General features: G+C 38.4%; 1 long non-coding RNA gene across 1 annotated transcript; it reads left to right on the plus strand.

Moving 5' to 3' along the window:
• Positions 1-7765: 7765 nt before the first annotated feature.
• LOC125964640 (uncharacterized) lies at positions 7766-237434 on the plus strand. Its single transcript, XR_007477839.1, has 3 exons — positions 7766-7928; positions 212783-212845; positions 237282-237434. It is a non-coding gene; the product is annotated as an uncharacterized LOC125964640 (long non-coding RNA).
• Positions 237435-288358: the final 50924 nt, after the last annotated feature.

A 288358-nucleotide genomic window follows, 5' to 3' on the forward strand; every position in this document is an offset into this window, starting at 1 on the left:
ATTAAAAAATAACAAAAGAAATCATGGGTAATTGTAAAACAATCTTTGATTGGGGAAGCCCTCTGAAAAATTATATTTTATTATCTAAAACCAAGACTTCTAATATGACAAAAACACCTACCATAGCACAGGCAGAAAGAAACATTTACAATACACATTTTGTACAAAACTGATTTCCTTAAAACAGAAAAAAGATAAATCAGTAAAAAGCAATCAAAGAGCCCAGAGATAAACCCACACACATATGGTCACCTTATCTTTGATAAAGGAGGCAAGAATATATAGTGGAGAAAAGACAGCCTCTTCAATAAGTGGTGCTGGGAAAACTGGACAGCTACATGTAAAAGAATGAAATTAGAACACTGCCTAAAACCATACACAAAAATAAACTTAAAATGGATTAAAGACCTAAATGTAAGGCCAGACACTATTAAACTCTTAGAGGAAAACATAGGCAGAACACTCCATGACATAAATCACAGCAAGATCCTTTTTGACCCACCTCCTAGAGAAATGGAAATAAAAACAAAAATAAACAAATGGAACCTAAGGAAACTTAAAACCTTTTGGACAGCAAAGGAAACCATAAACAAGATGAAAAGACAACCCTCAGAATGGGAGAAAATATTTGCAAACGAAGCAACTGACAAAGGATTAATCTCCAAAATTTATAAGCAGGTCATGCAGCTCAATAACAAAAAAACAAAGAACCCAATCCAAAAATGGGCAGAAGACCTAAACAGACATTTCTCCAAAGAAGATATACAGATTGCCAACAAACAAATGAAAGAATGCTCAAGATCGTTAATCATTAGAGAAATGCAAATCAAAACTACAATGAGATATCATCTCACACCGGTTAGAATGGCCAACATCAAAAAATCTACCAACAATAAGTGCTGGAGAGAGTGTAGAGAAAAGGGAACCCTCTTGCACTGTTGGTGAGAAGGTAAATTGATACAGCCACTATGGAGAACAGTATGGAGGTTCCTTAAAAAATTAAAAATAGAACTACTGTACAACCCAGCAATCCCACTACTGGGCATATACCCTGAGAAAACCATAATTCAAAAAAATTCATGTACCACAATGTTCATTGCAGCTCTATTTACAATACCCAGGACTTGGAAGCAAACTAAGTGTCCATCAACAGATGAATGGATAAAGAAGATGTGGCACATATATACAATGGAATATTACTCAGCCATAAAAAGAAACGAAATTGAGTTATTTATAGTGAGGTGGATGGACCTAGAGTCTGTCATACAGAGTGCAGTAAGTCAGAAAGAGAGAAACAAATACCGTATGCTAACACATATATATGGAATCTAAGGAAAAAAAATGGTCATGAAGAACCTAGGGGCAATATGGGAATAAAGACACAGACCTACTAGAGAATGGACTTGAGGATATGGGGAGGGGGAAGGGTAAGCTAGGACAAAGTGAGAGAGTGGCATGGACATATATACACTACCAAATGTAAAATAGGTAGCTAGTGGGAAGCAGCCGCATAGCACAGGGAGACCAGCTCCGTGCTTTGTGACCACCTAGAGGGGTGGGATAGGGCGGGTGGGAGGGAGGGAGACGCAGAGGGAAGAGATATGAGTATATATGTATATGTCTAACTGATTCATTTTGTTTAAAGCAGAAACTAACACACCATTGTAAAGCAATTATACTCCAATAAAGATGTTAAAAAAAGAAGCAATCGAAGACAAAATTAGGAACGTGAATAAACAATTCATCGAAAAATATAGTTAATGAACATAGTATATGTTCGTTAACTAAAATATACTAAAGTTATCAGCCTAACTTTAAAGAATGGAAAATTAAGGTAACTGAGAGATCAATAATCACTGATCAGATTAGCAGTGACAAAATGTATTGGTGATTTCTTCATAGGAGAAAAAGGGATTCTCTTTCTTTTTCTTTTTTTTTAGTGAAATGTAGTTGATTTACAATGCTGTGCTAATCTCTGCTGTACAGCAAAGTGACTCAGTTATACACATATATACATTCTTTCTTTTTTTAGTATTCTTTTCCACTCTGATTTATCCCAGGAGATTGGATATAGTTCCTTGTGCTATATATAGAGTAGGACCTTGCTGTCTCTCCAGGACTCTCATAAGTTGGTGGTGGAAATATAAATTGGTGTAAAGCTTCTGTGATACTCTTGGGAAATATCTATGGAAGTTTTAAATATACACATCATTTGATGCAGTAATTTCACTTCTAAGGATTTACTCAAACTATGCTACAGAACTGTTCATTAAATATCAATACATATAGTTGTGTGTATGTACGTGTATATGTGTATATCATGTTGGTTGTAGTAGAGATGGCAGTAGCAGTGTTCTGGAAACTGCCTCAGTACTCATCAAAGGGGGATTAAATAGATGAATTGTGATATAAACATATAGTGGAAAGCTGCACTACCATTAAAAGGGATGAAGTAAGTCTTTGTATCAGTATGTAAAAATGTCCACTATTTATCAGTGATTTAAAAGAGTGAGTGCAGAATAATTTATATGCTATGACTCAATTTACATAAAGAAGTGTACACATACAAATATTCAAATATTATGTATGCGTATAATGTGTGAAAAACATCTGATTGTGAGCATTTGCCAGTGACTACTCCTGGGGAATGGAAGTGTGTATCAGTGGCAGGCAGGTAGGGTAGGGAGATGAGGGAAATGTTTCCTTGGAAGTTTGTAGAATTCTGTGTGGTTTACTTTTCCTTCAGAGAGGTATTACTCTCATTGTAAAAAAGCAAAGTAATTCTCTGCTAATAAAGTAAACAAATAATGACAACTTGCTGTTGTAATTCACATTTGATGTCACATTTAGCTCATTCCTACATATTTTTGCACTATTTAAACTCATTTTCAATATATTTAAAAACATGTTAGGATAATTTTTAGACCCTCTCCCCACTCTCTTTAATCTCTAAAAATTTGTCTCTTCTACCCTTTTCAAAGAAATTTAAAAATCAGTGTCAAATTTCCCCCCAAATTCTGTTGATACATTGACTCAAAGAACAATAAACTTTGGAAGGACTTATCTTTAAAATATTAATTTCTTCTCTATCTACATATATCTTCTTTCAGGACTGTTGGTAAGCTTTTTTATATCTTACACATTTCTTGAAACTTATATGTAAGTATTTTATATGGTTTTCGGATTTGTAAATATTACCTTTTTTTCTGCTTGGCTTTTCATAATCGAGAGGGCTTTATTTTTTTGTCATTATTTATTTTGAATCTGACCACTGTGTTGAGCTTTCTTAATAGTTCTTATAGTTTTCAGTTGCCTCATTTGGATTTTTTATGCAGACAATAAAGCCATCTACAAATAATGATTTTTTTTTTACTTCTTTTACCAGTAGGTGTATCTCTCATTTCCCTTTCTTATCATGTTATGTTGTCTAAAACAGTGGTTCTTGCAATTCTTCCTTGCAAACTCCACAGAGACGATTAATTTTTACAGAATGCTTTTGTTGGCTTTGGGAGAATTTTTATATCCTTAGTTCACCCATGGTTGCAATTGATGAATGAACATTCTGATGTGAATATTAGTAGACATTTTTCTTTACATAGAGTAATGTGAAAGATGAAAGTTTAACGATAAAGACATATGCTGAATCTTCACTTAGCTATCAACAGAATGAGGGGCTTACTTGCCGAATCAATTAAGTTTCCTAATTCTGGAAGAATATCCCTCAATTTTTTGTGTTTTACAGAACATAATATAATAACTGCTTTCACAATATACCTTTATTATTATTATTTACCTCTTTATTGCAGTATAATTGCTTTACAATGGTGTGTTAGTTTCTGCTTTATAACAAAGTGAATCAGTTATACATATACATATGTTCCCATATCTCTTCCCTCTTGCGTCTCCCTCCCTCCCACCCTCCCTATCCCACCCCTCTAGGTGGTCACAAAGCACCGAGCTAATGTCCCTGTGCTATGCGGCAGCTTCCCACTAGCTATCTACCTTACGTTTGGTAGTGTATATATGTCCATGCCTCTCTCTCGCTTTGTCCTAGCTTACCCTTCCCCCTCCCCATATCCTCAAGTCCATTCTCTAGTAGGTCTGTGTCTTTATTCCTTTCTTATCCCTAGGCTCTTCATGACATTTTTTTTTCTTAAATTCCATATATATGTGTTAGCATACGGTATTTGTCTTCCTCTTTCTGACTTATTTCACTGTGTATGACAGAATCTAGGTCTATCCACCTCATGACAAATAGCTCAATTTCGTTTCTTTTTATGGCTGAGTAATATTCCACTGTATATATGTGCCACATCTTCTTTATCCATTCATCCGATGATGGACACTGAGGTTGTTTCCATCTCCAGGCTATTGTAAATAGAGCTGCAATGAACATTTTGGTACATGACACTTCTTGAATTATGGTTTTCTCAGGGTATATGCCCAGTAGTGGAATTGCTGGGTCATATGGTAGTTCTATTTGTAGTTTTTTAAGGAACCTTCATACTGTTCTCCACAGTGGCTGTATCAATTTACATTCCCACCAACAGTGCAAGAGGGTTCCCTTTTCTCCACACCCTCTCCAGCATTTATTGTTTCTAGATTTTTTGATGATGGCCATTCTGACTGGTATGAGATGATATCTCATTGTAGTTTTGATTTGCATTTCTCTAATGATTAATGATGTTGAGCATTCTTTCATGTGTTTGTTGGCAGTCTGTATATCTTCTTTGGAGAAATGTCTATTTAGGTCTTCTGCCCATTTTTGGATTGGGTTCTTTGTTTTTTTGATATTGAGCTGCATGACTGCTTATAAATTTTGGAGATTAATCCTTTGTCAGTTGCTTCGTTTGCAAATATTTTCTCCCATTCTGAGGGTTGTCTTTTGGTCTTGTTTATGGTTTCCTTTGCTGTGCAAAAGCTTTGAAGTTTCCTTAGGTCCCATTTGTTTATTTTTGTTTTTATTTCCATTACTCTAGGAGGTGGGTCAAAACGGATCTTTGTGTGATTTATGTCATAGAGTGTTCTGCCTATGTTTTCCTCTAAGAGTTTGATAGTTTCTGGACTTACATTTAGGTCTTTAATCCATTTTGAGCTTATTTTTGTGTATGGTGTTAGGGAGTGATCTAATCTCATACTTTTACATGCAGCTGTCCAGTTTTCCCAGCACCACTTATTGAAGAGGCTGTCCTTTCTCCACTGTACATTTCTGCCTCCTTTATCAAAGATAAGGTAACATATGTGCATGGGTTTTTCTCTGGGCTTTCTATCCTGTTCCATTGATCTATCTTTCTGTTTTTGTGCCAGTACCATACTGTCTTGATTACTGTAGCTTTGTAGTATAGTCTGAAGTCAGGGAGCCTCATTCCTCCAGCTCCGTTTTTCGTTCTCAAGATTGCTTTGGCTATTCGGGGTCTTTTGTGTTTCCATACAAATTGTGAAATTTTTTGTTCTACTTCTGTGAAAAATACCAGTGGTAGTTTGATAGGGATTGCATTGTATCAGTAGATTGCTTTGGGTAGTAGAGTCATTTTCACAGTGTTGATTCTTCCAATCCCAGAACATGGTATATCTCTCCATCTATTTGTATCATCTTTAATTTCATTCATCAGTGTCTTACAATTTTCTGCATACAGGTCTTTTGTCTCCTTAGGTAGTTTTATTCCTAGATATTTTATTCTTTTTGTTGCAGTGGTAAATGGGAGTGTTTTCTTGATTTCACTTTCAGATTTTTCATCATTAATGTATAGGAATGAAAGAGATTTCTGTGCATTAATTTTGTATCCTGCTACTTTACCAAATTCAATGATTAGCTCTAGTAGTTTTCTGGTAGCATCTTTAGGATTCTCTATGTATGGTATCATGTCATCTGCAAACAGTGACAGCTTTACTTCTTCTTTTCTGATTTGGATTCCTTTTATTTCCTTTTCTTCTCTGACTGCTGTGGCTAAAACTTCCAAAACTATGTTGAATAAGAGTGGTGAGAGTGGGCAACCTTGTCTTTTTCCTGATCTTAGTGGAAATGCTATCAGTTTTTCACCATTGAGGATGATGTTGGCCGTGGGTTTGTCATATATGGCCTTTATTATGTTGAGGAAAGTTCCCTCTATGCCTACTTTCTGCAGGGTTTTTATCATAAATCGGTGTTGAATTTTGTCAAAAGCTTTTTCTGCATCTATTGAGATGATCATATGGTTTTTCTCCTTCAATTTGTTAATATGGTTTATCACATTGATTGTTTTGTTATATTGAAGAATCCTTGCATTCCTGGAATAAACCCCACTTGATCATGGTGTATCATCCTTTTAATGTGCTGTTGGATTCTGTTTGCTAGTATTTTGTTGAGGATTTTTGCATCTATGTTCATCAGTGATATTGGCCTGTAGTTTTCTTTCTTTGTGACGTCCTTGTCTGGTTTTGGTATCAGAGTGATGGTGGCCTCTTTGAATGAGTTTGGGAGTGTTCCTCCCTCTGCTATATTTTGGAAGAGTTTTAGAAGGTAGGTGTTAGCTCTTCTCTAAATGTTTGATAGAATTCACCTGTAAAGCCATCTGGTCCTGGGCTTTTGTTTGTTGGAAGATTTTTAATCACAGTTTCAATTTCAGTGCTTGTGATTGGTCTGTTCATATTTTCTATTTCTTCCTGATTCAGTCTTGGCAGTTGTGCATTTCTAAGAATTTGTGCATTTCTTCCAGGTTGTCCATTTTATTGGCACAGAGTTGCTTGTAGTAATCTCTCATGATCTTTTGTATTTCTGCAGTGTCAATTGTTACTTTTTCATTTCTAATTCTATTGATTTGAGTCTTCTCCCTTTTTTCTTGATGAGTCTGGCTAATGGTTTATCAATTTTGTTTATCCTCTCAAAGAACCAGGTTTTAGTTTTATTGATCTTTGCTATCATTTCCTTCATTTCTTTTTCATTTATTTCTGATCTGATCTTTATGATTTCTTTCCTTCTGCTAACTTTGGGGTTTCCTTGTTCTTCTTTCTCTCATTGCTTTAGGTGCAAGGTTAGGTTGTTTATTCGAGATGTTTCCTTTTTCTTAAGGTAAGATTGTATTGCTATAAACTTCCCCCTTAGAACTGTTTTTGCTGCATCCCATAGATTTTGGTTCATCATGTCTACATTGTCATTTGTTTCTAGGTATTTTTTGATTTCCTCTTTGATTTCTTCAGTGATCACTTCATTACTAAGTAGTGTATTGTTTAGCCTCCATGTGTTTGTATTTTTTACAGATATTTTCCTGTAATTGATATCTAGTCTCATAGCGTTGTGGTCGGAAAAGTTACTTGAAACGATTTCAATTTTCTTAAATTTACCAAGGCTTGACTTGTGACCCAAGATATGATCTATCCTGGAGAATGTTCCATGAGCACTTGAGAAAAATGTGTATTCTGTTGTTTTTGGATGGAATGTCCTATAAATATCAATTAAGTCCATCTTGTTTAATGTATCATTTAAAGCTTGTGTTTCCTTATTTATTTTCATTTTGGATGATCTGTCCATTGGTGAAAGTGGGGTGTTAAAGTCCCCTACTATGAATGTGTTATTGTCGATTTACCATTTTTTGGCTGTTAGTATTTGCCTTATGTATTGAGGTGCTCTTATGTTGGGTGCATAAATATTTGCAATTGTTATATCTTCTTCTTGGATCGATTCCTTGATCAGTAATGTAGTGTACTTTTTTGTCTCTTCTAATGGTCTTTATTTTAAGGTCTATTTTGTCTGATATGAGAATTGCTACTCCAGCTTTCTTTTGTTTCCATTTGCATGAAATATCTTTTTCCATCTCCTTACTTTCAGTGTGTATGTGTCTCTAGGTCTGAAGTGGGTCTCTTGTAGACAGCAAATATATGGGTCTTGTTTTTGTATCCATTCAGCCAATCTGTGTCTTTTGGTGGGAGCATTTAGTCCATTTCCATTTAAGGTAATTATCAATATGTATGTTCCTATTCCCATTTTCTAAATTGTTTTGGGTTCATTATTGTAGGTCTTTTCCTTCTCTTGTATTTCTTGCCTAGAGAAGTTCCTTTAGCATTTGTAAAGCTGGTTTGGTGGTGCTGAACTCTCTCAGCTTTTGCTTGTCTGTAAAGGTTTTAAATTCTCCATCAAATCTGAATGAGATCCTTGCTGGGTAGAGTAGTCTTGGTTGCAGGTTTTTCTCCTTCATCACTTTAAATATGTCCTGCCAGTCCCTTCTGGCTTGCGGAGTTTCTGCTGAAAGATCAGCTGTTAACCTTATGGGGATTCCCTTGTGTGTTATTTGTTGTTTTTCCCTTGCTGCTTTTAATATGTTTTCTTTGTATTTAATTTTTGACAGTTTGATTAATATGTGTCTTGGTGTATTTCTCCTTGGATTTATCCTGGATGGGACTCTCTGTGCTTCCTGGACTTGATTAACTATTTCTTTTCCCATATTAGGGAAGTTTTCAACTATAATCTCTTCAAATATATTCTCAGTCCCTTTCTTTTTCTCTTCTTCTTCTGGAACCCCTATAATTCGAAGGTTGGTGCATTTAATGTTGTCCCAGAGGTCTCTGAGACTGTCCTCAGTTCTTTTCATTCTTTTTTCTTTATTCTGCTCTGCAGTAGTTATTTCCACTATTTTATTTTCCAGGTCACTTATCTGGTCTTCTGCCTCAGTTATTCTGCTATTGATCCCATCTAGAGTATTTTTCATTTCATTTATTGTGTTGTTCATCGTTGTTTGTTTCATCTTTAGTTCTTCTAGGTCCTTGTTAAATGTTTCTTGTATTTTGTGCATTCTATTTCCAAGATTCTGGATCATCTTTACTATCATTATTCTGACTTCTTTTTCAGGTAGACTGCCTATTTCCTCTTCATTTGTTAGGTCTGGTGGGTTTTTATTTTGCTCCTTCATCTGCTGTGTGTTTTTCTGTCTTCTCATTTTGCTTATCTTACTGTGTTTGGGGTCTCCTTTTTGCAGGCTGCAGGTTCGTAGTTCCCGTTGTGTTTGGTGTCTGTCCCCAGTGGCTAAGGTTGGTTCAGTGGGTTGTGTAGGCTTCCTGGTGGAGGGGACTAGTGCCTGTGTTCTGGTGGATGAGGCTGGATCTTGTCTTTGTGGTGGGCAGGTCCACGTCTGGTGGTGTGTTTTGGGGTGTCTGTGGACTTATTATGATTTTAGGCAGCCTCTCTGCTAATGGGTGGGGTTGTGTTCCTGTCTTGCTAGTTTTTTGGCATAGGATGTCCAGCACTGTAGCTTGCTGGTCGTTGAGTGAAGCTGGGTGCTGGTGTTGAGATGGAGATCTCTGAGAGGTTTTCGCCGTTTGATATTATGTGGAGCTGGGAGGTGTCTTGTTGACCAGTGTCCTGAAGTTGGCTCTCCCACCTCAGAGGCACAGCACTGACTCCTGGCTGCAGCACCAAGAGCCTTTCATCCACACGGCTCCTCAATTTGGGATGATTCGTCTATTCATGTATTCCACAGATGCAGGGTACATCAAGTTGATTGTGGAGCTTTAATCCGCTGCTTCTGAGGCTGCTGGGAGATTTCCCTTTCCCTTCTTTTTTCTCACAGCTCCCACGGGCTCAGCTTTGGATTTGGCCCCGCCTCTGCGTGTAGGTCGGCAGAGGGCGTCTGTTTTTCCGCTCAGACAGGACGGGGTTAAAGGAGCCGCTCATTCGGAGTCTCCGGCTCACTCAGGCCGCGGGGGAGGGAGGGGCACGGAGTGCGGGGCGGGCCTGCGGCGGCGCGCCGTGCGTTCTCTCGCGGGAGTTGTCCCTGGATCCCGGGAACCCGGCAGTGGCGGGCTGCACAGGCTCCCGGGAGGGGAGGTGTGGATAGCGACCTGTGCTCGCACACAGGCTTCTTGGCGGCGGCAGCAGCAGCCTTAGCGTCTCCTGCCTGTCTCTGGGGTCCGCGCTTTTAGCCGCGCCTCGCGGCCGTCTCTGGAGCTCCTTTAAGCAGCGCTCTTAATCCCCTCTCCTCGCGCACCAGGAAACAAAGAGGTAAGAAAATGTCTCTTGCCTCTTCGGCAGGTCCAGATCTTTCCCGGACTCCCGGCCCGCCGTGGTGCACTAACCCCTTCAGGCTGTGTTCACGCCGCCAACCCCAGTCCTCTCCCTGCGCTCCGACTAAAGCCCGAGCCTCAGCTCGCAGCCCCGCCTGCCCCGGCGGGTGAGTAGACAAGCCTCTCGGGCTGGTGAGTGCCGGTCAGCACCAAGCCTCTGTGCGGGGAAATGTCCCCGCTTTGCCCTCCGCGCCCCTGTTGCTGTGCTCTCCTCCGCGGCTCCGAAGCTCCCTCCCTCCGCCACCCGCAGTCTCCGCCCGCGAAGGGGCTTCCTAGTGTGTGGAAACTTTTCCTCCTTCACAGCTCCCTCCCACTGGTGCAGGTCCCGTCCCTATTCTTTTGCCTCTGTTTTTTCTTTTTTTCTTTTGCCCTACCCAGGTACGTGGGGGGTTTCTTGCCTTTTGGGAGGTCTGAGGTCTTCTGCCAGCGTTCAGTAGGTGTTCTGTAGGAGTTGTTGTACGTGTAGATGTATTTCTGGTGTATCTGTGGGGAGGAAGGTGATCTTCGCATCTTACTCTTCTGCCATCTTCCCGGAAGCCTCCACAATATACCTTTAACGTTAATTTGCATTATTATTTTCTCCATCTTTCTTTTCATCCATTATTTTTTTTAAAGTCTAAGTCAGGAGTCAGCAAACTATGGCAAATAGTCAAAATCTGACCCAGTGTCTTTTTAAAATAAAGTTTTATTGGAGCAGAGCCACACCCACGTATACCAAATATGTTTGTTACTGTCTGTGGTGGGTTTCACCCTACAGTGGCAGGTACAACAGAAACCATATGGCCCACAGAGCCTAAAATAGTTACTCTTTGGTCCGTTTCAGAAAAAGGTTGCTAACCCCTGAGCTAGACAGTCATCAAAACAACAAATCAAATCCCAGATTTTGGCATTTACCAATCTCGGGGCAAATACTGTAAATACTCTCATCATAATCAATTTCAAGCTACCAAAGGTGGAGTTGGGAACAGATATGCTGTGTATATATATATATATATATATATATAGCACACCATTATATAGTACTATTTTCACCATGCTGATACACTAGCTGCAAAAGCCTTGGAAACATAGATAATATTAACATGTAGCAAAATATTTAGGAAGTAATACATTTTGAGTATTTATTATCTTTGATTTTAATATACTATAATTGTAATTTTACATATTTAATTTTTAGTAGTGGCTGTATTTAATAACTGCCTCACAAAATTCCTAAAATGTTAACAATTGACTTCTCTCAGGAGCCAGTATGTACCAGTTACAGCACACCACTGTCTTGAAAAGCTTTTCAAAACACATATTGAAAAGCACCACCCCCCAGAGATTCTGCTTCAGTGAAATTGATGTGGGGTCTGAGAAGCTGCATTTCTAACAAGTTCCCAGGTGATGGTGATGCTACTGTTACGGGAACCAAACTTTGAGACCAACAGCAGTATTAGCTTAAGCAATAACAAGACCCACTTTTGTTTGAGATGGGTAATCCAAACCATGTTAGACTAGTGTCGTATTTTTATACTAGGAATTTTTTAAAATTGTTATTACCATTGTTAATCCAAAATTGATGTTGAGTTTTATCAGTTGCCTATTGCTTATCTTTTGAGATCATTAGTTTTCCTCTTATCTATTTATTTGACATTTCTATTAATATATTTCTCATTAAGAAACTATCCCTTCATTGCTGTTGTTGTCTATAATCACAGTAAGTTATTTTTTTACTTCATTATTGCTCTCAATTTGCTTATCTTATTGATTTAGGATTTCCTTTCTACATTCATAATGGAGATTGTTTCTGCTGTATTTTTGTTCTTTCTCCTAAGATTCTATTTTCTAGATAATACTAGCTTTTCAAAATTAATTTTAAAACTTCCCATCTGTTTCAGTGAGCTGAGGTAGAGTTTCTTCAGTATGGAAATTACCCCTTTCTGGAAAATGTGAAACGTCTCATTGGAAGACACATCTGGTTTGGAAATATTTTAGAGGTAATTCTTCGGAATATTTTCATTTTCTTCCATGCACTTGATCTGTTCACACTATATTTATTTGGACTAAGTTTGAGTAAATCCACTTTCCCATATAATTGACCATTTCATCATGATTTTCAATAGTTGTAAACATCTGAGTCTGCTTTTATTTTCTTCCTTCTCACTTTGTAAATTTATCTTTTCTCCTTTCTCCTTGATTAGTTTTGCTATTTTATGGACTTTGTATTTTGTTACTTAAAAAAAAAATCTGATCTACCTATTCTACTATTTTTCTATTTACTACTTTGTTTCTACTTTTACATTTCCTTTTTCTTAGGTTTTTTTTGGTATTTTTTAACCTCCTGGATTGATATCTTAATTTAACTTGGTTATTTTGCTTTTAAAAAATTGAAAAACATAGCTCTGAGTTGACTGTTGAACACAGTTTGGCTAATTTTGTTTGTTTTGATAAATAATATTTTCAGTTTTATTCTTTTTTATTATCTGAAATTTTAATTTTACTTTCCTCTAATAGTATTTAGTAATCTTTTATAATGTCCCAGTTGTTGGAAGTGTGCATGGGAAGAGGGGGGTGGAGTGGGAGAGGGGGATGGAAGAGGGTGATAATGGGGTTTGGGGTTGGTTAACATGTTGGTGTTCACCGTTTAGATTTGTTAGGTTTAGAAGATGTTGTAGTATTTATTCCTTTGATATATATTGATGCTTTCTTTGTGACCTAATAACTTTAATTTTTGAAACTGAATACTTAAAAATATATGATCTAGGCTTGTAATATGCTATATTTCATATACTTAAATCTTGTTAATTATATTATCCAACTTCTCTCCAGCTACATTGTTTGCTTTTATTTGATCAATCAAAAGATTTAAAAATTGCCATAAAATACTTCACAACAATTTATTGTCAATTTCTTCTGCTTAAAAAAAATTTTTTTTTGGAGTATAGTTGATTTACAGTGTTGTGTTATTTTCAGGTGTACAGCAAAGTGAATCAGTTATACAAATAAATATATATATTCTTTTCCCATATAAGTCATTACAGAGTATTGAGTAGAGTTCCCTGTGCTATACAGTAGGTCCTTATTAGTTATCTATTTTATATATAGTAGTGTATATATGTCAATCCCAGTCTCCCAATTTATCCCTCCCCTCCCCTTTCCCCCCTGGTAACTATAAGTTTGTTTTCTACATCTGTGAGTCTGTTTCTTTTTTGTAAGTAAGTCCATTTGTGCCATTTTTTTACATTCCACATATAAGTGATATATGATATTTGTCCTTCTTTGTCTGACTTACTTCACTCAGTATGACAATCTCTAGGTCCATTCGTGTTGCTGCAAATGGCATTTTTTCATTATTTTTTATGGCTGAGTAATATTCCATTGTGTGTGTGTGTGTGTGTGTGTGTGTGTGTGTATACACACCACATCTTCTAGATACATTCCTGTGTCAATGGACATTTAGATTGCTTCCATGTCTTGGCTATGGTAAATAGTGCTGCAGTGAACATTGGGGTGCATGTATCTTTTCAAATTATGGTTTTCTCTGGATATATGCTCAGGAGTGAGATTGTTGTATCATATGGTAGTTCTATATTTAGTTTTTTAAGGGACCTCCATATTGTTTTCCATAATAGTTGTAGCAATTTACATTCCCACCAACAGTGAAAGAGGGTTCCCTTTTCTCCTCACCCTCTCCAGCATTTATTGTTTGTAGACTTTTTGATGATGACCATTCTGACTGGTGTGAGGTGATACCTCATTGTGGTTTTGATTTGCGTTTTTCTAATAATTAGTGACATTGAGCATCTTTTCATGTGCATTTTGGCCATCTGTATGTCTGTAGAGAAATGTCTATTTAGATCTTCTGCCTATTTTTTGATTGGGTTGTTTGTTTTTTTGATATAGAGCTGCATGAGCTGTTTGTATGTTTTGGAGTTTAATCCTTGTCAGTTGCTTCATTTGCAAATATTTTCTGCCATTCTGCAGGTTGTCTTTTCATTTTGTTTATGGTTTCCTTTGCTGTGCAAAAGCTTTGAAGTTTAATTAGGTTCCATTTGTTTATTTTTATTATTGTCAATTTCTTCTTATATTTATATTTATAATAGTTTTATATAATATAAAACCAATTTGGTATAATATGCATTGAGAGGGAAGATGTGTGTTTTTCTTTTTCATTGCTTTATTCCAACTGAAAATCAAAACAAAACAAAAACAAAAAAACTATGAAAAGCGTCACTGAGAGAAACAGTGGAATCCCCTAAAAGAGTTTTACTGTCTATACTTATTTTCCTTTGAATTTAATCATACTATCATTCTTGAGAAAAGTAAGACCATGCAGATGAACGTGGTTCCCATCCTTTTGTTAAAGGACTTGTTCCCACTATCAGTTTGATGGCCAACATTTCCAGTGCCCTGTTCACACAGCTTTTTACTATGTGGCCTCAGACATGAAGGTAACAGTTATAAGTTCAGGGTAAGGAGAAACCTTAAGAGCCAGGAAGCTTGAATTGCAACTGTTCAGCTAGGTAGACCACATGAAAATGCAGTAGTAATACTCTCAGGGGTTTGGTGGACATTTGGGACTGCTTTGTATAAGATCCTGTGATATGACCATCTCCCCACTTTTACCCCATTCACAATTGGTTCCTAAGAGGCAGAGATGGTTCAGGAAGTAAGAAAATGAATTAAAAAGATGAAAACTCCTCTTTGTTTAATTTTATGGCATCATCTGATATCAACGTGGGTTTAATTGTTGCTGATTCATCATGCTGAGTTACCTCAAAAAGTGACTGTTAATGACCATCGGCTTTTGAAAAGTTATACTGTTTTGCAAACAACACATTGTTGTTGCTTTAATGGCTTTTCCCCCAACCAAAAACATAATAAATGTGCTATAACGTTGCGATAACATTATGTTTATATGAAGAGAAAATCCAATGACTAGATCCTGACAGTTTCTAGTCAAAGACTATCCTAAGGAAAATATAGATTGTGTGCCATGCTCAGATGAATCTAAAACATTTTGCTTTCCATACACACGCTGATGTGACCATCAGCTCAGAACAGCTCTCAAGCACTGCTTTGTTTAATTTTTAGTTTTGCTACCTAGTTGTTAAATATAGTCATTATCATAAGTTAAATTGTATTAACTTACAATTTAACAAATCATACCAAAAACAAGGTAATAAATACCAAAAGTTATCACTTCCTAATTATTTTATTACATTTTAAAATTACCTATGGCAAAGGTAATAAATACCAAAACTTATCACTTCCTAAATACCAAAAGTTATCACTTCCTAATTATTTTAATACATTTTAAAATCACCTATGCTCTTAAGTTTTTTTATACCTATTATAGCCATAAAGTGAAACATTATACTCTACATAATTACTGTTATAGCTGGAAAGCACAGAATAATTGAGGAAATCTTCCTCTGGTATTCAAAATCTATTATTCAGTTTAGTAAGGGAGTTTGTAATTGACAATCATGGAAAGTTTTCATATGTTTCTTCATTGTTTCACTTTTGTCTCACTTGTTAATATAAACACAATAGAAATATCAGCCAACATTCATGTTGGTTCTACACTTATTTGTCAGTTGCAACCATAGGTTAGGTACATATTCAGGAGTTAGGCAAAATTCAGTGAAAACATTCTTTGAGAATCAATTAGCTCTGTGGAAATTACAATAAAGAGTGGTCTGTAATTTTTATGTGTAAATTATTTGCTACACAGTCTTTATATCAGTAAAATTTGTAGTAAATTTATTTATGTATATATTTGTTTCTGTAGAGCCAATTTTTAGACATTTATCAGTACACCACTGCATATATAGGGATGAAGAGGTAGTATCCTCTAAGACTGTTATGTGTGTGCATTGTTTGCATGTGTTTTGAAGCTCTTATATTTAGATTTCACTTTGCCCTAAAAGCGATCTTTGCTATAACATTTCTTTTATTTTTAAGCAGTTGAATTAAACATAATCATAACCCCTAAAAGTTCAAAAAATTGAAAAAAGTGGGAGAAAGAAAAATTAATATAATATACTTCATTATATTTTGTATACAACTTCTAAATTGTTATTACTTACATAAACTTCCTCTCATTCTTCAAGAACATATTCTTCTGAGAAATTGGAATGAAATTTATCACATCTTTTTCCACTGAAATTAGTGTTTTCAATTAGTAGTTTTCCATTTAGAGACAGTTTTCACGAGGAGATTAAGGCCGATAGCAAGAGGTGGGTGTATATTAAAACAACAAATTCATTTCTTGTCCTTCTTTCTGACAAGGTATTACTATATAGGGCTAAGCTTTGGCCACCCTATTTCTCTGGTTGAGGAGTAAGTGTTAAGCTTCCTGGGGTTGTTGTGATGTCTGGGGGCTGCCCTTGAACCTGGTCTTGATGAATTAAAAGTGCTAGTGTCTTCAAATAGTAGTGAAAATGATGTGTTACTAGCAGTATGGACAGGTTGAAATTTCTGTTCCTGTGCGGGAATATCCCTTCCCAACTCCTGGGAAATTCCAGGAGATTCATTCCTCACACTGTGGACAAATATTTAATGAGGATCTACTCTGAGCACAGCACTGTGCTAGGAACCACCAGGGCACATCTTTGGCCTCTGGGAGGTTAACTGGCTCCATTTAGGATTCAAATAATCTTACCTGGCTCAACAGTGGAGTAAGGCAGGTTAGATAAAAAATCAAGGTAAGGTTAGAAAGTCAATCGATAAAAAAGCTTTTGCTATTTGAGATGATTCAAAGGCTGGTTGGAATTTTTTTATGGGAGGGAGGAGATTTCAATATAATTATTAGGCATGTGCTGGGTACTGGAGGACTAAACAGTTGTAAGGCACATGTCCTGACCTCAAAGAGCTTTACAGGACATAGAGGAGATAGAAAGGTGAACAGTTACTAGCAAAACCTTATTCTTGATTTCTTGTCATAAAAGACAATATGTTATTATTAATTTTTTTGGTGGGGGGTAAAATTCACACAACATAAAATTCACCATTTTTGGACTTCCCCTGTGGCAAGTGGTTAAGACTCCGCCTGCCAATGCAGGGAACACGGGTTCGAGCCCTGGTCCAGGAAGATCCCACATGCTGCAGAGCAACAAAGCCCATGCGTCACAACTACCGACCCTGCGCTCTAGAGCCCACGAGCCACAACTAATGAGCCCACGTGCTACAACTACTGAAGCCCATGCGCCTAGAGCCTGTGCTCCACAACAGGCCACCGCAATGAGAAGCCTGCGCACCGCAACGAAGAGTAGCCCCTGCTCGCTTCAACTAGAGAAAGCAACGAAGACCCAACACAGACAAAAATAAATTAATTAATTACTTTTTAAAAATTCACCATTTTAACTATTTTAAAGTTTAGAATTCAGTGGCATTTAGTACATTTATGATATTATACAGCTATCACCACTACCTCATTCCAGAACGCCATCACCCCAAAAGGAAACCATGTACCATTTAATCAGTCACTCCCCATTCCCTTTCCCCTGGTCCCTGGAAACCACTAGTCTGTTTTTTATCTTTATAGATTTAAGGCTGATTGGATTATCATTCTACACAAAGAATTATATTAGGAGCAGAAGAGTTCTAATCCGTAGAATACTTTTAACAACTGGTGAAATTGGGCATGACTGTTTCCCTTCTTGAAGTTCAGGTGTTTTATCAAATATAAATAATACCTATTTCTATGAAGGCATGATCCTTAAAGATCGCTTTAAGCTCTAAGCTTTTTGATTATGTAACTTCATGCTCTTTGTGAAAACCATGAATTAATGCTATGCGATACACTAAAGCTTTATTTGTTTGTAACTTTAGTAATTAAACTCCAGCAGGCCATCACAGGCCTGCATTTAAGCAAATAGACCATAGTGTCTGCGTACACTGCAAAATATAGAGAAAAGAAAGCAAAGCTCCAAAGTGACCAGAATATTTTTGGAAGTACCATTTCTGTGTGTTGTGAAGATTTGCATTAGTGATACCGTAAAATGAGGAGAGAAAGAAGTGTGTCATTTTTTCCCATGTATTTTCCACCTCTTTGGACTGATAACTGTAGGAATTCTGAACTGCTGATCTGTGGTTTGATCTATTCCTTAATTACGGAAAAGCAATTCCTGTTAATATAACCAAAGAGAAATATCTGGAAACACAGACAGTCCGTGGTGTGCCAAAGAATTTCAAATACATATGGGGACGCCTAAACAACGAAGAAACTATCAACCCAGAGGCAAAAATCTACTTGTCTCATCTGTCATTTTGGTCTGAGGCAGGACGCAGACTTCCTGGCAGTTTGAGTGCAGTTGTAACACACGCTGCCCCAGCCGTCGCTCCCTAAGTGTTAGGCTCTCCATGTTTTCCCACTTTGCTTACTTTCATAATAGTTTGGCTCCCAGAAAACGGCAGAAGGGAACACTCCTGCACTGATGGTCTCTCACAAAGACGCATCTAGAACAGGAGCCCCTTAGAGTACATTTTGGGCTGGAGAGTGACCCATAGCTGACCCTCTCAAATGATAAACGTTTTAAAGCTTTCTGAAGTGTGTGAAACGTGAGCCAAATGGGGAAGACCTGATCATGAAGGCTTTCTGGTGACTGATTTAAAGGAGAATATTCTGTAAATGGAAGAGGAAATGTGTGGCTCCCGTGGACTCCAGCTCCCTGAAAGCCCCCTGTTCTTTCTCCTGTGGCCCCTTCTTTTCTTCACTCCATGCTTCCCTCCCTCCTTCAATTTCTCTTCTTTCCTCCTGTCTTTATGCTGATGGTGAGAAAGGGTCACTTACACCCCAATAGAATAGCCAACTCTGGTCCTGAAGGAGAAGCCACTCCCACCGCCTGAGCCCTGACCTATCAACATCGCTGATGATGAAGTTGTCAGCTCCTGGACTTTTTGGCTGCATCTTCTGAGATGCTTGTGACCCTAAGTGGTTTCAAATTATTAGACGCTTTCCATGAAAATAAACCAGCATGAAGCCCTCGGGTCGTTAGTTCTGCACGAACTGAGTATTGCAAAGAACATAACTCTCCTTCTTTGAAAGGAAAATTCATGAAAAGAAAGTTGTTGTAAGGTTCTGGGTGTTCATTAAAGACGTAGAAAGTCAAAGAGACCCTCAATTTCAACTAAGCTGAGTAATTTAAGAAAATGTGCCTATAGCATAAAGCTCCACGTACGGATTGTCCTTATTCACTAACAGCTGTGTAGGATTTGCTATTTCTTCCATGTTTTATGTGATGAGAGTGGAGGCTGGCTCTTAGCTTCCAACACTGATTGCTATTCAGCAACTGGGATCCTGGACCTGCTCCAATCATGTGGAATCTATTTTGGACCCATCATGTCACACTTGAACTCTGAAATATGCCTGTCAGTGAAAGGTTCTGTTTATCTTTCTCTTTGCTCAGGGCTCGCACAGAAAATGGAGTTCAGTCTTCCCAGCATCGGACTTTTTGTTTGACTCTAAAATCTCTTTGAATCCCCAGCAGCTGTAAGAGGAGCAACAATTTGCAGAACTTGCTGATCGGGCACCTCCTCTTCTCTGGGCCTTGTGGTCTCGGCCTTCTGCTCGGGACCTGCCCCTCTCTCCACGTTACTCTCTCCCTTCTTTGCACATCTCCCATATGGGCAATGAGGACGGAGAGTTAACACTGGCTTTCTTCCGCTTCGTGCGCAGTGAGCAGCCTGGTCCTTTCATGGGATGCACAGCTGTGGCTGCCTTTCCCAGGGAGGGAATCCACCACCACCGAGCATGGCCGCCTGGCCTGCAAGGGAGGCCTGAGAGAACAGCAGGGGTGACCCTTCGTAGCCAGAGAAGTGTGCTTCGTGTACAGAGGGGGAGACAAAGCAAAGAGGGAGGGGACAGGCCTCGAGCGGAAAGAAGTAACCAAGTCTGGGAGGAGCAAACACAGAGTCCAGACAGGTCTATGTGGCCAAGACCTTTGGGGCCGAGCGCAGAGTTCCACATCTCTTCTAGAAAGATGAAAATACAAGGGACGCTCTCTGTAGTTTTGTCAAGTTCCAGACAGTGGCGTGGTTCTCCTTCTGAATCTTTATCACAACCAAAGTGAGGACAGGATCCTGGGATTACAGTTTCTGGTAATTTTGTTTTGTACTCCGAAGCACCGCCCCGTTTTTTTTTTTTTTTGCGGTACGCGGGCCTCTGACTGTTGTGGCCTCTCCCGTTGCGGAGCACAGGCTCCGGACGCGCAGGCTCAGCGGCCACGGCTCACGAGCCCAGCCACTCCGCGGCATGTGGGATCTTCCCGGACCGGGGCACGAATCGGCAGGCGGACTCTCAACCACTGTGCCACCAGGGAAGCCCGCACCGCCCATTTCGATAAAGCTTTTTCATATTCTCCTTCCCCTCCGAGTTCGTTCCCCCTCCCCCCACCCCCGTAGAGTGCCACAGATGTAGCTCAGACTTTCTGGCTGTTCCATTTTGAGATTGAAGTCTGATACAGTCTTCTCGCTGAGAGGAGAATCTTTTCTTCTTGGGAGGGGAAGGATGAGGAAGAAGAGGAGAAAAGGAGGAAAATGTTCTTTAGAGTCCGGAAAACTGAGTAACTAATTTTAGGAGGAAGGCATTGCTTTGCTCTAGAAGGCCTCAGAGAATCAATCCTCCGACTCTGATGCCTTTGCAAGGAGCCCCCTTATGCGATGTGGCATGACTGACAAGAAGTTTGTTTGAAACGAATGAGAGGCTCTCATTAGGCAGGGACTCCTCGCCATCTGGGTTGGAATTTTGATAATGGGGTCAGGCTCTCTCTTGGTCTGTGCGTTGAAGAGCTGAGCATAATTTGTTCGTGATTGTGGCTAAAACGCAAACATTTTTTAGTCACATTCACAGGAATGTGAGCCTAACCGCAGTCTGGGGGCGCCACAGTGAGAAAACGCTTTCCAGCTGCCCTACTGTACTTGGCGACCCAGTGGAGAGGCAAGCGCTCTCACAGAGCTGCCAGTCTCACTCCCAGCTGGACGAGTGCCATTGGAAACAGAAGTGCAACTTTATCACTTGACTTCAAGAAGAGGTTTCTCAGCGGCAGATGGAGACAATATACAAGGCAGACCCCTCAGAGGAAGCTCCCCTTTCATGGTGGGAGGGTGCTCCCCGCCAACCAGGCTTCAGTGGGTGCAGGGTAGGTGAAAAAGAGGGAAAAGAGGGGCAGGCCAATATTTTTTTCCTGGTAGAAAACCGGTTAGTTTCTGCCTGAACTATAGTACAACAGATGTGAACTTGAGTCGTTATCCTTACCCATGAAAAAGATTAAATCCCAGTAACTGCCCCACGAGCCAGCACCAACAAAACCGTTACTCACCGTGACAGCAATCACTCCTGGAACATTCCCCCAAGGGCTTAGCACCAACCTCCTTCTGTTGGAATTTAACAGTACCAAAGCCTCTTCAAAATCAGACGTTTGCTTTGAACTTTTGACATTGATTTTAGTTCTTAGGTTGAGAAAGGGATAGCATCTTTAGTTGAGCATTTTGGAAGACTAGCACTCAGCTCGCAGGAGAATCTGGGGGCTCCGAACCCCAGGTAATCTCAACAGAAGCAAAGCTAGGAGACAATTAAAAGTGTTTTATTAATGACACATTTTCTTTAAAACAAAAGAAAAGAAGGCTACAAGGACTAGTAGACTCTGTAGGAGAACTCATCACCGTCCTGGACAGGCTTTCAAGCCTCACCGAAGTCAACAAAGCATTTATTTACTCTCGAAACTGAACAGATAGACACCACTTTTCACAGACTATGGCTGGAACCTATTGTTAGTTATGTCATGTGGAGTCCTTCCTGATTTTATAGTTTTAAATATGTAGGAAACTCTATGATTAAAAAATTAACATAGAAGCATTGAGACTGCCAGTATCTTCTGTCTTCAAGTATAAGGGAGTCTGGAAAGCCCTGGTCGAGTACAATTAGAGATTAAGGATGTAGGAGAGAGACATGCTATGTTGGTTGAGTTGACCTTGGTTACATCAGAACTCTGAATACTTTAAAAATTAATACTTTAAAGACAGCCTCAGTTGTTTCCTTACTATTTTTAAAGATTGGTCTACAAGGATCTTCATCATAATACTGTGTATAACAGTGAAAGTTATGAAATGTTCTAAAGGTCCCAAATTAGTGGACTGTTAATTACATTTTGATGTATACATGCAATGGAATAAAATAGACATATCAGAAATAATCAACAGGTGTACACATCCAAAGAATATGGAAAATGTGTTCCCTACATTGATACCTTTAAAAAATGGGCTACAAAATAGTATTTACCTGAGTTTGGGGCTGTTGGTACTTTTTATTTTCTTTCTGATAATCTTTGATCATCTGTTTTCTCTTTTCATGTTCTTAAGATCATCTGCATTATCTAATACCCCCATGGTGATCATATATTGCTTCTGTGATAAGATAAAAACAATATATACTGCTTCAGTTTTTTAAAACTCTACTTTGTATTGAGGCATAGTTGATATATAGCATATTAGTTTCAGGTGTACAACATAATGATTTGACACACATAGATATTGTGAAAATGATCATGGCAGTAAGTCTAGCTAACATCCATCACCACACATAGTTACAAGTTGTTTTCTTGTGATGAGAATTTTTGGATCTATACTCTTAGCATACATTGCTTTTAAGTTAAAAAAATTGAGCACCATATATATATATATATATATATATATATATATGAATTATTTTATTTTTGTCTTATTCCTAAAGGATTTGAGCAGGCTAAGACTATGTAATCCTGTAACTTTTTTTAAAAGATGGAGACAAAGTTATTAGGATAAAAAATTAATGGCAAAGAATAACAGTAATATATAATATACAACAGTAATATAAATGCATGCCATAAAGTCTTGAAATTATTAAGGGTGGGCCTAGATCTTACTCTGAACTTCTGGAGAACTCTACAAAAATATCATAGAAAGGTTTCATTGTGAATTGGAAGTATGCCAATTAATCAGGGCAAGCATGTTGCTACAGGCATTGAAGCCTCAGGGGTTTTTGTTTGTTTTTTGTTTTAATTCATTTAGCATAGCTGCAGAGTTCAAGGAGTAAGCAACAGGCTTATAACATCTTTCTAGTAAATTTTTGGTGACATTCTTGGAGCTCTTTGATAGACAGGGCCACCTGTTGAACAACTCCAGAAGACACTGCTCACGTCATTGTCTATGGCAGGTGCCCCCCAGAGTTGTACCATGTCACGCTTGGTGGCCCTGTAGACAGAGTTTGCCAATCAGACTGAGGTCATAAAATTAGGAAAAATAATTCTAGAGGGGCTCAACATTATTCAACTCTCCTGTGCTCTGACATATCCAGAGATAAAATGAGGGATCACATATCTGTCAGGAAATTCTTTCTGAATACTATTTCTCAAGACTGAACTTTTGGCGCATGTTGGGCAGTAGGAGGGTTTCTGCTTCACCAAGCAACTCAGTGGGAGATGGGCTTACAGAGCAATTCCTGGGCTCAATATGTCCCCCCCTTGCGTGTTGAGGATCTAAAGACTTAATATTCTGTTGACTCTGGATTTGATGCCTTTAAATAAAATTTGTTTTATAGAAAATAAGAAGATAACATTTTTTCAGGAAACTTGAGTTTGACACTTTCCTCTATCCATCTCACATTACAAAATTCCTAAGAAAAAGTAAAATGTAGACAGTATATTCCCTGGTACGGGCATTTGGTAATGCCATTTTTTTTTTTTTTTTCCCGTACGCGGGCCTCTCACCGTTGTGGCCTCTCCCGTTGCGGAGCACAGGCTCCGGACGCGCAGGCTCAGGGGCCATGGCTCACGGGCCCAGCCACTCCGCGGCATGTGGGATCTTCCTGGACCGGGGCACGAACCCGTGTCCCCTGCATCGGCAGGCGGACTCTCAACCACTGCGCCACCAGGGAAGCCCAATAATGCCATTTTTAACTTGTGAAAGTTCAAAGACAAAAACCTCAGGAGTCGTGAGCAACAGAGAGAGTACTGATTAGAATATACAGTTTCTGGAGTCAGATAAGGGTGTGAAATCTTTATTCCATTACCTTACTGTATAGCTGGCCAAATCATTTACCTCTCTTGGTCTCGGTTACCACATGTGCAAAATGGGAATAATGACGCCCAGTTCAGAGGGCTGATGTGTAAGGAAAATATGATCTACCTAAAGCACATACAAAGTGCCTGGCAAATTGAGAGTGTTGAATAAATTGTGGCTTTTTGTTTTCATGTAAAATCAGGTGATATGTAGGAAAAATGAACAAGAGAAGAACATACATGAAGTATAGGAAAAATGGAGAAAAAGCAAAAAGCGTGGCCTTCAGGGACACTGGGAAAGGATGTCATTGAGCAAAATGGACCACTTTGCACCCAATGTCACTTGCCTCCCTGGCCACGTTCCCTTATCGGTCCATGACTTTGATAGTTATTGACATGTGTGTTGTGAAAAGTCATGACACTCGCTAGAGTCTTGAAAGATCATGAAAAAAGGGCTGGACAGATGATTGTCACAGCCTGAGCTCAACCAGAGCAACGCTGACTCTGCACATCGTCAACGCTCCATTTTCTCTGTTGCTTTAGGCCTTTTCCTTTTCTGGACATTCCTGGTTGCAGGATAAATTAAATCTACTCTGTTAAAAATAAGGCCCTTCTAAGGTCAGCTACTTGTGCATAGGCAGCCACCCCATAGTGAAATGTATCTTGAGAGACCCACGATCAAAGCCCTAAAAATTATTTTTAAAACAAGAAGCTATTAGGCCAGTTTGGGTTTCAGGTTAGGCTGAACTTTCCCAGCCTCTAAGGATGGCATGATTTCCCATTGTTCCTCGGGGGTCTTATCTGAAATAGAATTGGAGGGAAAGGCAAAATGATTGACAAGGGCAGGTGATGGGGGCTCAGGTGTCCCGCCAAGGGGCTCACTCAGGATTCCAAATTAAACTCAGCTACAGCCTCACAGCTGGCTTGCCCTGCCCCATGCAGACACTGAGTCAATTCTGTGCTAAGTACGTACAGTGTACAGATTAGCAAATACAAAGGTTGAGGGTCTCAGTGCAACTTCTGTCTTTTAGAAACAAGCAGGCATAGTTGCAATAGTGAAGAAATTGGCTGGGAGCTGATGTGAAGCTTAAAAGCATTTTCTAAGCTTTGTATCTATTTCCATATGGTTATTACCAGGTTCCTTGGATTTTATTGTATAATTCTATTCAAGTAATATTTATTATCCCTCTCCTCTACTTCAAAGCCTTAATTAACATGCTCTGGACTGAAAAAGACACTGATATTCATTAAGTACTGACTTTGTTTTTCTACATACTTTTAAATCATCACTCTGAATTTCTACAGTAAATATCACTATATTCATTTCGCATAACTAAGGTTTCTAAGACGTTACATAATTCACCAAAGCCGGCGCAGTGAATGGAAGAACTGTAATTTGAATCAAAGATTCACGTACAGATGAGTAAGATGCAACCCCTGCCTTCAGAAAGCCCAAACATCTAGGAGAGTGATATATCAATAGATGATTGCAATTCAAGATAGACCAGGATTAATGTCATAATGAGTGCCTCGCTTAGAGCTTTGCACATAGTAAGCGTTCTATAAATGTATATGGTATTAATGAATAGAAAAAATATGCTTGAGAAATTGGCTGATGAATGTAAAAACACCCTTGAGTATGAACTCTGGAATAGTGCTCCTCTGTCAAGAGACACATATTCACCCAAGGAGTAAGACAGTCTGTAAAAGGAATGGCATGAACTTGAATAAATTTATTTATTCATTTTTTTCCGGGGGTGGGGGGTTGAGATTTTTATTTTATTTTTTTTAAAAACTTTATTGAAATGTAGTTGATTTACAATGTTGCGTTAAGTTCTTCTGAACAGCACAGTGACTCAGAGATATATATATATATATATTCTTTTTCATATTCTTTTCCATTATGGTTTGTCGCAGAATATTGAATACAGTTTCCTGTGCTATACAGTAGGACCTTGTTGTTTATGCATCCTATACATAATAGTTTGCATCTGCTAATCCCGAACTCCCAATCTTCCCTCCCCCACCCTCCTTCCCCCTTGGCAGCCACAAGTCTGTTCTCTGTGTCTGTGAGTCTGTTTTTGTTTTGTAGATATGTTGATTTGTATCATATTTTAGATTCCACATGTAAGTGATATCATATGGTATTTGTCTCTCTTTTTTTCCCCATATAACAGCCATTTACTGGTGGGGGAGGGGCACTCATATTTGCTGAGTGATGACCTTGTTGGCACACACCGAGAAGCCCCTTTACATGAATGGCCTCATTTACTTTCACAGTGACTGTTAGCACCTCCATTTTATAGATGAGGAAATTGAGACTCAGAGAAGTGAAGCAATTGGCCACCTATCACAGCCCTAGTACAAGGTGGAGCCAGAATTTGATTTTACTTCTCTTTAATTTCAAGTGACCTCCATGTCTGAGTTCAGAACTTGTGCAGGCACACACAGTTTACTCCAAGTCACTTGATTAAGTGGAACAAAACGCAAGCACCTAAGTGCCCATCTGTCCTGATCCAGACATGTGATCTTACTATCTAACCCAGGTTCAATGTCATCTATTTCTTTTGTGACTTCTTATTTTCCTGCAGAACTAATCACCATGCTGAAAATAATATAAACTGAATAAATGTTTGCTTCCTGGGGTTTGAGTGAAATTAAAGTCATAGAACGTAAGTATCATTTTAATAACAGGCCATGAAAGTACATCAGCTTTTGTAATAAAGTGGGGAATCATCGCTCCCCCCACTGATAATCCAAGGTCAGATTATCTCCCACAGCCTCCTGTCCTCCTTCCAAAAGATCAACCAGGTATCCTTTGGCTCTGCTTCGTCCTTCAGATCCTTGTGTGGCCCAGCCCTCCGCCCTGCACTGGACACACACATATCTTTCAGTGCTGCCCTCTCCTTCCAGCCCATGCTTACCAACCCTCCTTTAATCTCCTGGCTTCCAGCACCCTGCACACGCAGCACTCCACACATTCCACTGGGTCAAGACTCAGCTCCCAGGACTCTTTCAACATTGGAAGGCTGGACAGTTGTTGGTAAGCAGAGTATATAGGGCACAACTGTGGCCAGCTGTTTAACTAAAGCTAATTCACGCTATTTCTCAGTTTGTCTGTCTCTTTCTGACTTACTTCGCTTAGTATGATAATCTCTAGGTCCACCCATGTTGCTGTGAATGGCATTATTTCATTCCTTTTGAAGGCTGAGTAATATTCCACTGTATATATGTACCACATCTTCTTTATCCATTCATCTGTAGAGGGACATTTAGGTTGTTTCCAGGGACTTGAGTAAATTTAATCTGCTATCTTCATAAGAACTGTTTTTTCCCCAGTAAATTTATTTATCTATTTATTTATTTATTTTTGGCTGTGTTGGGTCTTCATTGCTACATGCAGGCTTTCTCTAGTTGTGGTGAGTGGGGAGTACTCTTCATTGCGGTGGGCGGGCTTCTCATTGTGGTGGCTTGTCTTTGTTGCGGAGCACAGGCTCTAGGTGTGTGGGCTTCAGTAGTTGTGGCACAGGGGCTCAGCACTTGTGACACGTGGCTCAGTAGTTGTAGCTCGCAGGCTCTAGAGCTCAGGCTCAGTAGTTGTGGTGCATGGGCTTAGTTGCTCTGTGGCATGTGGGATCTTCCCAGACCAGGGCTCAAACCCATGTCGCCCTGCATTGGCAGGCGGATTCTTAAACACTGCACCACCAGGGAAGTCCAGGATAACTCTTTAAGTAACAATTTAGAGAGATTGTCTCTCAGTATTTCCAGTTACCCCCTGATCTTATATACCTCTCCCATGAAGGGGAATTGTGCTATAAAAGATGAGGTCGTTATTAACACATTTTTTAATGCCTTCCCTTGCTTACCTATCCCAGGCATAGTTGACCTCTCATGTCCAGTATATTTTGAGTTACTTGGGGTCCTAAGCTGAGCCAGAGCTGAAGTTCAGTTTAGTTTCTGATGAAAGGAATTGAGTGGCACTCTTCCCCTCTCCAACTACCCTGCCCAGGCATCTATTACATCCACATATTTACATGAAACTCAAAGATGAGAATACAAATAAAATATACAAAACATCTTCTTCAGCAAGGATAAGACTGGGAAGCTGAAAGCATTTAAGAAACAGCAGAAGGTGCTTGAGAGAAAGAAGACTCACTCAGAAACCCAGCCAGAGGGCTGGAGGAGAATGAGGGGCCATCCTGCTCACTGGAATTTGAGCATGCAACCCAGCTGGACCCAGTCCGGAGGTGACATTCCTGCTGAGGTAGGGGTAGGATGTAGACAGCTCTATGTGTGCTCTAAAGGAGTTTACTCAAAGTGTGAAACACCTAAAGAAACACCCAAGTACACCAAGTACAGGTCTCTTAGTAGTCAAGTAAATGTATGGGAGCCCTTTCCCAATTTATAGCATAAATGGTAGCCATAAGTGATAGGGACATTGTTGCCTGGAGACATGGGTGGGGTCTGTGCCTTAGGAACAGAGGGTGAGGGCAGAATGTTTGCTCAGCTAGCCGGTGAGTGGCAGCAGTGAGGACAATTGGACACACAAGTCCTGCTCTTACCAGCCATGATGTGGGAAGAATCTGGAGTCAGCAGCTGAAGGAAAGGTGGCCAAGGCTCCCAAGGGTGAAGCGACTTCCAGGGATGTCCACAAAGCCCTGTGGACTTAGCAAGATTTCCTCAGTGAGCTGGGATGTTTTCACTGTCTGGAAACATGTTTAACTTTCTATCTGCATCAGCATGGGTAATTCTCAAAAACAAAATGTTGAGTGAAAAAAGCAGATTGCCAAAGGATAAGTACAATGTGCCACCACTTTCATATATGTTTAGAATACATGAAACACTGGGATATATTTTTATGCATGCATATACATATATATGTGGTAAACATTTTTCAAAGCGTGGATAAAGAGGGTTACCGATTGCTTTGGGATGCGGGATGCTAGTTACCTCTGAGAAGATTGTCTCTGAGAGAGGAGAACCTGGCCGGGAGAGGTACTGTGCTTCAACTTTATCCATTACATTTTCCCCCTGAAACGTTCTGAAGCGAATCTGGCCCAATTTTAATTTGTTATATTTAGGCAATGAGTACTATTTCCCTGTTCTTTCTAATGTATTTTAGAAGTTTTGTAGTTAAATATTCTTCAAATAGAAAAAAAAATCAGGCTTAATTGTTAGTTTTAAAACATTTGTGTACACAGACTGATGAGGTCTGGGGCCTTTGGGCTACACTTACAACTTTGTTATCTCTAAGGAAAAGGGTTAAACTTTCGGAGGGATCTACTTTCCTTGAGGATTAGACACATGAAATGTTTCAGCTTTATAATTTGGCTGCATTTGAGTTAGCCATACACAAAAAGTTATCTTTAATTGTTGTGAAAGTAGGAATGTGATTTTTTTCATTATCCATGCATAGCTTACAAGTAACTAAGGACACTATGTTCGACTTCTAAAATCTTTACCTTTGGGTTAAGACCAAGCTTAAAAGTGTTCAGACTCCAAAAATGATAAAACGTAGGAAAGTTCTGATTGAAAGAGAAACTAGCTTATGAGGGAAGTCTGTGTGTAATTTAAAGTACTGTCTGCTCAACCGTGAATGCTATTATCTATTACTCCATTTCAGACTATGCTATTTGCCTCTACATGTGTGTGTTGTCTCTTTGACACAAGGTTTTGGTTTCCATTGCTTTTATTTCAAATAAGTAGGACAGAAAATAAAATCCTAAATAAGTGCCTTCTTAACTTCAAAGAAAATCCAAAGGCTTAAATTTTCTATTTTCAGTGTCCTAGTATCCTTCTTCCCTTCCTTCCCATTGACCATCGTAGGGGGTGGAAAGCAAGTACACTAGCTAAATTTTGTTAAGGCATGGGCCAGAAAATCCTGAGATGAGCAAGAATAGGTAACATTTCTTTTATTCTAACAAATAGGACAGGAAGCCAAATGGAAAGTGATTACAGAGATTTTGGGGGGAAAGTTATAGTTTATCTTCCTGTGTGCGGGTGTGTGTGTATTTTTCTTGGCAGGGGGCAGCTCTTATAACCAGACATTTGGTCTGTGCTGGTAGGACTGTGGAAGCTATTCCAGTGGTATTGGGGAAAGACAGCAATTGCCTCAGATCCCCCCTGCCCCTCCCCTTCTGCACACTCTCTTGACATCCCTCATTCTCCACCAAGACCTCATTCTTGCTTTCCCATTCCCCTTTTCAAATGATGACCCCATGGAAACTTCTTCCATCTTACCTATCTCACACACACAGACGCACACCTTGAGTCATTGCATCCTATGTGGTGTTACTAATAATAATTTCATGAATATTCTTCTTTTCTTTAAGAAGACTGCAACTTCCTTGAGGGCAGGGACCTCATGATGTTTTTCATTTTGTTTTTTTAGTTCACATAGCAGTACCAGTAAATCAGACACAAAGAAAAAAGTCTAGGTACACCTGGAAAGACTGTACCTCATTTATAGAGAGGAGGTGGAGACATTGAGGGTGGGATGCTTTGTCTGGGGACATGTGGTGAGGGCACTGGAGTGAGTCCAGCCCCTAAAACCTGTTGAGACCGGAGCCCAGCCGTGGTCTCAAGAATGCTGGGTTAGGAATCTAAAAGTCTCCCTCCCCAGGACTCACCTTTCTATAAGTTAGCTTGCTATGAAGGGAGACCATAAACTTTGATATCAGACAAATCTGACTACCTTCAATTAGGGAAGTTAACTAACCTTACAACACTTCAATATACTCATCTCTAAAACTACCACGTAAAGTCTTGGTGAAGATCAGTTTACTTGGAGTAGTTCTATGTATACAGCCTAGCAATAGCTGATGCTCAATAAACTTCGGTTCCATTCTTCTCTCTGCTGGGCCTTGGCAGTTGGTATCAGCTTCATATACTCCAAGCTTTAGAACATAAATATTTTCTGAACTAAACCAAATGACAAAACATGCCAACTGCAAGTTGCCTCCCCTCTCTTGAGCTTCAGTGATCTAGTTCTTCACTCACGTTATCAACTCCATTTAGATATCAGTGGTAACTCAACTTGAACCCCACATTTTCATGTTATTTAGACCTTATGACTTGAGCTGGTGCCTGTCCTTTTTGACCGTCAGCCAGATTAGTAATCCATCCTCAAAGACACACATTCCCAGATTTCTTCCCTTTCCCACTGATCCAATGCTAGGATGCCCAAGGGCTAAGCCTGCCTAGGACCTCCTGGCATGACTGGAGGTGAGATAAGATTAGAATCCAGCTCCCCTAACACTTAATCAATTGCTCCTTCTATGCTGTCTGTCCACACTGGATACCTCAAAAATAGATGTTTATTGATCTGTTGAGATATAGAGAGATGGGCCAGACCAAAGCAGATGACACTGTGGCTGATGGTGAGTGGGGGGAGGACTCTAAGTGTGTTGAGAAGATGATGAGGGTGTTGGCATCTTGAGTAGGAAATAAAGAACTGAACTGGGATATATTGAATAGACTCCGGTCTATTGACAGTTTGGAGGTGGTGAGTAATATAGCATGTTTAAAAAGGTAGTATTCAGGTGTAGTTTCTTTCTAAACAAGGAGTGTTCAAATTATTTAGACTGTAAGTGGATCTACCGTACGATCTCCTACCAGCATTAAACATTCCTTCATTATTCATTTAACAAACACAGATTGTGCACCAAATCAGTTTCAATTTATTCACCTCCTCCAATTTCCTTGGCCTCACCCATCTCCTAGGCCCTTGGCCACTTGGTCGTGCAGAGCTCTTGCTGCCAGTGGTATCGCCATGGCTGTAGATGCAGTTACTCTTCTCTGGGAAACACCCACTTTCTCAGTCTCCCTCAGTGGTGCTGAGCTCTGGCACTACCCCTGTTATGCCATTTGTGATGGAAGCCACGTAAATCTGGAACCCAGGCTTGACCTGACCAGACCCATGCTGATTCTTCTTCCTCCTACCACTCCACAACTCAAATGAAGCCCCAAAACAGGGCACAGGAGCAATCCAGCTTCTCCAGGGGCTTCCCAGAAGAGTAGGGGTGGCAGTATAAGAGCATGGGTAGTTAATTCCCTGTTGGAGAACTTTGATAAATGAGAGAAAAGAGGCAGGATGTAAATTCCTTCTCCTTCCTCCCTCTAGTCCACCATTCCAAGGCATGGTGATTGTGTTTAGCCCATCTGGAAACATCTTTCATGGCTAAGCCACTGGCTGTGCATCTTGTGAAGCTGCAGCCGGTTTGGTAGTGGAGAGCCCAGACTGTGATCTTATGTTTGTTTCTCCTTTTTCCTTACTTCACTTTCTTTTTCCTTCAGTCTCACTGTCCTAGGCTGGGTTCTCCCAATAAAGAATTGGCACGTAAGGTTTGCCTTGAGCATCTCTCTGTGGAACCCATCTCAGTCAAGACAAGCAGCCAACAAGAACCCAGCACCACGCTAGGTATGGTACATAAATGGTGAACAAGGCGGACGTAGCTTTCAGTAGAGTGGCATAGGCAGGGAAGACACTACTAAACAAACATAAAGACAAAAAAGTACAACTTGTAATCAGTGCTATAAAAGAAAGAAATTGACTCCTAGGAGGTAATAGTGGTGGTGGGGGAACAAAGACGAAATGAGTTTAAAGATGGAGTTTTAGGAAGATCTCTCCAAGGAGGATATATTTAAATGGAGACATGAAGACTTAGAAGGAGCCAGACGTGGTAAGAGCACACAGAAGAGAATTCGCAGCTGCCAGAGGAGATAGTACGTGGCAGGGCCCTAAAGCAAGAAGGAGCTTTGTGTGTTAGGGACAGTCAAGAAAGATCAGGATGTTATGGGTTGGTACCCGAGATAGTTCCAGATTTTGTTTATTATGAATAAAGCTCCTCTGAATAGACAAAAAAATAGATAAGGATGGTTGGAGCATCATGATCAAGGTGAGGAGTAAATAACTGACTCGAGGCTTGGGAGAACACAGAAGCTAGATGCTGGGCACTTTGAAGGCTGGTGAATAAGGTTGGATTGTATTCTAAGTGCCACCAATAAAAACCTTTAAGCAGAGATACTATGGTAGAATCCAGAAGAATCTTAATTCCAATTCAGGATTCTCCTTAATTTATTTGAACAGAATATTTTACTTGTAACTCTAATTATAAAAGAACAAAAAAGGATGATAGGAATAAATATACAGAAGTAAATTTCATAACCTATACTATGAGTTAGCACAAGCAGACATCTACTTGTATGTCAAATATAAGCAGAAATATAGAGTGTGACTTGGCTTGGAACCACCACTCTCTCCCCTCTAGGCAACTGTAATCTTTCATAATACTTTTCTTTTGTCCAGCTGGTCCAGCAGTGTTTATTGCTCTGATTCATTTTCCACTTTGCTCCGTCTTCATCCATGTTGGTTTGATTACTTCCTTGTACCCAAGAAAGTTCTCAGTATTTGTGGTTGCAATTTCTTAAAGTACACGGCCTCTTTTCCCTCATTTAGAATTTCTCATTAACTTTAGTTCTATTGCTATGGCTATCATTAGTGCAATCTGCTAATTCACAAATCCACGGAAGCACAGAAATACATTTTGCTAATGTGCACTGCAGAATGCCCTCTACAGAATGCCTCCTATATAATGTCACTTACAAAATGCCTGCTCCAGCTGCCGGGGGAGGGCTTTTATAGACCAACCTGGCTTCGGGTGATAGCAACATATCTTCTAGGCAAAGGAAGCTCTCCTCTGTAGCTCTAAAGGCTTTTCTCTGTGGTTGTTACATATTTTCAGCTGTCACATCTTCCCAAATTGCCTCTCAGAAGTTAGATTTTCAGCCCCCTCACGCCTACCTGTGTTTTCTTAACGAAGAGCTGGCAGGACTTTTTTAAAGAATAGTTTCACAAAGCAGCAACTCACAAAAGTTAAAACTAAATAGTGACATCACCACAGCCCAAGTCATAACCAGGTAGGATTGGCAGTCACCAATGTGATATTTTTTTTTGCGGGGGGGGGGGGGCGGTGTGGGCAACAGAATTGTTGAATTATCACATGTATTCTTTTCTGGCCAGAAATTACACCATGGAGATTCATCCCTTTCCCTTGGTTAAAAAGTCTTGTCGACTCAGGGGATAAGTTAGCAACACTTTAGCGTGGATTTGTTCACCACGTTGACTTCTGGAAGACAGTTGCTTCAGATGGAATGGGACAAGGGAGAGAGTTTGACAGAGGGGATGGATGTAATCTTGGAAAGACAGTGCTACCAGGGAGGGCCAGAAACAGAGACGCGGTGAAGGCTGGGCGCCGCGGGGAAGTGGCTACGTCGACGGTGCTGAAGCAAAGATGGTTGAGCGCCAACTCCTAACTTGACACTCTTGCCTCAGGCGGCACTGTTAGCACTTCAGGTCCCGTTAAAGGGCCCTCCTTTTCAAGCAGATGGTGGCTTCACTGACAACAAAGAAGACAACACTGGTGGAGAAAAGATGATCAGACCAAGCTTCAGAGAGGCAAAACACCAAGGGAAGAGTCATTAATGTTTCTTGGAGAATGAACCACTGAAATTAAACAAACAAACAAAACTTTAAATGGAAATGATAAGATGGAAATAATTTACCGAAGAGAGTCCATCTCATCAAGTACATCACACACCGCCCCAGCTCTTTTCAGACTTTCTGTCTCCCTGCTGATTGATGAAGAAATAGAGTTAAAATAGATCTAATTCGAAACAAAAAGTTTTATAGGCTAGAATGGATTTTTATATTGGGCACATTTTGTGCTCAGCTGAGATAATTTAAGTGAAGGTTTGAGAAGATCTCTCTGAGGAGGGGATATAGAAGTTGAGCAATAAAACTTTGAGTAATCAAAATAATATTCTGACCCTTATTAGGAAATTTTTATTTCACAAGGAAGAACATGCAATGTCTTTGGCTTAGCTAATTTGTAGACATAATCTAATTTTTAAATTGCCTATTTAAGAAAACCTAAATCTATAGAAATGAAATAAATGGATTCAGTGAAAATTATTTGTCGCTTACCTATAGCATTTAACTTGACAAACACACACAGAAAGGGATGTGTGTACTAAAAGTTGCACACATTTGCATGTATATGTGTGGACCTTATTAAAGTATAAACCTTCTGATTCACACATACACCCCCCCTCAGGATTCTTTGTCATTTGTGCCACATGTTGGGCTGTTTTGACTCCTCCTGATTTTTGACCCTCTCTTTTACCTTAACCTTGTTTTTATACTGGGAAGTCCTCACCTCTCAATTCATCTCCATCTGGCTTCCATTGGATCTGTGGTTTGTGGGCACTACCTAGCCCTTTATATTGTTTGTCAAACATGTCTACACCTTCCTGATCATGGCTGCTCACACTGTCTCCAAAATCTGGTTCCAAGAATTATCCTGAGGTGAGCACATGAAACTTCTTACCATCAGACTGGTTTAACAGGAATCTAAGATTTAGTAATGTATCTGGCTTTAGCAGACCAGCTTTAGTAAACTTGGTTCCTTCATTTGTGTAATCCAATTATAGAGCTTCTGTCACATACCATATATTGATAACCTGATCAGATTTGCTGTGCTAATTGTAATGTATACGAAGATGAAAGTATAGTGTTTAATCCTCAAGGACCTTGTAGGAAAGAGAGGCATAGAAATAAATAACTTCAATACAATCTAATAAGTATTGGGATAGTGCTTGACCACAAGGTAAGAGGAAGCACAAAGAAAAGGGAATAATCAACTCTACTTTTAGATAAGGGATCATCCATTCCAGTTTGCTTAGGAAAGTCCTGGTTTATGACTCCTGTCCTGACATCCATTAGAGTTTAGTGTTATTCTCTCCCTCTTTCAGTCTCCAACGTGTCCCAGTTTACACACAAAAAGTATATGGTGACCCTACTTACAGTGGAATGGTCAAACAAACTTTATAAGAAGATGTAGGAAATGAGATCAAAATTATGGGAAGGACTTTGCCAATTTGACGAGGCAGAATTGGAAATTACTGGCAAAGAAAATAGGTGAAGTAACCTGAACGATGCATGGATCTGCACAGTGACATGTAGTCATATGACTGTGCTGCATGGGAGAGGGGCGGGATGCTATGGGCTGAGGAAGAAACGAGGGGCCAGCAGTGGGGAGCCTTCACTGACACGCCAAGGAGTTTAAACTTTTTCTTAAAAACAATAGAGTCACATTACAGTTTTTAACCAAAAGGTTGACCTGGTTAATTAGCGTTTTAGTAACGTCACCTAGAAATAATGTGCAGAAAAGATGAGTAGCGAATAAAACTTTAGGCAGACAGAATAATTAGGAAACTGCTGTAATAATCCATACAAGAGGTGCTGAGGGCATAAACTGAGGAAGAAGCAGTAAATAGAGAATAGATTTTTTTTTAATTTATTTTTATTTATTTATTTTTGGCTGCTTTGGGTCTTAAAGCTGTTCCTAAAGGAGCTGATAGATGTTAAAGGTTTATCTGATTCGGAGGATAAGAGAAAAAGAAAACTCTAGATCATACTCGGTGGGCAGTTGGATATATATATATATAGATAGATCAGGAGCTCAGGAAAGTAGTAGGGGCTACAAGTGGGTAAAAACAGAAGGTCTGAAATGCAGCAAGAAAGAGTCCAAAGGCAGAACCTGTTCTTCTAACTTTATTAGGACAATATGAGAATATGGGATAGCAAAATGGAAACAGCTTTGGGAAAAAAAAAGTTGCAAGAGACTCATATGACAAATGAGTTTTAGTTAAATAATTATGATGAATGTTGGCACCATAGCTTGATTTACCAGCATAATTTTTAGTATTTATTGACTATCTTATTCTTTTTGAATGTGTTATCGCTGAGATTCTATTATATAATAGGGATTCCTTCAGACAGAATAAAAGTGTTCTCCCCGCAAAGATCCGTTTTGGAATGATTAATATGTATAATTAGAGCTACTGGTAAAGGTCCCAGTCATCGTATATGAGTCAGCAGTAAGCTATATTTATGATAGAGTATATTCATATTCCTTGTACTTGGGCAAAGGTAAAATGCCCTAGTCAAAGAGCATCTTGAAGTTGCCACAAGCATGTAAAAGAAAAGTTGAAGGGCTTCTTTCCATTGGCAAAGGTAGATCTCTAGAAATAAAGTTTTAAATCGTATTAAATCTTCCAGAAACTTTACATGGATCTTTTAGAGTAACGCCTCTAAATTTGGCCCATTTTTAAGTAAGACTGAAAATGTCCAAATGTCCAAGAGAAATGATTAATATTATTTCTTATATTCATTCTCTATATTATAATTGCACATTTTTCTGTCACTTGCAGTGGTCTGTAAGTAAATTCTAAATAGATATGTTTATGTAATGAAAGGTATCTGAATTATAGTACATAAACATTTCCTCCCAAGTATAAAGTCATACTTAAGGCTGAGGGTTTTCTAAATATGTTGGAATTACCGTAATTTCAAGTTGTCACACTCAAATAGGTAAAATGTTTTGTAGTTTCTGAGGATAATTTTTGAAGCACTATTTAAGATTAAAGACGTTTTAAGCTATCAAGGCAAAATTCTCTACCACATCAGTAATTTACACCTTATTAAGTTTCACTATTTTGGACTAAATGTATTAGAAATGTGTGCTAATTCAGACAATATTTATAAATAAATTGATACATAATGAATGAAACTGAAAGGCAACTGATTTACTCTTTAATTGTCAAGGTTGTATTCACCAAGAAGACAGAACTGGTTTAAAAGCAGTAAAATTAATAGTCTCTTTTTTTAAAGAAAATCAAAGGATTAAGTAATAACAGAACATTCCGAGTGCTTTCAGCTTTTGTTCTCAGAAAATAATTTTAAGAACAGCTCTATTTTTCATATATTATATAAAATCAATGTGGCTTATAATATTTTGTGTTTTATTTCGTGCTACCCATTTATATCTTAGTGTAATATAAATGCAACAAGCAAAAATATTTTCAAAAAGCATTTTAAAATTTAGTAATTTAATTAAGCAAAATCAGTTCCCTCCTTCCTACTCTCTTCATAATTAATTAAATCTTACTGTATTATGTAGTCTTTGACCAATTGCTTTTGTTTGTCTGGGGCAGTGGGGATGCTACTGTGTGCCTCCCAGGTCTCCCCCAGAACTAACATACTCATTACCCCAGTTTCTGGGAGCGATGGCTGCTGAGGCTGGCAGCTAGGTCCCTATCTGGCAATTGCCTTTGGCTGAAAAAAAGCTGCCTTACTCAAGGTTACACCCCTTTTCTTAGGGACGTTCCAAAGACGGGTCACAGAAGGGCACCAAGGATTATTTCCCTTGCCTAAATCTGGGACTTCTCTGAATGACCATTGTAGTTCCAAAGCTCTCTGTGGGATCAACTGATAACTCTATTGCAGCTTCATCACAGTTTCAGTCCTGCTTTCCTTATCCTCCTGGGGTAATCCTTCCAAGAATATTCCCTGATAAATCACCTGGATGAAAATCTCAGCATCTCAGAGTCCATCTCCTGGGGAAACCAACGATTAGGGTCAGTAATAGTATGAGGAAGTGGGTCCTAAAGTGGGATTTTGGAACAGGATTCCATCACTGGTGGTAGGTAGATGCTATGGCCTGAATTATGTCTCCTCCTTCCCACCAAAAAAAAAAAATTAAAAAAATTATGTTTTGTAGCTATAACTCTAATGTGACTTTATTTGGAGGTAGGGCTTTTTTAGGAGATAATTAAGGTTAATAAAGTCATAAGAATGGGGTTCTAATCCAATAGCGCTGGTGGACCTATCAGGAAAGGAAGAGAGAGATAGCTCTCTGTCTTTACCATGCAAGAACACAAGAAAGCAGTCATCTGCAAGCCAGGAAGAAAACTCTCTCAGAAGAACCTTACCATGTCATATCTCTGATCTCAAATTTCCAGCCTCCAAAACTGTAAGAAAAGAAATTTCTTTATTGTTGTTTAAGCCACTAAGTCAATGGTGTTTTGCTATGGCAGCCCAAGTGGAGTAAGACAGTGGGTTATTCATAACCTCAGTAGGTAATAGCTGAACAGTTGTTAAAACTTTTACCAAGGTGGATACAGATGGGATACTGGTAAAAGGAAATGCATTGGTCAGTGCAATATTTCAAGTATTTGAATAGTTTTGGGGAAATAGTAATCATAAGGAGTATGGAATCAGATGTTTTTTTCCTAGGGCCATTGATACATTGGAGAAAACAGTACAATTTAAGGGTAATCATCAATTTCAGGTAAGGTATGAAAGTTAGAGCCCTCATTGACAAGTATAGTATATGAAGAGATATTATACTTCTTTTAGAAGGAGAAAAAGGGGAGAATCAGGAATGGATATTTATTAAGAGGACATAAGAGATCCAGAGGCAGTTGAATTCTCAACACCAGCAAGTCTGTTATTCCAAGGTAAGGTCTCTGATTAGCAGAGGAACATCCCGAGATTTGAGAGGGGAATTCAGATCAGTGAATCTAAAAATCTTGAATTCCTAGATTTCCCTGAACCCTCTGTAAGAGGGGTCCATTCTTCCTATAATGGCTACCTTTCTCCTTTTGTTTGAAGATGATGCAGAGGTCTCCATCTCATAAGACCATATAAACTCCTCTCAGAACCTAGCTTCACTTTCCCACTAGTCACAAAAACAAAAAGTGTGTCTGTGTCACAACCTAACCCAAGCACAGAAGTGCTGATCCTGATAAAGGAAACAAGACCACACTACAAAAAAACTGCCAGGTCAAGTCAAAATGTAGCCGAGATAGTAATGGGATCCTCAGGGTGCCGGGATCAAGAGTCGGGGACATTAAGTTGGCCAATGGAGAGTTTGTCAACATGAGAGCAATTTTCAGTGATCCAGTTTTTAATGTCCTGCCAAAGACACTGCTGTTGACTTAGAGAAAGGAAGGTTCACACTAAATGAAGTAGGGATACCAGAACTCCCGCAGCAGGCAGCAGACAGTGGCGTCAAGAGGCTGACAGAAGTGGCCATGCTAAGTCAAGTACTGCAAAAGACCAGCAAATATTCCACCTGACTCTGTTCCATGGGACATCCCGGGGTGTGCACCACTTAACAAAAGATGAGGAACATGCTGGTGGGGAGGCACTCGCATCATCTGAAACTCTGAAGAAAAGCGTTGGTCATTGGAGATGCTGCTCCAGAACTGGGCTCCTGGATGGCAATGTGGATGATAGAATCCCCAAAGGATAGATGGCCAGGTGGCTTTGCAGAATAGGTGCAGATATAATGACAACATGGTCAGTGTGGCAGTGTAGGGTGCCTGGGCTGCATAAAACGGTGAAGATGTTGCATAGAACCCAGGGGCAAGATAGGTGGGCAGTCGCCAAGGATATCGCTCAATCTATGCAAACAACATATCAGAAGGTAGTGGACAACCATCCCCCTAAAGTAATGATCCCCCCTGCCCAGTTGCCTAAATTGAGCTGGTTTTCAAACTCAGAACCCACATATTGAAAAAGATGCCAGGTTCCCAGGAAGAAAGATGCTACACCTCCACAACAGGTGTGTGAAGTAAAGCTTCCCCAGTTTTCTCCCCCAAAAAGTTGAAGCTGTATGCTTGGATAATCATACACTGGGAAAAATGGAATACCCAGACCATTTCAAGTATTGTGGACACAAGGGCTAAGGTGAAAATGCCATTCCACTCCAGCTAATGTAGGAAGTAAAAAATATTTCATCCTGGTGGAATTGTAGAGATTAGTGTTTTTCATAAGCACCAAAAATATGCAAAACTGGTGTCCCTGGTATAGCCCCAATTCATCAGTCTTGTCACTGAAAAATTCATATGTATCCTGGAGGATGACACTGGTAGCCCCAATGTCTGGGCCTTTGTCAGATGTGGTGTCTTTGCAAACACAGAATAATGCAGCCTTAGGATATGGTCTGCAGCAGCTGAGCTGATGAATGCATATGTTTTCAACCCTATCAGGAAAGAGGATGAGGGACAGTTTGCCTTCACATGGAATAGACAAAAGTATGCAAATGCTGTCTTGCCCCAGGGCTGTGTTAATCCCCCCATCTTCTATCATAATTAGTCCAAAGGGACATGGACTGTCTGGACATTCTGCAGAGCATCACACTGGCCCACTATATCAAAGGCATGATATTAATTGAACCAGAGGAGGAAAAAGCAGCAAATGTATGAGATGTTTTTGTCCCAGGGGCTGAGAGACAGAATTTTTGAAGGGGCCAGCTATATAAGTAAAATTTTAAACATCAATAGGGCATGTAGGAGTGTCTCCCTGAAAGTAAAAGGGGAATTACAGCCTCTTGCACCTCTGACCACTAAGAAGAAAGCATAATGCCTGGTAGACTTCTTTGTATTCAGGAAGCAGTGTGTTCTACTTTGGGAAAACTTTTCTAACCCATTTAGCAAATCACATGGAAGGCTGCCAGCTTTGAGTGGGACCTAACAGGAAAGCTCTGTGGCAGGTCCAGGTTGCAATGCAGATGACCCTCTTGCTTGAGCCACAGGAGATTGGCAGATTCTGTGGTACTGTGTAGAGTATATGGTATAATAATAGAGATATCGTGGCGGAAAAGATGCTTTATGAAGTTAATGGCAAGCCTCAGTAGGAGAACCACAGTGCAAACCCATATGTTTCTGGAACAAAGATGTACCATCTGCACCAGAAAAGTATAGGCTATTCAAAAAATAGCTCTTGGCATGCCCCGACCCTGGTAACAAGATGATAGGCCATGAAGTGACTTGGTAAACAGAACTTCCCATCATTGTTTGGGTTCTGGCAGATGCACCGAGTCATAAGTTGAAACAAACACAGCAGCAATGTCCTGTAAGGTTGGGATCGGATCTGGGTCATCAGGTACCCCAGTGCTTGTACAGTTGACTCACGAATAGAGTAGCTGCGGTGGCAGGGCTGGAAGCTATACGTGGCCTCAGCATTACAGGCTTCTGCTCACCAAAGCTGGTTTAGTCACTGCTGATGCTGAGTATCCAACGTACCAGTGGCCCCCAGTGTGGCAACACCCGTGAGGAGATCAACTAGCCACTTCATGGCAAGTTGATTCCATCATATTCTTTCCACCTTAGAAGGAGCAGCTATTTACCTTGACTGGAATCAATGCATTGTAAGTGTGGGTATGGTTTTCCTGTTCCCAGGGCACTAGATCCATCAACACAGAACCATGAATGATATCACATTGGACCAAGGGACTTACTTTACAGCAGAGGAGGAACCACTGTGACCATGGATCTACTAATCCTAAAACTTCACTACCCAGAAGCTTCTGGCCTGATGGACCAGAGGAATAGCATTTTCAAAGACCTGCTGAGGTACCAGCTTGGAGAGGATACAGCAAGGAGAGCACTCCATCCTCCAAGATACAATATACATTCTAAATCAATGACCATTCTTTGGCATTATGACCCCAGTAGGTAGAATACCCAGGCCCAAGAAACAAAAGTGATATTAAGATTGACCCTAATTTAGTCCCATTGATTCACTTGGAGAATTTATGCTTTCTGTCTTTACAGCTCTGGGCATTGTGTGTCTAGAGGTCCTGAACCCCAGGGAGGGAGTATTTCCACCGGAGGCCACAGCAAGAGTATCATTAAATTTTGAGTTAGGACAGCCACCATTTTCCTTTGTGCTCCTTGGATGTGGGCTGTCCCCTAGGTGGGGTGTGTTCTGAGGTGAGGTAGCCCTCTTCCACTGAGGGCGCTGCTGAGGGAGAGACTCAACTCTGAGACTTTAGCAGCCGCAACTCTTGGCATCTGTGTGAATGAGTGGCTCCATCCTGAAGAGGGGATTGGGTGACAACCACAGTCACCACTACAGTCCGTTACGTGCACAACTTGGATGCTTATCAGTTGTGTGGAAATTTCATCCCAACTGGGAATGACTCCCTCAGAATTCTGGTTGGTTTCTTTTCCTGAGGATAATTGCAGACAATTAGTGAACAAATTACACTTCTCACATTGTAGCTGGTCCTAAGCTATGACCGATACTCATCATCTCATTCTTTGTTGCAACCATACTATGGTTCAGCAACTTCTCTGCCATGTCCTGCTCCTTCACCTACTTACAGGCGGCGTTTCTGAGAGCAAGCTCTAGTGTGCACGCGCATATCGATCCAATGAGCGTCTACTTCCCAGGAGTCTGAGCTTCAACACCTCCGTTTCCCCTTGCCTCGGAAGGACGTTGAAGACCCTGTGATAAATACACCAATTAGAGATAAATTTACAAAACGTACATTGACCTGAATAAATGTACTATGATTTCATTTCTTTCATTCCCTTTCAACTTTTAAGCCAGATCTCTTTGTCTAAAACTTACTTGGAAAACTGGCAAAGAGAATTCTGCCTGTAAATTTTAATATTGAACAGAATACATGTGCAAAAAAAAGCAGTTGCTGAATGTGTTAGTTTCCTACGGCTGCTATCACATAGCACCACAAATTGAAGGGCTTTAAACAACAGAGAATTTTTGTCTCACCTTTTGGAGGCTAGCAGTCCGAAATCAAGGTGTTGGCAGGGTTGGTTCCTGCCGAGGGCTGAGAGGGAGAATCTGTTCCAGGCCTCTCTCCTAGTTTCCGGTGTTTCTCTGGCCACCTGTAGCATCCCTTGGCTTCTAGTGCATCACTGCAATCTCTTGTCTTTGTCTTCGCATTGGGTTCTCCCTGTGTGAGTGTCTCTACTTCCAAATACTACTTTTTAGTAGGGACACCCATCTTGTTGGTTTAGGTTCCCCATTCTACTCCAGTATAACCTCATCTTAATTTAAGTAATTACATCTTCAACAGCCCTGTTTCCACATAAGGTCTCATTCTGAGGTAGTGGGGGTTAGGACATCAACATACAAATTTGAGGTGGATGTAATTCAAATTATATCTGAACTTTGCGGGGAGGGTTGTATTTCTTAGGGAGGTTAAGTGAAAGGTAATACAAAGTCTAGAAGCAGTAGGCTTGCTGGGATTCTTTTTTAATGGGAAACTTAAGTCACTATCCTCAAGAACAATGACTTTTTTTCCACTTGCTGGTTGGGGCATTTCCCCCGGTAGTTGCATGAGATGAAGCAGCAGAAGACACTGGACTCTCTTTGTGCCCTGACATGTACTTATCCTTTTGCTCCATCTGAAAACTTTAGGGCATCAAAAGAAAGGAAAAGAATAAAGTGTCCTCTCTGCATGAGTCCGTGGTAACTGGTTACAGCTCATCTCCTGGAGAAACAGAATTTAATCTAGCAATTAGAATTATGGGCACAAGTTCTGGAAGATGAAAATCCTCGTCATCCTATTTGGTTCACTGACTCTGAAAGGCCCGCATGCCATGTCCCATTGCCAAATTGCACATCTGCATTTTGGCTGGTACGTGCCTTTGGTGTTGGCATTGGCCCTATGACCACAGAAGTTTCTGTTGCAGCTATTTTAGTGTCTTGGCTCCTTTTTATTCCCCAAGGTCTTCTGGTGGAGCAAAAGGACACCCACAGTGGAAGCCAAGAGAGTCATCTTAATGAATGGCATATTATAGACCTTGTGATTGTGATTTGCATCTTTTCATAGCATGGCTGGCTAAATCCCTGTTACTGAAAGATCAAGTTAAATCAGGCATAGAAGTGATGTGGAATCTTTTCTTTCAGGAAACCTTTCACAGAAGCACTCTTGGCCTAACCAATGCCCCCTTTTGTATGAGCTCTTAAAGGAATGCGAAATGTCGTATGTAAACGTGGACCATATACCATGTCCCCGATTCTCAAAGCGAGTGAGTCAGTGACTTCGGCAGTAAAGGAGCTGTCCCATGCCCTTACCTGTACCATCTCGTGTGTTAGGTCCGCGTGCACAGGACCCTGCCTATAAGACCCAGGTCAGGGTTTCCAGTTGTGGGCTCCCCTCTGACAACCATCTCATTAAAAGCAAGATTTGGGAACCTGGTGGAACTTGGCTGCCACCGCAAAAAACATATTTCAGTCCCAAAGTGTCAGAGTGATGGGAGCGGTGGGAGGGTGGGAGTGGGACATGAACCAAACACTAAAGCAAATAAAAACATCTTTTAAAATGTCGCCTGCTTGCTGCCAAATGTGGGCTCAGAGGGAGTGCCACCGGGAGCGAGTTCCACATGGCAAGGCCTTCCGTGGAGAAGCCCGGCTGGCAGGCCAGGAGGATTCAGTAATTAACACTGTCAAAGACTCGTGAGGCCCCGTTTCAGCAGCTCGATTCGGAAGCGTTTGCCCATGTACAGTCACCCTTCAGCGGCACAGCTGCGGCGTGGAGTCCGTCTGCGGCTGGTGCACGTGTGGCCTCAGACTCTTTGTCATGCAGTGTAGGAAAACCTGGGGGTTTCTTGGGGGGGCTCTAACCTTGCGGGAATTAAGACTAAGAGTCTCTGATTTTTTTTTTTTTTCCGGTACGCGGGCCTCTCACTGCTGTGGCCCCTCCCGTTGCGGACCACAGGCTCCGGACGCGCAGGCTCAGCGGCCATGGCTCACGGGCCCAGCCGCTCCGCGGCATGTGGGATCTTCCCGGACCGGGGCACGAACCCGTGTCCCCTGCATCGGCAGGCGGACTCTCAACCACTGCGCCACCAGGGAAGCCCTGATTTTTTTTTTATAATCCATTAAATGAGGAACTCTAAGAATGTTGAGTAACCAGTTCCTAGAAATTAGAGCATCCAGACGGCTAGATAACAAGATGAGAGCTAGAGACCCAGGGATGGTCACCTGGGGCCTGGACGTTTGGGATTGGCTACTGGGGGCTGGAAAGGGGGCTGTGGAGACATTGGGCAGGATGGGTGGAATTACAAGCTGTTAAGTAAAGGCTCTGAAACAGGGTGAGGTAAGGAAGAAAGATAGCCATCTCTCGAGAGGACGAGAACATTAGTGGGTAGGTAGCTGTGCTGTAGTGGAAGAAACAGACTGTGTGTGGGGTTGGTATATTCAATTCACAAAACTGCCCCTCTCTCTAGTGTTGCCGCCACTGGGCAAGTTACTTAACCTTTCTAAACTCCTTTCTTTACGTGAAATGAGGATTATGACATTTCATATGAAATGTCTTTATTATGAATATATGTGTAGACATGTATTATTGAGTAAATAAGCTATGAATAAATGTATATATATGTATATGCATTCATCTGTATATCTGTCATTTGTTGGTCAATTACTAAGCAATCAACAAACATTTGATGACTACTTTCTCTGAGCGGGCAAGCCTTCAGCTATGGTATTAGACGTGCCGAGTAAGGTCTCTGATCTCTTGGAGCTTATATTGTAGTGAGTGAAGAAAGGCAACAGAGGACAGGACACATAAATGAATAAGACATTTTCAGGTTGTGAGAAGGCCTATGATAAAAATTTAAAAAGGTGGTATGGTGATGAGCTGAGAAGGCTACTTCAGGTAGAATGGTTCCAGGATATTTACATACTGTTTCTCGTTCATTTTTTCGGACACTCCTTCTCTGGGAGGCACTACTGTCCCATTTAGCCACAGAGAAACTGAAGTCCCGTAGGTTAGCTCTGATGGGACAGGCTTCCAGATGTGGGTCTTTGGTCAGAACTGGTGAGCTACACTGAGCAATCATGCTTCTCAGTCAGGGGATGTCAGAGATCAGTGGATGTTTCTAGCCCACATTGATATATATTCCCTCCACTTTTCTTCTTTAGGCGAGATATTGTTTGCTAGAGCCCGCATGTATAACCATCTGTGAATCGCGTCACGCGGTAGTGAACTCTACTCGCTTACACTTTTGGCATTTACGTTATCTGCCATTGCTGAGATCTGGGGAGGACACAGATGTTATAGACATCTGCCCTCAGCTCCATCTGTAGACATTTCTAGCATTTTAGGTGGGATGTCTATTCCACAAGAAACCAAGACTCATATAAAAAAGTTACGACTGTTGAGTGGAGCTGTTTCAAAGAGACGTCTTTGATTTGGGAGAGAAGATGGCATATTCAGATTTGATTTCATGTTTCTTGTTAATGCCTTTAATTACTTGTCTTTGTGTACATGGTTTAAATAAAGGGTAGAAATTAAACTTGTATCGTGGAAAAATATTGAATTGGGAAGAAGGAAATTAAGTCCTAGAAATCTTTGTCAAAACATTCTTGTTTAGAGCTAGATTTGGGGGAGCATCTCGATGTCTTCTTATATGACGCCCAGATTTAAAATTATGTGAAACGTATGTCTCCCCTGGGCCCTCTGGAATGACACAGCTAATAACGGGTTAATATGGTGCTAGAGAGAAACCTAAGATCCTAGGTGAAGAGCCAGGATTCATGCTGGCTCCGCACAGCAGTTCTTTCAAGTTGACCATCCTGCCTGTTGCATGAAGAATCATGTCCATTTGCCAAGCACAGTGTCAGGCTCAGGCTCAGGCTCATCCACAATGAATGCTTGCTGTTGAGCCTGGCCAAGAAAATGAATGAAGGAAAGGATAATGGAACAGATTCCCCTCCAACACAGGTTCTGTCTCCCTCTCTCATGCTTTCACCTTCTCTTAGTACTTGCCAATGAAATGCCTCTGCTCCAGGCATTTTCATTCTTTTTCCTCCCCTGCAATATTCTTGCTAACTTTAAACATCTGCTCTTTCCTCATGTTATTTTCCCTAGCTGGAACTCCAAGCTCACTCCCCCGTGCCATGATTGTTAATTTCTGTAAGGCCTCCCCAAAGCCCCACCTCTCAGAAGGCTTCCAGTCTTAGTAAATAGTCTTGTCTAATATTTAAGCAAGGTTAGCCTGGCACCACTAAGTCCCACGCATTGTATTTCCTCCATATATTGTTTCATTTCACCTTCTACACACTCTGTGATGCACGGTATGGTTCCCATTTTACACTGGAGGAACCTGAAGGGCAGAGCATCTAATGGCTTCTCCAAGGGTACCCTGCTGGTGAGTGGTGAGTGACGGATAAACCTGCATCCCCTGACACAGGCTTGCTAGCCAGCAGCCTGATGTTGGCTCATCATTGACTCCATTCACCTTTCTTTCCTTAGTGGTAAATAGTCAAAAGGGTGACAGCAAGTTGAAAGACAAAAATTATGAAAGGTCCTTCTGAATCAGCCCCTGCTGAACCAAGTTGTGGAATACTAGGGAGTGGTAACTAAAGTTTGTGAAGTAGTGTCTTGGTAAAACTTTAATAGTGAGCTTTGTCACTTACACACTACTGTTCTAAGATCTGCTCTGTCGAGCAGTTAATTAATTCTCTTGGAGCAATTACCCAGCCACCAGAAATGGTCTGCTGTGGGCCTCTAGGCATAGTCTGTGCTAAATAAGTAGCAGGAGAAGCTTGAAGTGGCAGGCCTGTAACCACTTCTTCCCGAGGTCAGCACTTCATGCCCTTGCGCGTTCTGGGTCCAACAGCACGGCATCCCACACAGGTGGGTGTTCTGTAAGTGCTTTTTAATGATGGTGGTGGTGATGATGTATGAAGGTCTGTTTATACTTGCAGAGAGGGTCGTGTATTTTAACAAGAAGGACTTTTGATTGGCATTTCAAAGAGGCTGGTGTTGTTGGAAAATGTCAGCACCCTGCACAGGAGGGCACTTGATAAGTGTTAAGGGATTGGGTCCGCTAAGGGGATTAGGATAATTGTTTTGGAGTGAATGGGCTGGCTCAGTGGAGGTGACCTGAAGTCATTTTAATGGGCCTAGTGGAGCCCATGGTGACAACTCATGCCAGTGGATTAAGATGCTCTGAAGGAAATTCCCAATCATTGCTGAGCACTGGTTCCATTGGGATACTGGCTGCCCTGTTGTATTGCTATGCCTGGTAGGCTGACTCAATTTCTGGGCTCGAACAAAGAAATTCTGATCAAAGGAACTGCCACCCCACCATGTGGCACAGGGCCCCTTTGCCTCTGAAGATGAAAGGTGCCTATTTTCGTGGCATTTGTCATTTTGGGAGAGCCTTTTAATTCGCGCCAGTTCAAGATCAATCAGGGATGAAGTCAAACACTGTCAGAATAGAAAGTCCTGTGGATGAAAGTCAAGGAGGAAAACCTCTTTCTCCTGAGTAAGCACCAGGCTGGGTGGCTGACAGTTCATATTGCATCAGGTTTGCCAGCTTGAGGAATAAAAGATAAGCTCTGGAATGAATACAGATGTAGATTCAAAGATGGAAAAGCATAGTAGTTTATATTATATACTAGTGGTTCATGTCTGTGTGCAACATTTTCTCACATGATCGAAATGCATGATGAGTGAAACCCTTAAATTTCACACGTTGGTTGGCCTAGCCCCAAATGACTAAATCAGGTGATTCCATTGGCTGAAGTTTGTGATGTACCATTGCCCTTCACGTTTAGATCCTTTTTTTTAGCCAATTTGCATTTCTTTGTGTATGAGACCGTCCACTGACCGCAAACATCACTGCCATCCTAAAAGAACACAAAGAGGGTGTTCTAGAAACAAAAACTAGTTTTTGCCACAAGTTTCTTGTGTCATGAATATTAAAGATAATTAATTCCTGAATGATAGTTTCAGCCTTCGCAGTGTTGTCAGGTAGCCCGGGAACTTTAAGAAATGATGGTTTCAGTGGTAACAGTTTATGTGAATCAGATGCTCTTCAAGGAAGTAGCCAGACTGGAAAAAAACAGAGGTTCAGGGAGACCTAGCAGCCTGGGCGCCAGTGGCCAAGGAATGTACAAGTCTTGCAGCAATGTGAGATTTGCACCTGCAGCAAACAAACTTTGGGTTTCTCCAGAATGCAAATTGAGGAACTGTATACACGAATGGCTCTCAGCCTAGAAATTCCATGCCTTCCCACATTGGTTTTTTAAACAGAATCTTAACACCCGCATTACATATCTGGCCTGGGCTGCCTATAATCATTTTAGTTCCTCTGGTGAGTGGACAGTAACTGTTGCAGAGGTTGGAATCTTTCCTGTTTGACTTTAATGTTGAAGGGTGCTTTATTTAAAGAAGGGTCCAAGATAGCTCTTCTTTAAATTAAAAAAAAATCTGCAGTAAAATTGACCATTTCTCTTTGCAGCAGTGGCTTGCGGTGGACACGTTTATCGCTGAAACCTCTCACTCTGGATTCTTAAAGGGCCAAGGAGAGTCATGGAGATTTTGATGAAATAGGCCACAACCTTGAAATACTCCTTCTCTCGAACAGTGTCAGAATCACTGTGGGTGGTTGTTAAAAATCAGGATTCCTGGAATTCAATGCAGGTCTCCTGAATCAAAACCCCTAATGCTGGTTCAGGCATCTTCTCGTACACACAAGTTTCGTAAGCACTTTTGTAGACCTCTGCCAGATGCCACCAGATTTTTTTCAGGGACGCATGCTATATCTATTCCAGAGTCTTGAGTGAATATTTCCCGTACTTTTACAGAAATTCACCTAATTTTTGGCTGCCTACTTTTTGTCTGACTCTAAAGAGGTGGATGACTGTCTAAATGATTTACCTGAAACAGAAATATGGGTTTTGATCCCCTTTTCTGATCCTCACTGCCTCTTCCCCACCCTCCGCTCCTTTCTTCTCTTAAAACTTTCCTGGCCTCAGTTACAAACATATGTGACATCCTGAGGAAGATAGAGGGGAATATGCCAGACAACAATGAAATGTCAAGGTGAGCCAATCTCATTTTGGGTATTCATGTCAAAAGTCTGAGAGGGAGAAGTTAGTTCACAGGTGGGTCCTCCAGGGGGAAGATGGCACACAGCAAGGCTCTTGGCGAGAGCACAGGAGAGAAGGAAGGCTGAATGCTCAAGAATGAAACAAAGTCATAACTCGTGAGGGAGGGTAAATGGTGGAGAATGGAAGATATCTAAGTATGCAAATTCTACCCAAAATACAACCCGATGTAACTATGCCGGAGGATGTTGTATGAGGAAGACAAGAGTTTAAAGAAATGTTTTAACTTCGGATCGAGCCAAAAAAAGGATTATTCACTTGCTTGTATCCAGAAACATGGCATCACATAAAGTTTTAGCCAATACACTCTCATTCTGACTACCTCCAAATCCTAAAGGTAAAATCCTAAAAGTAACAGGAAACACATCTGGGTAATTGTCTCATTCTCACAAAGATCTTTAACAGGGCACATGTCAAAACGAAGTTCACTTTTCATAGTTCAGGTAAACACGAGTATGTGTAACTACGAGGAATCAAGTGTTTTACTCTGAACTTGCCTTCAGTCGTGACCAGGCATAATATCACTTGGGAGCACCATAAAGCCCCTTCCTGTCCTCTCTTATTCCCCTCCCAGCCTCTATTGCTTCTGTTAATTTTATCAGAAGAACTGTTCCTTTAGATTAGACATTTTGCTTAAAAGCCCCACATCACAGAGCATGAAGAAACATTTCACAGCAAGCTACTTAATGAAAGTGGGTAGCTTTCAACCAGAAAATGCTATGGTCAGGAGACTTTGGATTAGAGAGACAGGGATGGAGAGATGTGAGTTATGAGCGATTGGTTGGGGAAGGCAGACCTGACATGAATGTCATGCAGTAGGGGCAGGGGGCCAGCATCAGGCAATACAGGAAACTTAAAGGCAGCACTGAGGGGAGGGACAAAATACCAAAGACAACATTTTCTTGCTTCATGATCATCCCCTGGGCTAGACCTGATTATGGGTTTAGTGCAGAAGCTGAGGCAGGGAGAAGTAGGGTATGTTTTAGTATAAGGCACTGACATAACCTGTAACAGGAGTCACAACATGTGTCACCTGGCTGTATAGCCTTTAGCCAACTATTATGTTCTCTGCATCAAACCAACACTGATGGATGATTTTAGAGAAAGGATAAACCAATTCCTTTGATTTGTCTATCACTAAAGGAAAAGATAATTGACCTCATTCTCCTAACCTTGAAGGAGAGAACAAAATTCATGCACTTTTTTCCTCTGGCAGGATTAGTTCTAATGATTCATGTCCACGACATGTGAATTTCCTGGAGAAAAGTATCATGAAAGTTGAAGTTACAAGTTTTTAAACCCTGATCATAAAAATTTTTCCTAAGTGAAAAAGAGGGTGTATGATGGTTTCTTGCCTTTTTCTTCTCACTTATCCTGTTCCTTGAGTTTTTGATTCTTGGCTGTGCACCAACGACATTAGGGATGTGGGAGCAAAGTGATTGTAAAATATTTAGCTCTACTGAGGGGCAGATTTGGCTCCAGAGATCCTGCCAGTTGGGTGGGTACCTGCCTTCTCCCCCATTGATCCATCCCGAAGGGTTTCACCTATGCATGGAAACGTGTTCAAGGATTGATTCTAAAGTAATGGGACCAATGTTCACAAGCTCATGTGAAAATCAGCCTCATTATTATAGAACTGGGCTTGAGTTTTGTCAGTGCAGTTGGGTGTGAGAATAGGGAGTCACGGGGCCTTTGGCAAACAGGAGAGAGCCCGTCATGTCCTCCATGTGGATTAGAATAGGTATTAAAAACCAAAAACCTTGTGCAGGGCAACAAATCCAAAAAAAGACAGTAACAACAATAAAACCCCAAACATAAAACTACCGATCAGATTCCGTTTCTTGGGCTCCAGTTGATGACCCCTGCTTTAAAATTACGTTTCATATTTATACATGCCATTCTGAACTCAAACTGCAAGCCTGTTTGGGATTATGGCATATTAACTTTCTTGCTATATTCTATAATTAAACTAGTAATTGAAAGGCAAATAATTAAGCACTATACATGTCTCTGACTTTTAAAATAGAGTTTAGATAAAACCCAAATATTGGAATTTATCTAAGTATATATACTATTTTGTTGATTTGATTTATATGTGGTTACAATGTTTCTCAGCATAATATTCTGAGATGACGTTAGCAAAGGGAAAGGACTTTCAGAAATATCCTGAGCAGAAAAGGACTGAAAAGCTTTTGGAAGGCAGAGTCTGTGTAATGTTGTCACTGTTACTGTTATTATTGTTATTATTTCCTAATGTAGCAACATACCCAGAACGTAGTAAGGGTTCAGTTCATGGTTGTTGAATGTTAAAAAAGAAATCAAAGTTACTCTATTGTACTCTACCTTCCTCAGCATCGTTTATTTCAAATGAAGTCCTGGGTAGAAATATCAGTGTAAGCAATAACCAATCTGCTAGGATAACAGTTTGACAAAAATCTGTCTTAAATTAGGAGATAAAGGAAGAAAAACTCTATTCCCGAAGTCCCAGAGATAGAAAATGTCTTGGTGATTTTGTAATTTGTTCATGTCTCACTGAAATAAATGCATCTTGGAACTGAAACATCTACTGAGAGGACGGATGTGCAGTACATCTGAACCAGTTAAACCTTAATCGTGTAAATGAAACCTTTAAATTGTGTGAACCACTAGCAGCCTTGCAAATCTTTACATGTGCAAAGAACTGAATGAAGACATATGGTCACCATCAACTTGGTGATTTAATTCTGAGATGACACACGTATTAATCTAACTGAAAAGGGATGCTACTATATAGCTGGTTGTAATTAGCCAACCACAAATTTCTATAACCACTTCAGTCTCAATCAAAAGCCAAAATGGCATTTCATGATTACACACCATCCCACCCAGGTTTGCATTTCTTGATGAATTCCCAAGGTTAGGATATGAGCCATACTGTAAAACCAACCCTCAATTACACCTTTTTAGAGGGGAAGATTAGTGGCAGGTGGTGCCTGCTATAAAAGCCTCATTAAAACACCTTCTGGTGGAGTTTCACAAAAGGAAGCCACCAGATGGAGACCCATCTCCACATGGTAGTCTTACCTCAAATGAGAGTTTCACCTGACACTTTGGGGACAGACAATTTTTTTCTCACCTAACAAGCCACTGAGGTTGAAAAGACGATCTATTAGGATTAATCGTACTTGATTACTAATCCATTGTAATGCCATATGTTGAAAGCGTTGTTCACCGTGAAGCCTGGAGCCAGGTAGGGCCCCTCTGGTAACGTACACCCTCCCATTTTCCTGCAGCTAATCTAATTTCACCTCCTCCCAGACCTCAGATGCCAGAAACGATCCTTAACTCTTCCCGCACTGTCTCTGATACCTTTTTGAATGGTAGCAAATCTGATCTCAAAGGTAATGACGCCGAAACCTGCTGACTAATTGCAAAATGATTTTCCTGGTGTTGCTTGCCTGGTGGGATGAACGGATAAAAGGTATTTGTTCCATTGTGCGCTCATTCAAAGACTCAGTCCCGGCTGCCTTATCAGCACAGCTCGGTGTTACTCATCTCCCCCTTTTCCTAAGTGTGTTTGCCGAGCCTGTGATTTGCTGGATTGGAACAATTGGCCAGCTGGGCAGAGAAAGTGAAGTTGATGTTTCATGGGGTAGATTCTGCCACCTTATGCAGTCCTTGAAATGGCAAGATTTTTTTTTTTCCTGTGGTTGGCCTTTGGGATGGATCCAAACCACTAAGTGCCAAACAGTATAACTCCCATGTTATGTGTGTGTGTGCACGTGTGTGTGTGCATGTGTATAGCTCTCTTGCATGTTTTGTGTTAAGTTACTTATGAAGCACCACCCACTAAGTTGCTTTCTAAAAGAAAGATGGCCTTTCTTGCTCAAGGCCCCATGGCTGCAAGTTGCACGCATGAGGGTAATCACACACATACGGCCACATGAGCCCCACACATTTTGCTCTAGTCCTGGGGCCCTAATAGGAAGAGTGAAATGGAGTAACTTCCAAGTGTCTGTGATATTTTGCAGTCACTTGGTTCCAGCTCCAGACAGATTTCCAGAGGGGACAGAGTAAATAATCCATCTGCAATGTGTACTAAAGAATATCACGGAGAAAAGAATAGTTTTCCGAAAGTAATGCCATATGCATTTGGCAAAAGGGGCCCGGCCTCCCGGGGCATCCTAAGTGCAGTGCTTCACACCTTCCTAATAAACTGCTCCCACAAATGCAATAGTCTTTAGAGAGTTACCATCATTGTAGGATCTGATCAGTATTTCAAAAATACAATCCTTTTATTGTATAATCACTAGGTGTGTGTTTGGGGATGGGGAATGCTCCTTAAAATACAGATTCTTAGACCTCAACACACAGACTTACAGAATCGGAATCTCTGAAGGTAAAAACTAAGCAGCATTTTGGAAAACAAGTTTTCCTGGGTGATTCTGAGGCACATTAAAATTTAAGGTCTAAGAAAAGACACAGGATCTCATTCCTACTCTGAAACAAGGTCCCACAGACCACTACTCTCTTGTTTCCTCGTATTGAAGGCAGTGTGACACCAGGTCAAGGGAGGTGATGGAACCGCAAGGTGTTCTCTGGAGGGGATGGGTGTTCTCCCACTTGCTCTCTGGATCACATTTGTGACTAGGCAAGGGAACTGTGAGTGTTTTTTGTTATCCAAATGGTATATCTAATATGTCCCATACTGTACATGTTTACGAAACACTTAAAAAATTTTAAATTTCTAATGATGCATATAAATCACTCTAGCTTTGTTCTCATAGTTTATGTTGTCACCGGACACCACAGATAAAAAGAGAGCCCCAGCATTCTGCAGCTGGAAGACTTTATCATTCATGAGAACTGCTAGATTTGACCCTGGGCCTAAATCTGCCCATCAAGGGCAGTGGGGATCCTCTCTATCTATGTGCAGGGCAGAGGCAACTGCAGGCTGGTGAGCGCTGCAGGGAAGATCAGGAAGCAATGGTTGGCCGGGGCAGCAATCTCTCTGCGTTGGGGTCGCCATACACCGTGGGACACTGTGGGACCTGCAGGGGATGGAGGATTGTTCTCAGGTTTCTGGCTGTCCAGAGCAGCCAGAGACACCACAGTGGACTCCTTCTCATGTATTTGTGGGACAGGGCCTAGGAGAGGGGTCTGAGGCCCTGTGTTGACGGAAGAGAGCAACGGTCTGAACACTGGTTCTTGGATACCATTCCTCCCTGGAAGCTCATGAGGCCTGGAGATTTACGTTAATCTTAAAAATGTGAAACGAACTTTGACCTTGTTTCTTTCTGGTGTGTGTGTGTGTGTGTGTGTGTGTGTGTGTGTGTGTGTGTGTGTGTATTTTTGATGGCATATACTCTCTTCCTAGCTTTTTTCTCCCTTGTTGGCCTGCCATTAGGACAGAAAATGAACTCTGCCATGCTGGCCTGCAAGAAACGTGATGCCCAGTGACCCTCAGGAAGTAGTGGTTGTATGAAGGGGGTGCCCGGTATTGAGTTTGTGACGTAACAAGTATAAATGATCCTGAGTTTCCTTTTCCTTTATTTTTCATTTGCATTGTTTCTTTGATTATAATATCAATTGCTACAGAATACTGTACTGCCCACAAACATCAGAGCACAGTTCAAAGCTTTTAGCATAACATTGAGTATTCTGCTTTGATAAGAAAAGGGTTAAGGTAAATTCTTACAAGGCAGCATTGATGTTTGTCTTTATCTAATACTTGTGTAATACTGACTCGACTCTAAATTCTCCTTGCCTTGCCGTATTTCCCTCAAACACTCTTCTTTCCCTTGGTTGTTAATTCTTTGTTTTGTTTCTATTCCCTCCCAGATTCTCCTGGTTATATCTGGGTGGTGCTGGGTATTCATCTGTTTAGCTGATGGTTTCTGTTTGTGTCTGAATCTTGGTCATAGCCATCCTCAGGAACTATTTATTTTTCCTCCTGACATTGTTCTCCTTGTTTTTTCAGTATTTTCCACTATTTCTTTAAAGTCAGGATTTCTGTGTTTTCTAAGAATACAAAGTACCGAAGTTTGATTCCCTTGGAGCTGTTTGCTGTGCACATTCCTGTGGGTTATAGGGAAAAGTGAACTCGTGCATTTCTCGGCCCTCAGCTTTTTGTGCCCTAATATGTGGAAAGAACTCTTGGTTCAAGAGAGAAAAGAGATGGTCATGATATCTAAACAGCAAGCCCCATGTTCTTCCACACAGCTTAGTCAATGTGGTTATCAAAATACAATAAAATTCTTTTCTTCTGTAAAGCATTTACTCATAGGGCTTTTATCTTCTCTGGTTACCTCAGATTTCCCCCAAAGAAGAAATCTAAGCCCCAGTTAGGGCGAGTGAGGGGCGGGAGGAGTGGCGTTAGGGTGCCCCAAATCCCCAGTGGCTGCTCTCACTAAACAGACCACAAGATTCTCTCAACCAACTTAATTTCTTCCCGTTTAACTAATACAAGGCTGCGAGTGACCTTGGCAGGCCAGTGGGCGGGAGCTGGGAAACACGCCCCCAAATGAGCGAGGATGTATATCTGTTTACTACACAGCATGCTGGCCTCCAGCTAATGACATTAATCCCCCTACTGCACTTCATTAGGTGACAGACAGGGAGCCACACTTTGAGGGAATCAACTGCTTCTCCCAATCCATCCGCCAGCTGTGGGGAGAAGCCGCTCCAGGATCAGTGCTGCTCCCTTCATTTGCTTTTCTCCCTCTATTATCCCTGACATGTTCACTGAACTACAGACTGCATATGTTTAAAAATAATTAAAGGCGCTCCAAACAAATAGGCAATGTTTCCACGATCCCTGCAACGCACGTTCTGGGTGTTTTGACAGATTTTTCTGCTCGTTGGATTCATCAAGCAGTCTGGCTCTTTGCTGTCACTCCTGACAGTCTGGCAGATAAACCCCTAGGGCAGGCTCGTTGGCCTGAGCTCCTTCCCCAGCTCTGACCTTGAGGCACAGAGAGCTTCAGGCTGAGCGTCCAGAGACCATCGGGAGAGAGACGCACGTCTGCGCTTCCAGGTCATCATGGTTTCTATATGGAACCATGGAATGAAAGACTAAAGAAGGGCGAAATAAATGTGAGGTTTTATTTTGAATGGCTCTGCTGAATTATACTGAGAAAAGAGCCTCAAAGTTGATTACATGAGAAAACAGGAAGGGTACCCTGAAGGGTAAAGACCCTCCTCACCCCAGCTACCTATCAAATCTGGACTTTGCACAACCCTTCCTGCACATCCCCCATTTTTAACTTTTTGAAATTAAAATGCCTCTATTAAAAGATGAAGTGGAGAAAGAGAAGATACAGTTTAGAAAGTTATGTAAGATACAGCATGATAACTGAAATATGTATAAAGAAAGTTCATCAAAGAGAAGATAAAGAGTAGGGAGGTAAGAAGGAGACTTGGCAATATGAGGGCACAGGAAGCATGCTAAAAATAAGAGAAGCCTAATTATGTTTCTTAACTGAGATAAGGACCTTCCTCACACAGAGGATACATTGTGACATAATCAATGATGTCCTCAACAATATTCATCAGGAAAACAGATTGATAGGTAACTGGGGGTTTCTTAATCTCTCAACATACGCTTCTAGAATCTTGCAAAAGCGTAACTCTTCTAGAGGAAATCTGTGGAGTAAGGCGCTTGTGGATGTATGTGTCCGAAATGTCAGTGAGGGGTAATCAATACAGTTTGGTCCCAGACACAGCTCTAATGGTCTGGCTTAATCTAGGAATAGCTTTGAGAGAAAACCCAGGAACAGATACTCTCTAAATCCTTTAGGCAGTACACTTAACAGTGATTTGAATCAATATCAGCAGCAATTAATGCGCAGTAACATGAATTTACCCATTGGCTGCTCTGACAGTCAGTGGTACGCAAGGTCATCCTAATATCATGTGACTCTTAAAGAACCAACAAGAACCTGCAGGAAAGTGCACGCTTCTCCTCAAGGAAGAATTTTATAATGTACTGCAGAGGAGGTGATCAAGTATTAAATTCTCTACCAGAATCTGGCTAACCACAGCCTGTGGGTCAGATCCTGCTGCCTGCTTTTATGTGGCCTGTGAACTATGGTTTTGACACTTCTTTAAATGGTTGAAAAAAAAAAGAACAATATTTTGTAAGATGTAATGATGATTTGAAATTCGATTTCAGTATCTATAAATAAGGTTTTATTGGAACCCAGCCATGTCCACTCATTTACATGTGGTGCACGGCGGCTTTCCTTACTACAATGGTGAAATTGCAACAGACCCTGCATGACCCACAAAGTCTAAAATATTTGTTACTTGGCTCTTTATAGGAAAAGTTTGCCAAACCCTGTCCTATACTATAAACAATAGAGTATGACCACAGTATCATTGACATTTTTTTTTTTTGTCCAAAATAAAACGGGATGACTAGATATATGTAACAAGGACAGAAATAAATTGAAAGACATTCTCAGCCTACCTGTACTGTCACCACCTTCTTAGGAGGAAACATCCTCTGTTTTGTGGGGAAATTACCAGGCTTGGGATTCCGTTGTACTGATCAGGAAAAGCTATGGAATTATATGGAGCCAAGAGAGGCAAAATTGATTTACATCTTGTGGGCATGGAGTTAACGCTTCTGGAAGAAGGAAATGGGAAGGGAAGGGAACTGGAAAGTTGGAGAGAGACAAAGAGTGGGATAGAGCACTATGTTAGTTTCCTAGAGTTTCTAAAAAACTGGGTGCCTTAGCACAGCAGAATTTTATTGTCTAATTGGTCTGAAGACCAGAAGTCCCAAGTCAAGGTGTCCATAATGTGAGCTCCTTCTAAAGGCAAAAGGGAAGGCTCTGTTCCAGATCTCTCTCTTTGGTCTCTCCCTTTGTCTGTCTTCTCCCTGTGCCTCTTACATTGTCTTCCTTCTGTGTGTCTGTGTCCAAATTTCTCCTTTTGTATGGGCACCAGTCATATAGGATTACAGCTCACTTCATGACCTTATTTTAAGTTGGTTACCTCTGGAAAGTCCCTGTTTCCAAATAAGGTCACATTCCTAGGTACTGAGGGTTACAGTTCTGAAATATCTTTTCTGGGGGGTCGGGGGTTGGGAAGGGAGCCACCATTGAACTCATAAGAAGCAGAGACAAAAAAAATCAAAGCAGGCTGGGGTTTTGGAAGAGAGAGCTGAGATTTTTCTAGGCACGACAAAGAGAACCTTAGTGAGACACCTTGTTGAAGATAGTTTGGGGTTGTGTTTCTCTGTGCCGTGCAAAGAATTGTCTCTTTGTATTTATATTGTATTCCCCCATACACACTCCTTTTCTTTATTTCACCTTTCCTTTCCTTTCTTTTTCTTCTCCCTTTTATTTTTTAGGAGGGAATATATGCTTTTGGTATAAAATTCAGGAAACTCCAAAAGTAACTTCCAGAAGATGTCTCTCTCCCACCGATATTCCTAAGCCACTTGCTTACCCTCCGTGGGCAACTCCTTGTTACTAGTTTCTTATGTTTCTTTCCAGAGAGATTCTGTGCACATACAGGTATATAGTGCATATTTCCTTGTGTTGTAACACAATGAGTATCACTTAAACACACTGTTTTATCTTGCGGTTTTCCCTTAAACCTGTCTGGACTCATTCCATATCTGTTCATATGGAGCTGCCTTATTCATTTAAATAATTGCACTGTAGGAATACTACTCAGTCATAAAAAAGATGAAATCTTGCTATTTGTGATAGCATAGATGGATCTTGAGAGAATTAAGCTAAGTTAAATCAGTCAGACAAAAGCACATACCATGTGATTTTACTCATATGTGGACTATAAAAAACTAATAACCAAAAACAAAATAAATGATCAAAACCAAAATGACCAAAACACATAGCCTGTAGGCTATTTCCATTCTTTTCCTATTAAAAACAATGCTACAATGACTATTTACTGTATATTTAATTACTAATTACTCATGATTACTCATGAAATTCTATGTATGTACAGCATAACTCCTGTATCCAAAAGCATATGGATTTTAAGTTTTGATAAGTGTTGCAAATGTTTTCCGTAAAGTTTGCACTAAATTACATCGCCACCTGCAACACATAATAGTGTCTGATTCCTCATACCTCCTTCAACACAGTATGTTATCAAACATTTTAATTTTCACCAATCTAAGAGATGAAGAAATATCTTCTTATAGCTTTAATTTGCATTTTTAAGTTATGAATATGTTTGTTTATTTTTCATATGGTTTAAGAACGATTTGCATTTTCTGTGAGGTATCTTCTTATGCCTTTTGGTTTTCTTTTGAGTTGGTCTTTTTCTTATTTATTTGAAGTAGTTTTTATATTTTGAAAAAAATTAGCCTTTTGCTGCAGTAGGATTTGGAAATGTTTCCCCCTGGTCGCTCTCTGGTTTTTTGTCTTTTTTTGGTAGTATATTTTTTATGTCAAGAAATGTTTTAATTTTATGTAGTCAGACGTTATTCTTTCCCGACTTAGTGATTTGGTGTATTTTGAAAGTACTTCCCTTCTCTGAGATTAACAATGATATATATTTAAGGTTTTTCCAAGTTTTTTTGTGTTTTCATTTTCACATATATTATTATTTTATAATCTGCACAGATACTTGGGGTGTAAAGTTAAATCGCTTGTTAATACCTTTTAAAACATAGTGAGCTGGGCATGATACCACACAAAGATTCACTGAGGTAGTACTCCTTAAGTGTGAACTTTTTCACATGGAAATATGTTCATAGTGGGATATATAAAAGGTGTGAATATATCAGTCTATGTATTAAGGCATGCAAAAAATATAATTTTATTTTTCAGAAAACTAATTTCCATTTTGAGCCTCATTCCACAGTCTACCTTGGGTAAAGTTAGTCACTTAGGGTAAATACAGTCAAGCAGAATCTTCTTTTCCCATTCCTTTCTCTCTATTCAATCTAGGCTGCCCAGGTTCCATGTGGCTTCATGACATGTCTTGTAGCCATAATGGTGGTATTAGGCTCACTTGCTAGTCTGTGGCCATCCTCATTCTGTGAGGTGAAGCACAATTCTATATGATTATCAAGCATGGTTATACCAAGGTAATGGCATCTTCTGTTCCTTCCCGGTCACAGAGCTATAAGAATCAAATTCTCTACTGTGCTATTTCGTTATCACAGCTGTATTTCCCTTCCAGGTCAATGACTTCTGGTGTCCCATCCACCCATTACCAGACACCTGCAAAGGCATTTGTCTCTTTCCCATCCCATTTAGAGCCCTGGGACTTACTAGGGCAGTTTTAGGCCTAGGTGCACCTTGCAGCCATCTCTGCCCCTCTGTTGTCCCCTGGTAGGTTGGGGACCTAGTTTTAATGCTTGTCATCTTACAGAACAATCATCAGGAAACTGGGACACCGATCTCCTATATTCTCAGATATACTAACAATTTGGTGTTTCTAATACTCTTCCCTGGAAGTAATTCTCTGGGCGATAGGGAGGAGTTATGGCTTTTCTTTTCATTGTTCTCCTCTATAACACTGCTTACTCTAATAGTCCCAAATTTTTAATCTACATTGGGAGTGTGGGGTGAAAAACACAAAACACAGCTAGTTTGGCAAGCATTTTCCGAAAAATTTCAGTGTCAAACCTAGACAGAAGCTTTTTGAGACATAGAAGTCAAAAATTTGGTGTCTATTTTCTTTGGTCTCATTGCTACAAATTACTTTGGGGGCTACAAGAACCATATGTTTATCTTTCTGGCTTAGGGGAAGGATCTTTCATGGAGGACAAAAGATAATTTGGTTAACATCTCCCCATGTAAAGGTAAAAAGTCAAATAATAAAACATTTATATACTGTATGTCATTTTTAGAAAGAATGGGTAACACAAAATATAAAACAACAAAATTTTTTAAAGTAATGTGATTATCCAAGGTGAAGAGATTATAGACGAATTTGATTTATTTTTAAAATGTATATATTGTATAAAGTAATGCAATTTCTTATTCATTTTATAAAAATGAAAAAGCATATCAATATATAATCATTTTAGAAAACTTTGAAAATACACAAGAGCACAACACAGAAAATAAAATTATGCAAAACTTCAGACCTAAGATATCGTCTCTGTCAATATTTTGAGTGTAAGTTTTTATTTTTATGTGGAGCAACGCATGTATGTTTTATACGATCGGAATTAATTTTTAGCTCCCTTTTTATAATATTTTAAGCACTAACAAGCAATTTATGAACATTTTCTTACATCATTAAATATTATAACACAAATTTTTGCAGTAGTCTATGAAATAGATATACCAGAAAAATTTTAAACAGTCTTTTGTGGTAGACTTAGATTTTTCCAGTTTTTAAGTATTGCACCAATAACTCTATGATGAAAATATTTATAAATAAATCTTTAAGTCCTTGATTATTTAATTGCTGTGTTAAAGTGTGTGTACATTAAAACAGTCTGGAAAAATATCTAATCAATTATAGCCATATATCCACCTTGACCATTAAAAAAGTCCCCATAAATCACCTATACAATGTCTAGTTTCATCATATGTGTGACATTAAGAGAGCCTAATTAAAAGTTACTCCTATATATCTGAATATGGTGGTATGCTGCATAAAATTATTAGCTACAGTGTGGTTAAATGCAAGGATTTCTACCAAAGAACTTGTTTTATTTTAGAAAAGTTGATATGTAATATTGCATTCTCACAATAGCCTAGTTCATAAAAATAAAAAATAAAACAAAAAAAAGATACCAGAGTATACATGAGTATGGTGATCTTAAACATGGTTACCAACTCTTGAATTCTCCTCTCATTAAGAAGTATGGTCTATTTTTTCCACCTTTCTCCCCAGTAGACTTGTGACTGCTTCCTCTCACAGAGGATGGTGGAAATGATGCCAAGCAACTTCCGAGGTGATAATATACAAAGGCTACCTGGCTGCAGCTTTCAGCTTGTTTGCTGGAACTCTGGGCTGCTGTGGAGGAAGTGTTCCCTGAGCCACCTTGCTGGAGAGGGTACCCATAGGCACTGGAACCTATATTCCCAGCTGAGCTCAGCCTTGCAGCCACAGTCACCAGTGTGCCAGACAGGAGGGTAAAGAAGCCATCTTGGCAGTGAATCCTCCAGTCCCAGTTGTGACAGTTCTCAGTTGTCTGAGTTGCCCCAAGTTGAGGCCTTAGACGCTGTGGAGCAAACGAACCATCCCTGCAGTGCCCTGAATTCCTGATATGCAGAATGGATTACTAAAAAGTTTTTTTTGTTTGTTTGTTTTTTAATTTATTTATTTTATCTATTCATTTTTGTCTACATTGAGTCTTTGGTGCTGCACGCGGGCTTTCTCTAGTTGCGGTGAGTGGAGGCTACTCTTCATTGCGGTGCATGGGCTTCTCATTGTGGTGGCTTCTTGTTGCAGCACGGGCTCTAGGCACATGGGCTTCAGTAGTTGTGGCAACATGGGCTTAGTTGTTCCACGGCATGTGGGATCTTCCCGGACCAGGGCTTGAACCCATGTCCCCTGCGTTGGCAGGCGGATTCTTAACCACTGCACCACCAGGGAAGCCCTAAAACATTTTTTTTTATGTCACTAAGATTTGGGGTGATCTTTTATGCAGACTTAGAAAATAGCAAGAATGAGAATGTGTATTTTTTTGCATTGTTTTTGGTAATTTTAATTTATTTACTTTATATTGGAGTATAGTTGATTTACAATGTTTTGTTAGTTTCAGGTGTACAGCAAAGTGATTTAGTTATATACATTCCTATATCTATTCTTTTTCAGATTCTTTTCCCACATGAGTATTGAGTATAGTTCCCTTTGCCATACAGTAGATCCTTGTTGATTATCTATTTTACATATAGTAGTGTGAATATGCCAATCCCAACCTCTCAGTTCATCCCTCCCCCCCACCACCTTTCCCCCTTGGCAACTACAGGCCCACCCTTTAAGCCTGTGAATCTGCGTCTGTTCTGTAAACAAGTTCAGCTGCATCATTTTTTCAGATACCACATATAAGTGATATAGTTTGATATTTGTCTTTCTCTGTCTGACCTACTTCACTTAGTATGACAATCTCTAGGTCCATCCATGTTGCTGAAAATGGCATTATTTCATTCTTTTTTATGGCTGAGTAATATTCCATTGTATACCTGTACCACATCTTCTTTATCCATTCATCTGTTGATGGACATTTAGGTTGCTTCCATGTCTTGGCTATCTTTACATAGACAGATTACACGTTCAACTCATTGAAAATGGCTTCAAGTAACTTAGGTACAAGTTACAAAGATGTGAAGAAAGAATATACCTATGGTTTATCCCACTGGAAATTATCTGATCCAACAAGAGATGGTTAGCGTGAAATCAAACTTCGATGCTAGTGTTATGGATGCCATGCAGAGGAGTAAATAGCCAAGTGTGTAATCCAAGTCTCTACAGTCTAGTTCAAATTGATTCCCATTTGTGGACTCAAAGGGCAGGGAAATGTCAATAGAACCTGGAAAGAATCTCCATTATTCCTAATAGATTTCTCCAGAAGAAAGCAAAAAGCACAACAGTCATCAACAGTAAAAGTGCTTTCCTGAAGTCACCTGCTCTTTGTGTAGACTGTCACCTAGAAAAGCTCAGACTTGCAACTATAAGGCAAGAAAGGGACATAATGTTTTAGATTTAATACCTCTGTAATTTGGGTGAGTAAAATGTGAAGTAGCTAAGGCCAGGGTCTCAACCCAGTAAAGAACTGAAATGATCACTCTCTACGTGGTGTAAATTATTCAGTCCAAAAATGATGATAAGGAAGGGGAATTGGGAAGGTGGGTACTATGATAAAGTTTGTATTGAATGCCCTATGTATCAATTTTCCCCTGGGCTTACACATTATTTTCTATACCACACTAGAGTCTGTCTATATATAACATCGTTGAGAAAGGCTTCATTTTTGTTTTTGTTATTATAGTAGTTGCACGTAGTAACTTACGAGAAAGCAATTGGCTCAATGCTCAGTGGCCCAAATATTGTCTTGTCCAATTGGTAACCAGTCCTGTCATTGAGATCCCTGTAGATTGAGTGAAGAGGAGCCCTATAACAACAACATCATGACGAAAAATGAAAAGTACCACTGTTCTAGACAAACCTGGACATTCCTTTTCAAAGATGACTGACTGCAGTGAAAGGCATTTAGAATAAATGAAAATTAAGTTTATAAGGTAAGACATGACTTAAAGTTAAGGCATAATTACATTCAACTTGTAAAGGAGCCAGATCAGGACTAGAAAGAACATTATCTGTCATACTCGTTGGGAAGTTCAACAACAGCCCCTCCATCTGTAGCCTGTGTCCATTGACAACTGTATGATTTGAAGGAAGATGCGCAGGAGAGGAAAAATGCCCATAACCCTCCTTTGCCTTTAATACCGTAAAAGCGTATTTACTGTGTTTGCCCTTTTTTAAAAAAATTAGATACAAACCACAAGAACAGGCATGGATGGAGGAGTGGAGAAAGCAAAGCCTTTGTAATCTAATAATAATACCAACCTCACAGGGGAGTTATGAAAATAAATGAGGTTAATTACAGCGAGAGACTCTCACGTTGACTGGCACGTAGAGTCACGTCACTTCCTCCCAAGTGCTTAATATTCCCGTGCGTTCCAGACACATTCATATGTTTTTATTCAGTAAATACTTACTGAATATTTCTAATGTGCCACACCCTCCTCCAAAGATTGATATACTTTAATAAACAAAATAGATAAATATTCTTGCCCTCGGGGAGCTTACCATCTAGATTTTAATGAAGGTCTAAAATTTGAAAATAATTTGGACCAAAGTTACATACGTATCTCGGGAGAAAAAGAGAGCTAATCACATTTCCCTTTAACTGTCCATATCAGCTTTTTCTGGAAAGTATGAAGGTTAAACACACCCAGGACATTTATCACTAGAACTGTTTTTCCTATCTTAATAAAACTTCTTGGGTGGAAAATTCCTTCTGCACAAGCTTATTTTGGATGTTTTCAACAGATAGTTTGGATAAGTACAATTGTATATGCATCTGTTCAAGGCAATTGAGGTAATAAAATTTATTATTATTTTATTAGTGAGTGTCAGTCAAATGTAAGAAAAAATAAGGACATATGCCTACTTAATATTGGGTCACTATTATCTAAACACATATAGAATAGGCATGGTACTAGATTCTATGAACACAGAGAATGCTTCCTGTTGTGGTAGGAAAGATATATGTACAGAAAACACATATGCTGAAACATGCCATCACAGAGATGAGCACAGGAACCCAGAAGGTTAAGCATTCATTTGTCCCTGGGACAGTGTGATAGAGGGTATGGAGGCAGGGAGAACTGGAAGATTTTGGAGAATAAATGATGTTTTTCTATAGGTCTTGATTCATAAGAGAAGGTTGTTAGCTTAGCAGAGGGTGGACTTCTGAGAAATTTGCAAGCTGAAGCAGCAGCATGAGCAAAGCACAAAAGTATTCATTCAAACCTCGTGATGTCCCTGTGAGGCTGATTTAATTATCTCCAAGGTATAAAAGAGAAAACAGACTCTGAGAGAGAGTTCTCTACTTATATTGCTAAGAGAGGAAGCACCAGCATTTTAATCCACTTTGGATGACTCCAAAGTACATTTTTTTCTCTGCTATATTAAGCTGTGTCCCTGTTCACAGAATGAGGACAAAGGTAAACACATATATGTTAGGTATGTAAAACTGCTATTGCACTGCTCAAAATTTGAAACGTTTTTATCAGGTACTAATTCATCATTCGACCTGACAAGATAGTAGACTTCCTTAAAACCTCAATGGCAGATTGAACAATCACTGGGTACTTGGTGTTATATAAATGGTTCTGCGTGAAATTCCAGTGGTTGCAGCCTCAGATACCTACAGAATAGAAGGTGGGGAGGGGCAGGACCCAGAATGGACATGCGCACTGCTGCCCTGTGTAAAGGGGCCGCCACTACCCAGCAGATGCTGACTGTTGCCATGCACAATGGTGCCATGCACCCCCCAGGGTGGTCAGACCTGACTTTTTTTAAGAGAAGCCAGAAATATAGACTTTGACATCTTTCCATTTTAAACTTTTGGAAAGTAATTCTTTTAGTTTTTATTTTTTGGAACACTCTAGCCACCAAACAAAATGTTTCTGGGAGCTGTAACTATGGGGTGTCTGCAGAGACTGTCCAGCTCTTTCAATTGCATTAGCAGGTAGTGGAGTGTAGTATTAAGGGAGCAGGCCTTAAAGGGAGCTTGGGGGTTCAGCGTAGGTGTTCAGTGAACATCTGTTGACTTGCCTAGCATTTTATGGGTCTTCTAAGATGTCTGGCAACTTTCTGCTGTTGTTTTGTGTTGGATTAAGTCATCTATCTTGGCGCTTAAAAAAGGGTCCTATGCTTCCTGACTGGTCTCTTGGGGCCCCTTTTGTCTCCCAGTCTTTGTGGTAGATCCTTGGTCCTGCACCTTTGGCATGAACTCAGGTGACCAATAAGATTTTTCTGATAAAGTTCTGCGGTGATCCTTGACAAGTAGCAGAGGCATGGAAACCATTCAGTAGTGGCTACAGCAGCCGCCTGGCCTGTCTCCTGGAGAGGATTTGGATGCATCTGCTCTTGGGATACAGGCTGTCTCCTGCTGACTTCAATGCTGACTGCAGAAGAACCATAAATTACAGCCATTATATAAACATGCAGTGAATCTTAAGTTTGTAACCAAACACACCTACAAATGTGACTTGAAGTAGGTAGACCCGAAAGTTACATTATTTATGCTATGAATTTTCAACTAAGCAAAAGAGAGTGGTCAAGAATCATCAGAGGTTATGTACTACATGTAACACGCTACTGATGCAAGTTTTATAACCTAAAGAACTCATGAGGGTAATGGTTCCAAGACGTCTTTCTGAATGATTGGGGCTTTCCTTGTTATGGATGAAACCAGCTCCAATTAGATTTGGTTACATAAAACAAACAGACACACAGCTATTACATAGTAATTTCAGTGTGCCAGGCACATGGGCTGCTTTACATATTTAATTTTCATAATAATGAAGTAGTGTCTTAGTCCGTTGGGGCCACTGTAACAATATACCACAGCTTATAAATTTACCACAGCAGAAATTTATTTCTCACAGTTCTAGAGGATAGAAAGTCCAAGATCAAGGTGGCAGCATGGTCAGGTTCTGAAGGCCCTCTTCCTGATTCATAGCCAGCAACTTCTTGCTGTGTCCTTGGTGAAGGAGTGAGGGAGCTCTGTGGGATCTCTCTTATAAGGGCACTAATCCCATTCATGAGGGCTCCATTCTCACGACCTAATCACCTCCCAAAGGCCTCACCTCCTAACACCATCACATTAGGCGTGAGGTTTCCAACATGTGAATTCTTGGGGGGGGGGGGACACAAACACACCACAGCAAGTAGGTACTATTAATATCCCTGCTTGAAGCAGAGGGACTGAGGCAGAGAGAGGTTAAAAGATTCGCTCAAGGTTGCGTAGTTAGGAAATGCTAGAAGGAGAATTTGAATTTAAGTTGTCTGGTTTCCAGAGCCATTCTGTGCTCTGTGTATACCGTAGTATGTTATTTATAACATTCTTTGATGAAACCAACCTCTCATATGTACATGACAATGGGTGACAGTTTTGAATACTGGACGTTCAAAATAGATGAAATACTTAGGAGTGAATAAAGACATCCTCACACCAGTGACTTAGAAGCTTTGGTGCTCCTTTAGTTTATGGGAGATGGCAAAAAATTAGTGATTGCTGGGTCCAGGCTGCTCTGATTTGAAACCATCTCTGTGGCAAACAAGTTACTTAACTCTTGTGCAAAATGACGGATAAAAGTGCCTATTTCAATTTGTAAGTGTTGACCTAGAGAGTACCTGTATAGTTCGTAGAGCAGAACCAACACATAGTAAATGCTCAATAAATATTAGCTATTACCCATTCAACCACTTAGTTATTCATAAAATAGTGTAAATTGCTCTGTTAAATATTGCAAGGTCCACAGTATGTCTGGCATTGAACTTGGACAGTGGAGAATGCAAATATGAGGAAAGCAGTGGGTATATACTCTAGCAGAAGAGACAGATGCATAGGTAAAAACTATTTTACTCTGTGATAAGTGCCATGGTAGAGGTATGTCCAAAGAAATAGGAGAATAGTGTGGAAAGAGCGATCTGTTCTATCTAGAAAGTTGGGGAGGGTTTCACAAGGGAGTGACATAAGAGTTAATCCTTGAGGGCTGCATAATTGTTCTCCAGAAATAACAGTCTGATCCACACCTTGGAAGTGTGGAAATGCTCCATGTCTCAGAGGAAGTGCTGAGTGGTCAGTCTGGACCAAGCAGTGGTCTTACCTCTGTATGTGCAAAAGACAACCGCCCAGCCCACCTAAGTATCTTTGGTGGTTCCTGGCTGTATTTAATACACTTTATTTTTCAGAAAAAATTTAGGTTTACAAAAAACTTGAGAAGATATTACAGGGAGTTCCCAGACACTCCCTCTCCCCTGAATATGATCTGTTTTAAAAACACTCCACAGGCAATTTCAATACAACATTCTCAGCTAAAATCTAGAATGTACTTGCTGGGAAGTAAGATATTCTGCTTCATGTTTTAGAAAAAGAGGCTGGTGGAAGTGTGGAGTGTGGCTTATAAGTTGGAAGAGGGCAAGGCCATAAAAATGAAGTGAGAGAATGTTGAAAAAGCTCAGGCAGGAGATGATTAGGGTGAGAGCTGGAGCTGGAGGGGCCACGTTTGGCCTCTAAGAGAGAATGGTGATGTCTCAGGGGGAGAGACCCATGGGGCTGCTGAGAGAGGGGAGGAACTATATGCCGCGCTTGATAGCATGGAGAGGGAGAAAGGCGGAGGTAATGCTTTAGTCCTCGTGAAACTGGGAAGCTGAAGCCTCTCTCTGTCTCTCTCCCTCCCCCCGCACTTCCCCTCCGTCTCGTGGTGTTCCTGCCTCCTCTTCATTTCTGCCTTAGTCTCCTCTCCTCTCTGTCCAGTTCCCTCATTAACTCACGTTCCTTATACCGAATGGTTGTCCCAACCCTAATTCTGTAAGACCTGTCCGCTCTGATGATCCTTTCCAAGAGTTGCTGTCACATTTCCAAAGGGGAGCTAACCAAATAGTTCACTGCATCCTTTCACACTAGGCTGGCCCCAGCCAGCCTACCGATTGGCTCTCCTTGCATGAGATCACCTCCCCTAGTCCACTCACGTCCAGCTGACTGGGGGAAGGGAAGTAGTCAGATGGTGCAGACCATGGGTGTTCGGACAGAAGGACCATGGGAGGGCAGGTACTGTAAATATGTCTAGTAAAAACGGAGAGCATAAAGTGATTGATTAGATGGGAGGATAAAGGACTACAAGGCAAAATTTGTTATGTGCCATGAGAGAGATATTAATGATCACCATGGAGATTCCAAGAGCAGAGGGGTCAAATCTGGGTCGATTGACCTTCTTTAAAAGTGTTTCAATGAGCAGCACATTAGGAGGAGGGCTGCATTTGTTTTCTATCGCTGCTCTAATGAATTGCCACAAGCTTAGTAGCTTAAAACAACAGACATATATTTTCTAACACTTTTGAATGTCAGAAGTCCCACAAGAGCCTTGCAAGCTAAAATCAAGGTGTCAACAGGGCTGCATTTTTTTTTTTCTGGAGTCTCTAGGGGAGAATTCGTTTCCTTGCCCTTTCCAGCTTCTACAGTTCGTCTCTTTTCTTGACTTGTGGACCTTTCACTATCTTCAAAGCAGCACTCACGGGTGGTTTTCTTACCACATGGCATCAGGCATCACCCTGACCTTCTCTTCTGCCTCTTTCTTCCACATCTTAAGGCACCTGTGTTACATTGAGTTGGCCTGGATAATCTAACGTTATCTCCTTATTTTAAGGCCAGTTGGTTAGCACCCTTAATTACATCTGCAGCCTTAACTTCCCTTTGTCATATAACGCATTCACAGGTTCTGGGGTTTAGGATGTGGATATCATGGGGGTCATGGGGGGACTATTCTCCCTACTACCAAGGAATTTGAGATGGTCATGAGAAAAGTAGAGACACAAGAGGGTGAGGGCTCTTCAGGGAAGGGTGAGTGGTCTGATTTGGGTGCAGCTTAGAACATATGAAGATAAGTATTAGGTGACAGAGATAGAACAGTAGCCTGCGGTCACATTGATGTCAGTCTTCTTCCTTTTAGCCATTCCCTTAGCTGTGTAGTTGTATCTCATTGTGGTTTTAATTTGCATTTAAATGCAAATTTGATGACTAATGATGTTGAACAATTTTTCACGTGCTTACTGGCCATATGTAGATACATTTTTTGGTAAAGTGTTGGGGTCACATTTTGGAGAGCTAGATATTTTGGAAGGTTTTGAACCTTATGTTACAGGGGATGGAATTTTCTTTGTAAATAGTAGTGATGGGGACTCACTGAGGGTTATAAAGAAAGGGAATAAGATAATAGTTATAAATATAAACTAATATAAAATATTATTTATAATAAACAATATAAATTATTATTTATATTAATAAATAATATAAAAATATATCATATATATATCATATACTATATAATTATATATTATATAATATCAGATGATATAAAAAGTGTTTTAAAGGTTTTGAAGATGATGGCCCCTGAGCTGTAGTTTTATCTTTGGAGGTAGTTGTTGGGTCATGCACAGTGCCAGGGCACCTTAGTGGGGAGGTGATGTGAAGGACATGACCTCACCCAGGGCCCTGGGAGTTGGGTGGAAGATTGCAGTGGCACCTAAGTGAGGCTATCAAAATTAGGAAAGAGGAGTCAAGCCAGAAAGCTGTGCTGAAGTGATATTAGAACGAGAGGGGCCAGAGTGACCCCCTAGAAGCCGGAACGAGGAGACAAGTGTCTCTCTGAAAACGAAAGAAGCAAAGAAGCAGCAAGCAAAGTGAGGGGAGGTGATCTGGATAATTCTGGGGGCAGGGTGTGAATGCCTGTGGCAGCTCATTTATATGCCCCCAGTGTGTGTTTTCCTGGGGCCTAAAAAAGGCCAGAATGAGGGGGCCATGATGGAGGTTGGCTGACATCCTGCAGGGAGGGTTTCTTAGTTCATGGCCAGATTGAGCAACTGCGTGGATTCTCTCCATTGTGTAGATTCCATTGTACTGATGCTTTTGAATAAAGCGGTAACCATCTATCTCTCAAGGAAGAGTTTTTGCCCCTCCTTCACTACCATGGGGTTCCCAAACTCTTGTCACTAGCGCCTTGTATTTGTAGGGAGGAGTGTAATTACTTAGTCTCAGCTTCCTTCCTGGAGGGCGCTGTCACATTTTTCTGCAGAGAAGCCGTCACACAGCTAAGGTTCAGGGGCTTGCCCAGGGTCACACTGTGCGACAAGGTAAGAGTAGGGTTAGCATTTACTGTGTGTGCCCACTCTCAGTTTGGTTCACTCTGCTGGTAATTGTAGCAGCCCATGGAAACACAATCAAGAAAATAGGATGCCAGACAGTAGCCAGAGAATTCAGAGGTGGCTACTAATCTCTTCTCAGTATGTCTCTTAGAAGTAGCATCATGTAGCAGAGAGAGGTGGGCCTCATTGTCTTCTGGACCAAAGATTAAATCTCATAAACCACTTTAGGCATATAATCTCCCCCACTTCCATTTCCTGATTTTTTAAATTTGTGGAGTATGTGTGCAAAGGGTTCCCCAGTGCTGTCCCTGTGGTGGGGGAATGGCCACTCTTGCACCCCACTGGTGTGTGTGAAAACCGGTACAACTTTCCTTGAGGGCAACCCGGCAGTACTGTTTAAATTCCTTTAAAATGAAATCTGACCCCAGAATTGCACTTTAGGAACAGACTATAAGTCATTAAGATGGGCATAAAGTTTTATGTATGAATGCGTGCATACAAGCATCATCCTTAATAGCAGAATTGAGACACAACCTAAATGGTCAACAACAGTTGAATGGTTAAATAAGATTTGGTTGAAACACAGAGTGGAACTCTATGCATCTGTTAAAAATGACGATGCAAAACAGGAGTTGGCACACTACAGCCCCCGGGCCAACTTAGCCCACTGCCTGTATTTGTAAATAAAGTTTGGTGGGAGCACAGTCACGCCTGTTCATTTACCTATCATCAATGGCTGCATTTTGAGTCACAGCGGCAGTTGAGTAGTGCCAGAGACCATAAGACTATCTTTTGTGTCTCTTACTGTCCTTTTAATATTATTCAGGTTCTTTCCCTGCCCCTGGACTACCATCACATTTTTGATCACTATTAGGACAAAATCTTACAGTAACTTTAGGTTGCAATGCAAGTATTTACTCAAAACCAAGACGATCCCATCTAATATATTAATCAATACTTCAATCTTAATCCCAAGAATTCTCCATCCCTCATTCAGCTAGACAGTTAGGAACAACTATAGTTGGGCTGCCTACAGCCAATATTGAGAGGTCCAGCCTTTCTTCCCTCTTTCCTCACTTTGACTCCCACCCTTTCTTCTCTATCTTGCTCACCTTGAGAAGGTGGAAAGAAAGGTACAGAGGACAGGGAGAATGAAAAATAAGGACAGAGACCGTCTTACATGGCTGGTGCTTTTATAAGATGGCCTCACCATCTCTGGGAGGGGCAGACTCACTCTCTGTTGGGTACTTATGTGTTTTGTTTCTTTCCAGAGCTCAAATTTGATTGTATATCCATGATGTAAGCCAGCCTATTTTCCTCCAGCTTCTGCACTCCTGGCTTTTCCCCTGGTCCTCCATGTAAATGGTCCCTATCAGGGTCCCAGGCCTTTTCTAGGTTGTCCTCTTGGGCAGGATTTTAAATGTTTCAAGTTTGGCTGAATCCCCAGAGTGTCCCACAGTAAATATCCATGCACGTTTCAGCTTGACACACTCTGGGTACACAGCTGACCCCCATGCGGCAATACTTCTTCTTGCTTCACTAGCTGAACAGCTGGATGACTCATCTCTGCCTTTTAGATTTTCCTGGTGGATGTCGGACATCGGTACAGTTCTTTCACCAAACTCTTGCATAAGCATAGCAAGGCCGGACAGTTCCTTGAAAACCTTTCTCACATACGTAAGGTGAGAGGTAGCTCCTCATTCCCTTTGAGAAAGACAGTGAGATGGTGGCACCAATACAGTCCTCCTGGAAAAATCTCCAACTGCCATTCTTTGTGGGTGAGTCATGCAGATAAGGCTCCTCCATGGCAGTTCTCTCTCATTGGCAGTTTAATGGGTGATTTTTGTTTCCTCTTACCTGTATTTTTTAATGGACATACATTACATAAATGATAATAAAAATACTTGAACGTTTGTGTTTCAGTTTTTAAATATCCTGTTCTTTGAATCTTTGACCCTCTTTTATTGTCAGTGTTCACGTCTGTACAATGGGCTAGAAAGCATAGCATTATTACTAGGGAGGTAATAGTTATTGGTGTATTTTAGACAAGACCTATTGAACGGAGGAAGTTTCATTCCAAAACACGGGGTCTTTATTTACTACATTTCTTATAGCACAGAATTATTTTTTACTTCTGGTGAATAGAAGAATCAGCTTTCACTGGGGAAACCGTATATCCTAACTTTCTGCTTGCTTCAAACTCAAGCTCATTACCAGAACAACACCTTTAGCCGAGAAGAGCTGACACAAGAAACTGGACACAGTCTGTGCTCCACGTGCTCTGAGGAGAGAGCAGTAAGTAAGGTGCTCTGCACAGCTCAATCATTTGCACCCCAGGAAAGCGATACTTCCAAGGGCAGGCAATATGTCTGCAGCATCCTTCTGGAGGAAGGAGGGCCAGCAGCTCATCTTTATGGCTTGAGGCTTGAAAGCTGCTTAACTGGGCGGAACGCCACCTCCTTGCCATCAAAGCTGTCCACCTGGCAGTGAATCTCAATGAGACAGCTGACTGGCTCAGCAGACAAGTTGCCTTGCCAAGGGGATGAGAACTTAACCAGAAGGTCTTTCAGGAAATCTGTTTAGGATGTGGGGGATGAAGAGGAAGAGAAGGAGTGATTCATCCCCTGAATGAGGCGAATGAGAAGGAGTAGCTGTTCCTCCGTCACACAAACCATTTTCTAGCTTTTCTGTGCCCTTAGCTCATGGAGCCCTAAATTCTGTGAGTCTTGTTTTAGATTTCGACATTAACGTCACAGAGGAATCAGCAGCCCTTTGTGAATAGCACGTGGAAGTTGATTCAATCCAAAGAATAAAACTAAGAGAAGACTTTACATTTTTTTTTCCTTTGAGGAGGACCAAAACAAATAAGAATATTGCAGAGAGGGCATGAGGCTGTTAGTTTTTCAAATGTATAGTTAAAAAATGTCTCGATGGTTACTTTTCACCAACGGCTTAGAACCATAAGCCTCATAATTACAGTAGCTCTTATCTTACACAGCACTTGCTATGTGCCAGGGCTGTACTCAGCACTTCACACAAATGTTCTCATCTCATGCCCTTCAGAACCTCTGGGTGAGGCTTGTTAGCTTCACTTTGCAGGTAAGAGAAACAAGATTCAGAGAAGTGTTGTAAATTACCACGGATATACAGTGAGTAAGAGACAGAACAAAGATTCAGTCCTTAGTTTCTCCCCCTCCAAAGCCCAGATTTTTGTCCATCCGGCTGATTATACAAACTTCGTTATAAAAGATAGTGTTTTTATCACATAAGGGAACAACCAGGGCTGCAGAGAGAGGGTTGTGTGAACACATGTGTGGGATATCCCACCAAGCCACTCCCATGTATCCTCTGCTTGTCCCTCTGGACCTCAATGTCTGTACCTGTCACAGAATCTCTGCTGCACCCAACATTCAGGAGAACCTAGGTGCCTCCTGGGAGGCTCTTGCTGGTGAATTAAGGCAACAGGGCATCATTCTTGCCCTTTCCCTGTGGTGGGGGGAGAGAGAGAAGGCGGGAATCAATGAAACCTGAGCATAAGCTTCAGAGAGCCCAGTTTTCTACCTCTGGCTTTGGATTATGACAAGACTGTTCCTCCTGTGTCCTTGGCAACGATGAAAAAATGTTCATTTTAGGTCGAACTGTATATATATATATATATATATATATATATATAGTGCTGCTTAGCTTGTCTTTTAAAATGAAGCTGTTGATTCTTTCGGATTTAGGTAATGTCGAATTAAAGAAAAATAGTAAAATAAGATGAAATAGTATGGAGTTTTTGTATGGTGTCTCCAAAAACAAAGCCTGCTCAGACTAAATGGCTTTTTGGAAGCAGTATTTGAAGCGGCTTAACAGATCAAAGCACAGGCTGAGCTGACTCTCAGCCTCACTATTTCCGGCTGTGGCATGTTGGTGGAGCAAGTTACAAAGTCGGAGAAGCCTTGATTTCCTCATACGTAAATAGGGGGCGGTAGAACTTCCTTCAGAGTTCTGCTGTGAAAAATGCAAAACATATTGTATCTACAGTGCTTAACGTAATACCTTGCCCATGGCCACTACTCAAAAACCTCATCAGCTATGGTCTGGTCTTAATTGATCTCGAGCACTGCTCTATACTTGAGAATTGAAAAAAATATACCTTCCATATAGAATGCTACTTCTCTCTCATTCTTCCGGTTTCAGCTTAAAAGTCAGATTCAGAAAGAACTGAGTTTATTCACTTCATCGGGGAGGGCTGAATGGGAAAGAATTGGTCCTTTCCCTCCCAAGGCTGGGCTCAGCATCCCTTCCAGGTGCCACTGCAGCTCTTGGTTCTGACTGCGGTTGTAGGAGTTACCCCACTGTCCTGAAAAGGCCTGTTTACTCATCTGTAAACCTTCATTCCCCTGAGGGCTCGAGCTTATCCCTGTATCCCCGGCACCTACAAGTGTTTGAAACATAGGGTCTATATAACACATAGCTAGTGGGAGAATGAATTAGTAATTGATGAGGTGACATAGGGGAAAATGTTATTAGGAATGTGGTACACTCCCTGGGTATTATTGTAAAATGCAGTAATGCCTGTGACATACAACTGTTCCTACCAACTCTTTCTTTTTAATACTACTAACAAAGAAAAAGCTACTTAACCCTTTGCTAAATAAAAGGCTAAGGGATGTCACCTCATACCAGAGCTTCACTAAGTGACAAGTTTCATCTAAAAATAATTTTTTCGTACCGAACAAAGTGCATGCTAGTTTTCAGAGAGAAAACTAGGTGTGTAATCACCATGAATCCCACATGTAGGAGTCATTTCTGGTGACGTCCATGAGGCTCACAGGAATTTCTACGCTGATTGCATCTGGGAAGAGCTGCAGGAATCGAAGTGGGGAAGACTTGTTCCAAGATGATGACAGTGAATACACTTCAATTCTCAGGATGCCAGAAAATGGGGGACAACTTTATTGTGGATTCCTTTGCAGTTTGCAGCATCCATCTGCAGCCTTCGGTGTAGGGCCTTACACAGCCTCCCCTAGGTTCTGAAAGGAGGGGAGGGCAGCAAAATGAGCCAAGGCTTTGTGTCTGCTCATTACAGGCGCAACAGTTATGCAAACTAAGAACCCAACATTTTACTAAACGGATGCCAAAAATCTTGTCCCACACGAAAACAAATGTTTGAATCTGCAGAGAGCCTATGTAGAATAAAATCAATATGCTGTTTTTGGAATACGTGTCTTTTGATGAAACTGGTGCTTAAAAAGGCCTTGGACATTTCTTTTGAATGAGCCTTATCTAATAGCAAATTGGATATGCATTTTCTCTCTATTAGAGACGGAATTCTTGAAAATGTCCTTTTTCTCCCCTCAAAAATTCTGTTGGGAAGGGACATGAAGGGAGCAGGAAGGAGCAGTTTTGTCCTGGGCACTTTCCTTACAAGGGAGATGGTTACTTAGCGTGCCTGTTTCAGAGATGAGAAAACGGAAGTTCTGAGTAGTTAAAGAATTCCCCTAAAAGGTGAAACAGGTATTTGTACTCAGGACTGTATGACACCCAAGTCTGTGTTCCATGTACCATATTAAGTCACTTCTCAGGAAAGGTGAGTGCAGTACGGTTAGGTCACTCTGCTATCTAATTTCCTCATTCTGTTTACATGAGGTTCTTAAAAAACTATTTCATTGTGGAGTGAGGGAGTGCATAGTGGTCAAATATTTGCTTGGTCTCAAGGTTAAGATATTTCTCACAGCTTTGTTCCAGGAAGTAATAAATGAACGAAAAGGCAGCCTTCCAGAGTCTAGGTTAGTTTCACACTTTCTAGCCCCAGAGAAGTTAAAGAAGAAGGGGTGGTTCTCAGTTGTTGTATCTGAAATCATGAGAAGATTCCTGTGAGGCCACAGACACTTTTGACATTGATCTTTTGATTTTTGTTTTCAGCACGGGGTGGCAATTCCATTTATCCCTATTTTCTCTTCTTCATGATTAATCACCTAACTCCCTGTTCTCCTTAAGCTTACCTTTCAGCATTTTTTTGCAGCATCTCGGAAAAGGGAAGTTCTTTTATTTTTTTGCTTCCTCTAATAATCATTTGCCTGGCACAGATGATGTCAGAACACAGAATTATACAACGGAAGCTTAATATTACAATCCCAGTAATTTGTTCCCATTTATTATTCTGTCAAATACTACCTACCAAATTAGGACACAAATAATACAGCCATGAAGACACATCTGGAAAGCAAATTCCTTCTAAGAACATTTCATCCCATTGGAGTGGGGATCTGGAGAATAGTCACGTACACCAGAAGGAAAGAGCAGGTGTTGGGTGGTGAAGAGAGGGTGAAAGAAGCCAAATTTAATTTGGATGAGGAAGTCCCACTGGGCCAGTGAAAGCTGGGCACTGGGAGGTCCAGGCAGGTGAAGGTCAGGGATGTCTAAGTAATGTTGTAGGTAATGCATGCCTAATACATTTATATTTAAATTTTAAGTCGTTACTTTATTGGGCATTAGTTTCTGTTTTGCGGTAATGTAGGGATCCAACTTAATTTCTTTTAGAAGGAGAGTCAGTATTCTTAAAGCCATTGATTAAATACTGAGTCCCCACCAAAATAAAAAGCCACTTTATCATGTAATAAAATGGACACTTAAGTCAGCTGGCTGACTCTTCCCTCTTGTTGATTTATCTGCTTATGCATGGGCCAGAATCTTCCTCTTTTAATCACATTAGCTTGCTTCATTTATATATTAAAATAGGAATTACTGACTGTACTCTATGCTGCCACCATTGTGTACGTCCTGGGAAACAACATAGACGGAAAACCTTCCCTCTGGAATCTTATATCTAAAAAGTTTGAGCGTCTGGTAGGGAAAGGTCCTCTCTGTCATTATTCTTATTTTTCATAAATTTCTTGGCAATCATCACACATTTATTTTCCAAATGAACCTCTAAATAATTTTTTCTAGTTCTAAGAAACATAAATGAATGAACTTTCCATTAGAATTCATTAAATTTACGTATTAATATGAAAGAAAATGACTTTATTATAAGTTGTATGTTTGGATCCTGGGACATAATAGGTCCTTCAATTTATTCATTTTCTATCCAGTCACATTATAAAATATCTTGTTAATGTTATTAGCTTCTTTGTTCAGTCTTTTGAGTTACCAGGTATGAAATGCATGTAATAGTTTTGTCTCTTTCTTTCCACTGTTAATACCACTTATTTTATTAGTTTATCTTAGAATCCCCCAAACAACGTTGTTTAAATTGTGATCACTGGTTTCCTTTTTACTGTGATGTATGTTATTGGTGTTAAATGAACAGTCTTTGCAGTTCTAGTCTCTTTTTTTAACCTAGTATTTTTATTTCTAAATTTAAAATGGCAGCTATTTTAAGAGGTGTTTCTTATCTTAATTAATGTGATTATGTTTTTCACTTATTCTGTAAATGTGATGAATTATGTTCCCATATTTTTTAATGTTGAACTATCCCTGCATTCCTGCCACATACTCTCCTTGGTCATGGAATGCTATTCTTGTAATATGCACCTGGATTTAATTTGATGATTTTTACATATAAATTAGTTTCTATATTGCATCCATATTCATGAGTAACATTTTTATAGTTTTTTTTTTTTTAATTCTGTCTTCATCAGGTCTGGGAAATAAGGTTACGCTAGCTTTGTAAATTGAATTGGGAAGCTTTCCATCTTTTGCTATGGTCAGAAATTTTTTGAATAACATAAGGATTATCTGTTCACTGAAAGTTAGATAGAATTCAGCTGTAAAACCATCTGGGCCTGGCACATATTTTAGTGAATAGATAATTTTCAAAGAGGGTTTGTGGTGCAGTGGGAAGAGGACTGTCTTTGTAACCAGAGATGTACATTTGAAGCCCTGGCCAAGCCATTGCTGACTGTGTGACTTGGATGAATGACTTGTTTTCTTTTCTGTTAGGTAGTCTGTTTATCTATTTATCTTGGAGGGAAGTGTATTTCCTAGGGACATTTATTAAATGTGAAAGTTTAAGTAAGGAGCCAAGTAGTATCTGACCAGTAAGTGCTCAATAAATAGCTATTTCTCATTCCTGTAAGTCAGTCTCATTGTAGTCATTCCTCTCTGGCTGTATGCATTCTCATAATCTGCCTCAGCGATAAATATATTGATCTGTGAAGAGCTGAGTTAAATCACTAAATGCTCTGCAGTGTCCCTGTGAACTTGGATTGACCGAGTAGTTGCCCTGCTGAGCTGTTGGGTGTGCTCGAGGGACCACTGTATTGGTGCTCCTCTCTGCATGTTACCCTTTCTGCTTTTGCTCAGAGCTCAGAATAGTCTGATGTGGAGGCATCTTCCAGTTTCCAAGTTTTCAATTCTTTTTTTTTTTTTTTCAGTTATCCAAGGATGTTTTCAATAGCATAAACTCACTTTGGGATTTCTTTTCTGTAAGAACAGGTCATCTGACAGCCCTTTGGGCCAGTCACAAAGCCAAATGTATTGTTCAAAAACAATTATTTAGTACTTTGGTAATTTAATCCAGGAGCAGATGATAGCCCCATTCATTCGTAGCTAATATTTAATCCTGAAATATTTCAGCGCAAGAGGTTTTTTGTGACACGAATCCTCGGTGTCTACATGAGCAGTTTCTCAATGAATTCAAAGGGAAAGGAGACTGATCTTTTTTAAAGTTCCAGTAGGGAAGAGAAATCTACCCAGGCTGTGTCTGTATGATGTTAAGATAAGTACTTCAACAATTAAAATGAAAAAAACTATATATACTAGATCCCATTTGGGTAGATGAAAAATACACAGAAATATACACACTAATAGAGGAGTTACAGTTTTTCTGAATACATAAAAGACTGTTTACTTTTATAAAGAAGAACTTAGGATTCCTGGAGAAAGTGAGTAAAGAGGGATTTGCATTTCATGTTATACCACTCTGACCGAATTTTATCAAGAATTTTTAAAAGTTAATTTATCTTATGCAATATATATCTTACGATATGGCAGTACTGGCCCTTTCACCTTGCAAAATTGACTATTATTTATTTGAATTATGGAATCAAAGGCTTAAATCTAGTTGCAGTCCACATTTGTTTGAACTCCCTCATTTGGGTACCAAGTCTCTCTTCGTTCTGTTTGTCCTTCATCTTGCATTAGGGCCTCCAAGGAAAATTTACTGCAAGTCTGGCCCAGAAAACATTTCTGGAACTTAAGCTTTGTTTAAGGGTGTTTTTGAAAGGGAAATTTGCCATCATCAAGTACAGTTTCTTGAGCCCACACAGAGTGTGTGGCATGGGTCCAATAGTTCCTTTCTGGTTCCTTTGAGATTTGTTTATTACTTTGAAAATCAGAATTTCCATAAAACAGCCTAAGACTTCCTTGCCTCATAGCTCAATAGAATGGCTGAGCAAAGAGATTTAACTTCATTTGGAGGGTTGGTTTTGCCACATGTATTAATAACGATAAAAGCAGCAACACAGAGCAAAACAACTGTGACCGAACGAGCACACAGCACAGGAAACCAGGCTTCTTTTTATTTCTGATGCAACCTTTAGGGTCAACATAATGTGGCTGGGTTTTGCTGGGCTGACTCAGACCTGTTCAGGGGTGCAGAGCTGACATTGAAATAATCATCCTTGAGGGGGTGGATTAAGAATGACTTATAAAGCATGACATTGTTGACAGCTAAAGCAAATTGTCTTCCAGTGCAAGAGCAGGAACCTCTGCTACCGGGACAGGCTTTGAGTCGGCAGTGCCCTTCCTGCGTGCTGCTGCTCCTGGTGTCTGGATTCTCAGGGTTGTTCACTTTTTGTCACAGGGACCACACTCGCTCTTTATTGTTGGGCATCCAGTGTTAATTTGCACACCTTCCCAAGAAAGTTTTCAATTTCCAGAGAGATTTTTATTTGGCCTACAAATGCTTATCACTTTTCCCTCCCCTCCTCTCTCCTCTGTCCCCCTCTCCTCTCCCTACCTCCCTTCTCCCCTCTTCCCCCCATCGTTACACACACACACACACACACTGGTTCTCAAATACTGACTTAGATCAGTGTAAGCTTGTGGCCAGGTTTTCACTATCCCATACTGAATTGAGAAAATAAGAACAGTGTCACACAGACCTGTGGCTCTCATCCGTGTTGCTTATCAACTATGTGCAGCCTGGCAGATATTGTCAGCACACCTGACCTGGAGTAAATGTACACTTCCTGGCCTCCTTGTGTTTGGATAGGGCCGTGTGACTAGTTCCGGCCAATGACTTGCGAGAGAAGTGATGTGTGTTACTTCTGGAGCGTTCATCGCTGATCCAAGGACATCCAGAGCTCTCTTTTTCCCTCTGGCACAGCAGTAGCCACCATCTGGGATGGCTGCTTCGTCCGTCACTCTTGATCTCTGAGGAATGACCATTCCCGCCTACCCATGAAAAACATGTAGCCTGCTGTTTTAAACAACTGAAACTGCCGGGAGAAGGGAGATTTGTTACTATAACATACGTTAGCCTATCCTGAGGCAACAGCTAATGCGCGTGGGTATACGTGCCAGCTGTACTTTCTTAGAAATGACTTTAACTTATTCTGGTATTTTTTTCTACTTTTAAAAATATTTAAATGTCTTTTAATATTCTTGTTTGAAATTAAAAGTTGGTACCCCTATGGCAGTCCCCTTTCTTTGTTGTATTTTAATTTTACCTGTCTATGAAATCCAGAAGTCCGAGAACCAGTGCTTTAAGCCATCTGCAATGACCCAGTAAAATAGTACAGAGACCTTCCAGAGTTTTCTAAAGTAGTCCATTAGATTCAAATGATTCTAAAGTAGTTCATTAGATCCAAATTCTTCTGTAGCAGATATAATTTGTGGCTGTGCCTGACATCTAACCTTCTCCCTATCCCACTGTCTATGGATATATGGATATGGCTTTCTTATGCCCTATTCCTTCGAGGTTTCCTACGTTTTACTTCTCACCACCTGCAAGCACCCATTCAGTGGTTTCTGCCCATCGTGCTAAAATGCACCAGCCCAGGGACAGCATGATTTTCAAATCATGGAGGTCATGTTGGAGATACAAAGTTTCTTTAGGAATACAAGATATGGGGGCGAGGGCAGGGCGAGGGGTAACTGCCTCTGTTTTCTCACAGGGGCTTTAGTCTGATAAGAACAGGGAAATTTTTGTCTGCCTTGTTGACTGGTAACTTCAGGGCTGAGAGGAATATATGGCACATAGTAGGAGCTCAGTAAATATTTGCTGAATAAACCAATGAAATCTATGTACTTCATGTGCTAATGATATGACACGTAATTTAAAAAGTACAAATTCCCCTTGTTGCTTTGCAATTGTTGAGTAATGGTAGGTTTAGGCTTTAGAGGCCTTCGAGCCTATTACCAAGTGTCCAATTATTACAGCTCTGTAGGGACAGGTTAATTTCCTACTGAAAGCACAGGTTTGCCTTTTATCTCAGTCACCCAGTCCTACAGGATTGTCTCCTCTGGTGTCTGAAGGATTTTTCAAAACCGCAGGTATGTGTGTGGTTTTTAAAGCGTTAAAGCCCAAAGCCACATATATTTTTTAAAAGTATTAGTGTTTTCCTTTCTATTGTTAAAAGCTGAAGCTATTCATGTATTTACCCCAGGGACAGTCATGCATGACAGAGGTATGTGCAGTGAAAATTCTCTCCTTGTCCCTTATGCTGTCACTCATACTATCTGGGCTCAAACACAGTTCTTTGTTCATACAATCAAGGAGGGCTTACAGTGTCTGAAGACACCAAGGATTCAGATATGCCAGGGTTGATAGTTGCTGTGTACACACACCTTGCACTGGTTTCTCTGGAACTATTAGAACTTGCAAAGTCTGGTATCCACAACCTCTATGTAGCCGATACTTGGTTTGAAAAGAATTATTTGGAAATTTTATCTCCATCTGCATGGAAGTTCTGCCCAAGACTTGTAAAAGAATGATAGTATTTGGTTAGTAGAATTTTAAGTGATTCTTAACTTCATCTCATTTTTGCTTTATTTGTCTCTAGGCAGCCTTTCAAAAATATCTATTCAGTGTACTTCTCAGCCCTCTGGCAAGAGCTGGAAATACAGAGAGTAAAAAGACACATAAGGTTCTTGTGGTTCTTATAGCCCTTCTCAAATTGGCAATAAGAATGCACAGAGTTTTATACTGCAGATGAGAAAGTAACTCATTTTTAAAGGTATTAAATAGACGTATCAGCCCCTTATATAGAATTCAGCCGAGTTGTGAGATGCAGACCATATCTCCAGTGCTCACTTGCCGGGTCTCCCTGTGCCATTAAATAACTAAGTGTAACAAGGCAGTTGTGTGTTTTTTTTTTTTTTTCCGAAATGAATTATGCTCCCATGTGTAAAAGCATGAAGACCGTGCCTCTGACTCGTGGAACATGCATCCTCACAGCTGTGGTCACACATCCTTGCAGGGAGCACCGCCGATGAGGGTTTCCCGTATGCTTGTTTTCAGGTGACTCTAAGAAACCTGAGGGTATTTAGATTGATGAATGATGTGCTTGACTCCAGGCTTCTGCCTGCCCGGCTCCAGAGTTTATCTGCTTTTCTGTTTGTTTTCTGTGCTCCTATTAGATTGTTGTTACTTACATTTTGATGTTTGTAGTTTGGGGAAATCTGTATCTTTGTTATTTATGTTATCAATAATGTGACCTGGGCCTTCCTCAGCAATGTTCCAACTGTTCCCATGTCCTCCATCACTAATTATGCAGATGAACAGATTGTGGAAACTCTTTCCTTATGGCTGCATTCTGGAGGAGTTGTTTTTTTAAATTGCCGGTGTCTTGAATTATAATTAGGTACTGGCCCATATTTAGAGCATTACTCCTCTCTCTCTCCCTCTCTTCCCATCACTTTCCTCTTTCCCTTCCCCATATCCTCGCCTTTTTCAGTTATTCAGAGCTGAAACTTGATCAACAGAGAAATAACAGGAGAAGGCTCAAGTCCTGAGCTTCAGAAGCGAGCTTGCCTAATAGTAGATGGCAGGGCAGCGCGTTACATACCAGGAGGTTCTGTTTCTTGCAAAAAGTCATTAGAATGTGGAGCAGCCTGCCAGACAAAGTCGTGGAAGCTGGAGAGCTTAACAAGTTCAAGGGCAAGGAAGGGATTCATTTACAGCTTTGCAACACAGCGGGCCAATCCACTAAGAAAGGAAATTTAACAGTGGTCACAGAAAACAGAGGAAGAAATATGGGGACCCGTGGGGACCTCCCGTCTACCTCTGTTAGCCAAATCCTTACATGGTTCATCTACCTGCCCCTTGGGCAAATGATACTGATTTTATTATCTGAAGTTTATTAAGCATTCAAGGCATGTTTCTTACTATAACGAAGGTAGGAAACATGACCTTCCCTGGGAACAGCTTGCCTTAAAGAACTGTGAGGGCTTCTGCTAGAATAAAGCATAGAAGGTATAGACTAATCATGATTTTGTTTTTAAAACAGACACACACGGTTTTTTGAGTGATGGTAGGTGTAAGGAGGCGTAAGTGCAGAGATTACAATGAATGAGAAAATATATTGTCTCAGATACTTTAAAAGAAAAGCTGCCTTAGTGTTTTATAGCCCAGTTTCACTCTCTTATTTACGGCTCCAAAAGAGATCTGTGATTTCCCTTCCACTAATCTTGTTTAGAAACTTAAACAAAAGAATGTTACACTAGAGAGAAATGTAGATAAGCAGGCGTCCTCATATAATTATTGAGATGAAATATTTATGTAATATTACGCTTGTAGGATTCTTCCATCGTATTGGTGTATCTGTATATTTTAAAGAGGGGTCAGGAGAATTTTGTGGAAGACTTGGTATTAATTTGCCAGAACTTGGAAGTTAACTAGATGCTAAGAAGCAGTCAGTATAAAATTATTTGGAAAGAAATTTATGCCAAACTAGCCTTTCTCCCTTGTATTATTGGAAGAGGTAAAATACTTGGTATACCTAAATGGGGAATGATGCTTTTTATATTATTATCACACAAACATAGGATTCAACCCAAGTCTGGAAGAAATTAGGCCTCTGCGAATGTTAGTAAGAATGGAAATTATGTTTAGCCATAAGTAACTGATATTCATTGTTATTAAATAAACTGTAGAATCATAAAAAAATGGAGCCAGAGCTTATTGATTCCAATCTGCCTGTCTTAAGACATCAGTAGACCTAAGCAAGTCTTAGAAGATGCTCAACTAATCTTTAAAGACTTCCAGAAAAGAAGATTCTGTGTCAAGCTCTTCCAGGGATTCATACCTCCAATACCATAATCCCCATATGTGGCTGTGATGTTTACATCGCCAAAACAGGGGACCGCCATTAATTTTTTTTCTTTTTAAAAATAAACACTTATTTTAAAATAGTTTTAGATTTACATAAACGTTGTGAGAATAGTACAGGAAGTTTCCAAATACTCTGTACCCAGTTGCCCCATTATTAACAATTCACAGTATGGTACATTTTAATTAGTGAACCAATACTGATACATTATTTTAAACTAAAGTCCACACTTCATTCATATTTCCTTAGTTTTTACCTAATGTCCTGTTTCTGCTGCAGGACCCCCTCCGGGGTATTACATTGCATTTAGTTGTCATGTTACCTTAGGCTCCTCTTGTTTATGACAGTTTCTCAGGCTTTCTTTGATGACTTTGAGTTGACAGTTTTGAGGCGTACTCGTCAGGCATTTTGTAGAATGTTCCTCAGCTGGGATGTGTCTGATGTTTTCCTTATGATTAGAATCGGGTAATGGGTTTTGGGAGAAGACCACTGAGGTAGTGCTGTTCTCATCACATCATACCCAGGGTACATACTGTCAATATGACTTATCGTTGTTGATGTTGACCTTCGTCACCTGACTAAGGTAGCATTCATTAGGTTTCTTCACTGTGACATTACTCGTCCCCACCCCCCATCCCTTAAAATGTTCTTTTTGGAAGGAAGTCACTAAACACAGCCAGCCCATCTTTCAGGAGGGGAGAATGATGCTGTACCTCCCTGAGATGGAGTATATGCAAAAGTTTTTTGGAATGCTGTTTTTAAACACGATTCTTCTAGAAATTTCTTAATTCTCTAATGTTGAATTTTGTCACCTAAAGTCACTGAACTAGTCTCATATCTTATTTCTTGAAAAAATGATTTATAATTTAAAAATTATTCCTAATTGGGTATTGCATTTAAATTTTTGAAATACAGTGATTGAAAAAGATTCTATAGGAAGAAAAAAGTAATCCCTAAGTACAAACAACTAAATCAATTTAGCCATTTAAATTTTGTTGTTTTTAGTACTGGATTAAATCATTTTTTCTTAATTATGATTGTCTTAGGTCATTTCCAAGGTATCTACTTTTATCAATTCCAATGTATACTCAACTACTGCTTAGAATGTAGATCTTAATAGCCATTTTAACACACCATGGCTACTTACTTTCTCTGATTCTCCTACTATAATATGGCCTTTGACTTCTGTAGCTCTATACTTCTACCACTGTTTTCTATTATTCCCTGTTCTCAAGTAGATTCAAAGCATAAATTAAAGAGAATGTACCTATTAACTTATAATCTACACTGGGTCATTTTGGGTGCCAGGACTGTTTCATCACCTGGGTTTAGAGTTGCTAGATTAAGAATGGCAAAGAGTTTTTATTTCATGTACCTACTTTGACTAATTATGAGAAGATACCTAAAGACCTATATTCCAAGGAACTGGCTCATAGGAGACTGATAAGCTATGGGCATAAGAGAGAGAAAATGTGGAAAGCCACCTCTAGATGAGATCCTTATACCGTAAGATAATATAACTCACCTAATAAACCACAGGTTAGCCAATTTTTTAAAAGACTTCTTGGTGGCTGACTTGATTCCTTTGTACAATGAACTTATCTTCTTGTCTCATGGGAAAAAAATATAGTAACCATTTTCCATTGTATAGGTTACCAGCATAGAGGTCTATGAAAGAAACTTGACCCAATTATCCTTACATTTGGGAAGAGAGTAACTGAAGAAGTCAGAAAGACTTTTCTATAAGAATGAAGTTCTAATTTCGTGTTAAATTTTTCCATCCAAATGAAAACGTGAAATTGGAATATGTAAATAGGGATCTGATGTTCAGAACAAGGAGCCAACCTTCAGAGTGGGAGAAAACACAGGTCAGAAAGTCTGTTTCCTCTGTCATTCCTCAGTCACTGGTCCCACCCAACCCTGGCTAACAGTATTAATGGAAACTCTTGACATTTTAAAATTATTTATCATAAAGACTAAATAATTCTCAAGTAAGTATGGAGTTGTTTTGAAACTAAAACTCAATGGACTAGTCCAGCTTAGTTATAAAAACAACATACATGCCAACATCATGCATTTGATGTGTCTAGTAAGACACCACAATATCCACTTAACTTAGATCACAGTATCTGAAATGTCTACAGATGGTGAATTACTCCTCTGGAGAGAGTTCGTGTACAGCATTATTTTTTAAAGGAGGGGGTAATATATAAAATAAATTCACTGTAATATGTTATACTGTTTTTCTTCTAAAAGAAAAAAATCTGAGTTAGCTTAAGAATGCTATAGATGTGAAGTAGAAATGGGAAGGATAAAGCAGAAAACTAAATATTGGGAAAGAGTTGTTTAAAAAAAAAAACTCTCTGGCCTCTTAGCAACAACAACAAATGTTAGTACTTCCCACATTCTTCCAAGGGCTGGAGATAAACAGCCTAATAGAATGTTTTATACGAGACTTAAAAATATTTAGTGTTCTAAGATGATTTTTCGGAAGAATGAAGAAATCTATTTTAAAATTTGCAGATAATAGAAACTGAAAAGGGTTGCCAGCGCTATGGAGTACAGAATTAAGATACAAAACAAAATCACCTTATCGCATTAGACACATAATCCAAACCAATGGGAAGAAATTTGATAACTACTAGTGTGAGCATATTTTACTGGGAAAAAAATAGGACAATGTAATACATGTTTTCATCAAAAGGCGTGTACATTAATTGGGCATCAAGTACACTCGTGGTAATGAAAAGTCAATTCAAACATCCGTCTACGATAGAATGCATAAATAAATCATGATGTATTCATAGGGAATACTATTCAGAAAATGCTAAATGGAAGTACATTAATCTATCACAATATGGATGACTCTCAAAAATGTAATGCTGAGTGAGAAAAAGCTACTCACAAAATAGCACATACTGCATGATTCTGTATCGGTGAAGTTCTGAGCCAGGCAAAATCTCCATTTAAGAAGTCACAGGAGAGTGGTTACCCTTGGGAGGAACAGAGGTGGGTAAGGGCCTGGAAAGTTGCATGAGAATTTTCACTGAGGCGGGAATGATTCTTCCTCTGGATGCCAGTCATATAAGGGTGTTCATTTCGTAAAAATTTACTGAGTTGTAAATTTATGACATATACTTTTCTGTATGAATATTCTTTTTTAATGAAGTTTTTGAAAAAGACATGTTATAGGTAGATAATTAGGAAAGCAAATGTAGCTCATATGTAAACAATCAAAGGGTTAGAGGAGTTAGAACTGCATTTATAATTCAGCTCTGTTAGGACTTTTTGTCCATTCTGCCAGCTAGTCTCCTTTTTTTTTTTTTAATTAGTTTTTTTTTTTAACATCTTTATTGGAGTATAATTGCCTTACAATGGTGTGTTAGTTTCTGCTGTATAACAAAGTGAATCAGCTATACATATACATATAGCCCCATATCTCCTCCCTCTTGCGTCTCCCTCCCACCCTCCCTATCCCACCCGTCTAGGTGGACACAAAGCACCGAGCTGATCTTCCTGTGCTATGCGGCTGCTTCCCACTAGCTAGCTATTTTACGTTTGGTAGTGTATATATGTCCATGCCACTCTCTCACTTTGTCCCACCTTACCCTTCCCCCTCCCTGTATCCTCAAGTCCGTTCTCTAGTATGTCTGCATCTTTATTCCCGTCTTACCCTATGTTCTTCTTGCTTTTTTTTTTAGATTCCATATATATGTGTTAGCATACTGTATTTGTTTTTCTCTTTCTGACTTACTTCACTCTGTATGACAGTCTCTAGGTCCATCTACCTCACTACTACAAATAACTCAGTTTCGGTCCTTTTTATGGCTGAGTAATATTCCATTGTATATATATGCCACATCTTCTTTATCCATTCATCTGTTGATGGACACTTAGGTTGCTTTCATGTCCTGGCTATTGTAAATAGTGCTGCAATGAACATTTTGGTACATGGCTCTTTTTGAATTATGGTTTTCTCAGGGTATATGCCCAGTAGTGGGATTGCTGGGTCATATGGTAGTTCTATTTTTAGTGTTTTAAGGAACCTCCATACTGTTTTCCATAGTGGCTGTATCAATTTGCATTCCCACCAACAGTGCAAGAGGGTTCCCTTTTCTCCACACCCTCTCCAGCATTTATTGTTTCTAGATTTTTTGATGATGGCCATTCTGACTGGTGTGAGATGATATCTCATTGTAGTTTTGATTTGCATTTCTCTAATGATTAATGATGTTGAGCATTCTTTCATGTGTTTGTTAACAATCTGTATGTCTTCTTTGGAGAAATGTCTATTTAGGTCTTCTGCCCATTTTTGGATTGGGTTGTTTGATTTTTTGATATTGAGCTGTATGAGCTGCTTCTATATTTTGGAGATCAATCCTTTGTCAGTTGCTTCATTTGCAAATATTTTCTCCCATTCTGAGGGTTGTCTTTTCATCTTGTTTATGGTTTCCTTTGCTGTGCAAAAGGTTTTAAGTTTCATTAGGTCCTATTTGTTTATTTTTGTTATTATTTCCATTTCTCTAGAAGGTGGGTCAAAAAGCATCTTGGTGTGATTTATGTCATAGAGTGTTCTGCCTATGTTTTCCTCTAAGAGTTTTATAGTGTCTCAGCCAGTCTCCTTTAATGTCAGTAGAATGTTCTGTTTTTAGCTTTAGAGTTTTTGAAGTAGAGGTTGATATATTTCTGTATCTGCACTGCTATCTTTTAAAGTATTTTATCTCCTTTGCTTCTAATGATTTGTCCCCGAAATCTGGAAACTTCACAGAGAAACATGAGGCTTGAGGATCTTGATCTAGAAAGAAACAAGACCACCCTGGGGACTTCCCTGGCGGTCCAGTGGTTAAGACTCCACGCTTCCAATGCAGGGATGCAGGGGGCATGGGTTTGATCCCTGGTCGGGGAACTAAGATCCCATATGTTGCGTGGCTCAGCCAAAAAATTTTAAAATAAATAAATAAAAAGACCACCCTGATGGCTAAATGTTTCCTTAAGTTGATGTGGGTGCATCTTGTCATGGACATGAGGAATGAAATAGCACTTTGCTATTTTAGCTGTCATACGAACAGTGGGTTTATACATGTCAAAAGTTTTTGTTCTCTGTCTGAGACCTGCTTGGCCATACATTGTGTTCACTGAGGAATTGGGAATTAATTATCAAGAAGTGCTTGGACATAGAGGAAGAAGAAGAAATACCCTTGTACAGTTGGGGTTGATGTCAGATGACAGAAATACAAATCTCAGTACCAAGGGGTGCAGGGAACTCTGGGATGACTCTGTTGGCTCTGCATCTCAGAAGACCAATCCTGAGGCTAGAGCAGAATATGTTCAGATAGATGATAGGTTCATGGTTTGGGCTGATTTTTGTATCCCCTTCAGTCTTAGGAGATACAATGACAAATGTGTAGACCCTGTTGGGAGGAGACTCTGATCAAGTTGAGTTTTATACCCTTTGAAGGAATTAGTAGAGTTTTTAACTGAGAAAACGTGAGTGTGTGGGGGTTAGGGTGGCATGTGAAACTGAATGGCAGTCCTGTGTAGTGGTAACTAGCGTGAGCTTTTGTTCCCTAGCTCTGTTTCTTACTAGCTGAGTGTCTTGGAACAAGTTAATTTTACCGCTTGGAACTTTCTCTTCTCCATCTGTTAGAGAGATAGATAGTAATACCTATCTTAGAGTGTTGTTTGAGATTTAAGTAAGATGATGTGTGCAAGGTATTAAAAAAATAACTGGAACAAGCCGAATGCATAGTACATTTTAGCCATTTTTATTACTCGTTTAGGACAACTCTGGGCAGGCAACTAAGACACTCATATTAGGGCAGCAAGAAAAATTTCAGACCACCAATTAGGGAGGATGAGACCTCTAAAACAGTGCTCAGCTTTGAATTGAATTGGCCCAAGACAGGGCTGAGCTTAAGTGAACATTCCCAGCATCTGCCTCTTGGTGGGACTAGGTCAGAAAGGGTCTGAGTATAAAGATACATAATTTGTCTCCACAGTCTTTCATTGTTGCCTACATATCCGAGATATGTATGTGTTAAGTTTTCCAAAGAAATTATTCTGGCTGAATTTTAGCTGATTTGATCATTTTTTCCTAATAGTTAAATAACACAGATATGCAAAATTTCTATCCAAAATCTTATTGAAGATGTTTCATTTCCTTCTACTTCAGCCCATAAAAAGCACTCCAAATTCTTTTATGAGTTATTTCCCTCTCTGAAAACTTTCAACAACATTTTGTATTTCCAAAGGGTGCATTATCCCCAACCCATTCACTTATATTCTGGAAATAACATACATTCTTTTGCCTTCCTTCACCCTCATTTCCTTATCCTGCAAATTCTCATCCCTATATTTATTTAGAAAATGAATGTTCTTCCTAGTTCTCTAACCTGTAGGTTAGCAACTTGGGTATTGAAAGCTTGTGACCAGATCTGCCTTCATGGATTTGCATTATCATCTTCAAGATCTGAGAAATGATCTTTTCTTCAATGTGAGAGCCAAGTAGAGTAATCGCACAAGGATTATTTTCCTCTCTGAGAAAACGTGAATTATCTTTGTCCTTGATGATTCTCTCCAAGGTCAGTCAGCTTTGCTCTTTGCAGTCTCTCTTATCAGAACTAGTAGCTATTGGCTGCGAGTCATCAATTCAACCTTATATAAGAGCAGTCTTGTAGGAGGTGCATTAGATTTCCTTTCCGTGTGGGCTCAAGAATTTATGTTCCTTGGCATAGAAAGGGGAAGGAATCTGATTCATTGTTTCCCCAAAGATTAAGCCATTGTTGAGAACCTTGGGATGGGCCAACTTGTTTCTGCTGTGTACAGACAGAAGTTTACCCCCCAGGTTATTTACCAGGAGTTATAAAATCCAAATCTTTGGAATCTTTCCCCTAGTAAATCATCACTCATATATTTGCGTGCTATTTTGCATACATTTGTATAATGACCTACATTATTTCTACAAAACCATGCAAAATTTCTAACTCCACGGAAGTGAAACAATTAATGAGGCAATTGTGTTCAGTTTTACCATTCTGTTGGAGCCAAAGAAAACACGGTGCAACCAGGAGACCTAGGCAACACAGTACCAATTATCCTGGGTTGGTTTTCTTTTTTACTCCTTCTACAGACACCTATTACAGGCTTGGATCAAAAAGTTCTTCAGATGAACAGTAGGAGCACTAGTTATGTCTGTTTCTGTGTCTACATGTATGCCTTCTGTTATCTTATTTATGCAGCACCTCTGTTGTCCTCAGCTCTTAATTTCATTAAGACTATATTCTTTATTCTATATTAACTATATTCTTTCTAATAGTTCTCTACATAATAAGGAAATAGTTCTCTACATAATAAGGAAATAAAGTCCAAGTTTTACTACCAAGTTTTACTACTTCTTAGATATGTGACACTGGCAAATAATTTAAATTTCTGAGCTTCAGTTTCCTTAACTATAAGTTGGGGATAATGCCTCATGGTGTTCTTATGGAGATTAAATGTATGAGAGAAAGTGTCTGACAAGGAGTAGGTGCTCAAAAATTGCTCTTCTTCCTGTTGTACCTCTCATTGCACCTCATTCTGCCTTGTGGATTAAAAACATCTACTTTTTATCTAAGTCATACCTCTATGATTTCAAACCATCTGGCTAAAGAGTGAAAATGAATGCAATCATCCAGGTGTTTGGCCAGTATGATGACAGATATCAAACACTGAGAACCATCTGGGTGATTGGCATATTTTTTTTCACTTTTATCCAGATGTATGTGGATATAGTCTTGGTCAAAGGAAAAAAAATCACAGGGGCTTTTCCTAAATCTTAAATTAATACCTTTTTTTCCAAGAATGCTATGATTTGGATATCTTTTGTTTCCTTTAGAGATATATCATGTTCAAGTCACTTTTGACAATAATGACAAATGCATTATTTAATTTTATCACCTGGAATCTAGGAATTTAAAAAAATGGGAGGAGGTGACTCTATAGATTTCAAACCACCATGTTTCTACTCACAGGAATTAAGGACAAGAAAAGCTAAGTAATGTTTCTAGGATATAGAGTTAGATAGTAACAGAGAAGGGAAAAAATAAATCTCTTGGCCTTAAGCTGGAGACTCCACCTATTTCCTGTCTTCTTTCATCCAAGTCATGTAATTTTATCCATACGCACACAGAACTATATATACCCAACTTGTAAATATACGCAAACACACATAAATAGCACCACTTTTCTTCCTGACAGTCATGTTACTCTGACATTATCTTTTCCTAAATAATTTTTCAAACTTTTGCTAGTAAGTCAGAGAGACCAAGCCAGGCTCCAATGCATTCAATCACACACGCATCCAGTAACCAAGATCCAACATCTGCCATCCAGGGCATTGCTTAAATAGATGTCATATTGAAGTCTGGTGTCCTGTGAGCAGCTGATGCAATTTTCCTCAGTCACAGGAATGAAACTTGGATAACATTTCTGGCTCTGAGAAATCCCCAAGTCACAAAGAAATGATTCCATTGACCTAGCAGCTTTGCACTCCCAATACAACATGTTCTCGAGCAGCTTCCCAAGGGAGAAAATAATGTGAGAGTTTTTAAGAGTGCCGAAAGCTTCCCCTCTAATCATCCTGTGTAGATTCCACTAGCATTCCAAGTTATCCCAGACAATCCCAAGAAAACTTTAGGGACTCAGTGAGGTTTTCTTAAACATTTTTTCTGCCTGAAGACACTAACAATAAGCAGCTTCAAATAATAACATTGCTATTTGGATGTGAACACAACTTTTCAACTGCCATTTCTGTCACAAAACAACTGTACAGCTCAAAGAAGCCCTCTCTGAAAAATACCCAATAGGGTACTGCTTTTTTCCCCCCCTCTGTCTTTTTTTTTAAAGGCGGGAAGTCAGAGTACTGGCGTGTTTAGGGCTCATTACTTTAAAATCTTCTGTTTAATTCATGCCTAAAAGCAGAAGTGGGGGGCTGGCCTTTGGGGAAGGAAGAAAATTCCTGATGAGTGGATTTGTCAGTAATATGACCAGCTGCAAAAGAGTCTGGAATATAGAGATCATCAATGGCCAAAGATTACAGGGGGTGACTGCGTTCTAGCTATTGGTGAGATCCTCAGCCACCAAGACAGGACTAGCAACCTGACTAGCGGCCTTAGCGTAGTTGAAAGCACCTAAACTTGCAGTGAAACTAATGGTGTGCTGAAGCTTGCCTGTAGCAGCTTACAGGGGCCAATTGTTAAATTTTGTGAACCCATTGATGTTACCTTAGTAGCTTAAAATTGACTACGGTGGGAGTATTTACACCATGGAAATTGGCACATGCTACTAATTACGCTTTTGTTTCTCAGAGAACTTGTTAAACATTTACCTACACATCATAGAGACAGACAAACCTGACTTAAATTCCTGCCTCTGCCACTTATGACATAGGAATTTGAAGAAGCAAAATCCTCTGACTTTGGTGTCCTGATATGTAAATTAGGAATGGTAATCACATTTCATTATACTGTTGTGAGAATTAAATTAGGCATTGTGCTTAGCCAGATTTAGTGTTCATCAGATGTATTATTTATTCATTAAATATTAATAGAGTATATATTTTATGCTAGGAACTATGACTAGTGCTAGAGAATCAAGGATAAATAGATGGATTGGCAAAGACCTTGAGTGGATGCAGAACACAGATTAAATATTAACTACAATATACTTTGCAAAGTACTGTACTATGAGGTACAAATGATCAAGGCTGGGGCAGAGATGAAGGAGCCATCATTGTAAATATTCCTTTAAAAGAGGTACTAATGCTTCATGACAGGTGAGGAATATTTGTCCAGCCATTTCTAGACATGCTAAATCATGGATATTTTTATATTTGAAAAGGTAGAGCATCAGAATTCCTGAGAATAGGTGGAAAGCAGGGCAACACTCTAGAGTTGATGAAATATCTATTTGTAGGTTATAATTCCAGGAGCATGGTTCTCTACCTCAAAATGCAGTCTTCACTGACTGTCATTCTATCATTACAGTTGAGTCCTTTGGGTGTTGAATTTGTGGTCCCCTGGAATTGCCCTCTAAAAGGCAATGGTTTCTCTGAGACTCACAACTTGCTACATTATTGTATCAATCTGTAACTATCAGAAAAGGGAACAGAAGCTAACAGTCCTTCAGGATTACATTGCTCTTATTTTATCACAACAACACTGCCATGGAAAAGGTACTTTTCTCTTCACTCTGCTGAAGAAGAAGCTGATGTTCAGAGTCTAAATTATGAGCTCAATATGGAACTGACATCCAAACTCGGGTCTGCTGAGTCATGAACATTAACTTGATCTTAACATTTAATCATTATGACAACCTTATGAGGTCCTATTATGAACCTCATTGTATGAATGAGAAAATTGGAGAGTAGAGAAGCTTAGTGTTTTGCCAACTATTAAGTGACATAGTCTCAATCCATGTTCTTTTTGATCAAAAGCATACTTCATATTTTAGTTACTACTTTAGCAGGGATCCATTTACAACCTAATGAGCACAGGAATGGTCCTGCTATAGTATGGATTCCTCAACAGAGAGGGATTAGGGTGAGAGATGAGGAGAGAGGAAAGGGGCATGGGACACTGAAAGACATCAAAGTCAGCTTAGTCTGTCCCAGTATTTGCTAAAGAATGATGGTCATAGTGAAGCACTTATCATTTCAATATGAGAGAATCATGTAAATGTTAGTTAAGAGTACAGATTGGCTTTGAGCATGCGTTGGTATGATCCACATGTTTCATGATAAATATTATTTTTGCGCAGTTTCTGTGCAAAGCATTGTAGCATTATTTGAAAACTTATAAATCATTTGAGGAAAAGGAAAATTTTAAAAATATAAAGGAGAACAGGTAAAGATGCACTGTAAAATATGGTAAAATTTCAATAATTGCACTACCTGTGAGGCAGCATAATGTTATTCGAAAGCGGTCTTTGATTAGTTGTAATTGGATATAGAAAACTCTACATATGTAGAAAAAAAGTTTAAAAAAAGAATTAAAATTGATATGCTAAGAAAGGAGAGAAACAGAATCACATAAGATACTCAAAACTACAAAAGGCAACAAAAGTGTGGAAGACAAAAGTAAGAAAAAAGGCAACAAATAGAAAATAGCGACAAATATGGTAGATATCAATCCTCAATAATCACTTTAAACATCAGTACCTAAATACACTAATTAGAAGACAGAGACTGCCTGAATGGGTCAGAAAACAAAGATACAATTATATGTTGTCTATAAGAAACTCATTTTAAGTAAAAGACACAGATAGATTAGCCATAAAGGGATAAAGAGAGATATGCCATGTAGACACTAATCAAAAGAAAGCAACAGTCACTATATTAACTTCAGACAGAGCAGATTTTAGTGCAAGGTAGTTGTTAGGGATAAAGAGAAACATTACAATAAACATTGGGGTGCATGTATTTTTTCGAATTATGGTTTTCTTTGGATATATGCCCAGGAGTGTGATTGCTGGATCATATGGTAGCTCTATTTTAGTTTTTTAAGGGATGTCCATACAGTTCTCCATAGTGGCTACACCACCAACAGTACAGGAGGGTTCCCTTTTCTCTACACCCTCTCCAGCATTTATTGTTTATAGATTTTGTTTCATGATGGCCATTCTGACTAGTGTGAGGTGATAGCTCATTGCAGTTTTGATTTGCATTTCTCTAATAATTAGTGATGTTGAGCATCATTTCATGTGCATTTTAGCCATCTTCATGTCTTCTTTGGGGAAATGTCTGTTTAGATCTTCTGCCCATTTTTTGATTGGGCTATTTGTTTTTTTGATATTGAGCTGCATCAGCTCTTTGTGTATTTTGGAGATTAATCCCTTGTCGCTTGCTTCATTGGCAAAAATTGTCTCCCATTGTGAGGGTTGTCTTTATGTTTTGTTTATGGTTTCCTTAGCTGTGCAAAAGCTTTTAAGTTTCATTAGGTCCCGTTTGTTTATTTTTGTTTTTATTCTCATTTCTCTAGGAGGTGGGTCAAAAAGGATCTTGCTGTGATTTATGTCAAAGAGTGTTCTGCCTATGTTTTCCTCTAAGAGTTTTATAGGGTCTGGCCTTACATTTAGGTCTTTAATCCATTTTGAGTTTCTTTTTGTGTATGGTGTCATGGAGTGTTGTAATTTCATTCTTTTACAGGTGGCTGTCCAATTTTCCCAGCACTACTTATTGAAGAGACTCTCTTTCTCCAATGTATATTCTTGCCTCCTTTGTCATAGATTAGGTGACAATAGGTGCTTAGGTTTATCTCTGCACTTTCTATCCTATTCCACTGATCTATATATTTTTTGTGTGCCAGTACCATACTGTTTTGATGACTGTAGCTTTGTAGTATAATCTGAAGTCAGGAAGCCTGATTCCTCCAGCTCCGTTTTTCTTTCTCAAGGCTGCTTTGGCTATTTGTGGTCTTTTGTGTTTCCAAACAAATTGTAAAATTTTTGTTCTAATTCTGGGAAAAATGCTGTTGGTAATTTGAAGGGATTGCTTTGGGTAGTATAGTCATTTTGGCAACATTGAGTCTTCCAATCCAAGAACATTGTATATCTCTCTATCTGTTTGTGTCATCTTTGATTTCTTTCATCAGTGTCTTATACTTTTCTTAGTACAGGTCTTTTACCTCCTTAGGTAAAAGAGGTAATGTGTCATCTTTGATATCTTTCATCAGTGTCTTATACTTTTCTTAGTACAGGTCTTTTACCTCCTTAGGTAGGTTTATTCCTAGGTATTTTATTCTTTTTGATGCAAGGGTAAATGGGACTGTTTCCTTAATTTCTCTTTCTGATCTTTGTTGTCAGTGTATAGGAATGCAAGAGATTTCTGTGTATTAATTTTGTATCCTGCAACCTTACCAAATTCATTGATGAGCTGTAGTAGTTTTCTGATGGCATCTTTAGGATTTTCTATGTATAGTATTATGTCATCTGCAAACAGTGACAGTTTTACTTCTTCTTTTCCAACTTGTATTCCAACTTGTATTCCTTTCATTTCTTTTTCTTCTCTGATTGCCATGACTAGGACTTCCAAAACTATGTTGAATAAAACTGGCAAGAGTGGACATCCTTATCTTGTTCCTGATCATTGAGGAAATGCTTTCAGTTTTTCACCATTGAGAATGATGTTTGCTGTGGGTTTGTCATATATGGCTTTTATTATGCTGAGGTAGGTTCCCTCTGTGCCCAATTTCTGGAGAGTTTTTATCCTAAATGGGTGTTGAATTTTTTCAAAAGCTTTCTCCACATCTATTGACATGATCATATGGTTTCTATTCTTCAGTTTGTTAATTTGGTATATCACATTGATTGATTTGTGTATATTGAAGAAACCTTGCATCCCTGGGATAAATCCCACTTGATCATGGTGTATGATCCTCTTAATGTGTTGTTGGGTTTGGTTTGCTAGTATTTTGTTGAGGATTTTGTGTGTGTTCATCAGTGATATTAGCCTGTAATTTTCTTTTTTAAAATATCTTTGGTTTTGGTATAAGGGTAATGGTAGCTTTGTAGAATGAGTTGGGGAGTGTTCTTTCTTCTGCAATTTTTTGGATGAGTTTCATCAGGATGGGTGTTAACTCTTCTCTAAATGTTTGATAGAATTCACCTCTGAAGCCCTCTGATCCTGGACTTTTGTTTGTTGGAAGTTTTTAAATCACAGTTTCAATTTCAGTACTTGTGATTGGTCTGTTCATATTTTCTATTTTTCCCTGATTCAGTCTTGGAAGATTGTACCTTTCTAAGAATTTGTCCATTTCTTCTAGGTTGTCTATTTTATTGGTGTATAGTTGCTTGTAGTAGTCTCTTATGATCCAGCACTATTTACAATAGCCAGGACATGGAAGCAACCTAAATGTCCATCAACAGAAGAATTGATAAAGAAGATGTGGTACATATATACAATGGAATATTACTCAGCCATAAAAGAGAACAAAACGATGCCATTTGCAGCAACATGGATGGACCTAGAGGTTGTCATACTAAGTGAAGTAAGTCAGACAGAAAAAGACAAATATCAATATTGTATGATAGCACTTATATATGGAATCTAAAAAAAAAAAAAATGGGTACAGATGAACTTACCTACAAAACAGAAATAGAATTCCAGATGTAGAAAACAAACTTATGGTTACTGGGGGTAAGCAGCGGGTAGGAAAGGGAGAAATTGGGGGATTGGGATTGACATATACACACTACTATTTATAAAATAGATAACTAATAAGGACTTACTGTATAGCACTGGGAACTCTACTCAGTACTCTGTAATGGCCTATATGGGAAAAGAATTTTAAAAAGAGTGGATATTTGTGTATGTATAACTAATAAAGGGTCAATACTTCAAGAACATATAACAATCTTTACTGTATATGTGCCTAACAACAGAGTCAAAATACATGAGGCAAAAACTGATAGAACTGCAAAGAAAAATAAATGAATCCACTACTGAAGTCAGAGACGTTAGCATGCCTCTAACAGAAATAGACCTGGCAGGCAGAAAATCAGTAAGGGCTGAGTTGAACATAACAGCACCATCAATCAATTGGATATAATGCACATCTATAGATGGTTTCATCCAAAAACAGCAGATTACACATTCTCTCAGACTTCATGGAACATTCACCAAGATAGACTACATTCTGAGCCATAAGACACATCTCAACAAAGTTTAAAAATAGAAATAATGCAATGTCTGCTTTCAGACCACAGTGGAATTAAACTAGAAATAACAGAAAGTTAGCTGGAAAATCCCCAAATAATTGGATATTAAACAACACACTTCTCAATAGCACATGGGTCAAAAAAGAAATCTCTAGAGAAATTAAAGAATATTTTGAAAAAAATAAAAATGAAAACACAATTTATCAAAATTTGTGGAATGCCTTGAAAACAGTGCTTAGAGGGAATTTTATAGCATTTAATACATATATTAGAAAAGAAGAAAGTCGTAAAGTCAATAACTGAAGCTTCCACTTTGAGACACTAAAAAAAGAATGCAAATTAAATACAAGTAAGCAGAAGACGATAAATAATAAAAAATGGAGATAAAATCAATGAAATTGTAAATAGGAAGTCAGTAGAGAAAATCAGAGGAATCAAAAGCTGGTTTCTGAAAAGATTAATAAAATGTATAACCCTCTAGCCAGACTAAGAAAAAAAAAAAGAGAAGGCACAAATTACTAATACCAGAAATGAAATAGGGAACATCACTACAGATCCCATGGATGTTAGAAGATAAAGGAATACTATGAACAAATCTATGCCCACAGATTTGAAAACCTAGATGAAATGAACCAATTCCTGGAAAGAAACAATCTGCCAAAACTCACACAAGAAGAAATAGACTATCTAAATAGGCTAATATCTAGTGAAGAAATTAAATCAATTATTAGTAACTTTCCAAAACAAACAAACAAAAAATTACAGGCCAGATGGTTTCACTCGTGAATTCTACCAACTATTTAAGGAAGAATTATTCGAATTCTCTACAGTCTTTTCCAGAAGACAGAAGCAGAGGGAATACATACTAACTTGTCGTGTGAGGGCAGCATTACCCTGATACCAGACAAACACATTACAAGAAAAGAAAACTATAGACCAAATCCTTCGAGAGCATAGATGCAAAAAATTCTCAACAAAATATTAACAAATCAAATCCAACAATGTATGAAAAGTAGTATACACCACGACCAGGTGGGATTTATCCCAGGTATTCAAGGCTTGCTCAGTATTTGAGAATTGATTAATATAATCCATCATATCAATAGACTCAAAACCACATGATCATATCAATAGATGAAGAAAAAGCATTTGACAAAATTCACTAGTCTTTCATGATTAAAAACTCTTAGCAAACCAGGAATAAAGGGGGAACTTCCTCAGCTTGATAAAGAATAAGCTACAAAGCACCTATAACTAACATCATACTTAATAGTGAGAAACTCAAAATTTCTCACTATTATCAGGAACAAGACAAGTATGTCCTCTCTTACCACTTCTTTTCAACACTGTACAAAAAAATCCTAGAAAATACAATAAGACAAAAAAGATATACAGATTAAGAAAGAAGAAATAACACTGTCTTTGTTCACAGAAGACATGATTGTTTATGCAGAAAATCTGAAAGAATAAACCAAAAATTCCCCTCCTGGAACTAACAGGCAGTTATAGCAAGGTTGCAGGATATACGAACACCATTCACTTTCCTATATACCAGAATGAACAAGTGGAATTTGAAGTTAAAACACATTATTATACTCATTAGTACTCCTCAAAGTGAAATACTTAGGTGTAAGTCTAACAAAATATGAATAAAGTCAATATAAGGAAAACGACAAAACTCTGATAAAGGGCTAAATATATGGAGTGATATTCATGGAAATATTCATTGATGGGAAGACTCAGTATTGTTAAGATATCAATTCTTCCCAACTTGATCTATGGATCAACACAGTCTCAATCAGTATCCTGGCAAGTTTGTTGTGGATATTGGCAAACTGATCTCTAAAGTTTATATGGAGAGGCAAAAGACCCAGAAAAGCCAACTCAGGGAGTAGGTGGGAAATCTCTCTACCTTCCTCTTAATTTTGCTGTGAACCTAAAGCTACTCTAAAAATAGTCTTTTAAAAATGGGCAAAAGACCTAACAAATACGTCGCCAAAGAAGATATACAAATGGAAAGTAGCACACGAAAAGATGCTTAACATTATATGTCATTAGGGAATTGCAAATTATAACAACAAAATACTACTATACACCTATTAGAATTGTCAAATTCCAGAACACTGACAACACCAAACGCTGATGAGAATGTGGAGTAACAGGAATAGTCATGTGTTGCTGGTGAAAATGCTAAATGATACAGCCACTTAGATGGTTTAGCAGTTTCTTTCAAAATTAAAACATTTTTTACTACATAATCCAGTAATCACACTCCTTAGTGTTTACCCAACTGAATTGAAAACTTTTGTCCACACAAAAACCTGCACACAATGTTTATAGTAGCTTTATTCATAATTGTCAACACTTGAAAGCAACCAAGATGTCCTTTGGTATGTAAATGGATAACTATGGTACATCCAGATAATGGAATGTTATTCAGCACTAAAAAGAAATGAGCTATCAAGCCACGAAAAGACACAGAAGAATCTCAAATGCATATTATTAAGTTAAAGAAGCCAATCTCAAAAGGATACACAGTGTATGACTATAAGTATATGATAGTCTGGAAAAGGTAAAACAGAGACAGAAAAGTATCGGTGATTGCCAGGAGTTAGGGCAGAGGGAGGGATGAACAGGCAGAACCCAGAGGACTTTTAAGGCAGTGAAACTATTTTGTATGATACTACAGTGGTGGATATGTGTCATAAATTTGTCCACATCCACAGAATATACAACACAAGGAGTGAACCCCAGTGAAAACTGGACTCTGGATAATAATAATGTGTCAGTGGAGGTTCATCAATGATAACCAATGAACCACTGTGGAGCAGGATTTCCATGGTGGTGGAGATGGTGAGCGTGTGGGGACAACGGGTATGTGGGAACTTTCCGAACTTCCTACTCAATTTTGCTGTAAACCTAAAAGTGCTCTAAAAAGTAAAACTTAGAAATTAAATATATTTGTAATGTATACCTAGCCCATTTTGAATTTGTTACCAAAAGATTAATAATAGTCTTCAGTGCCTATGGCATATTGTAAATAGTTCAGATTTATACAGTATGTATGTATGTGTGTATATATAAATTATCTGTTGTATATAGTATTTTATCATATAATCAATATATTATTGCAACATCAATATATCATATATAGCTGTATTATTGTATAGGATAGATGTAATATATGTTACAAAATTATATTATTATAGTATATATGTATATATAAGGAATGTAAATAAGCCAATTATACTCATGTAACTATCCTAAAACTTAGGCCTTAATTCGGGCTTTTAAAAATTTAAGTAAATGATAATAATTATAAATAATAATTCATAAAGGGCTGTAAATTGGAAAAGCATGTTCTCTTCTTGCCAGCACTACCCTAGAGGTCTTTAAGGTAGGATCATTTTCCATTTCTATTTTTAAATAAGTAAACAAAGTCATGGGAAGGTGAGTAACTATCTCAGAGCTACACAGAGTTTCATAAGTTCGGCTAAGTTTAGACCTAGCCATCTGTGAGCTTGAGAACTGTATAAGCCCAACTGGCTAGCTGTGTTGCTCTGAGTCCCTCACACTCAGGGCTCCTCTTGCTCCTCTTTCAGGCGTGAGGGTTGCTTTATGAAATCTCTAGGTTCCCTTCCAGTCCTCATATCTATGTGGCTAGTAGGATGGAAAAGAGCCAATGCATAAATGTAAGAGAAAGGGGCCCTTTTCACCATTCGACTAACACAGGATGTAAAGTTCAGAGGGAGAACTGCCCTAGGGTTGGCTTTATCAGCAAACTTCCCAGCTCCTTCATCCCTTCCAGCTCCCATACTCACATAGGCAGAGTAGCACGATAATCAGAGGATGAAGTGGGAGTGACATCACATCGAGGGTATAGTTTGAAGAATCTCCTCTTGTCAACAAAGACCCAAGACCCTGTAGATATTACCTTAACAGAAAATCTTCTCTCCAACAAGAGATTTTCTAAAACCTCTTCTCTCCAGCAAAGCTCCACTAAGCTAAAATCTTTCCAGTTTGTTTATACAAGGCTTTAGGGCTACAAAGTCTATCAAGTCCTGAATGATCTCCATTCAATGCTCAACGTCAGCCTGTAAGATGGACAAGAAAAGAACTGTAATTCCATTTCACAGTTGAAAACTAAAGAATTGAGGAAAAGTAAGCATTTGTCCAATGTCACTGTAACAGTAGTAAGTGGGAGAATTGGAATTAGAGTTCAGGTTTTCTGACTCTCAGTCAAGTGGTCTTTCCATGGCATGGGAAGTGTTTGACTTACAGACTGTTTTAATAGGTGGAGAACTAGAGAAACCAAGGCATGCCCATGGGTACTGTGGCTGCCGTTCTGTCTTTCAAAGCTACCGATGAGAGAATTGGGGCCCAGAAAGATTAGGAGCGGGTGTAATTTCCGGTCTGAGGTAGTGGGTCTCAGCTTTTCACAAGCCTTCTACGTCCGCAGGTAGAGCCTCTTGCCATGCTCATTTCCAAAGATAGAAAGCGATTTGTTTTTTCCCTCTTTGAAATAAAACAAAACAAAACAATATATACATTACTAGTCAGCCAACTCAGGGCAGAGCAAGGTCCTTATGCCCTTGCATTTGTTTAAACGTTCCTCAGGTGCTGAGTGGGAGGCTCATGATCAATGACCTGGAGGTTCAAGTACACACAGAGACACAAAGCCATTTCAGAAAGGAATCTGGGGGAAAAAAAAAAAAAAAAAGGAATCTGAGGGTTTTGTGCAAGGTAGAGAACAGTGAATATGCTCGGTGAGGCATGCCAGTCTTGCAAACAGAGAAAGGAATGGAGGGAGCAGCACACGGGGTGGTATGTTCCTCCACACTCTTGTCAGCAGACCTTGGATCCAGAAACAGCAGGAGACAGGCTTTCTCTTTAAAGAAAAGACAGCTGGTGCCCCTGAGTGTTTGCCTGGTAAATAGCAGCCGGAGCCATGTGAGGGAGTGGTGCCCCCTTTATACAGGTCTGCATAACATCTTTCCTTTCCAGTGGGGAGACCAGAGAGGCAGCCCTGCTCTTGAGTTATAAGCATAAACATTCCTTCCCTGGATGCATTAAGCGCCACGAGGGGGTCATCTTTTCTACTCCCTCCTAAAATATTTTGTTTTCCATCTCTCCTTTCTTTTCCATGTTGCTTTAAGAAAGATCCAAAACTTCCTTCCTGCTGTCCTTAGCTGCTTTTTGCTGCTGTGTCAAACCACAGCCTAAATTTAAACTATGGCCCAGGAGTGGGAACTAACTGGTGGTTATGGGTGTGGCCTCATTGTTGCCTTAGAGACAGTGACCTTCAGCCAATCCTTTAACCTTGTCTACAGGTAAAATGTGGATACCTCTGTGTTTCATCACAGATGCATTAGCTTGAGCCTTGAGGAAGAGCCTTCTAATTTACTCTCCTTCGTGCTGTTCTCATTTATCCAGCTAAAAGACAGCTAGATTAATCTTCCTAAATTACAGCGTTTATCATAACACTCCTCTTTCCAGAAACCTGAAATATTTTAGTGTCCCACCCTTTGTCTCTCACATAAAGAATTAACCTCTTATCCTGGCTTCTGGTGCCTCCAAGGTCTGGCCTCAACGTATCTTTTTAGTCTTCTTACCCATTCTTTCATCATAAACCTGACTGACCTACTTGTTTTCTTAGATTTTCCTGTCACATTCTTCCTTCTACACTTTGGCTTGCATTAGTCCCTTACTACTAGGAATGGCTTCTTCATTGCTGTCAACTTATCTGACTTCTTCTGATCTATGTTCAAGGTCCAGCTAAACATCTTCTTCTCTACGAAGCCTTTCTGAATTTCTCCAGACCACGTCACTGCTCCCTGTTCTGAAACTACGATATATCTTCTCTACTTACATGACACTTCCTAGCCTTGTGTTTATCATTTTAGCCCCTGTGTTGTTGCTTTTAATGAACCATGCTCATTATGTCATTGGCCCACATAAAAAAACAAAAGAAAACAAAACAAAAAACACTTCATATGCCAACACCCGATGGAAAGCAGTGTCAAATGTACGGTATGGATATTGTTGGGAACATAGTTCGGTATGTTTCACAGTGTCGTTTCCATGCTGGCCCATGGGAAAAATGTCTCTCAGTCCTCCAAACCAAGAAGAGCTGGGCTTCTCCTGAGCTGCCGTTTTGCTTTTATCTGTGGTCATCATGAGTCATGTCTCCCTCTTTTCACAGGCTCAGAGCCAGGATTGCAGCCCACCACAAGTAACAAGATTTAACAGCATATATTTGGGGGGGAGGAGGCGGTAACAGCATTAACTCCAGCTTCTTATTTTTCTTTCCTATCTTTATTTTTCTTTCCTCCAGTTTTCTCCCTTATTTCTGCTGTAATCTGGTAATTTTGTATATCTTTGTGAAAAGGTTCAGATTGTTTTTGGAAATGGATGAGGATTTATATGAATGTAAAACAAGTAATGTCTTTCATTATTTTTTATCTTTAAATGGTGCACGCATCTTAAGTATAGAGCTTGATAACGTTTTACAGATGTATTCACCTATGTAATCCCCACCTAGATCAAGATACATTGGGTTGGCCAAAAAGTTCGTTCAGGTTTTCCGTAAGAGCCTACAGAAAACCCGAACCAACTTTTTGGCCAACCCAGTAGAATCTTCTACCACCCCAGAAGGCACCACTTACTTTTATTACTAATTTAACTTTTTATGTCTGTCTAGGTGTCTTGGCTCCCCACCTATACTGAGTAGTGTTTGAGAATAAGGACTCTGTGTATTTCCCTGTGCATGGTAGGTAATCAAGAAATAGTTATTGATTGAAATAAAGGACTTGTTTCTAATGAGGGAGGTCTCTAAGGCCCAGTGCAGATCCAGAACACAATGTGCGGTAGAGATGTTCTGTTTGTCCCTGGGTCTCTAGTCTCTGACACAGGGCCTGGTATATTGTAAACCCTAAATGCATATCTATCAACTGAAATCTTTTCGTATCTCTCACTGTGTCCATTTGAAGGAGCTGTAGTTTCCTATTTCTGGAAATCAGGCTGCAAACTTTCCCATGATATCACTGGGCATTTTCCTTGGATGGCATATCACTGCTGCTCCCTTCCTGCCTTCTAAATGAATGGAAAGAACAGGGTACCCTACAGAATACTTGCCAACTTGAGTTAATAAGCTCTGCCACAATTACATACCCTCCTGTCTCAGAATTCCTCATGGTTTGCTCCTTGATACTTGAACTTGTATGGAAAGACCTCTTTCTATATATGGGGAAAAGCATTTGCACTGGGTGAAGAGTATACAGTTGACACCAGCTTCTTCTTTTCTGCCTAACTTTAATGCTTTGGCAAAGAGAAATCTGTGGAGGGAAATGAGAAGATTCTTTTCCTCTTTGTACCTAAGACTGCTTATTCCTGGACACTGAGAAGAGAATAGTCTTGATTGAGAATTTATTTTGGGGTGAATATTTCCACAGCCAGTGAAGGAGGGGAAAAAAACAGCATATATTATTAGCAGTAATGGAAATAATACAGATTTTTCAAGAATAATTTAAATTTATTTTAGTCTTCAACCTCTAGGCCATCTGGTAAAGAATCTGGTCCCAGAGCAAAAGCTGAATGGCAAAGAAATTGGGAACAGTTATTCTGATGGAAAAGTAGGCCAAGGGGAAGAAAAGAAATCATAGAAGTAGAAGACCAGTGGACCTGGTGACTTGAATGATGAGTGTGGCCTATTTATACCTAGAAATCCACCCAATTTCCTGAGGCCCAAGTTTCCACCATTGTAAATTGAAGGATTGTACGACAACCCTTTTGGTCTCTTTTCAGTTTACAAAAGAAAAAGACCTCTGTTTTTATGTTCAGGATTTATTTCTCTGAGAGTATCAAAACCACATGATTAACAAATATCAGAGTTTATTTTCATTGATTTCTTTTTTTGTCCGAAAATAAAACGACTTCCCTTTATTTGTGGAAAGTGACCAAGAAAGCAAGTACTATTTAATAGTGAATCCTACAGTTCTTTCAGCTGACAGAATACCAGTAGGTTTGTGCCTCGTGTGATGATCTTAATCAGGATTTCTTTTCTCTGAAGATAGAACTTTTGTTGGTGGAGAGTTAAAGAACCTTTTGTAGCAAGCTTCCTTAAAGGAGGCAAGGGAGGTGGAATTTACATGTTTTAGTCCCGATGAAATATAGCTCAATCTTTGCAAAGTGAATTGTATGTTTTCTTTGGGAAAAAACTAATTAGCTCAGGCCAGAGATTCAGAAGTCTGGGTCCAATTTATAGCTGTCAAATAGCATGGTTAATATTTCTTAGCACAATATATCTTGTATTCCTAGCTTTCTGTTACTAATCTGCTTTAAAACATAAAAAGGCAGATGGGGAAAGGTAATACTACTCACTTTGGGTATTGGAGTGTTTTGTGATATCATTAAGTATTTACAAATAATATTCCTCTTCTTTCAGAAAGCTTCCAAATATTAGTGGTAATCTTTGGCTACTATATTTAAATTTTATTCCTAGACATTCAGTGCCACCTAAGTATTCATTCTATGAGTGCTGCACTCAGGGAGGGCATTGATATTTATTGATACCTACTATGGGCGAAGAATTGAACTAGACCCTTTACATATGTCTCATTCATTTTACTCTCAAAACAAGCCTGCAAAGTAAGTTATAATCTTCATTTATTCAGCAAACATGTATTGAAGATCCACGTGTGGCAGGGAATATGCAGGGCAGCAGGTGTGTGGTGGTGAACAGTATAAATTCCCTGCCTTCATGGACACGAAGAGAATGATAGGGAAGATAAATTATAAAGGAGTCAATCAGCATAATCAATATACTACTATAAATTGTGATCCGTCCTATAAAGAAAATAGAAAAGGGCATTATGACAGAGAACAATAGGAAGAGATGATCCAGGACCAGTGGTCAGAGAAGTCCTCTTTGAAAAGCAAGGACCTGAAAGGCGAGAAGGGGCCAGCCATGGGACAAGCTATGGAAGAGTGTTCCTGGTGGAAGAAACTGCACATGTGAAGTCCACAAGGTGGGAAAGAGCACAGTGGACTTAAGTCTTTGAAAGGAGACCTGTGTGGCAAGTCCCCTAAGTGAGAGGCAGAAACTGGGCTGTGACAGGGATCAGAGGCTCAGAGAGGTCAAATAAAATCTCCATTATCACCCAGCAATTAAGTGGCAGAGCCAAGAATGGAAGTCACCTGCATGATTCCATTTTACTTGCCTTGTATAAATATAGGAAAACGAATTCAAACTATTCCTTTTAGTTGTTGTTAATTTTGCTACTTTAACATTTTAGTCTTTAAAATTGTAATCCAGTTCCATACCAGTCTCTCTAGCTTTCTGGAGGTGTAGCCATGGGTTGGACACAGTCGACTAACAAGAACTTCTAGAAGCCCAAGACCTGCCTGCTTCCTGGATGTCTTAGTTGTTGATGCCCTGGTGTGCTTCACTGTTGTATGAATGAATATTTCTAACAGTGGGTCAGCCTTTGCAGCTACGGCAAGGGTCTGTCTCAGAAAAGCCTGCGAAACATGCACGATGTGTAGAGAGGAGGAAACTTTGTTCAGGCGTCTCTCTATAAGGGAAATGGTTTGATTGGCTTCTCTATTCTGGTCACTAGAATCCTGATAGCAGTTGATAGTGCTTGACATGTCTTTGAAGTCACCTGGCACAGTCATTTCTTTGGATCTCATGAAATGGAAGGATTACTTAGCAAAGTCTGAGCCCACTGTTTGGAACAATCTCTATGCTCTTTATTAAGTAATTAAGCATAAAGTCATCCGACTAGAGAATGGTTCTCTTGGTAACTCCAGTCCCTCCTCCTTGGGAAGGTGCCGGGCTTAACCAAGACCAGGAAAAGGAAATCCCTCTTCCCAGGTACTGGTTCCCATCTCTTGTCCATGGTATCTCTCAAGCAGAAGCAGTGAGTTCCATTGCTTCAAGTTCAGATTTTCAAGTAAAACATCTGTGTTGATGTAATTTGGGCTATTTCTGTTCCTAATTGCTAGAGCTCAGACCTGTGTGTTCTGGAACTTAAGGAAATGTGATTATTTGCCAGCAACTGACAGCAGCTGCCTGCTAACCCTCTAGGGTGACTGCTGCTCTCAGCGAAGGCTGCGGTGGGTAGGGTTTTGTACACCACCCTGAACTTTAGTGACTAGAAAACAGCTTCTGGTGTTAGTAAAACATAGCTTCTGGTTTGATAGAACATCAAGAAATACTTTCCTTGACCCTGTTCCTTTTAATTCATGTACCAAGTGACTTTGACCTGATATAAGGGAACTCTGTACCTCTTTCCTTGTTTATGATTGAAGCCTGTGAGCTAGTCACTTAATTTATACCTTTGTGCCTTACTTCTCATTCTCTTTCTATTTTCACTAACTCTTCAACCTTTCACTTCATGTCACCACTCTTTGGACATATTCGGCTTCTCTGACTTTCAGCTTTGGCCCTACTTCTTGGAAGGGATCCATCTCCTGTCCGTATGTTTTGCTGCTCCAGATGGCCAGCCCATGTCACCTGGGCCCCAACAATTCTTAAACGTGGGACAGTTTAACCAGCACCACAGCCTGCTTTCCCACCAGGAAAAATTAATCAAAATTTCCCACAGTACTTTCTGGCAGCATTGCCAACGTGTATTTTTTGACTATAAGTTCTATGTGAGATACTCTATAGACAAATAACTACTTTTAAAATATGGTATAGAGACCTGGTGAATTCTGTTTCCTCTTGGCATTTCACAGTGTACATTATCAAAATAAAGGCCCTATGAATTCTTGGAGGAAAAAATTAGTGTGTTTGACCACAGATTTTCCAAATCTATTTGACTGTGGAGCCTATTTTCAAGTACTCATAATAATGCTCCCAGATAGCTAGTCTTCTAAGAATCATGCCTTAGGAAGTATTATTGCCTGGTAGCTTCCTTTGTTCTACTATTAAATGTATTAAATGGCCCTGCTATGTACAAAGGCTGCTGATTAGTATGTAACATTTTCCAGCCCTGTTTATGTGTGAGCTACACTCACCAATAATTCTAGAACCTAAGCAAAAAGCATTTAGGTAGAAGGAACATCAAAGGACAAGTTGAAACCTTTAAATAGATATAAAATATAAACTGGTTTGCACATCTCAGGACCTCACCTCTGGACTTTTGAGGGGTACAGGATGCCTTCTCTACAATCCATTTTTCTTAAACCAACTCCAAACCTCTACCCTTCGAAACTAATACCTGGCGTAGGAGACACGGTTATCACATTCATTTCCAATTTCCTCCCTAGTAACAAGATAAATATTCCGAGATCCAAGACTGTACAACAATACTGTTGGACCTTGATGGAATCAAAGCCTTTTTCTGCTTCCTATGACTATGGAAATAAAAGATAAAGTGTCAGGGAGGAGTGGAGCTACACCTGGAAAAGCGGTGTATCATTTTTTTTAATTAAAATCATTCTGTTACAGATAAGTCAATTCTAAAGCAATTTTGGATAAATAAGTGAGCAAATAAATTTGTTGATGTTGTTAGAAGCCAGGTTCTCACCCAGGAAGAAGAGACCTAAAAATATGGAATGAGGAAAGGCAGTGAAGTACCTATGCTGATGAATTGGAGCTGGAATGCTGATGTGAACTCATAATTGTTAAAATGTGAATACATATGTCTATATGCATGAATATATGCACATGTATATGTATGCATGTATTTATGTATGTGTATTTGTAGATTAGTGTATGTATTTGTCTATATACATACATATACTTCCTAGCTCTGTCTTCTGAAATCACCAAGAAGCGAAGACACTCCAGTTGGACACACCTAGTGCCCAGACCTTGGTCTCTAATACTATTTATCACTAAAAGGACTCCAACTCCTTGGAGAATTGGCTGATTCCAGGGCTAAGGCAGGGTAGGTATGATGAGCCTAGAATATCTTGCTGTTCCGGAAAGTAGGGAAGAGCTCAAAAAAAAAAAAAAAAAAAAAAAAAAAGGAGCGAGAGAGAGAGATAACGGCATACCAAAAGAACAGAGAAGCTGATGAATAGGCTCCTTTGGGCCAAATCGGGGGTAATTTGATCATGAGCATTATTTAGTACCTTAATAAATTAAGAACCATTAAAAATCATAAATCCTGAGTCCATACCAATAATAAATAGATAAATAAATAAGTGGGAAAGAAGGGAGAAACCCTACTTATGGTGGGTTGCTAAGAGCCAATTCGTAAATGCAGAAGGTGTGCAGGAGTTGGAAAATTAGCATTTTGTAAACATTAATGACTGCTAAATTTTGATGAGCAGCTGGATATTTGCATCATCTTGAGTCATCTCTGCACAAACTGCTAATGAGTTTCAAGAGAAAAAAATTTATATAGTGGTGAAATTAGGCAACACTTTGGGGGATCAAAATTAATATCACCAATGAGAGGCAGAATGCCATTCATTGTGTATCTCCCAATATAATCTCACCTATGCTGTAGTCCAGCTGAGAATGTGTAACCTAAACCTTGTCATGAGAAACCATCAGACAAACCGAAAGTGAGAAGAAACATCCTTTTATTTAAGAAAAAGAAGGAGGGGATTATATTCTTCAAAAATGCTAGGGTCATAAGAGACAAAGAAAAATTGCAGAAATATTCCAGATTAAGGGAGACTAAAGAGACAAGACAGCTACATAAACCACAAGAATCTAGACCAGATCCTGTAGTGGAGAAGGAGAAAGTGCTATGAGGGATATTATTGGCTCAAATGAAAAATTGAACTACAGAAGACAGATTAGATTTATCTTAGATTTATTAGATATATAACATATTAATGGAGGTTGATAACTATATTATGATTATTCCGAGAAAAATTCACACTGAGGTATTTAGGAGTAAAGGGCAGTGGGGTATGTAATAACCACAAATGTTTTAGGAAAATATATTATACATTCTATCTATCTATCTATCTATCCATCCATCCATCCATCCATCCATCAATCCATCAATCCATCTATACATCTATCTATCTATGTAACAATGATGAAGCTAATGGAATAAGATATTAATAACAGATGAATCTACATTTAAAGGTATATGGGTGTTCTTTATACTATTGTTATTCTTGTAGCTATTCTTTAAGTTAAACTATTTCCACATTTTTAAAAAAAGTTTTAAAAACTTTGAAAAATTGTTGTTACCAATTCTTTTATCATGTATGTTAGTATTTATGTTACATATAAAGACACTTATGTACACTTAGGCTTTCAGAAAGGAAAATAATAGCATAAATAAGAAATTTTAAAGAAATATTGCAAAGTGACTCATGATTAAGACATTTTTAACAAGAGAGAACACCCATTTTTCAGAAAGCATAACAAATGGTTAAGCAGCTTACCAGAAGGCAGAAAGAAAAGATGTTTGTTCTTAACTCTTGGACATTGGTTGACTAAGGCCTGGGAGGGTTTTCCACGTAAGACATTTTGGAGGACCGTTCAAATGTCCTCCAATCTAGTCCTTGGAAAATTTATCTTAGATTCCTAGGGACAGAGACTCTATGAAATTGGGCAATCAAGGTTATTCTTTTTTAAGTCCAAGAAGAATTAAAATTTATCATTTTTCTGGGAACAAAGGCTTTCCCCATTTCATCCAAAGTATCACTCGTAGCTCAGTTCAAGGAACGGGACCAGTGTGGGCAACCATGTGTCTCATGAGGTCCGTGCAGGCAGCAGTGAGAATGTGCTGAGCCACACCATCCCAGCAGTGGCGATGCAGATAGAAGAGATACAGGAAAGGGAGAGTGTCAAAACTGCTGCAGCAGCAGTACTGGCATCCACAAAGGTGAAGGTAGAACTACCCAAAGCTCTATCTGGCAAAGGAAATATTCCTGCAATCCATGGAGTAAAAATCAGAGCCAAAGACTATTGTCCACACCGTAGTTGTCTTCTCTCACATCCTTTGAATGCTACCACCACCTCCCACCACCCCTAATCCAAGTTGCTCTGGCCTTGGTAGACAAGGTTCTATCTGCATTTAACAAAGAGCCTTAAGACCAGCTTCTTTTACAACATCAATCCAAGTTAAGCAAGGGCTAGAATAGGGTTTTTCTGGATTTGGAATCACTTGTTCTCAGGATATTCCTCTTGGGAACATTACAGGGCTGTGTCGAGGGACATGCCAAGAAAAGCCTTTCTGAGTGGTAGCCTCACTGAAGTTAGCGGAAGAGTCTATTCTTTTTCGTTCAATGCCCTCCTTTATTCTGCAGATGCTGCCACAAATAGAATACACCTGTGCTCATGAAACATGTCCTGACACTTGTCCCCAAAATATCCACAGAATGTAGCACAGCAATGGCCACACCTTGCTGGGTTCTGTTTCAGAAAAGAATGAGCTGCAAGACCTTACACTTTTGCCTAAGGAGCTGCTTCTCCTCTCCAAGTACATAATCTTGTGCATATGCTGTTCTGGAGAGAAATATTCTTTAACAGACTTCACAAGCATTAATAGATCTAGGAGCCCTTAAGTTTGACTGAGTCTATTTATACATTCTCTGTGTTATTGCCTGCTCTGAACCAAATAGAGAGATGCAGAGATGTGCAATGTACAGACAACACCTGTTTTAAATATTGGAGATAGAATTAGGAACTGTAATCTTGGAACATTCTAACTGGAGGCACCTGGAGTTCACTGTGGTAATTCAGGAAGATGTACTCACACATCTTTGGGCAAATCTTAGAGGTACTATTGTGTAGAAACACCATCATCCAGAGGCAGAGAGAGGTTATGCTTTCCCTGTGGGAAATTGTACTCAGATTCAGGTTGAGTTTGAAGTGATGGGAACAAGTTCCTATGAGAACTGCAATTCAAAACTTCTAGAGTTGCTGTTTCCAGCAGGATGAATCTGTATGGTCAGGTCTCTGCGTCCCAGAAGTTACTGGTACAGGAAGGATGTTTTGAGCAAAGAGGAAAGGAATGAGTTAGAATAAAATGGTTGTAGGATAGCTTCGAATTTGGGAAGTTTCTTTCTTAACTATATCTTTAGTAGTACCATTTATCCACATACTCAGCAGAAAATTGTTAAACATACACTGTGTTGCAGAAACTGTTTTGGAAATGTACAAAGATGAAGAAAGCACTTACCCTGACGTGGTTCCCAGTGACAAAACCCCAAAACAGACTATAATACAGCAATGGGCTGAGGTCAAAGATAGGGATTTGCACATGGAAACCTCAAGGAAGGCCAAGTAGTTTAGTCAAGAAGTTCTGGGAGAGCCTTTTGGTGGAGGAAACATGTCAGCTAGATGTTAAAGGATTTATAAGACTTCACCAAAAATAACCAAGACCAAGGCACCAATACGAGCATGTTCTAGACGTACAAAATGAGAAAGTAGTGGAAAGGACTTCAATAAGTGTCACATGCTCAAAGTTGATGGCGGGAGTGACAGAAAATTGGCCATTGGGAACAGAAATTACAGTCCTTATAGATCACAGTAAGGAACCTTCTACTGTTGCCATAGAAGGTGTAGATTCAGCAGAGGGCATTTCGCTGAGACTCAGTTGTCTGTTTCTTTCACTAGAATATGAAGAATGAATTTTAGAATGACAGGACTAGAGATGGGAAGGCTGCTGCACGATTCTCACAGCAAAGTGGACAGAATCTGGACAACATAAGTAGGAGCAGGGATTGAGGGGAAGGCAGATATTCCCAGCAAGAGTTAGTAATAAATCAGTGCAGGGGAGGAGGACACATTGATGAGGGGAAAGTAGATCCAGTCCTAATTCTGCTTTTCTCTGTTGTGTAAATTAGGGAATATTATTCCAGCACTCTGTAAAATGGGTATAGCAAAATCTAGAGTATTTATTTGCATTTCATATCTTAAAATAGGCCAAGTTCTTTCCTACCTTGGGATCTTTGCACATATTATTTCCTCTGCCTCGAATAAGAAATGTTCTGTTTTTTAACTTCTGCTGATTTTTTCTTGACCTTTAGGTCTAGGTTAAAAGGTCACCTCAGAGTGGCTTTCCATGATGACTCTATGTAAGTGAGTCCCCCACCACCTTTATTATTATTCTCTTTTCCTCTGCCCTGCCATAGTCTTCCAGATAGGTAATGTCATTTCATATAATACTATTATTTGTTTATCTGTTGGCAACAACCATTCCTTTTTTGTTTTCTAAAGCATTCCCAATGCTATCACACAGTAGTCATTCAATGAATAGTGATTGAACAGAGCTGCCACTAAGCAGTGTGTTGAACCAGAATAAGAAAGCATATGTTATGAGTTGAATTGCATCCCCACAAGTGGGTATGTTGAAACCTTCATCACCAGTACCTTAGAATAAGATTTTTTTTTGGAAAAATGGATTTTTATAAGGGTACCCTAGTTAAAACGAGATCATTAGGATAGATTTTTATCCACTATGACTAGTATTCTGATAAGAAGGGACATTTGGACACAGAGAGACATGGAGGGAAGATAATGTGAAGAGACCCAGGGAGAAAGCCATCTATGAACAAGGAATGCCTGAGGCTACTAGAACCTAGGTGAGATCCCAGGAACAGAGTCATTAGTACTACTTTCAGAAGGAACATGGCCCTGCTGACACCTTGATTTTGGACTTCTTGCCTCCAGAACTATGAGATCGTAAATGTTGTTCTCCTAAGCCACCCACTTTATGGTACTTTATTACAGCAGCCCTAGGAAACTAATATAGCACACTTCAGAGGGTGATCAAGGTCCAGGGATTACTATAAATATAGATCTCAATGAGCCTATGATATTTAGCTCTAGAGGTCGAGAGGTTAATTTGACTCCATTTTTTACCCACAAGCTCATGAGGCTTGGAGATGTTCTTTTAATCTAAACAATCTTGCTTGTACTTCAGTGCTGCAGAGTCTATATTCTGAACAATGGCTGCTGAGGTGTAGCCTGTGGGAAAATGTCATCCACTGGGTTGTTAATTCTTGAAAATCTGGGCAGAAATAATTAGTTTGTCACTATTCAGACCAAGAGCAATGAAATTATATGGAGCAGAATGGAATAATTATGCTAAGAATAGTGACTGCTTTTATACTAAATATAGGTAAAAGAATATCTACTGAGAACTTTGAACAAGTCTGTGCCCTGAAAACTACTTCAAAATTTAAATACCTAAATCACACTTTCTGTTGTTAAAAAAAAAAAAGAGAACTAATCAATGATTCTCATCATTTTGTTTTTAAACTTATCTCCATTTCTTCTCTCATGCTAACAATTAGTCTTTTAACTGGTACACCCACAACATATTAAAATATACTGAGTCCTATCATGTTCTAAAAGACATTCGTTAACCACCTACACTCTGTTCCTTCCCACTTCTTCCAACTGACTATGTAGCTAGTTCTAAATATACTTTTAGTATTTTGTAAAGTGCAGGAATTATTTGTAAAATTTAAATTATTGTCAGTGCATTTTCAAATTCACTAATAATTTTTAAAACACAATACCTAGAAACCCAATTTGTAATACTTCCTGCCAACATCTAGATTCTAGATATATTGTTAGCTCTGAGAAAAAGCAAATAAGCAGGAGCTTCCCTGGTGGCGCAGTGGTTGAGAGTCCGCCTGCCGATGCAGGGGACACGGGTTCGTGCCCCGGTCCGGGAGGATCCCACATGCCATGGAGCAGCTGGGCCCGTGAGCCATGGCCGCTGAGCCTGCGCGTCTAGAGTTTGTGCTCCACAACAGGAGAGGCCACAACAGTGAGAGGCCCGCGTACTGCAAAACACACACACACACACACACACACACACACACACACAAACAAGAAAGGAATAAATGTAACAAATAAAATTGAATTATTTTGACCTACATTTATGGTTATAGTTAATATTTACATAACTCAGCATATAATTTGGGGAGAAAACTTTAAAAAACCCTCATGAGATACATGCACTACAATTCCAGAAGTGAATGAAACCTCAAATAATTACCCAATAAATTGATTCTTCTAAGGTGTTAACCTGAACTGTTTCTTTCCTACCTATGTTGCTTTAGTGTTTGCTGTGTATTTTTAGGGAAATTGAGTTTAGCCAACATGGTCGGCAGACTAACCAGCATGCATCCCCTCTTCTTCCTTCTTGACTCTATCCCAGTTTTGTTCAGATATTCATCTTTCTCCAGTATCAGAGGGAATCCTGATTGGAGTAAATCAGTCAATCTGAATTTTCCTGTCGTCCAAGAGTAGACTCTCTTTCTAAAACGGCCCAATCAAACTGAAAGGAAAGACATATTTACATGCTGGGAGATAAGCTCCTCTCTTTCCTGAAGATCACAAATCTATCAAGTATGTTGCTCCCTCTGTTTCTTGCAGTCATCTTGTGATCATTAGGAGAACCAACATGAGGGCAAAGACAAAGGATTACGTACAGTACAACATGTAGCCAGATGCAAAGATAGAAGGACATGTGTCTTTGCTGACTGCATTGAATTGCTAAATAAATCTCAGAAACTGCCCTCTTATTTCTTTTAATGTGACATAATACATATCTTGATTTTTAAAGACAGTTTTTGCAAATGAAAGCATCCTAAGTGATACACCATTTGCTACTGAGTCACAGTAGATTGAACCACGTATTGATCAGAGCATGAGCCAGTCAACTTATCCATAGTAAGAGCATGAGGGATGACTCATGCTTCAGTACTGGTTTAGTAGGCACTCTGCCTTCTGGTAGTACTCCATCCTAGGTCAGAGCAAGCTGATTTCATCACACTATACTTTGGGGAAAGGTAAATAGAAATACCATTTACTGAGTGCTTTTTATGGGCCATACACTTCTCTAATACATTTATGTGGATTAATCTCATTAAATTTGTCCAAAATCTCCCATAAAATATGGAAAATTAACTCTAGTTTACATGTGAGGAAACTTCATCCTGAGGCACAGAGAGACTAAGACACTTCCCTGAGCCATACAATTGATAGGCAATGGGGCAGGAAGTTCTAAATCCTAAAAACATTTATGAATACAAACAACATGTTTCTAAAAATAAGTGTTTCCATGGGAGAAGGAAAAGCTGGGAGACAGTAATGTCATACTCACATTAGTACTGATATTTTTCCTACAAAAATGTAGTAATAAAATTATCTGTAGAGTTCTATATGAACATATGTGTAAGCAAAGATCACTGAGGTAAAAAAAAATCTGTGCTTCTGGATTATATCAAGCTTTGGCTCAATACAGTTCTTTTCCTATTAACATGGGTACTATTATTAACATAGACTTACTTACACATTCTTTTTTTTTCTTATTGTGTTCAAAACACGTAACTTGAGATCTTCCCTCTTACATTTTAAATTGTACAGTATGGTATTGTTAACTATAAGTGCAATGTTGTAGAGAAGATCTCTGGAACAGTCTCATCTTGCATAACTGAAACTATATACCCATTGAGCAGCAACTCCCCATTTCTCCCTCCCTGCCAGCTCCCGGCAATCAGCATTCTACTTTCTGCTTCAAATAATTTGACTACTTTAGATATCTCGTATAAGTAGAATCATGGGACAGAGCATCATTATTTTACTGAGCATAATGTCCTCAAAATCATCACCATTAAGCCATATGACAGGATTTCATTCCTTTTATGGTAGAATAATATTCCATTGTGTGTGTGTGTATGTATGTATGTGTGTGTGTGTGTGTGTATACATACATACATACATACCACACTTTCTTTATCCATTCATCTGTCAGTGGCCATTTAGGTTTTTTCCACCTTTTGGCTATTGTGAGCCATGCTGCAGTGAACATGGAAGTGCAGATATCTTTTTGAGATCTGATTTCAATTCTTTTGGATAAATACCCAGAAGTAGGATTGCTGGATTATCTGGTAGTTCTATTTTTAAGATTTTGAAGAATTGCCTTACTGTTCTCCATAGTAGCTGCACCACCAACAGTGCACAGGGTTCCAATTTGTCCACATCCTTCCCAACATATTATTTTCATTTTTGTATAATTATTATCCTAACAGGTATGAGGTAATAGTTCATTGTAATTTTGATTTGCATTTTCCTGATGATTAGTGATGTTGAGTATCCTTTCATATACCTGCTGGCCATTTGTATGTTTTCATCAGAGAAATGTCTAACTGTTTTGTTTATTTTTTAATTAGGTTGCTTGTTTTTTGCTAAGAAACTTCCCCTTAAGTTGTAGGATTTCCTTGTATATTTTGAATATTAACCCCTTATCAGATATATGGTTTGTAAATGTTTTCTCCCATTCTGTAGTTTGCCTTTCACTCCACTAATTTTACTCTCCTGCTTTTCTCTCTCTGATTCCTTTGCTATGCATACGTTTTTTAGTTTGATGCACTCCTACTTGTTTTATTTTTGCTTTGATTTCTTGTGCCTTGTTGCCATATCCAAGAACTCATTGCCAAGAAAAATGTCATGAAGCTTTTCCCTTATGTTTTCTTCTAACAAGTGTTAAGTAAGTCTTTAGTCCATTTTGAGTTGGTTTTTGTGTGTGGTGTAACGAGTCCAATTTCATTCTTTTGCATGTGAGTATTCAGTTTTCCCAGCATCATTTATTAAAAGCTATTCTTTCCACATTGTGGATTTTTGTCACCCTTGTCAAATATTAGTTGACCTTAAGTATAAGTATGGGTTTATTTCTGGGCTCTCCATATAGTTCCATTGGTCTGCGTCCCTCTTTATGCTAGTACTGTACTATTTTGATTACTGTAGCTTTGCAGTATGTTTTATTTATATATTTATTTTTTACATATTAAGAGATTTATTTTAAGAGATTGGTTTATGCATTTGTGGGGTCTGGCAAGTTTGAAATCTGTAGAGAAGACCAGCAGGCTGAAAATCCGGTAAGAGTTGGTACTGCTGGTTTGAGGCAGAGTTTCTTCTTTGGGGAATCTCTTTTTGTTCCTAAGGCTTTCGATTGATTGGATGAAGTTCACCCATATTATGGAGGGTAATGTCATTTATTTAATATCAGCTGATTTGTAGGTGTTAACCACACCTACAAAATACTTTCTCAGTATCACTCAGACTAGTGTTTCATTAAATAACTGGGTATGATAGCCTAGCCAAGTTGACCCTAAAACTAGCCATTGCAAATGTGACTTATGAAGCATGGAGATGAAAATTGTAAATGGAAATGACTACAACCCAGAGGGACTGATCATTTTCCCTTTAAGAAAGAAAGAAAGAAACACACACACACACACACACACACACACACACGCAAACATGCACCTGCCCCTATGCCTAAGCACAAAACACTTAGAATCCAGGATACTACTACCGTGTGACATAATCTGTGGTAGACAAACCCTAAGTGATCTTCAATGATCCCCACCTTCTAGTATTTACATTTTTGTGTAATCTTCTCCCCTTGAGTGTGGCAGGACCTGTGACTTATTTCTAACAACTTGACTTTAACAAAGGTTTCAGGATGTCACTCCTGTGGTTATGTAAGCCTTATGTATATAAGCCTCTGTATTCCATGAAGACTCACTCTAGATATTCTCCTTGTGGGCTTGATGTGAGCAACCATGTTGAGGAAGTCCATGTAGCAAGGAATTAGAAGTGACCTCTTGCAGCTGAGGATGACCTCTGAATGAATTCTTCCAACAACCTGAGTGTGCTTGGAAGCAACTTATTTCCCAGTTGAATCACAAGATGAGAAGTGTCTTTATTCATAGAAAACATGATCTTCTATAAAGAAAATATGAATTCTACAAAAAAGCTACTAGAAATAAAAAATGATTTTAGCAAGGTTCTGGAATATACGATCAACTTACAAAAATCAACTATTTCTATGAAAAAATAAAAAACAATTGGAAATTGAAATTTTAAAAATATCATTCAACATCGTATAATAAATATAAAATCTTTGGGATCAAACTGACAAAGGTTGTGCAAGGTCTGTGCATGGGAGACTATAAGACATCACTGAGAGAAATTAAAGAAGATGGAAACAAATTGAGAGATATACCATATTTATGAATCAAAAGATGCAATCTTTTTCAGATGTCCATCCCCCTTAAATTAATCTGTAGAGTCAATGAAATCTCAATCAAAATATCAGCACAATTTTTCTGTAGAAATTGATGATTCTAAAATTAATGTGGAAGGGCAATGCAAGATATCTGGAACAGGCAAATTACTTTGAAAAGGAAAACAAAGTTAGAGGGCTTCTTCCTAACTCCAAATATTGTTATAAATGTATATAATAATCAAGACCATGGTATGTTGCATAATGATAGACCAATACGTCAATAGAACTGGATAGAATCTAGAAATAGACTCATACATATGTAGGCAATTGACAGTTCAATGGAGAAAAAATAGGCATTTCAACATCTGGTGCTGGGAAAGTTCAATATGTATATGGAAAAAAATGAACCCTGAACTGTATAAAAGTTAGCACATAATGAATTATAATTCTCTTCCAAATTTATATTTTAATTGACATACAATTGATTTACAATGTGTTAGTTTCAGGTGTACAGCAAAGTGATTCAGATATATATATATATATATAGATATATATATATATATTCTTTTTCAGATTCTTTTTCATTATAGGTTATTGTAAGATATTGAATATAGTTCCCTGTACTATACAGTAGACCCTTATTGTTCATCTATTTTACATATAGTAGTGTGTATCTGTTAATCCCAAACTCCTAATTTATCCCCTTCCGTTTGGTAACTATAAGTTTGTTTTCTATGTCTGTGAATCTATTTCTGTTTTGTAAATAAGTTCATTTGTATCATTATTTTAGGTTCCACATATAAGTGATGTCATATGAATTTATCTTTAACTGACTTCACTTAATATGATAATCTATAGTTCCATCCATGTTGCTGCAAATGGCATTATTTCAGTCTTTTCTATGGCTGAGTAATATTCCATTATATATACATATACCACCTCTTCTCTAGCCATTCATCTGTTGATGGACATTTAGGTTGCTTTCATGTCTTGGCTATTGTAAATAGTGCTGCTGTGAACATTGGCATGCATGTATATTTTCAAATTAGAGTTTTGGCTTTTCTTGTTATATGCCGAGGAGTGGGGTTTCTGGATCATAAAGTAACTCTATTTTTAGTTTTTTAAGGAACCTCCATACTGTTTTCCATAGTGGGTGCACTAATTCACGTTCCCACCAACAGTGTAGGAAGGTTCACTTTTCTGAACACCCTCTCCAGGATTTACTATTTGTAGACTTTTTGATGATGGTCATTCTGACCAGTGTGAGGTGATACCTTGTTTTCGTTTTGATTTGCATTTCTCTAATAATTAGCAATGTTGAACATCTTTTAATGTGCATTTTGGCCATCTGTATGTCTTCTTTGAAGAAGTGTCTATTTAGGTCTTCTGCTCATTTTGCAATTGGGTTGCTTGTTTTTTTTTGATATTGAGCTTCATCAGCTGTTTCTATATTTTGGAGATTGAGCCCTTGTTGGTTGCATCACTTGCAAATATTTTCTCGCATTTTGTAGGTTGTCTTTTTGTTTTCTTTATGGTTTCCTTTGTTATTAAAAAGCTTTTAAGTATAATTAGGTTCCATTTGTTTATGTTTACTTTTGTTTCCATTACTCTAGGAGACGGATCCAAAAAATAGTGCTATGATTTATGTCAAAGAGTGTTCTGCCTACGTTTTCCTCTAGGAGTTTTATAGTATCTGATCTTACATTTAGATCTTTAATCCATTTTGAATTTATTTTTGTATATGGTATTAGAGAATGTTCTAATTTCATCTGTTGACAAGTTGCAGTATGTTTTAAAATCAGAGGTGTGAGGTGTCAGCTTTGTTTTTCTTAAGATTGCTTTGCTGTTTGGTATCCTTTGCAGTTCCATATGAATATGAAGGTTGTTTTTTCTATTTTTGTTTAAAATGCCTTTGGAATTTTGATAGGGATTGCACTGAATCTTTAGTTTGCTTTGGGTAATATGGATATTTGAATAAAATTAAGTCTTCCAATCCATGAACACAGCCTATCTTTCTATTTATCTGTGTCTTCTTTAATTTCTTTTGACAGTGTTTTGTAGTTCTCTGTGTATAAGTCTTTGCCTAATGGTTAAGTTTATTCCTAAGTATTTTACTCTTTTTGATGTTATTGTAAATGAGATTATTTTCTTAATTTCATTTTCAGATTGTTTACTGGTATTGTGTAAAAACACAACAGATTTTTGTATGTTTATTTTATATCCTGCCGTTTTACTGGATTCATTATTTAGTTCTAACAGCTTTTTGTGGAATCTTTAGGGTTTTCTACATATAAGAGTATGTCATCTGCAAACAGATAATTTTACTTCTTTCTTTCTGATTAGAAATCTTTTATTTCTTTTTCTTGACTAATTGCTCTGGCTAGGATTTCCAGTACTGTATGAATAGAAGTGGTGAAATTGGGCATCCTTGCTCTGTTCCTGATCTTAGAGGAAAAGATTTCAGTTGTTCACTAAGTATGATGCTAGCTGTGGGCTTTTCATATACAGATGAGCCTTGAACCATATGGGTTTGAACTTCATGGGTTATATACATGGATTTTTTTCAATAAATATAGTACTACATGATCTGTGATTGGTTAAATCCACAGTTGCAGAACTGAAGATGTGGAGAACTGACTATAGGACTTGAATATCCATGGATTTTGGTGTCTGTGGCAGTTCCTGTAACCAATTCCCCTCGGTTACCAAGGTATGACTTACATGGATTTTTGATTGTCCAGGTGATCAGCCCCCCTAACCCCTGCATTTTTCGAGGGTCAACTGTACATGCTCTTCATTATATTGAGGTAATGTCCTTCTATTTTTAGTTTTTTGACTGTTTTTTTTTTTTTAATGAAAGGTTGTTGAATTTTGTCAAATGCTTTTTCTGTGTTTGTTGAGATAATCATGTGATTTTCATTCTTCATTCTGTTAGTGTGCTTTATTACATTGATTTGTTTTCGTATGTTGAAACATCTCTGCATCCCAGGGATATACCCATTTAGCCATGGTGTATAATCCTTTTTTTGTGCCATTGAATTCAGTTTGCTAGTATTTTGTTGAGGGTTTTTGCGTCTATATTCATTAAGGATATTGACCTATAGTTTTATTTTCTCTTAGTGTTTTTTTCCGGTTTTGGTGTCAAGGTAATGGAGTCCTCATAAGATGAATTTGGAAATATTCCATGCTCTTCAAATTTTTGGAAGAGATTGGGAAGGATTGACATTAATTCTTCTAAAAGTGTTTGGTAGAATTCACCAGTGAAGCCATAAGGTCCTGGGCTTTTCTTTGTTGGAAGATTATTGAGTACTGATTCAATCTCCCGTTAGTTATAGGTTGGTTCAGATTTTCTACTTCTTAATGATTCAGTATTGGTAGGTTGTATGTTTCTAGGAATTTATCCATTGCTTCTATATTATGTAATTTGTTCATGTTTAAGTGACCATAGTTGTCTCTTATGATCCTTTACCTTTCTATCACATTAGTTGTAATGTGTCCTCTTTCATTTCTCACATTATTTGAATCTTCTCTCTTTTTCTCTTAGTCTAGCTAAGACTGTATATGTTCTGTATAGGTCTCTTAGGTTCATTTAGCTAGTGTTGTTCAAATACTCTGTTTTCTTATTGATCTTCTGTCTGGATGTTCTAACCATTATTAAAAGTGGACTATTGAAATCTTCTACTAATATTATGTTGTCTAATTCCTCTTTAATTCTGTCAGTGCTTGCTTCATGTGTATAGGTGTTCTGATGTTGGGTACATATGTATTTATAATTGGTATATCTTCCTGGTTAATTGACCCTTTTATCATGATATAATGTCCTCCTTTGTCTTTTATGACAGTTTTTAAGTGAAAGTAAATTTGTCTGATATAATTTTGTCCACCCCTGTTCTCTTTTTGTTACTCTTTGCATGGAATACTTTTTCTATCCTTTTACTTTTACTCTATGTGTATCGTTAAATCCAAAGTGAGTCCCTTGTAGACAGCATATCGTTGGATGTTGTTGTTGTTTTTTAATCCATTCAGTCACTTTAGGTCTTTTGAATGGGGAGTTCAATCTGTTAACATTTAAAGTAATTATTTATAGAGAAAGACTTAACTATTGCCATTTTGTTAATTGTTTTCTGTCTATCTTGTAGCTCTTTTGTTCTTATTTTCTTCTCTTGTCTTTCTTTGTGTTTCATTAATTTTTTTGTAGTGATATGATTTGATTCTTTTCTCATTCTCTTTTGTGTGTTTCTATAGGTATTTTCTATGTGGTTACCATGGGCTTACATAAAACCTCTTATAACAATCTATTTTAAGCTGATAACTTCTTAAGTTCAACTGCATATGAAAACTCACACTTGTTCTTCTCCCACCCCCATACTTTATGTTATTGGTGTCACAAATTACATCTTCTTATATTATATATCCATTAACATATTTCTATAGTTATATTTATTTTTATGCTTTTATCTTGTAATTTCTGTATCAGAATTAAAAGTGATTTATACACCACCATTATACACCACCACTATATATTGGTCTATATATTTACCTTTGCCGGTGTGATTTATGTTTTCCTATGCTTTTGCATTGCTGTTTAGCATCTTTTCATTTCAACTTGAAGGACTCCCTTTAGCACTTCTTATAAGCAGTTCTAGTAATGATGAGCTCCCTTGGGCTTTTATGTATCTGAAAAAGTCTGTATCTCTCCTTTGTTTTTTAAAGACAATTTTTTAGAGCAGTTTAAGGTTCACAGAAAAGTTAAGAGGAAGGTACAGAAATATCCCATACACTCACTGCTCCCACACAAACATAGATTACCCCATTATCAACATCTCCTTCCAGATGGCTACATTTGTTACAACTGATGAATCTACACTGACACACACATCACCCAAAGTCTATACTTTACATTTGCTCTTGGTGTTGTACCTTCCATGGGTTTTGATAAATGTATAATGACATATATCCATCATTATAGTATCATAGAGAGTAGCTACTGCCCTAAAACCCCTCTGTGTTCTGCCTATTCATCCCTCCCTTCCTCATAACTCCTGGCAACCACTTATCTTTTATTTCCTCTGAAGTAGCAGCAAATTGTCTAGTTATTTTTTGTTCTTAGTAGCCCCCAGTCCACTGTATGCTGGTACACTCTGGAGACAGCTGAGAAAGAACCTAGTCCCTCAAGCAGCCCCTTTCACCTCCAAAGAGTCAGAGCATTGGATGAATAGTCCGGTCTTCACTTTCTTTCCCCAAGAAGAAGCTAGCAACTTGGAATTTCCTCATGCTCACGTGGCGCTGTGCCAGGGGGAGGGACTATGGTGAGATGGTGCGAGAAATTTTCCTACTAGCTTCTGTACAGTTAGTTTTGCATTTGCCTGGGGGTACAGGAATCTCTTAACTGACCTCTAGATTTCTCACAGAGGAAACTGGTCCATGTTGAATTAGTGTCCTCATGGTAGAAGGTGTGTCTGGGGCTTTCTGTTCCACCAGCTTGCTGATAACACTACCTTCTTTCACATTCTTATTAGTGTTGTAATTTATTCTTGGGATAATGCATATTACCATTCAAAGCAGTTGTGTTGCTGTTGAAATGCCTTTTAGTTTCCTTTTCCTTCTCCCAAGTTGTTAGTTCTGGATTATGGGTATTAAAATCAATTATGTTGTGTATAATAGACCTTTAAGCCTGTACATAAAAACATTAAGTAATAAAAATTTAATAGCACATTGGTAGCATAATCAAAAGTTGGAAGAAGAGAATGCACCACGAGGAAAATTACCAAAATAGTTCAAAATATAGATTACAAATCAACAGAGAAAATGAATAGTGGGCCTGCAGATCTCAGAGAAAACATGAAGAGCAATATTAAATCATTACAGGGGCTTCCCTGGTGGCGCAGTGTTTGGGAATCTGCCTGCCAATGCAGAGGACACGGGTTTGAGCCCTGGTCTGGGAAGATCTCACATACTATAGAGCAACTAAGCCCGTGTGCCACAACTACTGAGCCTGCATGCCGCAGCTGCTGAGGGCCACACACCTAGAGCCCGTGCTCCACGCCACAATGAAAAGCCCATGCACCACAATGAAGAATAGGCCCCACTCTCCACAACTATAGAAAGCCTGTGCGCAGTAACAGAGACCCAATGCAGCCAAAGATAAATAAATAAATAAATTTATTTTTAAAGAAATTAAATCATTACAAAGATAAAAACCAGGTTTAAAACCACAAACATAGACTAAAACATGACATAAAAGAGCATGGTAGAGCAACTTCCTCTGGGAAGATGGAGTAGGCCAGATTTTCCCTATTCCTATCACTAAGTACAACTCAAAGCCTTAGGTATTATATATAAAACAAAATAAAAAGAGTATAAAATGTAGAGAGAATACTCCTTCTTCATGCAAACCCACACCCAGGTGATATTAGAGAAGGTTGAGTATAGAGCTGGGACTTTTGTCTTCACTTGGCAAAAACAAGTCCTGATCCTTCCTACTTCAGTGTTGGTGGAGATGACATGAGGAGCCTGGACATCCATTTCTACCCAGTCATAACAAGAAGCACTCCCTTGTGTGTCAGTAGAGGCTAAGTGGGGAACCTGAACTTCCAACTGTCAATAATGAGACTATGCCTCCCTTCCCTTGATGTAACAGTGTCACAGAAAGCCAGATAAAATGTGCTTGAATAAGATTTAGAGTATCATAACATAACATTAAAATGTCTGTTTCAATTTCAAATCACTCATCATACCAAGCATCAAGAAGTTCTGAAGTGAATGAAAAAAGACAGTCAATAGATGCAATTCTCGAGATGACAGAATGTTAGAATTCTCTGACAAAGATTTAAAGCATCTATAAGAATGCTTCAGTAAGCAATTAGAAATACACTTGACAAAAAGTGAGGAATAGAATGTCTCAGCAAAGAAATGGAAGATATACAGATATAAAGCAGAACCAAAAGGAAATTTTGAACTGAAAATTATAATAACTAATTTTTTTTGAAAAGTGAATGGGGTCAACAGCAGAATGAAGGGCACAATAGAGGGAACATAGGAAAGAAACAGCAAGCTTGAACATAGAGTGACAAAATTTATACAGCCTGAACAACACAGAGAAAACATTAAAAAATAAAAATAGTCTCAGGAACCTGTGATACTATGACAAAAGATCGAACATTTGTGTCAACAGAGTCCTGGATGGAGAAAAGAAAGGGAGCAGAACTGAAAAGGTACTTGAAGAATTATAGCTGAAGACTTCCCAAATTTAGCAAATGACACAAACCTATGAATTCAAGAGGCTGAGTAAAAACCCCAAATCACAAACCCAAAGAATTCCACACAAAGAAACATCAAACTTATGAAAACTAAAAGCAAAGATCAGTCTTGAAAGCACTGAGAGAGAAATTACATTTGATCTAGTGAAAAAAAACTACCTGGATTATGGTTAATTTCTATCACAACCCTTTGGAGGTCAGATATTTTTCATGTGCTAAAAGAAATGTCAATTCAGAATTTTATATGCAGTAAAACTATCCTTCAGAAATGAGAGTGAAAATACATTCTCAGATGAAGAAAAAATAAGAGAATTTTCCATAAGCAGATCTACCCTAAAAGAATTTTCTAAACAGAAAGGAAATGATATAAGACGTTACCTTTAAATATTAGGAAGGAAGAAAGTACATAATAAACAAAATATGGGAATACAATCAACTTTCATTTTCCTATTATATTTTCTAAATTATGTTTGATAGTTGAAACGAAAAATTAATTTTTTCATTGTGGTTCTAAATGTATTTAAAATAATTATAATAATTATATTAAATACTTACAATATTTACAATTTTTTACAATAATTATATTAAATAATTGCAATAATTATATTAAAAACACAAGAGGGTAAAGGGAGATCTATTTTCCATATTTCAGTTGAGCTGGTAAAATGACACTGGTAGACTCTGAAAGTTACATATATATTATATAATGCATCAAGCAACCACCAAAAATGGTATAAAAAGAGATACACTCAAAAACACTATAAATATATAAAAAATGGTAATCTAAATTTTTTAACCTTCAGGAAAGTAGGAAAAAGACCCAGAAAAACAGAAAACAGAGGGTACAAGTAGGAAACAAAAAAATAAAATGCAGACTTGAACCCTAAAATATCAATAATTACATTAATGCATTTGGCTTAAATATACCAATTAGAAGACAGAGATTGGTAGAGTGTAATAAAATGACCCATTTCTATGCTATCTACAAAATACAACAATATAGGTAACTTAAAAGTAGAAAGATGAAAAAATTTATATTCTGCAAACACTAAACAAAGGAAAGCAGGAGTTATTATATTAATATCAAATGAAATAGTCATTAGAGCAAAGAAAATTACTGGAGACAGAGAGGGTTATTACATGGTAAATGGGTCAACCCCCCCCCCGCCAAAATATAGAAATCCTAAGTGTGTATGCACCAAATAACAGAGCTGTAAAATATGTGAAACAAAAACTGATAGAACAATAGAAAAATTTATAATTATAGATGGGAACATCAAAACCCCTCTCTCAACAATTGACAGAGCAAATATACAGAAAAGAAGCAAGGATATGGAACAACTCAACAAGATCTTTACCAATAGAATCAAATTGATATTTATAGAACATGCCACCCCAAAAGAGCAGAATATACATTCCTTTCAAGTGCTCATGGAACATATACCAAAATAGACCACACCAGGACCATAAAACAAGCCTCAACAAATTTTTTAAATTTAAATTATATAGCATGTGTTCTCTACATGGAATGTACAATGAAATCAATTGGATTGATAGAATCAAACTAAAAACCAATAATAAAAAGAAAATCTCTAAACACTTAGAAACTGAATGACACACATCTAAATAATCCACAGGTCCAAGAAGAGTCTCCAGGGAAATATTTAAAAATACACTTAACTGAATGAAAATGAAAGTACAGAATATAATAAAAATTTGTGTGGCACAGCTAAAGCAGTGCTGAGAAGGGAATTTATAGCTCTAAACACATACATTAGAGAAGAGGAAAAGTATCAAATCAATGATCTAAGCTTTCATCTGAAGAACTTAAAATTTTTTTTAAATTTAAAAAAGGAAAGCAAAATAACACCAAAGCAAGCAGAGGAATAAGAAAGATAAGAGCAGAAATCAATGAAATTGAAAACAGAAGCAATAGAGAAAATCAATGAAATGAAGAGTTGATTCTTTGAAAAAATTAATAAAATTGGCCTCCCTCTAGCCAGACTAACCAACAGAAAAAGAGAGGACACAAATTACTAATATCAGGAATGAAACAGAGATATCACCACAGACCCTGCAGATATCAGATATAACAAGGGAATACCACAAACAAATCTATGCATATAAATTTGACATCTTAGATAAAATGTACCAATTCCTTGGAAAATTCAGGTTATCAAAACTCACCTAATATGAAATAGATCATTTGAATAGTCCTTTAACTATTATGAATATTGAACTTGTAATTTAAAAATTCTCCCGAATAGAAATCCCTAGACCCACATGGTTTTACTGGAGAATTCCACCAAACTTTAAAGAATTAACATCAATTCTACACAATCTCCTTGCTATGGTCTCAGTGTTTGTGTCCCCCATACTTCACATATTGGGATCCTAATGCCCAATGTGATGGTGTTAGGAGGCAGGGCCTTTGGGATGAGATTAGGTCATGAGGGTTGAGATTAATACTGTTACAAAAGAAATCCCATGGAGCTCCCTAGCCCCTTCCACCCTGTGAGGATACAAGAATTCTGCAACCAGAAGAGAGTGCTCACCCAAGCATGCTGGCACCCTGATCTCAGACTTCCTGCCTCCAGAACCGTGAGAAATAAAGTTCTGTGGTCTATCAGTCACCCAGACTGTGATATTTTGTTATAGCAGCCCAAACAAACTAAGAGTCCTAACGAAAATAGAAGATAAAAATATAGGTCCCAATGCATTTCATGAAGCTAGTATTACCCTGATACCAAAACAACAAAAGACAATTACATACCAGTATCCCTATTGACTATAGACAAAAAATCTTTAACAAAATATTAGCAAATGGAACTCAGATACGTATGAAAAGACGTATGCACCTCAACCAAGTGGGGTTTATTCCAGGAATACAAGGCTGGTTCAATATCATTCAATGTCATCCACTATATTAAGAGACGAAAGAACAAATATCACATGATCATATCAATTGATGCAGGAAAAGCATTTGACAAAATTCAACATCCACTCAGTTATAAATGTGAAAAAACAGTACTAGAGAGGAACTTATTCAACTTCATAAAGCACATCTACAAAAACCCTACAGGTAACTTTACACTTAATAGTGAAAGACTGAATTCTTTCCCCATAAGATCAGGAACTAAGCAAGGATGTCAGCTCTTAACAGTCTTATTCAACAAAACATATTCAAGACATATATGTTAAAAACTACAAAATTCTTATGAAAGAAAACAGATATCTAAATAAATGAAAAGATATACTGTGTTCATGATTTGTAAGGCTGAACATAGTAAAGATGTAAATTCTCCCTAAATTGATGTATAGATTTAACGCACCTAATGTGTCTAAGATAGGAGACTGGGGAGCTACTCAGGCATCAGCTCTGAGGGGGAAGTATTTTGTTGAAATCATCTTAGTTTTGAGTATGAAGCTCAGCTTTGCAAGACCAGACCTTTTAAATCTAGGGTATTAAAGATGCAGTAAAGTACTGTTTTACTTTACAGTGGCTAAAGAGTGGAAAGGCTTTTTGGGCTACTCTACAAATCACATGACATAAATAATCAAGATGGCGTGTTAGTAAGAAATCTGATCTGCAGTCTCACTTTGTTTGGCTAGCAGTGTTGTTGTTGTTGTTAATGAGAATTAGAGTGCCTTCCATGAAGATCTGTACTATCCTATTGACCGCGGTTCCCATAGTCTCTATTGTCTGACTCTTGGCCCTGCCTCACTTACTTACATAACCTGCCTGTTTTCCTGTAAATACTAAAATCTGTGACTCTTGACTTATAATATTGTTGCAACAAAAACAAATGAATTCCAAGTTCAAATAAATGACCTTACTAACAAACTTTTACAACCATAAGTCGATTAGACAGGGATTTTTAAGGCATGCCAATAAGACACACAGGACACTGGATATTGTGGTCCAGGAGAGAGAGTTTCAAGATTTAGTACTGAGGTAGGGCTCCTCCTTCCCAAGGTACTTAAAGGCCAAAATAGGTTTAATAAGCTTTCTTAAATAAGCTGAACAAGTATTCTGAACAAGAAAGAATATTAGGTTGTAAAAAAGAAATTTTTTCCATGTGAAGTTTGATCAGTTATCTCCATTCTACAACACTGTATGCCACACCAGTGACCAGAAAACTCACCTTCATTAGGCTCAGTGTTTTGCAAACTGATCATTCCTTGGCAGATTCCTATTCTTCAACTTTTTTTTTAAATACTCCATACTGACAACATTTCTTCTGTGGTTACATCAATTGCTCTATAGTCTGGTTGATGCTCAGAGGATAATGTTACACAGTTGTTTGAATTGATTAAAATGAAAGATAACTTTGACCCTTTAATTCTATTTGGGAGAGCATCCCATATTCTAATAGATGCTTGGGAGGCAAAATGGCCATGTTAGTGGCATATTTACAAGCTATCTCTGAACGTATGATATTTGCACTTGGTACCTATCTTCAGTTTTAGCCCATGAGTTTTATTTCATTTCAGATACTGTATGTGACCTTACTTCATCCACAATACATGTTTCAGCAGGGCAAAGTGGAATTGTGGGAAAAGCAAGACCTTTGCAGTTACATGGATACTCATAACAGCTATTTCCTGCTTTATGATCTTGGGCAAGTTATATAGCATCATTTGTTCTTAATTTTCTCAAATATAAAAAGGCATATACTAAAGCTGTCTTCAGTGGGCTATTGTAAAAATTAAATAGATAATGCACCTACAAGGGCTTAGCATATAAAGGTGTGTAATGTAGTTTTTCTCCCTTCAGAGTGAGTCATTTTCTGACTTTATCACCAAATTAGGGAGTAGGAAGGATGCTGGTGAGATACTTCCTGGTGTTTCCTCAGCACTAATTAAGGAACAAATGTTGAAATATAAACCACTCACACAGGTAATTATTTCCTATAATATTTATGGTATAATTGAGTACTATATTGTATACCATAAATCATGGCTTAAAAATGGCTTTGCCTGCATTCCAAATTACCATTTATATTTCTATGGGAAAATGCATTCCAGATTTTAAATAATCAACTCAGAAAAAAAAAATTTATCATAACCCACTCATAAATCAAGACTGCTAGGAGTGCTTAACTTTCACCTTCTTATGTTCTAAGATTTAAAATTTCTTCAGAATGGGGTCCTACCAGTGAGTAATAAGGTGTTCTGTTCATAGGAGGTGCCCCATAAATCTTCTTTGGTTTACTTTGACTTTTACAGTTAGGCAGGAAAGGAAATCAACAGTGGCAGGTAGACTGAGTATAAAGGTGGCCCCAATTTGTCTCCTCCCAGTATCTATACCACTTATACCATGACTCTGCAGCTCCTCCTTCAAGAACTGGAGCCTGTATCCTTCCCCACTGGGTCTGGGTTGGCCTCATGATTTGCTTTGACTGATAGAATGAGGCTGAAGTGACGATGTGCTGCTTGTGAGTCTTGACTTTAAGAGGCCCCTCCTGCTTCCATACTTTCTTGGAACTCTGCCGCCACCACTTAAATAAGCTAGGACTCGCCAGCTGGAGAGTGAGAGACCATATAAGGAAAGTCCAGTTGTCCCAGTCGAGGTCATCCCGGACTAGTTTACAGACAAATGACCTCCAAATATGTGAAACAGCCCAGCCTAGAGCTGCCTGTGTAAGCTCCAGTTGACCACAGATCCATGGGTAAGTCCAGCTAAGACCAGAATAACTGCTCTGCCAGCCCTTAGACTCATGAGCAGTCATACATGCTTGTTGTTTGAAGCCACTGAGTTTGGGGTTTGCTTGTAGCACAGCAAGAAATAACTGGTATATCAACTACGTCAGGTTCTGAGCAATGTATATGGGCTAGATCAGGAGCATATACACATATCACAGGAGCACTGTGATATGTTTTCAATGGTGATCACAAAAAAAGGAATTTAGCTTTTCAAAGAGAAAACTTCTTTTAATCACTAGATTACTCAATTTTAGAAAAGCAAACTCTAACACAACTGTAGGCATTAGTTTGGGGGACAGAAAGGAATATAATAAATAAATATGTATATCTACATATATTTATATAGAGATTTTTTCAAATACCTTGCAAAGCTTGGTGACCTCTAAAAATAGCAATTACCTATTAGAAGTTAGAAGTCCAGGAAAGACATGTGCTATGTATCTAAATCTCAGACATTCAAACAAAATGCTTCCTGCTTTACTGGCAATAAATATCCAAGAGGCTATCCTGAGGGAAAGCATCTTTTAAAAAGTAAGAAAGACTGCCAAAGAGAAGCAATAAGGGAGCCCAGGAAACATGCGCAGTCAGATGCAAACTCAAAAGTAAATAGACCCCCTCCAAAAAAAAAATTAAGAGCTTTCTACAAGCAAAAGCAAAGCCCATAATATGTAGTTCTTTAAATAAATTAGAGGGAGGAAGTCAGCCAAAAAACAGTGAGATGGATACAGTGTGAAAGGTCTATCACAAAAATGAGAAAGGAGATAACAGAGTCTCAATTAATTCTTGGCTGCAGTCATTTCTGAAGGACCTTAGGGAGTTTCCCACTCTGAAATTGTCTTTTGACAGAACCAGGGCAGAGGTAAGAGAACAAATAATGTTAAAAGCACAAGGTATGCTGAAATGAATGGGAAAACTGAAGGTAGATCATTTGTACATTGGCAGCCTGGCATCCAACCTGGTGTTTTGAAGAAACTGAAGAATGAGAAGAGCTCTTCCCAACCAAAATATGCAGAGGACTCTCCTGTAATAGAGGATTCTCCTCAAAGGGCACTTGATTTTATATCTGGACATTGGCAGAAACTATATAAAACAGTGGGATCATGTGATAGTTATGCAAAATATGGTCGAATTGCTGATTGAGAGTTTTGTTCAAGCTGCTATAGAAGGTTGGTGTATATAAGGTGTTGTTTCTTTTCTCCCAGATTTCACAAGAGGGGAGCCAAGGTTTATGCTCTGAATTCTGAGTTTTCTGTTCTAAGCAGTCATTAACAGCTTCTGCAAGTAAGAAATAAAAATAAAAGTTGAATCAAAGCATGACCCCTACCCAAACTTCTCTTTGGGGAGAGTCTAAGATCATTGGATGTGTGTTAAACTGAGTAGTCCCTAGGAGGAAGGAAATGAAAGCTGAAGGTAGTAGAGAGAAAAAGATGTGTTCTGCCCCACAAGACTCCAGAGAAGCCAGAGGGCATGGGTGGTTTCCTCGAAAGGCAGACAGGACCTGGAGTGGGAAGAGAGGGGAGATGTCTGCGGGGTATGGATGTAGGTTAGCTGTTGAACCCTGAGGTGTTGAGAACAGTTGTGAAGATTTCAGTGATTAGATCTGGGGTTGGCAAAACAGGACCACTGGGGCAGACCACTCCGGGTCGTCACAGAGTGTCACGCCTGAGCGATGGCGAGGGCAGGCTTGGCAGAAGCATCAGCTAATCAGAGGAGAAGTAGTACAAATGGTAATTTCCATGGACTAAGAGCTTGACTCATGCCTCTGTTTTTGGTTGTCCAGTAATCATTAAGATCAAATGCTTCAACTATCTTGAGTGGGATTCAGAATTTAGATATGTGACATTTGTTGTGTATGAGTATTCCCAGAAAATGCTTAACCTACTCCTACAGCTTATCAAAGTGAAATCAAGGGAGTCTATCTTTAAAAATAGAAATCATCACTGATTAATCCCTTTGAATTATTTGACTGGGAAAATAGGCCTGAGAAAAATCAGCAAATTTAATTTATTTAGCTGTTTAAAAGACCTTTGCCAAAATTCTATGACAAGAGCTATTTTAAAATTTTTCTATTTTGAATTATGAAACATTTCATATATTCTGAAAAGGTCAGAACTTGAGATAACAGACACCCAAACAGTGACCACCCAGATTTAACAGATGTTAACATTTTATTGAATTTGCTTCAGATCCTATTTTTAAGAATAAAAATAAACCATTGTACATGGAGCTAAAGTCTCAACTCCATCTTTCCCTTCTCTTGTTGCCTAGGGGTACCCACTATTCTGAAGTTGTGTGTAACAGTTTTGTTTTTTTTTTAATTGGGGTATAGTTGCTTTACAATGTTGTGTTCATTTCTACTGTACAGCAAAGTGAATCAGCTGTATGTATACATATATCCTGTCTTTTGTGGATTTCCTTCCAATTTAGCTCACCACAGAACACTGAGTAGAGTTCCCTGTGCTATACAGTAGGTTCTCATTAGTTATCTATTTTATACATAGTATCAATACTGTATATATGTCATGTAACACTGTTTTATATTTAATTATGCATATATGCATCTACAAAACTATAGTATTATTCTGTGTGTTATAAATTTTTCCTAATTGGTATATTGTTATAGATTTTTATATTGCATTCACCTATGATTTTTAATTTCTTCCATGTCTGTGAATCTATGTTCTTCTTTCATTCCTAATGTTGTTTATATGTATTTTTTCCTCTTTCTATTTTCTTTCTTACATTTAAAAACTATTATAGGCCTGCTTGGTTTTTTTTACATTTCACAGGTGCTTTCACATACTCAGCTTCTTGTTTATTTAACAAATGTACTTGTTTTATGTCTTTTTTTCTTAACCAATATGTTTGTTCTTACTTTTTCCTTATTACTTTTTGCTTTCTATATTTATCCTTTTTCTATTTACTTTTATTGTCTGCTCTTAGGTTTCTGGACTATGTGTGATACGCCTTTATCCCTAAGTGCATAATCCCTATTTAAACAAACAAATGAACAACTGTCTATCTATCTGTCTATCTATCTCTGTACACCCACATATATATATAATATACATACACATATAATATAAATACCTATGTTAGATTATAAAACATATTTAGTTGAAACTATTTTTCTACAGTTAACAACTTCCACTTGAAAGTATATTGTGACTGTGCTTTATTTTTACTTAGCACAGGACTTCTCAACAGTAGCAATACTGACATTTGGCGGTGTATAATTCTCTGTTTTGAGAAGTAGTTCTTTATGTTGTTGAATGCTTTGTAGCATCCTTGGCTACTACTTACTAGATGTCAGTAGTACTGCCCCCTCAGCAGTTGTGACAACCAAAAATAACTCTAGACATTGCCAAAACTGCCCTGATTGAAAACCACCAATCTAACACATTGCACTCTGTCCGTCACGCTATTTGCAATTTCCAAAATGTTGGAGGTGACTCTCTTCTCAAGATGAGGCTAACATTAATTCTTTTCATTTAAAAGTGAGGCCAATATTGAAATCGTCTAAGAAAGCCAAAGACTAATCAAAAGTGTCTTTTCAACTGGCCTTTTATCCCTTGATCAAAACAATGTAATACATTACAACATTCAGATTTTAATACACAGCTTAAGTGATGAATTTTTTTTCACATGTCTGAGACTATCAAGACATGCTCCATTTTGAGAGGTAGTAACATAAGTTTTCCAATAGATAGGTTTCTGCTGTACATGGGGGAGGTGATTTGGACTTGTGTATACTATCTGTGTTGTAAAATGAATTTGCCATGATGCTATCATTTCAGACTTCATTTCATTTGAGGTGATTTTAATAGATTCCACAGCTTTTTCTTTTTTTAAGGTCCTCCATCATCTTAATTTTATTTATTTATTTTTAACATCTTTATTGGAGTATAATTCCTTTACAATGCTGTGTTAGTTTCTGCTGCATAACATAGTGAATCAGAAATATGTATACATATATCCCCACATTCCTTCCCCCTTGCATCTCCCTCCCACCCTCCCTATCCTACCCCTCTAGGTGGTCACAAAGCACTGAGCTGATCTCCCTGTGCTATGCAGCTGCTTCCCACTAGCTATCTATTTTACATTTGGTAGTATATATGTATCAATGCTACTCTCTCACTTCATCACAGCTTACCCTTCTCTCTCCCCATGTCCTCAAGTCCATTCTCTACCTCTGCGTCTTTATTCCTGTCCTGCCCCTAGGTTCATCAGAACCTTTTTTTTTTTTTTACATTCCATATATATGTGTTAGCATATGGTATTTGTTTTTCTCTTTCTGACTTACTTCACTCTGTATGACAGGCTCTAGGTCCATCCACCTCACTACAAATAACCCCATTTCATGTCCTTTTATGGCTGAGTAATATTGCATTGTATATATGTGCCACATCTTCTTTATCCATTCATCTGTCGATGGACACTTAGGTTGATTCCATGTCCTGGCTATTATAAATAGTGCTGCAGTGAACATTGTGGTACATGACTCTTTTTGAATTATGTTTTTCTCAGGGTATATGCCCAATAGTGGGATTGCTGGGTCATATGGTAGTTCTATTTTTAGTTTCCTAACATGATACACAAAAATAGAGTCAAAATGTATTAAAAGACCTAAATGTAAGACCAGACACTATAAAACTCTTAGAGGAAAATATAGGAAGAACAGTCTTTGACATAAATCACAGCAAGATACTTTTTGACCCACCTCCTAGAGAAATGGAAATAAAAATAACAAATGGGACCTAATGAAACTTAAAAGCTTTCACAAAGCAAAGGAAACTACAAACAAGACAAAAAGACAACCTCAGAATGGGAGAAAATATTTGCAAACGATTTAATGGACAAAGGATTAATCTCCAAAATATATAATCAACTCATGCAGCTCAATATTAATAAAACCCAACAACTCAGTCAAAAAATGGGCAGAAATGGGCTTCCCTGGTTGCGTAGTGGTTGAGGGTCCACCTGCCGATGCAGGGGACACGGGTTTGTGCCCCGGTCCGGGAGGATGCCACATGCCGTGGGCGGCTAGGCCCGTTAGCCAAGGCCGCTGAGCCTGCGCGTCCGGAGCCTGTGTTCCGCAACGGGAGAGGCCGCGATAGTGAGAGGCCCGCATACTGCAAAAAAAAAAAAAAAAAAAAAAAAAAAAAGGGCAGAAGACCTAAATAGACATTTCTCCAAAGAAGATACACAGATGTCCAACAAACACATGAAAGGATGCTCAACATCACTAATCATTAGAGAAATGCAAGTCAAAACTACAATGACGTATCACCTCACACCAATCAGAATGGCCATCATCAAAACATCTACAAACAAGAAATGCTGGAGAGGGTGTGGAGAAAAGGGAACCCTCTTGCACTGTTGGTGGGAATGTAAATTGATATAGCCACTATGGAGAACAGTATGGAGTTTCTTTAAAAAACTAAAAATAGATTCCACAGCTTTTGACAACATCTTTATGGGTTTGCAAAATTTTGGACAAAGAGTTCCTCTAATTTTGCTACCCCTTAATTTTTTCCACTCAGGAAATTGTTTTGTTTTAATATTAAAACATAGTTCTAGACACACACCATTTTTTTCTCCAGAATTTTTATTTTTTAATCTTTTTTTTTCTTAACATCTTTATTGGAGCATAATTGCTTTACAATGGTGTGTTAGTTTCTGCTTTATAACAAAATGAATCAGTTATACATATACATATGTTCCCATGTCTCTTCCCTCTTGTGTCTCTCTCCCTCCCACCCTCCCTATCCCACCCCTCTAGGTGGTCACAAACCACCGAGCTGCTCTCCCTGTGCTATGGGGCTGCTTCCCACCAGCTATCTGTTTTACGTTTGGTAGTGTATATATATCCATGCCACTCTCTCACTTTGTCACAGCTTACCCTTCCCCCTCCCCATCTCCTCAAGTCCATTCTCTAGTAGGTCTGTGTCTTTATTACCGTCTTACCCCTAGGTTCTTCATACCTTTTTTTTTTTTCTTAGATTCCATATATATGTGTTAGCATACGGTATTTGTTTTTCTCTTTCTGACTTACTTCACTCTGTATGACAGACTCTAGGTCCATCCACCTCATTACAAATATCTCAATTTCGTTTCTTTTTATGGCTGAGTAATATTCCATTGTATATATGTGCCACATCTTCTTTATCCATTCATCTGATATTGGAGTATAATTGCTTCACAATACTGTGTTAGTTTCTGTTGCACAACAAAGCCAGTCAGCCATATTCATACACATGTCCCCATATCCCCTCCCTCTTGAGCCTGCCTCCCAGGCTCCCTATCCCACCCCTCTAGGTCATCACAAAACACTGAGCCAATCTCCCTGTGCTATGCTTCTTCTTCCCACCAGCCAACTATTTTACATTCGGTAGTACGTATATGTCAATGTTACTGTCACTTTGCCCCAGCTTCACGCTACCACCCCATGTCCTCAAGTCCATTTTCTATGTCCACCTCTTTATTACTGCCCTGCAACTAGGTTCATCAGTACCATTTTTTGTTGTTGTTGTTTTAGATTCCATATGTATGCTTTAGCATACAGTATTTGTTTTCCTCTGTTTTTCTAGACAGTCTCTAGATCCATCCATGTCTCAACAAATGACTCAATTTCGTTCCTTTTTATAGCTGAGTAATATTCCATTGTATATATGTACCAAAACTTCTTTATCCATTCGTCTGTCGATGGGCATTTAGGTTGCTTCCATGACCTGGCTATTGTAAATAGTGCTTCAATGAGCATTGGGGTGCATGTGTCTTTTTGATTTATGGTTTTCTCTGGGTATATGCCCAGTAGTGGGATTGCTGGGTCATATGGTAATTCTATTTTTAGTTTTTTAAGGAACCTCCATACTGTTCTCCATAGTGGCTGTATCAACTTACATTCCCACCAACAGTGCAAGAGGGTTCCCTTTTCTCCACGCACCCTCCAGCATTTGTTCTTTGTAGATTTTCTGATGATGCCCATACTAACTGGTGTGAGGTGATACCTCATTGTGGGTTTTATTTGCATTTTTCTAATAATTAGTGATGTTGCACAGCTTCTCATGTGCTTCTTGGCCATCTGTATGTCTTCTTTGCAGAAATGTCTATTTAAGTCTTCTGCCCATTTTTGGATTTGGTTGTTTCTTAATATTGAGCTGCAGGAGCTGTTTATATATTTTGGAGATTAATCCTTTGTCCGTTGATTCATTTGCAAATATTTCCTCCCATTCTGAGGGTTGTCTTTTCGTCTTGTTTATGGTTTCCTTTGCTGTGCAAAAGCTTTGAAGTTTCATTAGGTCCTAGTTGTTTATTTTTGTCTTTATTTCCATTACTCTAGGAGGTGGGTCACAAAGATCTTGCTGTGATTTATGTCATAGAGTGTTCTGCCTATGTTTTCCTCTAAGAGTTTTATAGTGTCTGGCCTTACATTTAGGTCTTCAATCCATTTTGAGTTTATTTTTGCGTATGGTGTTAAGGAGTGTTCTAATTTCATTCTTTCAAATGTAGCTGTCCAGTTTTCCCAGCAACACTTATTGAAGAGGCTGTCTTTTCTCCATTGTATATTCTTGCCTCCTTTATCAAAGATAAGGTGACCATATGTGTGTGGATGTATCTCTGGGCTTTCTGTCCTGTTCCATTATTCTATATTTCTGCTATGTGCCAGTACCATACTGTCTTGATTACTGTAGCTTTGCAGTACAGTCTGAAGTCAGTGTGCCTGATTCCTCCAGCTCCGTTTTTCGTTCTCAAGAATGCTTTGGCTATTCGCAGTCTTTTGTGTTTCCATACAAATTGTGAACTTTTTTGTTCTAGTTCTGTGAAAAATGCCATTGGTCGTTTTTTAGGGATTGCATTGAATCTATAGATTGCTTTGGGTAGGATGGTCATTTTCACAGTGTTGATTCTTTCAGTCCAGGAACATGGTATATCTCGCCATCTGTTTGTATCATCTTTAATTTCTTTCATCAATGTCTTATAATTTTCTGCATACAGGTCTTTTGTCTCCTTAGGTAGGTTTATTCCTAGATATTTTATTCTTTTTGTTGCAGTGGTAAATAGGAGTGTTTTCTTAATTTCACTTTCAGATTTTTCATCATTAGTGTGTAGGAATGCCAGAGATTTCTGTGCATTAATTTTGTATCCTGCTACTTTACCAAATTCATTGATTAGCTCTAGTAGTTTTCTGGTAGCATCTTTAGGATTCTCTATGTATAATATTATGTCATCTGCAAACAGTGATAGCTTAACTTCTTCTTTCTGATTTGGATTCCTTTTATGTATTTTTCTTCTCTTATTGTTGTGGCTAAAACTTCCAAACTGTGTTGAATAATAGTGGTGAGAGTGGGCAACCTTGTCTTGTGCCTGATCTTAGAGGAAATGGTTTCAGTTTTTCACCAATGAGGACGATGTTGGCTGTGAGTTTGTCATATATGGCCTTTATTATGTTGAGGAAAGTTCCCTCAATGCCTGCTCTCTGCAGGGTTTTTATCATAAATGGCTGTTGAATTTTGTCAAAAGATTTCTCTGCATCTATTGAGATGATCATATGGTTTTGCTCCTTCAATTTGTTAATATGGTGTATCAAATTGATAGATTTGCAAATATTAAAGAATCCTTGCATTCCCGGGATAAACTCCACTTGATCATGGTGTATGATCCTTTTAATGTGCTGTTGGATTCTGTTTGCTAGTATTTTGTTGAGGATTTTTACGTCTATGTTCATCAGTGATATTGGCCTATAGTTTTCTTTCTTTGTGACATCTTTGTCTGGTTTTGGTATCAGGGTGATGGTGGCCTTGTAGAATGAGTTTGGGAGTGTTCCTCCCTCTGCTTTATTTTGGAAGAGTTTCAGAACAATAGGTGTTAGCTCTTCTCTAAATATTTGATAGAATTCACCTGTGAAGACCTCTGGTCCTGGGCTTTTGTTGTTGGAAGATTTTTAATCACAGTTTCAATTTCAGTGCTTGTGATTGGTCTGTTCATATTTTGTATTTCTTCCTGGTTCAGTCTCGGAAGGTTGTGCTTTTCTAAGAATTTGTCCATTTCTTCCAGGTTGTCCATTTTATTGGCATATAGTTGCTTATAGTAATCTGTCATAATCCTTTTTATTTCTGCAGTGTCAGTTGTTACTTGCCCTGTTTCATTTCTAATTCTACTGAGTCTTCTCCCTTTTTTTCTTGATGAGTCTGGCTAATGGTTTATCAATTTTGTTTATCTTCTCAAAGAACCAGCTTTTAGTTTTATTGATCTTTGCTATTGTTTCCTCCATTTCTTTTTCATTTATTACTGATCTGATCTTTATGATTTCTTTCCTTCTGCTAACATTAGGGGTTTTTTTGTTCTTCTTTCTCTAATTGCTTTACGTGTAAGGTTAGGTTGTTTATTTGAGGTGTTTCTTGTTTCTTAAGGTAGGATTGCATTGCTATAAATTTCCCTCTTAGAACTGCTTTTGCTGCATCCCATAGGTTTTGGGTCATCATGTTTTCATTGTCATTTGTTTCTAGGTATTTTTTGATATCCTCTTTCATTTCTTCAGTAATCTCTTGGTTATTAAGTAGTGTGTTATTTAGCCTCCATGTGTTTGTATTTCTTACAGATTTTTTCCTGTGATTGATATCTAGTCTCATAGCGTTGTTGTCAGAAAAGATACTTGATACGATTTCAATTTTCATAAATTTACCAAGGCTTGATATGTGATCTAAAATATGATCTATCCTGGAGAATGTTCCATGAGCACTTGAGAAGAAAGTGTATTCTGTTGGTTTTGGATGGAATTTCCTATAAATATCAGTTAAGTCCATCTTGTTTAATGTATCATTTAAAGCTTGTGTTTCCTTATTTATTTTCAGTTTGGATAATCTGTCCATTGGTAAATGTGGGGTGTTAAAGTCCCCTACTATGATTGTGTTACTGTTGATTTCCCCTTTTATGGCTGTTAGTATTTGCCTTATGTATTTAGGTGCTCCTATGTTGGGGGCATAAATATTTACAATTGTTATATCTTCTTTCTGGATTGATCCCTTGATCATTACGTAGTGTCCTTCTTTGTTTCTTATAATAGTCTTTGTTTTAAAGTCTATTTTGTCTGATATGAGAATTGCTACTCCAGCTTTCTTTTGGTTTCCATTTGCATGGAATATCTTTTTTCATCCCCTCACTTTCAGTCTGTATGTGTCCCTAGGTCTGAAGTGGGTCTCTTGTAGACAGCATATATACGGGTCTTGTTTTGTATCCTTTCAGCCAGTCTATGTCTTTTGGTTGGAGCATTTAATGCATTTACATTTAAGGTAATTATCTATATGTATGTTCCTATTACCGTTTTCTTAATTGTTTTGGGTTTGTTATTGTAGGTCTTTTCCTTCTCTTGTGTTTCCTGCCTAAAGAAGTTCCTTTAGCATTTGATGTAAAGCTGGTTTGGTGATGCTGAATTCTCTTAGCTTTTGCTTGTCTGTAAAGGTTTTAATTTTTCCATCAAATCTGAATGAGATCCTTGCTGTGTAGAGTAATCTTGGTTGTAGGTTTTTGTCCTTCATCACTTTAAATATGTCCTGCCACTCCCTTCTGCCTTGCAGAGTTTCTACTGAAAGAACAGCTTTTAACCTTATGGGGATTCCTTTGTGTGTTATTTGTTGTTTTTCCCTTGCTGCTTTTAATATTTTTTCTTTGTATTTAATTTTTGATAGTTTGATTAATATGTTTTTTGGCATGTTTCTCCTTGGATTTATCCTGTATGGGACTCTCTGCACTTCCTGGACTTGATTAACTATTTCCTTTCCCATATTAGGGAAGTTTTCAACTATAATCTCTTCAAATATTTTCTCAGTTCCTTTCATTTTCTTTTCTTCTTCTGGGACCCTTATAATTCGAATGTTGGTGCGTTTAATGTTTTCCCAGAGGTCTCTGAGACTGTGCTCAATTCTTTTCATTCTTTTTTCTTTATTCTGCTCTGCAGTAGTTATTTCTACTATTTTATCTTCCAGGTCACTTATCTGTTCTTCTGCCTCAGTTATTCTGGTATTGATCCCTTGTAGAGAATTTTTAATTTCATTTTTTTGTGGTGTTCATCACGTTTGTTTGCTCTTTAGTTCTTCTAGGTCCTTGTTAAATGTTTCTTGTATTTTCTCCATTCTATTTCCAAGATTTTGCATCATCTTTACTATCATTATTCTGAATTCTTTTTCAGGTAGACTGCCCGTTTCCTCTTCATTTGTTAGATCTGGTGGGTTTTTGCCTTGCTGCTTCATCTGCTGTGTGTTTCTCTGTCTTCTCATTTTGCTTATCTTACTGTGTTTGGGGTCTCCTTTTCACAGGCTGCAGGTTCATAGTTCCCGTTGTTTTTGGTGTCTGTCCCAGTGGCTAAGCTTGATTCAGTGGGTTGTGTAGGCTTCCTGGTGGTGGTGACTGGTGCCTGTGTCCTGGAGAATGAGGCTGTATCTTGTCTTTCTGGTGGGCAGTTTTACGTCTGGTGGTGTGTTTTGGTGGTGTCTGTGGCCTTATTATGATTTTAGGTAGCCTCTCTGCTAATGGGTGGGGTTGTGTTCCTGTCTTGCTAGTTGTTTGGCATAGGGTGTCCAGCACTGTACCTTGCTGGTCGTTTAGTGGAGCTTGGTCTTGGCGTTAAGATGGAGCTCTCTGGGAGATTTTTGCCGTTTGATATTATGTGAAGCTGGGAGGTATCTTGTGGACTAGTGTCCTGAACTTGGCTCTCCCACTTCAGCAGCACAGCCCTGATGCCTGGCTGGAGCACCAAGGGCCTGTCATCCACATGGCTAAGAATAAAATGGAGAAAAAAGAAAGAAAGGAAGGAAGGAAGGAAGGAAGGAATAAGATAAATTAAAATAAAATAAAATAAAGTTATTTAAAAAAATAGAAAATAATTGTTTTAAAAAAAGGAAAGAAAGAAGAGAGCAACCAAACCAAAAAACAAATCCACCAATGTTAGCAAGTGCTAAAAACTATACTAAAAAACAAAAACCAGAACAAAATACCGGACAGACAGAACCCTAGGACAAATGGTAAAAGCAAAGCTATACAGACAAAATCACACACAGAAGCATACACATACACACTCACAAAAAGAGAAAAAGGGAAAAAATATATATATATCGTTGTTCCCAAAGTCCACCTCCTCAGTTTGGGATAATTCGTTGTCTATTCAGGTATTCCACAGTTGGAGCGTACATCAAGCTGATTGTGGAGATTTAATCCGCTGCTCCTGAGGCTGCTGGGAGGGATTTCCCTTTCTCTTCTTTGTTCGCACAGCTCACGGGGCTCAGCTTTGGATTTGGCCCCCTCTGCGTGTAGGTCGCCTGAGGGCATCTGGTCTTTGCTCAGACAGGACGAGTTTAAAGGAGCCGCTGATTCGCGGGCTCTGGCTCACTGAGGCCGGAGGGAGGGAGCGGTATGGATGCGGGGCGAGCCTGTGGCTGCAGAGGCCAGTGTGACGTTGCACCAGCCTGAGGCACGCCGTGTGTTCTGCCGGGGAAGTTGTCCCTGGATCACGGGACCCTGGTAGTGGCGGGCTGCACAGGCGGAGGCGTGGATAGTGACCTGTGCTTGCACACAGATTTCTTGGTAGCGGCAGCAGCCTCGTTAGAATTTCGTGCCCGTCTCTGGGGTCCGCGCTGACAGCCGCGGCTCAGGCCCGTCTCTGGAGCTCGTTTAGGCCGTGCTCTGAATCCCCTCTCCTCATGTACCCTGAAACAAGGGTCTCTTGCCTCTTCGGCAGCTCCAGACCTTTTTCCGGACTCCCTCTCGGCTAGCTGTGGTGCACTAGCCCCCTCAGGATGTGTTCACGCCGCCAGTCCTCTCCCTGCATCCGACCAAAGCCTGAGCCTCAGCTGCCAGACCCGCGCGTCCCGGCGGGTGAGCAGACAAGCCTCTCTGGCTGGTGAGTGCTGGTCGGCACCGATCCTCTGTGCAGGAATCTCTTCACTTTGCCCTCCGCACCCCTGTTGCTGTGCTCTTCTCCATGGCTCTGAAGCTTCCCCCCTCCGCCACCTGCAGTCTCCACCCGCGAAGGGGCTTCCTAGTGTGTGGAAACCTTTCCTCCTTCTCAGCTCCCTCCCACTAGTGCAGGTCCAGTCCCTATTCTTTTGTCTCTGTTTTTTCTTTTTTCTTTTGCCCTACCCAGGTACGTGGGGAGTTTCTTGCCTTTTGGGAGGTCTGAGGCCTTCTGCCAGCGTTCAGTAGGTGTTCTGTAGGAGTTGCTCCACATGTAGATGTATTTCTGATGTATTTGTGGGGAGGAAGGTGATCTCCACATCTTACTGTTCCGCCATCTTGAAGTTCCCCACCCTGTGATTTTCTTTTGTTTTGTCTCTTTAATTTACCCAGAGCTATTTTTGTATGTGTTGTGTAGTAGGGAGTCCAAATATTTTTTTGAATGAGTAGACTATTTGCAATAACATTGCTAGAATTGTTGATCATTTTCCACTTAATTAAAAAAAAGTAATACAAGTTAAAATTTGATATATAAATCATTCTCCTGGGTTATTTATTCTGTTTTTTAAAAGTAATTATTGACTCCTGGGATTACATGATATTTTTTCTTATGTTGATATCTGGATGTTTCTTTTCAGAGTCATTTTGTTTTCAGAAAGTCTATGGATATTCTTATGTTCCTACCTCCACTTGAACATTGTTCTAAACTTTTCAATTCCATAATAAATCAAGGTACACATTTTTTAATGTACATTGTATTCATAGAAGTCTATGAAGCGAATTGATATGTTTATAATATTCAGTAATGACATTCAAAATATATGAATTTCAAAATGGAGATATAGTCCATTTATTTAGTCTATTTATTGAGATCTTTCTCTAAAATCTTAAATTCTCTCTAGGTATCTATATCTATCTGTCTATGTATCTATGTATCTGTCTACCTACCTACCTACCTGCCTTTATACATATATATATCATCCTTTCTTATATACCTATATCTGTAAAGATCAGAGATATGTATCTTTATCTATAGATAGATATAAGAAACGTGCAAGATCAATGAATCTATCTCTATTTATAGAGCTAGGTATCCCTATCAGTATCTCTAGATATCTCCAGATGGTAGATAGATAGATAGAAAGATAGATCCTGCACATCTATTGATTAGTCATTCCTAATTATTTTATTACTTGTGGCTACTGTAAATAATATCCTTTTGTCCCCCGCAAATTCTACATCCAGGAAGCAGGCTGAGAAAACTGATCAGTCTCCAAAGAGGAGCTTCCAAAGTCTCTCCACATGTGGCCAAGGATGATAATGTAAAAAGAAAAACATCACCAAGGGGCCTTGAGAGTGAAGGACGTGGGAACTATTTTAGGGAATGGAGTCAAGTGCTCATGACAGAGCACTCCCCACCTCCAGAGTAGACTGCCCTTGTTTTCCAAATAAATAGTGGAATTTCAGAACTGCTTTGGATCAGGGACTACAGAGTCTCTCCTCTTTCTAAATTGGAATTTTTATTTGGGTAACCTGATGCTTTCTGCAGTTTTATATTAGGAGTATGGGGGATAGACAAGTTGCCATTTTGGCTCATAGGTTTCCAAGAGGAGACACTTATAGAATTTTAGCCCAATCTAGTGATTATGGGTTGTGGGAAGGGTGAGGTATACTTTGCTGCTTAAAAGAAAAGTCAGCCATATATTTGTGACTGGAAGAGTTGATTGTGATGGATGTTAGGAAAATTTTTGACAAAGATCAGTTCTCTCACTTTGAGCACAAAGTAGAATTGTTTTCCACTAACTTGCTCTCAGGCCTGGCTCTGTGACTTGCTTTAGAAAGTGCAGTGTGAGTGGAAGTGATTCATGTCACTTCTGGGTAAAACCTTTAAGAGTCAATGTTTAGTTTTCCATGCTCCCTTTTCCTGATTTTGCAATCAAGGAAGCATAAGGATAAGAGAAAGTTCTATCAGCCTGGGTCCCTCAAGACACAAGATAAGCAGAGCCTTCAAGCTGACCTGTGATAGACATGGAGTATGAATAAGAACTGTACTGATTTATTATAAGCCACCATTATTTGGTGATTTTTTTTTTATTTCACATAATCTAGCTTATGTTGATTGATTTTTTTTTCTGTATCCTGATTCGTGTAATTAACAATTTTCAGAAATATTCTCATCTTCTCTGTCTTCAGACATCTCTTTTCTATGTGTGGTTCAAATTTCCCATGTCCTATCATTTTTGGTTTTGCTTTTTCTTATTCTTTAGCTGAATAAAAGTCTGCTTAGATCTGATTTTTGCCCATAGACACTGGGTATAGATTGCCCTTAATACCCACCATTTTCCACACCTACATGAGTGGAACCAGTCTCTTATCTTGGAATCAAGAGATGTGTTCACTGTCTGTATTAAGCAGGCATCTACTTGGTGAGTGTGTCTTTTTGCCCTGAGGTAGAAGTTTATTTCTACTGCCAGGTTCTCTGACTATAACAGTGAAACACTTATACTTTCAGAAATCTAAAATCTACCTGTAGGTCTTTTATTGACCCAAATCAAACAAACAACCCACTGTGCATCAAATACTGCTCCCATGTATTTTGCTGTTCTCAGGCCCACCTACATGATTTGTAGGTCATTTTCCTCATATATACAACAAAGCAACACTGACCTTGCAGGTCCTGAAGATTGAATAAAATAGCAAAGGTCTATATTGTGCATGACACAATGTCCGTTTCACTGGTTCAATTCATTATTATTATTTATTTGTCAAGGTCTGTTACACTCACAATTTCTATAATCCTGTTTATTTTTCCTGTTTACTATTGGCAAAGTCATTTTATTAAACTCTCTTGGACTCTCTTACCTTTTGCAAGAGTAACCCAGATGTTTCTGGTAGTAAAATCATCAAAGAGTAAAATCCTATGGTTCAGTCATTTTCAATCAGTCTTCTTGTTGCCTTAATAACTATCAGAATAAAATAACACTCAATATATTATTCTAGAAAAACGACTGCATTATATGGACCCACCAGATTTTTACATCAGGATTTTGGGGTTTTGAATGAATAGAGCAGGTAGCTGCCTCCACTGAGAATTGAGCCTTCACAAGGTTTATTCCTGTCTGGGTTCATTACACATTCCACAAGGACGTCCAAGGAAATGTCAGATGAGATCTTTTCGTTTTCACTGGGATAAAATTAGATTGGGTCTGATGAACCAGAGGAATGCGATTGAGGCCCTGGGCACAAGCTTCATAATATGGCTGTGCCCACAGACTTATCCGCAGAGTGTTTCTCCTGGGATTCTCAAACCAACTGCCAAATTTACCACTCAGTTCCTGTACTGTGTTCCATGTGACTTTCTGCTTATCCTGGCTTTACTTCTAGTTCTTTTGCACTCAGCGGATTATCTTGGCACCCCTCCCCCAATTTCCCCAATAGTCTAATTCCCTGGCTCCCGCTCACAGCCCCTCTATTGGAATAAAACCTTAATTTGACACTATCCTGAACTTGGTCTTTGGTTTCCTCCCAGAGAGAAAGGCCTTTTCCCCAGGCAGCAGCAGCCAGAATCTTAACCCAGCTAACTCTTCCCTACTGGATATTATTAATTGTTGGAGACTCACTCTCCTTTTCCTCTTTCTCTCTTTCTATCTCTCCCTCTCTCCCTTCCTCCCTCCCTCTCTTTCGACCTTAGTCAGTCCCATTCCTATTCAAATTAGTCCTTGGAAATCCATTAACCCCATAAAATAGGAGAGTCTTTACCATTTGACCTACTATTCTTCTCTTAAAGTTCAGTCTGAGTTTGGATAACCTCATTTCCATAAGACTTTTCTCGGTCGAGTTTTGAAAAATACCTGTTAGTTCTTCTTTTGTCCTTCACTTCTCCTAGCCACTCTCACCTACTTCACCCCCCTACCCAGGCCACCTTGGACACTGTCATCATTAAGCACTACCACTGGTGTTTTAGATCTGGGTTTCTCTACCTTGTCAGGATTGACATTTGGGGCTGGATCATTTGTTGTCAGGGACTGTCCTGCGAATCAAGGGATATTTAGCAGTATCCTTGCCCTTTACAACTAGATGGCAGTGACAACCCCACCCCTCACCTTTCCAGTCTTGACAATCAAAAATGTCTCCAGACATTGCCAAATGTCCCCAGGGTCGGGGAGGGAAGGCAGTTACTTCCAGTTGAAAACCACTGTGGTTGACGAGCTCCATTTGATACTCCTAGAGAAGATGTCCTAGGTGGCTGTGGATTGTTTGCTAGCAGCTTTTCAAATCCCTTATTGGTTTTTCTCATGTTCTGAGGTCCGTATGAAGCTTCCAGTAACCAAGATGGACACAGGATTTCTCTGCATATGCCTGCAAATGGACAGGTTAAGATTTAAATGCTATTACACTTTGCCATGACCAACTTCCCAAGTTAAAATCTAGTCTTTAGCAGTTTTAGGCTTAACAGTTTATCCCCTCCTACTTCTCCAAAGCTCTGTGCTACATTTCTAATTAGAGGGTTCTATTTGACTATAGGAAAGTGGTACAGTCATAAAATAAATTCTACCATAGAATACTTTATAATGAAAAATAGATGCTTTTCTCTTTTTAAACCAACTTCTCAGATGAATTAATTGTGAGTCAACGTTTTATTTCAAACTTGCCTACAAAGGAGAAGGCTTAGATTACTCTTTGGGTAATTTTTATAGGAGACTAAATGTGGAAATATTGTTAGCTAGGTGTAAGAAGGAAATGTCTTTTAACTAAAAGTCGTTTTCTTCGCTTAAAGATTGATAGTTAACTTGGGTGAGTAAAATCTAACTTTCCAGAAAAAAATTAAACTCATCAAAATCTATCAGAAATGCTAGATACTTTCCAGAAGAGTTTGTTAATAATATCATAAAACAGAGTTCTGCTTCTCACATCATTTTCTAATGCTTGAAAGAATTTTTTTTTCTTTATACTGATCAAATTTTCAGAAATGAGTATATGCTAGAGGTTGGGGAGAAATGGGAGTGAAATATTAATACACAGGATTGTGTTCCTTTGCTGGAAGCATGCGTCTAGAACATATAATTCCTAAACTTCGTTTCTCATCTACCTACCTCTTCCCCTCCAGAGCATCTTCTTCCTTAGAGCTCTACCACTTGATTCTCTACTCACGTTTTTGGAGCTGTCCACCTACAGAATTTAATTTTGCTCCAGAATTTGCCCTTCCCCTGCATCAAAGTGCCTTTTAAGCCTGAATAATTGATAATAAGACTCCAGGACCTACAGCAGGAGAATCCATTAGGGGCTTTGATATGCACAGTGCACTTTCACATGAGGCCTTCCCAATGGCGTGGAAGTAGATAACCCACTATGTGTGGACCTTTTTTCTCAGATACACACAAACACACACATGAACACACACACTCCTTGAAGAACAAACATCAGTTCTTACAGACTATACCATTCCTTTCTAGCTGCCCTATTTTCAACAACATAACTACCATGCTGCCTTACAAAGTCTTTTCACTTCCCCTTTCTTTCTTTCAAATTTTACTCTCTTAGACCTACTAGAAATGAGAATTAGACATATTATGGAGGGATATACTCCTCTCATAACTACCCAAAGACTGCTAAAACTGGGATGTTATCACTTTGATAACATTGAGTTCTCGGGCAAGCCAGTAATTGTGGTATAAGGCTGAAAATTAAGGCCCAGTATTGTGTACTACCTCAATATCTGAGAGAAAACAGGAGGGTATCAAATAGCCTACCTGTAGGTTCCCCTCCCCAGTTTGCTCCCTCAGCTGAGGTCCCCTAGAAAAGCAACCCTCTTCGTCAAAAGGACTAGGAGCAATTCCTGCTTTTCCACGAGAAATGAATTTTAGTTCTCTGCCAGCCCATAGAATTATTCAAACAACTTAATCACAAAGTCCTGTGGAAACCAGGGGGCACCCCAGTCTCTACAAAGCCTTTTCCCTACAATCACTTCTTGTTCACCCTACTCCAAAGTTTAACCCCTGTGTGGTCCTACATAGTATCTGCCTTTTCTGGGCTGTGGGTACACACCTAATAACCTCTTGATCTCATCTGTCCAGTGTCAGGTGTTATGTGTTCAGGCCTTCCCATAATCCAAGAGTGGGAATCCATCCCTCACCAAGGGTGGATAGAGGTCCTTCAAATAATAATGATCCTTATTTTGGGGTTAATATGGTGGAATAGGAGGGTGTTATTTGAGGTGCATTTAAAAAATTGAATGTAGTATAAACTGTGCAAATATTAAGTATATAGCTCAATGAATTTCTATATGAGCTATATTGTATTTCAGCTTGTTTTTCAAAATTAATAACTTTTATTAGGGTTACTTTTTTAATAATAAATTCTTATTTATATCTATCCCCTATGTATCTGTTTCTAGTTTTATATTGATTCTTTAATTCCATTTCTTCTTTTTAGATTCTGTTATCTTCTTCCTGAAGCATACTCTTGAGTAGTTATTTCATTGAAAGCCTATATGTCTAAAGCTTTCTTATTATGTTTCCAGGAAAGGGCTTAATTTTGCTTTTATTTTTGAACGACAGTATAGCTAGTTAGAGGATTTTAGGCTGACCTTTATATTCTGTCAGCATTTAAAAGAGATTATTCCATTGTATTCTGGCCTTTACTGTTGTTGTTGATAAATCTGTTGTCAATCTAATTATGTTACTTTTCACATAATCTGTTTTGTCTTTCTTTTTGTGAGTATTGTTAAATTTTCTCCCCTTTTTTTTGGGTTTATGTTATACTACAAAATGTGTAGGTGTGTAATTAAAGTATGTATGTTTTTATTTATTGCTTTATTTTTTATTGAGTTATAACATATTCAGTAAATTATACATTTCAACTGGACAGTTCAATGAAATTTTAAGTCCATATATATACCTTTTTGTAACCACTACCCCAATTAAGATATACAATATTTCCATTTCCAAACTTCCAGAGAAGTTTACTCATGCAGCTTCCTTGTCAATACTATGCAGAGGTCACCAGGAATCTGACTGGTGTCATCATAGCTTAGTTTTGTCTGTGTTTGAACTTCACACAGTGTATATGTAAGGTACTAATTTTGGCTTTTGAAAAATAATTCTTAGTTTTTCTTGGTTTTCAGTTTTGTGATTCATATATTTACAGTTATGTACTATAGATGGGAAATAATTTTAGAAATGTACCCTGGAATACCATTTGATGTAGAACAGGTGTTGACAAATTTTGTCTGTAAAGGACAGATATTTTAAGCTTTGTGAGAATATAGTCTTCACTTCATATTCTTTCTCTCTCTAATAACCATTTAAAGAATGTAAATACTACTCTTAGCTCAAGGCTGTGCCTATATTTTGCCAACCCCAGTTTTAAAATGCTTCTTATTTACCTATTTTCCCATAGAAGGATTATTATATGTTTTCTCTTTCCTAATCCAATTAAAATGGGCTTTATTCTCTTTTCAAATACAAGTTTATGAAGAGTAAGTAAAATGTATATTCCTGCTTTGCAGACTTAACTCAGAGAAAATTTTATAAGCTAATCCAGCATGGAAAGGTACCAAACTGCTAATATACTATATATATATAGTATATTCTAATAAGATTTGTGAAATAGGATGTGATCAGAAAGTGGACAAGAATAGATCAAAATTCCCACTGAAGTCACTGAAATTGATTGAAAAGGAATTAGAATATTTATTTATCCTGTCGACTAGTCCCTCTCCTACTTATTTTATTTTATCAGTCTTTTTGAAAGATCCCCCACATTGCCTTGGACTCTGATTTGAAGGAATATTTGTAATTTTGTCTGGTAGACATACTGGCAAGAAGGCTTTCCCAAAACTTGAGCAAAAACGTATTTAAACTAGAGTTATGTCTGCCAAAACCATTGGTTAGCACAGGTAGCATTCCTACCAAAGCTATAAACTCACTGGAGAATAATTTGCTCTCTCAGTATACACCCTCTATCTTGCTATATCGGGTGTTTGATCTTCCCTCTCTGAGATTGGGCCAGCCAGTGTGCTAATTGTGACTTTATGTGACAACTTTAGTAACCCCGGAAAAAATAAAGGTTCCTAATAAATGATGATTCAGTCTTCTTCAGCCAGACCAAGGGCTTGCCTTATTTTAGAATAATCTCTATCGTTGGAAAACTCTAAATCATATTTAAGAGACACATATATGTTTAGAGTAAGCATTGCTGGAACCCTTTGCAATAAAGCAATAGAATTGGAGAATAGTAAGAATCTAGTTTTCCAGGATACCTTTTTCTTGTCTTTCCAGCTCTGTTTCATAATTAAAAGATCCTTGGGTTGGATTGTTGTTGGAAGACTATGCCAGCCACTCTTGTGGTGAGGCCTTGTTTTCCAGAAACACATATGTCTTATTTCGCATGCAGTGGTTCAGGATTCAGATAATCATGTGTCGAACGGTGATGCCTATCATTAAAACCACACATGCAAGATCCAGCTTGCCAAAGAACCATTCAAACAAATATACGAGAGAGAGATAATGTTGGGAATTCTATTGAGGTCCTGATCAGCAGGTACATTTTAATGAACTGAACTCAAGTTATCATTTGATAATATAACATCTGGAAATCTGCTTATAAACTTTAAGATCTACAAACTAGCCAGAAACCCCTGAACTTTAACTGAGCTCTCCTCTTACACAAAAGGTTTTCTACCGGCTACAGCTTATCTTTTAGTTATGATTATGCTCTTTAAACATCAAGACATTTCTGTATTTTATTGTGTTGTTTCACGTTAAGTATTTTTTCATCTCTGCTACTTATGGGTCCATAGGGAGAGAGAGAGAGGATGTTAGATATGAAACAAGGATAACACATCTTTCAGCTTCTTTTTGAATACCATCTTGCAACATGGCTGATTACATAAATTTGAAACAAATACTATCCTGGAGCATTTTGTAGAGCAGATCCTGTTTGTACATTTAGAAACAAATATGTAAAAATATGTGCCTATGTAAGCTACATGGTTCCTTTTCACACTGCATGTTTTGTCCTTTCCACAATGTGTATGTTTTGTTTTCCGGATATAACACATGAAGGTGCTATTCAACGATTGAAGTAGAAAAGCATATTTTTCTCTTTTGAGATAGGTAGGTCTCCAGGTGGGAAAATAGTGAAACGTTAGTCATGGCTTTCAAAGGATCTCCTGCAGGCTCTAAAGGCACCAGGTTTGATATTGCATATTGAAAGAGTCACAAAATCATAATTACCCTAAAGACATATAGCTTCTCAGCTTTAGAAAATGTAAATGCTTTTCTATCTGTATCCTTCCCTTTCATGTTCCAAAACACAGCTGATAAAAGAAAGAAACCAACTATCTAAAAAATAAAATACTTCAGGCCAAGAAATGGGAGGGGTGGGGCAGGGATCCAAAATTATCTCTTCCACTGACTGATGTGTGTTTTTAACTTAAAAACAAGAATGCCCACATTTTTAGTATATCCCCCAAAGAGCATGTTCTCTTAAATACTGGATTTTCTCTCTCAAAATACAACAGGAAAAGTGAAAAAACCTGTCTGTAGACGCCTGATGAATCATTTAATTAAATCCTGCTGATAACACATTCCTTGGTTCCCTGCTTTACCTAGAATTTGTGCTGAAAAGGAAGTGCGTTAATAGAGAGGCCATAATCACTTAGTATTTATGTTTTCTATCTCCCCATCCACCTGCCTCCAGCAACTTTAATTTGAGAAAGAAAAGTCTGATCCAGTAGAGAGTTAACTTAGGCAGACCCATCCTGAAGTAACATTTTAATGTAAATGTTTCTGGGAACTGCAAATACTTTAATGCAAATATGAAATAGCTATAAACACATGAACCTTATGAAGATCAAACTTAATTGCATTATTTATCTTTATGATTAATCACCTTCATAATGGTAGCTACTCTGTTGCAGGTTTTTCTGAGAGATCCTTTGTGTAGATGTTCTCATTTAAGCCCCACGCAACTCTTGAAGGTGGTATTGATGATTTTCATTTTATAAATATGAGTACAAGCTCAGGAAGGTCAAGTGACTTGTCCAAAGGCCCACATCTGGTCATTGGCAGAGCTCCCACCCTGCACTTGGAATTCTATAAGCAAGAAATTCAATCCCACAAGGTTATGAGTGTGGCCTCTGCTCACATGATTAGCCAGCAGAAGGACTAGGAATAGCATCCTGGCCCTTTTGAGTTTCTACCCAGTGCTGCTTCTAGTAGTTCACATCTTGCCAATCCACAGTTCTACTCCAGCGGAAAATGTAAATGGTCCCTACAGCTGAACTGGATGCAAAAGGTGAAAATTCTGGAGTCTGAGGTCTCAACTCGTAAATCTTTTAGTAACCCAGAAACTGTCAGTTATAAACTACAATGCAGACAATTCTCAAAGTCAATCAGAGAATAAACTTTTTTTTTTTTTTTTTTTTGGTGGTACGCGGGCCTCTCACTGTTGTGGCCTCTCCCGTTGCGGAGCACAGGCTTCGGACGTGCAGGCTCAGCGGCTATGGCTCATGGGCCCAGCCGCTCCGCGGCCTGTGGGATCTTCCTGGACCAGGGCACGAACTCGTGTCCCCTGCATCAGCAGGCGGACTTTCAACCACTGTACCACCAGGGAAGCCCGAGAATAACCTTTTATCAAGTGGCTGATCTATAGGACTCTGTACATTTTCTTTTCCAATTTAATGAATAACATTGATTTTTAAATGGAAAAAGATTTTTTTTTTCTTCCTCTGTTTGGACACCAGCATCCTGTAATTAAAGGTTAGCGAATAAACTATTTGTACTGCTACAACCATTATACAATGCATAGCCTAATTAAATGCATGCAGTCAAAAGGCTCAGCTGGGCTTCCTCTTCCCTGCCCTCACCCACCTTCAGAACACAGAACACCTACTGTAGGCAGAGTACATCAACCAGGGAAAAAGCACATTTTCTTCCCATCACCCAAACAGGAAGACTGAAACCTCTGCCCTCTATGGGAGTCCTAATAGGTCAAAACTCTAATAAAATCACGGGTTTTCCATTGCAGACTCATATTCTGAAGGCCGAATTGCTTGAATTTCAGTTTCAGTCCCACTTTAGTATTCTTTTGCTAAGTATTAATGGCATATTAAATGTCATCACTTTTATGTTTACCAGTTGCCACTGAAATTGTGTGAAGCATACCTGTGCATCTCTTCTGACACAGAATCCAGGATCCCAACATACCCACGAAGACCTCTTCATTTTGAAAAATATAATGTAGCAGACTTTAGACAACTGACCCAGGAATTCAGGTTTTGGTATTTAGTTTCTGTCAAAGGTTCCACTTCCGGTAATTCGTTCCAAAAGTAGCAATGCTAAGTACTCCCATGCAGCAGACCCCAAATTAAGAACAGACCAAGTCTTGGCCTAACAATGTAGAAAGAACAGGACTAATAATTAGGGCAGATGGAAAAGCAGTATTTTGTAAGAACAACCAAGTCAACAATTACCTCTGTCACTGGCAGCAACCATTCAGTGCCCCAGACTGAGCAGCATTGGCCTTATTTAAAACACCTGTAATCAAGGGAGAGGTTTACTGACCTCTCTTCTCCTGCCTCTTCTTGAGTGAGCTGGAATTTTTTCTTATAGCTGAACTTTCTTATTAAGGATTTGAGGATTTTCACTCAAACCTGTGCAAGTCCTGGAAACTTCTAAGAAATTTGGTAACGAAAGACCAAATGCAAGCTTATCACTATAACCACAAAGAGCAACACCATGAATCATACTTTTTCTCATATTATTTGACTCCTCCAGTTTTTATATCTAGCTTACTTTCCTCTTGGCTATAGCTCTATGTTCTAATTATATTTAACATTCTTATAGAAAGCCTTTATGAACACCATAATTTAATATCTTTCAATTTATTATCTTCATTTTTTCAGATGAAAAAAACTGAAGTTCAGAGAAACAGGAATTTGCCAAAAGTCATGTGACTAAGAAGTAGTAAAACTTGAAGGCAGATTTTTCTGATTTTAAGTTCATTGCGCTTTCCATATACATGGCTTTGGGATACAGTGTGAAAATTGATTATATTAATTCCACCATGTTTGTAGAGATTCAAACTTATTCTCAGTCTGTGGTCAGGGCTTAGTCTCATACATAAAAAAATCAATTCGTTTGAGAATTTCTAAACAGAAACTGAATCAATTTGTTGTATATCCTTGTTATTGATGTTGCCTGACTTGTTAAAGCTATTCTTCTACCGGTATGCAGTCCATCCCAAACAGAATATACCTATGTTACCCTAGCAAGAGGTGAAAAGATAGGATACTTCTAGAAGAGAATGTTAACTTCATTGGAGTCTACTTCCTAAAGTGAGTGAACAGAGATGAAAGATACTAATATCATCAAAATATAGCATAGTGAACTGTTATCTACATTAAATAATCTCAGAAGCTTGTTTAAAGCTAGATTGAATGTTTGCATATTTAATAAATGAAGGACAAATATATATTATCTGTTGCATCCACAATCTTCTATTAAGCACTATAGAAACAAAAGCAGTTATAAAACATGGTCTGGAAATTAAAACCTAATGATCAAGTTGATGCAACTGTGAGTGTATAAAATATAAGGGATATATAAATTATAAGCCCACATACAATTATAAGCAATAATTTCAGGTATTATAAAAGTACAATCAGTGACACATAACTCATAAGTTTTCTGATAGAATTTAAACAGTCTATAAAAACTTGGTTCATCTCATTCTAGTTTCCTTAATTAAATTACTATCTATAAATTAGGAATGTCCAGTTTTTTCTCGTAACTTTCTAATCTATATGGCCAGCTGTCTACTAGACAGATCTATTTTGCTACCACATAGAAAACTCAAAGTCAGTATGTCCAAAACTGGACTGGTTGTCCAAAGCTACCCCTTCCTGTCTTGTAATTACTTCCTCACTGAATACACCACAGTCTAATTAATTGCTCAAGGTATTGCCTGGTTACTTAGCATGATTAACTGAAGATTGTAACACCGGGGTAATATTTTAATTCTCCATCCAAATTCTTGACACTCTCAGAATTAACCAAATGCCTGTGCTGATGACCTGTTAGTCCTATCTACTTGCATGAGTTCTTGCTTTCTCATCTTCCATGGGCTTTTCCTCCAATTCAGAGAACACACCTACTTCCATGATCATATTCTGACATTGTCATCAACTGAAACTGTTCCATCTCTGAAAATCATCATCCAAACATGCCACCGTCCTATCCTTCTGTCTTATTTGCTGCTAAATTTTATGTCCTGGTGGCCTCCAGTTTATCATCTTAATCACTTTCCTCCTGTCTGTCCCCTCTTCCCACAATCCATGTTATTGGACTTAATTCCCATCAAACATTAATAAAACCACTCATGCATATGTTTTCCACGCTTTTGTCCCTTCTTCCTTTTGTTGTACCCCTTGGAAAAAACTTAGCCCTGGATGAACAAAGCTATTAGCTTCCTATATATCTTCATCTTAAGACTGAGTATTGTTAGAAAAAAAAAAATACAGTATGGCAAATTGATATCACTCACAAATTCATGGCTGCTAACCCGAACTGGATACTCAGTATTACTAGGTGATGTTGCAGCTTTTCTTTGGTTTGATCATATTTGCATTCTTGTACCTTTTCACTTGCCTCAAACCTCTGTAAACTTCTCACTCATACAGATGGTAGCTCCCCTAAAACAGCCCATTAGTCCTTCCACTTAGTTCTCTGAAATTGCTCTGGTTTCTGTTCTCTTGCACATCTGATTCTTCATGTGTCAAGGTGATAAGGTGCATTTTGGAAAAAATTAATCAGTTTCTGTTTAATCAATGAACTCCAATATGGAAAATTATAACTACACATAGGTATAAGTGACATGTGTAGAATTGACTGAGAAGGAGTTAGAGTGAAGGCTCTAGTGTTCTAGACTGGAGAGTTGGTGGTTCTTCTAACATAGTAATGAAGCAGCTGGTTCAATTGTCACTTATTTTTTGCTCACTGATATTAAAACATTAGGAAATTTGAAAAACATTTTCAGAAAATTGGAGTTGACGTTTTTGTGCTATTTCAGAAAGTCCTTTATTTCGCTATTTTCACTGAATATATCCACATCTGTTAAATGTGAATATCTTGAATTTATGTGCCTTATAAAATAGCTAACTTAAATCTTACTTTGGTAGACTAAATAATGGAACACAAATATATTTTGGTCCTAATCCCTAGTATTTGTAAAAATTAACCTACATGGCAAAAGAGACTTTGCAAGTGTGATCAAGTCATGGAACTTGAGACGGGAGATTATCTTGGATTATCCAGGTGGACCCTAAAGGTAATCACAGGTGTCCTTATAAAAGGGAAGCAGTGAGAAATTTGACTCCAGAAGAAGGCAGTGTGACAATGGAAGCAGAGGGAGAAAAGGTGAAGCGACGTGATGAATGGGACATGAACCAGAAGATAGAAAAGGCAGGGGAATGGATTCTGCCCTAGAGATTCCAGAGAAACCAGCCCTGACTACATCTTGATGTTAGACTTGTGAGACTCATTTTGGGCCCCTGACCTCCAAAACTACATGAGAATAAGTTGTGTCAATTTCATCCACTATATTTATAGTAAATTGTTGCAAAGGTAAGTATATTGCCTTTGCCTTCTGTTCTTCTTTGCCTCTTTGCCTCTTTAGTTCTTCTAGGTCCTTGTGAAACGTTTCTTGTATTTTCTCCATTCTATTTCCAAGATTTTGTATCATCTTTACTATCATTATTCTGACTTCTTTTTCAGGTAGACTGCCTATTTCCTCTTCATTTGCTTGGTCTGGTGGGTTTTTACCTTGCTGCTTCATCTGCTGTGTGTTTCTCTGTCTTCTCATTTTGCTTAACTTACTGTGTTTGGGGTCTCCTTTTCTCAGGCTGCCTGTTCCTAGTTCCTGTTGTTTTTGGTGTCTGCTCCCAGTGGGTAAGTTTGGTTCAGTGGGTTGTGTAGGCTTCCTGGTGGAGGGGACTGGTGCCTGTGTTCTGGTGGATGAGGCTGGATCTTGTCTCTCTGGTGTGCAGGACTACATCCGATGGTGTGTTTTGGTGCGTCTGTGAACTTATTATGATTTTAGGTAGCCTCTCTGCTAATGGGTTGTGTTGTGTTCCTGTCTTGCTAGTTGTTTGGCATAGGGTGTCCAGCACTGTAGCTTACTGGTCGTTGAGTGGAGCTGGGTCTTAGTGTTGAGATGGAGATCTCTGGGAGGGCTTTTGCTGTTTGATATTTTGTGGGGCCGTGAGGTCTCTGGTGGACCAATGTCCTGAACTCAGCTCTCCCACCTCAGAGGCTCAGGCCTGACACCCGGCTGGAGCACCAAGACCCTGTCAGCCACATGGCTCGGAAGGAAAAGGGGGAAAAAAAAGAAAGAGAGAAAAGTAAAATAAAATAAATTAAAGTTATTAAAATAAAAAGATAAAAAATAATAAAAAAAGAAAAACAAAAGGAAGAGAGCTACCAAATCAATAAGCAATTCTACCAGTGATAACAAGCTCTAAATACTAAACTCAGATAAACCTAAAACTAGAAACAAATTAGACACAGAAAGCAATCCCCAAGTCTACAGTTTTTCCCAAAGTCCACCACCTCAGTTTTTGGATAATTCATTGTCTATTCAGGTATTCCACAGATGCAGGGTACATCAAGTTGATTGTGAAGATTTAATCTGCTGCTCCTGAGGCTGCTGGGAGAGATTTTCCTTTCTCTTCTTTGCTTACACAGCTCCTGGGGTTCAGCTTTGGATTTGGCCCCGCTTCTTCATGTAGGTCACCTGAGGGTATCTGTTCCCTGCCCAGATAGGACGGGATTAAAGTAGCAGCTGATTAGGGGGCTCTGGCTCACTCAGGCCGTGGGGAGGGAGGGGTACGGAATGCAAGGTGAGTCTGCGGCGGCAGAGGCCAGCGTGATGTTGCAACAGCCTGAGGCATGCCGTGTGTTCTTCCGGGGAGGTTGTCCCTGGATCACGGGACCCTGGCAGTGGCGGGCTGCACAGGCTCCCGGGAGGGGAGGTGTGGAGGGTGACCTGTGCTCGCACACAGGCTTCTTGGCGGCTGCAGCAGCAGTCTTAGCATCTCATGCCCGTCTCTGGTGTCTGTGCTGGTAGCTGTGGCTCATGCCCATCTCTGGAGCTCTTTTAGGCTGTGATCTGAATCTCCTCTCCCCACACACCCCGAAACAATGGTCTCTTGCCTCTTAGGGAGGTCCAGAGTTTTTCCCAGACTCCCTCCTGGCTAGCTGTGGTGCACTAGCCCCCTTCAGGCTGTGTTCACGCAGCCAACCCCAGTCCTCTCCCTGGGATCTGAACTCCAAAGCCTGAGCCTCAGCTCCCAGCCCCCGCCCGCCCCAGCGGGTGAGCAGACAAGCCTCTCAGGCTGGTGAGTGCTGGTCGGCACCAATCCTCTTTGTGGGACTCTCTCCACTTTTCTCTCTGCACCCCTCTTGCTGCACTCTCCTCCATGGCTCCAGTGCTTCCCTCCCCCCACCACTGTCTCTGCCAGTGAAGGGTCTTCATAGTGTGTGGAAACTTTTCCTCTTTCACAGCTCCCTCCCAGGTCCCATCCCTATTCTTTTGTCTCTGTTTTTTCTGTTTTCTTTTGCACTACCCAGGTACGTGGGGAGTTTCTTGCCTTTGGGGAAGTCTCAGGTCTTCTGCCAGCGTTCAGTAGGTGTTCTGTAGGAGTTGTTGCATACGTAGATGTAGTTCTGATGTATTTGTGGTGAGGACGGTGATCTCCACGTCTTACTACTCCACCATCTTGAAGGTCCCCCCTCTTTTTTATGTTTTGATTAGTCATACACATGTAACTTTCCTTTATTTCCTTTCATATCCTTTGCCTCGTCCTTTTGGTCTAAGTAGTCTGTCCCTTTTGATGTAGGTTTTAGGAGCTTTTAAAAATATAATTTAGAAATAAGTCCTTTGTTATAATACTTGAAAATATTTCTTCCCCATTGTGGCTGTCAGCCACAATGATGATAAGTGAAGCTGATTTTCACTTATACTGTACATTTAATCATACCACATTTTAAGGTACTCATTGATAATTTTTTCCTTGTGATTTCTGTTTTTATCTTGCTTAATAAATGTTCAAGGTATTTTCCACATATTATTCTAATATATTTAAAATTTTGCTTTTCATATTTTGCTGTTTTATCTATTTAGAAATATTTTTATATGATGTGAACTAGAAATAGCATGTTTATGGTTCTTCAATAAGGATAATTTGTATACAGAATACTTTCCCTCTCAGTCAATATAACAAGCACTCATAAATACATTAATCCTGCATATATGTGAACTGTTGATTCTATTCAACTGGATGATTTTTTTTCATTACCAATACCATAGTATCTTAATTACTATAGCTTTATAGTGATCTTCATATGTAGTAGATCAAATCCTCCTTTGACCTTGCTTATCTTCTCCATTTTTCTTCATGATTGCTTTTGCTTTACTTGGACTCTCTTTACTGTGAATTTTGAATGTTTGCTTTCAATCTTTTAACGATTTTATGCTTCAGAGTTTCTTATAAATAGCACATAGATGGATTATTTTATATTCCAATTTAAGAATATATTGTTACTGATGAATTTTGTCCATGTATATTTATTGTGATTATCTTGATTGTTTTCATTTTAAAATTGAGATATAACATGCAATTTTCAGTATAAAGTTTGATGATTTTTTTTAACATCTTTATTGTAGTATAATTGCTTTACAGTGGTGTGTTAGTTTCTGCTTTATAACAAAGTGAATCAGATGTACATATACATATATCCCCATATCTCCTCCCTCTTAAGTTTGATGATTTTTAAAATATATCTTATGCGTTGTAGTTAATCACAAGATATGGCACATATGCAGAACCCCAGAAGACTCCTTCTTGTCTTATCTAAGCCTATAATTCCTTGTAGTGCTAACCACTGATCTGATTTTATGATTATCAATGAGTTTTGGCTACTCATAGTTTTTTATAAATGGAATCATAAAATATTCGATAGATACTCTTCTGTGCCTGGTTTCTTTTGTTCATTATAATACCTGTCAGATTTATCCACGTTGTGGCATGTACTAGTAGTTTCTTCATTGTTTATTTTTGTTTGTTTTTTTAATGCTTTTTTGTATTTTATTGTGTGACTATATCACAGTTTATTCATTCTCCTATTGATGGGAATTTCGGCTGTTTCTATTTGAGGCCATTTTGAATCAAACTGCCATGGACATCCTTCTTCATGTATTCTGATGGGCATTTCTTATTTTTTAATATACCTACGAGTGGAGTTGCTGAGTCTTATGAAAGCATGTAATTACATTGAGTAGAAAATGCCAATTTTCCAAAAGATTTTACCATTTACACTCCCAGCAGTGATGTAGGAGAGCTTCAGTTGATTCACATCTTGCCAGCACTTTCACATTTTAGTTATTCTGATGAATATGTAGTGATGTCTCATTGTGAAATTTTTTTTATTGAAGTATAGTTGATTTACAATGTTGTGCCAATCTCTGCTGTATAGCAAAGTGACTCAGTTTTACATATATATACATTCTTTTTTTAATATTCTTTTCCATTATGGTTTATCCCAGGAGATTGGATATAGTTCCTTATGCTATACAGTAGGACCTTGTTGTTTATCCATTTTAAATATAATAGTTTGCATCTACCAATCCCAAAGTCCCAGTCCATCCCTCTCTCTTTCTGAGGAGTAATGATGTAAAGTATATCTTTGTATGCTTCTTGGCCATTTGGATAGTATCCTCTTAGTGACTGTTGCAAAGTGCCTGTTCATGTCCTTTTCCTTTTAAAAATTCAATCTTTTTCTTATTGAAGTTGTATATTCTAAAGACTAGTCCTTTATTAGATATATGTGTTTCTAATACCTTGTTTTAGTGTCTGGCTTCCCTTTTCACTTTCTCACTGGAGTCTTTTGATGACAGAATTTTTTGACATTTATAAAATCTAATTTATCTTTTTTAATTTTTATATTTAGTGCTTTATTTGTGTGGCATTTAAAAATCTTTGGTCACCCAAGTTTCTGAAAATATTTTCTTATGTTTTCTTCCAGAAGCTTTTTAATTTTTGCTTTTACATTTATGTGTATGGTCCATCTTGAAGTGACTTTTGTGACTAGTGTGAAGAAGGAGTCAGGATTTATCTTTTTCCATATGGCTTCTATACTTCAGCATCATTTATTGAAAAGACCAATCTTTCATCAATAAATTTTATTAGTGTTTTTCTCATATATTAAGTGGCCATTTAAGTGTGGGTCTGTTTCTGAGCTTTCTATTTTGTTCCATTAAAATATTTTTTCACTTTCTGACACTACCATTTTGTCATACTAATATAATCAATCTTTGTAGTAAATCTTGAAATGGTATATAAGATCTAGAAATTCACTTTGATATGCCAAGATTGTTTTAGCCATTATTCTAGATCCTCTGCATCCTCACATAAATTTTAGAATCAACTCATCAATTTACATACACACTCAAAGCTTCTGGCATTCTGATTTGACCTTATTAAAGTTTTGGACTTGATGATATTAAGTCTACCAATCCATGAACATGGCGTATTGCTCCATTTAGTTAGATCTTTTATATTTTTTTCAATTACGTTCTGTTGTTTTCTTTAAAATTTAAAATTTAAATAGTTAAACTTATTTCTAATTATCTAATTTTTTCAATGCTATTATAAATGGACTTATTTAAAATTTTATTTTCTTTTGTTATAGTATGTAGAAATATGATTTAATTTTTATCTAATAGTTTATAGATTGTTTTGCATTTTCTTTTGAAAGTAAAAACACAGTTTTGTGTCCTCCTTCCAATCTTTATGCCTTTTATTTCGTGCCATATTATTTGACTAGGACTTCTACAGCTGTATTAAACAGGAGTAAGAAAAAGAAGAAATCCTTGCCTTGTTTCCAACCTTAGGGTGAAATTCAATATCTCACCGTTAAGTATAATGTTAGCTGTAATTTTAAAAATAGAAACTATCAGATTAAAGAAAGTTCTGGGCTTCCCTGGTGGTGCAGTGCTTGAGAGTCCACCTGCCAATGCAGGGGACACGGGTTCGTGCCCCCGGTCCGGGAAGATCCCACATGCCACGGAGCGGCTGGGCCCGTGAGCCATGGCCGCTGAGCCTGCGCGTCCGGAGCCTGTGCTCCACAACAGGAGAGGCCACAGCAGTGAGAGGCCCGCTTACCATAAAAAAAAAAAAAAAAAAAAAAGTTCCTTTTACTCTTAGTTTGCTGATAAATTTGTCATGAACAGGTACTGAATTTCATCAAGTTTTTTTTACTGCATCTACAGAAACAATAATTTCTATATATAAAATTTTTTCTCCTTCATTATTTTAATGTGATAAATTACATGATTGATTTTTGAATGTTAAATCAACCTTTCATATCTGGAATAAACCTCCTTGATCATGATGTATATATCGCTGTGGTCTATTTTCCAATATTTTATTAAGACATTTTTGCATATATCTTTACAAGGAATATTGATCTGTAATTTTCTTTTTTATTAATCCATGACAGTCATCAGCGTCAAGGCTTCATAAAATCAATTGGGAAGTGTTCCTTCTTTTTCTCTTTCCTGAAGGAGTTTGATAACATTGATATTATTCCTAACTTAAATGTTTGGGGGAATTCACTAATAAAGCATCTTGGCCTGGACTTTTCTTTGTGGGGAGGTTTTTAATTATACATTTAATTTCTTTAACAGATATGGCACCACTCAGTTTTTTCCTTTTTACTTGTGTTAGTTTAGGAAGTTGTGCTTTTCAAATTATTAGTTTATTTCATTTAAATTGTTGAATTTATTTATTATCACTTTTAATATCTACAGAATCTATAGTGATGTCTCCTATTTCATTGCAGAGATTAACAATTTTATATTTTCTCTATTCCTTGCAGTAAGATATCTTCTACTATGGGTTTATTTTTACATTATTTATATTAATGAATTTATATCACATTTTCACCAAACCAACTTTTGATTTGTTGATCTTATAAGTGTTCTCTAAAGCCAGTTATTTCGGCTCTTATATTTACTTGGAGTTCTTTTGAGTTTGATCTGATGTTATTTCCTTAATTTAAGGTGGGAATTCATATCATTGAATTTCTTTATTCTAATATCTACATTTAATAATACATTTTTCATAAGCACTCATTTATAAGCTTCATATTTTGATGTTTTCTATTTTTATTATTGTTCAGATCAAAATATTTTCTACTTTCCATTGTTATTTGTTTTCTGACCCTTGGATTATTTTTAGTGTGTTGTTTTAATTCAAAACATTTGTGGAGTTTTTAGTTATCTTTTTTATAAATTATTTCTAATTTGTTTCAATGGATGTCATACTCAAATATGTCAATTTTTTGAAATTTGTTGAGACTTGCTTTAAATGTCATCCCATTGAGTTATGGCTTTTATAGTTTCTGTTGTGAATTTGGACTTATAATAATTTTTGTTCATCGGAAGGTAATATATCTTTATTCTTTGGATGCTTTATATTTTTATTTTTTTATTTGGGTTTTATTTATTTATTTACTTACTTACTTATTCTGGCTGTGTTGGGGCTTCGTTGCTGCGTGCGGGCTTTCTTTAGTTGTGGCGAGCAGGGGCTAATCTTTGTTGCGGTGTGCAGGATTCCCATTGCAGTGGCTTCTCTTGTTGTGGGTCACAGGCTCTAGGCACATGGGCTCAGTAGTTGTGGCTCATGGGCTCTAGAGTGCAGGCTCAGTAGTTGTGGCGCATGGGCTTAGTTGCTCTGTGGCATTTGGGATCTTCCCAGACCAGGGATTGAACCCGTGTCCCCTGCACTGGCAGGCGGATTCCTAACCACGGCACCACCAGGGAAGTCCCTGTTTTATTTGGTTTTTAATAATTTGTCTATGAGGTGTCTAAGTGTAATTCTCTTTCTAATTATCCTGCTTAGGTCTCCCTGACTTTTTTGAATTTGTGTGTTGATTTCTGTAAACTGTTTTAGGAAATTCTCAACCATTATTGCTTCAAATATTTCTTCTGCTGCATTTTCTATGCTCTTCTTCTGGGATTCTAGTTCCATAAGTGTTAAGGCATTTGTCCATATTCTACATGTCTTTTAATCTCTGTTCTGGCTTTTAATATTGTTGTCTCTCAATTGGGTATTTTCTCTTTACCTGGATTCAGATGAGCTTGGAAAAGCTTACGGGCCAGAAAGTATGAAAGTGCTCAAAAATTTTTCTGGCATGTCTGAAGGATACTATAGCTGCCAGTGGCCAAATATGAGTCAATTTGAGTAACAAAATAAGTAGTGATAGTGATGAATTATAACTCATAAAATAAAATACATAACCTTGAGTTCATACTGATATACATAAATGGCTACATCAATAAATAAATGATGAAATAGATAACTGTTCCAGGCAGCAAAGTTCCAGTTAATTAGTGCAGAAGGAATGATTGCAATAGAAATAAAATCCTCATTTGGCAGACAACACGGTAATAATTTTTGTAGATGAAATCATCAATGGCTGATGAAATTCGTAGGTGAAAGACTGATGAGAATCAGAATGTTTGCATGGTCTCAAAGTATTTCCCCACATGATACTTATTAATTACCAAGGGAAAATAATAACTTTACAGTGGAGAAACCTGGTAGACACTCCTTTAATCAAGCAAAATATACATCAGCAGTAATAAGGCATATTGACATCACGTCCCTACTGATATTATGCAAAGCACAGGGTACAAAACAACTTCAGTGATGTTTTTGCCATAAAAAGTATAACCTCAATCCAATCATGACAAAGCAGCAGACAAACACAAACTGGGGAACATTTTACAGAATGACTAGCCAGTATACTTCAAAAGTGTCAAGCTCATAAAAGACAAAAAATACTGAAAACTTGCTTTTGATTAGAAGAAACTAAGAGATGTGAAAAGTAAATGCAATGTGGGCTCCTGGATTGGATCCTGAATCAGAAGAAGAAAATTAGTGGGACAGTTAATGAAATTCACATAAGGTCTGAGTTTAATAATATTACATCAATGTTAATTTTTTGATTTAGAAAATTATATGGTGATTATATAAGATAAGATGGTAACATTGAGGAAAGAGGAGTGAAGAGTAGAAGACAACTTTGATATACTATTTCTGCAAAATTTTGTAAGTCTATAATATTTCAAAATAAAAATAATTTTAAGAATTAAATACTTCTACTTAAAATATCTAAATCATGACAGAAACAAGATTTGTTTCTGTTGTAAATTGTTTTTCTTGATTTCCAGTCAGTGTGCACTGTTTTAGCATGCCTCTTGATTTTTGATGTAGTGTCAATGTGCATGAGAAATTGTTAAGATTCTAGCAGATGTTATTTTCTTCCAGTGTAGCTCAATGTTTTTGCAGGCAAATGTAACACCAGTGGATCTATTAGCTCCTGTGCCAGAAGTGGTCAATAAAAGGATCAGATAGCAAATCTTGCAGGTTTTGGGGGACATAGAAGTTACAGGTACTCAACTCTGCTGCTGTAGCATGAAAGCAGCCATAGACGATGTATAAGCAATGGCTGTGTATAAGCTTCTCCCCGCTTATTTCAAGTCTCTATGGCAGCCCCAAATCCCTGGTCTTTTCAGTGTGATACTTGCCTTCCTGGCCCACAGAGAACTGGGAAGTGCCCTTAGAGGAAAGGCCAGTAAATGTGGAGCTTACCTAGTAAACTTCCCTTCCTTCAAGAACTGTATTTCCTATAGTTTCTGCCTACTTTGGATGTTCTCTAATGTCTTCAAAGGATCAAGGGTTTTATTTGTTGAATTGTGTTGTAGAGGTTTTTTCCCTTGGTTTTTTTTTTGTTTGTTTGTTTCAACTTTTATAAGTTTTATCTGTAAACGATGAGTCTATTATAGGCTACTCCACCATGACCAGCACTGGGACTCTTGCTTAATTATTTTCTACAATGTTATTTTGTACTTTTTGTTTACCATTTTTTTCCCTCTCTTTTCCTGCATTTTATTGGATTGAGTTTTATCTTTTCATCTCCTTTACTTTCCTTTTCTTTGCAAGTTGATCATTCTCTTTCTATTCTTTTTGTGACTGCCATTAAGTTTTTCAAAGTGTAAATTTAATCAATACATTTGCCTTCTGTATCAGTGAAAAGTCAAAAGGAAAGCAACAACTTTCAAACTAAGTTCATATGAAGAGGATTGATTCACCACAGGGCTATTTACAAAGATGAGAGGGGTTATGGGTTTTATATTAGAGCGTGAAAGAACCTGGGTCAAGCAGCAGCGGAAAGGTCACTATTTCTAGTCTCAGAACAAAGAGGGAAAATTGTTAGGAACCTGGAAGCCTCTCTTTCCTTGAGCCCAGCAGTGACCTTATTGAAAGATACAGACAGTCCTAGGTGAACCCACAGGAAGAGCACAAGGGAAATAAATACACTTGACCTCCCTTTTCCCCTCCCTCTGATCTTTTTCCAGGATTACCAATTGGCTGAACTCAGCCAGAACCAGAGGACTTAGGGTCATGATGATGTAATACATTCAAGTCAGGCTTTAGGGCAGAGGGTAGGTAAAGAAGTGTGAAGACTGTATCAGGTGGAGCAAACAGAAGATACCAGCACAACCCCTTCTCAGCACAATGATATCTTAAGTGCTTCAATACTAATTACCTATTTTTACTTATTCTACATAACTTACTGTACTTCTTTGCTCTTACTCCTTACTTCTCTTACTTACTCCTTTTCTCTCAAAGCCATTTATTGCCTTCCTTGATTTTATTCTGTATCTTAGAATGGCTGATTCCTGCAAGCTGCTTTTCTCAATTCCTTAATTTATATCTTTAATAATTTTAATATGGTTTTACTGTCATTTTTAAAATATATTTCTATTAACTATAGTTCTTGGTCATCTGAATTTCATTTCTTTGAATCTATCAATTCATGTTCAAGTTGACTGGGCCCTTGTGTGCAATATAAGAATGAAACTTACACCTATACAACCTGGGTGGAGAGAGTGCCCCACCAGAGAGGTTTTGTGTTTCATGTTTTGAAGTATGAATAAATAAAACAAAATCTGTTGGAAGATAATGGCTCTTGAAGCCGGATGGTGGGTATTTAAAGGTTATTATACTATTCTCTCTACTTTCATGTATATTTAAAATTTTTTAATGATATTAAGATAAAGTAATTTAGTTAGCTAGTTCACTTCTTCCTACTGCCATGGAAATTAATTTTTATCTACTAGGTAGTTTTTGCCTAATATATATCAATGAGTCACATTCTTAGGCTAATATACTGTATGGTAATAATAAGAACTTTTTATGCCTTCCTTCACTTATACGTTCATTCAGTAAGTGCTCATTAACTGCATCATGCTAAGTGTGAGCAACATCAGCACAGTTCCTCCCTTTGTAAAGCTTATCATCTAGGAAGGTCATTACATTACAATCATTAAAGATTATATACCGGGGACAGAGGAAGAAAGCTGCAATATAGAGCAGCAAGTCAGAGAAACTCAGTTATCGATCGAAAGGGAATATTAATTGAGAGACTGCTATGTTTTAAATACCTTGTAAGATACTGTCATTAAGATGACTTATGTAGAAGTAGGAATGTCTTGCTAGCATTACTCAGTGAAGTCAATTCAAGCAATGAGGTAGAATAGTGCAGTTTTAATAAAGAGAAGACATCCATGTTGGTGTCCTTCTTGATTGCCACAATACTGTAGGCACTCTGCTAGGGCCTGCATGTCCAGTCCTCAAAAGACATGGCAAAGTAGGTGTTTTTAAAATGAGAAAACTCTAACTGAAAGGCGTAACTGCCCAAATTTATGGAGCTATTTACTGTATGAGGTAGGGTGGGAATTCAGGTCTATAAGCCTCTAAATTGTGTTCTTTCCACTACATCATGCGGCCTCCCACGTAGATGAGTGCCTTCTCCATGGAAATAAGGGATCTTTAACTGCCCAGATATTTTAATATTGTGAATTGAAAGCCTGCTTTCAAGCCTGATGTGTAGGTATTGGGAAGCATTTAATCCATTACAATCATGTCTTTCTTCTTCAAATATTTTTCTGATTACTTGCCTTGATCCCATGTGAAGGACCTTTGGAAAGTGTCATGCTGGAGTGTCAACATCATAGCTAAATTCTAGGTTCTAAATTTTATGATGAAAATATTTGCTATATCACCAGAGTAACCATCCAGGTCTTGTCCTGGTTTTAGAATCTTGGGCTCTGAAGGCAAAGGAAGAAAGTAGAATAAACTTCCACTGTTTGATGACAGCATAACATGGCTAGGAAGTTTTTGCCCCTCTTACTGTCCAAGGGCTTACTTTCTTGACCAGAATGTAGTTGATAACAACGTTGTGATACCCAACACCAGCCTCTCAGAACCTACACCTGTAATTTACAACTTTCTTCTTGTCACATGACCACCTTTGACCTTGTCTCGCTTTAACCCTACATTGACCACATTTGGAGACAAAGGAATAGCCCATCAGTGTTTCCCCACAGAAAATAAGAAAAATAATCACATACTTGAATGAAAAATCAAAACCTCTAACAGTTTAAATCTTCCTCCAAGCAAGAAGAGATTTCTGGAAAAGAAATAATCCACCAGATATTTTTTCCATAAACTCTCACTTCATTATCCCTGTAAAAGAGTTTAAATTGTTGAATTACCTCCTTCTGTGGTGTGTCTGTTTAATTCTGTCAGTGATATTATATAGAAACGCTCAGTGTCCAAAGCTTGGAATTTATTAAAAAGTAGTTGAAAACGATGCAAATCCTAGCCAATTACCAAAAATAGGGAAGTAAAAAAAAAAAAAAAAATTCTTGTTCTGACCTAGCTCAGCCCTATAATTTAAACCATTTCTAAAAATCTCAAAAAGATTCAGTTTCAATAAGAGCTTATTCTGATGCAGTTTCCCTCAATTTTTCTTATCTGACACATGGAATTTTGGAGAATAACATATTTCTTTAGACTGTCAGATACATAAGGCATTACTCTATTTGCATAACATTTTGCTATTTTAATTAGAAAAAATGAAAATTCTCAATTATTTATATACATATATATATTCTTCATTGGGGCTGCTTTAAAGTCATTACCTAAGATATACGCCAACATGCATATAAGATATATGTCTATATCTTAGAAATGATAGCTTCAACAAAGGGATTACAAACTGATTTTATACATTCCCAGAAATTTTTATGTGAGCTTCCAGGATAACATGGTCTGTAGCTGAATAGCGTTCATGAAAAAAAAGAAAATTGCAGTAAAATTATTTTAAATTTGAGAACGTGCACATTTCATGATTTTGCTTTCACTTTTCAAGGAAAATTCTTAGTTTTGGTGCTTCACTGAGGCGATTTTTAAAATATTCTATTAAACTGATTAAGATGATTCACTGCTGCAGGTGTTACCCTTATACAGTCAACTGTTAATAACATAATCATTCACACTTGCAAAGTGATTCAGCATCTGGTTCAAAGCTCCTTCTTCTAGAGGGCCTGATAGGTGCTAGAGAATTATTCAAGGGAAAAATAAGTAATATTACTAATGGTATGTGCCACAGCTGTCATTGAATGTTTACTGTTTCCATCTCCACTTTGTTTAACTGCGGAGGCCCTTGTGAAATGTCAGTGGTGAAGCTGATGATAAGATATTGCAAATCCCATAGCCCCCTTCAGATCACGTAGTGTCCTTTTGAGCATTGATGAGCAAAGTCACAGGAATAGTCAGGAAGATAGGGAGTGGGCATGGATTTGAAACACACTTCAGAGTGAGACTCAAAGCAGCAGTTTACAACAGGAAGCAAGGAAGATTGTGTCTAATTAGAACTTCAGGGGTGATTTCAAAAGGCCTAGTGTAAAAAAAAAAAAAAAAAAAAAAAAAAAGAAAAAAAAGGCCTAGTGTAATTACCTGAGTGGGAAGGTAGCCAGATGGAGGGTAACACCTCTAGTCAGGAGAAAAAGTCCTATTTATATTCACGAACTCATTCAACTATAATTCTAAGTGTCCATGAAGGAAAATAAGATTTCTACCTTTCAAAATGTTGTGTTAAGTATATTTTAAGCTTCCATGAGCCATGATTTTTACTGGAACTTTACATCATTAAACAACAAATGACCTATTAATTCAACATTAAATTTAGTCCCATTTTGAGTTAAAGGTACAAACTCTGAAATCTCTATTCTAAAGAGATCTTGCATGAAAACCTAATGAAAAATATCTACAAAGCCATTACACTGATCATGTTTTAATCAATGCCTGTGTTAAAATGGTTTTCAGATTCAATTTTTTTCTAAACAAACTCAAAAACTTAGATTGTAGGAAACTATAGTATAAACTGGCAGATTTAATGTAAATTTTACAAATATACTAATTTCCATAAATTCATGATAAAAGTAAAATATACCTGAAGAGAAAATGAATATGGGATCAGTGATTAGTTTTAAGTTTAAATAGCAGCGTGGTCAAGGTAACATGCATGCACTTTTTTTTTTTTCTGGTAGACACACATGTACCATCTTCCATGTCTGTGCTTACAGGAAAGAAGAGCTAGCTTTGAAATTTAATAGAGCAATGCTGACAAGCAATAAAATGTTAGGTCTCTTGATATTTAACATATAAAGTATATTTAAATTCTAGGCAATTTGTTTCATATGCTAAGACTAAAGAGAGCAAATAATTAACATTTTAATATGCTGTGCAGTGTAGGTGCCTGTTGCTTTTATATTCAAGGTAGAAACAATGGAGCCCTCTGCTTTTACTCTTGAGGTCCCTAATGTGGGGTGGCCAACTGTGATATGAGTTTTACTACTTTGTCTGGTCAGTGATTTAACTTGACACTAGGTCAAGGCCATGGGGCCACTCAGATCTCTTTGGAGAAGAGAGACATTAGCTTTGTGTACTAGTTTGTGCTTACTGTGTGAGGCAGCTTTACTACACGAACTACTATTGTCCACTAGTCATTGGAAAGTCTCCCTAATCAGCAGTATTAAACATAGTTGCCCTGGGGAATGAAGAACAAGGACCAGGAGACCTGCAGGCAAAAGTGTGTTTTGCTGACCGGAGCAGACATTTGGGCCCTGCAACAAGAGATAATGTCACCTTGGAAACTTAGAGAAGCATGGTAAGGGAAGCAAGATTAGTCATGGTACGAAAAAATCATGAAACAAGAGAAGGTAAGAAATAAGAGAGTCAGAGGTTTGCTCTCTCCTACCATGTCTTCGGCTTTAAAATTCAAGAAAGTGACATTTCCAGGAAGGACCTTTGGCTTCGGGATTCTTTCTCCTGGCTGCAGTCTCTTTCCCTGCCTTACAGGAGGCTCACTACACACAGAGAGACGGAAAGGAGCAAAGTTTAGAAAGTTCATTTCCAAGTCATTTGGGTCATTCCATTTTCATGACCCAAATTCCCAAGTCTAAGTCATTTGAGTAATAAAAGATGTAGATGTCTGATTCTGTGAGTTCTCGTGTGATGCTCCGCTCCCTTTCTGCTCAGATGCAGGCGTCACTGTCGGTCACCTTCCAGGAAGCTCCCACTCTTGACTTCTCAGCTGTCATAAAAAGATAATTTGGTAGGCAGGCACAGGAAGGAACCCAAGAAGAAATGGTCAAAACATTTGGTAAGCGGTCATCTCAGGGTTTCATGAAACCAGCTCTTGCGTCCATAGTCAGGCAAAATTTAAATTGCTATTGCTCTGACAAGGGCTTAGAATGAATGAGAATAATGAAAGTGGACATTCCATTATTCTTCATTTTAAGTCTCTTCTTTAAAGTGAGACCTTTGGCTTACTATTTCTGACTCTAATTCCCCTTTCTCTTAACTATTATGAAAACATATATTGATCGGCCGTTGAGTATGTAATAGCATTTCACTAAAATCGGCATATCTAGGAAAGATTAGAAGTATTTACTGGAAAGCTAATTTGACTAAAAGCAAAGCATCTGGCAAGTTCCTGACTTCCTTAGCATTAGATTTCTAGACCCAAAAGGCAGAGAAAGTATAATGATCTGAATATTTAGATCCTCTTTTTGGTGGATTGGGATAATGTGTCCAAGCAGTCTTTAGTAGCTTGATAATTAGGGAAGGGAAAGACTAAGCATATTAAATGGGCCCTTTAGATGATATTAGGAAGGTAGGAATGAAAAAGTCAAAACAAACACACAATAAATACAGAAAAGGGCTACTTCCATGGCCTAAAAATATCTCAAAAATAAAACTGGCTATAATAGTAGAAAGATGTCAACATTTAAATCCGAATTATCTTATTACACCTGATCACAATGAGGAAGGAAAGTAGATGCATATAAAGCAGGAGTATTTCTCCAGTAAGTCCAAACTAGAAGAGTGTGTGTGAAAGGTGACCAGGAAGGCTTCTAACCAGGAAGACTTTAGAAATGGCATATATCTTTAAGAGAGTGTCAGAATAGGCTGGATTCTGGCATGTGCTAAAGCATTGGAAAATTAGGGGAAACACATAGAAGAATGCTTTTAAACCAGTAAAATCATTTTCAGAGTTAGAACAAACTTTACAGGACAAAGCTATTTTATTTTTGATCATAGGAATATAGTGCAATCACTTTTTTTTTTAAAGATGTGGAAATGGAGACCCAGGAAACAAAAATATAACCAACAGCACAGAGCTGATATGTGGAAGAATCCAGGCCATACCCCAGTTCTTCTTTTCTCTTTTTTTTTATTGAAGTATAGTTGATGTACAATGTTATATAAGTTCAGGTGTGCAATATAGTGATCCACTATTTTTAAAGTTTATACTCCATTTATAGTTATTATAAAATATTGGCTATGTTCCCTGTGTTGTATACTATATCCTTGTAACTTACCTTATACATAGTGTGTACCTCTTAATCCCCTACCCTTCTATTGTCCCTCCCCGCACTGGTAACCACTAGTTTGTTCTCCATATCTGTGAGTCTGCTTCTTTTTTGTTATATTCACTGGTTTGTTGTACGGGAAAACATAGGCAGAACACTCCAACATACGCTGTAGCAATACTTTTTTGGATCTGTCTCCTAAAGCAAAGGAAATAAAAGCAAAAGGAAACAAATGAGACCTAATTAAACAAAAGCTCTTGCAAAGCAAAAGAAACCATGGGCAAAACAAAAAGACAGCCTACTGAATGGGAGAACATATTTAAAATTATATGACCGATACGGGGTTAATATCCAAAACATATAAACAGCTCATACAACTCAACATCAAAAAACAAACAACCAGATTTTAAAATGGGCAGAAGACCTGAATAGACATTTTCCCAAAGAGGACATGAGGATGGCCAACAGGCACATAAAAAGGTTCTCAACATAGCTAATTATCAGCAAATGAAAATCAAAACCGCAACAAGGTATCGACCGCACCTGTCAGAATGGCTATCATCAAAAAGAACACAAGTAACAAGTGTTGGTGAGAAGGAGAAAATTGAACCCTCATACTCTGTTGGTGTGAATGTAAATTGGTGCAGCCACTGTGGAAAATAGTATGGCTATTTCTAAAAAAAACTAAAAATAGAACTACTATATGATCCAGCAATTACACTCCTGAGTATATAGTAGAAAAAACCAAAAACACTAATTCAAAAAATATGTGCATTCCAATGTTCACAGCAGAATTATTTACAGTTGCCAAGATATGGGAGCAACCTAAGTGTCCATCAACAGCTTAATGGATGAAGAAGATGTGGTACATATATACAATGGAATACTACTCAGCTATAAAAAAGAATGAAACTTTGCCATTTGCAACAACATGGATGGACTTGGAGGGTATTATACTAAGTGAAATAAGTCAGAGAAAGACAAAAAGTGTATGATATAATTTATATGTAGAATATAAAATACACAACAAACTAGTGAATATAACCCCAGTTCTTCTGAATGTGCATCCTGTGCCCTCCTCACTGCTGAAATATGAGCATCTCACAGGTGACCTGCAGTATATAAGGGCTGTTCTTAGGACTGTAAACCAACTAGATAAGTACTGGATAAGGGAAACCTGGCTTAAGAGAAGAATGTTTGAAAATAGCTTTTATAGCAGACTTACTATTCTATTCCACACTCAGCTTAATATCATGTAAATAGTCCTTGACTATACTTCTCCTACTGGACTTTGGCTAGTCAACTTCGGGAACACTGTATTCATTTGTGGGTTACATTTAAAGCAAAGAGAGGCTACGAGCCTCATTCAGAAGAGAGACCAGAATTGAGATTTGAAACCATGTCATCTGTGCAAGGTTTAAAGCATGAGTTAACCATTCAGGCACTTACAGTAGCCAGGTCAATAATATAAATAACTGAAGTAGAGTAGAAGCAGAGATATATTTTTCTACTCTAGGGGAAGAATCAGCATAAGCCTGATAGTGAAAGAAACTGGCAGCCTGCCTTGGGATATACCAGACAATGGAGAATGATGGGGACCGTGGTGCACTAGACAACTTAGGCCTGTTCTAAGGAAGACAAGTACCACGCACCTCTAGCTAATCATTGCCATGTAGGAATGCTGGCCCAGTGGTACCAGAACTCCTGATATTTTAAAGTGAAGACTGAATTTTGAATACTTATGCAAAATCACCCAATTCTTTTGTATTAGTCCAGTTAATAAAACACACTGCCAACAAGAACAACAGAAATCACTGTGTGAAATGAATAAACTGTCTCCAAACTTGATCAAGCCTACAAGCCAACTATTTGCTACCTCTGAAGTAAAGGACTGAGGGATATTTATTCTGAAGAAGAGAAAATTCTAATGGCAACCTCCATTTTTAAAAAGGGATATTAGGTGAAAAAGGGAATCAATTACTCTTTCTATATGCAAGTGAAGATTAACATTTAAGGGAGTTATCTAAGCCAGAACCTTCTAAAAGAGATGTCTGAAGATGTTCCCCAAAGGTGTTGCTTCAGTGAACTGCTGTTACTGCTGCTACTGAAAGGGATAATGCAATTTTGGTGACAATTAGGAAAGATCTATGAAACCACAGGAACATTGTCTTGTGCATGTCCAAATCACGATGTACCTTCTCAAATAAGTATAGACCATCAACTGCTGAAATACAAAAGAATTTGTAATTTATCTGAAGAAGGAAAAGAGAAAAATAAAATACAATGATCAAGGAAAGGGTGCTACTCCTTTCAAAGAACAAACATAAAAGATAAAGAACTTTTAGTCTGTAAATAAGAAGTAGAGGGTACATAATTAATAATCAACACTTAATATGCTCACGTGCAGTCTGCATTTCTTAAAGGGTTATGATGCTTTCCATTGCCCTGACTTATTTGCCCTTGTCCATTGGCTCCTCTTACCCCTGTGCTCTTTAGTGACATTTGTGGAATTTGTAATTCCATGGAAAACACTTGGGAAGCTCTGCCATAGATCATAATCTTAGAATATTTGGATTATAGGAACTCAGAGATCATCTAGTCCAATTTCTCTCTGATGAAGAGCTCTGTAGAATTAAGTGATTTTTTACTTGCTTCCCAGGTAGAGGCAAGGAAACTAGAATGCACAAATTCAACCCTACGCCATTACTTGATGCCATATTTCCTCAGTCTTTAATCATCAACTAGGGGGCCAGCTGAATGTCAACTTCAAATCAATATAGTAGTAGGAGGCCACTTCTTGAGATTAAGAAAGAGAGACACAGAGAGAGTAGTATAAGATGGCAGAAGCACCAAGAACACTAATTAATGAGAGCATTAATTCATACTGACCAGATCACCACACTTGTCCACCCAGGACATCTGTCTCCACAGATCTATTCAAGAGGCTTCTTGTCCAGCCTCCTGATATCAGATATAACATAAGTAAATAATAGCACTCCTGAGCTCAGGAAGATGTAAAAATGTTGAACAGAAAACATTGTAGTATTCATATTTCTTCTCAGTGGGAGATCAATTTACGGATTAGATGCTAAGCAGGAAATGAGTCTTCTCATTAAATGGTGTTTAACTGCTCTTCCTTTCAGCATTTCCTGTGACTAAAACCTCCGATCTCACAGGAGAAAATATGTAGTGCAGAAGGAAGACAGACATAGAATGTGAAGGTAGGAAAAGGTATAGATGTACAATCACACAGATAGGTTTATTAGCAAATTCAGCAGGTACACAGCTTTTGTCAAGATGTTGGGAGGTAGGGAAATTTATTTGCTCATTCATTAAATATTTATTGAGCTGCTACTATGTGCCAGACACTCTGGACATGTTAGAGCTACCATAGTGGATAAAGCAGATATAGTTCCTGTTCTCATGTAGTTTTAATTCTTGTTGGGAGGGAGGAAAGGACCATACACAAATAGAAAAATAAATAATATGAAGTCAAGTAATAATAATTGTTAGAGAAAAATAATGTAAAAAAAGTGAAGCAGGAAGTATGCACTTTCAGAGGTGATGTTTGATCAGAGATCTAAACAACATAAGAGAGTCAATGAACAAATAAAAGGAGAAAGAATTTCTGGGAAGAGAAAACAGTGATTACCAAGGTATATTCTAGGAACAGCAAGGAGATTGGGGAAGTGAGCAAAGGAGAGAGTACTAACACTTGAAAACTCATAGATAAGATTGTATTTTTAACAAATGTATAAAAAAACCTCAGAAGTTAATAATAATATCCTCAAAGCAGGATTGAAACCCCAGATTAGAGCAGTTTATGGAGAAACAAGTTTCATGGAGCAAAGATAAGAAATGTCAGAATTAGAACTAGTTATTCATTGTTATTACTTGCAGATTATTAATGATTTCTTTATGTAGCAAGAATTGGAAGTTGCTATCATATACATACCCATATATGATTAAAAAATGTATAGAATTTTAATACAGAGTATGAGTATAATAATTCTTGACCAATTCTTAATCTTCACAAACTTCAGGGTAAAGAATTCCTTTAGATACTTTTATTTGGTGATTCCTCAACTACCACAGCCATTGTTCCACTACCTACTTTCATATGCAGTTGGAGTGTAGTTTGATATAAATATTCTGGCAAGCTATTAGACCTTAGTGTATAAAGAGCCTTGAAAGAATTTATGCCATTAGAAACAATAATTCCACTTCTAGGAATCCACCCTAAGGAAATAAACAAATACAGACAAAGATTTATGGGCAGGGATATTCACAATAAGAAAAAAATTAGAAACAGCCTAAGTGTCCAACAACAGAAATTACTGTACATCCATATGATGGCATATTTTGCAACCACTGTAAGCTCTGATTTTAAAGATTTTTAATAAGAAGAGAGAATTCTAATGAGCAAAAATAAAATGAGAAAGCAGTTGAAAAGTTATATATACAAATATACAAAAGATGTACGTGTCCATACATACCATGGAGAAAAGACTGAAAGAATTTATACCAAATAGCTTAGAAGTGGAAGGATGGATAATTTTTATTTCCCTTGTTCTACTTGTGTTTTAAATTTCCCACAATGAGAACCGATCATTTCTATATATGGAAAAAAATGTTTAAAAAATACATGAAGATTTGGCTATCCTTGGACAGCTCCCCTTTGGTGGGGGGAAATTGACTACTTCTTTTAAGTCTCCAAGTTTTCCATAGAAGATATCCTGGCACATTTGTCTTGCTGATGTCTGTGTCCAGAAGTTGTACTTGTCTTGAAGCTAAGAATTTAGATTTTAAAAAATGCCTACATTCCAGCTAGAGTTTTCCATTGTGTTTCTAGGAGATGCTCTTTGAAACAAATATTTCCTTGGTAAAATAAATTTGGGAAATGCTATGCAGTTTGTTCTCCTCTTAAAAGTCATGATGCATATTAAGGTGTTAGAGTTTCCAGAATGTACTATAATATAGAAAACTGACTGAACTTGTTTACCCAACATATAACAAACTTGATGAGAAAAAGGTTTTTTGTTTGTTTTTCCTCACATAGTTTCTTTTAACCCTTTTCAGAACTAGAGTTCCATGGCAAACTCTCTATGAAGTAGAGAATTAGATAATTTTGAGACAGACAAATGGGTAAAGGACCGCTTTAGAAGATGGAGCACTTCGGGGAAAGGTTTGCAGAATTATTAAGACAAAAGCCTTTCAAGTTGATGGTAAAATGTACAAATATGGTTCAATTCAGTGTTTCCATTGTGCTTCTGTTAGAAACCCGATTCTCAGCAGGATCAAACCATATTGCCTGTTTCCTCATAGGCCTGACATATAGACTGAGAATGATTCAGTTTATTTCAGTGAATTTGATTGCACTGTCTTGGAGAAAGGAAACACAATTTAGTTATAGACCCCCTTTCTCTCTGTGCCTAAATATAGTGAAAGAGCAGCATAGTAATAATTTAACATTTGTCAATAGAATGAGTGCATTTAAAAATATGTTATTCTTATCCATCACCTTGAATACACCAAGAAGAACACAAACCTCATTTCATTTTTTTTTTTTTTTTTGCGGTACGCGAGCCTCTCACTGTTGTGGCCTCTCCCGTTGCGGAGCACAGGCTCCGGATGCACAGGCTTAGCGGCCATGGCTCACTGGCCTAGCCGCTCCGCGGCATGTGGGATCTTCCCGGACCGGGGCACGAACCCGTGTCCCCTGCATCGGCAGGCGGACTCTCAACCACTGCGCCACCAGGGAAGCCCCTCATTTCATTTTTGTTATGATTTTATCACTGGAAAAATCTTAAAGTGGTCTACTACAACCGTTTTGTCCTCAGTGAGCACAGTGTTTTTTGTTAACCTCATTTTCAAGTGAAAACCAAGGAGGTTAAGCAATGTGCTCAAGGTCACACAGCTATGCTTAGTCTTCATCTAAGATTTCTTAGCTCTTTGCTTCTGAAAAGGAAGAAGTGGAGGTGGCTATCTGAGGTGATATGACTGGGAGAATAGCCAGCCACTGGCCCCTGGAAAGCATCTCATTTTACATCACCCTGACAGTTACTAAGCCAGCCACTGATGATGCAGAATTCAAACCCATTTCTCCAACATCCCTTGCTGTCCTTAAAACTAGTATTTCAAAAATGTTCAGGTTTTTAAATCAAGATTTATTCTGTCCTAAATAAAGCAAAAAAAAAAAAAAGGCGCAATCTGAGGTGAAGTTAAGCACAGCCTGGATCTCCCCTCCCCATTTGGAAGTTACAACTCTCCCTCTTTCTTGGGTCAGAGTCACACTGGAGCAGGAAACACAGCTCTCAGGACTCCTCAGACCCTCCTTTTTTGGCAACTTATGGCTTCTAACCAGAAATCTCCCTCCCGCCTTCTTCGTCAGGATACCTCAATGATATCTTGAATGGTGTTGACCTAAAACAAAGAGACTGCCAGTTATTGCTCCAGCAAAAATGGGTTTAGTTGGGATCAACAAAGAATTGCAACTCAGAGTCTGCAACCATGGCCAGCCTTGGGCAAACTTCCCCAACAGCTAGGAGAAGAGAACACTTTTTTTTTTTTAAAACATCTTTATTGGACTATAATTGCTTTACAATGGTGTGTCAGTCTCTGCTGTATAACAGTGAATCAGCTATACATCCCCATATCTCCTCCCTCTTGCGTCTCCTTCCCACCCTCCCTATCCCACCCCTCTAGGTGGTCACAAAGCACCCAGCTGATCTCCCTGTGCTATGTGGCTGCTTCCCACTAGCTATCTATTTTACATTTGGTAGTATTTATAAGTCCATGCCGCTCTCTCACTTTGTCCCAGCTTACCCTTCCGCCTCCCCATGTCCTCAAGTCCACTCTTTATGTCTGTGTCTTTATTCCTGTCCTGCCCCTAGGTTCTTCAGAAACTTTTTTTTTATTTTTTGATTCTATATATATGTGTTAGCATACGGTATTTGGTTTTCTCTTTCTGACTTACTTCACTCTGTAGGACAGACTCTAGGTCCATCCACCTCACTACAAATAACTCAATTTCTTTTCCTTTTATGGCTGAGTAATATTCCATTGTATATATGTGACACATCTTCGTTATCCATTCATCTGTCAGTGGACACTTAGGTTGCTTCCATGTCCTGGCTATTGTAAATAGACCTGCAATGAACATTGTGGTACATGACTCTTTTTGAATTATGGTTTTCTCAGGGTATATGCCCAGTAGAGGGATTGCTGGGTCGTATGGTAGTTCTATTTTTAGTGTTTTAAGGAACCTCCATACTGTTCTCCATAGTGGCTGTATCCATTTACATTCCCACCAACAATGCAAGAGTGTTCCCTTTTCTCCACACCTTCTCCAGCATTTATTGTGTGTAGATTTTTTGATGATGGCCATTCTGATTGGTATGAGGTGATACCTCATTGTAGTTTTGATTTGCATTTCTCTAATGATTAGTGATGTTGAGCATCCTTTCATGTGTTTGTTGGCAATCTGTGTATCTTCTTTGGAGAAATGTCTATTTAGGTCTTCTGCCCATTTTTCGATTGGGTTGTTTGTTTTTTGATATTGAGATGCATGAGCTGCTTGTAAATTTTGGAGATTAATCCATTGTCAGTTGCTTCATTTGCAAATATTTTCTCCCATTCTGAGGGTTGTCTTTTCATCTTGTTTATGGTTTCCTTTGCTGTGCAAAAGGTTTTAAGTTTCATTAGGTCTATTTATTTATTTCTGTTTTTATTTCCATTTCTCTAGGAGGTGGGTCAAAAATGATCTTGCTGTGATTGATGTCATAAGTGTTCTGCCTATGTTTTCCTCTAAGAGTTTTATAGTGTCTGGCCTTACATTTAGGTCTTTAATCCATTTTGGGTTTATTTTTGTATACGGTGTTAGGGAGTGTTCTAATTTCATTCTTTTACATGTAGCTGTCCAGTTTTCCCAGCATCACTTATTGAAGAGGCTTTCTTTTCTCCATTGTATATTCTTGCCTCCTTTATCAAAAATAAGGTGACCATATGTGCGTGGGTTTATCTCTGGGCTTTCTATCCTGTTCCATTGTTCTATATTTCTGTTTTGTTCCATATTTCTGTTTTGTTCTATTGTTCTATATTTCTGTCTTGATTACTGTAGCTCTGTAGTATAGTCTGAAGTCTGCGAGCCTGGTTCCTCCAGCTCCGTTTTTCTTTCTCAAGATTGCTTTGCTGTTCGGGGTCTTTTATGTTTCCATACAAATTGTGAAATCTTTTTCTCTAGTTCTGTGGAAAATGCCATTGGTAGTTTGATAGGGATTGCATTGAATCTGTAGATTGCTTTGGGTAGTATGGTCATTTTCACAATGTTGATTCTTCCAATCCAAGAACATGGTATATCTCTCCATCTGTCTGTATCATTTTTAATTTCTTTCACCAGTGTCTTATAGTTTTCTGAATACAGGTCTTTTTTCTCCCCAGGTAGGTTTATTCCTAGGTATTTTATTCTTTTTGTTGCAGTTGTCTATGAGAGTGTTTCCTTAATTTCTCTTTCAGATTTTTCATCATTAGTGTATAGGAATGCAAGAGTTTTCTGTGCATTAATTTTGTATCCTGCTACTTTACTAAATTCATTGATTAGCTCTAGTAGTTTTCTGGTAGCATCTTTAGGATTCTCTATGTATAGTATCATGTCATCTGCAAACAGTGACAGTTTTACTTCTTCTTTTCCGATTTGGATTCCTTTTATTTCTTTTTCTTCTCTGATTGCTATGGCTAGAACTTCCAAAACTATGTTGAATAATAGTGGTGAGAGTGGACAACCTTGTCTTGTTCCTGATCTTAGAGGAAATGGTTTCAGTTTTAAACTATTAAGAACGATGTTGGCTGTGGGTTTGTCATGTATGGCCTTTATTATGTTGAGGTAAGTTCCCTCTACGCCTACTTTCTGGAGGGTTTTTACCATGAATGGGTGTTGAATTTTGTCGAAAGCTTTTTCTGCATCTATTGAGATTAAAATCATATGGTTTTTATCCTTCAGTTTGTTAATATGGTTTATCACATTGGTTGATTTGTGTGTATTGAAGAATCCTTGCATTCCTGGGATAAACCCCACTTGATCGTGGTGTATGATCCTTTTAATGTGCTGTTGGATTCTGTTTGCTAGTATTTTGTTGAGGATTTTTGCATCTAGTTCATCAGTGATATTCGCCTGTAGTTTTCTTTCTTTGTGACATCTTTGTCTGGTTTTAGTATCAGGGTGATGGTGGCCTCATAGAATGAGTTTGGGAGTGTTCCTTGTTCTGCTATATTTTGGAAGAGTTTGAGAAGGATAGGTGTTAGCTCTTCTCTAAATGTTCTATAGAATTCGCCTGTGAAGCCATCCGGTCCTGGGTTTTTGTTTGTTGGAAGATTTTTTATCACAGTCTCAATTTCAGTGCTTGTGATTGGTCTGTTTATATTTTCTATTTCTTCCTGGTTCAGCCTTGGAAGGTTGTGCTTTTCTGAGAATTTGTCCATTTCTTCCAGCTTGTCCATTTTATTGGCATATAGATGCTTGTAGTAATCTCTCAAGATCCTTGAAGAGAACACTTTTAAAGAGGGAAAAAGGAAGTTGGGAGGGCTCTAGTAAACAGAGTCCATTGGAGGAAGTGAGAGTTAGAAGAATATTGCTTTTTCATTGGCTGAATTGTGGCAGTCTCTCATTGGCTAAGCTCTTGGCAGTCAAGAAGAGAAAGTTTTTCTTTTCCCTGTTGGGCTCTGCTATCTGCTAGGGCATGAGAGCTCCCCCTTCTGGCCTCTGGACTCTATTTTAATTGATATTTGTTTAATAATTTTTACAATGGGTTTAGACTCTACCCCAAACAGGAAGAGCCATTGTCTTCAGGCTACTTCTCCTTTCAAAGCTTCCAAAAATTCCTAAGGTAGAAAATATAAAAGGCCAAATACCACTTAAAATTGGGGAGAGGAAAAATATAGGGGGAATATTCAAAACAAAATAGTAATAACAATAACAGTAATTATACCTACCCTGTACTGAGAGCCTTTTGTCAGTCACCTCGATAAACACTTTTTCACTATTTTATGTAACCCTACCTTATGAGGTAGATGTTATAGATGACAGAAATGAGGCTTAAAGGAGTAATAAATATCTAGCCCTACCTAAACCACCCAGCTAGTGAAATGGCAGTGCCCACATACCTTCTCTCTCCTAAGCTCACACACCTATTATCTGCATTACTCACTTCCAGGACTTCAGAATGGGACCCTCTCCTCAAAAGGTAAGGTGGCAGTATGTTTTGTATCAATTAAATTGGTTAGTTCTTAAATTAATGGCATCAGTGTAGCCAGATATCAGAGGTCTAGTACATGTGTAGGCCTGTTTATTTTTCTCCTTTGGCCAAGATTGAGTCTCTAATCTTAGTCATTTGGCCACCATTTAAAATCTGCTATTAAGAGATTAGATAGCAAAACACTGTAGACGGCTTTGTGAAATCCACCAAAACTACACAGAAAAACTACCTAAGGTGAAAGTACTGCTATTGTTGGTCAATGCCATCATCTTTGCATAAGAAGGACAGGGTTATATAAAACCTTGAAGTTAAGTCCATCACTAAGGAACTCAACCAGCCAAGCACAAATCTCTTGTTTGTTTATGGTGTGGCCTTAGTGGAATAGTTTGTTTCTTGTGGTTATCTGTCCAGTTTGGGAAAACTCTGATTGTTGCATTTTACCAAATGTGGTTATAGGCACCAAGCATACTGTAAGGAGATGCTGACTCACCCACTGATGCAAATGGGATGACTTCTTAAAATTTCCACTAACGAATGCAAAGGAAATGGGCTTTTTTTTCCCGTTAGTTCCATGAATACTAAATCAGTGTTGGGAATAAGGATATACTAGTTTTCAGCCTAAGAGTGTAAGTGGTTCATATGAGGTGTTTTGGAGTCAAAATGAGGCAAACCAGAAATAGACATTTTCTCTTTTATTCATACAGAGATAAAAAGTAAATTGGAAATTGCCTGAAAATTACACTTGTTTTCAAAATGAAAAAAATTAAGCTTACCTGATATTACATGAAATGTAATTGACACTAATCATATAGTACATAATATTTCTTCTCAAACTTGTTAAAATTTTGTATTTGGTTGTAAGAATCTGCACAAACATAGTGGAATCAAAGTAGCTTGACATCGTAAACACTTTGTGGGTTTTAACTTGAAAATACTTAGTTTGCAATGTACTTAGTTGAAATAATGGTACACCTTGAAGGAAAACACGGACATAAGTTCAGAACCAGCCTCTTTCCTTCTTGAATTTAGTGAGTGATATTGATTTCTACTCACCCATTGGCCATGCACAGCCTCTAATGACATCTTTGCAGCTGTTGTAATCTAGTGGTCCAACAAGCCATGACTTTCAAATACTTTACCCAGATTGCCATTCCATTTGAGCATCTCTTTTTTAATAAAAAGGTTTCAGTGAAAATGAAGAATGGATTTTTGTGTGTGTTCGCAATGTTGAAAATAAAAAGGAAAAGGATTAAGCACAGAAAACTCGAAGCACGATTCATCAGATGACAAAGTTTTTGCCAAGTGCATGAGAACCCAAAGCTTTTCTTTGCTAAATTTAAATTGACATTTGTCAGAGGCTATTATTTCAGACATCGTACTTCTCATCCCCACCTTCACGTAATTTTTTTCCCTTTAAGCAACATGTCTCCATATCCCCCTCTTCAATAGTTGGGAAAAGCCTGCCTCAGAATGTACGGAAGCACCTCAATGCTGGGTTAGAGTTGGCACTTCATCCATGACTCACTTCACTGAGCCCTTCTAACCTTACTTAACTTTGAATTTCGTGGCTTTTGTCACTTTCAACCAGATCCTTCATGTTATTTAGATGTAAGCCCCCCTCCCACTTTTGGGGTAAGGGGTAGGGTAAAGAATTTAATGTTATTTTTAACTGAACTGTCTTGTTAACCTTAGGGGACATCCCTGGAGCTGAAATCCATTTGAGAAATAATAGCTCAGCAACTCATTCCTGCAGACTGGCTCTGTGGAGTCAGTCTGGAAAAGCTCTTTAAAAGCACAGTCTGCCTGGCCCTTTTCTTTTGGTTTCTGTGGAATTTTTCTTAGTAACAATTTTTAGCTGAGAGGGTTACCAAAGATTGTAAACGAAGGAGGCCTGGGATGGCTGATTGCTGCACTCATTAAACAAAGTCTGCTTGTGTAAGCTGTGTCCCCTGGCTTGGTGCAAAGGGGCACACAGTTCTGGAGTCAGCAGGGACTGAGATTTTAAAATACTATGAAAAGTAATGCCCCTTTGTGGAGGATACTCGCCTTGCCATTTACTTTTAAATTTTGTGCGCTAAGCCACCTTCCAAATGCTGTTGGCCTCACAGAGGGCAGGGCAACCTGTTATTACCAGCCTACCGTGATTCTAGTAAGTTGCCCGGACAGTCTTTCGAACGGATGCTGGTTCTGTGCCTGAACATATCAAGCCCGCAATCTGGCTCCTCTTTCCTCTTTAGGAGGGAGATAGAATTGTTCTTCCCTCTTAATAGCGCACAAGATTGAAAGTAGAAAACAACAAAGCCAACTTCCCGGCCCTGTGTGTGCAGACAGCAGAGAGCATGTAGTTCAGCCCCGATCCAAAAAGACTTGTCAAATGAAAGAGAAATGCACAGACATGTCTGTGCTTTGTCCCCTGAATTTTAAAAGCATCTAATGTTTCAGAGCTCACGTGAACCTTATTTAAAGCACAGCCATCCACAAAGTATTCACTTTATGGTTTTAGTGGCTGTCCTCTTTCCTTGCTGTTCACGACTATGGTTATTTTATCAGCCCTTTGGTAGCTCGGCTTGTTTGACTTAAACTTTTCAGTGTAGCTTTGCTTCTGACAGTACCAGAAGTATAATTGCAAAGGAAGACTCTGCATGAGGGATTGATGCAGGAGGCAGGCACATGATTTGAAATAAGGTGTCTTGGGAAGACAGTCAACTTATTTGGTAGTTTCTCAGTTTTTCCAGTGTGACTATCTATAAAGCTGAATGCCAAGTTTTGATTCCTAGGTTTTATGAGGTTTCAGAGGTACAGAACTAATCCTTGGCTAGGTGTTCTTTTTTTTTTTTTTTTCTGATGAAAATTGCAGGCATGAAAAACAAGGTGCAGCATCCGTTTTCAATTTAAAAAAATGAAAATGTAAAACCTCTCCCTCTGGGCCTGGTGCTGAGCCAGGTGAGGGAATGGAATGGGTGTGGCCACTAAGAAAGTAATAAGATGAAAATACCCTTCTGCTTCGAGTAACTTTATATCTCAGAGGGTCCCCCCGCCCCATTTCAATAAAGGAAGTTACACTGTGCTATCATTTTATTTCAAATATTTTTTCTTTAAAAATTCATTTACTTTGAAATTTTACTAATTCCCAAGGACACTAGATTTGATCTGTTTTCTCTGTCATCTCTGATTTCTGTTCGATCCCACAGGGGTAAATATTTGACATGCAGCCATTCCCAGGGGGGCGCAGACCAATGTACCAAACACAGAGTCATTCACTTCACCGAGAGATGAAATCAGGCTCCAGGGGATAAACAGCCGTCCATAAATAACCTCTCAGAAATAGCCTAAGGAACATGTCCTGCAAAGAAATCCTGGCTCAGTACATTCTATTTTGTTTATTTTGCATAAAAGTTTTCTTTGTCTAGATCTGTACTAGCATAAAAGCACTTTCAGAAAAACATGCAGTTAAAACAAAACCAAGTGAAAAGAGAAAGTCCCACCTGAAAGAACACTGACTGTCCCCTTTGAAATGTCAAGAGAAAACCAGCTTACCTGACATTCTAATGACTAAAGAGGAGTGAGAAAAGGAAAAGGACATGGAGGGAGTTCCATGCCAAGTCTGGATATTCGTAGCCTCTTCCTGAAGTCTAGGCTGTGTAGGCTACTTCTAGAGGCACATCTAACTGTTGTCAGTAATGACACATGCTTCAAGACTTAACATTTGGCCAAGATAAAACTGACCCATCAGTACTGTGAGGTAGCTTGAGTTTCTTTTGGATAATTCCTACTAATTTAAAATGTTCTTTGGGGACTTCAATCAATCTGCATTTTAGTGAGATAGATTAAAGCAAAGGAACGGAATGGTGGGAAAGTGTCAGGTGAATCTGGACCATATATTTTATTCGCTTTGAGCATTGTCATTTGGCTCAGTTTCACTTTTAGCACCTGAAGAAGTGATCCAGTTTATATATTTGAATGACTTATGTATATATACTTAGCCAAATTCAGAGGATTTATAAAAATAACATGAACTTCAAAGACCCCCCCCAGGGGGTCAATTAGTAAGTGCAATTTTTCTATTACCAATTACCTCCTAGCTTTTCAGTAGTCAAATACTTGGATTCTCATGAATTTGAGTAATTTTCCTTCTCATTTCGTTGGTTTCTGTCTTTCATTTTTTATTATCATCACCCTAGGTCACATTCTTACCATTTCAGAAATATATCATTAAAATAGCCTTGAACTGGCTTGACTGCCTTCAAACTCTCCCCATCACTATATCCCCATCTCCACCTCTGGATCAGTTACCTTAAAACCATGCTTTACATCATGAATTCACCCTGCTCAGAATTTGTGTTGGCACCCCATTTCCTAAAGGAGATAGTTACAACTAACTTTCCTCTGCCATTCTAATTTCATGCCTACTTACTTCTCTAACCAAACTCGATATGAGCTATCCTTTAAAATCTTTCATGTTCCATTGCCTTCGCTTTTATTTACATGATGTCCCTGCTCAGAATGTCCCTTCTTCAATTTGACGTCTCAAGGTCTAATTTAAGCCTGACCTTCTTCCACAATGCTCTCTACTTTTTCTGATGTGCTGTGAAATAATAACCACTTACTTTGGATTATTGGGTTATTTTGCTTATGTACCTCATAACCCTAACAGGATTGTAAATTTCTTGAGAACAAGAACTGGGTCTTGCAAAATCTTTTTATTCCTCCAGTAGTGTCTGTCCACAGTTAGCATGAAGAAACAATTCTTCCTTTAGGAATGTTAGAACTACTTTATTAATATAGGGTTATCAAGAAGAACACTCTTTTGTTGAGATAATTTCAGTTTCCTAAAGAACAGGTCATTTTCAGCTTCAATAACTCATGGAAGGGATGGGCTCTCCAACAGGAAGTATTCGTAGGGCAAAATCTGTGGAAATGGCAGAAAAAAAGCTTGTCCATTTTCTCGTGTTCTCTACTCTAAAGAGTCCCTTTATCCAAGAAGGAATTCTTACTTAGGATATCTGTCACATGAAGAACCCAACAAGGAAAGAACCTGTATAGTCAACAGCTGGCTTCAACAAATTAGCCCTATTATATATCGCAGATTGTCTAGATTCTACTGTTAGTTTCCTTTTGCTATCTTCAAGCCTTTAGTAAAGTTGTCAATACGTTGAGTGTCACAGCCGTGTGTTAGATAAGCTATGGGAAATTAAAAGAAGGGTCATCTGTCGGTCTGTTAAAGGGAGAGTTTTTCCCATTTGTGGCCGATGTGATGGTGGCAACAGTGGATGGAGAGACAGATCAATCTGAGAAGTATGGTGTCCAGATCTCCTCCTCACTAGGAGGCATCAACGTTAAGAGTTTTGGGATTTACATTATTTTTAATTTTATTAAGAAGAGTAGCATTTTCTTTTTAAATTCTTATTAAAAGATGTATAATATTGATGACTTATAAACAGACATTATTATTATTCACATACACGTTCACGTGTACCAGGTTTAAAATCTGTGACATATAATACAGATACATAGAGAGATATTTTCATTTTCTATAACAATATCTGTTCATTAGCTCCTATTGCCTAGTTATGGAAAGAATTTTAAATTTTCCCAATCAAGTAATTAGTCACTTTTGGTTTAAGTTTTGATTGAGACTTTTCCAATTTAAGTCAGCCTTTTAAGGTGAATACTCAGTTCAGCTTTTCTCCCCATCTTTTCCTTTCTCTCTGGGCAATGTTTGGGCACAGAAGAAATCTCCTTAACTTCTTAGACATAAGGGGAAGAGGTTGCACCACTGGTCTGTGATTCTTTACCTCATGTCATATAAAAAATTAACTCAAAAAACAGTCCCAAAATGTAAGTGCCTAAACTGAAAAGAAAACCTACTGAAAACATAGGAGAAAATCTTTGTGCTTTGGGGTTAGGCAGAGATTTCTTAGAAAGGACATAAAATGCAGAAACTATTAAATAAAAATATTGATATATTAAATTTCATCAAAAATACAAAACTCTACAAAAGACAATTAGGAACATAAATAGACAAGTCATAGGGGAGATAATATATACAAAACACTTATGAAGACCTGTATCCTGAATATATAGAGAATTATTACAACTACATAAGAAAAAAATAATTTAAAAAATGAAAGATTTGAAAAGAAGTGATACAAAGTGATACAAAGAAGTGATACAATGTCAAATAAGCATATAAAAAGATGCCCAACATCATTAGTCATTAGGAAAATCAACCTTAAAACCACAATGAGATACCACTTTTAAGAATGGCTAAAATCAGTGACAGGCGATATCAAGTGCTGTGAGCATGTTGGGAATGCACAATGGTACAGCCACTCTGGGAACAGTTTGTAGTTTCTTAAAAAGGAGACAGTTTCTTAAAAGTGGGGAGAGGCTACCAGTGTCTTCCCAGGTCTCCATTCTCCAATGCTCCCATAGTAATAGTTGGAAGCGGCAATAGGCTTGGTCAGAAGACCATATTCTGCAATCTCCCTTACTAGTTAGCCATGGAGCTGACTTCTTGTCAGTGAAATGTAAGCAGAAGTTGTTGGTTGGGGATTCCAAGGAAGCTGTTTAAATCATAGCGTTCAACAGAAATAGAAGGCAAGCCACCAATGAGAGCTACATATGTTATTTACATTTTTCCAGTAGCTACATTAAAAAAAAAACAGATGAAATTAATAATATACTTCAACCCAGTATAGCCAAAATATCATTTCAACACAAAACCAACATAACAAATTATCAATGAGATAATTTACATGCTTTGTTTTTTTTTTTTTTTTTTGGTGGGAAGTCTTCAAATTCTGGTGCATATTTTGTACTTTCAGAACATCTTGGTGCAGACTAGCCACATATCAAATGCTCAGTAGCCACATGTAGCTGGTAATTTCTGTATTAGCACAGTTTTAGATAAATAAGCATTTTTTGTCCTGCTTCTGTTCCTTCTACTGACATGCAATGTATCTGTGTTGGCTGGAATTTCACCAGCTCTCCTACATTATGAATCTTCCTTAAGGTTGCAAACTATGGAACAGAAAGATAAAAGAAATCTGGTTCTGGATCCTTTGCAATTCCCTTACCAGCCATGGGCTCCCAAATTCTGGACTACTTTTACATGGCTACAGTAATATCAGACAATATAAACCATGGTAAAAGTTATTCTTAATGATGAAAAGGGCCGCTAGATAATAACAGAATATAGAAGACAGTATAGTGTATTAGATAAAAGTACAATTTTGGGAGCATATATCTAGGTGCAGATCCTGACGTTGCGATGTACTGATGGGTAAGTTATTTAAGCTCTCCAAAGTTAAACTCTTGCCTTAACTATATAATGGAGGTAATAATATATTTCTCCGAAAGTTATTGTAAGGACTAAAAAAGTTAATATATGTAACATACTTAGATTATGTGTAACACGTAGTAAGTTCAGACTCAGCTGTTACTCATTAGGAAAATATAATGATTCTTAACTTGTAGGCACCTGAGTGTAAGCTCCAACTATATAAAGCAAAATTGACAAAATTATACAGGGTGGTGGATAAATCTACAATTCTAGTTCAAGAGTTTGACACATTTCCCTATAACTGACAAATGGAGCAGACCAAAAATTGAAAAAGATTTGAATAAATGAATGTGATTAACATGCCTTGGATAAGCTTCAAATTTGGTAATCCTCACATTTGAATCTGAGCTTCCTGAAAACTCTTACAAATATGAAAAAAATATCAGTTTGAATGATTTTTATTATTGGGAAAAGGAGAATGCTATTTCGTTAGGTTTACCATGTTACTTATATTTGAGTAATCATGGTGGGTGAAACATCTCTATGCTCTACTTTTTCATTTCCTTCCATTACGTTCACACACTAAATATATAAAATATGTATTTTAATTTGACGTAAATCATTAATCTCATGATTTATTTATCACATAAATATGATGTTTCTGGTTGCAAATTCTTTAACTCACTCTGTATATCCCTTAGCAAAACAGCACGAGCAAATGAGTGGATAATGCTTTCTTTGGACGCTGATGAATGTTCTCTCCAGTGGGAAATTTCTAGCACAGCTTTTTTTTCACCCTCTGGGCAGCTATTTCCTTAGACTGTCTCCTACTGAGACACAGCAGGTGGAAATAAACCCAAACTTCCTAAGTGTTAGGAAGGTGTTGCAACGATTCCCGTTTATAATATCTCCTTTAAAATTTGAGTGTTTTTTCCCCCAATTTTGGACCATATTTTAAAACATTACCATCTGTTTGTTTGTTTGTTTGTTTCAATGAGATAATTTTCATCACTTATGAAGAATCACATTGAATAGGATTTGTTATTTTAAAAAAATATAAGCATTGGCTAACTATGAGACTAGAGTCAGAGAGATGGAAAAAGAAACAAGATTCAGCTCAAACTTACTAAACAATCTCAATAGTACAGGAACTCCAGGCAACTAAAATACCCTCTGGAGAGTAACATTTCATGCATAGGAAGAAGTTATTTACTTCGTGCAGGAAAGTACTTTGGTCCAAAGAGGGGCCCTGGCTCACCATAATATTGGGTTTGGCCTATCATGGGACTAGACTTAAAATATTTTATGTTCTCAATTTATTTTCTCTCACATCTGGATTAAGAATAATTTTTCTAGACCTGAATTATGGAAAATTTCTCTTGTCAAATATATATGCCATATACTTGACTGTAAACATATTGGTCTAATTGCAAAACTTACCACTGGAAAAGCTAATTATTTAAGGTGTGGGTCCAAAGTAGAATTTCCCCACCTTTATGTAAACCACAAACACATATCTCTGGGAACTTAAAGAGTTGAACTCCACTGCCTGGCAAAGAGGCACTTCCTGCTGTGCCCTCCCATGGGAGGCTTGGGCCTTTGGCTAGGGGCTGTTTCCACAAGCTGGAATCTATTTTCCTGGTTGTGGAGGTCCCCTTAAACACAGGGGAATTGTGGTGACCCTTTGAGGTTGCAGAGGGAATTATTTGAGTGCCTCCTTTCAGTTTCGCTCATATCCCCGAGTCTTGTTGGAACAGGGAGCCCATTCTCTTGTTAAAGGCTTCTTTGCCAGCGCCTTAGGGCCAGCTATTGCTGGACAGCCTCCCATCTATACCCCCATGTTTGCTGGAGCCAAGAGAGCAGAAGGGAGGGATTCCCTTTTAACTCTGTGCCAGGTGCTTTTACAGTTCTGTCTTGTTTTTGTTTTTCCTACCAGGCAAAAATTAGAAGCTTTTATTGTCTCAAAGTACTACTCCTCAAGCTCTAACTTTAAGGCATAAATGAAAACCATGCATATTACCAAAACAGAAATAATATAGCTTTCATTAAAAAGACAGTGCCAAAGCAGATAGCAAATGTGAATGCTTATCAAAGATAGATTTCAATTATACCATATATGGAATCAAACTTTATATATCATTTAGTATATAATATACTGTCACCCAGCAACCTTCATAGGGGCAAGGTAATTCCAAAGTAGAAGGTTTGGGTCTCATGGTGAAGATCAAAGTTATCTTCAAAGGTTGTGTGCAGAGCACAGAGGAAGTATAATGTTTCTTGGATGTACTCAGTTAGCAACATACATCCCTACAACCGTGAGAGCACTTAACCACCACTTGTTTACAAAACTAGCTTCAGAGAATGCCACTCATGGACCAAAGCCAGTGTGCTCCTTTCTTTCTCCTGACAATATAAGGAATAATAAGCCATCAGTTCTGTATCTCTCTACTTTTAAGACAGGGTTTCCAGCCTCAGCACTGTGGACATTTTGGGCCAGATGATTCTTTCTTTGGGGGACCATCCTGTGAATTGTAGAATGTTTAGCGAAACTCCTGGCCTCTCTACCCACTAGATTCCAGTAGCACTACCCCCTCGTTGTGGCTACCAAATTGTTTCCAGACACTGCCACATGTCTCCGAGGGGACAAAATCAGACCCAGTTCAGAACCACTTCATTAAGGTAACCTTATTTCAGGGTCCTGAGTAAGAGTCACAGTCGTCTGTTCCATAGATTTTTTTTTTTTTTTTTTTTGCTGTACGCGGGCCTCTCACTGCTGCGGCCTCTCCCGTTGCGGAGCACAGGCTCCGGATGCACAGGCTCAGCGGCCATGGCTCACGGGCCCAGCCGCTCCGCGGCATGTGGGATCCTCCCGGACCGGGGCACGAACCCATGTCCCCTAGCATCGGCAGGCGGACTCTCAACCACTGCGCCATCAGGGAAGCCCTGTTCCATAGATTTTTATAATCGCAATCTCAAAGAGACAAGATTGAGATTTGTTTTTTTTACATCTTTATTGAAGTATAATTGCTTTACAATGGTGTGTTAGTTTCTGCTGTATAACAAAGTGAATCAGTTATACATATACATATGTTCCCATATCTCTTCCCTCTTGCCTCTCCCTCCCTCCCACCCTCCCTATCCCACCCCCCTAGGTGGTCACAAAGCACCGAGCTGATCTCCCTGTGCTATGCGGCTGCTTCCCACTAGCTATCTATTTTACGTTTGGTAGATGTCCATGCCTCTCTCTCGCTTTGTCACAGCTTACCCTTCCCCCCCCCATATCCTCAAGTCCATTCTCTAGTAGGTCTGTGTCTTTATTCCTGTCTTACCCCTAGGTTCTTCGTGACATTTTTCCCCTTAAATTCCATATATATGTGTTAGCATACGGTATTTGTCTTTCTCTTTCTGACTTACTTCACTCTGTATGACAGACTCTAGGTCCATCTACCTCATTACAAATAGCTCAATTTCGTTTCTTTTTATGGCTGAGTAATATGCCATTGTATATATGTGCCCCATCTTCTTTATCCATTCATCTGATGATGGACACTTAGGTTGTTTCCATCTCCGGGCTATTGTACATAGAGCTGCAATGAACATTGTGGTACATGACTCTTTTTGAATTATGGTTTTCTCAGGGTATATGCCCAGTAGTGGGATTGCTGGGTCATATGGTAGTTCTATTTGTAGTTTTTTAAGGAACCTCCATACGGTTCTCCATAGTGGCTGTACCAATTCACATTCCCACCAGCAGTGCAAAAGTGTTCCCTTTTCTCCACACCCTCTCCAGCATTTATTGTTTCTAGATTTTTTGATGATGGCCATTCTGACTGGTGTGAGATGATATCTCATTGTAGTTTTTTACTGGGCCTCTCTCCTTATTCAGGTTTGCCTGTTTACTCCCCAGCAGGTTGTGTAACATAATGAAGGACTTATTTACTAAGTCAAACAAAAGATCATATACATCTTTTTCCCAGGGCCAGCAACCTGCTTCTCTTACATTTACAAAACTAAGAAGGGTCAGTTAATATCTGCTCCAAATTGATGACCTTAACCTAGAACACATGGTTGCTTCTTGTAGGATAAAAAGAAAAAGAAAAGAAACTCTGGTAGGGCATCTCATTTCATTACAACTTAATTGAATATCATATTCCACTTAACATTTTTCTAATTCAGCCCATTATGAATGAATCACATAGAGGCTGTATTTTTTTTTTTTTTATGTTTAAATATCATGCCTTGAGAGGTTGAATACACTTTTCAATGATAATCACTGGTGAGGGAAGTATGCTGCCCCCTGCAGTGATTCTACAAATAGATTGCCCAATATCTCCTGTAGGAGTTGAGTAAGGAGAAGTAAGTAAACAGAAGGTAGTCTTCCTGTGTTTCTTGAAACGAACTTTGAGAGAACAAAGGTAGTAATTAGGATTCATTTTCTCTCCTCATCAAGACCCTCTGCTGAGCAAGCATTTTCGAGAGATGGCATTTTTAATCAGTGATTGATAGCATCCACAGCTTTCAGGCAGGAGAATGTTCTTAGTGACCTCTGCCGACTTGAGGTATTGAGTTATGTTTCAAAAGCGTGGCAGTGCTAAGATGTCTAAGCTTGGAAAGTTTCAAGATCAACGTTACCATGAATTGGTTGATGGTTTCAAAATGCAGATTAGCTCTGATGATGGATTGGAAGCTACAGGAGAACAGTAATTCTGAGTTAAGAAAAGGCTTTTGATTCTGTTTTTAGAAAAAGCAACCAAGCTTCTTTCGTTGTCTGCAATCTTCTTTAAAGTGGCCCCATTGGATATTCCCTGAGTTTCCCAAGTTCTGTCCTCGACCCCACATCTTTTCTTTCCATCTCTTTTTCCCCTTAGTATTCCTGTATATTCCCATCTCTTAAATACGAAACCCTTATATGCATGACTCCAAAATCTGTCTCTTTGGAAACCAGACTGTGCCTTAAACTGCCTACTGTATGCTTCCTCAGGTGTTGGGTACTCAAAACTCAACATTCCTAAAGCTAACTGAATGCCTTGCTTTCCAAATATCTTCCTTTTTGTCAATGTCATCATATACTACTCATCCATGCCCCAAAGCCAAGGACTCACCCCCCTTTTCCTTACGCTATCAGCAACCCTATTTCCTCACATTGCCAGGGACTGTAGTTCATTATCCAATCAGGGACAGTGTTCTGTGGATTCTATTTCCTACATATCTTTCAAAAGTTTCCATCTCCATCCCACTGCCCCCTCAGCCCCAGCAGCATCCGTTGCCTGGATTATGGAATCTAAATTGGCCTTTCTGCCACAACTGTCTCATCTCTTTTTTCATCCTTTGCATTGCTACAGAAATCACCTTTCTAAGTGAAACCTGATCTGATTGTGTCCTTGTCCTGCTTTAATATTTTATGTTTCCTTTGACTGCCAGCCTAGTCCTTGGCACCCATGTATTGTTGATGAAGCTTTTACTGACTTAAGGGAAAATTCTCTTGCCACCAGTATTGCATCTTGACACATACAGGGTGGTTTCCCTCTCTCTTCTCTGTATTGCCATCAACATACGATGCTTCTTTTAATTTTTTCTTACATTATCACCTAACCTTCATTTATTTTATTTATTTAAGAGAAATTTACCATATACCATGTGCTGTCCTAAGCACTTTAGAAATTCTAACTCATTAAGTCTGAAACAACATAAAACAAATTTTCCTGAAACTAAGTTGAAATATGTATGAGTGGCACTACATAGAGACACCCACAAAAACATTTTTTACTACCAGATATTATTCATCACCTAAGCAAGAGTTCTTAGAAGCCCTGAGAGGTTGGGATGATGTCAGGACTTAATCTTGGGATTTGAAATTCCTTCTATTAAGGTACTGTCCTTCCCTTTTCCCATCTGGCAGGCTTTTGCTTATTAACTGTGTATCGAGGATACTGAGCTCAATGGATTATAAACATAAATCGGTCATATATTTTCTGAACATTTGGTGGCATGTGATTTGGGGCATGTAATTTAACTTCTCTGTGCCTTGGTCTCCCTTCTGAAAGACAGAACAAATCATGTTACCTACCTCATAGAGTTGTTTTACAGCTCGAATGTGTTAATACATATAAAATGTCTAAAGCAGTACCTGGCACATAGTAAGCACTCAATAAAAGTTGGCCATAACTTTTATGCTCCTGTTTCCTTCTCTGGACCACAAGCTCTTTGATTCCCAAGAGCTTAGATAGCGTCTGGCACTTATTAGGTGTCTCCAAAATATTGGTATAATAATGGAGAAAAAGTCATCAAAATAAGGATTCTAGGAATTAAACAGAACTGAAGTTGATTTGAACACATAATGCCTTTTACCCTGAGGATTTCAAAATGCATTCAGACAATACTTGATTCTCTTAGGAGACAATGACTATAGCCAATATCTCCATAACAGAGAGTATAATATAGCTAGATTCAATCACAGAGAGATTAAACTTCCTGGGACTAATGGAAGAATTTGAAACAGCTACTTCACTGGTAGACAGTGAGAATTCTAAATAGTTTAAGATGGCAGAATTAGCCTTTGTATATTTCCTTTACTGGTTTATCCCAGACATTTTTTTAAAGAGTGACAATGGAATAGACTTTAAAGATAATAATTGCACTGAGCTCTGCAGGCTTTTGTAAGATTTTTTTTTATCAGGTGCTTTGGAAAGCAAGTAGATCATGTTACCTACTTCCCATAGGCATTTTCCAGGTACTCAGATGGCATCAGAGCCCAGCTGTATCACAACAAAACAACACAAAACAAACACACAACAACACAAAAACAACACAAAACACACAACAAAACAAAACAAAAAATAGGGTTGTTTTTTTTTTTCCCCCACTGCATTCTAACAAATAAACAGAACTGCTGGTTGGGTATGGTTTAATTTGTCATAAGTGTCCTCCATTACTGCTTCTCTAAAGGTCATGAAAACAAAACCAAAATTAAAAAGGAAAAGTGAAATCAATCATAGTTATCTTTCCAAATAGTCAAATATTGCTAATATATAGACTAAACATCTAGGTGATGGTTAAATTTTTCCCCACTTTTTATCTACATTTCTACCCAAAGATTGAACCCTGTATGGAAAAGCTCAACCATTAGCCTACAAAAGCTGAATCAACAGAGTTAATCATCACAGAAAGTATAGTTACTTATTGAATTAGAGGTGGTCATGGGGGGAGAAAATGAGGAAACCTTAGCCAAAGTCAATGGTCTTGTGGTTGGATTTTTCTGGATTTATACGAATGAAAAAAAAATGTGCTTCTGTCCAGAAGATCGATTCCAAAACAAATAAAAACACTGTCACACTAGCCTTAAAGAGATGCCCTCACTTTCAATAAGGGCCTGGGAGGAGGAAGGTCCTTGGAGAATTATCTAGGAGTGGATGACATACAAAAATTATGACATACAAAAAACGTACAAACAAAAAAATTTTGTTTGCTAAACATTCTTGACCTTACGTCCTCTATAAAAATAGTTTCTTTCATTGCAGCTGAGAAAGCTGTGATTTTTCTGTCTCGTCAGTCTAGGCTGCCTCCTTCATCGTGGTGAAGATGGGTGTGATTTTATAAAAGAAAAAGTTGGCAAGTTTAGCCATCTCCTATTCTAATGACTCAAATACACTGTTTCTTCCTGCCCCCATTCAGAATCCTCAACCAAGAAAGCACATCATATGATTCAAGCTCAAAGTTTTTGAGGGTGTCTGAGACCCAGAGTATAAAATATTTCGTTGTTCCTGTCTTGTTTGACCCCCTTTCCCTACCCCTGACTTATTAGGTTCCACGCTGCCAGGGAGCCCTGTGGTATCAGGCCGAACATTTTGATGTAATCCCACCACTGTGGCTATAGCTATCTAAGCTGGAGGATTTATTAGTTGTGAACGTTCATTTTTGTTTTTTCTGGTCCAGTGCCAGTAAATAAGTCACCCAAACCATGGCTGAGTGTCATTTGATAGGAAAAGGCTGGGATCACAAGGAAGCTTTCTGTCTTTCAACCGAAAAAAAAAAAAAAAAAAAAAAAAACAACAAAAACTGCTGAGGTAAGCAGTGTCAAGCCCAGCTGCATCAACATGATGGTGGTAAGACAAATGTGGGCTTTCACTGCTGGATATGGGGCTAGAGGACAACCAGCCTGTAAACCCTCTGCAAGCCCAGGAACATCTGAATTAATGCAAGTAGCAAAGCAGCAAGGGATTGCTTTTTCAAACTACTAGCTCTGAGAAGGAAAATCCTCTGTCCATTGCCATCTCTCTAGTACGTAAACACAGCTCATCGGAAAGGACTAGAGATCAAAATCTCCTACACGCACACATATAAATACATGCACACACACACACACACACACACACACACACACACACACACACACACACTCTGTTGTTTCAGCTCCATTAGAAGAATATGATGAAATCAATCCCGTCTGTGAGTTGGGGACCCGCTGGCTGGACGGTGTGGAGCAGGGAGGCCAGAAGTAGGACATGGGTTTGTAAGAGGCCATTAGGAGAGCCAGGATGGGAGAAGCGGAGGAGGACCGCGAGGAGGTCTGAACTTGGGAGGGGACCACTCTCTCGCCACAGGCTCGCCAGCTCCCTGTGACTGTTGCCTGGGCGATGGCTGGGGGATTATCAAGAATGCTTGGAGCCAGTATCCTTCTTTTGGACTCATGGATGGAGCAGAAGGGGGTGGATGGCTTTTCTCTTTCTGTTTCTTCCTTTCATATTCAGCAGATTAGAGCGGGGGGTTGCTGTGGCGACGACACGGAGGAGGGCTCCCCGCACACCTGCACCACCAACAGGAGCCCGCCAACGTGGACTTAGGCTCTCCCGGGGGGCAGGTTTTTTTGCTGTGGGAAACACAACAACAACAGCAAAAAGAGTAAGGGAGAGAGAGGGAGATGGAGGAGGGAACGGAAAAAAGGGAGGGAGAGAAGGAAGAAAACACACTACGGGTTCAAGCAATGGCACTCATGCTCTTTCATGAAACAGGATAGGAATCCATGAGATGAAGAGATGGTACCCCAGAACCCCTGCCCAAGTAGCCTTGTGGGACTGTTTAGGGATGACAGTAAGTAGGGAGACAGACACCCACATCCTAGAACCACCAACTGCATACAGCATGGAGGAATGAAATCCTCAAAGCACGGAGAGCTTGAAAGCTACAACTGAGTTAAGAGTTTACTTTACTCTTACCTAAGAGTAAAGGAGTAGAGGGCTAATTGGAAAGTTACTCCATGACTATCCAGAACTAAAAGAGATTCACCATTTCTGCAGATCGACTTCCTAATGGAAAGGAGTGCTTTCTAATGTGGAAAAAAATAATATAATGTGCTTTCTTTTTAAGTTGAGAGAGAGAGAAGAGGGGAAATGGGTGCTGGGGAAGGAGGGACTGATGGGCTCCTGAAGTCTCCAGTATAGTCCTCTGCAATGTTCTGGCGTGGCTCCAGGTTCTGCTAATGAAGAAGTCAGCTCCACACAGCGTCCCGGCCTCACCTCCCTCCTGTACCCTGGGCTCTGCCTTCATTCTGAGCTTCCTCATGTCTCCTCCTCTTCCTGTCTGGTGATGGCCTTCTGCATTATTGTCTCTGTTTCCATTAACAAAACATCACAACACTTCAGCCCGTCCAAAGCGCTCTACAATGACAATATTTACAGAAGGTTAAATAAAATATGGATAGAGTGATTGATAGCGAATATGCCATAGACCTTTTGAACTTAGAGCATGCTGGCTTTGTTTGTTTTTTAAGCTCAATTCTCCAGGCAGCTTCAGCTATTTTAATATCTCTTAAACAATCCACTTACAGGAAGAGATGATTAGAGAGAAACATTCTTTTAATTTTTTATTCTCTTTTCCAAGCAACATGATTAGCAGTCAGTGGACCTTATGTCTTCCACTTTCTGTCTGCTAAAACCAAGAGCATTTTCTTGGGAAACTGTGTCACAACAGATGGAGATGAGACAATTGACTGTCCCATCAGCACATACACAAATGACATTGTACTCTTGTTCTTGAAGTTTTTACATATCCTCGTATTGACTCCAGCTGAATGAATGTAGAAAGATGATCTAATCTCAGAGTATAGCTTGTTTTCATGGAAGTATATATTTGTCCGTTTCTTTAATAGAGAGTTTATAAAATATTTTCACAGGAAAGATAGCTACATATTAGATCAGGGTTTGGCAAATGTTCTCTGTAAAGGGCTAAATAATAAGCTTTGTGGTCCATGAGGTCTGTAGCAACAAAACTCTGTTATTGATAACATGTTAATGAATGGCATGGCAATATTTCAATAAAGTTTTATTTACAAAAATAGGCAGCAGGCCCATTTGGCCTGTGTGCTATTGTTTGCCAACCCCTAGCACTAGGTCTGTCCTCTTCTAGGTGTAAGATACTGATTAGGTTAGAATCCTCTGTAGCTCTCTCAGAAAATTTCAGTATTCCAGTACCATTCTTTTCAGTTCCTAATCTTATACTGATATTCAGTAACCAAGAACAAATAAGCAGAGCACTTGTCCAACTGAAGTAAATATCCAACCTGCCCAGGGACTAGAATCTAGGGGGAGGACAGGAATAAAGACGCAGACATAAAGAATGGACTTGAGGACACAGAGAGGGGGAAGGTTAAGCTAAGATGACGTGAGAGAGTGGCACTGACATATATACACTACCAAATGCAAAATAGATAGCTAGTGGGAAGCAGCCGCATAGCACAGGGAGATCAGCCCGGTGCTCTGTGACCACCTAGAGGGGTGGTATAGGGAGGGTGCGAGGGAGACACAACAGGGAGGAGATATGGGGATATATGCATACGGATAACTGATTCACTTTGTTATACAGCAGAAACTAACACAACATTGTAAAGCAATTATACTCCAATGAAGGTGTTTTAAAAAAAGAAAAAAAATCAAATAAGAATACAGTGTAGAAGGACAGAACACATTTGAACTGTTGCAGTATATGATTGTCTAGTCTTATAATGCCTGATCACTCGGTATATAAATGACTATTTAGAGTACATTTAAAAAGAGTAGAATTTGCCCTTCTTGATGGTCATGGATTTCAAAGGCCTATTTGGTGCCCGATTTTCTACAGAGTCTTATGCCAAAATGTCTAATATAACAGGGAGGCAAGCAGTGCATTTAAACATGTTTTGTCGACTGGGCACCATATGTAAAAGTGACGGCCAGGACTCCTTGCCAGTTCTCTTTCAAAGGGGAGGATGGGTCTCCAAAGATTCAAGCATCTTGAAGTGCAACTCATGTTAGAGAAGTCAGCAGGTAAGGGCTTACCTGTGTGATTCTACATTTCATTCTGAAAATGATTTCTTTCCTAAATAAGGATTTCATTATTACTATCTCTGAAATTTATCCTTTATTTTTAAGAGTTGTATATGTTATGTTTGCTATAATTTTGCACAGAGACAGCAAAAGGAAGTGGGGACATATGTTCACCTCATTCCAGTGTATGAATTCCAACGTGGATTATAATGTTGAGACCCCATATGTGGTGTTATTCAAGACTAAAGAGCCCATTCTTTGGAAATTACATTAATATCTGACTATGGAGTTCTGAAAATTTGCCCTGTGGAAACCTGGAGAACAGTTACCTTTGTCCATAGGGATGGAATTTGTCCAGAGAAACATTCCTACTGCCTATTACTGGGCAATAAATAAGGATTGGGAAGGCTGAATCCCAAGCAGAACAGTTATGAGCCATAGCATTCCCACAAGACTTGGTGGTAAGAACCAACAAATAAAGATTGGAAGAATGGATTTGAATTTCTTGAAAAGCATCCCGGTAATACCTGGGGTAGAAACTTGAGGAAAATCTAGGGTTGTTTTTTATTTTTATTTTTTAGCCAGTTTGGGATTCAAATTATGGTGATTTTTCCCAACCTCGTAAATCCAGGGACATCGAGTTATATTACTTATTATGGTCCTTCCTTAAGATGAACCAACTTAAAGCCCGGGACTGCTTCATCTGGGACATCAATATAGACAAAGTAGCCATTCAGTCAATAAGACATGTGAAGATGAGGATTATATAGGATAAAGGATGGGATTCCGTTTTCTGAAAATAGTAAGTGTACAAAAAGGTTCAGAATGGGAGCTTCCCCTCCCCCAATTGACAGCTTGTAAAGAGGTGGAAAGATGCAAGAGCTCAATCCTACTCTTCTAGTCGATCAGTATTAAATGTAAGGTTGAACTAAGTTAACCACAATATTATGCATAAAACCCAGAAACAACATGATGCTCTCATTTTTGATTTGTGATCAACACAAAATAATTTGAGATTAAGATTAGACCTACATAATGCCTATAATTTTATATTAAAATGATGAGGAATTTTGAAATAGGACCCATTCCAAGAAGCCATTTTCCAGATGAACTTATAATGGCGAGGGCTTTGGACAGACACTTTTGATGTCATTGATAAAGTCATGTATCAGTAAAGTCTTTTTTTGTTTTTTTTACATATCTATTGGAGTATAATTGCTTTACAATGGTGCGTTAGTTTCTGCTTTATAACAAAGTGAATCAGTTATACATATACATATGTTCCCATATCTCTTCCCTCTTGCCTCTCCCTCCCTCCCACCCTCCCTATCCCACCCCTCTAGGTGGTCACAGAGCACCGGGCTGATAGCCCTGTGCTATGCGGCTGCTTCCCACTAGCTATATACCTTACGTTTGGTAGTGTATATATGTCCATGCCTCTCTCTCGCTTTTTTTTTCCCCCTCCCCGTATCCTCAAGTCCATTCTCTAGTAGGTCTGTGACTTTATTCCTGTCTTACCCCTAGGTTCTTCATGACATTTTTTTTTCTTAAATTCCATATATTTGTTAATATGGTTTATCACATTGATTGTTTTGCGTATACTGAAGAATCCTTGCATTCCTGGAATAAACCCCACTTGATCATGATGTATGATCCTTTTAATGTGCTGTTGGATTCTGTTTGCTAGTATTTTGTTGAGGATTTTTGCATCTATGTTCATCAGTGATATTGGCCTGTAGTTTTCTTTCTTTGTGACATCCTTGTCTGGTTTTGGTATCAAGGTGAAGGTGGCCTCGTAGAATGAGTTTGGGAGTGTTCCTCCCTCTGCTATATTTTGGAAGAGTTTTAGAAGGTAGGTGTTAGCTCTTCTCTAAATGTTTGATAGAATTCGCCTGTAAAGCCATCTGGTCCTGGGCTTTTGTTTGTTGGATGATTTTTAATCACAGTTTCAATTTCAGTGCTTGTGATTGGTCTGTTCATATTTTCTATTTCTTCCTGATTCAGTCTTGGCAGGTTGTGCATTTCTAAGAATTTGTCCATTTCTTCCAGGTTGTCCATTTTATTGGCATAGAGTTGCTTGTAGTAATCTCTCATGATCTTTTGTATTTCTGCAGTGTCAGTTGTTACTTTTTCTTTTTCATTTCTAATTCTATTGATTTGAGTCTTCTCCCTTTTTTTCTTGATGAGTCTGGCTAATGGTTTATCAATTTTGTTTATCTTCTCAAAGAACCAGCTTTCAGTTTTATTGATCTTTGCTATCATTTCCTTCATTTCTTTTTCATTTATTTCTGATCTGATTTTTATGATTTCTTTCCTTCTGCTAACTTTGGGGTTTCCTTGTTCTTCTTTCTCTAATTGCTTTAGGAGCAAGGTTAGGTTGTTTATTCGAGATGTTTCCTGTTTCTTAAGGTAGGATTGTATTGCTATAAACTTCCCTCTTAGAACTGCTTTTGCTGCATCCCATAGATTTTGGGTCGTCGTGTCTCCATTGTCATTTGTTTCTAGGTATTTTTTGATTTCCTCTTTGATTTCTTCAGTGATCACTTCGTTATTAAGTAGTGTATTGTTTAGCCTCCATGTGTTTGTATTTTTTACAGATCTTTTCCTGTAATTGATATCTAGTCTCATAGCGTTGTGGTCGGAAAGGATACTTGAAACAATTTCAATTTTCTTAAATTTACCAAGGCTTGACTTGTGACCCAAGATATGATCCATCCTGGAGAGTGTTCCATGAGCACTTGGGAAACATGTGTATTCTGTTGTTTTTGGATGGAATGTCCTATAAATATCAATTAACTCCATCTTGTTTAATGTATCATTTAAAGCTTGTGTTTCCTTATTTATTTTCATTTTGGATAATCTGTCCATTGGTGAAAGTGGGGTGTTAAAGTCCCCTACTATGAATGTGTTACTGTCGATTTCCCCTTTTATGCCTGTTAGTATTTGCCTTATATATTGAGGTGCTCCTATGTTGGGGGCATAAATATTTACAATTGTTATATCTTCTTCTTTGGATCGATCCCTTGATCATTATGTAGTGTCCTTCTTTGTCTCTTCTAATAGTCTTTATTTTAAAGTCTATTTTGTCTGATATGAGAATTGCTACTCCAGCTTTCTTTTGGTTTCCATTTGCATGAAATATCTTTTTCCATCCCCTTACTTTCAGTCTGTATGTGTCTCTTGGTCTGAAGTGGGTCTCTTGTAGACAGCAAATATATGGGTCTTGTTTTTGTATCCATTCAGCCAATCTGTGTCTTTTGGTGGGAGCATTTAGTCCATTTACATTTAAGGTAATTATCGATATGTATGTTCCTATTCCCATTTTCTTAATTGTTTTGGGTTTGTTATTGTAGGTCTTTTCCTTTTCTTGTGTTTCTTGCCTAGAGAAGTTCCTTTAGCATTTGTTGTAAAGCTGGTTTGGTGGTGCTGAACTCTCTCAGCTTTTGCTTGTCTGTAAAGGTTTTAATTTCTCCATCAAGTCTGAATGTGATCCTTGCTGGGTAGAGTAATCTTGGTTGCAGGTTTTTCTCCTTCATCACTTTAAATATGTCCTGCCAGTCCCTTCTGGCTTGCAGAGTTTCTGCTGAAAGATCAGCTGTTAACCTTATGGGGATTCCCTTGTGTGTTATTTGTTGTTTTTCCCTTGATGCTTTTAACATGTTTTCTTTGTATTTAATTTTTGACAGTTTGATTAATATGTGTCTTGGTGTATTTCTCCTTGGATTTATCCTGGATGGGACTCTCTGTGCTTCCTGGACTTGATTAACTATTTCTTTTCCCATATTAGGGAAGTTTTCAACTATAATCTCTTCAAATATCTTCTCAGTCCCTTTCTTTTTCTCTTCTTCTTCTGGAACCCCTATAATTCGAATGTTGGTGCGTTTAATGTTGTCCCAGAGGTCTCTGAGACTGTCCTCAGTTCTTTTCATTCTTTCTTCTTTATTCTGCTCTGCAGTAGTTATTTCCACTATTTTATCTTCCAGGTCACTTATCTGGTCTTCTGCCTCAGTTATTCTGCTATTGATCCCATCTAGAGTATTTTTAATTTCATTTATTGTGTTGTTCATCGTTGTTTGTTTGCTCTTTAGTTCTTGTATGTCCTCATTAAATGTTTCTTGCATTTTGTCCATTCTATTTCCAAGATTTTGGATCATGTTTACTATCATTATTCTGACTTCTTTTTCAGGTAGACTGCCTATTTCCTCTTCATTTTTTAGGTCTGGTGGGTTTTTATCTTGCTCCTTCATCTGCTGTGTTATTTTCTGTCTTCACATTTTGATTATTGTACTGTGTTTGGGGTCTCCTTTTTGCAGGCTGCAGGTTCATAGTTCCCGTTGTTTTTGGTGTCTGTCCCCAGTGGCTAAGGTTGGTTCATTGGGTTGTGTAGGCTTCCTGGTGGGGGGGACTAGTGCCTGTGTTCTGGTGGATGAGGCTGGATCTTGTCTTTCTGGTGGTCAGGTCCATGTCTGGTGGTGTGTTTTGGGGTGTCTGTGGCCTTATTATGATTTTAGGCAGCCTCTCTGCTAATGGGTGGGCTTGTGTTCCTGTTTTGCTAGTTGTTTGGCATAGGATGTCCAGCAGTGTAGCTTGCTGGTCGTTGAGTGAAGCTGGGTGCTGGTGTTGAGGTGGAGATCTCTGGGAGATTTTCGCCGTTTGATATTATGTGGAACTGGGAAGTCTCTTGTGGACCAGTGTCATGAAGTTGTCTCTCCCACCACAGAGGCACAGCACTGACTCCTGGCTGCAGTACCAAGAGCCTTTCATCCACATGGCTCAAAATAAAAGGGAGATAAAGTAGAAAGAAAGAATTAGTAGAAGAAAGAAAGAAAGAAAGAAAGAAAGAAAGGAGGGAGGGAGGGAAAGAGGGAGGGAGGAAGGAGGGAAGAAAGGAAAAAAGAAAGAAAGAATATAAAGTAAAATAAAATAAAGTAAGATAAAATATAATAGTTATTAAAATTTTAAAAATTATTAAGAAAAAAATTTTAAAAAAACGGTTAGAACCCTAGGACAAATGGTGGAAGCAAAGCTATACAGCATAAATCTTTCTCTTAAAGCCCACCTCCTCAATTTGGGATGATTCATTGTTTATTCATGTATTCCACAGCCATCAAGTTGATTGTAGAGCTTTAATCCGCTGCTTCTGAGGCTGCTGGGAGAGATTTCCCTTTCTATTCTTTGTTCTAACAGCTCCCAGGGGCTCAGCTTTGGATTTGGCCCTGCCTCTGCATGTACGTCGCCAGAGGGCGTCTGTTCTTCGCTCAGACAGGACGGGGTTAAAGGAGCCGCTGATTCGGGTGCTCTGGCTCACTCAGGCCGGGGGTGGGGGGGGGAGGGGCACAGAGTTCGGGGCGGGCCTGCGGCGGCAGAGGCCGGCGTGACGTTGCACCAGCCTGAGGCGCGCCGTGCGTTCTCCAGGGAACAACTTCCGGGACCCTGGCAGTGGCGGGCTGGACAGGCTCCCCGGAAGGCGGGTGAGGATAGTGACCTGTGCTCGCACACAGCCTTTTTGGTGGCGGCAGCAGCAGCCAGAGCGTCCCATGCCCGTCTCTGGGGTCGCGGCTGGAGCCCGTCTCTGGAGCTCCTTTAAGCAGCGCTCTTAATCCCCTCTCCTCGTGCACCAGGAAACAAAGAGGGAAGAAAAAGTCTCTTGCCTCTTCGGCAGTCCAGACTTTTACCCGGACTCTGTCCCGGCTAGCCGTGGTGCACTAACCCCCTGCAGGCTGTGTTCACGCCGGCAACCCCAGTCCTCACCCGGCGCTCCGACCGAAGCCCGAGCCTCAACTCCCAGACCCCCCGCCCCGGCGGGTGAGCAGACAAGCCTCTCGGGATGGTAAGTGCCAGTCGGCCCTGATCCTCTGTGCGGGAATCTCTCTGCTTTGCCCTCCGCGCCCCTGTTGCTGCGCTCTACTCAGGGCTCCGAAGCTTCCTCCGTCCGCCACCCGCAGTCTCCGCCCGCGAAGGGGCTTTTAGTGTGCGGAAACTTTCCTCCTTCACAGCTCCCTCCCACTGGTGCAGGTCCCGTCCCTATCCTTCTGTCTCTGTTTATTCTTTTTTCTTTTGCCCTACCCAGGTACGTGGGGAGTTTTTTGCTTTTTGGGAGGTCTGAGGTCTTCTGCCAGTGTTTAGTGGGTGTTCTATAGGCGTTGTTCCACGTGTAGAAGTATTTCTGGTGTATCTGTGGGGAGGAAGGTGATTTCTGCGTCTTACTCTTCCGCCATCTTCCCGGAAGCCCCGGGTTGAAATCTTTTAATTAAAATTTGTCACTTATATTTCTTCTTCACTGAATTGTCTGGTTATATCCTTTGTCCATTTTTTTTTTTTTTATTGCCAGTAAGGTCTTACTCATGGAAATATTGTGGGCCTTCCAGAGACCTGGCATTCCTTTTCAATAGTTAAGACTGATTTGGGAAGTGATGATCATGGTGCAGTTTTAGTGCTTTTCTGAGAAAATTTTAAATTGTGTGTGGGGTAGGGAGGATTGCATCTAAAAGTTATCATTTATGGAAATAGATTATAAAAGAAAATACAGTGTTAGTGTTTCTTTTTCTGTGTTGTTCCAGGTTAACTTTGGGGCAGATACTTGGTGAATCATTGTCTGATAGGAGGGATTGCTTTTGGCTAGCGGACACTGGTTGCAATCCCCATCCAGTTCTGTCACACAGTGGACTGAGTTGGTCCTGAAGATCAGGACTCTAACTGCCTCTAATTGCTATTCCTATCTGTTGTAAAAAAAGAAAGAAATGTTTCTTCTTTTTTTTTTTTTTTTTGCGGTACGCGGGCCTCTCACTGTTGTGGCCTCTCCCGTTGCGGAGCACAGGCTCCAGACGCGCAGGCTCAGCGGCCACGGCTCACGGGCCCAGCAGCTCTGCGGCATGTGGGATCTTCCCGGACCGGGGCACGAACTCTCAACCAGTGCGCCACCAGGGAAGCCCTGTTTCTTCTTTTTGATAAAAGCAGAAAAAGTAGTCAACAATGTGTCAAAAGAAAAACCACTTCTCTATCAGCCCTAATACCAATAGTCAAACCACATGCAAGGGGGTCAATTCAGAACTAAGAAATGGGTTTTAGTAACTGAAGTTGGATTCTTCAATTTAAGGGCTAAAATGAAATTGGGAGTAATGTCTAACAGAATGTTTTGCTGGGGAAAAATAGAAAGGGAAAGGCGAAGAAAACCACACTGTTTACCAACTACATGCCAGGTACTTTTAATAACATCTCTCTCTAATGCCTATAGTAACCCTATAAAAATAGGTGAGACTACTGTATACAGACATAGAAACTGAGGCTCAGAGAGCTTACAAAATTTGCCCAGACCTATAGTTAGCAAACAGGGATTCAAGGAAAATTTGTGAATTGGAGGTCTTTGGGACAGTCTGTCAACAAGAGTAATAATTTCCTAGCTTCAGTAAATCTTGTAAGAATGTAACTATTTGCAAAGGAATTTAAAAAACATCATCTCTGTCAGCCACCCAGAACTATCGTAAGAGACAAAGAAGTCGCAGTTTCATAAATACAGGATTGCAGCTGACAGCAACAAACTATAAATACGTTCCTTGTTCATTAATTTGTTAATAATTGTTACTGCATTAATGACCCTAATCCAAGTTCACCACTTGCTGAGACAGGGTGACATACATAAATAGCAACAGACAGAAAAATATATCATTGCTTTCCAGGGTGAATTCAAGATGAAGAGCACGCTTTTTTGAAATTGTGTAACACATGCAAAATACTATGATGTAGGGCATATTACAAATGCCCTTACAAGGGGCTTAGAATTAAGTGTGGTTCTACTAAAAATAATGACAACTGAATTTAAATGATTGTAATTTCTGTTAAAAAAAATAAAGAATAACTCAATGGATCATATAGGAGCCGTTGGAAAAAAGTCCATTTTCCTTAGTAAGGTGTAAAAACTGTGCATTGAAAGGATATTATCAACGGTACTTTAAAACCTCAATAAAAGGAGTGACAAATTTTTCTTGAAATATGCAATGTCCAAAAATATGAAGTTAAAAGTTCTGCAGCCTCTGTTATTTCTTTGAGGGAGAAAAAAACAGCCAAGAGGAACTCAAACTGCCTTGTCCTTGAGATTTTAACCACGGGCTAAGTGAAGTTTCCAGGGACCCTGGTAGTATAGGAAACACAGGCTGCAAGGTGGTAAAATGCTGCGTACTGCCTTGGTGACCTTGTTCATCAGTGGCTACGGGTTCTGAGTTTGGAGTAAAATTCCTGAATATTCCTCTCTGTAGTGGGAAAGTCAGGGAAATGGAGCAGATTGATGAAAAGAGTAACTACTGGAAATATTTGCCTCACTTCTCTTACCTTCAGATTGTGTATCCCTGCATTTTCCTTCTTCAGTTCAATTTGAATCCCCAGACATGGGTGAAGCTTCTTGTCAGGTACGATTCAAAAGCACTGGATTGATAGGGAATAGTCTCTGTTGTCAGGGATCTCAAATAGCCTGGAAGGGGGCAAGTAACAGGCCTGCCTCTAAAAGTTTGCAGGCCCAGGGCAATACCACAAACCTAAATATTTCAGATATGGAAGTCAAGCTAATGCCTTTTAAATTAAATATGTTGTATCTTCCCCCCAACCTTGAAAAATATGTTTATAATGATCTGGAAGAGCAGGTACATATTTACAAGTTTGAGATCCGTTAGAGTTACTGCAAGGAACGTGGTGGCTTTCAGAGAGTGTGAAATGGGCCTCCAGTCTATTCAGGGCTCCTTCCTGCCCCATGAGGGGCCTCATGCACTAGCAGACACTCTGGCCTATTCTCACAAGTTCTGTCCACTGCTTTCCTCCATGTATACTCCTTCAGGCCTAGGGCCAAGTACATTCCATACTCCTGAGGGAAGGACCAGAACAAGAGGCCAGCACAGGCCTGCCAGTGGGCTCAGGGAACTCTGGGAAAGAAATTCTGGAGTCTTGGGTACCTGGAGTATGGTCTAGAAGCAGAGGCATAGGTGGCAGGTGAGAAGGAGCCCTGGAGGCTCATTCACCTACCTTGGTGGAGGGGCATGGCCTGAGGAAGGCCAGAGTTGGGCATTCTCAGCATGGGGCCCAGGATAGGGGCACTCTTGCTGGGGTCTGAGGGCAGTATTGACAAGCCAGGTATTAAAAATGGACTAATATTATACAGTTCCTCATTTATCAAAAGACTCTATTTCAGGTTGAGTTTTGTTAGATTAGTATTCCTCAACTTTATACTGACCCTCAGACCCAAATTTATAAAGATATGCAGCCACTGACTGGTTTGGTAACTCAGTTTTTGATAAAATAAATGTAACATTCCCAATCATCAGGTGATTTTTTTCTTTAAACTAGAAATTTTAGGATTCCAGGTCATTTTTAGAAACATAACTGTGAGCCTTCTACATTTTTTTCATAGTAACTGGCGTAGAAATTTCTTCAAAGATTCTCTTTTTAGACTTATTTCATAGTACAATACTTTCCCCTTTCTGTTTATTGTGGCTGTTGATACTTTATGACTTCAGTCTTTATTTAACCAAATCTTTGATCATCATGTTCGTATTGTTTTCAGGTACATTAGTCCCCAAATGATATAATCCCTCCATTGCCCTTGTTTTGAATTACCTCTTCTTTCTCTTCATTTTTAAAAAATCTAGTCTTAATTCCCAACACTGACTTTTCTTGTCCCAGTTTCAAACTGCATGTTATATCCAATATTACCTTGTAAATCAACCAAAGATTAGCTTGACTTTATTCCTTTTTTCCAGACATAACTTTTTGTATTAACAGTATTAAGGTTCTCTACTTCTAGATATATTCATCTGTAATTTGAGACATGTTATTCAAAATTTTAAATAGGTTCTTCCAAGTTGTTTATTAGAGTTGAATCCCCACTCTATAGCTCTGATTTCTAAAAATGGATCTTCTGCAAATTTCATTAATTCTTTGTTTGGCATACTCATGCTCCTTACCAAGTGCATTAAAATGGGAAGGAAATGATTCCTCATTTTGTCAATGATTTTAAATGTGATATTGGATAAGACCCTTATTGCTAATTACAATCTAGTCTCATTAAATTCGAGCCTACCCAGCTCCTCCATCACTCCCTGGTGTAGTCCATAATGAACTCAAGGAAGATTAATTATTGTTGTTCAGTGGTATAGAGTTAGTATATGGGATTTTGGTCTTGGTTTGGAAAAGTAAATTAAGTGAAGTAAGGCACCAAGTTCAGATTGAGGGTTGGCCCTCAGGTAAAGTAGGTAGAAGAGGTGCAACCTACGAAGTCTTACCTAAGTGTGGCTGCTGACCCCTCCCCTCCCCTACTTAGGAAGTATCAGAGGAAGATTACTCGTCTTAAATCCACGCCCACATTTCATTTCTGATCTATAGTAGTTTCCAGTTTGGGACAAATTATCTAACCTCTTTGGGTCTCAATATCGATAGATTATAAAATAGAAATTAGATTATCTTGAAGGTCACTTTTAACTTTTATAATCTATTCCTCAGCTCTTCTACCAGGTCTGAATTTGTTCCCCATTAATTACTAATGAGTCACTGATAGGTTGGTCCACAAAGATTGGAGCATTATCTTTCTACTTCCACAGTTAAAATGCACAGAGCATTCTAACTGAAGTTCGATCTTGGTTAAAATTTGAATTTCCATCTGTGGTTGGTTGAATCCGCGGATGCTGAACCTGTGGCTGCAGAGGGTCGGCTGTACGCGGGGACACTTTATGTAAGAGATTTGGGCATCCGCAGACTTTGGTATCCACGCTGGTCCAGGAACCAATCCCCTGTGGATACCGAGAGGCGACTGTATTTTCAGTTTAATGACTTGAGTCACTGGAAGCAGAGAGCTGAGAACCCAGCAGCTTGAGAGCCTCGAATCAGAGATAGTGGGCAAAGGGAGTAAAGATGAGAATGTCAGAGGAAAATGAGGAGCCACCAAAGACATCTTGGCTAGGGACCTTCCTGGTGCAAGTGATCTGCCAGTCTTTGGCAAGCTGTGATTTTCCTAAATCAATACAACTGAGATAATCAATAGTCACTGTGATAATATTATTCATTTTTGTCCTTCAATATGGTAGCAAATGGAATTTAAAAGTACTAGAGTATTTTTCTCTTCAGTCTGCTTTGCTCCGTCCAATAAAAGCTGTCTACGACTAATCCTATACTGCCAAACTAAGATACCCAGAATGCTTCTTCCCACACTCTCTCTCAGCAGAAAACCGTATCCATCATTAATGCTCAACTCCAAGGCTAATTTCTTCAAGTCTTTGCTCAAATGTCACCAGGCAGAGTTACCCTCCTCTTCCTCCACATGCTGACAGCATGTTACTACCATTTCTCAGGGTTTTCTTTCATTCTGCTCCACATTAGCTGGTGCAGTTGGGGTACCTGTCTGACTCTTGCCTTCCCCACCCCTGCCTGCCATCTATGTGAACACCTTGAGAAGGGCAGCAACCCCTGTCTTCTCTCTCTGATTCTTTCCAATCAGTGCTCTCCTCCCCGCCAGGCTTGCCTTTTGATTCTCTAGAGACTCATTGAGAAAGCCAAAAATGAAACGTGAATTTTCTCTTTTCCTCTACATTCTTGCTATTACAATCCAATCTCACCTTCAGGCAATGTAAATAGTTCTAACTAATTAAGGGAAAGTTGGGAAGTGAAGGAAAGTAAGAACTGTACAAAGGGGAATATTTCTCCATCTTATCTTGCTACATTTCTGTGACAAAATTGGGCTCCTAGCCTCTTATTGTTTTGGTTTTTTGGGTTTGTTTTTTTTTTTTTTTGGTAGTTTTGGTAGGAGGCATCTTAACCAGGGATTTACGTGAAATTGTCAAGTAGTTTTTAAAATCTACATACCTTGGCCCAATGCTGGAGATTCTGACTCAGGAGATCAGGGCTAGTTCTGACCTACGTCAACATATTGAAAGCTCCCCATGGAGCTGATGCACTGCACAATATTAGGTGAGAACTTCTTATAACTCAAAGCTAAGGGCTCTGGAGCCACAGGCGTGAGTGTGACCTTGGGCGAGTTATTTATCTTCTCTGAAGATTATATATATATGTATATATATATAAAATTTGATATTTATATTCATTTTCATATATTTGATATTTATATTGATATATATCAAAATTGATATTTGGTGTATGCATATATCAGTTTATATTTTTTAAAATTGTGCTAGAATTTTCATCTGAGAGGATTAGAATAGATGAAAATAACAGTTTGTTTCAGAAAACATATTCGTTTGTTCTTAAAGCAAACATTTGAAAACAAGAGCTAGAGTTTTGTTGTTGTCATTGTTGTTTCCAGTTTTATTGAGATTTTATGGTCATACAACTAGAGTTTATTTATAAACAAAATTTGATTTGGTCTGATATACAACACCAATAATCAGTTTTGGATTTAATGAAGTAACGTGGTTTGTTCAGGTTTACCTCCCTGGCAATCACTGTTTTACATCACATCTACCCAGAGTTAACCCACCAGCACCAATATGCTTGGCAGTAAGTTGGTTTTTTTTTTTCCCCTGGAAAAAAAAAAAGTTCTTGCTTGTAAGAACTCTCATTCTGTAATATTTGTGACTTTGAAAAGATGTGTACAGGTTGATGGTTCTTTGCAAGGGATAATACTTCTCTTTCTGAATCCACTTCCATTTACTTTCTCAAGTGTTTCACACTTCCCAGGAATACTCTTTTTAGCATGTGTGTGTATGTTTGTGTGTGTGTGTGTATGTATAACAAGAGATCTCTTCTGGCAATTGTGTTAATAGTTAATCTTCTGATTCCCCGATTTGAACATGATATTTTTAAAAATTAGTTTTCCATCTCTTTATAAGCTTTCCTCTTCCGACCTAGAGTGCTCCTGCCTGATGCTCTTTCTACCTAAGTTGTTCCTATTCTTCAGGTCCCATTTTTGATAAAATCTTCCCTGATCCATTCTGCTCCAGGAAGCCTTTCTTTAACTTTGTCTATGAGTTATTTTCCCTACTGGGCCTTTAACACTTACGCTGTGTCATAGTTTAATATATTGCTTCATTGCTTTGGGAATAATTTAGGAATTCTTCCTAATTCTTTTAAGCATTATACTAATGGAGTCTCTCTGGAATATTTCTGCGTCTCTTCCTCAGTGCCAGTCAGTGCCTTGCAAATAGCATGTGATATTATCTTCTGAGGAATGCTGATGAAGGAGTATTGTTCTTCTATGTAGTAAATAATCATACAACGTAATATTCAAGAAAATAGAGCGTTATTTATTTAGGCAGAAACAAAGGATCCCTTCCTCCTAGTGTTGACTCTTCTGGCCTAACATTCTGCTACCAGTGAGAAGTACCACACAAGCCTGATCATGGGAAAAGTCAAGATTATCTACCCTTGACATTAGGATTAACTTGGCTCACCTCACTTAGTCAGAAATAAGAGACCCACGTTGTGTCTTCTTTCCTTTCCTGTTAAAAAAAAAAAAAAATGACTTTCAGGTCTAGTTCCCAGCCTGTTATTTCAATCGGAGTTCAATAACACTGCCCTTCCTAAATGCCAAACACCTAGGTCCTTCTTTTGTCCTGGTTTGGTCACTGCTCCCTCTGTCCAAAGCTGAGGCTTCCCCATACATTCCTAGAAGTGTATTTCTTATCTACTTCCTTTCCCAAGGCCTCTGGCAGCTTTGCACAGTGGCCAGAGCTTCTCTTGCAGTTCCTGATATTGTTTCTTTTTCCTTTTCAGAAGGCAGGGGAAAGCAAGGGATCTGTTATTTAAAGGTTCACAGTTGCTGCGTTTGGGGGTGTGGGTAGCAAGGACTCAGTAGCAAGTGAGAGTCTTTCTCACTGAAACTCTGTTCAAGGCCTTATCTGCTTATAGAGACAAAGCCATTGTTCTCCTCAGCACTGTAACCTTAGCACCCATCCTTTTGCATACCATGCAGTTGGCAACTGACAGGTAGTACTTGTTGAATAAACCCAGGAGCTTAGATGCTGTCTCTTCCAAGAAGCCTTCCTTGGTCTACCGAGTAGGACTGATCAGTTCCTCCTCTGTGCCCATGGCACCATGCACCCTCCTCCTGTTATTGGATTTATCTTAGTGAGTGGTACTGATTTGTATACCATAGATTTGTCTTTCTCAGTGATTCCTTGACAGCAAGGCCTGACTTTGTATTTTAGTATCTCCAATACAAAGTAGGCACAATGCTTAAAGAAACAGCCCTGTGAAACTACTGTGTATCTTCTGTAGACGTATCACTAGAAACCTTACTCATTACATTTCACAGCATCCTTTTTCTTTTTCTTTTAATTGAAGTATAGTTGATTTACAATGTTGTGTTAGTTTCTGGTGTACAGCAAAGTGATTCAGATATACTTTTTTATATCCTTTTCCTTTACGGTTTATTACAGGATATTGAATATAGTTCCCTGTGCTGTACAGTAGGCCCTAGTTGTTTATCTATTTTATATATAGTAGTTCATATTTGTTAATCCCAAACTTCTAATTTAGCCCCTCCCCACCCTCTTTCCCCTTTGGTAACCAAAAGTTTGTCTTCTATGTCTGTGAGTCTGTTTCTGTTTTGTAAATAAGTTCATTTGTGTCATATATTAGATTCCACACATAAGTGATATATATGTGTGTGTATAATAATATGGTATATTTGTCTTTCTCTTTCTGATTTATTTCACTCAGTATGATAATCTCTAGGTCCATCCATATTGCTACAAATGGCATTGTTTCATTCTTTTTTATGGCCGAGTAATATTCCATTGTATATGTGTACTACATCTTCTTTAACCATTCATCTTTCGATGGACATTTAGGTTGCTTCCATGTCCTGGCTGTTGTAAATAGTGCTGCTATGAACATTGGGGTGCATGTATATTTTCAAACTATAGTTTTCTCCAGATATATGTCCAGGAGTTGTATTCACAGCATCCTTTTTAGAAGATTTATCCAGAAATATCTCTCTGTAATTCTATCCAGAATACATGTGTTTCTCTTAGGCAAGATATTTGTTTTCATTCCTTGATCACTGTATTTTGTGTCTTTCCAGTTATATTTGGATTCGTCCATGGTAAGAACTCAATGGCGAATGCTTTTGTATTAGCCTTACTTCCAGGTCTAACTCAGGTACCTACCATTAGTTTTCCCTTGTATTTTCCACCTCCTTCTGATATATGCTATTTTGTTGTATTTATGTATCATATAACCTTCCTTATATATATTCTAAAATCCTTCTTTCGGAATAGGTGGAGTAAAAGTAATCACCTATAAAATACGTGTCAATTAAATTTACTCGTTCATTCAACAAAATGGAGCTGGGAACCACTGGTAAATCAGAACCAAATATAATACACTGCCCTAAATTCTTCTGACTTGAAAAAGTTAAAATCAGTGAAATTTGGGATAGATTGAATATGAGAGTGAGGGATTAGGAGATGTCAAAATTCATGCAAGGGGGGCTTCTCTGGTGACGCAGTGGTTGAGAGTCCGCCTGCCGATGCAGGGGACACGAGTTCGTGTCCCGGTCCGGGAAGATCCCACATGCCGCGGAGCGGCTGGGCCCGTGAGCCATGGCCGCTGAGCCTGCGCGTCCGGAGCCTGTGCTCCGCAACGGGAGAGGCCACAACAGTGAGAAGTCCGCATACCGCAAAAAAAAAAAAAAAAAAAAAAAGAAATTCATGCAAGTATTTGAATGGTGCCATACACTGAATTAGGGGAGTGCGGAAGAAGGCCAGATTTGAGAAGGCTTTGTCAAAAGAATTGTAATGTGAATAATAATTATTATAACTAACAGCCATATAGTCCTGTGTGGTTCACAAAGCGTTCTAAGACAAGAAATAGTTACAAGAATAAGCCATTGTATAGTGATCTAAAGCTCATTAAGATTATTAAGTTTGTTTCTTACAAGCCTATGATTTGGCAAGGACCGATGTAATGTCTTTCACATTTTGCAGATGAGGAACCTAAGTTTCGGAGGCGCTAAACAATTAGAAGGAAATGTTGGAAGGAGGTCTTAGGGGATATGATTTGCTGTCCCATGGTCTACCCCTCATTTTTCTGCTTCTTCTAGAATCGGAAACACATCATAGCTAGAGTGAGGAGTGCAGGGGTAATATAGCTCTCAGGCTTTGTAAAAGAAGAAAACTCATAAAGCAATCATCATTACTAAAAGTTATCCTCGTTACTTAAAATTTTATGACCCAGTGGTGATTTCCTGTGAACTGCCTGCTACAGTGAGCTGTTCAGTGTGACTGTTCCTCAGTCTCCTGGGTAGGAGCCCCATTCAGTAGAAGTGTGACACACCTGAATGCTTAACTTCATCCTTAATTCTAAAGGCATCTTAAACAAAAGTAATAAAATGATATTTCTGACACAAGTTTCCTGCTTTTGAATAAATTATGAGCAGGCTGTGATAAGCATTAAATACTGATTGATTAACATGTAGGTTTCATAGAGAAAACTAATTGATGGCCAAGCCTTGGAAATATTGTCATACTTCTGCTCAGAGATGTTTGTGCACACCACGAGCAAATTATAACTGCTAGTGTGCATGTGTTTGATACAAAGGGATAACTTCCCAGTTTGATCTTGGTACCTCTATAGTAGATGGCCAGAAAAGAAATTGAACCCAGGGGAAAGAGGGGGAAGTCAAACACTGCGACATGATTATACTTTCATTGTATGGCCTATTCTTGGGAAGGACATTTCCTGATTTCTGTATCTTATCCATATTGCCAGATCAAATACTGAGCACAAATCCTCATTTGTCAAAAACCCCAAGTTCACACACCTTCTGATATAAGATTATGATTATTGTAAGATGGCCACCACAACCAAAGTGTCCCTGTATTGTTTTCTATGTGCTCTTTTTAGATAGATTTTGAACTCCAGATTTGAGAAACTGATGATTAAGAGACATTTGCATGTGCTAATTCTTGTCCCTGAATCAAAAAAGACCATGGAGGCATCAGATAAAATATGATGCTGAGTTGGTTTTCAGACAGATTTTCTGGAAATGTGTGACCTCCACCAATCTTAAAAAAATTAATTAAAGTACCGTACATTTCTGGATGCTTGGGCCAGGCTCCCTTAGTCAGTTTTGTATTTTTCTTACCACGCAGAGACTGAAGCATTTGGCATACGTGGGATCCTAGTATTTTAGAGCTGGAAGGGAAGTTCTCCCACCCTGGTTTTATCTGTAGGCTGGATAAAGGTTTGGGATTTAGCAATAGGCTTTGCTAGCTCAGCTTGTGAAAATCACATTCTTTATCAACTCCCCAGATGGTTTAGATCATTAAAAACACAACAAAACAAAACAAAAGCTCTTCAGAGTGTACACTGTGAAGATATTCTCTAATTTCCAAGAAAAATAAATATATGTCGAATTTCTCACAGATTTCTCACACTTTCTCAGTATCCAGCCTAAATCGCTGTGCTGAATGGAGAACATAAAGCCATCGTTTTTGAAACTGCAAAGCTTTGTGCTGAATACTTAACTTCCAGCAGCCCCTTTGCCTTTGCAGCTTGTCCGTCAGCCCCCAACTCTAAGTCAGTATTTATCTATTGGGGCTTAGCTTAAACTGAGACATAGATGTCTTTATTCAATGAATTTGGGGCAACTGGCTCTCAATAAGCAACAAAAACAAAAAGGCTGTTTCAAATCAAAGAAACCTCAAGAAACTCTCCCACCATCTGCTGAGGAGAGAGAAATGAGCCTGTGGGCCGAGAGCTTTGATTGAATAGAAGAAATAGTATTGTCATCTAAATTTTCTGCAAGACTCTTTGGATCAAAATATTATAATCACAGCAAATAGATGCAGCAAATAGATGCGGCCACACTTAATGGATACTCAAAGGGCCAGACCACTGCTCGACTGGGATCGTTTACTGTCATTTGCAAGGAAAATTGGGGGGCTGAGGGGATCCGGGTTGGAGGGAGAGAGGGAGACCTGACGTTCAGCTGGCATGCACCAGTGTATAAATGGCTGGCATTTGCAGAGCTGCATTGCAGGGGAGCTTTTAGCATTTCGCCACTGCCAGCTGATGTCTCTGTGAACATCAGTGCCAAGAAGCCAAAAATGAAAGCAGGTGCAGGGGCAGAGGAACTGAATGTTGGGGGCGGGGGGGAGGGGGGAATTCAGCAACAGAACTTCTGTTGTTAAAAATTGGTTGCCTTCATTAAAACCTAAACAATGCCTCACTTTAACTCTGCATAACATTTTTAGCCAGCTAGAGTCCCGCACACACACTTAAGGCAAGCCTCTTACATTTATGCACTGGGCGAAGAGACTGTTTTGTCTCTCTCCCTCCAAAGCTGCGGATTGTCTGCAAGACTGCTGAACTCTGATTAGAGTGGCTTTCCTTCCGAAGCCGGGAGCATCTGCTTCTGAAAGTGCCCTTTACCTCCCCTCCATCCCAGAGTGCCCCCTCTTCAGAAAGTCCCACTTCTACACAACCAGGGCCTGGGAACAGGGAATATTCCTGAACTCGGCATGTCTTCACAGAGCCCTGTCGCCAGTTCAGCTCTCTGAAATGCTGCTTTCCTATGAGAAAACAGACGGGACTCAGGGCCGCCTGCAATTTACATTTCCCTCAAAAGCTCTGTGTTCCTGCAACATTGTTCCCCAAGCCCACTGCAAAAGACAGCAGGAAAAGAAACGATAGGGATAAGCTGGAAAAAAAAAAAAAGGAATAAAGGTAAGGGTTCAGGACCAACTGAGGAAAAGAACTAAGGCTTGCCACTTAGCAGTGTGCCCTTAGAACTAAGGGCACACTACAAATGGAGAATAAAACAGAAAAATGCCTGCTGCCTGCTCTGCTGGCCTGCCCGGCTGAGCCATTCCCAGCAGAGACTTGGTCACTGCAGAATGTGAAAGTCATCTTTGAAGGAGGTGGCACAAAACTACAGATCACATGCAGCCTTCTCACAACTGGGATGGAGAGAGAGCAAACCACAACAAGAGGAAACTGCAGGCAATCTGTGCTTGGTGGAAAATACTGGGTTTTTTTCCCTAATGGACATTAGTGCAATAGGGGAAATAAAAATGTGTTTGCTTGCTTTTACAGGCTTTTAGAAAAAACAGACATAGCAAAGTTCATTCTACAAGTCAGATGTTCTGCACAAACTAGAAAAAGCTCCATCTATTAAAACTATGATGCCACAACTTTGGGGTCAGCAATTTTAATTATAATTTAAGATGAATAAATATAGTGACTCTTGGGGAATGGTAGTGAGAATTAGGTTTGTTCTATGACCTCACGCTTGGGGATCGTTTATAGTCAATCTCTTTTGCTTCTACCGCCAAGTGTTACTGTCTTGTCCACATGTAGGTTTGGTTATTAAAAGCTTTTAAAACCCAGAAAAAAAGTTTAACAAGTTAAACCAGAAACAGAAACGAGGTCACATGCCGAAAGAGTCCGTGGATGAAAAGGAACTTAGTTCATAAAGCAAGTAGAGTCTGGGTTTTAGTTGGAATGAAATATACTGAGTTGAGACAATAGGAGACTGCAAAGCTGAGAAGTCTGAGAGAATGAAATGCTCTAACAGAAAAAAAACAAAAAATTGGCCAAGGCTAGGAAGAGGCATTCCAAAAAAAGAAACAGAGATAGCTAATAACATAAAACAAGGTTCAAGCTCCCACTAAAAAAAGCAACATTTGAAAGAAAAAGCCTTGTTCAACTTCAAAATGTGCAGATTAAAAAATGTACTCAATACTATTGAGAATTTGAGGAAAATAAGCTCAAATCTTGAAGGGAAATTGAAAAAATGTGTATCAAAAACTTTAAACTTTTTCACTGATAGGAATTTGTCTTGCTCAAGTATTAGGAGATATATTTATGTACCAAAGAGTTCATTGTGGTAATTTTTAAATATTTAAAATATAGAAATATGCTAATTGTAAAAATATAAGAGATTGGCTAAGAAAATTTCGTATATCCATAAATCATGTTTTAGAAAAGTACTCTCTGACATGGGAATCTTCTTGCAAATATATTTGCTTAGGGAAAAAAGAGTTGTAAAATAGTTTATCCAGGATGATCTTAATTCTGTGTGAAGCATCTACTTGGAAATGTTATAAGTAGTTATTCTGAGTTCCAAGATTATAGGTGATTTTTCTTCTTAATTTTCTTTCCATATTTTTTCTTTCAAATTTTTCAAAGTGAAAATTTATATATTTTGAATTTTTTATTGAAGAGTGCTCTGTATATGGAAAAGTACACAAATAAGAATACAGCTTAATGAATTCTAAGAAATTGAAGACAGCCTTGTAACCAGCACCCTCATCAGAAAACAGAAGATTCCTAGTTCCTGGAATTTTCCTCTTGCCCCTTCCTGTTCTCTACCACTCCCACAAGGTAAACTCTATCCCCACGTGTAACACCATAGATGAGTTTATCTTTTGTGTACTTGAAATAAAGGAAGCTTGCAGTATAGGATCTTTTGTGTCCAGCTTCTTTCATTCAACACTGAAATATATCTTGTTTTAAGCCAGGAGGAACTAATGGGAAGTTTAGACCATTCGTGCATGGCAGTTGGTTTTATCAGGGCTTCTTAGGAGGGTTCCAGGCCCCATTCCTATCCACCTCCCTAGTGTGTGCTCTGAAACCAGTATTGGGCCTAAATCTATTGAGATCTCTCAGTTGCAAGTGTTTTTTCCTTTTCTGAACTTTTATATTATGTGCATCTTCTTTTGGGAAATTAATCAGTTATTATTTACTGTTGCACCAAACTTTTAATCATTTCCTCTATGTTTAATTCATCATGTCTTATTCATATTTAACTACTAGTTGTTGGATGCATAACACGTGCCAGATACACTATGTCTGTAAGATAATACTATCCCCATTTTACAGAGAGGGTAAGTGATTTCCCCTAGGTCATAAATCTAGAAGGTGACAAAATACCCGTCTCTGCCAAGGTCCTTGGATGCTCTATTGAATGGTCTCTCTACTGTACTACATTCTCCTCTTTCCTCATATTTTATATCCTCACTGGATTTCAAGGTCCTGGAGAATAAAAAATATATTTCCCTTTTCTTGGATTTCCCCTCCTAGCATGGTGCTTGATAGTGTTTGTTTACTGAGCATAAGAGAGCTGATTTTCATTTGATTTTTCCAGTAGCACAGCACTCTTTATAAATCTCTTTCTTTGATTAAACTGTATCATAATACTCTATAGCATTGTCCACCAGCAAGGCCTGGGATTCTGATTCCAGTCATTCTGTGGAGAAAATGGGTTTTGTAACTGGCGTGGCCAACAAGTCAAAGTAGCAAAGTGGATAAGGGGAACTGGGGGCAACAGTGTAACTAGTGTATCTGAAATAAAGAATGTATCATCTTCTAAACATCATCCTCCTTCATATGAAAAAAATTATTTTATTAATAATTGTGTTATAAAATGAATTAAAGTAATGATCAGAACATACCTGTAGAAAAGAATAAAATTAAAAAACAAAATATTTCAGTACAAAATGAGTAAGTAGTGATTTAAATCTTTTCTATAACATTAACAAATTTTTTAGAAGAAAGGATAAAAATTTATACCTATGTGTTGGTCTGATATAGGAATGAATAATAATATTACAGGTTTTTCTCATGCTTTAAATTGTGCAAATTCATTGATGACATTTTCAAAATTGATCTTCACGTGTTTATGTTCAATATACAGAACAGGAAAATTTGTCAGTCTATTTTTGTGCATAGTTGATCAAAGAACACTTTTTATTACATTTTAATTTCAACAAGTTTCTTTCAGATTAGCATGAAGTAACACCTACAATTCCAGATATTACAGTACTGTTCATGTCTTTGGGATCAATTCTAGCAGCTTTCAAATATGTCAAATAATTTTAAATACACATTCTTATCCCTGTGTTTAAAATTTTTCCTACTAGTATTAAAGGAACTTAAGTTTTGTAACTTCATGTTTAGAGTCACTGGGTTTTCATTCTCTAGTTCACATTTTTTTTTTTTAAATGCAGGAAAATATGGTATCATAGGGGTTGGAGAAATGAACTCTGTGAAAGCGAACTCTGATGATTCCAAACTATTAACAAACTTGAGTCACATGGTGCCATGACCCCACTGTATAACTGGGACTCTTGAATTAATTTCCGTGTAGAATACAGTATTTACAAAGGAATAATTTATGAATATGTGCTAATTTAAACCTTATCTCAGAATATGACTGTATATGGGTCTTTAAAAAGGTAATTAAATTACAATGAGGTTTTTAGGGTAGACCCTAATCCAATACGACTGGTGCTGTTACAAGAAGAGGAGGTTAGGACACAGACAGCCCAGAAGGAAGACCACGTGAACACGTGTATGTTTGAATGTACAGTTACAGGCATAGGAAAAGACTGGATAAATGCTCACCAAACTCTATTGGGCAGTCATCACTAGCAAGAAGAGAATGGTGATTTCCATATTACACTTACGCCATTTTATATTGTTGGGATGATTTTTTGACATGCATGCATTACTTATACAATTTCAAAAGATAATAAATAAAAATGAGATCAATAAGTGAGAGTTTTTATATAATATAATATGAGCTACTATTAAAATCAGAGTAGCAAGACCTGAATATACAGGTTATAAGAGAATCCTGTATGTATTTACAGGGAAGAGCTAGAAACACTGTGTGGACATTGTACAGAGGCAAATTTTGGGATCAGTAGGAAAGATAAGTTCTTTGCTATCTAATGATTAAATAGCCTAGCAGCATTGTTTATATTGCCAAAAAACAAAAAACTGTTAAAATCAATCTAAGTATCTTTAACAGAAAACTGAATAAATGAAGTGGCGTGTATCCATATAATGGAATAAAATACAGCTGTGATAATGAGTGACCCAGAGCTAGCTTTATCCACATTCATAAGTCTCATAAATATATTGCTGAGCCGTAAGAGCAGGTTGCAAAAGAATACACACAATACGATAACATTGATAGGAAGTTAGGAAACGTGTCACCCAGTACTCTGCATTGTTTATGGATAGGTATTTATACAACAGAATTATTAAGCGATGCATAGGAATGGTGAGTACCAAATTTAGGATAGAGGGTGGCCTTCAGGAAAAAGGAGAAGTGGGATTAGAGAAGGATACCTGGGAACTTGAATTATATCAGTTATGCTTTGTCTCATGCTCGTTGGTGGGTACATGATAATCACACAACTTTTATAGCTTTATGTGTGAAATGTGTTATAATAATAATCATAATGATATCAATAATAATAACTTACTTAGCACTTACTATGGGTCAGCCACTATGCTAAGGATTTAGTATGTATTAACTTGTTTCTTCCTCACAAAAGCCTTGTCAGACAAGCACTGTTATTAACCTAGTTTTACAAATAAGTAAACCAAACACAAGGAAGTTAGGTAACAAGTCTAAGATCACATCTAATTAGTAAGGAGCAGTGCTGAGATTTGAAGCCAGGCAATAGTCTGTGGTGTACTATTCTCTTAAAAATGGAAAGGGTTGTCTTGTGAGGTAATGTCTTTCTTTTTTTTTTTTTTTATAATGTAACGAGTCACCTGGTGAAGTAAATGTAAATAGACAACCAAGTCCAGGATTGCTATGGGTGGCATTACATTGAGATTTGTGGGAGGGTAGACTGTATAAATTGCATTTTCCTTCCAATCCCAAGTCTAAATTTTTAATGTCAGGAAGAGTTTGTTTGGGGGCAAAAGACGAGGAGTTCTACTTTAGGCATGTGGAGTTTGAGGTAAAAATGTGGCTAGTAAATAGTTAGAAATGACAGGATTCAGTTTATGTTACAGCCAGGAATTTGTTAACAGAATAGTCCAAATATAGAAATGTATGTGATTACCCAAGAAATATGAAGAAAGGAAAAAATGAAAGGCCCACACCTGCTGGGAGAAGGAACAAGAAACTTGCTTTCTGTCTATTGCTCATTCTACACACATGTGCACACACACACACATACACATACAAACCACATACCACATGCACACATGCTCACATCCATGCATGAATTTTGTTCCTTATAAACAGTTCCCTTTCTTCTTTTCATGTGTGGCAGCAATTCCCAAATATGTGTCAAGAGATGAAGAAATGACCCCTTTGAGACAGGTGTTACATACATTGTTTCCAATCCAGCATGCCTATCTACACCCTTCATTTCATCTGCATTAAAATCTGAAGAATTAAAACGCACGCACACACACACACACACACACACACACACACACACACACCCCTACCCCTCTACACTTTTCCTTGTAATTCCATCTGTACTCTTAAAGAAATAAGTGTGTCCCAATAGTAAATACTCCCCATTTCAGCCTCTGTATTTGTCAGTTAAGAGAAAACTTAATCAACACCATAATAATTTTTAGAATTCAAAGTCCCTTGAGCAGTTTATAAAACTTTGCTATTTGTATTAAACTTTAAATTGATTTAATTTTACGTAGTGAAGCTAATGTTAAGGAAATAGAGCAATACGTCTTTCAGAATGCTCACTTTTATAAATTCACAGATCAGCATGCTAAATGCAAAGATGATTTTTTTTCCTCTGAACTTGAGCTGGTCTTATCAGCCCATGGGTATTTTTCAACAAATGGATTGTAAAAATTATCCTAAAGTATGAATATTACTGGAAATGGTACGTTGATCAGATCTTAGTGGGATTTTATCTTAGTTCCTGTTTAGTAAGGAAGCAGCTGTTCCATCTTCTCTGGGGTATTGCAAAAGAGGGGTGGTTTTGAAGGGAAGCAGATAGAGAAAGAAAGTGAGAGAGAGAGGGAAAGCTAATATTAATGGACTCTACCACTATTCTGCACTTATACCTGCCTACACATATTTAATACTCTTGGCAATTCTCCTATTAGTTATTATTATCCCATTTTTTAGATTGTGTAACTGAGTTTCAGAGGTGTTGAGTAAGTATCAGTCATACAGGCTGCAAACTCAGGTTTTTCATGACTCCAAAGCCCATACTCTTTCATTTACATCACTATGTACACATAAAGAATATGGTAATTGGGCTTCCCTGGTGGCGCAGTGGTTGAGAGTCCGCCTGCCGATGCAGGGGACACGGGTTCGTGCCCCGGTCCGGGAGGATCCCACATGCCGTGGAGCGGCTGGGCCCGTGAGCCATGGCCGCTGAGCCTGCGCGTCCGGAGCCTGTGCTCCGCAACGGGAGAGGCCACAACAGTGAGAGGCCCGTGTACCGCAAAAAAAAAAAAAAAAAGAATATGGTAATGTGTTTATCCAGCAAAAGATTCATCTATTCCCCCACCTTTTACTTAATATCTTCAATCAAATTGAAACTGCTCTCTAGTTGTCAGTAGATTTGTTAATACCTTGTTTATACCTGATAGGAAATAAGACAATTTTGGTCGCAGCTTCTACCATTACTCTTTTCATATGTTTCCTTTACTTAATGCTTAACATAATACTTGGAATTGTCATACTGTACATTTCTAAAACGTAAATTTCTTTTATTATTTGGTAAATATGATTCTAATTTGGTTTTACATAAGGCATTTTTATTTGCCAAATGTAATTCCACTCTGTTATACTTTTAACTGATTATTGGTCTGTAAGAAGCATATGAAAAGCCATATTCTTAGTGGTGGACTTCTTTATATTTTTTGAAGTATAGTTGATTTACAATATTTTATTAGTTTCAGGTATACAGCATAGTGATTCAGATTATATTCCATTACAGGTTATTATAAGGTAATGGGTATAATTCTCTGTGCTATACAGTATATCCTTGTTGCTTATCTGTTTTACACATAGTTCATATCTGTGAATCCCATACCCCTAATTTGCCCCTCCCCCTTTCCTTCTCCCCTTTGGTAACCACAAGTTTGTTTTCTATATCTGTGCGTCCATTTATTTTGCATATACGTTCATTTGTATTATTTTTTTAATTTATTTACTTTATTATTTTTGCTGCATTGGGTCTTTGTTGCTGCGTGCCGGCTTTTTCTAGTTGTGGCGAGCGGGGGCTACTCTTTGTTGGGGTGCACAGGCTTCTCATTGTGGTGGTTTCTTTTCTGGCGGAGCACAGGCTCTAGGCACGTGGGCTCAGTAGTTGTGGCTCGTGGGCTCTAGAGCGCAGGCTCAGTAGTTGTGGCGCATGGGCTTAGTTGCTCCACGGCATGTGGGATCTTCCTGGACCAGGGCTCAAACCTGTGTCCCCTGCACTGGCAGGAGGATTCTTAACCACTGCGCTACAAGGGAAGCCCTATTTTTTAATAATGTATAACCACATATAAGTGATATCATATAGTATTTGTCTTTCTCTGACTTATTTCACTAAGTGTAATCTCTGAGTCCACCCATGTTGCTGCAAATGGCAATATTTCATTCTTTTTATGTCTAATATTCCATTATGTATATATACCACATCTTCTTTTTTTTATGAAAGAAAAAGAATATTCATTTATTTTTAATGATTTATTAGAACAAATACCTATAGATATCATTATATATATGATATATAAATTAATTATACAATATATCATGTATTAATTATTAAAACATACTCTGGTAAATATTATATATTCAATATGAAACAGGAGGAAAGGGGGCAGGGCACAACCTTTAAAAGAATTACATAGCCCGAGGACACGACATAAACTGATTAGAACAAAATAGGTCCAAGATGGCGGACGAGTCTACTTCCACTAGACCTTGAGCCTCAGTATACACTCATTGTAACACATCAGCAAGCTAAGCGACACACCCACAGGTGCCACGACAGTTCCAAGGATGACCATAAAGGTCAAAAAGTGGGCGGTGGCTCAATTCCTAGAAATCCCCACCCCTTCCCCAAAATAGCTGGAATACTCCTCCCACTCATCAGCGTATGAAATTACTCACCCCTATAAAACTAACAACCCCATACCCTGGTGCTGCCCTCGCCTTCTTTTTTTTTTTTTTTTTTTTTTTTTTTTTAATAGGTATACCTGGATTTAATTCTCACTTCTACCGCTTGGTAGCTGGATAGCCTTAGGCAAGTTTCATACCTCCCTGAAATTCACTTAATTCAGTCTGTAAAATGGCATAATAACTTATTATAGCATCCTTTTAGGAATTTTAAATCAGTTCTTGAAATAAAAGTACACAATATATAGACAAGTATGGATTCCTCAATAGATGTTTGAACTTTCATTTCTCCAGTATCCCACCCGCATCAAATAAAGAAAAATACTTTTTAAAATTTACGAATATTTCATTGTTGTAAAGTTAAAGCCATAAAAATAATCAAATGGCCTACTATCATACCGTTAGAAGAAAAAAAAAAAGGTGTTCATGAGAGTTCCATATTAGAATACAAGTTTTCCTTAGGCACCTGTTTATGTATGCTATTCTGCTCTTTGCAATAAATAATTAAATTTAAAAGACTTAATTCCTCACTTTTAAGACCTTATTAGTTTACAAATTACATATTGACCTATGCTAAATTTTATACCGACCCATGCTAATGAATTCAGTACAGAAAACAAAAAACACTGCACTCAAGCAAACTACATATATATATATATATATATATATATATATATATATATAAAACTTATATGAGAATTGCTACTCCAGCTTTCTTTTGGTTTCCATTTGCATGAAATACCTTTTTCCATCCCCTTACTTTCAGTCTGTATGTGTCTCTTGGTCTGAAGTGGGTCTCTTGTAGACAGCAAATATATGGGTCTTGTTTTTGTATCCATTCAGCCAATCTGTGTCTTTTGGTGGGAGCATTTAGTCCATTTACATTTAAGGTAATTATCGATATGTGTGTTCCCATTCCCATTTTCTTAATTGTTTGGGGTTTGTTATTGTAGGTCTTTTCCTTCTTTGTGTTTCTTGCCTAGAGAAGTTCCTTTAGCAGTTGTTGTAGAGCTGGTTTGGTGGTGCTGAACTCTCTCAGCTTTTGCTTGTCTGTAAAGGTTTTAATTTCTCCATCAAATCTGAATGAGATCCTTGCTGGGTAGAGTATTCTTGGTTGCAGGTTTTTCTCCTTCAACACTTTCAATATGTCCTGCCACTCCCTTCTGGCTTGCAGAGTTTCTGCTGAAAGATCAGCTGTTAACCTTATGGGGATTCCCTTGTGTGTTATTTGTTGTTTTTCCCTTGATGCTTTTAATATGTTTTCTTTGTATTTAATTTTTGACAGTTTGATTAATATGTGTCTTGGCGTATTTCTCCTTGGATTTATCCTGTATGGGACTCTCTGTGCTTCCTGGACTTGATTAACTATTTCCTTTCCCATATTAGGGAAGTTTTCAACTATAATCTCTTCAAATATTTTCTCAGTCCCTTTCTTTTTCTCTTCTTCTTCTGGAACCCCTATAATTCGAATGTTGGTGCGTTTAATGTTGTCCCAGAGGTCTCTGAGACTGTCCTCAGTTCTTTTCATTCTTTTTTCTTTATTCTGCTCTGCAGTAGTTATTTCCACTATTTTATCTTCCAGGTCACTTATCCGTTCTTCTGCCTCAGTTATTCTGCTATTGATCCCATCTAGAGTACTTTTAATTTCATTTATTGTGTTGTTCATCGTTGCCTGTTTCATCTTTAGTTCTTCTAGGTCCTTGTTAACTGATTCTTGCATTTTGTCCATTCTATTGTCCATTCTATCTCCAAGATTTCGGATCAACCTTACTATCATTATTCTGAATTCTTTTTCCGGTAGACTGCCTATTTCCTCTTCATTTGTTAGGTCTGGTGGGTTTTTATCTTGCTCCTTCATCTGCTGTGTGTTTTTCTGTCTTTTCATTTTGCTTATCTTACTGTGTTTGTGGTCTCCTTTTTTGCAGGCTGAAGGTTCGTAGTTCCTGTTGTTTTTTGTGTCTGTCCCCAGTGGCTAAGGTTGGTTCAGTGGGTTGTGTCGGCTTCCTGGTGGAGGGTACTAGTGCCTGTGTTCTGGTGGATGAGGCTGGATCTTGTCTTTGTGGTGGGCAGGTCCACGTCTGGTGGTGTGTTTTGGGGTGTCTGTAGACTTATTATGATTTTGGGCAGCCTCTCTGCTAATGGGTGGGGTTGTGTTCCTGTCTTGCTAGTTGTTTGGCATAGGATGTCCAGCACTGTAGCTTGCTGGTCGTTGAGTGAAGCTGGGTGCTGGCGTTGAGATGGAGATCTCTCGGAGATTTTTGCTGTTTGATATTATGTGCAGCTGGGAGGCCTCTTGTGGACCAGTGTCCTGAAGTTGGCTCTCCCACCTCAGAGGCACAGCACTGACTCCTGGCTGCAGCACCAAGAGCCTTTCATCCACAGGGCTCCTTAATTTGGGATGATTCGTTGACTATTCAGGTATTCCACAGATGCAGGGTATATCAAGTTGATTGTGGAGCTTTAATCCGCTGCTTCTGAGGCTGCTGGGAGAGATTTCCCTTTCTCTTCTTTGTTCTCACAGCTCCCAGGGGCTCAGCTTTGGATTTGGCCCCGCCTGTGCGTGTAGGTCGCCGGAGGGCGTCTGTTCTTTGCTCAGACAGGACGGGGTTAAAGGAGCCGCTGATTCGGAGGCTCTGGCTCACTCAGGCCGGGGGGTAGGGAGGATCACGGAGTGTGGGGCGGGCCTGCAGTGGCAGAGGCCGGCGTGACGTTGCAGCCTGAGGCGCGCCGTGCGATCTCCCGGGCGAGTTGTCCCTGGATCCCGGGACCCTGGCAGTGGCGGGCTGCACAGGCTCCCCGGAAGGGCGTGTGGCTAGTGACCTGTGTTCGCACACAGGCCTCCTGGTGGCGGCAGCAGCGGCCTTAGCGTCTCATGTCTGTCTCTGGGCTCCGCACTTTTAGCCGCGGCTCGCGCCCGTCCCTGGAGCTCTCTCAAGCAGCGTTCTTAATCCCCTCTCCTCGTGTACCAGGAAACAAAAACTACCACATCTTCTTAATCCAATCATCCGTTGATGGGCCATTGGGTTGCTTTTATGTCTTGGCTATTATAAATAGTGCCGCTGTTAACATTGGGGTGCATATATCTTTTCAAATTAGTGCTTCCTTTTTTTCTGGTATACGCCCAGGAGTGGAATTGCTGGATCATATGGTAGTTCTATTTTTAGTTTTTAAAGGATCCTCCATAGTATTTTCCATAGTGGCTGCACCAATTTTACATTCCCAGGAACAGTGTACTAGGGCTCCATTTTCTCCACACCCTCTCCTACATTTGTTATTTGTAAACTTTTTGAGTGGTTGAGTTTTCTTATTTTTAAATGAGAACTCTGACGATCAATTAGGAACTAGTTCTTATTTCCTGCTATTACTCCTGCATCTCAGGCAGTGCCCAGCACAGAGTAGGTAATCAATAAATCATCATTTCCCACCACCGCTCAGCACACTCTTCTTACTCTTGTTTTTTCCACTTGTAACCACATGAAATAACACGAGTTTGAAAACACACAAAAGATCTAATTAATTTTGTTAGCTAATATTTGCTGTGTTGAGCCTTCAGTGTATATTATTAACATATATTTTATGTAATATATAAAAATATAAATATGTATAATATAAATATTATATATAAATATTTATATATAATATAAATATGTATTTTATATTATATATAATATAATAAACATTTTTCACATTTCCAAGAGGTTAGTACTATTATTATGATCATTTAGTATTATTTGTCATTTAACAGAACCAAAGCTTGAGAGGGTTAGCAAGAATTTTTGATTTGAACTCACACCTAGACTTATCAGACTCATGAGCCCTTGCACATATCCACAACAATAAACTGTTCCTTCTAAGAGAGGTAGGTAATTGATATGTTGATGATGCCACCAGTGTGCTAAGTAGAACAATCAAATAACAAATTGAGTAGCAAAACAAAGGTAAGGGAAACAAAGAATTTCCTGCAGACAAATACCCATAAGAATACATACTGGACCCCTAGTTCTCCTTAGTATCTTTTGTTCCCTAGCATCTAATTTGGTAGAAGGATGAGAAGGGCAGCAGAGAAGGTTAGGATGGGGCTGGAGGACCCCACAAACTCTTGTCACTGCAGCCATGAACCTGGTTAACGACCAGTCTCTCCTCATCAAAATAATGGTGCTGTTACTTCACTGTTGCCTTAGCAACCTTTCCTCACTACAGTTGGCACCACTCACATGGTGTCTTTGGTCCCAAGCAGTAATAATACCTCTGCCATATTCTTGCTGATATTACTGCCGGCTTTTGGCCTGGCCCTTTAACTTCTGTGTCACTAACTTGACATTCATTCAATAAATATAATCAGTGCTAGGCATTCTTCCATTAGAACCATCTCTGGCTATAGTGCCAGATAGACATATATACCTCCTTCACTAAATAGAACCAAACTACTTCACACCAAAATTATGAATTTCTGCTCTGAGATGGATACCCCTTCAGTACTGTGTGCCAGGTTGAACTGAGGACAATTCACCATTTTTCCTTTATTCCAAGAGCAAGGGAAGTCTGCTTCCCCAGGGTGCAGGAGCTATGTCTTCTTCCCATGTGTGATCTCTAAGGGCCATTTCCATTTCAGTGCTGGGTTTCTTCTAGAAAGATCCTATTCACTCAGGGGACTTGTCATCCTTTGTGCAAAACCCTAACTTTACCTGTTAACTAGAAATACTAAAGTTGAGCCAAGTACGATGGTAGACAGAGGAGGAAGATGTTGTTTTCCTCCATCTTCTTTTCCTTGCCCTCTATTCAGCTCACCTCTATAGAGCTAGCTCTGGACCAGACATGAACTGACACTGGAGCAAAGGACAGAATAAGTGGGAATGACACAAGGCAGCACAGAGTTGGCAGAAGTGAGTGCAAAAGAATCAGCAAACAATTACAAAAGAGACATCAACCAAAGAGAGGAAGGACCTGCCAATTTTGGTATTACTCTCCATTTGCACATGGTGTTTACATTCAGCATCAGAGTCGAGTTACACATTCCCCACCAAGACTTTTGTTTGGAATAGTTCAATGGCTCCTCCAACTTCCTCGTACCTTGTGTAAATCATCAGCCACCATGTAAATAGCCCAATGACTAGTTTCCAGCAAAGCCTCCTTAGTGTCCCTAAAAGGCAAATCAAATATCAAGGGTCCTGAAGAATTTAAAGCTAAGGAGATTGCTCTTATCCATCTGTGGTATAAATATCATGTATAAATTAAAATTACTATTGAATTACCAACTTTAATATTACTTAAGAAAAATGCAATTTAGAGCAAAATTGGAAGAAAGTCAACTACCTAGTTACACACTGCATTCACTCAAGATAAATGAAGCATTGCTCTATATTCTTGCTTAGTTTACTAAACAAGGTGGTTTGATTTCCCAGATGTAAATAGAACCCAATATGACCACCTTCCTAACATCAAAAATTGTCTGATGTGTTCACATTGGCAGTACTTCAAGCTTGAGGACAGCAGAACCATTTCAGTCTGTTCTCTGCACTAGGTGCCAAGAAGCCTTTAATTAGCTACTTAGTCTAATTACTCTAAATAGAAACTTATCTGTTCATGTGTCTTCTAGAGCAAAGGACTTGGAGTCCTTGTATTTACACCCAGAGAGAAACCCTCTCTAGGTCTCTGTGTTACTTCTGTGGCTAGAACAGAAAAGTAAGGAAAATACCAGAATCCACAAGTCTGGCTCCTGCATAATCCCATCATCAGTGCTCCATTTATACTAAAATGATTTGTTCAACGATCTAAACCAGATTCTGCTCTTTACAATTTGAATTAGGTCAACTTTTTATTAAGGGGACAAAAACCCTTTTAAAAGCCAACTTGAACTGGGCAGAGTAGTTTTTTAAACCAATTGCCCAGTGACTTCTTCAGACTGTTGTATGCTGCAAAACATGTAAGAAAATTAGAAAAAAGTTTAAAGAAGCCTAGGAGGAAGTGGGGAGGAATATGGTGGAAAATAAACCAATAAACAAAAGAGCACAACTGTCAGCGGCCGAGGGCAGAGCTACGGCCTCTTCCTCCTGGTTGTTGATCTGTATGCCAGGTACAGCAGAGGAATGCCACGCCCTGGAGGACAAACTGGTAGGAAATAGTATGGTCCTTTATTCAGAACATTAAAAAGATCTGAAATTATGTACATTTCATGGGATTTGGAGAATGATTTAAACCCTTAAGCATCAAGAAGTCTAAAACATGAATAAGATTAACCTTTGAAAGAAATGTAAAATTTACTACTCCTAATAAAAACACTATTCGTACGTTACTTGTAAACTGAACTGATGAGCAAAAGCAGTAATAAGTCAGCAAAAGTACATTTCCAAAATTATTGGTTCAGGCAAGGCTTAATGGAATGAAACTGTAGATGATGGAACTTACATCATCAGTTTTTAAATTCTGTACATTTTGAACATCATCCAAAAATACTAATCCACTGCTGAAATTCTGTGAAAGGGAGCAAGAAGGGAAATACTCTATTTATTGCAATCTTCCAACCAAAAGTGTTCACATCCTGCTGTCAGTGCATCAGAACTGTATCACATTCCTTGGTGAATATGCCTCCTCTTTTGTTTGGGTTTTGCTTTTAAATCCTTTTATAGAAGTTTAATGTTTGGCAAGAGCATGTTTCTAAGTTCTTTTTCTACTTTACCCCCTGACTTTACATGAACAATACCAAAGATAAAAAAGGGAGTGGAAAGACTCAAGCATATATTCAATGTGGCACAACAAACTTTGGCTTTTTAAAAATGCTCTTTTATGTGTTTGGTGTTAGGTTGGTAAGTTAAAGGAAGAATTTTTGCCTGTTGAGGAGAGACAGGAAAAATAGATTTAAATTAATTATTTTATGCGTTTATATTCATCATATATCCTGTGCAGACTTATAGAAAAACTGGAGAGTAGTGGAACCACAGTATTTTATATATGGAAGTGTGCCTATGTTTTCTAGTCCTTGTATTTTTAATTTCATATAACCCTCAGCTAATTATTACAAGTTGTATGGAAGATAATCTCCTTAAACTATCTTGTCGATATAATGCAGATTCTTTCTTAAAAGCTAAATAAATCTCTAAGCTTCCACATTCTTCTACAAAACAATCAGAAGCAGAAGCATGAGTCCTCCCACAAGACAAAATGACTACACATTTCTTCAATGATGGTCTGCCTGTGGCCTCCGCTGAGATGGGAATCATTCCTTCCTCCTAATTTTGGGGGGAGAAGATCAATTCCTGTTGTATCATTCCAATTTTCTCCACATTGAAACCACTATTCACATCAACACAGAATTAGTCCACACTTATTTTGATCAAGTATGATAGCATTCTGTATTGTATTTTTTCTCCTTTGACCATACACATTGAAAATCCATGCCTTAATTTCCTAGCAAGGCCTTTTAATTTTATTGAGCCTTTGTTTGTTAAAACTTCTCATCTTTCTCTTTTCACTGAAGTTGACTTCTCAGATATGAAGATGCCGAAACTACCTTATGCCGGCAATGCTTTCCTTTTCGTAAATAGCTCTGTTCTTTTTCTGTTCAAATTAAGAGTGGATTAAGTTACTGTAAATGGCTTCCTCCAAAGAATATCACCAAAAAGTGAAATATATTGGCTGTGGCACTCACTGAAGTTTTAAATAGGTAAGCTGTAATTGCATAAGAAAAACAAGGAGGGGTGTAGGAGTGGAAAGGGCTATTGTATAAGCAAATAGGAAATCTGCTCACAATGTGAGAGAATACAAACAGGATGTATAAATTGCAAAGCTAACACCAAAGTTTTCTGCTAGCCAAGATTCATAGAATTAGAATTACCTTTTTGCCTGGTAAGATTCCAAAAAGAAATAAATAATGATATTCAGAATTATTTCTTTAATGAAAGAGGTAGCTGAAATTGAAGTCAAAAGATTACATAACTCTTTTTGAAACATAAACAACTGCCTTAGGATAGCTTGTACACAATTATAGACTATTTTTATTTAAGTTTTGAGAGTATGAGCTGAAATTCTCTTGAACAGTCTCTTAAGTATGTTCCTTCATTTTCCTACAATTTTAACAAGATAAGTATATGTTGTAAAGCAGGAGAAGAGAATAGAGTAGGTAAAAATAACAGCCTATAAATATTTAAACCTCACCTATCCTACTGGATTATCCTGTAACTTCTACATACTTTCTGTATTATCCATGTCCTGGCTCTTTTCATTGTCAGAATTCCAAATCCATCCTTTAAGATTTCATTTCATTTAATCCCACCCATGTCAGGAAGTAGAAATATTATACAATAGATAAACTTAAATGAAATACCTGTCTGAGTACCCTGAGTCCCTGTTTCCTCATCTATAAAAGGAGAAATAAAGGAATATAACCTAAGGTCCTTTTCAGGTGAGAATTCTATAATGCATGGTTTGCATGATTGCATTCAATATTAGAGAAAATGTGGAGGTAGTAACAAATTGCTACTTTCAGAAATGACTTTAAAATGGAGCCCCAGGTAGTTGAGTATGGACAGTGACCAAACCTTAAAGTCCTCTGCCCAAACCTGGGGACTAGGTGAGAACGTAATGAAACAGTAAGCTCATCCTACCAAGGAATAAGAATGGCCATGTGAGAGAGCAAGGAGCTGATAGTTCTTAACTGCTTCCTATGAACCAGGCTCTGTGTGGCACTCTGGGTGTAGAAAGATGGACCACATAGTCAGGTCATAGCCCAGAGAAGGAGATAAAGGAGTAAACATAAATCTCAGTGCGGTTGTGCTGTATACTGTGATAAAGATAAGTACACAGTGTAATGGAATTACATGGGAAGGAAAATGCTACAGGCTGGGAAGGATTCACAGAACAGAAGACGTATCAACAGAATCTTAAAGTAGGTGATACTAGGTAAGGGGCAATTCATAGTAAATCTGTAACTCACTGGAGAAAATTTCCCCGTTTCAGTCTTCTTCCAAGTTGTCTTGGATCCTTCTGGTTCTTTAGTTTTTCATATGAATTTTAACATCAACATCCATTTTCTACGAAAATGCTAGCAAACTAAGAAAACTGAATTTACCTTTAACATGCATGTCTTTCTATTCATGAAAACAGTGTATCTATTGTAGTCTTGCTTTGGATCCTCCCACAAAATTTAAAATTTTCCAACCGGAAGGACTTGTAAATATTTTATCTGTTGCTCTTTTGAATGGAATATTTAATTACATTTGAAATGATTTATTTTAAATTATTAATTGTGTATTAAACATCGTTTTTTTATACTGATCTTATATCCAGGAAATGTGCAGAATTTTCTTATTAGGTCTAATCTTTTGTGTGTAGATTGTCTTGGATTTTCTATGAAAATAATCATATCATCTTCAGATAATGATAGTTTGTTTTTATTATTTCTTTTTAGACCTGTGAATATTTATTTGTTTTGATTTTTCTCTTTTACTGATTTGGCTAGGACCTTTGAAACAATACTGAATACAAGTAGTTATGGTGGGCACAATTGTCTGATTTACTTTAAAGAGAATACTGCACATGTTTCTACATTAAGGATGATGTCTGCAGGGGATTTTTTTTTTTTTTGCTACATCGTGACTGGGTGTCAAATTAGTCTTTTAAAAGACTAATAACAAAGTAAACACCTATGTAAATACAATCCAGGTTAAAGAATAGAACAATGACAGTATTTTTAAAGCCCCTGAATCCTTTTCTACAGTTATATTATCTGTATAACCCAATAAAATAAGCATAATCATAACATTTGTGATCATCATTGACTTAATTTCCTTTATGTATATATCATATGTATATATCCTAAAAAATATATTGCTCACTGTAGGGAATATAGTCAGTACTTTTAATATCTCTGCATGGTGACATGGTAACTAGACCTTCCAAGGTGATCACTTTGACATCTATAGAAATAGCAAATCACTATGTACTGGCTTGCCTTTTAAGTCTTCCTATATTGTCATTTCGTGAACAGTTCTTTATCTTGGTGTCATCTAAATTATCCATCCTTTCCTTTGGTTTATGCATTCTTCAGACTTGCTTAAAAAAATTTTCCTGCCCCAAGTTTGTAAAGATACTCTGTGTAAAGCAGATTTAATATTTGCATTTGCATTAAAATGTTTAATTAACCTGCAGTTGATTTTTATACATTGTGTGAAGGGTCCAAATTTATTTTTCTATATAATAGTTAGTTGTCCTAATGTTTTATGAGAAGTCTATCTTTTTCAACTATCTGTAATGCCATCCGTCATATTAAATGTCTGTTTATGTTTGGGTCTATTTCTGGTGATTTCTTTCTACTCTGTTTCATTGGTATATTTGTCTGTCCCTGTGTGCGTGATATAGTGTATTAATTACTGTAGCTTTGTAATAATTTTGATAAATTAGAGGGCAAGTACCTATTATTTTCTTCTTCCTCAGTGGTCTAGACTATTCTTGGCCTTTTAATTTCATATAAACATTTCAGGAGCAATTTATCATGCTTCAGAAAATAAAAGAGCAACAGAAGGAAAATATTACTGGTATTTTAATATCCATAAAACCACTGTGGAAAAAAGTGACAAATTTTGCAGTATGGATTCTTTAAATTCATAAATCAGTTCTGGGTCTCCCTTTATTTTATATTATATCTAATGTCACTTTACATGATTTCAAGAATCATTATGAAATTACAGAAATCAAGACAGTGTGTTGTTTTAAAGGATATCTAGTTATCTAGATATAGAGGTCAGTGGGGTCCAGAAATAGACCCACAAAGATATAAACAACCGATGTTCACCAAACGGGCAAAGGATTCAATAGAGAAAGAATAGTATTTTCCGAAAAAAAAAGAAAGTTGCTGAAACAATTAAATACTCACATGCCATACACACACACACACACACACACACACACACACACCCCTTAGTCCATACCTCATATCTATATGAAAATTAACAAAAATCATAGAGTTTTGTGTAATATGTAAAACTATAAAACGTCTAGGAAAAAAACCCAAAATAACCCTTGCTATTTGGGGCTGGCAATGATTTCTTAGATACAACAGCAAAAGCAGGGTCTATAAAAGAAAAAATAATTTGGCTCATATGTTAAGAGAATGGAAAAGCGAAGCCTCAGACTGAGAGAAAATTTTTGCAAATCACATATCTCACAAAGGACTTGTATCTAAAATTTATAAAGAACTTTCTACTCTCAATAACAAGAAAAACAAAACCCAAACCTCAATCAAACAATGGGCAAAACATATGAAGAGACATCTGACCAAAACAAGTATACAAATGGAAAATAAGCACCAAAAGATTAGGCAAGTTATTTGTCAGGAGAATGAAAATTAGAGCTGCAATGAGATACCACGACACACCTATTTGGACAGATAAAGTTTTAAAAACTACTTATCATAACAACTGTTGACATGGATGCAGAGCAACTGGAACTTTCACACATTGCTGGTGGGAATGCAACATGGGCCAGACACTTTAGAAAACAATTTAGCCGTTTCTTATAAAGTTAAAGATACACTTATCATACAACCCTGCAATCCCACTCCTAGCTATTTACTCAAGTGAAATGAAACCTTATGTTCACACAAAAACTTATATGTGAATGTTTATAGTGGCTTTATTTGTAGTTGTACAAAACTGGAAACAATCCAAATGTTTGAACTAGGTACTGGTTAAACAAACTGGTACATCTATATAACACAATACTACCAGAATACAAAGAAATGAACAAGTAATACAACAGTGTGGATGGATCTTAAATGCTTTATGGTAACGGAAAGAAGTCACACTCAAAGTGTACATTCTGTATTATTGCATTTATATTACATGATGGAAAAGGCAGAGTTATATGGACATAAAAGAGATCAGTGATTTCCATGCGCTAGTAGAAAAGTGTTGACTGCAAAGGGGTTGACCATGGTCTATTTGGTAGGGGAGGAGGGTGATAGACCAGTGAACTATCTTGATAGTGGTGGTGGTTAGAGACCTGTAAGTATCTGTCAAAACCCACAAGCTAGTACAGTTTAAAAAAAAAAAAAAGTGAATTTTACAGTATGTGTTTTATATCTTAATAAGAGAGGAGCCCACTTCATCTGATTTTAATATAATCACATCAACTTTATTTAGGTTAGTGCTGGTATGATATATCTTTTTCTATTACTGTTTCTGTGACCTTGTTTTTAAAAGATCACTTATTTTAAAACAATATTGTTTTCTTTTTAATATAGTCTTATAATCTTTATCTTTTAATTGGTCTGTTTAGCTCCTTTATAGTTAATGGAATTGCTGATCTAGTTTGGCTTAAATTTACCTTCTTGTTATTTATTTTCCATTTGGCTCATGTTTTTATTTTTTATTTCTTTTTTCTTAGATTTCTTAGATTAATCAAGTACTTTTACTTAATGTTTTTCCATTTTCTCCATTTCCCATTTTTACTCCACTTTTCTTGTTTCCTTTTTCAAGTTCCCATCTCCAGCTCCTTGTGGATAATTACCCCTCATGATCTAATTGTTAGGGCCTCATCCATGCCCACTATCCCCTTAAGGCACCAAGAAAAGAGTGGACAGAGGGGCTGATTCCATCAGGCCCCGTCAGAGTTACAGAACTGTAACTGAGGGCTGCACCTTCTAAATGCAGCCTCACCTTTTGACTCCCACCCACACTGGTCTGCCCTTTTTCTGAACTTATATTATACCATGTGCCTTGTCATTCGTTTTCTAAATTATTAAAACATAATATTTCTAAAGAATACAATTTATTGGGTTTTTACTGGACTCCGGGGATACATTATATTCCAGGTACATAAGTACATTATATGTGTAGTTTCATTTATTTTTTACAACCACTATATGAAGTTAAGCACCATTTTCCCTATTTTACAGATGAAACAACAGAAGTTCTTGAATAACTTGCCCCAGATAACCCAGTTGATTCATTTACCAGTAAGTATTTGTCTAGCATCCTTATTTCAGGCTTTAAATTTAAGTGCTTGGCATATATATTTTATTTAATCTTCACATCTCTGGAAATAGGTATCATGATCACCGTTTTACAGCTGTGGAACCTTTGTAACAGATATTATGTAGCTTGCCCATTATCACACATCTAGTAAGCATGAGCTTATCCATTTCTGACCTTCTCCAGAGCACATGCTCTAAACCATTCCTTCTTAATCTGACTTGTCCATCTACTCCTATACTATCAAGATCCAGACCTGTGCTTTACATTGCAGGTCCCCACATTGCCCAATGCATACTAAATATTGATGTAATGAGAAAATGTATTGATACAAGAGAAGTGCCAAAATATCCTTATTCATCATAACTAGGGAAATCCAGGGAGAGAGAATGCAATATCACATTATATAACATCAGTTAGGCTTAAAAGTTTGATATGAGGTCATCTTTCCAGATACCTCAAACAAAATTTTTTACAGGTCAACTATTTTTAATGGAAACACTTCTAGCAAAAACTATAGCCTGCCTTCTTATACTAGGTAATCAATATAATTTAATTTACTCTTAAGGCAGGATCACTGTCAAGAAAACATTTTTTAATTTGCTGTAATGTAATGATGCTAATAAAATGTTTACAATAAGGTTTTACAATAGCTTATCTTTGAATGAAAGTCTTAAACTCTCAACAGCTTTAGCTTATTTATTCTGACAATACGTGGGCTTCCGCAGTAACATTATAAAATTTGCTGCTTCTGTTCTTTTTGTATTGGGAAAAACAGATTCAATTCAAGCCCAAAAGAATTATGTGTAAAGTCAATAGACTCTGAGTGAGAGTCTGAGGTTACCAAACAGGTCTAGAGGATAAATGTAATGACACTATTTTCACCATTCAAGGGCCTTTTAAATTTACTTTCAGGTTTTTTGTTTGTTTGTTTCTTGGTCTGCAGAGGGGAAGGAGGACTAGGTTAGAATTCCAAGAAATCTGATTCTTGGTCAGTGGACTATTTTTTTTTATCTGATTTATATTTATTATCCTGCTTATAATGATAATAGCAGTAAATGTTTCCTATCAGACATTATTCTCCTTCTTCTTTGTTCATTTCTATGTCTTTACTAATTCGTTGAACTTGAAATATGAATAGAATTGGGGGGCTGCTGGGATGGAGTGGGCAAAATGGAGTTGGTGCTATAAAAAGTTAGATGTTAAAGTAAATATGATTAGTTATCATTACGATATAATTTCGTATATCAGTTGAAGACATTGGAACTCTGAGATCAAGAGATACTATTAGTTTACATGGCTAATTGGAGGCGGGCTGCAGAACGAGAACTCTAAAAATCCATTCCCACGTTCCTTCAGTGTTACTATTATTTGCATAACGGAATCATTGCAGATTTCATTTCCTTTTGGAATGGCAGTGCAATAGTGATCTATAATTCATTCTCATTATTTTACATCTTTAGATCAGTCTAATTTTTAGCTGTCAACAGGAATTGTAGAGTACAGAAAACAAATACAACTCATATAAACTAGTCAGTTATAAAATATTTTCTGGGACTTCCCTGGCGGTCCAGTGGTTAAGACTCCGTGCTTCCACTGCAGGGGGCAAGGGTTCCATCCCTGGTTGGGGTACTAAGGATACTGCATGCCGTGTGGTGGAAGCCAAAAAAATAAAATAATATAATATTTTCTGCTCACCTCTTCATATGAGGAACAAAAGAGGGCTATGAACTGTAAAATGCAGGATTAAACTTGGCATCAGTCTCGTGAATGAATCATTCCCTCACTCAAGCCATAGTTATTGAGTACTACTGTGGTCCCGAGCGCTCTTCTAGGGACTCGAGATACATCAATAAGCAAGGACAAAAATTCTATCCCGGTGGAGTTTACATTCTCACAGGGGAAAACAAGAATAGACAATAAGTGTGATATGTAAGTAACTTTTATAGAATGTCAGAAATGTGAGGAAAAAAAAGAAAAAGCTAAGTAGAGGAAACCGAATGGGAGAGAAAAACGAGAGAGAGAGAAGCAGGCGGAGGTGCTGTAGAGTTTGTGGTACCCAAAGCTAGTTCTGCTTATGTCAGTATCGAATTGTCTCTAACTTTTCCATGGATGTAAGTATTATCCTCTTAGCTACTATGTTAAACTCCTCTGTCTTCGACATTTTATTATAGTCTACATAACACTTAGCACAGAGCTGACCTCATGGTAAGAGTTCAATAGATATTTGATGATTTACCACATGCTTATTTACTTAACAGATATCCTTCACTTAAAACTATTTTCAGATTCTAATTGGCCTTTGGAAGTGACACATTAAGTGAACTTTAAATGTTCATTTAAAAGTTTAGCTTTTTTTCTTAATTAGCTAAAGCATTTGGGGAGTAAGGTTCAGCTCTTTATTGGGTACCAAGATTAAAAAGGTCAGATATTTTCATTAAGCTACAGTCACCCATTAGGTAGGTTTCCTATCCTTTTACTTTGATATGAGCTCAAGTGCCAAAAATTCTTCATAACTAGAAGCAGGGCATTAGCCAGAAGTCAGAGGAAATGATGGAGACGATGGAGCCCAAAGAATGATGATGAGAGCCTCTGTTTCTTGGAAGCCTATGGCTAAATCATCAATCCATTAAAGATGTCCTGGAGGTTTGGGTCATGTGTAAAAAGAACACATGTTCTTCTGCATTGTGGGATTGTCAGGCTTAGGCGAATACTTGTTGTTTATGTGGCTAATTAGAGACAGGACTGAAAACTGGGCCTCTAGAAATTCATTCCCATGTTCCTTCAACATTACTGTTATTTGCATAATAGAGTCATTGCAGATTTCATTTCCTTTGGAATTTAGCAAAACCTAGAAGTGACTTTAGGCTGCAGTCGGAGTTCTGTCTGACAGTGAGGAAGATAAACTCTATGACATCACTGCTCCATTGAGATTATAAACACAATCTGATTATATCAACTAAGATGGAAATCAGAAAAAGCCAAAGCACTCTGCATTTTTAAAATTTTTCATTTTATAATAATGATGGTGATGATAAAGGCTTTTATTGGGTATTTACTATACGTAAGGCTCTCTTTTGCGTGCTTTCCCTGCATTAACTCACTGAGTCCCCCAAATATCCCCACAAAGCAAAACCCATATTATTTCCAATTTACAAAGGAGGACATCTGAAGACAAGGAGATAATTCAATGATCACGCAGAAAGAGAGAGCCACAAAATCTACTCTGGAATCTTAGATTTGAAAAAGTCCCTTAGAATTTTGCTAGTCAAAATGTTTTACTCGGGCCAGCAGCCCTGGCTCCACCTGGGAGTTATGTTAGACATAAAAAAACTCAAGTCTCACCCAGACCTCCTGAACCAGAATCTGCAACTTAACATGATCTTTACATGGTCCATGTGCCCGTTAAGTCTGAGAAGTCCTGTTCTACAACGTCCCAGACAATTGTTCCTCCAAGACAGGGAACTCATTAACCCACAGTCATCCTATTCCTCTGTAGGATGGTGTTCATTGAATTTCCTTTAGAAAATTTCTCCGTATTTCAGTTTTCCTATTACTTCTATCTTTTGGTCTTCATGTTTTATTTTCAAACCCATGTTAGGTTAACCCCTCTTCTTATGATACCCCTTTAAGCACTGAGTATAGCTATCAGTTTAGATCTGACATCACCAGCCCCAGCTTGTATCCTCAACCCTCATCTATACTTGGGTCAAAACTCTTCATTTTCAGACAAAGCACCCAAATTTCTTTTAACTTTTCATAAGCCCTGCTTTCTCTCCTGGATGCATTGCAGTGTGTAAATTTCTTCTACATGTGAATTGAATTCCAGGTGTGGTAATTGCCTTCCTCATTCTGGGAGCCTTTCCTTCATCCCAGATCTTCTTACTGGGTCCCTTGCCTTTGCTTTTTATATTTGAGAAGTAGTGTTATGATATCATTTTATGTTGCACTTAATTCTAAAAATTCTCCAGCTTTGGCTTTCACACATTCTCCTGCTATTCATAGTAAAGTAAAAAGTTTTGTTCTATGCTGTTGTCTTTTTCTTCCTGACCTTTCCATTAGTAAATTGATTCAAAACTTCTTTGTTGACTTATCACTAAACTTACTGATAAAATAATTAGTCAAAATTTGAAGATTTTCTTCACAAGTCAGATATTTGCCATTGGGAATATTTCAGTTTTATGCTGTATTTTAAAAAATTTTACAGGCATAGCTTAAGACTTTGTATACTAAGTATTATTTTTACCATGTGGAAACAAATTCAGAATTTAGTATTGAAAATCATATTCTCTGTAGATTTTCTTTCTAGTAGTCTAAATGAAAATGAACATCTAGGTAATTAGAAGTCTTTTAAGAATCCAAGATTTAATGGTTAACGGTGGTCAAATTTTATACTGCTGGAGCATTGCCAAAGAAATTGTTAAAAATTAAAATTTCCAGAACCACAGGCTCTTAATCACAGAGCCTTAGGTATGGGCTAGGGATTTTTACTTTTAAAAGGCAAGTAGTTCACAGACTACAATTTGAAGATTTAGATCTTTCACAGAATTATTCAGTTTCTTCATCCAATTTATCAGCATCTACATCATGCATAATATTTAATTTTATTTGGCAGGGAGTGATCATCATTAACCAATATCCATTAAATGCCTTCTCTTCACAAGGCCACACAACAGATACCTAATAAAAATCAAGTGCTAAAGCTTTCAAAATGAGAAACTTCACATGTATTGTCATTGTCACTCAGCTTTACCAAGAAAAAGCTACTAGAAAAATGATATCAGCAGTAGAGAGAGGCCACAGAGTTCTTAGTGTTCCAAGAATTGCTGAGGATATAAGACTCCTTGACATGTTATACACATGTACAGTGTCATTGTCCGTAGCTGTGTCTTTTAATACAAATAAGGAGATATAAATGTAAAATAGGAGGCTGAAATCTCATGTCCTATCTCCATGCCCATAATTTTCCATTTCCTTTCTAAGACATTTCCCCTGATAAGAAGCTTTATGAAAGAGCTTTACTGTATATATGAATAGTCCAAGTGTATAAACCAGACTCAAATTTATTACATATATTTGCAGATTTAAATAGGTTGAGAAATGGGTCAAACAGTCATAAATACTATTATGTAATTTACTATTACCTGTTTTTAGAGGATGTACTTAAGTAACTCTTGCTTTACCTCAATTAAGCAAAACTCTTGATGAAACGAAAATGAAAAATCTCTCACTGGTAATTTAGGTCCAAGAACTGGTGTAGGCTAGGACGCTGAATTTATTCAGGTGTTATCCATTTATTTAATGTTGGGCGAGCACAACAAAATGCACATGTGAAAGTTATGGTTTAATTGAAAAGCATATAGCATAGCTTAACTAGACCCTGCTGTATCAGGCTAAAAGTAGCAGCATGTGAGGCTAAGTTTTTAAAAAATCTAATTATGAAAAGAACTATGGTAAAGTTCAGCCAATGCCTCCAAGCCAATATTCAGTCTTTTCAATAGGTAATGACTATATATTGGATAATTTACAAAACCTGGCATTGTATAGCATTGATACAGACAAGTTAAATACAACACACACACACAACACACACACACACACACACACACACACACACACACACACACACACACCTGCCTTACACATCAGCAGTCACTTGATTTACAAATTCCTCTGAGTACGTATAATCTGGTTCATGTGTCTTTTGGCTCTCATTCAGGATTTTTTACTCTTAGCCTAGGATAGATAAATAAGATTTTCACCTGGTAGAAATCACTCTCTATTCATCATTGAAAGTCTAGGTCAAAATGTAAACTCTCTGATATGGAAAGATGACCTTAGTGTTACCAATTTGGTAGACATAATGAGTAAGAAGCACTCATCTTGGTAACCTAAAATAACATATGCTGGTGGATTTCCATGGTTGAGTGGATGCTCTATTCTGTCTGTTTTCTGTAGATCTGTAAAGTAATGGTAGCTTGGCTAAATGTGGGAGTTAGAATAAGGAGCCAACTTTCATTAGCTTTTCCAGATGGCAACAGTTTTTTTCTCAGTCTGCAAAGGACAGTGGATTGGACTAGCATGTTAGAACTCACAAATGGGAAGTTTTATCCTGATCTTGCTTTCTTGCTATACGGCAGATTTAGTGATCTTGATTTTTGTCCAGAGATGAGCTTCAAGGATTCAAAGTAAATCAACTCTTAAAAGCTCAGGGCTCTTCAAACCAGAGCGTGGGAGTTTGTGTCCCCTGTGGTCTGAGACGTCACTTTATTTGTAAATCAAGTGACTGCTGACTTGTAAGGAGGTTCTCTTGAGATGTTTGTGTGTATGTGTGTGTGTTTTATGTTTAATTTGTCTGTGTCAATGCTATACAGTGTCCTGTTTAACTTTGGTAGTCTTTCAGCATTTCCTTTATTATTCACGTATGTGCCTTTCCTTCCATAATGAACTCCCTTATCTATCACATATGCTAAAGGTTTGTGTCAGTAACATTTGTGACTTTTGATTGTGGAAATCCAGTCTTGCAACTGTTAATTCCAGCCTTGGAGTTTCAAAAGTATTGATTAACATTTCTCTTCTCAAATGAAGAATCTCTGAACTTAACAACTGTTAGTTGTTATTCATTCCACTTAGTTGTCAAATATTTTTTGCTTCATATTGGGACCAAATTCAGCCCTGAATTGGCTATTAAAGTTTTAGATAAAGATATAAATATAGAAAAAAAAAGATATAAATATAGATATCCTCATACAACTCATCAGACAATCTTGCTACCATAGATGAAGAAGAATATTCTTAAACATACCATGATGGGTATGTTCAAATATAAGAATTGAACTTAATTACTGTAGCTTTGTAGTATAGTTTGAAGTCAGGGAGCCTGATTCCTCCAGCTCTGTTTTTCTTTCTCAAGATTGCTTTGGCTATTTGTGCTCTTTTGTGTTTCCATACAAACTGTAATTTTTTTGGTTCGAATTCTGTGAAAAATGCCATTGGTGATTTGATAGGGATTGCATTGAATCTGCAGATTGCTGTGGTAGTATAGTCATTTTCACAAAATTGATTCTTCCAATCCAGGAGCATGGTATATCTCTCCATCTGTTTGTGTCATCTTCCATTTCTTTCATCAATATCTTATAGTTTTCTGAGTACAGGTCTTTTGCCTCCTTAGGTAGGTCTATTCCTAGGTATTTTATTCTTTCTGTTGAGATGGTAAATGGAATTGTTTCCTTAATTTCTCTTCTGATCTTTCATTGTTAGTGTACAGGAATGCAAGAGATTTCTGTGTGTTAATTTTGTATCCTGCAACTTTACCAAATTCATTGATTAGCTCTAGTAGTTTTCTGGTGGCATCTGTAGGATTCTCTATGTATAGTATCATGTCATTTGCAAAGAGTGACAGTTTTACTTCTTCTTTTCCAATTTGTATTCCTTTTATTTCTTTTTCTTCTCTTGTTGCCGTGGCTAGAACTTCCAAATCTATGTTGAATAATAGTGGCAAGAGTGGACATCCTTGTCTTGTTCCTGATCTTAAAGGAAATGCTTTCAGTTTTTCACCCTTGAGAAAGAGGTTTGCTGTGGGTTTGTCATAATGGCCTTTGTTATGTTGAGGTAGGTGCCCTCTATGCCCACTTTCTGGAGAGTTTTCATCATAAATGGGTATTGAATTTTGTCAAAAGCTTTTTCTGCATCTATTGAAATGATCATATGGGGTTTTTTTCTTCAATTATCTATAAAACAGAAATAGAGTTACAGATGTAGAAAACAAACTTATGGTTACTAGGAGGTATGAGGGGGAGGGATAAATTAGGAGATTGGGATTGACATATACATATTACTATATATAAAATAGATAACTAATAAGGACCTACTGTATAGCACAGGGAACTCTACTCAATACTCTGTAATGACCTATATGGGAAAAGAATCTAAAAAAGAGTGGATATATGTGTATGTATAACTGATTCACTTTGCTGTACACCTGAAGCTAACACAACATTGTAAATCAACTATACTCCAATAAAAATTATAAAAAAAAAAATGAAAAGAAATTATCAATACTAACACATCTTATTATACAACCACCATTGGTCCACATTTTTAGAAAATAAACTGAATTTTGTAAAGAAAAAAGAAAAAGAATTTAACGGAAACATAGTAGGGTGGGGGGTGGGATGTAAACCACACATTTTGCTCCAACCATTTCCAATATACCGGGCTTGGGGAAAAGAGAGATTAACCAATCAATTGCTAAATCAATCTTTGTCTTGTCTATGTATCTTCCCTTAAAATACTTCAGATGAATTACGACCATTTGTAACCTGGCCCTCAAGTACAGCTCCAGACTAATACACTGAAGATGGTTTTAATGACTGGTGAAATCATTTTTCATTCCTTAGAAATAATGCATCAAGAAAAATCTCTAACTTGCAGGGTATGTTGATATAGCCAAAAGAGTTATTTAAAATAATGCATTGTGTAAATGGGTTAAGATTTTTCCACCCAGATTCTATTGCTAGAAACTTCATTCTGTTGGCTGGTCTTTGTAGAATTTTTAAGAGTATATTTAACTAACCATTGTAATTAGATGAGAAAAAGAAAGTAGATACATGAAAAAGGGAAAGGAGAAGGTAGAATTATCACTATTTGCAGGTAATATGGTTATATATCTGAAAAGTCCAAGAGAACTAACTGGAAAACTGCTACCAACAATGAGAAAATCAGTAAGGTAGATGGGTACAAAATAATCAGAAAGTGATAGCCTTCATATATATTATACAACCAACCACCAGCCTGAATATGTGAATAATCAGTAAATTTTAAAAATAGACAGAAGTGTAAAATACATAGGAATAAGTGTAATAAGAAATGTACCAGCCCTATATGAAGAAAACTAACATAAGGCTGAAATACCAAAGAGAAGAATAAATAGAGGGACATATCAGGTTTGGGATAGGAAGACACAACATCATAAGGTTATCAAGTCTCCTTAATTAATTGATAAATTTAGCACAATAAGTAAAATATCAACATTTTTCAGTTAGGCGATCTGATTCTATTAATGATTTACCTTTTTGAAAAAAATTTTTTTAAAAGGCAGCAAACCTATGAAAGAAAAGGAAAATAAGGGCAGACCAGACCTATTAATTTTAAAGCATAGAGTCTTAGTAATTAAAACATGGGGCATATACAAAGACAGACCAATGTAAAAAAATATAAAGTTCAAAAATATGGAGGGAATTTCATATGTGAACAAGATAGCATCTCTAATCAATAGGGAAATTTTAATCCATTCAGTAGTGTTGAGGCAACTGGATGACCATTATTTCTCTTAATCTGCACCATAATAAATTACAAATGGATCAATTTTTTTTTTTTTGCGGTACGCGGGCCTCTCACTGTTGTGGCCTCTTCCGTTGCGGAGCACAGGCTCCGGATGCGCAGGCTCAGTGGCCATGGCTCACGGGCCCAGCAGCTCCGCGGCATGTGGGATCTTCCCGGACCGGGGTACAAACCCGTGTCCCCTGCATCGGCAGGCGGACTCTCAACCACTGCACCACCAGGGAAACCCTATCAAATATTTAATTGTAAAAAATTATGTAGGTGATAAAATGACAAAAGTTAAATAAAGGCTTTTATATGTATGACTCAAAATCTGCAAGAAATAAAAGAAAGCTTGATGTAGCGGGCCGTATAAATATCAAAAACTTTTCATGGCACCAGGACCCATAAACGGAGATTCTAAGGAAGGAAATACAGTGAAAGTTTGTCTTTAACTGCATCTTCCACTCACTCAGTTACTACATATATCCCTCTGCTGACCTTCAGGAAACCACTTATTACTTTCTTATTTATCCTACCAGAGTTTTCCTTTATGAAAATGCAAGAAAATAGGGATAGATTTTTATATATCTCCTATTTTATACAAAGAATATTCTGTATATACTATTCTGTAACTTGCTGTTTTCACTCTATAATATACCCTGGAAACCTTTCTGAATCAGTACATGGGGAGTTTCCTCATTCTTTTTGTAAATATCTGATGTTCTATTGTATGCATATATCATTATTAATTTAATAAGTACCTCCTTGATGGAATTTTAGGTTGTTTTTAATATTTTTTCTTATAAAAATATTAGAAATATAGCTACTGATAACAGTATCTCAACACAGCTCTTAGAAAGATAACATTCTCATTTAGAAAACAGGCTTTGTGAGAGGTGTTATAAAAATCCTGAAGACATATCCTAATTGAGCTACTAAAGACATTGTTGATAAGATATAATAGTTTCCCCCCAAAAGAATCTTACAAGCAAATTTACTGTGATATGACAGGCAGTGTTAAGAGAGTATCTCTATAAAGTGAATATGAAATTATAATCATTATAATGATAAAATTACAGTAATTAGTACACAGAGCAGAGAATTTGTGCCAATGCCACATACTAAAATAGTTTAGGCAATAGTTATCTTATCAGTCACAATCCTTCCCAGAAAAGAAATAATGACAACTCTATAACATTCTATTTTCAACTTTGTGGCACAGAACTTGTTAAATGCTATTTTTATTTTAAAATGATGGTAGCAAAGATAGGATCGTGACATAACATACTATAATGGATTCATTTACTCATTGTGACACATCCCCCTATTAATTATCTCAATCCATTCTACCAATAGCTTTAACCTGATTATTCACCACAGATAAGCATCAATATTTCATGTGTATATTTCCCAAATTTTTGTCCAAAGATACCTTAAGATATAAAAGGCTTAAATGGTATGTTATTTATTTATATGTATATATATATACACACACATATATACACATATATATATACGTATATGTGTGTGTGTGTATGTATGTGTGTGTGTATATATATATATATATATGATTTTGGTCACCTCTGGCTCAGAAATTCAGCAGTCACAAGAAATTCTATCCTTCTAGAGGGATTCTTGGTGAAGTATTGTGGTGGTAATAAATTGTAATGTTTGTTCTGTCTCTCACTTTTGATCTTGTGGCTCTAGTAAGAGATACCTTTCCTGAAAGGCATATGAGAAATAGGAGATCTGTCTGGTTGGTGCCTTGCCTTAACTTTTCACAGTTATCAAGAAAGCCATTGTCCTATATTTTCTTACGGCATCTCACACAGGCGTACACTGTTTTCAACAGTGATTGCTTATTCTTCGGAAATTTAGCACTCTATTCTTGTGTTTGCTGTAACTACTTCTCATCTTCCAAAGCATGAGACAGCATAGCCTATTTTATATTTTCAGTTGGTTCAACATTAATACTACTTTGAGAATTTCACAACTCCTTGATGATATTGAAAATTTAAATTATGAAAGACTCTGATACCTAGGGAATGTGTTTCCAAATACTCATTTGGCAGCAATCAAACTTAAACAATGGCTAACAGTACATTTATGGCCAGAGGAGAATGGTTTATTGGCTTTTCAGAGAAAGTATTTAAGTAAGCATTGGGCTGTCACATTCACAGGAAAGTGGAGCAGGAATATTCATGTGGTCAGAACTCAGTAGGAAGAAATTGAGCCATTAGGCATGCCTTGGTCAAAATGAAAAAGAACATTATTTTTAAATAATGTGTGTACATTCAGAATGGAGATGCCATCTTGAAACTGGTGCATTGTTCAATATTCAATGCTAAAATGATTTCAAATAGGTAATTACCATATTACGTGGAATTGCACAGGTAGTGGTGATCAAATCCTGTGTAATTTCTCTAGAACAAGAAGGAATAAACTGAATTATTGAATACAAAACTAATCACGAGAGACCAAGGTAGAAGGAACAGTCTCTCTGAAGTCAGGCTGAGCTCAGCTAAAATCCAAGTTCGGCCATTTGCTAGCTAGGTGATTTTGGACGAGTTACGTTACATCTCCCGGCGTATTTTCTCATCTGTAAAATAAGGACAGTGTAAATTCCCTTAGGGAGGTTTGAGAAAGGATTTTTTTCCTGATAAACTTTATTTTTTTATTATTTTTTATTGAAATATAGCTGATTTACAATGTGTTGGTTTCAGGTGTACAGCGAAGTGATTCACACACAGACACACACGTATATATGTTTTCTTTTTTAGATTCTTTCCCATTAAAGGTTACTACAAGATATTGAGTATATTTCCCTGTGCTATACAGCAGGTCCTTGTTGGTTATCTATTTTATGTATAGTAGTCTATATATGTTAATTCCAAAGTCCTAAATTATCCCTCCCCCACTTTCCCCTTTGGTAACCATAAGTTTATTTTGTATGTCTGTGAATCTGTTTCTGTTTTATAAATAAGTTCATTTGTATCATATTTTAGATTCCACATATCTTACGGTATTTGTCTTTCTCTGTCTGACCTGTTTCACTTAACATGATAATCTCTAGCTCCATCCATGTTGCTGCAAATGGCATTATTTCATTCTTTTTTATGGCTGAGTAATATTCCATTGTATTGCCAAGCACAAGACTGGCATATAACAAGTACTTAAAATTGTTTTGTTTCATCTTTTCTTTTACTTTCTCTTTACTAATTTTCCATGGAAACAGAAAACCATCAACAGCATGCACTTGTTTCTGGCCTATGTTGCTTACATTTATATACATTGGTAAGTGATTTGATTAAATTTCTCTAGTGTTATTCACAGCCAAATCATTCCTAAATCATTTATAATAGTCGTACATGTATCTTTAATTATCAGAACAGAAAAGATGTCTGTGAAAGCAAATTCCACAATTATCATCTGGACACAGGATTCTACTCCCTTACTGTCACAAATATTTTCAATATTATAAGACAGAAGTTCTTTTGTCTTCATTTAATCCCATTTTTCCCCCTCTCATTGGTATTGATGTTGGTCAGTAGATCCTCAAACCATATAATCTTTCTCTATTTTTTTCTTCAACAACTTTCAAATGAGAATGATAGAGATCACCTCATTCATTCATACAGAGACCATCAGAGTATTTGTGGAAATTTCAGGTACTTACTTGATGGCCATCTTGTTTATAAAGTATGTGGACTCAAAATTCAACATAGTTTCAATACGGAATTAAAATGAAATTTTAGCTATAGGAATAGTACTTTTAGTATTTTTGTGACTACTGATGTGTAAGACTATCTCCACCTATAGGAAAGGTGTTAGCTGCTGTAGAAAAGCAATGGAAACAGAGAAAAAAAAATCAGCTTGACTCAAAACTACAAACGTATACTGGGCCGAAGGAGCTAATGAGTATTCCTGAGCTGGGGAGATAAATTACCAGGATCCTGCTTTCAGAAAATGATTCTGAAAAAAAAGTCTAAAATTCCTAAGGTCAGGCAGAACTGGTGCATTGTGAGCTCTAGCCAAAATATCAGGAGCTAGAATCAACCTGAAATTAATTTTTTAATGTGGAAATTGCAGTTTGATCCAAAAGTGGATTGATGTATCGTAAAAGGACAAAATTCTAATGTATATGATGGAAAGAAGTGTGGTAAGGCACCACTTCTTCTTCAGGTTCCTTCTCTTAGAGTTTTGCCTCTTCTCTCTCATCTCACCTCTTCTCTTTCTCATGAGATTGTCTGAAGTGCCTCTGAATTACTGCAGCAGAGAAGCTGAAAACTCTTGGAGACACAACAATACTGTTGTTTGATGGGTGCCTCTGGTTGGTCTGACTTCAGGTCCACCAAATTTAACATCAGAGACACTGCAGCCCGATTTGGGGAGATCTTACTTTCGTGTGGGCTCTGCAATGCAGGCAATACCTGATGTCGGGAAGGGAAAATAAGCAGACATAAATGACCAAGTTTATTTTGGCAGGATGTGCAAAAACACAGACTAAATGCCCAGCCAATCTGATAGGGTTAGGAGAAGTCGCTATCATTTATACAGTGACCCAAAGGAAATAGGAACCTGACATGTAGGAAGCAAGAGAGGAAACAAAGAGAGGTGGAGAGGTAGCAAAACATGTGTACTCGGCCGTGCAGAAAAATATTGCTTTATGTGGACTTGTAGAGCCTTGTTTTGAATTAGTCACTGACCAAAACGCTCTAGTCAGAAAGCTAACTCTTTTACATCATAATTTGGTTGCAGTTCTTTCCTACCGAAATAAGCCACAAACTCCTCACAGGGTTTGTAGGCAAAGTTCCTTTTTAACAATGACTATGTTCAAAGACAAACGTGAGCATCAGACTCAGGGAGGAAATCTAAACGTCAAAAAGGTCAATCCATTCATTTTACAGATGAGAAAATCCAAATTCAGAGACGGTAAATGCTACCTTCTCTCCTGCTTTGCTAGCTGGAGCCGAACAAGGTGCAGGATCCAGGAGTACTGGTTCTCACTCTAGAACAGATTCCTATTCTCACTTTAGAATCGATTCCCGTTTTCACTTTAGAATAGCTTCCCCTTCACACATCTTCCACTCATACTGCACACGCCAGTCTCCTACTTTCTCCTCCCATTCTTCCCCTTCTCTCTCTTTACTGAAATAGAGATGTAAGAGCATTTCCCAGGAACCTCCCATTATTTTTTTTCTATTTTTGAATTTTATTTTATTTATTTTTTGTAAAGCAGGTTCTTATTCGTTATCTATTTTATACATATTAGTGTATACATGTCAATCCCAATCTCCCAGTTCATCCCACCACCACCACCCCTCCCCTCCACTTTCTGCCGTTGGTGTCCATATGTTTGTTCTCTACATCTGTGTCTCTATTTCTGCCCTGCAAAACGGTTCATCTGTACCATTTTTCTAGGTTCTACATATATGCATTACTATACGATATTTGTTTTTCTCTTTCTGACTTACTTCACTCTGTATGACAGTCTCTAGATCCATCCACGTCTCTACAAAAGACCCAATTTCATTCCTTTTTATGACTGAGTAATATTACATTGTGTATATATATATATATATATATATATATATATATATATATATATATATATATACCACATCTTCTTTATCTATTCGTCTGTTGATGGGCATTTAGGTGGCTCCCATGACCTGGCTATTGTAAATAGTGTGGCAGTGAACGTTGGGGTGCATGTGTCTTTTTGAATTATGGTTTTCTTAGGGTATATGCCCAGTAGTGGGATTGCTGGGTCATATGGTAATTCTACTTTTAGTTTTTTAAGGAACCTCCATACTGTTCTCCATAGTGGCTGTATCAATTTACACTCCCACCAACAGTGCAAGAAGGTTCCCTTTTCTCCACACCCTCTCAAGCATTTGTTGTTTGTAGATTTTCTGATGATGCCCATTCTAACTGGTGTGAGGTGACACCTCATTGTAGTTTTGATTTGCATTTCTCTAATAATTAGTGATGTTGAGCAGCTTTTCATGTGCTTCTTGGCCATCTATATGTCTTCTTTGGAGAAATGTCTGTTTAGGCCTTCTGCCCATTTTTTGATTGGGTTTTTTTTTTTAATATTGAGCTGCATGAGCTGTTTCTATATTTTGGAGATTAATCCTTTGTCCATTGATTCGTTGGTAAATATTTTCTCCCATGCTGAGGGTTGATTTTGTCCTATTTGTACTTTCCTTTGCTTTGCAAAAGCTTTTAAGTTTCACTAAGGCCCATTTGTTTCTTTTTGCTTTTATTTCCATTACTCTAGGAGGTGGATCAAAAGAGATCTTGCTGTGATTTATGTCAAAGAGTGTTCTTCCTATGTTTTCCTCTAAGAGTTTTATAGTGTCCGGTCTTACATTTAGGTCTGTAATCCATTTTGCGTTTACTTTTGTGTATGGTGTTAGGGAGTGTTCTAATTTCATTCTTTTACATATAGCTGTCCAGTTTCCCCAGCACCACTTATTGAAGAGACTGTCTTTTCTCCATTGTATATCCTTGCCTCCTTTGTCATAGATTAGATAACAATAGGTGTGTGGGTTTAGCTCTGGACTTTCTATCCTGTTCCATTGATCTATATTTCTCTTTTTGTGCCAGTACCATATTGTCTTGATTACTGTAACTTTCTGGTATAGTCGAAAGTCAGGGAATCTGATTCCTCCAGCTCCGTTTTTTCCCCTCAAGACTGCTTTGACTATTCAGGGTGTTTGTGTCAAATTTTAAGATTTTTTGTTCTAGTTCTGTAAGAAATGCCACTGAATATGATAGGGGTTGCATTGAATCTGTAGATTGCTTTGGGTAGTATAGTCATTTTCATAATATTGATTCTTCCAATCCAAGAACATGGTATATCTCTCCATCTGTTTGTGTCATCTTTGATTTCTTTCATCAGTGTCTTATAGTTTTCTGAGTACAGTTCCTCTACCTCCTTAGGTAGGTTTATTCCTAGGTATTTTATTGTTTTGTTGCAATGGTTAATGGAATTGTTTTCTTAATTTCTCTTTCTGATCTTTCGTTGTTAGTGTATAGGAATGCAGGAGATTCCTGTGCATTAATTTTGTATCCTGCAACTTTCCCAAATTCATTGATTAGCTCTACTGGTTTTCTGGTGGCATCTTTAGGATTTTCTGTGTATAAAATCATGTCATCTGCAGTGACAGTTTTACTTCTTCTTTTCCAATTTGGATTCCTTTTATTTCTTTTTCTTCTCTGATCACCATGGCTAGGACTTCCAAAACTATGTTGAGAGTGGCCAGAGTGGACATCCTTGACCTGTTCCTGATCTTAGAGGAAATGCTTTCAGTTTTTCACCATTGAGAATGATTTTTGCTGTGGGTTTGTTGTATATGGCCTTCATTATATTGAGATAGGTTGCCACTATGCCCACTTTCTGAAGAGTTTTTATCATAAATCGGTGTTGAATTTTGTCAGAAGCTTTTTCTGCATCTATTGAGATGATCATATGGTTTTTATTCTTCAATTTATTAATATGGTGTATTCCATGGACTGATTTGTGTATATTGAAGAATCCTTGCATCCCTGGGATAAATCCCATTGATCATGGTGTGTGATCATTTTAATGTGCTGGATTCTGTTTGCTAGTATTTTGTTGAGGATTTTTGCATCAATATTCATCAGTGCTATTGGTCTGCAATTTTCTTTTTTTGTAGTACCTTTGTCTGGTTTTGGTATCAGGGTGATGGTGGCCTCATAGAATGAGTTTGGGAGTGTTCCTTCCTCTGCAATTTTTTGGAAGAGTTTGAGAAGGGTGGGTGTTAGCTCCTCTGTAAATGTTTCATAGAATTCACCTGTGAAGTCATCTGGTCCTGAACTTTTGTTTGTTGGAAGAATTTTAATCACAGTTTCAATTTCATTACTTGTGATTGGTCTGTTCATATTTTCTACTTCTTCCTGGTTCAGTCTTGGAGGGTTATACCTTTCTAAGAATTTGTCCATTTCTTCCAGGTTGTCCATTTTATTGGCATAGAGTTGCTTGTAGTAGTCTCTTAGAATGCTTTGTATTTCTGTGGTGTCTGTTGTAACTTCTCCTTTTTCATTTCTAATTTTATTGATTTGAGTCCTCTCCCTCTTTCTTGATGAGTCTGGCTAATGGTTTATCGATTTTGTTTATCTTCTCAAAGAACCAGCTTTTAGTTTTATTGATCTTTGCTATTGTTTTGTTTCTATTTCATTTATTTCTGTTCTGATCTTTATGATTTCATTCCTTCTCCTAACTTTCGGTTTTGTTTGTTCTTTCTCTAGTTCATTTAGGTGTAAGGTTAGATTGTTTGAAATTTTTCTTGTTTCTTGCAGTAGGTTTGTATTACTATAAACTTCCCTCTTAGAACTGCTTTTGCTGCATCCCTTAGGTTTTGGATCATCATGTTTTCGTTGTCATTTGTCTCTAGGTATTTTTTGATTTTCTTTTTGACTTCTTCAGTGATCTCTTCGTTATTTAGTAATATATTGTTTAGCCTCCATGTGTTTGTGTTTTTTACATCTTCTTCCCTGTAATTGTTTTCTAATCTCATAGCAGTGTGGTCGGAAAAGATGCTTGATATGATTTCAATTTTCTTAAGTTTACCGAGGCTTGATTTATTACCCAAGTTGTGACCTATCCTAGAGAATGTTCCGTGTGCACTTGAGAAGAAAGTGTAATCTGCTGTTTTTGGATGGAATGTCCTATAAATATCTATTTAATCTATCTGTTCTATTGTGTCATTTAAAGCTTGTGTTTCCTTATTAATTTTCTGTCTGAATGATCTGTCCACTGGTGTAATTGAGGTGTTAAAGTCCCCCACTTTTACTGTGTTACTGTTGTATTCCTCTTTTATAGCTGTTAGCAGTTGCTTTATGTATTGACGTGCTCGTATGTTGGGTGCATATATATTTATAATTATGACACCTTCTTCTTGGATTGATCCCTTGATCATTATGTAGTGTCCATCCTTGTTTCTTGTAACAGTGTTTATTTTAATGTCTATTTTATCTGATGTGAGTATTCCTAATCCAGCTTTCTTTTGATTTCCATTTGCATGGAATATCTTTTTCCATCCCCTCACTTTTAGTCTGTATGTGGCCCTAGGTCTGAAGTGGGTCTCTTGTAGGCAGCATATATATGGGTCTTGTTTTTGTATCCATTCAGCGAGCCTGTGTCTTTTGGTTGGAGCATTTAATCCATTCACGTTTAAGATAATTATCAATATATATGTTCCAATTACCATTTTCTTAATTTTTATGGGTTTGTTATTGTAGGTCTTTTCCTTCTTTTGTGTTTCCTGCCTAGAGAAGTTCCTTTAGCATTTGGTGTAGAGGTGGTTTGGTGGTGCCAAATTCTCTTAGCTTTTTCTTGTCTGTAAAGCTTTTAATCTCTCTATCAAATCTGAATGAGATCTTTGCCAGGTAGAGTAATCTTGGTTGTAGGTTCTTCCCTTTCGTCACTTTAAATATATCGTGGCACTCCCTTCTGGCTTGTAGAGTTTCTGCTGAGAAATCAGCTGTTAACCTTATGGGAGTTCCCTTGTATGTTATTTCTCGTTTTTCCCTTGTTGCTTTCAATAATTTTTCTTTGTCTTTAATTTTTGTCAGTTTGATTACTATGTGTCTTGGCGTGTTCTCCTGCCTGGGACTCTCTGTGCTTTCTAGACTTGGATGGCTATTTCCTTTCCCGTGTTAGGGAAGTTTTCGACTATAATCTCTTCAAATATTTTCTCGGGTCCTTTCTCTCTCTCTTCTTCTTCTGGGAACCCTATAATGTGAATTTTGTTGCGTTTAATGTTGTCCCAGAAGTCTCTTAGGCTGTCTTCATTTCTTTTTGTTCTTTTTTCTTTATTCTGTTCCACAGCAGTGAATTCCACCATCCTGTCTTCCAGGTCACTTATCCGTTCTTCTGCCTCAGTTATCCTGCTATTGATTCCTTCTAGGGTATTCTTCATTTCAGTTATTGTGTTGTTCATCTCTGTTTGTTGTTCTTTAATTCGTCTAGGTGTTTATTCTTTAATTCTTCTAGGTCTTCGTTAAACATTTCTTGCATCTTCTCGATATTTGCCTCCATTCTTTTTCTTAGGTCCTGGATCGTCTTCACTACCATTATTCTGAATTCTTTTTCTGGAAGGTTGCCTATATCCCCTTCATTTAGTTGTTTTTCTGGGGTTTTATCTTGTTCCTTCATCTGGTACATAGTCCTCTGCCTTTTCATTTTGTCTGTCTTTCTGTGAATGAGGTTTTCCTTCCACAGGCTGAAGAACTATAGTTCTTCTTGCTTCTGCTGTCTGCCCTCTGGTGGATGAGGCTATCTGAGAGGCTTGTGCAAGCTTCCTGATGGGAGAGACTGGTGGTGGGTAGAGTTGGGTGTTACTGTGGTGGGCAGAGCTCAGTAAATCTTTAATCCACTTGTCTGCTGATGGGTGGGGCTGGGTTCCCTCCCTTTTGGTTGTTTGGCCTGAGGTGACCCAGCACTGAGGCTACCTGGCTCTTTGGTGAGGCTAATGGTGGACTCTGGGAGGGCTCATGCCAAGGAGTACTTCCCAGAACTTCTGCTGCCAATGTCTTTATACCCTGCCCCCCACCTCTACAGGAGACCCTCCAACACTATCAGGGAGGTCTGATTCAGTCTCCTATGGGGTCACTGCTCCTTCCCCTGTGTCCTGATGTGCACACTACTTTGAGTGTTCCCTCTGAGAGTGGAGTCTCTGTTTCCCCCAGTCCTGTCAAAGTCCTGCCATCAAATCCTGCTAGCCTTCAAATTCTGATTCTCTAGGAATTCCTTCTCCCGTTGCTGGACCTCCAGGTTGGGAAGCCTGACGTGGGGCTCAGAACCTTCTCTCTAGTAAGTGAATTTCTGTGGTATAAGTGTTCTCCAGTTTGTGAGTCACCCACCCAGCAGTTATGGGATTTGATTTTATTGTGAAAGTGCCCCTCCTACTGTCTCATTGTGGCTTCTCCTTTGTCTTTGGATGTGGGGGGTATCTTTTTTGGTGAGTTCCAGTGTCTTCCTGTTGATGATTGTTCAGCAGTTAGTTGTGATTCCAGTGGTCTCGCAAGCGGGAGTGAGCACACGTCCTTCTACTCTGCCATCTTGAACCAATCTCTCCAATTATTAGAAGTTGGCCACCATTCTGTACACTCTGTCTTCTCCAACTAGTGAAATCCGACTCAAGTATAATATATGCAAATTACATTGACTTGATCTTACAACCATCTGCCATCTTGTGTTTCATACCCTTTGGTACGGAAGTTACCCTAGAGTGGTATGCATTGTTACTTCACACGTTTGTACACACATGTGCTATTCTGGTTTCCCACTTCACCTCCGGTGAACAATAATACTTGACACTTAATAACAGTGTCATAATAACAGCAACAAATAATATTCTTATGATTCATCTTCAACTCACAATTTCAGGAACTTCAGCCCTTTTTTAATATCTCCCCCTCTCTCAGGTATTTCTGGAATTCTCCAATGAGTACATGTATGCTGACATATGGAGTTCATACTACTCACTCTCCTTCATTCATTTTAATTTGGGAGAAGTTGTCACTCAGCCCCTCTGAGTGGCTCCAAACTCCAACTTCTGTAGCTGATCTCTACTGAAACTTCTGGGGCTGCTGGACCAAACTTGCCAAGGCCAGCCCAGTGCTAAAGCTACCACGTACTTCCCACCACCCCCTAGGTCTGTTCCATGTTCTCTCAGTGTCCTCCCAACTGAAAATTTTTTGTTGAAACAGCTCTTTCAGTTTGCTACTAACAGAGTAGCAAACAATCTAGGGACATACACCATGCTGCCTTTGGAATCTCCCAGACTAACCTACTGGGATGTGTTGCTCTTGGATTCAAGTTGTCTGCTTCTAATGTCTCTTCCTTTAAGATGATTTATTTAGCAGAAGTTTTATTTTTGGTCCCTTTTGCAGCTAAGATTCCCAACAGACATATCCTGTAGCTATATAACTTATGATGTTTCATCTCCATAAGATACGATGGAATCCAAAGCACACAAAGATTGTGTGGGGCAAAGACAAAAGGGCCAGTGAGGTCTGAAATGCAGCCCACACTCCACTCACCGAACTACGCAACCTAAGATATGTTTGCACCAAACTATGCAAACTATGTCTACCTAAGATAGTATCTTTTTCTAATTTACTTAATGGCTATGGCCCTGCTTGAATTCTTAGACTGATGCTTCAAATAGGAACTCCTGTTATGTGGAGAGCAGGGACCGTAACTTATATTTCTTTTGTATAGACATCATCATATGGCTGAGCAGTGAGCATAGGAGCTACTTCACATGAATATGCTAGATAAAATCTATGAGGAGGCTGATGGTTCCTACCTAGGTAAAATCTCTGGCCCTGGCAGTCTTAGAAAACAATATGGAGATAAGAAAAGTAAAGGGTTCTTTAGAGTGCAAAATGCTGGCTTTCTCTCAATTTCTAAAATCAAACTCAAACCCCATGGCATTTATTTCCTCTTCCTGTACTGGATCATTGATACAGCATTGTGGTCAGGACCATATTCTGGTATTCTTCTATCAGGTAACCTTATTCCTCCAGGCATTAAGTGTTCCTAGAGCAGTACCATATAATTCCATGCCCCTCCTTCCTTAACGTGTAATCATTTCACAAAATAGGGATGTTTTTCACAATTCAATATAAAATTCTAGTGCTGTTGTGATTGTTGGTAAGAAAGGAATGAGATGGGAAGAGTCCGATGACTTCCCCGTAGTGAAAGCCAGAATTTCAGAACACCGAGTGGTCCAGCTCCTACTTCCCTTCTTCCTCCGGTCTGTTGGGCAGTGCTAGCTAAGTAGTGAGGACCATCCGGATTTAGAATTGCATCTTCAATTGTTTGACGCTAAACAGTATCTTACTATATGTACTCAGCAAACCTTCATTTTCATCTTCTTGTTTTTTGAAAATCTATACTTCACTCCCCCCCAAAGTTTTTCAGTTTACTGTCAAAGTTCACTGATTCAGCAACTTGCCCTTCCCAAAGTCTTGGAACCCACATACAAAGATTAAACCCTGCTGTACAAAAAGTCAGACAATCCAGCCATGGAGCTGAAGTGGTTCCCACCCTTCACACTTGCCACACCCCATCAGCCAACAATAAATCCCCTCCCAACATAAAAGTCCTCTCTCCCCCACTCACTCAAGAGTAAATCCCCTGTTGGCAGAAAGCCAGACTGAACAGATGTGTCTGCCACCACTTCCTGGGGTGGGGTCAGGCCGCACCAGCTTTGATCAACAAAAAGGAGGAATTTCTAGTGTCAAAGGCCCTCTTCAGAGAATGCCCCAGGGCCCACTCCAAGAAGTAAAGGGACCCAGGATTAAAAAGCAAGGAGGAGCATCCCAGCAGGGCAAAGCAGCACAAAAGACTCGTGCATCCAGAGAGGTGATGTCTTGGTCATTCTTCTCATTTCTTGGACAGTAGTACAAGTGCAAAGAAATCCGCCTCTCATGGCTAGAAGCTGTCTCTGAAGAAAGGAAATGGCTTAGTGATTTTGAGTTTAGTCCACCCTGTTATTTAATCATTCTTGCTAGTTAAAGACATTCAGGAAAGACTATTAACCCTTAATGCAACTCAAAGGTGTGTTACAGTAGTATTAATTTGTATTAATATTTGACCAGACCTGAAATATCTCCATAAATCAGTACGCTGGCTCATGTAAGGGACCATCACTGTTTTCACTTTCCACTTTCCACTAGGGTCATGTTTCACATTCTCCAGATGAGCCATTCAGGTTGGTCGTATCTGAGTGCTTCACTTGGAACTAAAACTCGAGAGCGTTAAAAAGTATTGCAACATTACTCACAGAAACTGAAGGAAACTTTTACGGTGAAACAGATAGCTAGTGGGAAGCAGCGCATAGCACAGGGAGATCAGCTCAGTGCTTTGTGACCACCTACAGGGGTGGGATAGGGACGGTGGGAGGGAGATGTAAGAAGGAGATATGGGGATATATGTATATGTATATCTGATTCACTTTGTTACAAAGCAGAAACTAACACACTATTGTAAAGCAATTATACTCCAATAAAGAAGTTTAAAAAAAAATTAAAAAACATCTTTCTCAGTCAGCCAAGATTTGCTATCCACTGCCACTGAGGAAATCTGTCCATCAGTGAATACTCTTTGTGATTTATTCCAGGTAGGAATCCATATTGCGTTCTGTTTTGGAGATTTTGTTAATCAGAGTCGGCGAAGTATTTTAACAAAAAATTCCAAAACTCACCCACCAATGTCTGTTGCTTGCACACTTTGCAGACCTGTGCAGGTTGGGGAGCATGGGAAAATTGGGACTCTGCTCCAAGCAGAAGCAGATTCTTTCCCTCTAGTAGCTCTGCCATCAGGCTTGGAGTCCTTTACTGATGCTGTGAATCTGGCAGGGTATGAGGGAAGACAGAGAACAGGAGCATTGCACCAACACTTTTATGGGCTGAGCTTGGAGGAGATTGGTGCACCTCCCTTTCACTCAGGCTGCTCTGGCCTTTGTAACTGCAAGGGAGGCTGGGAAATGTAATAGAGTTATGTGCCTAGTGAAAAAGAAACATTACAGGTTAACAGTTGCTACACAATTAATGCTTACTGTGGGTCAAAATTTGTGGTAAGAATTTGCACAATGAAAGAGGGGAGCCTTTTCATTCTCAAGAAAAAAGTCTATTCTAGTTTACAAAATGCAACATACAGCCTTTTCTTGACAATATGGTTTTTCAGCATTGATTTGTTTTCAAAATTTCAGATGGTAGAAGTTGCAGGTAGAAGAAACACTGAGCAATCATACACATACACACACATGCACATGCACACACACACATCCTATGACTGCCTGAAGTATAAACCCAAAAGCCTGCATTTACCTTCATACATTTAACTTTTACTGGCATTTGAAGAGCTTTGCAGGCAAGATCAAGTTTTTCTTCTTTTTAATTAATTAATTTATTATTATTATTATTATTATTATTTGGCTGCATTGGGTCTTCGTTGCTGCACTCGGGCGTTCTCTGTTTGCAGCGAGCGGGGGCTACTCTTCGTTGTGGTGTGCGGGCTTCTCATTTTGGTGGCTTCTCTTGTTGTGGAGCATGGGCTCTAGGCATGCAAGCTTCAGTAGTTTTGGCACTCAGGCTCAGTAGTTGTGGCTCGCAGGCTCTAGAGCACAGGCTCAGTAGTTGTGATGCACGGGCTTAGTTGCTCCGCGGCATGTGGGATCTTCCTGGACCAGGGCTTGAACCCATGTCCCCTGCATTGGCAGGCGGATTCTTAACCAGTGCACCACCAGGGAAGCCCAAGGTCAAGTTTTTCTAACTCCACATTATTTTCTATATATTTTAATAAACAATGAAGTCTTGTTCAGTTGTTTATAGCTACTGTGTTTGATTTAAAATGCAAAAGGTTTAGGGGATCGTGGAGGATGGAGATGGGTACATATAGGGATTAAGCTTCATTTTTGAAAAGTACTACTATCTTGAATGTTCAGAAGTTTACAACATGTGCAAGAAAATGCATATTAATGAGTGCTGGTGTGCTTTGGGTTGAGATGTCCCTCCTTTGGGACAGGTGCAGTGTGAGAAATACTATGAGAAAGAAGAATGAGGGAAAAGAGATTTCAAAAGTGTTGTTTTTCCTTCTCTCTCCATTTTCCTTTCCCTTACCTTCTCTTCTCTGGGGCAAAGATCAGCAAGTCAATCAAGGAAACAGGCTGTGACAGGGAGGAGCAGAAATGGCCATTGTGGTTGGAAGACTGAGTACATTGAGTAAATAAGCAAAATTGAGCAAATAATTCAATATATTGAGGATAGTGATACACACATAAATGTATGTCTGTGACAAATACATACACACATAGATATAGAAACAAAGATGAATGAGGGGACGTATTTACATAATATGTATACATATATATTTATATTAAATGTATATATTTATGCATACATTTCTGAATTCTGTCCACTGAGAGGGCATAGAAACAGTGGCATCCCAATATAAAGTACAGTGAGTATACTAAGCATCTAGATCTTAGCTTTCCTATACCTACCTCTACTAAAAAGGAGTGGGACTCCTTTAAGAAATTGTAATTTCCAGGATTGGGATAGGAAAGCATAAAATAAACCTGGAACATGTGGTTTCTCCAGAAAATTGGGAAATGTTCAGTAAATGATGGGAACATATCAAAAGGAATAGAAGTTCAAATAAGGACCTAAAAAGTGTAAATACATAAATAAATCAATGGGGGGTTGAGCGGGGAGAGTAAGCTCTTCCTTACTGTGAATGCCAGTAAATAAATGTAAAAGGAATGATGTAATTAGAGAATCACCTCTTGAGAAATATCACAGCAGGGGTTGATTCAGACGGGAGTCTTCAGAATATGCTAAAGTTGATGGGTGGAGATTTGATGAGGCACAGAATGTTGGCATAATCTCATGATACTTCCTTATCATATATTAGTAGTCCATTTGTAAAGCACAAAATCGAGAATTTGGAGAAAGTTGACAAGAACCAGTATAATGAGGTGACCACGGTTAAGATCCCCAGAGATGGATATGTTGGAATGGTGTGCCTCCTCTTTTGAGGGACTACGAAGAGAACAGCATCACTTCCATGATTTCCTGTCAAGAAAGCATGGTCTGGTCATGAGAAGTAGCAGATGAACCCAGGCTGCGAATGAAGATATAAAATCGAAAATCTGTACTCTTTCAAAGTATCAAGGCTGTGAAAAACAGGGAAAGACTGAGGAAGTGGTCCAGACTGAAATATCTGAAGACACAGGATAACTAAATGCAGAAGTATTTCTGGATAAGATCCTGGAACAGAAAGGAAAATATGATATTATTGGGGCAATAGCGGAAATGTAGATGGCCCCATGGAAGGATGGTAGTGTTGTATCAGAACTGTAGATTTTCTGGATTGGAGTGTTGTATGCTAGTTATTTAGGGGAGCATCCTTGTTTGGGTAACACATCCTAGAGTGTTTCAGGGTTATGGGGTATCATCTTTCGAAGTATACTTCGAAAAAGTTAAAAATAAACTAATGATAATGTGTAGATAAGTGACTGGTTATGGAAATGCAATAGTATGTTAACATTTGGGGGAGCTGGGTGAAGCAGTTACAGAAGTTTTCTGTACTATTCCAGCAAATTTTTTTAAGTCTGACAGTTTTTTCAAAGAAATAACTAACCAAAAATAAAATAAACCGTCTCCATTTAAAGTAAAGTGTCTGTGAATCTCAAATTGGGTACACTTTGATATTTTTTAGTAACTCCAATTAAAATGTAAATTGCTTCTAATTATTTTTGTGGCCAGACCATGTTTTATACATGCGATTCCATTTCAAGATTGGACTCATAGAATCCAAGCTTTCATTCAAGTTATAATATCCAACTTTTATGAAGTGCAAACTAAGCTTTTATTTAGTGATAATATCTAACTTTTATTGAACATAAAAATGCTTTACCTGTATTATTTCATTATATCCTTACAATAACCCTATGGTTAGGCACTGCTTTTGTCCCCCTTTCCTAGATAAACAAACTGAGATATATTAGTTAGGATTAGGTTTGGCTGCACATTACAGGAAAGATCAAAATGACAGTAGCTTACGCAAATTTGAAGTTTCTTTTTCTCCCATCTAAAAGACGCCTGAAGATATGCTGTCCAGGGCAAGTCATGGCCGCCCCCCACCCCCACCCCCGCCCCACTTCTTTCTTTCTGTTCTGCTTTCTTCAGTAAGTGATTTCCATACCTAAGATCAGCTCATGACCCAAGCTGGCTGCTAGAGTTTCAGTTTCATTTGCATTTCCAGGCAAGGGTAAGGAAATGAAGTAGAAATCAAGGGCACTGCTTTCTTTCCCTCTAGTTAGTGTTGCCCAAAAGTCCCAAAGATCATTCTGTCATGGCCCAAATTGCCACATGGTCACACTTAGCTACCCAGTAGCTTGGTTAATGTCATGTTTCTGCTGAGCACATTGCTCTGAATTCCGTGAAGAATTCTACTGATAGTGGGAGGCAGCTAGCAATCTCCAAAGAGAGTATTTATCTCAGGTCCCCCAGCTAGTAAACTGAGGAGCTTCGGTTAGGTTATCGAAGTGCAAAGCTTGAGCATTTCACAGGATGATAAACTGCTCAGTCATGCGGGGGCTGGCACCCTCCTGCAGGTAGCAGCGGTCTCTGCATGGTCAGCAGTAATTGCTGAACTGACATTGGCACTCAGTATGGCTTCAAGCTCATCAAAGGCCTTAGTCCAACATCACCACAGGAGCCAGAATTAGAAAGGAAAAAAATACATGAGTACTGTGTGGGAAGTGAGAGGACTCTATACCTGACTGTACATGAAACATTCTCAGTAATAATTGGTCAGGAGATCCCACAACAGGGAGCGAGGATCGGAGTTCTGAGGCTGTCATGGCCTCTGTTATTCCCCTGTATCCTGGGGAGTGATCTGTGATGCATGGGAAATCTGTAGATGCAGTGGAAATCTTCAGAATATTTTCTCAGTGTCTGAGGGGGTTGAAGGGAGATAAAGAGGTGGGTGGAAATTAATTGGACTTATCCTTCCTTATCACACTTTTCCCTGCACACACAAAACACTCTTCCCATAGTTACAGTAGTCTCACTTTCCTTGGAATAAATAACAGACATCTGTACCTACTCCTGCATTCTCTAGAAAGTAAAGTTTTTTACCTCTCTTCCAAAATCCTTTAGAAGTCTCTATGGGAGGCTACCAGATGCTAGTTGCCTAAAACTAGACAGCAAGTCTGGTCCTATCAGATGACCTGGAGGACAGTGAAGACCCTGTCTGAAGTTCTACTCTGCATGCCACTGTGCCCCCAAGGAAACAGGAGACAACTGACTAGTTGCCAGAAATGGCAATAGATGATATTTTACCCCTCGAGCGTGGGGGTAAAAAAAAGTTTCGACACTTTCTTTATTCACTGTCTGTATAATTTCTCTTTCATAATGAAATCTTTTTAAGCCAGAGGAGGGAAAATAAATTCTCCCCAAATATTCCAAACTAAAATTGCTTTTGGCTATTTCCAAACCTAAAAGAATCAGCCAAAACAATTTCAAGCAAATCTTTTTGAAAGCACAATAACAACAACAACAAATTTCCCCTGAGTGTGATGTTGTGAAGGTCAAGATCTAACCTGATGTAAACAAAAACATCTCAGTAGAGCAGAGTTAGAGGTTAAATAAATGTTTCTAACAACAGGGATTTAAAGCAGCACCATTAAAAATAGATTCTGTAGCCTGTAAAAAAAGAGAAGAAGGCAATGACTGCCTTTAATCTTTTCTCTGAGTTCTGAATGAGAAATACAGATTCAGGAACTCACTCTGGAGACAAAAGAAGAATAGATTTATGACTAGAAATGTGAATGAAAATATCTGTACAGCAAGGAAAATACTCCATTTAAAGCACATTATGTCCTAGTCATTTTGATAGAGAATAAAGTCCTTAAAATTTTATTTTAAAAATATATTCATCTTTTTCCAAGTCATATATGTCATTAATGAAAACACATATAACCAAAAAATAAAAATCCCTCCTAGATCCCAATACCCACTAAATGTTCATTGTTACTAATGTCTTGGAATATCTGTTTCTTTTCTGTGCATACTCCCACATATATTTTTAATTTTTTCTAATTTGTATCATATTGCAAAAACTACTCAGTAACACCTTTTCTCACTTAGCAAGTCAAAAACAGCATTAACCTGTATCACTAAATATTGTTCTAAAGCATGTTTTTTAAAATTGCTGCAGATTATTCCTTGTTATGTCCATACATAATTTCTTTCTTTCACAACTCTTTTATTTTCATCTGAATACATATTATTTTCAAATTTCTGTTATTATAATCAGGCCTGCAGTTTACTTTTTACATTTTTCTACATGAATCTTTGTGTAAATCCCAGATTCCTTCCTCAGGATAGTTTTTTAGAATGAATTACTGGACCAGGTAGCAAGAACATATTTAGGGATTTGGAAGCCTATTTCCAAAATGGCATCCAGAAAAGTTGTACTGATATCATTCTCACCAGCAGGGTGAGTGCCCGTCTCTGCCCTCACAGATATACATGTGGATAGATCATTTTATGTATACCTCCATTTTAATAAGGGAAATGTCTTTATTTCCCTAATTTCTAATACAGTTAAATACTTTTCATATATTTAGTATCATAATTTTCTTTTTTGGTTCATTGCCTTTTCATGTTCTTTGTTTTCTCACAGTCCACGTGTATTTTTATCAGTTTGTTAGAACTCACATATTCAAAGTGATGAATATTTTTGCCAGTTTTTAATTTGCCTTATTATTTTGTTTGTGATTATTTTGTTGTCTCTGCTGTTATACAGAAAGCTTAAATTTTTACGTAGTCAAATCTATTAATCTTTTCATTAATATGCTTAAATGTTTATAAAGGCGTATCCTATTCCCAGCTGGATAAGTGTTCAGTCTTGTTCAGTTGTGGCTCTTAAATTTAGAGTGCATTATAACTGAAAGAATTACAACGTAAGACTAGCTTAGGGATTTTTATGTGATAATACAGTCCACTCGGTGGGGACATCGTCAAGTGAAATGGCCAAAATGTCCAGGCTTCTGTATGCAGAGGGGATTTCTGACACTGTGATACAGGAAATAGAATGGAGTAAAAGATTTATGGGCAATGGGGGAAATCATCCCTTTCAGCTGAAAGCGTGGTCTTTATGACTGTTCTCATAGGCAGCCCATAAGATCTGAGAAATAGGAACCCTTCTCAAGGAACAAGCCACTTCAGTAGACGTTGGTAGAAAGTGAATTCTGCACGTACGTGCAAAGGCAAATAGAAGCAATTACAGCTGTGTAAGAAGTTGGTGAAGCAACTATATTTCAAGGCTGAGCTTTGAGTAATTGCTTTTAAAAAGGCAGAGGAATTGCCTCACTTGCTATAGACACCCTGACAGAGAAACACAACATTTAGATCAGAGTGGAGTGACAGAGCAAGCAAGACACAAATACCAGAAGAATTTTTTTATAAGACCAAGGAAGAGATAGAGAGATTTTGCAGCCACATTTGGCTAGTAATTTTACCAGCTCTTAGTGGGTTATGGCTGTGCTGCCTTTCAACCTGGTTTGTTAAATTTTTGCTCAAGCTTAAACTTTAGGTTATAGCATTCAGCCTCAATTGGTTTTTCTGTTGTTTTCCAATATCTCTAGATCAAAGATCTCACTCAAATATTGTTAAAGGCAGCATTCTAACCTGCATGATCTGTGTGACAACTGTGATCTAGATTTAGGTTCCCAGAGTGGAAGCACTACGTAGAGATCTCCTTTCAGGAAAGTGCAGAGGCAACGCTGATTACCATTTGGGGGTGTCATGCATACCTGGCAGTAGAACGGGACTCCCCTGGACTGGGTTGTGATCAGGCAGGATCACTAGTTATGTGAAGAGAATATTGTCGGAGAAAATTATCAAGATAGCATAAGGTACGTATAGGGTAGTTACTGAAAACTCAAGCATAGGTCTCAGAACTGGCTTTAAATAAAGCCTTCCCACCTTCTAGCTGCTAAACCTTGTGCAAGTCATTTAATTTCTCCAAGTATCAGATTCCCAGTCTGTAAAATGATTTTAATATTCTCAACATCATAGAGTTGAAGTGGGGATTCAAGGAGATAATGTATATTAAGTATTTAATCTCCCAGTCACAGAGCCTCATTTATTTATTGGCTCAGTAAACTGTTCCCGTCATTATAAACAGCAAACAAGGAAAATTAATAATGTGTTTCTAGAATAATCCCTACATAAAAATGCAAGTAAAATGATTATAACCTAATACCTGCCTATAAACGATAATTGATTATTATCCCACCAATTAGTATCAGTGAAATTTTAAAGGAAATAAAGATTCATATAAGAGTAAAAACTCTAATGCAACATGGCATTACCAAATCAGTGAGAAAACGGAAACACAATATTGCAAATCATTAGCAATCTCATCTAAAGATTGGTTACTCTTAAGTTTGGTTAAAACCTTCTATCATTATACAGCAAAACCAGATATAAATTCACTTATGGAGCCTTTATCATGTCCTAGGAGTTATGATAACTGTTCTCATTTAAATGATCTCATTTAACCTTACATTTTATTACAAAAGGAAACTGAATCACTAAGGATTTAAGAAAACTGTAAAATCAAACAGCAAAGTAAAGAGTTCAACTGGTATTTTCACTAGGCGTCATTTTCAAGCTTGACATTCTATTCATACACCATGAAGCAAATAGGAATTAATCTGTTGCAAATTGCCCAGACTCACAGCTTTTCTTGCAAGTTTATCTGGAAAAGGAAAAACATAGAACCATACCCACACAGTCAGAAACTAATTTCCAAGCTTTGGCTTTATACAACCAGAGGAGGAGTCATTCATTAAGAGGTATTTGGAATTTTTAGTTTGTTTTTTGTTTTGTGTTCATAAAAGCCTTGAGGAGTTGGGAGGGATCAAAAGAAGGGAATTGGTTATAATAATATGGTAACTTGCAGATCATAAGGCTAGTCAAAAGATTTTTCTTTAAGGACTGATTGAAAAATCTGAGAATTAATGGAGAAGTGTGAGTTTGACGTAAGAGTTCCTGTTGGATATTTAGGAGAATAAAAGAAATACCTAAAACTTTCCAAGGGCCACTTTGGCCTGTTCTAAAGAACCTTGGAGTAGCAAAGCCCGCTGGGCGCTTTACTCAGAATCAGGGGAATGTGCTATGGGTGGAATGAGACAGATGGAGGACTAGACCAAGAGTGTGTGTTGAGGCAGAATGGAGTTTCCTTAAGCTGAATAAGAAAGTCATAGACCTGAAGGCAGCCCGTCAATATTTGGATGCACCCAGGAGAGGATGTCAGCAGATTGCAAAGGCTTTAAACTGTGGGTTCTGGTTCTCAAACTATGAGGATGATCATGTCATGTACAGTGTTAAATACCATCACTCATATTGTAACGTCTAAAATAATTTTGTGGAGTGGTGAGACAGCATGGATGTATCCGTAAGAGCAAAGAGACCCACCTCATATTCACACACTTTTTCTGGGTCCTGTATAGCAGCAATCCTCTACAGGACTGCCTGTCACAGTGCCCCTTGGCTGAGACAGGACTCAAGGAGGGAGAAAGTCTACCAGTCTAGCAGAAATAAGGCAAACTTCTTTTCCCCAAATATTTTTTGAAGGCAGGTCACCCTTTTGAGGAAGGGTAAATTGAGAATTGATTTATTTAACAGAAAGCTGACTATTACTGACTACAAATAATTCTGCCGCCTTCTAGATTTGAGAAATGCCACCTGCCAATTTAGTGCCCAGGAGGGAGTTTTTACAGCAATTACTGTTAATGGGAAATAAAGTTCATTTTCAAAATTGCAAACTGAAAGGAGCAGTTGAAAGTTGGATTCTGGTTTTCCTGAACTACGCAGTGTTTTTCTCCCTCATAAAAGACAACAAAGTTGACCCTCTGGTCCCACTGAACCTAAAAGGCCATCTCAGGGAAAACAGGACGTGGTTGAGAACAATGACATCTCTGCAAACCGCAGGCAGAGCCAGCAGACGAATAAAGCCCTGGTGTTTTTCAGAAAGTCGGAAGAAAAGCATGGATTCAAAAGGAAAACAATGACTGTGGAAATACTGTTGTTACTTTTGCCCACAAACCAAAATTACCACCTTCCTCCTCATACTGGTCCGTTGTCACCTGAATATAATGCCTAGGAATGACCTTCTCTGTATCAGATGCCCTCTTGCCCATGTTCTGAAGCCCACTACGTGGTTTTTATGTCCTTCGTCATTATTGTGATCTTTTAAATGACAAGTTTGTTCAAAAATTCTCAACAAGGAATCCCTAGTCATATGAGTCACAGAATGTTTGTATGTATATATGTATGTATATCATATATATATATATATATATATATATATATGATATACGTACATATGTTTTCAACCATAAGCATTGAAATTCAATAAGCTAGGAAGAATAACTGTGCGGGTGGGAAAGAATTATGACCACCTCTCCAAAACAATTTGTATTTGGTCTAAGACACTTTATAGCCAGAGTTGAGATTTCTGCTAAAATACAGAAATCTGTGAGTAGGAGATATTTTGCAGTTTTCACAATTGCTGTCACAATGAGAGCACCTATGAAAATGAACAAGAGAAAAGATCGATTTCAATCAATAAAGCAATAACAATGCATTAAGATATTCCTCTCTGTAACACTCAGCCCGTTCCTCCTGCAACATTTCCTTTCAACGTCCTTAATCTAGGTACAAGGATTTTTAGAATTTCAAGCAGTTGTAAAGGAAGACATAATCATTTAAACCTAACTAATTTAGAGGAACATTAGCTCAAGAGCAAAATATGAACCACAATCTACTAAATTTACTATTTCTGCTATTCATCAGTTTCACTGATCATTACAAATAAGTACAATAAAAAGGCAATAGCTGAGGCACTTAAACTACATGAAAGAGAAAAATGAATCTGTGTCATCTTTCAAGAGTTGATTTTTTAAAGTTCTTTTTATTCCTTACTGGCCCCCTTTTGTATCACGTATAAAAAATAATTAGAAATGGTAAAAGTCAATATAAAGGTCCAGATCCCTGCGTGTGAATAAGCTATTCATGAAAAAGTTGGCTTGCTCCTTTGAATGGTCACCAAGTACTTAACAGACACTCCTGTTAAATTTGTGAGGAAAATGATGAATATCTCTTCTTAGATCATGGGGATCTTAGGCTGCTGGTCCCATAATTTCCTATTATATGATCTTCATCTTCATTTGAATCTTGCATTTTTAAAAAGTTGTTTTAATGTTTCTAAACAGAAAAGTACTAAGTTATAAGACCCTTGAGGGCAGGACCTAAGTTTATTCATCTTGTTTTTCTCCCTAATGATTCACAAAGTGGCCCATATCATTAAAACCGCTTAATAGGTGACAGATGAGCGCTTTAACCTTTGCTCAAAATAGTACCTTTTTTGTCTGATTCTTGATTTTGAACTTGACACGTTTTCCTTTATATTTCCAACTTAACTTGCTTTACTTGGGTAACTAACAAGCAGCTTACTAAGCCAGAATGGCATCTCCCGATAATGAGTTTGGTTATCCAAGAACACCCCTAATTTTGAATTATGTTTTGCTCTTTACCTTATTTTATGTTATGTTCCATCTTGGCACTTGAATATCCTGTCTGTATTTTGCTCAAATGATGTTGCTGACGTAGGTAGAAAACCCTTGAAATTTATGTGTTCTGCAATTTCTTACATTTTGTTGCTGGAACACCTTGAAATCCTGATTTTGTACAGAAACTGTCAACATAAGGGACAAACTGGTGATTTATAGATAGAAATGTGAGTCTAAATTTCTGTGTTGCCAAGCTGCTCATTTTAAAAACACAGTGAATTACAGGAGAAGTAAATCCACAAAACTGGAATGTTTCCCCTCATTTCTCCAATGAGTGATAAGCAATGTTCCTCTTCAGTGAATAACTTTTGTTTATCTCATTGATCATTTGCACTGAAAAATGTCTCATCCAAGTTTCTAGTCATCTCTTTCTTTAAAAAGAAATAATTACAGTAATCTTAGGATGATATTGCATATTAAATACCTGATTCTTTCTTTTGCATTTTATGACAGCTTCTAAAATTATATGCCAATTGGTACTGAAGTTCTGGTTTTGGAGAATAACAGCTCAAAGGAAATATGAACTCGATCCAAATTGAAATTATTTTAAAAGCTACATTATATAATAATGCTCAGGATATAAATGCTAGCTAAAGAAAGGGAAGTTATGCTTACCTTCTTTGTAAAAAAAATCAAAAATTTAACTTAGGACAATGAACAAAAAATCTAAAGAACTATCATGAGAAGATAACATCACACCCACCCAGCTGTAGACTAAAGCCAGTTTTCCATCAGAAGATAACATGGACCTCCACAAAAGTAGAAACAGAAATTTACTGTCTTTCTCAATATTTCCCCTTCTTATACTGCCATAATCTCTGACTCTCCTTGTCTTCATTCCAAAAACAACAACCAAGTAATAAAAGCAGAAGTAGCACAAATTTCCTCTCCATTATCTAAGGCTCAGATCCATTCTTTCCTCTTCTGTAATATCTCTCTTGACTTCTGTGACCCATACTATTATTTTTTCAACTCTCGTTTCACATTTCAGCCGTGACATGCAGCTTAACACTAGCTTTTGGACTACTTTTTTCCTTCTAACTGAATTGTACATTGTCTAATATTAACAGCTAACAGTTTGCCTGTTTTACATGTGTCAACTCTTTTAATCCTCATACAACTCTATTAGTAGTACCATTTTAGAAGTGAAAAACAGCCTCAGAGAGATTAAGTAACCTGTTCAAAGTCACAGTCGGCAAAAAGTAGAGCTAGGGTTTGGGTACTGGGTTTATATCCCTAAGCAGAATGCTATACTCTCTCAAAAACATTTCTACCTGGAAACAACTTAAACCTCCTCCTTGATACCTAAGACAGTGCTCCCTGGTAGTAGGGATTCCAGGTATCCAGATTCTGGTAAAGAAGAGAGACTTAGTTGGATTTAATCATGGACGTTTATTAAATTTGTGCCTCTGACTTAATTTTGGAAGGCAGAGTAACCTTGGAAAATATGCTGTCATCTTCTGGGACCTTTCAAGATCGTTTTGCCAAATGGGGATGGAGGATACCGAACAAGAAAGGTAAAGGATCAGGTGGGCAGAGATGCCTGTAGCTACAGACCAAGCATGACGTACAGCCAGCTGCCATCTTTTCAGACCTGGACATTCTAATACCTGAATTGGGATCTGCTTTTGACTTAAAATGACTGTGACACTGCCTGTTACTAAGAATGAGCAGACAAGCCATCAGCCTGTCAAAGTAGCCAGTCCACAGCCAAAAAAGGATTACTCTCACTACATAAAGTATAGAGGGTGGGTGAGGAATAAAAATACAGTTTTATATGGATTGTAATCTATACAGTTGAACATACTGGTTACTCATATTCAAATACATGTTTGTGACTTTATTTTATTGTATTAACCCTATTAACATCCTCTGGAATTAATGCTTTACAGAATGGATTTTGAAAAATGCTATTAAATTTGTAAATGAGAGAGACGTTAGGAGGATAAGATGAGGTAGCACGCCAAGAGGGAAACTCAGATTTTTTGAGGGCCTGTTGTGTAGAGTGCTGTCTGGCCAGTGAGTTACATGGTTTGTTCTGATCTAGGACTCAAAAGAAGCCTATAAAATAGATATTATCCCATTTTGAAGAGAAGGAAACTGAGGAGGACATTTTACCCTCAAAGTTTACTATGTACTCGCCAGTTTATCTTTTAATTTCCACTTTTCGATTACTGTTAAGCTTTGGTATTATTACCCTTATTTTTATAGTTGATGAAATTGAGACCTAGCTAGGTCACATATCTTATGCAACGTCACTTTGACCAGAGAGCCAGGATTCAAATCTAGTTCTAATTCCAACATCTGTGTTCTTAATTGAATGATTTAAATCCTTGAAATTAATTTCACTAAAAGAACTAAGTCATTCAATAATATTTCTAGTCTAGCGAAAGTTGTGCTTATGGCCCAGGGGTCACAGAGAAAAGAATGAAAATCAGCTCTGTGCTAATATCCAACTGCCTAGATGACATCTCTGTTTGTCTGAGTAACATGGCCAAAGCTGGATTTTTGATATTTTCCCTTAAATCTGCTCTACTTACAACTTTCCTCACTTTGGCTAATGGAAAATCTATTCTTCTACTTGCCCAATCTAGGAAAAACCTGGAATCACACCAGTTAACAAAGAGAATATAAAATAAACAGTTGTTAACTGGATATAAAGTTGTTAACTGAGTAACTGAAAAGGCAAAAAGTGGTATAATGGACGTAGAAAGGGCAGGAAGCAGCAACCGTGGCGGGGGAACAGAGGAGAGAGGTTGGAAATATTAACACTTAGTAGCTCAGGCCTCTAAGGAGAGGCCCTGACCGGCAGGTGCCTCTGAGAGAGTGTGACGAGGCTAGTTCTGTGAGCGCTAGAAAAGCTACAAACTGCTCTAAGGGAAGAGACTGCTGGGTTGCAGAAGCATTGCTGCAAACAGGAAGCAGACAGGAAGCCAATAGGAAGGAGCGAGTCCCTTCTTCCCCCTCCGCGCGCTGGCAGCCCCCAGAGTCTAACAGGGGAAAAAAGCAGAAAGGTGGCTCATAGTGTCCCAGCCCCAGTATCACAAAGCCAAATACAAGAAGGGTGAGTTTGCAGTTGAGAGTTAATAGCTTATTAACTGGCACACCCATTTAAAAAGTGTATCAGATATTGCCTTCCTTTGCTGAAAATCCTGCAAGGGTTCACTCACCATTTTCCTAAAATAAAAGCCAGAAGCCTAACAGTGACCCATGGGGCCCTGCCTGAATTGCTCCCCAGATCTCTGTCCTTACCTCCAGCTCCTCCATTCCTTATTCCCTCTGCTCCAGCCACTCTGCTCTGGCCGTCTTGCTCTTTCTCAGACATACTTAACATGGTACCATCATAATGGCCTTTCCTCAACAGTTCCCTCTACCATTCTGGAATGTTCTGCCCCAGAGATCTGAGTGGCTAACTCCCTCACCTTCTTCAAGACTTTGATCACATCTTACCTTTTCAAAAAGACTAGTGCTGACAACCCTACTTAACTCAGCACTCTGCCTTCCCACCCCTGCCCTGTGTCCCAATTCTGTGACCCTGTTCTGTGTTTTCCTTATTTTAACAGCACTCATCACCTTCTATCGTATTGTATGAGTTACCTAAATACTGTGTTTATTGTTACAGCCTTCTGTTTTTTGTTTGTTTGTTTGTTTGTTTGGTTTTTTTTTGCAGTACGTGGGCCTCTCACTGTTGTGGCCTCTCCCGTTGCGGAGCACAGGCTCCGGATGCGCAGGCTCAGTGGCCATGGCTCACGGGCCCAGCCGCTCCGTGGCATGTGGGATCTTCCCGGACCGGGGCACGAACCTGTGTCCCCTGCATCGGCAGGCGGACTCTCAACCACTGCGCCACCAGGGAAGCCCTACAGCCTTTTTCTTGACTGCTATCGTGTAAGCTCCATAAGAGCAAGGATCTTTGTTTCTTCACTCATATAGCTCAGGCATCTAGCACAATGCCTAGCACATAGTAGGCACACATTAAATATTTATCAATATGAAAAGATTTCACTTTAGTCAGCTGTGTAGAATTATTCATGGGAATGAGAAGAATGATTAAATTTTGCTGTTGTTTCCTTTATAAGTACAAAGGACTGTGTTTTGCCTACCCTGATAGGCAGATCAATTTGCTTTTCTTGGGTTAAGCCTTGCAGAAGATGGAAAAAAGTGCTAAAATACAGCCATTTAATAAGGGGAGGTGGCCTAGAATAAAAAATTCCTCTCAGATAACCATGAAGTGGTTGCTTTATAGGCAAATAATTGAGTCGATTGCTCAGCAGAATATATGAACATAAAATAACAATTGCACTGTTGAGCTATTAAAAACCAAATCCATATTTTCGCTTATACATTCCTCATTATTTTCCATATGTCCAAAGGGACCAAGTTTTAGAGGACTTATTTTTTCCAGCCTGAATAAGGTAGCATTTCAAATAATAAAGTGGTAGGTATGTAGCTTTATAATATTTCAGTAACCTGAACCAATAGGTTTTATGTACTTTTTCTCAGTGCATACTGTATTTCACAATAGAGGAATAAAAAAAATGTTTTAAAAAT

Source organism: Orcinus orca, chromosome 6, assembly GCF_937001465.1.
Source record: "Orcinus orca chromosome 6, mOrcOrc1.1, whole genome shotgun sequence".
Classification (NCBI taxonomy): Eukaryota; Metazoa; Chordata; class Mammalia; order Artiodactyla; family Delphinidae; genus Orcinus; species Orcinus orca.